Consider the following 285751-nt stretch of genomic DNA (forward strand, 5'->3'; position numbering starts at 1 on the left):
GTTCATTGGCTCCACGGCTCAGAGCTGCAGCGCCGTTCTTAGCAGTCGAGCCGTGGGCACTGGTGTGGACCGCCCGGAGCCGAGGGCAGCAGGAAGGTTCTGGGGCGTCAGACCACCTCTGCGCCCCCCACAGGCCTGCGGCCAGCTCCCCCCTGGCTTTTTGGCTTTGATTCTAGGGCCCACCATGGGGTTGGTAGCTGGAAGGGGGAATCGAGGGAGTGTTTTGATATTCTTCGGGATGAATAAAATAATAACTGCATGTGAGAGAGAGAGGCACCTGCCTCTGTGGATCTTTCTTTTGTCCCCTCTTTTTCCAACTTGTCTTTATTGTCACAACTTTCCAACATCTTTTCCAGGCATTTACTATAGTCTTTTGAGAAACAGCAGGTCAAAGACTTGAGGAAACACATGCCAATCCTGCTTAGCACATTTCGCCCCAGACGCCTGCTTCCGGCCACCATCTGCCGCCCTGTCGGCCCAAGTATTTACAGCTCCGCTTCTCCCTGTCACCAGGCCCTGCTTGGAGGGCCATCGAAGCCAGCGCTGTCGTCCCCTATTTCTGAAGTAATGACGGCACAGAGTTAACTCCTAATCGCTGTACCATTTTCTTCCATTCGAGATGTTCCAGCGAAGTTACTCTTCATCTTGAAAAGATTTAGCTCACATATCTGATGAATAACTGGCCACTGTATGTAGCCTCTGAGAACAAAAGTCACTTCCTGATTTGTCTCCTGTCATTCTGAGACGCTCTCGGGTGGGCTTAATAATCATCATTCGGTAGAACAGTAGATATTAAGCCGTTGGCCTTTGGTCCCATTTTTAAAAAGCTGGTTTTTGTTCACAGTTCGGGACGCAGTATTATGGGAGACCACAGGGCTAAGCACGAGAGACGCGTATGCTCATAGGCGTAACGGGACCTGTTCATCCTGGGGCGCCCAGCGGCTGGTCCCTTCCACTGAGGCTGACCCTGTGTCTGGCCCCTCGGTTATGAACTTCCTTCATTCGCATCGCCAACCAGCCGGCGGACTCGAGACCCCCGACGAGGAGCTGGCTTCCGGATTAAGCCTCGCCCTTTCCTGGAGCCCTAAAAGGCCCAGGTCCCAGCCAGCCCTGCTCTCACATCCCTGTCATTCGATCAAAGAGAAACTCGCCAAGTTCTGCACTTACTGCCGCCGCCGCCGCCATTCCCCCAATCCTAATATGGACTGGCCAATGGCTTAGTTGTCTAGGTGGAACTCATAAGAAACTCAGAGAACCTTTTTCTGGTGTCTGGGGATTTAAAGGAACAGGACTCCTGGGGAGGACACTCTGGAACTCTCTACTTACACTTCGAGGGTGCCCACAGCCAGGAGTGCTTGTAAAGTGACCTCAGATGGGTCCAGCAGCACCCCATTATTGCAGCTGAGGGTTGGGGACATAAGGGAGGCACGTGGGGAAAGCGATTCAGCTAGAAGAGGAGGATTGGCTGTCTCCAGAAATGCCACCGGCCTCGTCCACCCTACAGGTCCCAGAGGTCAGACTCACCATGTAAAAGGGACAGGGGGGTCCAGCAGGTATGTGGGGGGCGGACACCCACACCTATGCTTAGAGGGAGCAACACCGATTTCTGGAAGGGATTTGGGGCATCCTTCCCCAACTCGGCCACCTCTTCAGACAGGAAATAGACTCTCTGAGGTGCAGGAAGCAGATGCTCACAGAGGTGGTGGTGGGAACCCGCAGGAGGTTGCAGGGGTGAATCCAGAATTGTTGGGGAGACCTGGGACCCCACAAGGAAACTGCCTGCCTCACCAAGAGCAAATTGATTCAGCCTTTCAAAGAACGCATCCCTGCGTTGCAAATGTTCCAGAACTTTCTAACCCAATCATCCTATTCTCGGAATGTGTACTAAACAAAAATAGATTTATGACTTTTTTTTAAAAAAGAAATAATCTAAATCCCAACTACAGAGAGGATAGCTCAATATATTATAGCAAGTCATGCCATGTCGAAGGGTATACAAATGTTTGCATATAATTTTTAGTGACAATGGGAAAAATACCCAATATGATATTAGAGGAATGAAGTAGCTCCTTCTGGCACACAAAGCACACTGCCAGTTATGGACTCAGGGAGGAAGGCTGGGAGGCAATGTGCACAAATCTTCTGACATTCCATCGCCTGTGGTTTCTCGCAATTATAAGGGATTTTTTTCCCCCATTAGATTCTAAATTTTCTACAATCTTTGTAGAAATTGCTACGATTTCCATAAATAACATTTATAATTGGAAAGCAGGATGCTTAAACTCGCTCTGAGCATGCCGTCATGATCAACTTCACCAAAACTTCTAATTTATAAAAATGATTTTCCACTACTAGAGAAAAATTCATTGTCAAATAAATGAACACACAAGGGCTGCGGTGCAGGCCAGGTGAGAATCGGGGAACAGAGGCCACCCCCATGCTTAGCTCAGTAACAGGGGGGCAGCTTGGGCCGCTCCAACCCTCTCATGGGATTTGAATCATCGCTGTGAACAGCCAAGGTGACTTCACGCAGACTCCAGAGTGAAAACACTCACTCATCCCATTAGTCATTTACGTCATTTCCATCACAATATTACTGAAGCGTGGACGCCACAGACATCTTGCTCCTGTGACGCCCGAAACCAAAATAAATCTGTACATTAAATGCAAAGAAAACCGTAAGACGAACCAGAAAGCCCCGTTAAAATTCCAGCTCTGCCCCTGGAAGTCGGTGACTTGCACGTTATTAATCCTCTCTCGGATTCGGTTTCTTTCCTGGTCACGTGACATTAATAGCGGGACCGATGCGTGGAGGTTTTTTTTCGGAGGGAGGGGTTAAAGGTAGCCTCGCCGAATGTTTGGCGCAGTAACTGTTCTTTGTTCAACAGCCCCTCCGTAAAAGCTGGGGGAGAAATAAATCTTTCTCGGCGTTCGCCTTTTCCCTCTGAACTCGGAGCTGGTCACGGCACCGAGATGCTTGGTGGGGTAAAGCCCTCTCGCCATGCAAACTTTGGGGCTGCTTCTAACCAAAATGCAGTTCTGTGCCCTGAGGAAACCCCAAGCCGGCTCCCTCCTCCGTCCCAGGGCGCGTACGTCTGTCCTGCTATGGCCCAGTCCGGAATCTATCCCTTTAGCTTCATTCGTGCCGAAGTCCCACAGAGATCGTGTACTGTCGATATTCAGGGAACGTTTGAAAAGGAAATTGGAGGAATGGGAACGTGAAGGGAGCAACTTTGCATAAAACACGTCGGGAGCTTTCTGATGGAGCGAGGACAGAATCCTGTCAAAGCTGTGGACTCTGCACAGTCCCACGGCCTGCAGAGTCCAGACAAACGGCCCATTTTTACCTTGATGCCCCAAGCACAGGCCTCCAGCCTAGATCATTAGAGGCCTGCCCGGGGCCACGAAGTAGTCGAGCATATGTTTTGTATGAAGTCCTTTGTTCAGTTTTATGGACGGTGAAGCCAAATGGAACTCGCGGGTCAGCCTGTTTTCCCAGCATTTTTAATACATATATTTTTTATTTTTCGGTTACAGCTGGCAAACAATATTATATGAGTTTCAGGTGTGCAACAGAGTGATTAGACATTTATATAACTTACGAAGTGGCCGCGCCAATAAATCTCGTTCCCATCTGACATCGTACGTAGTTATTACAAAATTATTGACTATATTCCCTGTTCTGTACTTTACATTCTCCCTGACTGCTTTGTAACTACCAATTTGTACTTTTTAATCCCGTCCCCTTTTCACCCAGCCCTCCCACCCCCCTCCCATCTGGCAACCATCAAAATGTTCTCTGTGTCCATGGTTTGTTTCTGTTTTCTTTCTTTGTTCATTTTGTTTAGGGTCTGCACGTAAGTGGAATCATATGGCATTTGTCTTTCTCTGTCTGACTTATTCCACTCAGCACAGCACCCTCTAGGTCCACTCGTGTTGCTGCAGGTGGCAAGATTTCATTCTTTTTTTGTGGCTGAGTAATATTCCAGTGTGTGTGTGTGTGTGTGTGTGTGTGTGTGTGTGTGTGTGTATATATATATATATATATATATATATATATATATATATATATATCACCCCTTCTTTACCCATTCATCCATTGATGGATGGACACCCAGGTTGCCTCCGTATCTTGACTATTGTAAACATATGGATGCACATGTCCCTTCAAAGTGGCATTTTGGGTTTCTTTGGATAAATACCCAGAAGTGGGATTACTGGGTCCTTCTTTGTCTCCTGTTATAGCCTTTGTTTTCAAGTCTATTTTGTCTGGTCTAAGTATCGTTACCTCAGCTTTTTTGTTTCTATGTTTTCATTTTCATGAAGCATCTTTTCCCATCCCTTTCCTTTCCATGCGAGTGTGTCTTTCAGTCTGAAGTGAGTCTCCCGTAGGCAGCGTACGTAAGGGGCTTGTTTTCTTATCCATCCAGCCACTCTATCTTTTGATTAGAGCACCTAATCCATTTACATTCAAAGTAATTGTTGATAGAGATGTAGTTATTGCCATTTTATTATTCATGTTTTTTTATCTTCTTTTCTTTCTTCTTCTTCTTAAAGAAGTCCCTCCAACATTTCTTGTGATACCAGCTTGGTGGCAATGAACTCCTTTAGCTTTGTCTGGTCTAGGAAGTTCTTTCTCTGTCCTTCGATTCTCAGTGATAGCTCTGCTGGGTAGATGGTTGGAGGTCCTTGCTTTCCATTCCTTTGACTATTTCATGCAAAGGTCCTGTTGAGAAATCAGCGGCTGCTCGTCTAGTAGCTCCCTTATAGGTAGCTGGTCGCTTTTTTCTCTTGCTGCTTTTAAGATTCTTTTTCTTGTTGCTATTCTGATGGGATGGTTTTTTTACTACCTTATCCTCTAAATCGCTGATTCTCTCCTCTCCTTTGACTAATCTACTACTAATTCCTCCTAAAGTATTCTTCATTTCAGTTATTGTAGTCTTCATTTCTGATTTGTTCTTTTTTATGCTTTCTATCTCCTTGTTGAAGTTCTCACTGAGTTCACCTACTCTTCCCCTGTGTTCATCGAGCATCTTTATAACCAGTGTTTTGAACTCTGCATTTGGCAGGTTGCTTGTCTCTGTCGTGTTGAGTTTTTTTTTCCTGGAGCTTTGTTCTGTTCTTTCATGTGGGATATGTTTCTTCCTCTCCCCATGTTGGCTGCCTCCCTGTGTCTGTTTCTACGTACTAGGTAGGGCTGCTACCTCTCCCGGTCTTAGTAGAGTGGCCTTATGTAGAAGGTGTGCTGTGGGTCCCAGTGGTACAGTCTCCCTGGTCACCTGAGCCGGGCGCTCCACGTGATTCCCCCGTGTGGCATGCGTGCCCTCCTGTTGTGCTTGAGCCTTGGTTGCTGTTTGCGCAGCAGCAGGAGGGACTGACCCTCGGGCTGACTGGCTGTGAGCACCGGCCGTGACCACAGTGGAGGAGCCGGTGGGCAGGGGCCGACCCCACAGAGCAGGAGTCGCTTTAGCTGGGCTCTGGTTTCTGCTCTGTCTGCCCTTTGGGTGTGTTGTCCTTGAATGTGGCCCCAGCTCAGACAGAATCCAGACACTGGTCACGCAGGCCAGGCCTCCTGGGAGGGGCCCTGCCACAGACCAAGTTCAGCGGCAGCCTGGACCCTGCCCGGGACGACCTGGCATGAACCACGCTGGGCTTAGAGGTGCCTCGAGAGGCCAAGCCGTGAACCGAGGCCGGCTGCTGCCAGTGCCAAGCTTCCGGCGGTTCGGCAAGAGGCACAGGGCCAAGCTGCTCGCTTAGATTCTGAGAACCTTCGAGAGATTTTAGGAAAGTCTGCAGCCTGAGCCAAGACAAACCATTTGTTTGGCAACTCCATGAAAAGCGGCTTGGGTGGGCCCATGCATTGGGTGGGACGGGGTCTCAGGAAGTCACCAGGGCAGGGCGACCGCCGGCAGCCGGGTCGATGGAGCCCCAGCCCGGTCCCCACGGCACCTGCGCGTGCGCGCCGGGCCAGGGCGGGCCCAGCAAAGGAGCAAAATGGTGCCCGCCCCGGAGCCGCCCCTCCAGCCTCCCCCGGAAGCCGCCCGCTCGGTTCCTCCCTGCGTGTCCCCGGTGCCCTGGAGCAGCTGTCCCCGCGCTGGCACTCAGCGAGAGCGTGTCCGTCCGCGGTGAGTCAGCATGTGGGTCCTTTAAGAGGAGGCCTGTCTCCCTCAGACGCCATCTCCGCTGGTCATCACACACGGATTTGGCGGGGCCTAATCTCCCTGGCACTGGAACCCCGGGCCGAGGAGTCTGGTGTGGGGCTGGGACCTCTCCCTCCTTCGGGGGGACATTCACAGTCGAGACACCTCTCAAGTTTTAACCGCCACATGCGACGTGGGACCGGGCCGTTCCGCGTCTCCTCTCAGTCTCAAGGTGGCCTTTTCTGTGTGTCCTTAGTTGTAGGTCTTCTGTTCAACTAGCTTTTAGGTGATTTTCAATGACGGTTGTTGTATAGTTTGGTTGTACTTTTGATGTGGTCGAGAGAGGAGGTGAACACAGCGTTTACCTACCGTCTTCCCAGCATTTTTAAAAGCGTATTAATCCATGTAAGCACAACAAAGAAAGATATGGCCATTGGAAAGGGAGGAGAAAGGATGTGTACTAAGGACATAAGAAAGGGGATAAAATAGAAAAAGCTAAAAATGGAAAAAACGCATTGCGTTTTAGATGATGGGTTTTGTTTTTTTTTTAAGTGTTTTTCAAACTTGTTCTACATAAACTTGTGAGTTAGACCAAGCAGGACCTGTTATCATCATTATCGCCATCACTGAGGTGCGGAGAGATTAATCATTTGCCCGAGTTAACCACACACAGTTACTCACACGCACACGAAATGCTGCCAAAGTTCAAGAACTTTGACTTGAACCCAGGCATCTCAGCTTCTCATCTGCTCCGCTGGGGCGAGGTGCCAACTTGGACAGAAGGAAAAGAGTTTCTGAATATCTTGGGGGCCGTACATGGACCTATAGAGGATTTATAATCTGTGGCCGAAAGGGAATGGACGGGGGTTGGGGAGCAACCTGCAGGCTTTGCTCGCGTTTCCTTCTACCTTCAGAGCTGTGCTGACCCCGACTTCTGACTCCCACCCCGCAGTGCCCCGACGCCCTAGCTCCCCCCGGAGCTGTGTACCGCGGAAGTCCCATTCCCACGATAGAGCCCGACAGGCCCTAGTCACTCAGATTGTACTGAGGTTTTACAAAAACGTCCCCAACACGCACCACGTGCCAAGCGCTGTGCGCAGTCTCGGCGTGCACTTTGTTCTCAGGGCGGCGGCCTGCGATTTGCAAGACGGCTCAGTGCATCCAACGGGATGTCCGTCCGTCCGTCCGGCTTCATCTATGGTAGCTCGAGCGGACTAATGTGGAGACCAAAACATACAGAGAACGCAAACTCGGAAGAAAGTATGGAGGGAGAACAGAACTATAAGAAACAACATTAATATACACAGAGAAATGGAAGAATATATATCACGCCCTGTGAGAAAGCAACTCGGAAATCACAGGTCGACTGCAACGAACTCAACAGAAGCATTGGAAGGTAAAATTGGGAAAAGACACAGAGCAATAGAAAACGGGAATGAAGAGAGAAGATCATTGGAAGGTGAGTCCACGGTGCTCAAGCACATAAATCATCAGAAGGGACGAAAGAAATCATCAGAGGAACAATTCCGTGCGAATCTCCCGGAGGAAGGAAGTGGATTCCTACAGCAGCACGTGTCAGAATGGCGTGGGCGTCTCAGAGTAACACCAGAAACTGAAGTGTAAGTGGAGGAGCAGCTTCAAATTTCAGAAAGGGGATGCATTTCCGTGATGGCTCCACCCAGGTGAGCAATCGTTTGTGCGCGAGGGCAGATTAAAAACGATCCCAGGTAAGTGGGACTGCGTTCCTCCTTTTCAAGGCAGTTTCCTGACGTGTGGACAGGGGGTCGAGCCAACGAGCCGTGAAGGGTGAGCAGGAAGGTCGAGAAGGAGGACCTGGGTGACAGTCGCGCTGTGGGCCCGGAGAGCCTGGGGCCTCCCTGGAGCAAACCGAAGAAACGACAAACGGAACCCCGGCACTTGTTACCTCCAGGGAAAACAAAAAATTATGCAGGGAAAGAAAAGTAATCACAGTTTACTACATGTCTCAGCAGTGGATGGCATTTATGTAGTCTGATAGGGTACATACCGAAATTAAACAAAATTATGATATAACCACATTGGGAAGATGAGGAACCGGATGTGTGTGTGTGTGTGTGTGTGTGTGTGTGTGTGTGAGAGAGAGAGAGAGAGAGAGAATACTAAACACCAAATTTCCAGCATAAGAAGCCAATAAAGCATAATCTGAAAAATCAAGAAGCGGCAGTATAAACACTTTGCTGGAAATGCAAAATTAATTCCAAGAGAAATAGCTTAAAAGAGTCGAAAGTAGTTGTTTCTGCAGAGTAGGAGACTCTCTAAATTATTTGTATATAGAACTTTAACAAAAATAAAAAGGAAAAGGGAAAAAGCAGCCAAGGGAAAAATATGAATTACAATACCCCTTAAGGAAGTGTTCCTTAAAAAAAATAAGTAAGAATTCTCTCTCTTTAAAAATCAAGTTGCATTTTATTGATGTGGCTTGATTTTCTTTCCTTGTAAAAAAAAAAAAAAAGAGGGAAAGATAGTGCTGGTCCTGGAAAGAGCACAACTAAGTCCAGATTTAAGAAACGACACATGACTAGCTAACAGCCTTGGCTTCTTTATCGAGGTAGGATGTGTGTGCAGTAAAATGCATCCATTTAAATTCCATTTCAGCTTGCATCCCATGCAACTTTTAGCGCATTCAAAATACAGATGCCAAGTCTTCCCCATCATCCCTAAAAGTTCCCCGTGCCCCATCCCAAACAATCCCTACCCAATTCGTCTTTTCTCAGGTTTCATCTAAAATAAATGAAATACACATAGCATGCACGCTTTTGTGTCTGGCTTCTTCCTGATGCATTCAAGTTTCATCCAGTTTGTATATATCGATGGTCCATTCCTTTTACTATTGAATGGTATTTAATTGTATTTGTTCATGTAAAAGTTTTTGACAAAACTGGGCCAGTTAAATGTGTTTTTTTTTTTAAATTCCTCAAGTCTCTTGATTGCAAGCTCTTCCTTCTCTTCAGCAAATTCTCTCCGTGGTCAATTATCAAAAACGGACAAGGATCCGACAGCGGATTGAGATTCTTCCGGGTAACCCAGCTCGGTTGCTTAGCAACAAACAGAATAACCGTATTCGTTTAGTGGATTGTGAACAAAAAGGTAATCATCTTTTATCCCCAGATAGATAGGAGACAATGTTATTCCAAGTAAAGTGGAGGAAATAATAAAAACCATGAGAACAGAAAGAAAACACATCCAGTAAATCAAGGCATAATGATGCCGGCTCTGCTCATACCTTTGAATCCCATCAGGCGTTCTGATTAAGACCAAAGAACTCTCGTTTTTGTTAACTACCCTGGCAGAAAGTTCGAGCGTGCAAAATCTTCTAAAAGGCACAAATAAGCGATGCCAGAAATAACTATAATTTATGACAGAAATAATGAGAAATACGTCAACCTTTATTAGCATTAATACTTTAAAGAGTCACTTTGGGACGAAGGAGACATTCTGTCCTGTGTGTCTGCTCCTTCCTAGTGGGAGAAAAAATAATCCATCCGACATTACCCTCCCACTCTCCGTGGCCAGTGCTTTCCACAGCAGGGCGATGACTTGTGTTTATTTGTTCACCCAATTCCCGACTCTCAGAAAGAATGGCATTCGTTGGGCAGGTGATGTTGTTAACAGAAGTGGTTTTTTTTGTTTTGTTTTGTTTTGTTTTGTTTTTTACTTCTTCGGGAGTTTTGCCTATGCAATACTATGACTTCCTCCTCATTATCTGGGCCCCACCCCACCCCCATGGTATAATCCTGCAGAAATAGCTCTGCTAAAAATCACGGATTTAATGAGTGGAATGTCCCCCAGCCATTTAGTGAAAAGCGTTGAACAATCAATCAGAGATCGGTTTCACTTAGTTTTCCGGGCTTGAGAGGGAGACAGAAAGCCTTCCCCATCATTTTCCAGCTGTCCCTGGAGCCGTCCCCCATCTCCCTGCTACCGACGGATTTCTGGGTTTAAATCATGCCCCTAGGGAACGGTTATGAAATTCTGTCAGTGCCCGGGCATCTGGGAAGAGACAGCTTCGCAGCCTTGAGTCTTTAAGAAGAGAAGCTGAGCACCAAATAATTGGCTTCGTATCCCCCTTGTTTGGGGATGGCGAGGGCGAGTTCAGGGTGAGTTCTCTATAAGCGAGGTCGCCGGCGGCCTTCCCGGGAAAGGGCGGAGGGGCACCGGTTCTGGTCCGTTTCTGGTTTTGAGGTGTAAAAGACTTCCACTTGTGTTCTGGATCGCGTGTGCTGAGAGCACACGAAGGCAGATAAACAGGAAGGCGGGCCCTGCCCCAGAGCTCACAAAACCAAAGCGCATCCGGGGGGGCTGGGCCCACGCAGTTAATGAGAATCTCGCCATAGCCTGCCCTGCACCCAGAGCAGCCAGGGCTGCGGCCGTAGGGCTGGGGGTAGTAACCCCGGAGTTACCAAGTGCCCGTGATGCTTTACTCACCGTGGTGACATTTTGTGGCTGTGGTTTCTGCTGGGGAGAGGCGTTTCAGTTACAAGGACAGACTCGATGGAAAAGCGTGGCTTGGCACATTAACGAGTCCTCGTTCACGACCACCACGTGTCTGGCGGTTGACTCAAATTGCAGCTCCTTTGGGTTTAAAGGCTGAGACGCCCCTAAGGAGATGCCCACGTCTCTACATCTAAAAGTAGACCAAACCAACACTGGGTTTCCGATAGGTTAATTTTAATCGAGTGACCTCCGGGGAGGGATGCCAGAGAGACGAAGATAACCGGACGGGGGCTTTGGGTCGGAGCGCTGTTCCCCAAGACCGCGAACCCGCCGGCCTCCGTCTCAGCCCGTCTTTATCTTTCTGGCTTCATTTCATTTTATTTATTTTTTTCTTCTCTGCTGTGAGTTTCTGGGAGCGAGGGCAAGAAACGAACAGCGATAAGAAAAAAGTAAGGCTCGCTCGCTGCACGGCACTAAGAAAATGAAAACAAAAATAACGCCGCGCGGCCGGCTTTCTGGAGACTCGCGCCAACGGCAAGACCGAGCGACACGATGCCACTTCGCCGGTCAGGCCCGCGCCGGCGAGCGGAGCCGGCAAGCGCCGACGTCTGCTACCTGCAAGGCGCCGGGAGCGCCCACCCACGGGCCTCAGGACGCGTCTCGCAAATTCCCTTCGAACAGTAATTACTGTGTGTGCGCGCGCGCACATGTGTACACTATGCAGCCATCAAAAATGACATAGATGGTCTTAGTCAATGCCCTTCATCCGTCATCCACTCAGATACGAAGTAAAGTAAACAGAAGAAATATCGGAAGGTCAAAACAAGCAAATGCGTGAACACCCAAGGCAATGAATCCAGCCAGGTCCCACGGGAGACGGAAGCAGAAACCGAGCCCCAAGGCTGCTCACTTTTTCTCCCCTCGACACCTGTGGCCTCTTGTCTTCGTATCTCTCCGGGCTCCTCTGTTCTCCTGCTGTGGTTTGCAGATCGGCTCGCCTGGCCCGCTCCTGATGATCCTGCTCACTCAACCCTTCCCACCGCAGGCGGCACACACACCCTCTTGATTCCATCAGTCCTGGGTGACGCTACAGGACTGTTCAGCACGAAGACCTCTGTGATGGAGACTGATGCTGTCTTCCACGGCTGAAGTCCAAATTACCGGGAGAGGAAATCTGATTAGCCCGCTCGGGGGGATGCAGGGGGGCGGGCGAAGGGCGGGGGGAGAGAGAGAGAGGGAGAGGTGGAGCGGGCGGACATTGGCAATGGAGTGCGTGAAGAGGGGCCGTGAGGGGTGATCGCCCGGCATCTGAGGTCACCCCTCGCAGGCCTCCGTTGGGAGAAGAGGTTAGACTTGGCATGTGTCTCTACTACAGAAGAATATTTAATGATCATAAAAAGGCATCCGCATTCTAGTAAATGGAAAAAAGATTGCACTTTTGATCCCAAATTTGAAAAATAAATATGCATAGAAAAAATTACTGGAAGAATCTATGGTGATGGGATTTAAAAAAAAAAAAAACACCCTTTTTAAGCACATGCGTAAAGAAAGATTAGTCTTAAGAAGAAGAATTGCTTTTTTTCCCTCCGAACTTTGAGTTTCTTGCATGAAGACAAGGGAGGAAAAATTAAGAGCAATCTTGGAATAATTGGGAAGTAATTTGAGAAACCTCAGTGTCATTTTCTAAGAATGAGGCTGTGATTAGAGGCTTTGAGAACATATTAGAACGATCACTGTAGGAGAGCAGATAAGAATGAACCAGAGGTGAAGATGTGGACCACTACGCAGCATCGAGTATCCAATGGATTAGGGACAGAATCATAAAAACCAAATAGGCATTTATATATATATATATATATATATATATATATATATATATATATATATATATATATTAACATTTGGAATACAGATAACATTCCGTTTTACCCCTTGAGCTACAAGCAAAATATATATTCGACACATCAGAGGATTAAGAGACGGAATTTCAGCTCACCTCACATTATTAGTTGGCCAAGTCAAAAGAGATCTAAGTGGAAGGAAAGGGGAGTTATTTGGGCTTTTATCCATGTGGGATACTTTTGGCTACAAGTATCAGAAAATCCAAATAACGGTAGACTCTTAGGGAGAGATTTATTTTTCTCACGCGAAGGTCAGCCCCGTGGCAGGCGGTCCCAGGCCTCGGTTAGGCCTGGGGTCTCCGCCTTTCTCTAGGACTGTCCCTTTGCTGTTTAAACAGTGCCGCTGAGGAAGGCAGGGCCCGGTGGTAGGGCATATCTCTTCTTATGAAGGGAGCGGAAACATCCAGCATCACCGGCGATGAACTCCGCCTTGACGCTATCACAGGCCGGCTCGCCCAGTCTCCCCCAGACTCCTGGGGCACAGATTTTCAATGTCGATGGCAGGAAGCGGCAAGAAAGGGGGCAGTTGGAGAAAGGATTTGGATGCTGTTCCATTGAACAATGCGGCAGTGCCGGCCCGAAGGGTCCACAGGATTTGGGGGAAATCAGGCAAGCCGTGCAAAGCCAGCATTTCTGCCACCATGTCCAGTGGCTAAGCGACATGACCAGTTCAGTCCAGGGCCGGGCATTTCCAGCCAGTCCAGAGGGGCTACAGGAGGGGAGTGGAGTAGAGGGCTCACGGCGGAGCTTGGGGGGCCGGGGAAATACTGAAGGAAGGCCAGTGGAAAGGGGGCCATGAGACAGCCCCGCAGGGAGAGGAGGCTGATAGCAAGGTGGGGCTGGCCTCGGTCTACTGCTGGCCTTCTCAACCTACATCCTTCCTCAAGCGTCTGTAACAATAGTAGGAAACCAATTCACCCGGGAATGGACAATTTCATTTTGCAGTTTGTTTCGTTTGGGATATTTGGCATCGGATGGCCTGAATCCAAACCCTCGTGGGTGGCTCTGTGAATTGGGTACATTACTTAACTTATGAGGGTCTCGGTTTACGTGTTTTGGTAAAATGGATATATCTCATAAGGATGCGTTTAATCCTTACAAGGATTAAGTGAGTTAATACATTTAAGGATGCGATGAGTTAATACGGGGGACATTCCTGGAATGGTGTACGGTTGGTTCACAGCAAACACTCAACACATTTTAGCTCCTTCACATCAGACGACGTCACCCAACTCAGCAAACACTATAGAGCTGGAAATGTGTCACGAACTCGCGGGTGCCATGTTGGGACCGCTGCGTCTTAGCCGCGTAAAACCCCGGAGGGTGGACTTTGTCAGCCGCACCGCCCAGCGGATGCTGCTGGGCTGTGGCGTGTTCGCCGTGCTCGGGGAAAGCCCCCCGTGCTCCCTGGGGTGTGTGTGTGGGGGGGTCTCTCGTTCCTCTTTCAGAGCCTCTGAAGAGATGATCAGAGCGTTTGAGCCATCTGGTCTCAGCACTTCGTGAAACCCGGTTTCGTTTCTGTTTATAAAGGTATGAAATGCTGCAGGCCGTGTGTAAAACGGCTCCGAGACCAGCGTGGCCCTCGACCGGGCCTGGCTTACCCCGGAAGCTGGTGTTCACGGTGGCTTCCTGCTTCTGCTGCCTAAACCGAAGCTCGGGTAGGATTTTTTCTGAGGAGCTTAAACTTTGAAGAGACCGGTCCAGGGTTTGCGAGTGACAGTGAACGACTTTTCTGTGTGTGTGTGTGTGTGTGTGTGTGTGTGTGTACGTGCATGCACACGTGTGTGCGCCAAGAACACAGCCACACATTCCGCTGCACCGCCGGCTGCATTTCAGAGGTGGCATCTGTGGCCCAGGTCTAGCGTGATGGATGATGGGCTGTGCAGCAGGTGTCCAGAGCCGCGTGAAGCAGGGTCTTTTGAGGTCAACCGTGGGGGCAGAAAACCATTGCCTGACCCCAGGTCGTGCGCACCTCTGCTCCCCACTCGGAGTTTCGTCGTTTCAGCCCTTATGCTTAGGTCCTGGACTCCTTTTGAGTGAATTCGTACGGATGTGGGAGGTAGAGGCTCGAATTCATGCTCTTGCGTGTGGTCCGGGCACCATTCGTTGAAGAGACTGCTCTTCCCACACCGGATCGTCTTGGCTCACTTGTTGGGAACAACTCGATCGTCAAAAGGGTTTGCTTTTGGGCTCTCAGTTCTGTGTCACTGTCTCTCCCTACATGTCTCTCCCTACGGCGACATCGCGAGTCCTCCCACTTGGTTCTTTTCCCAAGGCTGTCTTGGTCCTTTTGGGCCCCTTGCACCTCCCTGTAATTTTAGGGTCAGGCTGTCACCTGCCGCAAGAGGCAGGCGGCTCGGAGTTTGACCGGGATCGTGTGGACCCCGAGGGTCGGTTGGGGGAACATTGCCGTCTTTAGGCTCTCCCAGTCCGGGAACGTGCGCTTGACTCCTTTGACGGCCTTAAGTTCCGAAGTCGTATCTCCACTACGTACCTGCTTGGCTCGTGCCAGGCGGGCGACCCTGACAATGCAGAGTGCCAGGCGGTGACGTAGTCGGGTTTGAGGCAGCTGCTGCGCCTGCGGTTTTCCGGGCTGCTTAATTCCCAAGGACAGAGCGTGACACCTGAAGGCCCGGACAACACACAGTCCAGTGACTACAGACGGTCTCCCCAGCCTCGGTCGGGTGTCGTTCAGGTTCCCGACGTCGGTGGGATGAGCTGTGGTGACGTGCCCGTTCCTCTCTGGGGTCATAGGACGCCCCACGTTAGCCTTAAGTGGACTCCTAAGTGGAATGCAGGGATGGCCTCCTGCGCCCCCCCACTCACCTGCCAATGGGTTTCTTCAAATCTAGAGGTGGAGCGGGGTGTCCTTGGAGGAAGGGCCATGGTCCGGTGGAGGCGGTTTCCATAACGATGTTGAGCCTTGAGCAGTAAGGAGTTAGGAGGACGTGGCCGTTTCAGGTGTTGGTTCAGGGAGTCGGGGGCTGGCGGACCAGCACTTCCAAGCTGCGGGATCTGAACCATTAACGGCGCTGTGAAATCAACGTGACGATTCGCAGCTAGAGTCCTTCGGAAGCGAGGGAACAATTAGAACGAGGTGGCCGGGAAAGCGGAGAGAGAGTGGTCTTTGGTTCCTGAAACTGTGAATTCCAGCCCAAACGCTTCCGCGGGGTGTCGAGCGTCTGCGGCTGCTCCACGTTTGCTATTTCAGCTGCCCACTTCTCTTTCTCTACGGCGACGAGCAGAAGATGCTCAAAATGCCGAGGCTCGGGGTTGAGCGTTGCTTTCTAGAAATAGCAAAGGACAAGGGGGTCGAGCGGGGAGAAAATAACTCCAACAGCAGCGGGTACTCAGGAAGGGGACGGGAAGGAGCCGGATTACCGCGCCCGTTGGAAATACAGAAGGAAACCCATCACCTCTAACCGAGCAGACCAGAGTAACGTGATCGTGGGCAACGGGAAGAGGAACGGAAGACACCCGAAGGGTTTCCGTGGTGGGGACACGTTTCTACGTTATCTGCGCTGCTGTGTTTTGAGGTTTTGTCGTGATAGCGGTTTCACCCTTATTCTGACAAATATCCGTATACACACAAAAAAATGTGAAGGGAAAGATAAACACCGAGCCGACGGGAGCGGCATTTGGGCGAAGGGTGGATCTTTAAGAGGAGTGCGGGAGGCTTTGGCGATATTCGTGAAGTATTTTCATTCTTAAATATAGTGGTGAGTTAGCGGGTGTTTATTATACGACTATGTTCTCGGAATGTCTGAATTATTTTGTTAAGATCTGTACTGACATCGGATAAGAATATAGGAGTCATAGGCGGGGTAAATGATAAAAAGAATGGCTTAGATAAAAACGTCAAATATATATATATATAATATATATTTGTATAGTATGTGATAAATGATCGTGGATGAAGGTCCATTCGATGGCACCGAGCTTGCTGGTAAGAAGGATTCACATCTATGCAATTTGCAGGGGGTCAAGGGTAAGAATTTGACCCTCTGGGAATAATGCGCCTAAATTTATAACATTTCCTACTTCCTCGTGCACGTAATAAAGTGCTTCAGGCAAGGACCTGCCTTCAAAGCGAAGAGCAGGAAGCCGCGCAGAGCCCTCTTGAGTGCATGGTCAGGAGCTCCAAGCGTTTTTAATTCATCGAGTGACGTTTACACTTCCGCCGAAGGCGTTTGCCGCAGGTCAAGGTCAAGTGAGGAACAGAAGTAACGTGTAGCTCCCATGGCCAAGGAGGAAGGTTCCGGAGTGCCTCGAGGGAGCGGGAACGTGGAGTGTGCACGCGGAAGTGTGCGGGCCCCCGAAACCCGCCTTCCCCCCCCCCCCCGCGCCCCCCGCCCCGCCGTCCCCCCCCCCCCCCCCCCCCCGCACACGCAGCCGCAGAGCAACGCATTTCTCACACACCCGGGAAGGAGGGAAGAGCTGTGTCCCCTCCCAGGGGACCCCGCCGAGCGAGGCCCTGGGGCTCTTAGCTGTGACCGCACACGGGACGTCGACGTGCATCCTCCCCGCGAGGGGTCAGGCACACAGAGGCCACGCGGCGCCCCTCGGCCCCGGGAATGTGCGGACGCCGTCGCCGGCCCTCGCGTTCACGCCTGCGCTTTACTCGTCTGCAAAATCACCCATGGAAGAAGCGCAGGCCCCGTGTTCTCCGCAGAGCCGTCGTCGGCGTTTGGGTGACCCAGCGACGGCCCCCGCCCGCTCCTGCCCCTCCGACTCTCCCTGCTTCCTCGGCTCTCCTCGGCCGCCTCCAGGGGCCCTCCGCCCTCTCTAGCCTCTTTTCCTACGTCCCTCGCTCTTTTCCTGTGGGCGCCTCGACTTCTGAAGGGGCTCGTGATGGGGCATGGAAAGAGGAGACAAGAGAGTGTCAGCGAGACGCCGAGGAACGATGGAAAAAACGCGACAAATGGGCTCCACCGTCCCCCGCACGGACGCCCACGACGCGGGCTCACATCCGGCAATTTTCACCTCTTTTCGCTGCCTCTTTGATAATGTTTTCAAGGAGACTTCTTTCAAGTCAAGGCTGTTACCTTCCAAAGTATTGAAGCACAAAGCGATCCACGCCCCACGCACAATCCACCGTACGAAATTTTCTAATTCGTATCAGACATTTGGCAGATTATCCGGCAACGTGTCTCAGCCATGTGAAGTTAGACAAGGTCTGTAAAATGCAATTTCCTCGTGTGCACAACTCTGATAAACGACGTCAGAACTGCCTTCCGTTTTTACAGAGGCGCTTAATTCCCAATCCCTCCTCCCAAGTCTGCGCTTACATCAGTTCTGATTTTCATTTTAAAGCACACACTGCAAATGATCGCACATTGAGTGAGAGAGAGCAAGCCCAGGCTAATGAATTACTTATGAAAAAGAGGGAAGTGAGGAATATGTGTTAGAATTTCTCCTAAATTCACATATACAGGTGATCATCCTATTCATCCAGCTCATTTTACAGACGAGCGAATCGAGCCCCAGGGGTGTGGTAAAATTCGCCCAGCGCTGCGGGTGGGCTGGGCACCCGGGCTTCTGCATGCGCGGTGCTGTTGTAAACCGCGGGTGTGCAACCCCGTTACTGAAGACTGCACACCGGCAGCAGAGGTGAAACCTCGGTTACGGAGCGGCAAATGCTCTCAGCCCGGCTCTTGACAAACGTAACGCCACGTCACAGGACGTGACTTCGTGGAAAAGGCAACGCTCCCTCCACGGGAAGGAGCTGTGTCCTGCCCACGGGAAGCCTCACCTGCGCTCGGGGTGTTAGGTGGTTATGAAAAAGTGGGGTGCTGGTGCGAGGAGCGAGAGACTCGCGAATCAAAGAACAAAGTAGGCAAAATGCAGCGCGCAATCACCCCAAGAGCCCGAGGCTCAGAAAACCCAGTTACGCTGAGCCGATGGCCCCCCGGTGGGTCTACGCCACCCAGGAGGGTGGCGCCCGATGCCTCGTTCACTCATTCCTTTATCTAACAGCGATTTATCGAAAGCTTCCTGGGCTGAGCATTGCCCTGGTCTCCAGAGATAAAAGCCAATGGGAAAAAAGCAAAGCTCCGATCTCCTGGAGAATGCCAAGGAACTTTGACTTCTTCCCGATCTTTGAATATTTTTATTTTGGACTGTCACGTGGGCCCGGGCTGGACTAAACTCCGATTCCGGCAGGGTACCTCAGTCGGCAGCCGCACACTGGCGGAGCCCCCCGACCTCCTGGAAGGCAGCGGGGCGCCGTGGGTGGCGGGCGGCGCATCTGGGGTCGGCGCACGAGGAAAGCAAGCTACAGCGCTGTCTGTGCGGCCCGACCCCATTGTGTTAGAGTGCCCATGCAGGAAGTACCGAAAAGCACCCAGATTTTAAAGGGGACCGCGGGATAAAGGAGGCGTTTTATTTTCCCTTTTCGGCTTTGTGCGTTTTCCAAATTTTATATACCGAGTGCGCTTTGCTTTCGTAACCAGCGAGCACTCCTTGCAAACTACATAAATTGGCTAATTACTCCAAAAATAACACCTAACATTTGCAGATAACTTCAGGCTTGTTTATTATTCCTTGTCGGTTCCCTTAGGTATTAGGCACACAGGACTACCGTAATTTCCTGGTTCGTGCATCAGAATTACAGACAGAATTGGAACGTACAACCCTAAAAAGATGAGGCCACGTGTGTTATGCGTTTGGCTGTCGTCTGACGAGGAGACTCCGTGCCAGTCGCCGGGTCTTAGTTTGGCCTCACCCCAAGCAGGGCTCTGAGGCACGGACCTGGGTGGGCGTGGGGTTCGGGGGGCTGATCCCAGGGGCACGGTGAGGGTGTGGGAAGTGGGTTGGGCGTGAAGGAGGGAAGCTGGTCCAGTCTGCAGTAGGGAGAGGGATGTGACTGGGGACGGGGGGGGCTCAGTCCTGCGTGTGACCTCGGGAGAGTGTGTAGAGCGGGCCTTGCCATCGTCTCCCCAAGAGGTATTACGCCGAGAGCTCTCCGCCGACGCCCGTTCCTTAGTGGTTGAGGGGTGCTCCTGAAGGCGTTACCCCCAGCAGGTCGCACCTCTGCCATACACAGGACAGGCACTCCTCTACGGCTGAAGAGAGCCCCAAAGTGGAGATCCGGGTCCCCGAGTGAGGTCACCCCAGACTGAAGCTGCAGGGAACCACCAGGGTGGACCTAGGGGACATGGGGGAGCCACTAACAGGGTCTGATACACCCCTGTAGCAATCAGCTCCAAAATCACAGTGGCTGAAGACAGAACGATGTTCCTTCTTGCTCACGCACGCGCCTCCGCGGGCCAGGCAGCTTGCCCGGGCCCCTTGTCCTCCAAACCCATCTCCGTCCGTTACGCGGTTCCCCGCCACGCTGCCTCTGCCCCCACCACGCAGACAGCGAGACGGAGGTTGTGGGCCGTGGCGTAAGATGTCGGGTCGTCCCTTATTCCGTGCCCCCAAGACCAGCCGTGGGGTCCGCACCCCTCTGCCCAGAGGGGTTGGAGGCGCCATTTTCCTATGAGCCCAGGAGAAGGGTGAGGTGAGCATCTTCTCGTCGGGGGCGGTGAGCATCTTCTCATCGAAGTTGTTCAGATTCACGGGAATTCCCTGGATACTCGGTCCTCGTTGGACGCTCTGCTTTCTTTGAGAAGAAACCGAGCTTGAGTTCCTCACATCCGATCGCGAAATTACTTCGCGGCCGCGTGAACGCTGTGAGGCCCGGCGGAGGGGCTGCGGGCCAGGGCGCAGGCCTCGCTCGCGAGCCGGGTCGCCCGGGCGCTGCCCTCGCCGGCTCTGGGCCGGGCGTGCGGCTTGGACCCGCTCGCCTCCTGTTCCGCAAAACGATCACGTCCCTCAGTTACGCTACTGCGGCTGCTTAAGCCAAGGAGCTGGTTATATATTTTAAAGGATTTTTACGTGTATACATGTCCATATGTACGCACACACTATATTTGTATATAAGTGTATGTTTTATATGTTTATACACACATATGTGATGTACACACGTAGAAAGCCATACACACCTGTGTTGGTTAGTTTTCCGTGGTGACTGGATTGGGCCGTGGGGTGCGCGGAGTCAGCCTCATTTCTGGGTGTCTCCGTGCAGGCGTTTCTGGGCGAGGCGAGCCGTTGAATCAGTGCGCTTCGTAAGGAAGATGGTGGGCCTCCCCGGTGCGCGCGGGCCTCCCGCAGTCCGTCATCTGACCAGACCACAGGGCGGAGGAAGGCCACGTGCCCCTCTCGCCTCCCGCCCACCTGCTGAGCTGCAGCACCGGCTGCTGCCCTTGGACTGGGCCTTGCACCATCCGGGCCCTGGGCTCTCGGGCCTGTGGGCTCAGCCTGGACCCCCCGTCCCCGCCCCCCGCCCCTGACATCCCTGGGCCTCCCGCCTGCAGACGGCACATGGCGGGGCTCCTTAACTGCCATCACCACGTGGGCCAGGGCCCCGTAATAAATCTCTTCACGTGCGTATGGATGGATGGGTCTAGCGATCTACTGGTTCCGCCTCTTGGAGAGCCCTGGCTCATACGACGCACGACGAAGGCCCAGGCCGGGTGGGCTTGGGACCAGGACGGGCGTGACCGCTCTTGAACGGCCTTCATCGTCCACGCCCCTTTCCGCCCACCCCACCTTTCATGACCTCGCTTTCCCCTCGGCGAAGAAGCGCGCGCTTTCTGGGGCCCCGCGGCCCGCGGGCAGGTGTGCGTCGTCGGAGCCGAGCGGCAGCTGCGGGCGGAACCCCCGCCCTGGCCGACTGGGGGAGAAGGAACAGAGCCCCCTTGTGTGAAAGCCGAGGCCGGCACGGACCTGCAGCCGCCCCGCGGGGCTGACGCAGGCCTCGGGTCTCCGGTTGCCGGGCCGACGGGGGCTCTGGCTCTTTACTACACTCCGGAGACCAGTAACCCGCAGACCGAGTAAAAGGCTGCATTTTCTAGCTAACAAAACAGTGCACGGTGCCAAGTGACGGGGAAGCCTTTCTTTTCTTTTTATTTTTTCCAGCCAGCTTTGCAGGCAAAGCAGTGGGGTGAAGGCCCATAACTCCAGGAAACGCAGCTAAGAGGATTCGATGTTCTACGTGGAGTGCAGTTTGTTTTGGAAAAAAAAAAAAGCACTGGGCGTGCGTGGAGCAGTGGCCGTGGGCTGGCACCACAGCCTCTTCTTCCTCCCTTCCCCTCGTAACTGCTCTCGCGAGATTTAGCGGGTGTGGCCGTGGCCCGGAGTTTGCGATGGTTGCCGGGCCACCTCTGCTGGCTGCCTCTCTGGTCGCAGGAAGCCCACGGGGCCTGGCCGGGGCTGTGGGGATAGCTCCCGTGGGTCAACCCGGATCATTTCCTGAGCAGCAGCTGATGGAGTGATGACCCATGTGACTCCTGTCCCCAAATACACTGTGTTCCGAAATAGAGCAGTAACGAAAGAAACCGAATTTCTCTTCTGCGTCGCAGGTGACTGTGGTACCTGCAGCCACGATTTCTCACAACTCGGACGCGGGATCCAGCGGGGAACGAACAGCGGACGCACATTGCGTGCGCGCCGCGTGGTGTGATGTGCATTTTACATGCGGTAACCCAGGCGAGTCTCCCCAGCAGCACCGCGAGGCGGAAGCTGTCATCGCCCCCATTTTACGGGAACGGAGGCAGGTGAGCAGAGGCCGGTTTCTGGCGATCGGAGGAACTCCGTCCTCTTCCCGCCTGGGCGGCACAGCGGCCTCCCGCGTCCTCCCGTTAGGAACAGCACTACGTAAAAGAGAACAAAGTCCCTCCCCACCCCCCGCACCTCCCCCCAAAGACGGGAGAGTTTGGAGTCTTTGAATCTGATCAAAATTGCGGAGTGGGAACTCCACAGGGATCACACGGTTTGGTAGACAGGAAGACTACTCATTCATTCCTCCGTTCAGCAAATATAATAATTGCCCACCCAAGACCGGCGTCTGGGATCCGAAGATGGATGTGCCTCCCGAAGCGATTGGTCCAGGAGAGAAGAAGAAGAATGTGCAAGCAAATACTTGGCATGAGCCGCGATAAAATCCACAGATACGGCATGCGGGCGGTGGGAGGCGCCGGCCCGGAGGACCGCTAGGAATGGCGACTAGCCCGGACTGACCACTCGCTCCGGCCCAAGAGCCGAAAACGGGTGAGCTCTTCCGACCCTTACAACGCCCTTATGCCGTGGGTGCCACCGTTTTCCCAATTTAAGAAAAGCGAGGCCCTGGGAGGTTAAATAATGCGTGTGAGGCTGTGGGGAGAGGCCGAGCCCCCAGCCGCCGAGCGCGCCCGGATGAGCTGGTCGGCGCGCCGAGCACCCCAGGCCCTGCGCGCCCTTCGCCCGAGCCGTTTCCCAGGGCGGCGTTCGCCGTGCGCAACCTCGATGGACGAGGTAACGTTTTCCCCTGGACAAAGAGAAGCCTTCTCATTCCGCTCACGATAAAAGCGGTGATTCCCCCCAAGCCCAGCGCTCCTCTGCTGAAACGCAGCCCGCGGCGTGTGGACGGGCGTGTGGACGGCCACCACGGGCCCTCGGCGTCGGCACCGTGGGGCCTGAGCGCCGGGAGGAAGCGACGTGGCCGAACGCGGCGCTCGGTCTCCTGCTCCCGTCGTAACGACATCTCTCGTCTCCGAGCATCTGGCGAGGGCCTGACGTCTTCCGCCAGCGTCTATGAAGAGCCGAAAAGCAAACCTGATGGCTCGTGAGTGGGATAAAACTCCAAATCTCACACGGGTCTCAACAAGGCCATGCAGCCAGGACGTGGTGACACCCGAATGTGAACCTGGAGAGTTCTCCTCTGACGTCCAGTCTTAAACGCTAACACCGCCCGGCAGGTAGGTAACTTACGTGTCCTCACCAAGGCGGATTCTTCAAGGGGACGTGGCGTCCGGGTTGAATGGGAGGGATTGATGGGGTTGTAACAGAGGGTAAAGTAGGAGAAAATATCCCAGGCAGAGGGAGGAGCAACATGTACAAGGCCGGAAGCGCGCGGTAAGTTCCAGGCATCACGAGGACAGCGGGACTTACTGGGGAGTTTGCTGGGGGATGGGGCGAGAGGCGAGGTTGGACAGGTAGGTGCAGGCCGGAGCACACCTGGTCGTGTGTGCCCGTTCATCTTTTCTAAGGGACCGAAGGGTCGCCTCGCCCCACACCCCCATCAAATTCTTACGCTGAATCCTAACCCCCGATGGCATCGGGAGGCGGGGCCTTTGGGAGGTGATTAGGGTTAGCTGAGGTCATGAGGGTAGAGCCCCCACAAATAGGGTCAGAGCCCTTGGAAAAGAGACCCCAGGTCGCTCCTCTCCCTTCCAGCGAGTCAGGACACACAGAGAGGACGGCCGTGTACGGACCGGGAGTCGAGGCCCTCGCCAGACGCCGAAGCCGCTGGGGCCTTGATCGTACACATCCAGCCTCCAGAACTCTCTGCTGCCAGAAGCCCCTCGACCTGCGGCGTTCTGTCATGGCAACCTGAAAGAATGAAGATGCCCGTCGCCATCATTTTGAGGATTTTAGGGAGAAAAACGACATGGCCAGACATGTCGGAGGAGTCAGAGAAATCATCGAGAAAGAAGCCACTGGGGTGATGTGAGATGCACGAGGACCCGGATTTCGTAGCATGTGCGGTGTAAAGTGCCGACATTCTAATTAAACGCCTAATGATGGCGGTGGTTACCTTGGAATTACTCCAGCCAGAAGAGGCGTATCTTTAGTTCCTGAGCCTCGAGCCTTTTACTTTACAAAAGGAGCAGAGAAGTCCAACCGCATAAAGTGATTTTGTTTCTTCAGTTCCAGATAGAAGAGACCGAGGCCGAGAGGCTGGGTCTCACGGCCTGAGTTGAACACCACGAGACGAAAGACAAGCTCCGTCTCCTTGCTTCGTCGTGGCAAAGGAGGCCAGGGAAACGCGAACGACGACTCGCTCTCCGAAGCAGACGGTCTCACACCTTACTGAGCAGAGCCACTTGCATACCCCTACACGTACCTCGCTTTTTCCAATTTTTTGATAGGAAAAATTCAGAACATTGCGGTGTCAGGCTATTTCGAAGAATCCCGAACTTGGATCTCTGACAGACTCCAGAAACTGCTGACGGCAGCTGGTGAAAACTAAATTTTATGAACCCTGCCACGTCCTTTATTAAGTGGCCAGCAAGGAGCCCTTCCAGCCTTACGTGAAATGAAGGTTGGGAAGCCAAAGGAAGGGTGTCCCTCTTCGGACCACCTCTAGGCAGAGGGTGGAGTGCAAATAACATCTAGAAAAACCCCATCATTCTGCAAACAGCTGGTGACATCCCACTCCTGCGGGAGGATGGTGGGTAACTCTGACTCCCAGTAATAGCTAAGCTGCAATTTGTTGGGTACGAGCTGTAGATAAAACGCATTGCTACATGACATTCCCAGGGGACCCTGTATGATAATTATGGTCATCTAGAAAACCTCTCATAGATGCGTTTCGGCTTAGACCGCACAAACCAGTGAAAAGTACTTGACTGTCCTCTCCTGAGACCTATGTGTAGACTTTCCCCCAGACACTTGTCTATAGTCTTCATTAAAACCTTGGACTGTGTCCTCGAAGCCAATGATCCGTTCTCTTTGACTTTTTGGTAAATCAATGGGTTGTATTTTGTTCTCTCTTTGCGTTCTCTCTGGGGAGAGTGCGCAAATTTTCATAGTTTTAATTGGAAGCTGTTTATTCCTCACGTGTAATAAGGTGTCCGCGGCCTAGAGGGAGCCTGGGACCCCGCGCGCTTTGCGTCTGACATGCCGGCTTCCTCTTTGTGCTTTAATGTCGAATGTCTGTGAAATGTACCAAAAACTTAGATGACAAACTCTCTCGTCTTGAGCAATTACAGTAATTTGCTTCGTGAAGGTTGCAAGGAATAGGCTTGCTCTTACTTCGGATGAGGACTTGTAACTAAAAAAGAAAGAACGAAACAGAAGAATCAGGAAAATACACCAGTCACTGGACGGACACTACTCAAGAGAAAAAAGGACAATGGCTTTTTATCAGCGAGGACACAGTGCCCCCCATAATGAAAACAGGAACTCCAGGGACTAGACATCTTTTTGTGGCCTCGGATTTGGACATCTGCCACTCTCTCCGTGGGAGAGAGTCACGTTTGCGACTTTGTGTCTTTTAAATCTGCTTTGTCCACCCGCTGCTGCTGAAAGACAGCTTCCCTCCACATCTAGAATGCTAGGTCGGCAATGTGCTTTATTTCGACACTTTGTTACCATTTCATTGTCTCGTGGCTTGCGTTGCCACTCAGGAGAAGTCAGTCATTCTTATCCTTGACACTACATTTTTCAAAAATCTCTTTTCAATCTCTGACTTGGCTTCACGGTTTCTATCAACCCATGTTCAAGTTCACTAATGTTTTCTATTGACGATTCAAAGTGCTGTTAACATCATCTAGTAAATTTGTTTTTATTTCAGGCATTGCATTCTATAGTCCTAGAATTTCCATTTTGTCCTTTTTTTAGAGTTCTCTTTTCTCTCTTGAAACCCTCTACCTCTTACCCATTATCTTCACCATGTGTAAACTCTTAAAAATATTTATAATAATAGTTTTTAAGTTCCCGATGCTAATTCCAACAGCTGGGGTTAACCGCAGGTCTGCATCTATGGACTGTGTTTTCCCTTGATTTCTGGTTAATGCCGCCTGTTTGTTTGCATGCCCCATCGTTTTTTATCGTACCTAAGGAATGTGTATGCAAAGACAGCGAAGATGGAGTACAATAACGTTTCGATTTCGTTTCGCGCTGAGCGCAGGGCCCGTCCGTCTGTCTGACGAGGCGAAGGGCTGGTTATTCAGAGTCCTTCTGGATCCAATCCACCCAGGTCTGGGCTGAAATGTTCATTAGATTGAGATGATTTATATTTAGGCCAGTCCTCCTAAGGCCCCCATCACTGCCGTCTTCCTGAAATTATCAATATTGGAACTGATGGGCTCCGTTTTCACTATTTTTGATTTGCTTTGGCTGCAACTCAGCAGAGCCCTGTAATTCAAGAACCGTGGGAATGTTCGGATCTTGGGGATTTTGCTCTGCATTTTAGCATTTTCCTCACCGATTCTTTTTTTTTTTTTGTCAAAGTTTGAAGGTAGGGATGGGAACGTGAGGGTCATCGGCCCGGTCCAGTTTCGCGGTGGGGATGCTTCCATAGTCCAGCTCACCTCTCCGGCCTTCGCTGCCATCTGAAACTCAGCCGATGTCCCCTCCTCCCCGCAGTCTCTCCGGGGCCACCATTCGCAGTCCCTGCCATTCCTAGACCAGAGCTCCTCCGGGGAGCGGGGGCTGTGCCGATCCTCCTTCGGCCAGCAGAGGGCTCGTTTCTCTGCGAGTCAGCTCGCGAAGCCCTCCTCGGCCTCTCTCTTGGTTAGCCTTCTAGGGAAGTATGATCTTTAAATGTCTGGATTTTTCTTGATGTTACCTACAGTGGAAGTCGGAATCAAAAAACTGTAAAACCATCTGAAAAAAAAAAGAGGGAAATAATTTATATTGTAGTTTGGATGGGAGCAAGACCTTTTACAGCAAGACCCAAAGCTCGGAATCTCAGATGTCATAGGAAAATGGTTCTCTCTCTCTCTCTCTCTCTCTCTCTCTCTCTCATTCACTCTCTCACTCTCTCACATATAAGCTATATATACATGGATAGAGAGCTATAGATCTATGGATCTGTTCAACTCTAGTGTAGCAAAAAAGACTAAAGACAGGACAAACAGAAAGAAATATTGGCAACACACAAGACAAAGATTTTTAAGAGATATTCGGAACCAATAATAAAAATGGAAACGGCTAGTAGTTAACATAAAAGTCATCATAAACAGCGTATCCACATGAAAAGGATCTCACGCCGAAGACGGAGAAGCACAAGGGGGCCCGGGACGCTCCTCGCCTACCACCCTGGCAACGCCGCGAGTGCGCGAGGGTCGGGGAAGCCAGCGCTCACGCGCGCCGTGGACGGGGCGCGAATTGGCACGGCGTCCTGAGATGCGTTCGTTTCGTGTTATCTTAGAGTGTCATTCGGTGACAGCTAACGAAATCCGAAAATTAACGTGCCCCTTGCCCCAGCAGTTTCGGTTCTAGGAATGCGTTCTACACGTACGCCGAACACGCACGGGGGATGTGCGCAGAGCATCGCCATCGCTCCGCCGTGTGCAAGAGTGAAAAACCGAAACCGACTTGCACGTTCACAACAGGGGGCTGGCTAGACGCTGACGGGGTGCCGTCTCCACGGAATACTCCGTGGCTTGAAGGAAACTGCAGAGCTGCTGAGCCGGTGTAGAGGACTGCCGAGGTGTGCTGCCAAGCGCGGAAATCAAGACGTAAAGTGAAATGATTTACACATTCTCGTTTGTCTACAGAAACAGAGACCCGCGGGTGTGCGTTTCCGGGACACCGTGCAGAAGGCGCACGAGGAATTGTTGAGGAGCGGGACTGGGAGTCTGGGGCGAAGGGGGGTTTGCTTTTCATCGGAAACCATATTGCTATGTGAAATTTTATTAATCAAGGGCCATGTCATTTTTATGAAACGTAAAAGAAGTTACGACTACGCTATGAAGTAGGGCATTTAGTTACGTTTATTGCTAACTGGTGTTGTAGCATAGACCATGTCGCGCCTTTTAAAAAATATTTTCAGAGTCTTTTACGAGTCTTTGATATAAAGAGAGGCAACGCGTGAATGAATGAGCAAAGGAAACTGTGAATTTATTGACGGCGTGTGTGAGATATGCAAGTTTGCAGAGTCTATTAAAACCTTAAAAATGCTGATAAATGTAGCAAACCTCCTTCTTCAGTTGTCTAGATAATGACTTATTTTGCTGACCTTCAGTGGGAGCTATGAGTCACAAAGGCTTTGGAAAAACACAAGTGAGCTTTTGTTTTGGGGTGGGGCTGAGCTGTCGATCCAGAAGAAAAAAGGATCTCTTGTCTTGTATGAGCTGTAACAGCTTTTGCAAAACCAACACACGCTGGTCTCAGACCCAAGAGCCTGGATTCTGCTGTCTTTGTTTATCTACTAACGAGCGCCAAACCTTACGCGAGTTATTTTTCTGCGCGGGCTTCCTCTGTGAAATGTCGGCCGATGGCTAAGGTTGCTTAGCCCTCTAAAATTATGCAGTTAGAAATTAAAAGGACGACCAAACCCAAACGATGTAAGCAGCGCATTCTGCGATCATGCTTTCCAGAATTTCTATTTCTGCGTCACAAGCCTCGTGGTAATCTACTTCCCCGGAGAGGCCCAAGCCAGTTTGTAGGCTTCGCTCCTTTCAATCTGAGGCTGGGTTTCGACAAGCCGCGGAGAAAGCCTGTCTTTCTAAACTTTAGTTATTTCGATTCCTGGAGGTATACAAGTTCAAAGACATTCATTAAACACGCGTTTCTGGTTTCCTGTATTATTTATGGATGGATGGATGGATGGATGGATGGATGGATGGATGGATGGATGGATGGATAGAGATGATAGAAGATAGACAATAGATGATAGATGGATAGATATACACGTACCTATTTTGCGCTAAATTTTGTCTTATTCACATAGGCAAAGGAGTGTTCACCTGACGAGTGCACGCGGGCCACCCTTTAGGACCCAAACTGTAGGAAGAAGCCAGAATAAAGCCCACGTTCTTTTTCTCAGACCCTCACACAAGATTCCCGGGTGACTCTGGGGAAAAGCGATTCCACGTCTGGGTTTCTGTCGTGCCAGTAAATAACTGCCGAACTCTTCAGTTTGCTGCGAAACGGTGTCTGTTGCCCGGTGGCTCTGGCCCCTGCTGCTGCTGGGGACGCTTACAGTGACAGCGCCTCACCCTGGGGGTTCGTTTAGCTCTTAATCCAGAACAGGAGAGACTGTTTTTCAGGGGAAACCGGGAGGTGCCAGCCAGCCGGGGTTCCCGCGGGCAGGGAGGAGCCCAAGCGGGGAGGGCGGTCTGCAGTCTGCGATCCCGTTGACACACAGGAAGCATCTCCTTCCGAAACGGCTGGTGTGAGCAGCGCTGGTCAGCGGGGGGCTGAGCTGTGTCCTCAGAGAGAAGCCACTGAGGACAGAACCTGTATCAACCACGGCGGTTTCTCCGCCGCAGGAAATGAACTTGGAGCCGCGTTGCGGGGTGAGACGTATTTTGAGTCGGAAACGCCGCTGCTGGCTTCTGAGGGAGCCGTTCCGCTGTCCCGGGTTCTTTTTTTATTTGCAATAAATACAGTTGAAAAAAGCCGCTGCTTTCATCGCACATGTTTTGAGGGTCATCTCGACTAGACTAATGGTTTCCAAAACTGGGGTGCAGGAGGCAATGCTACGTGAAAGAAGATTGAGAATTTCTCCTCGAGTTTATTTCTCTTCGTTTCTTTAAATTCTTCTCCCTTGTTTTTTTTTTTAATACTGTATCTAATAAATTAGTAAATAGTAATAAATTATCAGTATTATATTAGCAGCAGTAATAGGTTAATAGTATATAATATATTTGCACATGGTCATGTTGTATAAATTAATAATTATGTATTTAATAAAGAGCTTAGGCTCAATTATTTTTTATTTATGTTTTTTACAGGTACAATGCAATCAGTTTTGGCGACAACTACTTTAGAATCTGGAGTCTAAGTCATGGTTCCTGCTCCTTGCTCCTTCCTACTTAGGTGACATTGAGTGGCAAGGAAATGCTGGCTGTCGTGATGAGGTGAGTTCCTCCGTAACCCACTGCAATGTTAAAAATGTCTTTATTGAGGGACAGAACAAGGAAACGCAATAAAAGCAAGCATCGAGGGGTGGAATAGAGAGATTTGATGCAAGTTTTTAGTATAACCATTTAAAGAGTAAGCTTGGGAAAGAAACGATTTTACATTCTAGGTTAATATAGCTACGGAATCAGTTATAAAATGTTTGAAAAGTCATCCTTTTTTCTGGGAGGGCGAGGTCCCCAAATTGTGGATTCCAGTTCCTAACTCTTCTCCCTACCGCGGGGGGTAGGGCCCCGCTGGAGCCTCGCGGGCCCGCAGGTGACCGAGGCTATGAATTGCTGCATTCGCAAATAGTTTGGGGATTCTGCTCAAGTGACATTTTTCATGTGCCATTAATGTTGCCCGTAGTTTCATTCATCTTACTTAGAGGTCATTTAATTCGTTTGCTGAACAGGATATTTCAATACTGAATTTTCCCTCGGGCTGCACAGGGGGAGTAAATGATGGGCTGGGAAGCCGGGGGTCACGCGCAGCGTGCGGGGGGCCCGCGGCGAGTCGGCTGCCTCCACCGCACCATTTACGCTCCACCGTAAGAGCATAAATTCGGGGTCGGCCCCAAACACTCCCTCCGCTGCGTGGTGGGACCCCGAACTCCGCTCCAGTCTGAGCCTCGCCATCCCGAGGTTCCGAATTTCGCAGGACGTGCTGCGGCTCTCGGGCTGGGCTCCCCGTCGCTCGGTGGCCTCAGCGGTGACCTCCCCGCTCCCCGCTGTCCTGGGTCACCTTCTAAGCGCAGGTGCCGCCGGGCTGCAAACCCGAAGCTTCGGCGGGAGGAACACCGGGAGGGGTGCCGAACGGATGCGTTCGAAATCGGGCCCGTGTTTCTTTCGGAGGATCTGAGTGGATGGCCTTCCTGTCACTCCGGGGCTTGGAGACCGGAGGGCGAGCCCGGGCGGGTACACAGCCACGCAGCTCACTCGGAGCCAGGCGCCAGATTCGGCCAGCTCCAATGCGGGGCAGCCCCCAGAAGTGGGGTGCCCTGCGGCTCGGCGTTGGCGAGGGCAGTGTCCCCGGGGTCTCCACTGCCGCTTAGCCAGCTGGGGGCCAGCTCGAGTGTTCGGGTCTCACGCTGCTTCTGCTGAGAGTCCCACTGTGATCCTTCTGGGTCAGTCTCCTCGCGGGCTTGCTGTTTGGCAGAGTGGACGGGTTGATCATCCTCAGACATGGTCATATTTCACTTCTGGTTTACGGCACGTTAATATTTTCCACGTTACGGGGATTCCTGGAGGGAGTGGCATCCTCAGAACACAAGGAAGCCAGACTCGGTTTGTAGGCGACGTGCGGGTGACTCCAGGGTCCTCTGCTACCACACTCTGGCGCCCGGGTGCCGAAAACAGCGAGGACCGTTGGTTTGGTTTTGATTGTCGCTTTAAAGCGGGGATCCTTTATTTTAAACCATTAATTGTAACAAACAACAGTTAATAGTTGTAGCTTAGTCCCCCAAGTCCTGCCGGCAGAGGTGGCTATGACAATCCCGTGTCTCCTAGTGCGGCTGAGGCTCCCAGAAGGATGAATGATGTGGGGGGGGGCCGGGGTGTGCAAACATGGCCAAAAGGCGGGGGCCACATGGGAATGGCCAGGGGATCATTTTCCTTTCTTGCCGTCTCCCCCTGCGACACAGACCACGGCCTGAAAGCGGCGTAAGTGGCTTGGGTAACCCCGAGGGCCACCTCCCAGCGGGGGGCGCGGACCGAGGGACCGAGGGGCCTCGGGCTTCCCTCCTCCCGGTGTCTGGCCTGTCTTCCCTGTCACAGTTTCCTGTGTCACTGCCCAGGGCGCTTTTCCACTGCAGACGCCAGGAAATCTGCTTTTGAAAGTAGCACGAAGGTCTGCACACCTGGGGGAAAAAAAAAACAGACCTGAGCATTGCGAGAAAAAAAGGAGAAGAAGACGACCAGGCGCTGAGCGTCTGTGTGAGTGTGGCCGTGTCCGCTCCCAGCTGACGCTCAGGCAGTGCCGCCGAGCAGGCGCCCGGAGGTGACGGCAGGTGTGGGCGGCTCTGCTCAGGGGGTCACCACCGCCGTCCCCCCTGCGGCAGCACCCCGCCCTGAGGCGCGGTGAGCACGGGGCGGGGGGACGTGCGCTTCCGAGTCCAACCAGCTCCCGGCTCTGTCGCTTGTCAGTGGACAAGTTCCTGGGCGTCCCCAGCCCTGATTTTCCGATCCTCCAGATGAGGATGGAAGTCCCCACCTCGCTGGGCCGCCGTGAGGGTCACACGCAGGGCGCCAGGCCCGGAAGTTCTCGAAAACCAAGCTAATCCAGCGTTCGGCTGTTTACACTGTGATGGGGAAGAAAACGGTGAATCGGGCTCATCTTCTTTCAGCGGGGGGGGGGGGGGGGGGGAGGGGGGGTACGACTGAGAAGGAAGAGTGATAAAATTTGGGAGTCATGGTGCGGGATCTAGACAAGGCCACGGGCTGAGTACGCGAGCAGCGGATCTCCTCGCGAGCGGTGGTCTTCACACCTAAAGCGCCCCATGTTTTACGGGTGTCATTCTGCCTGACGCTTCCGTCTTTGCCCACTAGGAAGACAAAGGTTACACACTGGCGAACGAGCAGATGAAGTCCTGAGGTCCTCAGCTACTGTTACAGTTCTTGCCAATATTTCCAGCCACAAAAAGAAAGAAAGAAAGAAAGAAAGAAAGAAAGAAAGAAAGAAAGAAAGAAAGAAAGAAAGAAAGAAAAAGCAACCCACACGCACCTTGCCGAAGCTTATAAAAACCCTATGGTAGCTGCACAAAGTTTCCAGGGAAGAATTTTCTCCATAACCCAAATTATTTGTGAGTTTCCTTTCTTTCTTTCTTTCTTTCTTTCTTTCTTTCTTTCTTTCTTTCTTTCTTTCTTTCTTTCTTTCTTCCTTCCTTCCTTCCTTCCTTCCTTCCTTCCTTCCTTCCTTCCTTCCTTCCTTCCTTCCTTCCTTTCTTTCTTTCTTGCAATAGAAAATACATTCCTTGCTGGAACCAACTCCCACGATGAACGTCCGCCCTCACCCCTCATTTTTATCACCAGCCTGAACACAGACCGTCTTGCCGGAGGCCAGTTGCAGCGCACAGTGAGAGGACTCATCACTCGTTTGCCTCTCATCATCTTTCGATGGCCGTAGCGAGTGACAGGGCTTGGAGTGGCCCTCAGGCCCCCGCGGCCAGCGCATTACAGGAACGCGGTTAACAACCATGCCACGTCACGCCCTCGGAAACCCAGACACGAGACACGCTCTCTTTCCCCAGCCCGCAGCTCGGGGCGCTTTTCCTCACGGTCAGTCCACTTTCGCGTCATCAAACTTCACGTTTTTCGCTGGACGCCCTCTCGCCTCTATTCGTGGCAACGCCTCCCGCTTGGTCTGGGACAGGCCCTCCTTCGATAGCGTAGACGATTTTTCCTTTAAAAAAAAAAAAAGACGCACAAAAATGCCCATTGCATCACTCTTGTAATTAAGTATAATTTCTCCGTGGACAACCTGACGATGACCGCTGAAAGGCGGTCGGAGGTCGCATCCTGGGGCTGCATGCGGGTAATACGGGTTTCTGGGCAGTGGTGGTCAGTGGCTGGGGGGGGGGGCTGGCATGTCCCCCACGCCCGGCTGCCTTCCCTCCAGGCCCCCTCTGCCTCTCGGGACGATTCCACTCCACTCGCCACGACCTTACTTCGATGCTCGGGTCGAGCTTCCTAAAATCAGAATTGCTGGGTTCCAGAAAAACAGATTCCGAAAAACTCCACCGGCTTTTAGCACTCACGATAATATCACTTTGCTCATATATAAAAAAAAATATTTACTGTTTTATCACTAATAATCATAGGGAAGCTCCCTCTGTGGAGACGGAACCCGTTTACGAATCTCCTGGGTCCCGGGCTTGCTCCTGATGTACTCAGCGACAGCGCGGCGGGCGCGCGGAAACCGGAGTTCGCGTCTCCCACGTAACGCGAACCACCTGCGGGAACCCGAATGCACCGTGTGAGCTCCGGGCTTCCATCTCCTCGCCAGTGAAACGAGCCCGATAATACCTGCTTCTTAGGGTTTTAAGAGAAACAGAAAGGGTAATGCCCGTAAAATACTTATTGCCGTGCCTGGAGTATATTAAATGCTTCATAAATACCGGCTCTTACGTCTGCACTCACGAGTTATTAGGTGATTGTCACGTGACAGGCGCTTTTATGTGCTATCTTAACGGACCCTTAAGACGTTCTGGAGAGGTGTCACCGTCGCCCCTTGTCGCAGGCCAGAGGACGAGCCGCGGGACATCGCAGTGGCTGGCACGCTTCGGGACGGGCAGGGCGGCCCCGGCGCCCCGGAGGGACGTGCCAGGCGTGGAGGGATCGCCACGTGAGCCATCGCCATCTGGTCGGCTCCCGTCTTTCTGCCTCCGCGGCCCTCGTGACCACCTAGAGGCGTTTCTGAGCCCTTCTCGGTGATGCGGTAGGTTGTCCTATGGGTGCCCCTTTGCCTGGAGCCACAGAAGAGGCTCCTCCACATGCGAACATGTTTGGGTCATTAAATCTCCAGAACGGGGTGCTACCTCCTGAGAGGAATACTCCGTGGGCTTGGCTGGGGTGTAGCACCAGGGGAAGGCAGCAGTGGGCTGGGGGCGGAGGCCTATAGTACGACTGCGATGAGAATAATTGCATCAAGCTAAAAATTGGGCAAAAAATACACTAATGGGTCACCTTCACTGGGACAACCTAGTTCTGTGTTTTTCACGATGTAAACTGAGGTTTGGAAAACGTGGTTGGGATTTAAAATCATTTACACATCCATCTTCTTAAAAGGTAGGCTTCCCAAGTCAAAAAAAGGTAGGCGCTTCCTGAGTCAAAAAAAGCTAGCCGAACTTGGATTTCCATCATTGACTAAATCATCATGGATGAGATCGCTTAAAAAAATTCAAAATGTGCACAAACAAACATCAAGTCGCGCTGGATAGAAGGGTGCCTGGCAGCGTCTGGCTGTTGAGCGTCTCTTTTCAGAAAGGTCAGCGACTTAATGACTCGCTGCTTGACCGCACCACGGTTGGGTCAGGGGGGGCTTCAGCAGCTTGGGAAGCAGGCGACCCCCTCTATTTCATGGTAAGTGGGGAGGGGAGAGAAAAGGGAAGTTAAAAAAAGTGGAAGAATTGGGACTCCCCTATAGAACTCCAGGCCAGTTTCCTTCGCATTAGCTCATGTAATTCTCCCAACGGCCTCCAGTCTACTGCACGGGTCCCAGCAACAGCGCACCCTGTTCTGGCCTTAGTTTTCTACTTAGGCTCATCCTTCGAAATGTGTTGCCCACGTGGATTTGACATATGCTACTGTCTTCCCAACGCCACAATTGGCTCCTCTTAGATTGTCCACCCCACACTCCCCTCATCCGAAACCCTACTCTTGGCTTTCTTTGTCTTCGTCCCCATTGGCCATGCTCCAGCCAGGGCTGTTCCTCCTCTACCCAGGGGCCTGCTCTTTCTCGGCCTTGACACCATGACCGGGATGACGCCTTCGCAACTCGGTAAGGTGGGAGATGCGCCCCCTCTTCTACGGATGAGGGACAGAAGTGCAGAAGAGTTAAAAACAAACAAACAAGCAAACAAAAAAAAACAAAAAAACAAACGAAGCTCAAGGCAACATAGCTAACTTCGGAGCCAGAATCCGAATCTCAAATTCATGCACTTGACTAATTGCTTAACCAACATGTAAATACAAGTCTGTCTGCTTCCCAAATTCATGCCGTTACAACCGTGCCTCGCAGAACACAGAAAACAAGAGGTGCTGGTCGAACCCTCCATGGTGATTCTGGCCCGAGGTGTCTACCTCGCCACCTCTTCATTCACGCTTCGCACCACGGCGTGGAGGGAAGTCAGTCGCTCATGTGGGTGTCATCCCGCTGATGGGGGAGCTGTTCCGAGTTGCAGTTTAATGGAGAAAACGCTTCCATTGGCAAATACATAATGGACTCAAATGTACTGGCCATGAAGAATAGAAGAAAAACGTTTGACTTTTATTTGTCCTTCAGTTACAAAGCTACACGTTGGCTGAATGAAAAAGAGGAACGATTGCTACCGATCTCTTTACCCGCTTTTATCATTACCCCAACCCTCGAAGCCGCCTTTCTAATTTTAAGTGAACGCAGGTGAGCCCTTAAATCGCGACAATTGTCTTGAAGCCGTCATTCAGCCAGCCACTGCCCTTGACAGTAGGAGGGCCCAGGGTGGTCGTGGCAACGCCCATGAGTGTTAGTGAACAGAACGTGGAGGGAACCACGGGCCGGGCGAGAGGCCCGCCCCCCGGGTCTGCTCTGGCCACTGCCGGGCACGCTGCTCACCTTCTCTGCCACCTCCGTCCCAACGGGTGCCGGCCAAGGAGGGGAGGACGTGGGCCCAGAGGCTCAGAAACACCTAGGGCTTTGCCACCGAGGAGGCTCAAGGTCACCTGGCAATGCTCTCTGTGTGTGGCCTCCAGCGAATTACTAAACCTCGCTCCCTCTTGGTTCCTTCCGCTGTGTGAAAGCAGATAGTAACGACCTCACGCGCTAAGGGGGGAAATTCAGAAGAAGAAAAAAATGCTCGTGACAACTCGCAGCTTTCCCACATAGAAAAGGAAAACATAGATTTTTAACACGTGTTCGCTTCTGCCCTTCCTCCTTTCAGAATCTAACGGCAGGAGAAACCGATGTTTCCTGATCCAGAAGTGGAAACACGCGCTCAAAAAATTACAGAACCAGCTCGGACCACGCAGACATAAGTGGAGGACCATGCGGTGGCTCGCCCGGTATCTCTCCGTAACATGTTTTATGCCTGACTCAGCAAGGGATCCTTGGAGAGCGGATCGATTTCTCTTTCTGACACTCCTGCTGCAGGAGGCCGTGGAAAAGAGGTTAATAGATTTTTTCCTGAGTGTAACCAGGATGTGGAAGTAAAACTAGACTGTTCTGAAGCAAAAATCGAGACGAAAACCAACTGGAGTCAGGGGTTTCACGTTTACTAACCTCATCGTTTTCCTCACTGCATTCTTCAGTGGTGAACTGTTAAGAGTTGTTTATAAAACACTGAGGTCCCTTTTTAAACGTGGCTTGGGGAACGCTTGGAACCCTCGAGTCCTCGTGTATGTTTTCATGCAACCCGTCGGTCATCTCAACGACGAGAGCATTCGTTCCCCGTGGACACAAAGTCCTGGGCAGCCTCGTCCATTAGCTTCCCTCGCAGAGGGCTGCGGCTTCTGGTCCTGCAGTTCTGTAATAAACTATTCCCAGTGGAGTTCTGGCTAAACACAATATTAAATAGTCAGCAACATAATCAATTATTTTACCAGCAGGAATGGCTTGTTTACTTAATCCCTCATTCTTAAAAACAGTCATTTGGAGAGAGGCATTTGTCCCTTGTTTATTTTGACAGTACGGGGAAGCTCCACTGTCAATCAGAAACACATTAAATCGAACAGACGTGCATAATGGCAGCAGCCGAGACTTGTCAGCCGGATTGGCTTTTACAGCGCAAAGCTGTAAAAACATTTTACGGGAGGAAAAGCCACATAGCAGCACTGTAAGCACATACCGCGTGACCAAGGTCAACCCAGATGAATCCACGGGCAGAATCGTGCCTTAAAAACCCAATTTCATTTTAATGCGCTATATGTATAGGACAGGGCTACTTGCAAATTAAACACTAATGATGGGAGAGAATACGAAGAATTAATGAGTGTCTAGAAAAGATCGAGAGTCATGGATTCGGAATCACTAACTGTATGCGGTTGATTTATTTTGACAGGTGCAGTTTCGTTTTAATGATTTCAAATAACACTTCATAGTAGGGTACTGAAAATCCTGCTGTGTGCATATATGTGTCTGGTAATAAAATCTTGTAATATGAGTTTCAGTCTAAGCCTTAGTGGCTAAACCTTCAGGTTTGTATGTCCGTGAGGCAAAATTATGCAGGCCTCTTCCACGTAACGATTTGATGTTTTGATCACCCTTATTTATCGCAAGTTCAAAACACGATTTCTTTCTGAAGAGAGAGAACATTGAGACTTTATCTGCCGGGTAAGATAATACATTTTTACATGACTTTAGTATGTCGCTTTGCTTTCTGCCTCGGTTTCCCAAGGATGCAACAAGATAGGGAGAATGATTTCCTAGTGAGAGAATTAATTAACATCTGTAAAGAACTTTAAGATCTCTTTATGAAAGAACTCTTCACGAAGGAAGATCTTACGCTTTATGAGATGAAAGAGCGGAGACCGTAGATTTCAAACACCGTGCAAGTTTTTGAAGAATAAAAATATACCAGAGGGATATAATTATCTTCAGAAACACATATATCACCAGACAGACTATTATACGGTGATGAAAGATATATTAAAAGGGAGTCTGATGAATCCTTCAGGGAGTTAGTCACCATGTCATCAGCAAGACTCAGGTTGTAAAAACCCTACATCGAATATGATCCAGAAGGCTGAACAAAATGAGGTCAGTTCATTCGCAACCAGAGAGTAAGGCTTCCGCTAACCCCCCAGACCCTTTCCTGACTCCTGTTTGCTCTGAACCACTAATGCCTCTTCTACTCACCGTAACCGACGGTCCGTTATGGGTGCAGACAGCCCCGTCCACGCCCCCTCGCAGCCCCGAGGACCCAGGTCGCTGAGGAATGCAGGTGGCATTCCTGTCTCCATCCCTCTCTTCCTCCTTGCCTCCCGGCCTTTGCTGTGGGAGGACAGACCTGTAAGAGGAACAGTCCGCGTAAGGCCGTCAGTGTGGCTTCAACGTAAATGGAACTCCCTCCAACCCTTCTCTTCGCTCTGTGCTTGAGAATCCTCACTCTCCAAAAAGCTCAGCATTTTCGTTGAAACGCATTCCGTTTTGTGCAGAAAGCATCAGACTTTTGCAAAGTCTTGGGGAATAACATGTTTCTCTTTATCAAGAACAAAAGCTGAAGCCAAAGGGTTGTCTCTGATGAGGACCTCGAGGACGGGTTCCTGGATGACCGGTCCAGCTCTGATGGTAACTTCCTCCACTGCGGCCACCATGCTTTGCTCGGACACTTGTGTCATGAGCCCCCCGGGAGGCTGTGGTCCCATGGGACCAGGTGGTGCCGGAAGTGCATTTGATTCTTGTGTTCCTGTAGTGCTGGTCCTGTTTTGGCCACGGGACATTAGGGATTCTCAAATCAGAAGTCCCTGGAGTGAGAAGAAAAAGTTCCCTCGGACTAAATCCCAGATGAGAATCACCATTTTCAGAAATGTGACACTCACGGCCAGTTTGAGCGGTAAGCCCACACTGAAGGGTCCGTGTGGAAGCACCCACTGGTGCTGGGCACTTAGTAAGAGCTGAGCACACCTCAGCTGACTCCACACAGAGGGAAAGGCATTGGTAAAAGACAGGCCTCTCGCGGAGGGGACGGGCTCTCTCATGCTCTCCCAGGGCCTGCAGGGGTGCGGGCTTTGACCTCCAGCAAAAGGACAGGTGTGTGCTCGGCCCGTCCAAGGAGCAGCTGACCCGGCGCCAAGCAAAGCAAGAGGAAGGAGGAGCGGACAGAACAGAGAAGGCAACAGGCTGGGCGAGGACTTCAGGTGGGACGCCACCAGCAGGGGATGCTGTGACTCGATTTACCCTTTAAGAGCTCGCCCCGCGGAGGGTCCCAACGGCAGGGCTCGAGAGGAGAATCAGGGGGGCGGTTAGGGGGCCACTGCAGCGTGGACCAGGGAGGGAGGAGGTGCGCCCACAAAGAACGCGTTTCGAAGGAGGGGCCGAAGCGCTCTGCGGCATCCACTGCCCAGGACGCTGCCGCGTGCTCCGCCGGAACAAAAGCTGATGGAGCAGGTGGAAAGCGGGCGAGCCAGAAGCTGCGAGTGAGCTACAGTTGTCGGCGACGCGGCGGTTTATAAACACGCCGATCGAGCGTCAAGGCCCGTCTGTCTCTAGTGACGAGTGATAAAGTAACCTGGCGCGATGACATTATAGGCAGAAACACGAGGGCAGAACGCTGGAGCCGGATGGGCCATAAATAAACCGGAGTCGAGGTTCCCTCTCCCGAGTGAGCCTACGTCACTTCTTGGCCGAGCGACCGCCGAGCGTGGTGGCGGTGGCAGCTCTACGGGCTGGGTCGCCCTGGGGTGCTCCTGACCCCTGCTGCTTTCCAGCGCCTCTGGGGGAAAGGAAGCCAGTGCACAGGGCGGCGCGATCCCACGACGGACACGGGGACGGTGGACCGCGTTTGCGGCCGCCAGCGGACCAGAGCAAAGTGACGTGGGAAAGCCTGCTGTGTCACACCCTGCCCTGGTGAGACCCTCCAGGGGAACAGACTCCACAGGGGCGTGGCTGTGTTTTAAGGACCCGGCTGATGCAGCAGTGGAGGTTTGGCGAGTCCAAGATCTACGGCGTCGGCTGGCAGATCGGGGGCCCTGGGCAGAGCTGCGGTTCAAGTCCAAGGGCCGTCTGTCCCCTGCAGACTGTCCCCTTGCGCAAACAAAGGTCAGCCCTCCGTTCTATGAAGGCCACCGGCCGAAGAGAAGAGGCCCGTTACATTGTGGAGGAGAGTCTGCTTTACCCCAAATCCACCAGTTTAAATGTTCGGCTCATCCCGAACACACATGCACAGAAACCTCCAGAATCATGTTTAACAAAATGTCTGGGCACCCAGGCCCAGCCACGTTGACACATAAAATTAACCGCCACGGCGCCCACCCCTAACTACTGCACGCTCACGCTCACAAGGAAGGCGGGGTCAGACACACTACGCTGGTGCCGTTGGTTTGCCCGACTGTCCCCCAAGCTGGCAGTCTGAGGATAACCCTTTTCTCTAAGCGATGTACTTCTCCCGTGACAAACCGTCAAGTCCATCTCTCCCTTTTCTCCCCCACCATAACTGCTAACTGCATGTGACCTTTCTTAACCATTAAAATTCCTGGCCTGGAGTCATCGCACTGAATGTCAGGTGCACGTTAAAGAACGCCGCCATCGAAAACGTGACCAAGTCAATGAAAGTTTACCTGCCACAGCCTCCCCTAGGGAAAACCCAGAAATCCCCTTACTATTCTCGGTGGGGAGGAAGGGCCAGGCCTCTTCCCACAACCTCGCTTGTTAACGAGACGCAATCGGGGTGGCATTAAGATAAACATCCCCAGAGCACGAGCGAGTCGACCGGTGGGAGCCCAGGGCATCATTAATGGTTCGAATTTGCATCGTTCTTTGAAAGTGGCAAAGTGCTTTGTCTGCGTTGGCTGAGAAAGTTGTTAATGTGTTAGTCTCACTTCCAGGGGTCTCTAACGGTCCTCTGACCCACGGCTTTCTAAACGCACGGTCCACACTGCAGGTCCCAGCATCCCCTCTCATCCAGAGCACCAGCAGCCTGCTACATCCATCCGGCAGGCTGCCTCCCCCCTGTCCCAGACACAACACGAAGTTAACCAACCGAGGAGCGCCCGCATGGTCTGTGGGGTGCCCGGTTACTCCCCTGCTGCGGAAATGACCTTCGCTTTCAAAAAAAACCCCGAATTCTTACTGTCCCTGTCCTTCTAAGAAGCTAAAATAGTGACGACTCGGGGATGGCTTTCGATGTTTCCAAACGCATATCCGCGATACCACAGTCATTTTCGAGAAGAAGGGAGGCCTGTCACGTCACGGTTTCGGTGCGGCCCAAGCTCCCCGAACATTCCCTGAGCTCCTTCTGTGTACGAATCGCCCTGGTGAGGGTCAGATTTGGTTCTGACCTTTAGATGTCCCCGCTCCCCCCGCCCCCGCCCCACCACCACCATTAAACATACGTCGAAAGCTTTCTTTCTTTTAGTTGACAAGTAGAATGAAAACCAAAAAACCTGGTGTTTTTTTTATTATATATTTTTTTACACCTAGGAAATATTGACTCTTTCAACGTGATTTATTCTACTTCGAGTCAAGAGGGGAAAAAAAGATGAAGATATTTCTGCCTTGAAGAATATCCTGGTTTTACAGATTCCCTTTACTTCTTTTTTAGTTTTTAGCAGTTAAAGGTACACCAACAAAAGACTCCCAAGAAATACCAGCCGTACGTGAATGTGGGTACCTCTGTTCTAAGAGTTCAAAGCCGTCCGAAACAAGAATACAAATATGCAAGCATGTGATGCTCACCGCGATGCCGGGAGCAGAACGATTTCACAATGACTTGGATTATAGCATTGTCTTATGACAAGTCTCTTTCTACGGTTGCCTTCGACCCATGGTTTGGGCTAGAGAACTGAGTTTATCATTAAGCAAAAAAATGAGGATTACAGGGAATGTTTTTCGAGCACCCAAATCGAAGCCGTGTACCTGCTGGGTGTATCGTGTCTCCCTAAATTCCCTCAATCCCATCAGATAAGAGGTCACGTCCACGTCCCAGCTGGGACGTCTGAGGCTCTGAGAAGTTCACTGACTTATAAAGCATCTGTGGAAGGATTTGAATCAAAGTCTCTTCATTCCTTATACCCTTTTTCGCTGCTTCGGGCTGCGGTATTATTCTATGACTACCCATCTCGAGCAAATTTAAAACAATTTGTCCAGGGACAGGCTATTGGAGCCACTGTCTGCTTTTACAAATTGGGCGTTAATGTCTGTTAGACTTTGAGAGGTTGATACAGTTTCACGAAAATAATCTAGGATTGGGATAGTTTTGTTTATAGCATAGGTGAAAGTTTCGTTTCCCACGAAGAGAATACACTTAAAGCCTTTTAACATCATGCGACCCATCGCTAGCCACATCCTCGTTTCAGACTATTTTATCCATATTTTCAGGAAGAGGAAACTATGGAGGGATGGAGCAAGGATAAAGAAACCGAGGGGGGGGCGGGGACATGGACATGGTTTCTCAGCTGAAGCACTTACCCTCCCTTGCTTAATTCAGACCTTGTAAGTTCATAGCTGATGCTTAAGCCGCTAAATGTCATCAGACTTTTGCAAAGCATATTCTTCCTTGAAACAGAACCAAGACAGTCTCAAGGCCTTTGCAATTACCGTTCCCTCTGCCTGGAGCACTGCCCTCCCCTCTCTCCAGACTGTGCTCAAACGTCACCTGACAGGCGGGGTCTTCCCTGACCGTCCACATTTAAAATTTCATCTCCTGGACCTCCTTGTCCTCACTCTCTGTGGCTCCCCCTGCTCACTTCCTGTCCGTTGTACCAACCTCCCCAGGACAGGTCACACTATTGCGTGTTCTGTTGAGCACTCCTTGGCGACATGAAGTACCATGCAGCGAAGCCACATCCGTTCGGTCCCCTGTGTTTCAAATCCTCGAACAGCGCCCGGCGCACACACAAAGTGCTCGATAAATATGCGTCGAATGAATAAATGTAAGCGGAGGTCTGCTTTTGTCATTAGTTAACTTTCTTCCCTATCTGATTTTTAAAGCTTTCGCCTCTTTAACAAATTGGTTCGCAAACCTTAAAACGTCCTCGAGTCTCTTCCTACAACGTAGGAAATTAAAACGAAAACCTCTAAGAGTTCACCCACTGTATCTATTTCAGAGGCACTTATGAGCATAAAAATCAATCTTTAAAAGGATAAAAAAAATCATAGTGCTCTAGTAATAAGCTAGTTTTTATGACCCATTTTACAAAACGGAAGCAATTTAATTTTTCAAAGAGTCACGTAAGTGCTCTATATTATTCGAAGAATGAATGATTTGATATGACTATTTTTCAGTTTATTTAAAATTAGAGCTTCCAAATCATGATCTGTAATCAAATAAGGAACCTAAGTCTTTCTTTACCTCCGATATCTGTATTCCCAATGCTATTAAAAACAAAAAACTAGATACAAAATCCGAAAGTCAGTCGATATTTGCTTCCAGCAGGTGGCGCTGCAAATCAAGTCTTTATAGGTCTGTTAACTTCTTTGATCACGATGATGGTTATTATTCTACAGTTAGATCATCTAAAGCGACCGATACAGTAAAAACAGAGACGTTGGGGATTTTGAAGCTGCAGTCAAGCTGCATTGTGTGACATCCATCCCGTCACCGATGGCCCTTCTCTGTGTATCACAGGTGTTCATGCAGGTAGTGGGGGCCTAGAGCAGACTGTCCACTCGCTTACACAGGAAACCCACTTTCCGATGTGGGATTTGGGTCGCCTGTTTTAATTTGTTTAGTCTATTTTGTATTATACGTCCAAGGGGACCCTTCACACTTCGCTCGGTGCCAAATTCAGTCTCTTTCAGGATAGTTACCGTACAGAGGTGAAACTATTCCAGGGTCATAAACCACATCCCTGACCTGTGCTGGGGTTTTATTATTTTTTGGGGGGGGGTGTGGGGGGTTGGGGTAAGACCATTAATTAGTCAATAAATAAAGAATGTAAATGATTCCAGAAAACTCCAACTCCGCGACAAAAAAACGTAACACATGTACATGTTCTAGGGACCGTGGATCTGGATCCGGCTCTGCGTGTAGAGAAATATATGTCATTTAACACATATTTTTAAACCGTTTGGAAGTGACATTACACATACTATAGATTAGAACATATTAAATGCGATTATGTGGAAACACCTAGAAGAGTGTCTGGTGCAAAACAGGTGCTAAGTAAACCCTCCCTCTCCTCTCGCCTGTCTGTGAGACAGTGGGGAAAAAAGGAAAGAAAGAAGCAAGCAAGCGAGCAGGCTGATCCTCGAGACCCTGACATTTCTCCTCCTGGACTCCGGCTTCCTCGCCTCTCAAAAGGGCTGGAAGTGAGGCCGCAAGACCGAACACAGTCTGCCTCGTGTAAAGTAAGACTCGCAGGTGACATAAATAAGTCGTAGCAGGTGTCCGACTTCACGGGCAGCCTCAGGAGCTGGTGTGACTTGCCAGGCGTTCATCTCCCTCTCTGGAGAAAGAGGCCGTCAGCCCAAACTGGCACTTCCGCAAGTGACCCATCTGCGCTCTTTATAGAAATGTCACAGAGAGTCCAGTCATCATGACGGCGTTTTTAAAAATATGCTCTGGGCACTGTTCATTTTTCTCCTGTTGTCAAGAAAGCCTGCAACCCCTTTGGATTATGCAAGAAGCCACTGTGGGTTTCTGAACTTTCTAGAAGTGCCCCGATGCCATCTGCGCAGGCCTCTGCTCGTCGGGACGCTCTCCAAGTGCTCTTTGCCTGCTCGCCAGTCATCCCATCCCCCAAGGCTGTTCTCAAGATGGCTCTTCGGCACTCCCACCTGAGCCGGGACACTTCAACGCGCAAGCCACACCCACACGGTCAGTACACACACACACACACACTCACCTCAGTGAGGCAGAAGTGTGACGAGAACAATACCCTCACTGCTGGCAGAGAAAGCCCTTGTGCCTTTCCCTTGCAAACCCCTTGTTTACTTCACTTCCTCCCTCCCCCCTTTGCTGTTTCAAATTGGCAGAGATGGGTCAGAATACTGTAGAAAGATGTCTGTGGCTTTGGGGTCGGGCAGATTGATAAACACTCTTTAGTGTTTGAAAAGACCTTACAGAATATTTAGTCCAAGCTCCTCATTTTATCCATGAGAAAAGAGTGGCTTAGAGAGGTCACTTGACTTCACAAGTCACACAGAAAATTAATGATGAAATAAGCCCAGTCCACGAGCTCAGTGCTTGCACTGGGGTTAAGGGAGGGGGTGAAAAAATAAGGTAGGGTCTCTTTAGACTTCACTCTTAGTGACCCGACAAAGGTAAGGGACACACTCTCTCACATGGCCTAAGAGACAACACCTTTAGGTTTTAACAGTAAAGAGAAGATTGCACAAATTCTTCAAATATTCGGTCACTTGGGGGGCTTTCCCCCTTCTACTTTTGTGTTAAGCAAGTTATGCGTAATATGCCATTAGAGATTTCCCAGATGTATGAAGTATAACGCACTATTCACCACAGCAAGATACAGAAGCATCCTAAGTGCCCATAGATAGACAATTGGATAAAGAAGCTGTGGTACATATATACAAAGGAATATTACTCAGCCATAAAAAAGAAAATCTTACCATTTGCAACAACATGGATGGACCTCGAGGGTATTATTATGTTAAGTGAAATAAGTCAGAGAAAGACAAATAACCATACGATTTCGCTTACACGTGGAATCTAAGGAACAAAATACACGAACAAACAGAACAAAAACAGACTCATAGACAAGGAGAAAACACTGGTGACTGCCAAGTGGGGGGTCCAGGAGTTGGGGGGCTGGGTGTAAAAGGTGAAGCAGATTGAGAAGTACAGCACAGGGAATATAATCAGGAACACTGTAAAAACTATGCAGGGAGCCAGGTGGGTACTAGACTAATCGGGGGATCACTTCATAAATTACATGAATGTCTAACCACTATGCGGCACACCTGAAACCAATATAAAATAATATTGAATGTCAACTCTAATTGAAAAATAAAAAAATATATAACATCTCCTCAAAAGAAAAAAGCATAATGGTTCATCTTTTTTAGGGCATTTCCTTTTCTCAGTGGGAAATGATAACTTGAACATGGAATAATTATGAGCAAACCGACCAACATTTTTCTTGGTATGAAGATTACTTACTGCATCAAGATTTAAGTAGTCATATGTCTTTAACATAAATAAAATAAATAATATGCACATAATTTTCAAATCTCCTGTGATAATTTTTGAGAAGTAATACTTAGGAACACACAGTAAGTAAGAGAGAAACATTCAAGTCATTTTTTTTTATTCCTAATTTGTGCTGTATCATCAAGCAAATAGAAATAGCATCTAAATATTTTCCAATTAACACATATAATTTTAATAGTTTATAAAATTTAGCTTCATCCATATAAAAGAATTCCAAAGTCTCTCTGAAGGCATAACTTAGATATGGAGGTGCATTTTATGTGATATAATTCAAAGTTTAACCATAATTTAGGAATGAAATAATGGTTACAGTCAGTTGGTGTGATCAAAGGCTTATGTTTGCCAAGAGTTTTAGTAAATGTCAACAAATACAGAGGAATCTTCTGGTGTGAATCATGAGTTTGACATGGCTTCATTTCTCTGTGTTGGGATGTATAAAGCCTCTTTTACTTTGCAACGCTCTATTTTTACCAGGGCTTTGTCCTTGGCTAACAATTCTTGATATATTTTTTTTCTTCATCCTTAATTGATTCAGGGTGGGTTCTCCATCTGAATACCCATATCCCTAAAGTGTCTGGTTTTGAAATAAAAGTGGAAGTTGGAAGGTATTGGAGTGGGATGAAGGGGCCGTTTTAATTGCCTCAGGGAGTCTTCTAACCAATTTTCATTCGCCTCATTGATGTCCTTGGATAAAGGAGAATGGAGGGAGAAAGCTAAGGAACTTTTAAGAAGTCACGTGGAAAAGGCAAAACGGAAGTAGGAGTTTCCCGAACTTGGGGAAGTTTCACCAGAGAGAGCGTTGTGACCGTGATAACAATGCAACCCTTGCGTACTATGGCTTCATGATTTTATTTCTTCCCCCCAATGGGCACAAAAATTCAACGCCTCCACAACGTTTTCTAGACACGTGGACAGAGTTTTGCAGGGGGCTGACGCCAGAAACATAGAGACTCGATTACTTTGGAGAAATTGGATTCTAATGTCTACAGCGTCATCGAGTTAGGGTTTAGGCGTTCCTTTGCATTTGTTTTTTTTTACCGTGACGAAATAGCACTCCGTGCATGATAATGACAAGCCTGGTAAACTAGCCCGGAGACGGCGCGGTGGGCTCGGGGCGCGGCTGCTGGTGGAGCCGGACGACACGCTCCCTCCAGAGCGCGGTCGCCGGAAGTCCTGCGGGCGGGGGTGCAAGAGCGATCCTGCGTCCCCTCGTGGGGGCTGAGCGAGGCGGCCTGGTCCGTACGACACGCGGGAGCGGCGCAAACCGCGGCCCCTACGGCGGGCCCCGAGCAGTGCTGGCGGGAGAGGGACCCGCACTCGGGGCGCTTGGGCCCTGCACTGCTGGCGACCCCGTGGACGCGAAGGTTGTGTGAGTTGGGTCTCCGCTCTGTAAGTCGTCTTGAGATGGGACCGTCCTCCGTCCCCTCCGTCCCTGCTGGCCAGACTGTGTTGAAGGAGCGAGAAGAGATGACTCGGGCTAATGAGACCCAAGGGGACTGTCTGGGCACCGAGGGAGGCAGTTCTGGGGTGCGGGTAAGAGCGATAATGTGCAGGGACCGGGTGCGCTGGTTTGGGAGTCTCTGCCTTGAGTGACCTTCAGGTGAAAGAGCTCGGGGCACCAGCACGGTGTCCTCAAGAGGAGGGGACTGGGAAGCTGTGGGGATGCAGATTCCGGTTGGAGTTTGCACCGTGTGAGTCGCTTGACTTTTCTGGGTCTTAAAGGAAAGGCGGCATCTCGGACGAAAGCATGACGGGCAGAGGAGGGCGCTTTATGTGTCGCAAAGCGCTCTCCAAAAAAACGTCAGGAAATACGGTTTCCCCAGACTGGACGTGCGCGGGGTCCCGCTGCTGCCGGCGCGCGCCCAGCGTCTCCGAACCACCCGATTGTGTCAGTGCAGGGGACCCCCCCAGACATCGTGACTGTGTCCGTGCAGGGGACCCGCAGACGTCGTGACTGTCAGTGCAGGGGACCCGCAGACGTCGTGACTTGGCGAGAGCCCTTCAGGGCACGTCCCAGCCGCGGTTCTTCTAGATCGGCTTGGGGAAAGGACCCAGAGGGCAGGACTCCCGCCTGTCCTGTGTGCCCCGACTCCTTCCCCGGGTCCCCGCCCTGTCCCTTCCTTTAGGAGTCCTGCGGGGACCTCACTTGCCGGAGCTCCGCGGTCCTCGAGGACGCACTGGGGTGGCAGGCGAATGTGCACGAGTCCCTGGGTCCTCCTTAGGGCGGGAGGTCAGTGGGAAAGAGATGGACACAGGATCGGGAGACTGGCGGATTTTACCACCTGTGGCGACAGCGCGAAACCCCGACGAAACGTGCCCACTCTCGATTTCCCGGGGAAGTAAATGCCCGCATCTTCCCGCCCCTCAGGGCCGCGGAGTCCACCCGCGGAAGTTCCCTGCCTTGCCAACTTGGGCGTCGCCAGCTTTTCCGCTCTGGGGACATCTCGTTCAGTCTATGGCCAGCTATCACGCCTTAGGTCCGGGGAGCTCCTCTTTGTCCCCCCACCCCCCCCCCCCAACGCTGCAGGCAAATGCGCACAGCCCCGCACGCGACACCGGACACCCCGCTCTGCACGCGCTGCGCGGCCTCGCGTTCACTCCCGCAGTCGCTGCGGGCCACGCTACCCTGGCGGGACACCTTTCCCGCACGGCCATAGGCGGCCAGGCCAGGTGCCCTCTGTGCGCTCCCAGGCCCGGGCATTGCCCCGGGACACGTCGTGGCGACTCTGGCTAGCTGCGTCCCGCCGGGTCCCGGAGATCAAGGCTGCCACCTCGCCCGAGCGGCCCCCGCTGATTTCCTGCCCCTTGGGGCACGTTTCCCTGGAAAACCTCTCTGGCCCCCTCCCGCCACCCCCGAGGGGCCAGGAAACGCTTGAATCTCCATAGAAAAGGCTCCATTTAAGCGCTGGGTGGGGCGCAGTGGGCGGGGCGCGATGTCCACAAGCCTCGAATTTGCGTTTCCTCCCAACGAGCTGGCGGAGGATAAAGCGCGAGTTTGTCCCCTCGGCGGACGGAGGGATCGCAGACCCGGGAAACGGAAAGTGTCCAGAGCGATGCGGAGTTGGCCCGGATTTGCCCGCAGATCGGCTTGCGGGAACGCCTGGGATGCGAACTTTCTGCAGACTGTGTACGGACGGAGCCCAGGGAGAGGAGAGGAGAGGGGAGGGGGCCGTGCGAGCGCGAGGCGCGCCAGGGTGTGTGTGCGTGCATGCGTGTGTGTGTGTGTGTGTGTGTGTGTGTGTGTGTGTGTGTGGCGTGCCCGGCGCGGGGGGCCGAGCCAAGGAGTCGAGAACGTCCCGCAGGCTCATTGGCGTAAGACATTCTGCAAGCGCTGGAAAAGGTCGTTGGGGGAGTGAGTTCGCTGCGCGCACACACACGCGCGCGCACACACACACTCACACACACACACACACACACACGAAATAATCATCTTAAAAAAGCGTGCCGGGCATGCGCACAGCGAGGATGCCATATTGGAATGAGGCTGTAGTGGGAGTCGCAGGACCGGCGCGGGCGCGCGAGGAGGGCGGCGGGCGCGCGGCGGGCGAGGCAGCGCGATCGCGGCCCCGGCGGAGCCTGCGAGCGGGCGGCGTCCGCGCCCGAGGCGCCGGGGGCCGCGGCCCACGCGAGGGGGCACGAACGCCACCAGGTAGGACGCGCGCCGGCCGCTGTCCCCGCGCCCGGCCCGCCGCGCCGGCCAGCCCTCCGGCCCGCAGGTTGAGTGCGCCGATCGCTGCTTTTTTTTTTTTTTTTTTCCCCCAGCTTAGAGGAAAAGGGGAGCTCGAGCAATCCCGGGGGCGCGGGCTCGAGGAGGGGGCGCCGAGGGAGAGGAGCGAAAGAGAAAGGCGGCGGGGAAAGCGACAGCGCCGGAGCAGAGCGCCAACTCCGCTCGGCGCTCGGGGTGTCATTTTTGCTTTCCGCGTCCCCTTCCCCCTCGCCCCGCGGCTTTGAAAAGCTCGGCCTTCCAGGTGTGCGCGCGTAGTTACAAAGTGTCCTCCTCGCGGGGGGCAGCGGTCCCCGCCCGCCTTCCCCGTCTGCGCTCCCGCCGGCGACGCGGCCGCCCTTGCCGCCCCGCGCTCCGGGCTCCGGGCCCCGCGCCGCGCGGGGATCGCTTCCTTCTTCTCCTTTTTTTTTTTTTTTTTTTTGGTGTGTGTGACCGTGTTGGGGAGTAGGGGGTGGGGGGAGATGGTGAAGTGAGGACCGGAGACCACCCATCAAGGGGGTGAAAAATCATATTTGGACTCCCTTCCCCCCCGAACACACACACATTGCCCTGTGCAGCTGACATGAAATTGTCAGCAGTAGTTTCGGGGTGTGCTCCGGCCGGGATGGTCTTTTCTTTTTTTTTTTCTTTTTTCTTTTTCTTTTTTTGCTTTAAAGTGATATCCTGTCACTTGGGGCTTTCCTGTTGTCTACTCTCATGTGACCTCCTTTCAAAATCACTAATCCGATCTGGTTGTGGAGTTATTTTTTTTCAGTGTGTGTGTGTGTGTTGGTAAAAATCCGCCAAAAAAAGCAACTGTAGGACCCGCTACCTATATTTATCGATTTCGACTCTGGGCGGCGGGAGGGGATTAAGCCGGGGGCCGGCAGCCTTGGGGGGGTGGGCAGTGGCCCATTCGGGGCGGCGGGACGCATGTCGGGAGCCCGTTTGGTACTTGTGGTTTTTTCGGAAGCGCTGCAACTGCGGAGAAAACGAGTGTTTGGAAATCGTGCCAGTTTCAATATGGCGGGCTAAGGTGGCTTTTAAAAACTGAAAATAAAGGGTTTGAAGTGGGAAAAAACGCACCCGGAGTCGCCGTCCCTCAGTTGCGACTTTCTTTGGCAACTCCGGGAGCTTCTTGAGCGAATTAAGTGGGAAAGGGGAGACGAAGTGAGCCGCCCCAGCTTTTCTCCGCGGCCAGGGTGTGCGTGGCCGCCCCATCGCCGCCGCGGGAAGGGGCGCCGCCGGCCTGCTCCGGGGCGTCCACGCCGACTGCCGTGCGTGCCTTTGATCAGTGTGCGTACCTGTGTGTGCAGTTGGGGGGGGGGGTAGTGTCAAACAGATCCGCCCCGAATGTGTGTGTGCGCCTTTGGAATCAGACCCTGCCATGATTTGACGTGACAAACTGCTGACACGTGGTGCAAAATACGGGAGGGTAGAGCGAAGGATTGATTTCGGCGTTTTATGAGGCGAGCCCTCTCTCTATGCTGCGTCCTGTGCCGTAAGGCCCCGAGCACCTGGAGCGAGAGGTGCTGGCTAAAAGGACGAAATGTCCAGGATCTTGGGTGCGATCGGGCTGCAGACGCCCGCGGGGTGCTGTGTGTGCACGCGTGGGGCGCGCTGCACTTAGCCGCGGCTCCTGCTGCCCTTTGCGCCGCGGTGCGGTGGGAGGTTGGGGGCCGAAGGCCACGCCGTGGGCACGGTGAACGTGGCTGGGGAGAAAGGCTGGGGTGTGCGGACCTCCGCATAAGCCGAGGGTGGTGGCGGGGGGTTGCTTTTGGAGTTGCGCTCTAGGGAAGGTGGGGGATGGGGACAGTGTTCTCGGAAGAAAGTGTCCCTTGGTTCAGGTCGGGCTCCTGGAGGGCTCGCGTGGGCGGGGCTGTCACCTTGGGATTTGAGTGAGCATCGAGGTGCCAAGGAAAGGCCGGCGTCCCGGGTCGGGAAAGGTCTGGGAATGTAGTTTGGGGACAAAGTCGGAGCCTGTAAGGGGGAGACCGAGGGAAAGCCAGCGAACCTGAGCTCGCTTAACTAGGTACCAGGGTCCCCGACAGGGGTCGCCAGTGGCCAGGACGCGGCAGCAGAGCGGAGCTAGCACGGCGGTGCCAGCGAGAGGGGACCCAGGGGACGTGGGCCATGCGGCGGCCGCGCAGGGCCCCCGAGGCTTGGCGAAGACAGGTCCAGGGGACCCTCTCTGGACCGGTGACCCTGATGACACAACTGCGAAGTGCACTGAGACGTTTTTAAATTATATTTTTTAAATCACAGTGTCGGCCAGGTCTGTAGTTAACGCAGTAACGTGGTCTCCGGGCATTTTCAGGAGCCCAGAGGAAGGATCGCCTCCTCTCCCCATCTAGGGTGGCGCTGCTGGAGAGGCCTGTCCCTCGCGGTGTCCCGTGGGTGGGGGCCTGGGGTAAGCGTCCCCAGGGTGGGAGACCCCGCAGCAGATTTTCCTCGCGCCTGGGCAGCGAGGCTGAGCGGCGGGCGACATGCGGGCCCAGACGCCATCCGCCCCCCGGGGCCGGGCGCGCGGCGCGTCCCCGGCGCTCCCAGCCGGCGCTGTCCGTGCGGCCTCTCGGGGACAGTCTCCCGTGGGCTTCGCCGAAGTGGAAACCAGCCTAAAATGGCTCTGCGCTCGTAAACTGCAGTTTCAGCCGGGGACCCTCCCCTCCTCCTCCTGACGTCGCCGCGGACAAGCGCAGAGTTCCTCCCGACTGCGCCTCGGAGCCCGCGACTTTGCGCCGAGCCGCGGCGTGGAAGCGAGTGTTTAACCGATGACAAAGAACATGTCACGGGTTCTCGTAGGGCCCAAGTTTCCCTTTCCTGCGGGAAGGAACGCGGCCGACCACCGCCTTGGAACCGGGGGCGACTCGGGGAGCTCCAGAGGCCGGGGGCTGGGGACCTTGACGCGTCAAAAACCGGGGGAGGTGCCGCGGGGACGTGCGCGGTGGCCTTGCGGAGCGGTCGCCGCCGCCGGGCCGCCCGCCCTTGACGGCACTGGTCGTGTTGGGAGTGCGCGGACGACGCCGGGAAGCCGGGGAGACGGTCCCCAAACTTCGGGAGACCTGCTTGCAGTTTCGCTTTCGGATTTTCGGGATCTTCGGGTTCCTGGACTTGGGTGGGATTCCGCGAAGGGGGGCAGGGCGCCAGGGCCTGGCCGCGCGGACCCTCGTTCCGTTTGCGCGCCGCGGCCCGACCTCAGCCCCGGGGCGTCCCCGCTTTGTGTCCTTGCCACCCGCGGGCGCGTGCGAGCGTCTGGGACTCCCGCCCCGCGCCGGGTGCGGGCCCCGGGGACCGCGGTCCCTGCGCGGCGCCGTCGGCTCCAGCGGCGCCGCCGAGCCTAGGGGTGGGGACTGTGCCCGAATCCGGACCCGTCGCCGCGGCGCTCTGCCTTCTCCCATCTCCCGCCCTGGCACCGTGGCCGGGGCGCCCGGGGGACCGATCGGCGTGTCTACACCAAGCAAATGGATCCAGGTTTCACCCGGTGGGTCTGAGAAAACGCGAAAACAGGCTTAAATTCGACCCGTTTCTCCGGAAGGCCCTCAGGAGAGGGAGAAGGGAGAGTGGGCGGGGGGAGGGGCCTTGGTGGCCGGAGGCCTTGGTGGCCAGGCTCCCCTTGCAGATAGATCTGCTACATTCCCCTCCTAAGCGGTCCATTTGCACGCACGCGACTTCCTCCCTTCCATAAATAAATGCTGTCTCAGATCTTTATCTAAGCTCACTGCGGGACCAGGCTGCCTGCGGCGGCGGCGGGTGGGGGGGGCGACAACACACCCTCGCCCCGGGAACCACCCCCCCCCAGTCCCAACCAAAGATTTTACTGCGCTCAAAAGCCCTTCTGGCCCTTGATCACACTGCCCAGTGGCTGGCGATTCAGGGGCCTAGAGGACAGGGCCATCCGCCACCCCGCTTTGTGTCGATTTAGAAGTGCCAGCTGAGACCCGCTGGGGTGAGAAGTAACTATTTCCCATTTCCCATTAGGATCCTGGCACCTTGAACCTCAAACAGGCCATCCGGCTGGGACATCAATGTCAGTAACAATGGGAGTCGTTTCTGAGAGAGTTTTCCTGTTTTTGCAGAAATCATGGACTAATCATAGCTTCATGACTCTTGAGTTAAAAAAAAAAAAAAAAGGAGCCTTGGGGATTCTGCTTTCCGCTCTTACCAAGAGACAGTCCTTTGCTCCCCTGGGAGTGTGGAACGCACTTCTGCTCACACTAGCAGGGCTGGCATTCTGTACTTTTCTCTGCCCACCCGTGCCCCGAAGGGACTTGCCCAATTTGAGAAGAAATTCTGGGTGATGAGACCATCTCTCTGAGCAGAAAAGGGGTGGTTTCCATTTAGTCGATCACAGTGCTTTTGGGACTTTTAAGAAAATGAAAATGCCGACTCTGCAGAGCCTATACACTTAAGCCTGAAAGTTTGTGTCAGGATAGCAAAGTCAAAAGAGTTCTTTTAAAAATAGTTTGAATAAAAATGGTCTATTGTGGGATTTGAATCACCTCCAGTCCTAGCATCCTAGGTTTGGACAACATTTCTCTTTTAGCATTTCACTGTTCGGAATTCTTTTATCAAAATGAAATGACGGTCTGTAATTCGAGGCACACTTTCTTCTATTTTTTCCATTTTTTTTTTCAAACTGTTCTTACATCTACATCGTCCCGATAGCAACTTATTCTACAAATAAGAAAAAAAAAAAATTAGGGAGATTTTACTTGCCACGGCAAACCAGAAAGTCAACGTGGGCAGTCAGCGTGGTGGTCATCCAGGGTCTGTTGTAGTAAGGAAGATTCCGGATGGAGGGAGAGAGACGTTGGATCAGGAGGCCCGGCTTCCGGTTCCAGGGCTGATTCAGTGTAGCTGTGTGACGTCGGACCAACAGTGTCAGCTTTTGAGCCTCAGCCTCCTTATCTCCGAAAGAAGTGGAAAGAAGTGCGTTGGACTTGGAGATCTCCGTGCTTCATTTTTTTGGGGGAGGTGGGGGTGGCGGGGGGCGATCTGTGATTCAACACAGCTATGCAGACGTGGCTGAATGATCAGTCTTTTGGATTCATGCCTGCCAAGTTCCGTGAAAACACCGCGGGCCTTGGTTGACAGCGGCTTGAGATATTTGTGAAATGGTTGGTTGTACTTCGCTATGCAGAAGCGAAGTGCTCTCGTCGCTAAGTGACATTAAGTTCCACGCGGGGTCATGTTTCCATTTCTGCTCTGGAAAAGGTGAGTTGTTGAGAAGCACAAATAACCCCACTAATGGTACGGACCGGGCTCGGTCCACGTGTCTTTGTGTACAAGCCAGAAACCACACCTGACTGAGTTTGCTCTCATAAGTTCTAGGACTAGAAAGGACCATTCCGAATAGCCCTGTGTCACCCCAGACGGGCTGAGTGAGTGGACCTCGCTCACTAGTATATATGGCTGCCACCCCCTGGTAACCCAGTGAGAGACAGAATCAGACCTGAACTTCCGTTTTGGGTATTTGCATTGGGCCACTAGGCGGTATTGCCTCTCTTTGGAAGACGAAAGATGTCCTGGGACAATTTATAGGAAAAATGATCTTGTTGGCTGAAACAAGCGTTGAAGTCAGTGTAAATAGGTATTTATGGACAGGACTGTATATTGTAAATAAGGGAAGATTTAGAGCTTGCAGTATAACAAGGAATATTACATGATTCATATAAAGCTACCAAATAAATGTTTTTTGTTTGTTTGTTTTTTTTTGGGCGAGGCAACCCTTGGTTGACCTCACAGATTGCAAGAACCTTGTCATCTTACAATCCCTTATTTTTTATTTTTTTATGCCTACAGCACCTGGTCTTCCCAGGTGGTCTCCCATCCAAGTGCTAACCAGGCCCGACCCTGCTTAGCTTCTGAGATTAGACAGGACCGGGCTTGTTCAGCGTGGCATGGCCGTAGACCTCCAATAAATTCTATAGGATTGCTTTTGCACCATCATTTAAGCAGTGTTCTGATTAGACGATGCCACCATGACACCCCCTGTCTGGTGAACCTGCAGTGAATTTTAAAATGTGATACTACTTCACCATATAGTGACAGTGCGGGTCCCTTGTGTTATTGATAAGGTGACACTCACTGATCAAAAGATTTTTACTTTCTCGTGATAAGATAGATGTCTTTGACCCAAGTTAAAGAAAGAATCCTTTGTGCCTGTAGGTGTCATTCTTTTTGATTTCTTTTAAGAACAAAAATGATAACATTCTGGTAGATACGGTGCTTGTTAGAGCTTTTGGTGAACTCTGCAAAGTAGCGCAGATGACGTCGGCAGTTGTGACAGAGTAGGGGTTTGGAGCTGATGACATTTGGGAAGGGGGACACATTTTTATCCTGTGATTTTTTTTCCTCTGGAGTTTTTATTGGCCAAGAAAAGGTGTCTTAAAAAAAGTAATGAAAGCGTACCTTCTTTATTTTCTCCTAAATCTGGCAAGTTGCTATCGTATTCCATTTCAGTCAAAACTGAAGTATGAACGGCATCACTTTAAGGGCTAATACAGGAGTCTGAAATCCCAATGGCAAGTGCCTACAAAGTCTCATTTTCAGTATAATTTAAACAGGCGCTCATTTAAAAACTGCACATTTGTTTGGATCCGTAGGTCTAGGGTTTACCGATGAAAGGACTATGGAATTAATCGGATTTGGAATTACCCGTTTACTCCGAATAACGTTAAACACAATTACTATTTAAACATCTACTGTTTGCCAGCCTCTCACTGCTTTGTGCTTCATCTACTGGATGAGAGTTTTATTAGCCCCGGTTTACAGATGAGGAGGGCGAGGCTTTAGAGAGCCCCAGTAACTCCTGGTCTTAATATTGTCTTGAGATTGACACCACCATGTAATGGTGATTCAGTATGTATGAGATGCTGTAAATGCATCGCTTTCCTCTTTGTGGGTGTGTGCTGTGATCTGTTTTGATAAGGAAGCGGAGTCTTCGCAGAGGTTATGTGGGGTCATGTCTATAGGGGGTTTCTTCGTGTTGGATTTGGAATGAAGTGAAACTAGGATGTTTTTGCACTTGATTCAAATGGTTGGTTGTAGGAGAGCGGAGATATTTAAAGGAAGCGGAAATCACTGTTTTTAGATGTAGAAGTGAAAAGACTTGGTTTTCCTTTTTCCCATGTCTTGGAAACGACGGGCCGGGAAATTGTTCACCGTCCTGTGAATTGACCATTAAAGATTTGGAGAGTGTTGTGTTTCTGAAATTCCATCTCAATTAGAAAAGAATTGGTTTTCCTTTCTTTCTCTTCTCCTCCCCATCAAGATGTAGGTGAGAATGAGCTTTAAAAATTCTCGAGGACTGGAGAGTGGGAATCAAGACACCAGAGGAGCTGCGGAGCAGAGCTGGCCTCTTCCCTCCCCAGTAGTCTTTTAGGTTCACCTTAAGATTTCGGTCTTAGATTTTTTTCTTCTCTTGTGGCATATGGAAGACAGACCCCTGAGGCCGCCCATTGTGGCGGGGGGGCCTCAACTAAGCACTCTCGTGCTCGCTCTGGGCTCACCCGCTGCCTGCTGAGGCTCGAGGCGGCCAGGGCAGAGCTGCTCCCTCTGAGCAGAAGCGAATTCCACTTCCTCTCAAAGCACAGGAAGAAAAAAGTCAAGTTTGGCCAATTTGAAGTAGCTGGATTTTTATAGAAACTGGCTTTGGCATTATTTGAGAAAGTGCAGTAAATATGGTTAGTCTGATAGGTGGAGTGGACCGTGGCTTGGTACTCTTCATGGGAGCTTGGCTACATCACTTTCCGTATGTGTGTATGTGTGTATGTGTGTATGTGTGTATGTATGTATGTATTTTTATTAGCATTTATTTGATGCTAAATTTACTCCCGGGCCATAAGTTTCTTCCAGGGTATCTTTCCCCTCTGTGCGTCCTTCTCTTCTGGTTTAGGGGCAGTGTGCTTTTTTTCAGTCCTGGACCACCGATACCTACCAACGCCACACGGCAACGATGGAATGGCACACATTGCTTCTGTAAAGTGACGTCCTTCAGACACTTGGTGGCTTTTCGGAAATGCGTGCCCTTGACGGCCCCGGGCAGTTTCACGAGTGTTCTTAAAGCAAACACGAAGATTCGAGCCTCTCGATTTGCGTGATTTTGTGGGGGTTTCTGGGTCACGCGAATAGTGGACCGTTTTCGGAGGTCGCCTCAGGTCGCGTACAGGGGAAGAGCTACGCCACCTTCCTTTAGTCTTCGATCTCCTGTTTTTGGTTTTTCCTGTTCTTGAATGAATGGCGAGACAGAATTCTCGCCGGGCACAAATGTATCTTTACAAAGTTGCTTTATAAGGGGAAAGACCTAGCGGGCATATTAATGCTACCTGCATTTCCTGTGCCGTGCTCCTAATTAAACAAACAAAAAACAAAAAACTCAATAATAGAAAAAAAGTGTGTGACAGACAATATTAAATATGGTTTTTAGACCAAAAAAAAAAAAAGAAAAGACGTTTACCTTTATAGCTCGGTGACAAACGCACTATTTTTGTTAGAGGAAACACATCTCTCCACCCTTTCGTGAGGGGGACACTTAACAGTTGCAGAGGGGGTGTCCGCGCCCGTCGCCATTTTTCCTCTGTCCCATGTCCGCTTCGGAAAGGATGTTTCCCCTCTGGGCGGCTTGAAAAAAAAAAAAAAATTTATATGCTCATAGTCGTGGTCGTCTCGTCTCTGTCCTAAGCGAAAACGCTCCCTGGGCGTGCGCCAGGACGGGGCGTCCGTCGTTCGCGATAAACGAGGCCGCCCGGTGCGTGGCATAGGTCGTCGGCGCTCGGCGATTTAAGGAGCCGGAGGTTCCCACGAGCCGGTGTCTCCACAGCCTTCCGGCTGCTGCCGCTGCGTCTGGAGGGGGCGCATTGCTTCTCGAGCCTTGCGGGGGGCTTGGAGGAACGTCCCATAGAATGAGCGGAGATAGGACGGGCACGAGGTCAGGGAGCAGGGGGTCGGCGGGGCGGGCACCCCGCCTTTCCGAGCGGGCGGAGGAGCGGGGAGGACGAGCGGGGTGGCTCACCTGCACTGGTGAGAGGAGGGTGGAGGCCCGAGGACGAGGACGAGGACGAGGACCGGGCCCGCGAGGGCGGCGTCCGCTCGGCTCCTCGGTTCAGTCGTGAGTGTCCTTGCCGCGCTCGGCGCGCTCAGCCGGCCGCGGCTGCCTGTGGCCTTCGACCGCCGTTTTCCGTCACACGCCGTCTTCTGTGTGTCTGTCTGCCTTTTTGTCGATGGCCCCGGGGCGGATCCCGTAGGCTTTGCTCGCGTGGCCCGGATCGATTGGCTCAGGCTTGTGGCGCCCACGTGGCACCCCGGTTTCGGTGCTCGGTCGCTGCCGTCCTGACCCCGCACGCTTTGTCCTGGCTCTTCTTTGCGTCCTCGGCTTAATGTTTCAGTCGGCCCCATGAAGAGGCGCTTAAAGTCCTGAGTGTGTAAAAAGATGTGTTTTTGAGAGACCCATCTCCTAGGCTTTTTGATTCCTTTTTTTTTTTTTCTCCCTTGCTGATTGTTTAGGTATTTGTTCGGTGGCAGGTAAGATTCAGCAGGAATTGTGGCTGTGTCGGGCATTTAGGAGCGAGCTTTCCCAGCTGAGCTGAGGGCAGGCAGGTGGCCCCAAGCCAGGCCCAGAATGTTCTTTCTGAGAAGCTAACAGCACAGAAAAGCAGGCTTCGCAGGAGGCTGCTAATGATGGCTCCCAGAGAGGCTGACGGCTTCCCACAGGCTCAGCACCGCCCGCCCTGGGGCAGCCAATCCCCGGCAGGTGTGCCACCTGGTCTTAGGTAAGGAGATGCCAGCAGGTGGATGCCATCATTTTAATAAAAGGCGATGGTCGCGGAGCAACTTCCACGTTTCTCTGCTGCGTCTCCCCTGGCCCATTCTCTACATTGGCGGCCCCCAGCCTTTGTGGCCCCAGGGGCCGGTGCTCCTGTGAGAACCTAAGGCCTGAGGATCTGAGGCGGAGCTGAGGCGGTGATGCTGGCGCTGGGGAGCGGCTGCGGATACAGACGAAGCTTCGCTCGCTTGCCCGCCGCTCACCTCCTGGGGTGCGGCCTGGTTCCTAACAGGCCGTGGACCGGTACCGGTCTGTGGCCCGGGGGTTGGGGACCCCTGCTCTGTACCACTTTCTCCTGAAAAGCGGCCACCTCCGCAATCACACACGCGGTCAGAGTGCTCCGTGCTGACGGTCCGTGTGGGGGCCAGAGTTTGGCTCTGGGTGGCAGAGCTTGCAGTTTGGGATTTTGGCCCTTGTCAGTCATCGTCTTTAAGACTAAGTCACAGAAACTTTCTTGCCGCCAGCGAGCTGAAACGTGCAGGTCACCCTGCCCCCCTCTCCGGCCCCCTGCTGCCGCGAACCAGTGGCTCCTCGCAGCTTACCACGGTAAGTCTGTGAGGAGCCAGCCCGGCGTTTAGGGCCTCGCTCGCTCCTTTCCAGAAAGCTCTTGGGATGCGGCTGGGACTATGGGGAACGTTCCCTTTGTCGAGCGGCGCCTCCGTCCGAGTGGACGCTGCCTCGTTGTCCCCCACCGCACACACGTGAGCTTTAACGAGGAAGGCCGGGGAGAGCCCGAGTCCCAGCCGTGCCTAAGTGGATGTGTGACTGCGGAGGCTTCCAGAACATCCCCCATGCTTTGCAGCTGAGGACAGCGTTGCTCGTGGTGGGTGAAAGGCCACAAGCACTCTCTGTAAGTGACCCTTATAGTAGACACGCCACCCCCTGCCGGGTCGGCTGTCTATCACCTGTCCTTTACCAACCGGCGTAAATTAGGGTGTTTTTATTGACTTTGCACAGTGATTGGCAGTTGGACTCCACTAGAGTAAAACTTTCCTCATGCGTTTAAATGACATAGTTTATAAAACTTGACTTGTACCTAATTTTGGGGCCTATCTACGGCTTAAAGTGCACACCTGAGACGCACACCTTCAGGTGTTTGGCGAGTCCCGCCCGGGAGCCCGCGGGCCGGGCTTCCTCTCGCCTGCGGCTTCGGGATGAGCTCACCGCGGCGGCACCGTCCGCGGCCCGTGTCTGGCTTCCCGCGTGAGGTGACGCGTTGTCGGGCCTCTCTCAGGCGTCAGTCCCGTGGATCTGTCCGGCTTGACGTACGCGGTTCACAGTGGTGACTGCGGAAACTTCGGCGCCGTCGTTAGCCACCGCCTCTGCCTCGTTTAGCTTTCCCTCTGCGTTCCCGTGACCGCAGGTGGAGCACGGGCTGGTTTGCCCAAAATGACACACGTGCCCAGGCGTGTGGTGCGAGACACACGGCTCCCGCTGACGGTGAGGTTGCTGGGCTTTGTCGCACACTCAGATTGATGCTCCGGGTCATTCTTCGTGACAGTTACTTGAAGGCGACGGGGAAGTTCTGTGTTTGGGGTTTGTCCCAGATGTCTGTGCTCATTCTGAAAGCCACGCTGCTTCATGAGGCCCCGTGTCAAGGATTTCTTGTCAGTCCTGTGCTTATCGGAGGACAGCGTTTACCCCTGTGGCTTGTGAGTACATTTCTTGTATTAAAACCCTGAATCGCAACCTTCACGCACAGACAGACCTATTCGTCCTATGGTAGATTTAGTTGGGTGTTTCTAGACTTCGTCCTTTGTAGTAGATAAGTAGTTAATAATACATAATTTGGTGGAATCTAAGGAACAAAGAGAACAGACCGATCAAAAACAGGCTCACGAAGATAGAGAACAGTCTGGTGACAGCCAGAGGGGGTGGGGGTTGGGGATCTAGGGCAACGGGGTGAAGGGTTAAAGAAGGACAAATTAGTGGTTGACAGATGGTCACGGGGATGGCGAGCATGGCCCAGGGCATGCAGTCCGCAGTAGTGTAATGGCTAGGTGGAGAGCCAGAGGAGAGAAAGCAATTAAGGGGATCGCTTTATAAAGTTTATAAGTGTGTAACCAATGTACCGTATACTTGGAACTAATAAAATAAAGTTAAAAAATTTTTTTGGATTTCTCTTGAAAGCAAATATGTTTTTTGCTTTCTACTAAAATGACAGGAAATTAGGTTCAATTCAGAATTCTATACTCAGCCAGAGTACCAAGGGTGACCACAAATAATCCATTTTCAAGTGCGTAAGTTTTCAAAAAATAAATTACCTTCCAAGCATCATTCTCAGAAAGCTGCGAGAGATCGTACCCCACTAAAACAAGATGTTTATTATATTATCTTCGTGTCCTTTTGATGCATAAAGCATGTGCCGTTTAGCCCCCCTCTTATTCCCGATAGTGATTCATTTGTGTTCTCTTTTATTCTTGATAGATTTTTGCTAGACGTTTAACTGTTAATCTTTTCAAAGAACCAAATTTTGATTTCATTAATTCATTTTATTCTTTTTTCTTTCCGTCGACTTTGGGATTTACATTCTCTTTCTAATTTCATGAAGTAGAAATTTGTTTTTTTGCCCCTCTAATATGCATTTCTAGCTATAAATTTCCCTCTAGGCACTTTTTTAGCTGCATCGCTCATTTTAAATATTTTCTCCCTGTGACTTCTTCTTTGACCCATAGGTTACTCGGAAGAGTGTTACTTAATTTTCAAATAACAAATAATTTTTGTTAGTGATTTCCAACTTAATCCATCATGGTCGGAGAATATACTCTGTAAAAGTTCGATCTTTTGAAATTTATTGAGACTCCTTTTATGGCCCAGCATGTGGTTTATCTTCGTGATTGTTTCACGAGCATTTGAAAAGATCGTATATTCTGCCATTGTTGGGTGCAGTGTCTGATCTGTGTCGATTAGATTATGTCAGTTAAGAATGTTTTTCAGAGCTTCTCTATTCTTATGCATTTTTTTTGTCTAGTTCATCTATCAAGAGAGTCATTGAGAATCTCCAACTGTGAAAAAAAAATAATGCATAATTTGTAGGTAAATAGTAAATATATAAGTGAACTTCCACGACAGGCTAGTCTGCGCTCGGATTGGGTTTTCCGTTGAGCGAGTAACGTGGGAGGTTCTCATTTTCCTCACGGCCGTTTTGAATGACTGATTCAGCTCATCGAGGAGTCCGTGCTCTTCGATTGGGAGGTGAAGAGGTGACAGTTAGAGCCACGAGTTAGAAGACACAGTATGTTGTCGTGGGACCAGCAGGCGGCCGCCAGCTCTGGTGTTGACCGTTACCCCCAACAGATCTTCTTTCCCAGTGTTGAGGTGGGAACCTGATTATAAACAAATGAGCATTTCTTATGCTGGGGCAGCGTTTGGTGTCAGATTTCAGTCTATGTAGAGTGCAAACCAATGGATCTCAATTGAAAAATGGCCAGTAAATTGCTGTCCTAATGAAGGTAAGTCAGGCTCGGTGCCTATAGGGGATGCTGGCAAAATTCCATGAGCCTTCCGCCCCAACGAAATCCAGTCCGTTCCTCTCCCTGGATGATGGGATCAGGCAGGGTCTGTCTGTCAGGCTGAGAGCTGGCTGGTAGGAGTAGGGAGGGCATGGATGGGCTTAGGCAGATGTTATTAGCAGAGTGACCTGGGCGTCAGGGGAACAGAGATAGAAGGAAGCTATCCTCGATAATAGCTCTGGGCACGTCACACTGCTGTTTCATATGCAAAGCCATTTGCAAATACCGTTCTTGCAGATGCCTTTGTATATCCTAGGAAGACGGAAGCAATGACTTCCGAGATCGGGTTTTGGTAAAAAAAAAAAAAAAAAATTGATTGCGCCTCTTTCAAGATCCACTGAGATTTTCCATTTTGACTGAAATATCCTGAAGGGTCTTAGTTTGTCGGAGGGGTCGTGTGCTCGTTTTGGAACGTCCGGAGTGTGAAACGAGGTTTCTTCTGTGATTTAGACGGCCCGGGCTTCCAGGGGCAGCTCGAGCACATCTGGAGTTTCGTACGCTTTTTGTTTAGACCATCACGTTTTATTTTCTGTTGGAGGATATTGCCTTTTCTGAGTCACATAAAAAAAAAAAATACATTTGAGAGTAGCAAGCTCGAACTTATGTCGTTAGTTATTAGAATTGTGGATTTCTTGAACTCCTTCGAGGCAGATCAGAGGGAAGGGTCTGGATAACTGGGTAACTTTAAAATAAGTGCAGCACTTCTTTTTTTTTTTTTTTTTTTTTTTTATCGCCGTGAGACTCAGGCTTATGAGAGCGAGCCCCCCTGAGGAGGAGGCTTTTGGGAGCCCGCCTTCTCACGGGAGGGAGGCCGCGGCGGGTGACAGTGCTGAGGCAGCTTCGTCCCCGCAATGTAAAAGTTTTGCTGTTTCTCCGGAGTTTGGATAATTTCAGTTTCGAACTCTGGTTGCTCAGTGACAGTTTAATGTTGATCACGACAAATAAAAACAGAATCGAGATGGAAAAAGTGGCGTATTGGCACTGGCTTAAGGAGGGAAGAGAATTTATTGACTCGTAGCTGGCAATCTGAAGTCGGAGCTGGACACACGTGTGCGTGTGTGTGTGTGTGTGTGTGGTGACAGCTTTATTGCTTTGGATTTAAGAGGGAGATCTCTTTTAGTCACACTTGGCTAATCTCAGGGAAGAAACTGAGTGCGTCTGCTCAGGATGCTCAGTTCTGAACCAGTGACCGTAGGCAGACACCCCCAGCCCTTATACGTCAGACTATGAGAGAGTCCTTTTCTGTGTAATTGGAGAAAACACAGACACTCACATTGGGGTTTCCTCTGGGGTGACCCAGTCTCTGTGCAGGGATCTCCAAGGTCAGCAGCCCCCACCCCTGTGCCCAGCACCGCCAGTCAGCCTTTTAACACCCCCACTCTTAAATGTAAGAAACCCCAAGGTATCGCCAGACTTCCGAAGAAAGCAGCTAATAGAGAAAGTAGAGACCAAAACTATCAAGAGAGAAAAATAACTTTTCTTTTGATGGGGAGAAGGAATATCTTAAAAAAAAAAATCAGTGGTTTCGAGGATATGATAGAAGGTTTTGCATTCATGGAATAAAAATAGGATAGGACGGAAAAGGGACTATTCTGAGGATTAGAGCTTTAAAAACATTTCAGTTACGGTTGACGTACAACATCGTGAGAGCTTCAGGGGTGCAGCGTGGCGGCCAGACAGCTGCGTAATGCGTGAGGCGACCCCGGCTGCGACCCCACCTGGCACCGCACGCGGCTTTACGGTATCGTGGGCCGTATTCCCCGTGCTGTACTCCACGTCTCGTGACTACTCGTAGCTGCCCATCCGCGCTTCCTCATCCCTCCCCCCGTTACACCCGGCCCCCCCACCCCCCTCCCGCCGGGCAGCCGTCAGGCTTTCCTCTGTATCTGTGAGTCTTTCTGTTTCGCTTGTTCATTTATTTCATTTTTTAGATTCCGCGAATGAGTGAAATCATATGGTACTTGTCTTTCTCTGTCTCGCTTATTTCGCTCAGCGTACTCGCCGCTAGGTCCATCCGTGTGGTTGTAAATGGTAGGATTTCATTCTTCTTTATGGCCGAGTAATATTCCATTGTCTATACGTACCACATCTTCTTTATCTACTCGTCTGTTGACGGAAACTTAAGTTACTTAAGTTACTTCCTTATCTTGGCTATCGTAAGTAATGCTGTCAACATTTTCTTTTTATATTCAGGTGCTCCTGTGTTGGGCGCATAAATGTTGACAAGGGTTATCGTCTCTTGTTGGATCGATCCCTTTATTATTGTGAAATGTCCTTCTTTGCCGCTTATTATAGCCTTCTGTCTGCTATAAGTATTGCTACCCCAACTTTTTTTCTTTTGTTTCCATTTGCCTGAAGTATCTCTATTTCTTTACTTTCGTTCTCTGTGTGTCTTTTGGTCTGAAAGCGTATTATGTAAGGACCATGTTTTCTCATCCATTCAGCTACTGTATGTCTTTTGATTAGAACATTTAATCCATTTACATTTAAAGTAATTTTTGATAGATAGGTAGTTATTACTGCTTTATTATATTTTTGATTTTCTTTTTTCTTTTTTCTTCTTAAAGAGGTCCCTTTAACATTGCTTAGTATCATGGAGATGAACTCCTTTAGCTTTTTCTTGTCTGGGAAGCTCTTTATCTGTCCTTTGATTCTAAATGATAGCTTTGCTGAGGGTAGTAATCTTGGTTGTAGGTCCCTGCTTTTCATCACTTTAAGTATTTTGTCCCGGGCTCTTCTGGCCTACCAGGTTTCTGTTGAGAAATCAGCTGCTCGTCTTGCGGGAGCTCCCTTGTAGGTAACTCACTGCTTTCCTCTTGTTACTTTTAAGATTCTCTCTTTGTCTTTCACCTTTGGCGTTTTAATCAGGATGTGTCTTGGTGCGGGCCTCTTTGGGTTCATCTTGTTTGGGACTCTCTGGGCTTGTTTGTCCATTTCCTTTGCCAGGCTAGGGAGGTTTTCAGTCATCGATCTCTTCAAAGAGGTTTTTCATCCCTTGCTCTCCCGCTCCTCCTGGTATCCCTCAGATGTGAATGCTGTTAGGCTTGTTGTCGTCCCAGAGGCCCCGCAACTATTCCCGTTATTTAAAATTCTTTTTTCTCGTCTCTGTTCCGATTGGGGGTTTTCCTCTACCATGTTTTCCACATCGCCGATTCGGTTCTTCATCTCACCCAATGCTGATTTCTTCCACCGGTTTCTTCATTTCGGTTACTGTGTTCTTCGTTGCCGACCGGTTCTTTTTTGGGTTTTCTGTCTCCTTTTTTTTTATGCTGCTTATCTCTTAGTCGGAGTTCTCACTGAGTTTGTCTGGCCTTCAGTTCTTTGGGCATCCTCATAACCAGTGTTTTGAATGTTTCGCCTGGTAGATTGCTCGTCTCCGTTTTGTTGAGTTCTTTTTCCAGAGCTTTGTTCTGTTCTTTCATGTGGGACACGTTCCTTTGTCTCCCCGTTTTGGCTGCCCCTCTGTGTTTCCATTTATGTATTAGTTAGATCTTGGCAGGATGTCCTTATGCAGTTGGTGCCCTGTGGGGCCCGGGGGCTCAGTCCCCCGGGTCTCCTGAGACGGGTGCTCCAGATGTGACCCTGTGTGGGCGGTGTGTGCCTTCCTGTTGTGGTTGAGCCTTGGTTGCTGTTGGCGCGTCAGTGGGTTGGACTGACCCTCGGGCTGATTGGCTGTGAGCACTGGCCGTGACCGCAGTGGGGAAGCCGGTGGGCGGGGGCCGACCTCACAGAGCAGGGTTCGCTTTAGCTGGGCTCTGGTGCCTGCCCCGTCTGCCCTTGGTGTGTATCGTCTGTGGCATTAACTGAGTGGTGCTCTGGTGTGGTCTGAGGCTGGCCGCTGGGTGTGTTGGTTCTGGAGCCTCTTGGGCGGGGCTGTGGTGCAGGCCAAGGTCAGCCGCTGCCTCCGCCTGGCCCGCAGCCACCTGGTAGGAGCTTCAAAGTGATCCGTGGTTGGTAGCTAGCTGCCTGAGCCAGGTTTGGAGACGCCTGGGAGAGGCTAGGCTGAGAACTGGGGCCGGCTGGCACTCGTGCTGGGCTCGGGGCCACTTAGCAAGACGTGCAGGGCATGCCAAGGCCAGCTGCCGTTTGTTCGGGGTTTGTGCCCCTTTGAGGGATTTCGGGCAAGGCTGCCGAAACAGGATCGGGCTGGGTGTGGGCCTTGTGGGGACCGGTGTCTCAGGGAACCACCCGTGCGTGGAGAGCGGTGTGAGCCAGGTCGATGGCAGCTTCTCTGGGTCAGGGGCGGGTTTGGCGAAGGAGCAGTGGTGCCCAGCCGCACTGCTGTCTTGGAGAGACCTGCCCCTCCGGCTCTTGCCCTGACGCCAGGCGCTTCACTTCCTCCCCGTGTGTCTCCGGGCTGCCCTCCCTGCTCTGGAGCTTGGGGTGCGTGTTCGTGAGCGAGCGAGTCTGTGCTCAGGCCCTTGAAGAGGACACCCGGATCACAGCAGCCTCCATCTCACCTGGGTGGAGCCCCGCTGGTTTTCACAGCCAGATGCTGAGTGGACGCCTCTTCCTGCCTCCGGCGTCATGGTTTTGGGAGCCCGATGTGGGGCTGGGACCCCTCACTCCTCAGGGGGGACCTCTGCAGCCGAGATTTCCCTCCCAGTTCTTAACCACCACACATAGCATGGGACTCGCTGGTTCTGTGTCTCCACTCCTCCTACCAGTCTCGATGTGGCTGTTTCTTTATCTCCTTAGTTATAGGCATTCTGTTCAGCTGGTCCTCATGTGGTTCTCCAGGGTGGTGGTTCCATAATTTAGTTATAATTTTGAGAGGGTCGTGGGTGAGGTGAGCACAGTGTTTGCCTACACGGCCATCTTGACTGGAAATTGCTAGAAAGCGCTTTTTGAAATTAGATCATAAAGCTCGGTATGAATTAGAAGAGGAAGTTGAGGAAGTGTCCTAGATGGCTGATTAAAAAAATAAAATGGTGGGGAAAAAAGGGACCCTGAAGGAAGTTAAGAAGGTACAACTTTTGAATATCAGATTGGAACAACAGAGAAAACAGAAATGAGGAAATTAGTAATAAGTAAAGAAAATATCGTATAGCTGAAGAACAGTTTTCGGTGTGGAAGGAATTTCAGCCTTGAAAGCAGTCACTCAGGGCCCCCAAGCCACAGGTAGATTGTCACTTGACACATCATTGTGACATTTCGGCGTGTCCGATCTGGTCATGGTATCTGACTTCTCAACAATTAGAGGCAGAAGACAGTGCTGGGAAAATCTCAACATTCTGATAGAGGATGTTTTTCCAACTTAGAATTTTTTTTCACCTACGTAAACTATTGGTTAAAACGTGTGAGTTAAAGGCATTTCCCACCATACACGGCCTCACACGTCTTGCACCTAAGTCCTTCCTCAGGAACCTGTTGGAGAATGTGCTCCGTCCAAAGGAGGGAGAAAGCCAAGACCCCGGAAAGCACGGGACGTGGACAAGGGGAGACCTTACGAAGGAGGGGGGAAGCAAGATGTCAGGACGGCACCTGCACCCCGGCCACAGGAGGCAGGGGGCCCCGACGGGCGCGCGACAGACGGCCCTGGTAGAGGCCGCCTCCAGATGCCATGAGCAGAAAGCCTACGTGTCTCGGTTTACCCGGAGGAGGTCTAGACGGTTGATGGGAAAGCGGGATTTGAATAGGGGATGAGTGTGTAGAAAGCCGAGGATGTGGGAGAAACGGGTCGTCAGTCACTAACAACAGGGAAACGTCATCCAGGAAAGGGAGGCGGTCGTGGTTTGCTGCGGGGGCCGGCTACACAGGGCCCTGTGGTCGCTGGTGTCTGTCGGCGGGATAAGGCCGTGAGGGGCTGGGTGGGGGGAGGTGGGGAGAGGGGGTGTGGCTAGCAGGGCATTCATTACCTGATAACTGTGATAAGTGAGAAAGTAAGAAGTGAGGTGTCGTCATTCAGAGATGCGGAGATGAATGTCAAAACCATCAGCTGGGAGAGCTGAGTGTGATTGCCTGGGGGAGAAGGAAAGGCAGTGGGAGAAGGGCCAGGGGTCCCCGTTTTTCTGGGGGGGCTTCTACAAGCCTTAAGGAATATTTGGCTATTAAAATCATATGCAGACATAACATAAAAATCTCGCCTGCTGGTCTGTCATCTCGATGAAGCTCGGGAAGTTTCATCTGCTAGGAATGAGAGCTGTGATTCCTCGAGGTTACGTACTCCATTCTCCTCTTGGTAGATATTTGAGAGCACCGAGGCCTGGAAAAAAACTAATTCGTACAGATACTCAGGTCTGTTAAGAGAATGGCTCCACCAGAAATAACCGACGTGATGCGTTCTTGGTGCCGTAATTCTTACTGACCTGGCGGGGGGAGCAAGCCGGCCGTGCTGTAGGTGGACGGCACAGCCGAGCTCGACTTCGCAAGATGATGGAGCCGAGGTCACCGTAAAGAAAGCCAGACGCGCAGCTACGTAGCGCACATCATCTAATGCAAAACTGTTCCCCGAAAACCAACCTTCCTTTCTCCGTGTTTAAATGACTTTGCAGAGGGAGCGTGTTCTCTGGCGTACCCGTGACGGCGATGAGTTCCGCCGTCGCAATCCAAGCGTCTTTCGATACAGAACAACTCATCTTCTCAGGCATCCCGGGCAGCAAGTCTCTCTTTCATAAAGCAGTGGTTCTCACAGTGAGGTGCCTGGACCTGCAGCATCGGCTGCCTCTGGGGGCTTGTTAGAATACAAACAATTAGGCATCACCCCAGATCTACTGCATCAAACTCAGGGGGGAGGGGCCCAGCAAGCTGAGTTTTGACAGATCCTCCAGATCATTCCGCTGAAATCAGTGACATTATCGGCGATGTTGACGCCCTCACTCTTCAGGGGTTAGGCTCAGTCTGGACGCCCCCCAGCGAAGGGGATCTCTTTCCTTTACCTATGGGCCTCGTTCTCCAGGTTTAAGAGCCTTGGTCAGCATTAATGTAAAGTATGTGTGTGTGTGTGTGTGTGAGAGAGAGAGAGAGAGAGAGAGAGAGGAGAGAGAGAGAGAGGAGAGAGAGAGAGAAAGCAAAGACAACATTTGGCATTCCTGATATATACATATAGTCTTTTGGATATGAACTTAGAGCAAAAGGTAGTTTTCTGCGTAAAAACTGAGTTCAGCAGTTCACCATCTAAGCATCATAATAATTACAAGCTTATTAGAAAGGAGCACAGCCCTTCCAGGGCGTGTTTGTGCGGACCTGGGGTTGGCCGTGTATTGGGGACCCCAAGCTGGCGTGGTGTGAATGAGGCGGCAGCTCGTTTCTCTCTGAGGTGGTGTGGAGCCGACCACGGAGCCAACCCCCTTCTCTTTCGTTTCTCTCTTTGTGGGGTTTTCATCTGCGCGATGCCAGGTGACTCTGGAGGTGAACGTAGAGGCCCGACCCTCCCCGCCGGCCAGAGCATAGTGGCACCACCTTGTCCTACTACAAGGCCTGCAGAGCAGTGTGGACTTTGGCTGACCAGTCACCCCTCCCCGTAGACAAGGAAGAAACGGGTCAGGGTGGATATGGGGTGTTTGACGGTCTCTGACGTGTGCACTTTCAGACATGTTACTCTCTAGAACGCCCCAGAGGGTGCCCAAGCCATACAAAAGCACTGTCTCCCTTATCGGCCTGCCTTCCATGACCCCAGCTCTGACGACTGCTGAACTCGGGGGTGTACGTGAACAGCACCCATCTCCTATGTGACTGACTCTTCGTAGGGTTGAAGTTCTGTGCCCTGAAGCCTGGCCTTGTACGTGTACGGATTTAATACGTGGTAAAGTCAGGACAGAGACCCCGTGGTGCGAGCCTGGATCATTAACCGCGGGAGGGGGGCCGGCTCAGAGCTGCACCTCACAGCATGTGTGAGCATAAATTCCCTATGCGTTAAGTGTAAAACTCGAAACCCCAGAGAAGTTAGACTTCTGGTGTCTTAGGGTTGCGGGGCCACATTTCAGGAAGAAATGAAGTAATACATTTGACTAAGTTAAAAAAAAAAAACTGGCATTTTGCATATCGAAAGGGACCACTAATTGGGGACAATATTTGCAATGGTTTTATGAGATGAAACACGCAGAGCTCTTAAGAATTATACAGAATAGCCGCAGAATTTGGAGGCATCACGCGAGGATTGCGTATTGCGATGGTAGGATGCCATTTTTCGAACACCAAATTGGAAAAGATGAAAGAAAGGAGACATTTATGGCCGGGGAGGAGATTGGGTTCAGATGGAGTTGCGTGGATGAGATCCGCAGGCAGACAGCATTTCACATGTATATATTGTGAGGCTTAAACAAGTTCCTACATTTGGCCCCATACTCTTAAATTTCTGGGGTTCCCCACGGAGTAACTACCTGAGATTTAATAGCATTTATGGGTGAGGCTGGTCACCACAGCACTGTTTATGATGGGGGAAAAAAAAACACACACACATACAACTTAATGGTCAGCAGTAAGGGAATGGTAAATAAATGACCTTATTCGTATTATAATAGAAATTACGCAACCATTGCAAGTCCTGTTTGTAAAGAATTTTAATGACACACAGCAATGCCTTCTATGTAATGTTGAATGAAAAATGAGTTAAAATTCTAAATTTTACATGAACTCAAAAAAAAAAAAAAAAAACCCACAGAAACGCCATCAGGGAGAGGTACCATAAACAAAAAAGTGATTGTCCCTGGGTGTTAGAATTACGAACGATGTAAATTTGTTCCTTTATGATTTTATTCTGTAAGAGTTCTACGGAGAGTGTGTACCTTCTATGGACAAGGAAAAAGTAAACAATGTCGGAAAAGGGGAAGTGTGCGGTGTCATCTGCCGGAATGAAGTTTGCGGCCACCTTGGACAGGGCCTGGTCGCTTGTCCTCACACTGCGTGATGTGAGGGTTAACTCTGCCGCGCAGTCAGGCGGCTTCCTTTTTGGTATTTAGTTTGTTCCCCTTGAGTTCTACTTAAAATGATTGATTTGGTGCATTTAAATTGCTGTCTTACTTTACTGTCCCTGGTTACTTTTTTTTATAGTGTCTGGTTAGAGAAAAATGGAGAGACTCAAGCCGCTGAGGGGTCATAAAAATTTTAGCAAACTTTTCCCCCTCTAATAGTGTCAGATAAGCCATTGATAGTTGACATTAAAACCATTCGTGGAATTTTTTTTTCTTTACAGGAAAACACTTTGCCTGCTCACGTTTTTGAGGTGGAATGATTTTGTTTTGAATTCGTAGATGAAGGAAAACAGGAAACGATCTTAGAACGATGCACGTGATTCGACATCGTTGCTTGCTTCTCCTCTGAAAGTGTGCTCACACAGAAAGGCAGTGGGCTCAGTGAAAACCACCCGTGTGAGGAAGTTTGCTAGGAATGGTTTGTGGAATATTTTGGGGGAGTCTCCTTGTGAAGTTTGTAAGGTTTAAAAATTTCTGCGTCCTCTCTCTCTTTTTTTTAACTAGCTTGCTATTATTAAGTTAAAATTTTAAGAGAGCCAAGGATAGATGGTTATTTGACACATTCCCTATTCAGGCATAGTGCGCTGTGACTGACCTATACGACAGCCCAGCCACGCTGTCCAACGCGGCAGTCGCTAGCCACGTCCGGCGTTTAAATAAATGAAAATGAGTTAAAATCGAGACCCTCATTCACGCTAGCTGCATTGGAAGGTAGCCGTTGTGGCTGGTGGTTACCAAATGGGACCACGCAGGTACAGGAAGTTCTCTTGGCCCTGCCAGTCTAGAGATAATTCAGAGTAGATAATAAGCCCCCAATGATTTCTGATTCGTTTAGCATATCTAACGAGTGCTCCTCCTGACCCATTTCCTCCCTCACAAGGCTTTGTCTAGCCTATGCTGAAATAGTTGTCTTTGAATCTCCCAAATGACAGGGGGCGGGGAATCCGAATGCAGAAAGTATGACATTAATACGAAAAGCCCTGGTGGCCTCGTAGAGCTTCAGATCTGAAAAGGGCCGCTGACTGCGTCTCGTCGGGCCTTCTCGTTAAGCCGATGCGCAGTGCGAGGCACAGAGAGGTTAAGTAAGTGCTTCGGTCACACAGCTCGTGGCCTCGTTCCTCGCCGTCCGAGTCCGCCACTCTCGTCACGGGCCGAGGCCCCCGCAAGAGGTTCCGGGGCCGTCATTCCGCTGTTAAGGAGAGGAGCCGATCGTAGCAGCAGGCGACGCTTTAAAAGCCCGGTCTTCTGAGGCTCCCCTTCGTGTCCTTGGGGGAAAATGCCACGTTCACGAATAGATGCTTTTACCCCCAGTCTTGCAATTACCTGTATTTTAAAAATCAAAAGGAAATATGCTTCCTTTTAACGACGGCCCTTGGGGGAAGTTTCCGCGTTGTAGTCAGGAAAAGGATTTGCTTTTCAAAACCCTGTTTTCGGTTCGCGAAGCTTGTGGGTCGGTGGCCCCCCCGCCCGGCTCGGTCCCCAACGTTCCGTCGTTCTCAGAGCCGGTATGTCCCCCCGGGATCATCGGGCCGCGTCTTGCTAATGCCGGGGGGTGCTGGGTCGTCCCCGTCGCGCCCCGCGGGTTCTGCCGGCCGCACACCGCGACCTCGCTGCCTTCCGCTCCCCTCGCCCGTCCTGGCTCCGGCCGGCATCTCACGTTGGTTTCGGTCTGTTCCCCGTCGGCCTTGCCCCTGTCTGTCCCTGTGCGGCAGGGCGATCTTTCTGGAACCATGCCGAGCGTTTCTCCTCCCGCGGCGTCTGCCCCGTGTGCAGAGGGCGGTGCGGGTCACTGTAACCATCCCCCATCCCCGGGGTCGTCCTCGAGTCTGTGCGAACGCCGCCTTCTCGGGCGCCACCTGGCCGTCCCCGGCCGTCGCCCGGCCGCCTCGCTCCCGGGGTCCCCTCTCCGCCTCTGGTGCTCCCGGCAGCTCTTCCCACCGAGGTCGAGCGCACCGTGTCATTTACGGACGCTTGGGGTCATCGGTGCTCGCCTGAGCAGGACGTCGGCCTCGCGGAAGAGCCACGCCTCCCGGGAGACATCGCGTTGGTCAGAAAGCACGTTGTTTGCAAACGCTGATACTTTGACCGGCTTTGGTGACTGTCCCCTCGGGCCCACGCGACGTCTCACCTGCTGGGGGCGCTGCTGAGGCCGAGGGGGGCTCGCTGTGACAGGGAGAAACGGGGGGGCGGGGGGGGGGGAGGGCAGAAGGACCCGCCCATGTCACCGGGGTAGATTGGAGCTGCAGCGTGGATCCCCTCCGTCGATGACAAACGCATCCATCTCGGAGGCTGCAGTGACCGGCTGAGGAGTGGCGGTTTTGCTCAGCCGTGACCTTTGGTGTCGCGGACCTGGGCAGAGCGGAGCCCTCGTCCCGGTTTCCAGTGTCTTCTGTTACTGTCAAGTTGCACCCCGCATCCCGCACGTGGCAATGACCTCGGTGAGGTCGCTGCCGGTGTCGCAGAGTTTGGACACAAGTCAGTATAGCGAACGTGCTCTGATTTCTCTCCTCCTTTGTCGGCTGCCCTCAGGTGACTGCTCCTGGAGGATGAACTGAGAGGGGTCCGCGGTCCCGAGCGAGGAGGGCGGTTCGTCGGTTTCCAACATGCAGGAGCCCGCGTGCCCCCTGGAGAAGCCGCGGCGCTCGGCCGGCGGGGATGGAGACCTCGATTCAGGTACGGCTCTGTGTTCCAGGTCCCTCCGGCCTCGCGACGGGTTCTCCAGCACCTTCCCGAAAGCGTTCGGGAACCCGTGGGATAGCGCTTGCTCCCGCGTCTCCCACGGGGCCCCTTCCTGGGACTCGCGATCGGAGCGTCAGGCACGTAGCAGCCGCAGAGGCGTGCGACGCCCGGGTCGGATTTAATGCCACCCACGAACCAGACAGCGGGCGGGTTACGGCTTCGACATCGCGACGGCCTGACACGGCTCGTGTTTATGACTCATCGCCACTGCGGTGGGCCGGGCAGGGCCCGACAGACAGCACCTTCCATCGGCCCGTCTCAGGCTCCGCCCTTGCCGGGGGGAGCGGAGCCGCCGCGTACTGAGGGGGAGTCGGAAGCGCTCACTCGCAAGGGGCAGGTGCCATTCCTGCTCAGAATCCCGTGAGCAGCACCCGCCGCCCGTTTCCACCACCGCAGGGGAGGCGGGGACCTCGAATTCCCTGCCGCGTGCCCCAGCGAGGACGCCCAGCCCTTCGCCCGCAGCCTGAGCGCCGCTTCGGAAAGACGCGCGATGCGATGTGCGAGAAATTGGGGTCGTTTCGATGCGTGGTCAAGTCTTCCTTCCTTTAGGAAATCCGAAACGAACCAACCGAACCGATCTTGGATTGGATTTTGATACCTAACCGATGAATTTATAAACGCATCTCTTTCCAAATACTTTCACGATGAAGAGTTTGTTTTTCAAAGACTTATTTGAAGGACTGTGTTATTAGGTGACAGCGAATTAAATAAGGACAATTTAGCTCAAGCACAAACACGTCTCTGCTGAATTCACACACACACACACAAATGTTGGTCATTAATTCAGTGGGAGATTTGGACCGTACATAGTCTACAGAAAGTGTGGAATTTGTTTTCACAGTTTGATGAGACCTGTCAGTCACAACGACAGACTGCTCGATGTCACTGAAATTTATTGGGTTGTGTTTCTCAAATTATGTCTTTACCTGGAAAAAATCTGGAACCCCCTGAGATACCTGCCTGAAAGACGTTAGTGTCTGTTTCGAAATCAGCTCATTTTCCCCTAAAGTAAGCGTGGGAAAATTTCTAAAAGCAGAGTCGAATCGGTGTCTCCCAGTGGAAATACGGACATTCTTCGTCTGAGGAAGCGTAGTTCCACAGACTGGGAGAGTCACCCTAATTATTCTACTTTTATGTAAGCACAACTACGCCCGTGAAAAACGTCCCCCTCACGTGTGCCGAGGGAGGTTGTTTCTGTCACTCCCGGAGCCCCCGACCCTGCCCCGTGGATTTGCTGTGTGCACGTCCGACGTCTGTGCGTTTTCCATGGTGTGTTTTTGAAACGGTTTAGAAGCCAGCTGCGCGTCCACTCCTCATTTTCAGGCAGCCGCAGTAACCTCTCTCCCCGAGGTGGATTCTGAGACTCGTTAATAACAGGAAGGTTGCTTGCACTGACCCTCCTTGCGGGCGACCCGTGTGGGGGACGCATGGGCGCCAGCACCCGCTGCCCTGGCTGGGCCGTGCCGTGCCAAGGGCCCGTCGCGTGCCCACTTCTTGGCTGGGTCTTTGCTCCCAGGTGGTGGGAAGCCCGGGTGACCCACGGCCCTTGATAGAGCTGGTAGTTCCACACAGCTCTACGTTGTCTTAACGCTGTTCGGGTGTTGGCTGAGCCCGAGTAAAGAAATTTTCCTGGAAAAGCAGGCTCGATTTATTGCTGGTGTTATGTAATGTCGGCCAGAGCCCCCCAGCCGCCGCCTCCTCCTTCTCCTCCTCCTCCTTCTCCCTTCGTGAAGGAAGGGATCAACGTCCGCATTAGGAAAATTCGCATCTCTTGCTCTTCGTGCCGGAGTCCGGTCCCGCGTGACTCCATGGTTCCCTCTCTCTCTCCGGTTAAACATTTTTGGGGAACAGTCATTGCCTCCCCTCGCTAGGGGATTGGGTCATTTTCCGCCCATTTTCCTTCCTTCTGGAACGTCCCTCCGGCCGCCTGGGTAGGCGGGACAGCCCTGAGGACCTCCGTTCAGGTGACTGTCCCCTCCCCGGTTCCGCCCCGTGGCTGTGAACTCAGGCCCTGGACTGGCGCCGGGCATTCTTCCTGACTCCATGTAAGGCGCTCACAATGCAACCGTTTCTAAACCCTGCGACAGTCCCCGTGGACGGCCAGTTTGGCTCAGCAAAGACGTGACGTCTTCTTCCTCATCAAAATAAAACATCTAGCACAAAATAAAAGGTCTTAGCACTGTAAGATGCTGTTCGTTCTGAGCCTGCCGGTTCTCCATGCTTTTTTAATTGGGTAGTCCTTATGGGCCTTGACATTTAGCCTCGCAAAGTCAACCCTTATTTCGGATCGTAAAAATTGTACGAGCCAAGGTCTGATTACTTAAGAAAAGGTGTCTGTTCGTTCCATTTTTCACTGTAAAGTTGCTCGCGTCCGGCTTTTGCGAAAGCATTCTTTTCCTATTTATTAGGAACTATTCCAGTCACATAAATAGCTTTTTGTTTTCCAACACCGATGGCCACTAATGAACATGCCCGGGTCCTTTTAGGTCGTGAAATTTTCTTAGTCGCTTTTCACGGTCTGTTTTCATTATGTCATGAGGCGGCGCGTTGTCGGGGCTTCGTTGATAAAATGTTTACGGGTTTAAGAGGTTTATGAATCGGCGGTAAATATTTGCTCTGGGTTTATGAGACCTCCACTCGTAAACATCGCGTGTGTTTATCTATCGCGCGTCGAATGTATTTAGAGCATCGGCTGCTTTGGAGAATCGGGGGACACACAGTGGAGGAAGTCTTTATAATAAATTACAGACTCCAAAAGGCTGTGTCGTGAGACACCCCACGTTCCGTATGGGGTTTCATTGTTAAAACGGCACACTTTAAGTTACCAGCACTCGGCACAAAGGATTTTGAAATATTTCTAACCCTGTTCAAGGTCTGACTTTTGGGGTGCTTATGGAATAACTGTTCTAGACCACAGAGGGTGACGGTTTTCCCGAGCACCGTTCTCAGTACGGTGACACACCTGGGCGTCACGAGGGAGCCTTTCGCTCTCGTGGTCACTTGTGCGTGACCGAACGGGCACACACGTGAGCTCGGATACACACGTGAGCACGGAGGCATCTCCCGCCGATCGTCCGGGGGGCGGAGCCTGGACACGTAGCTCGCGGTGAATTGAAGCTTGGCGGGAACCACGTTTCTGGCGAGACGCTGATCGCCTGGCTGAGAATCTCACGGGGACGGGAGAGCTGCGATGAACGGTCTCCGGCGGGAGGTGCGAAGTCCGTCTCCGCGCGGCGTCGAAGAGACAGGCCCGTGGGGTCACGTCCGGTCGCGGCGATGCGGCCGCCAGGACCTGCCAGTCGGAGCCGCCGCGGGCGCCGACGGTGGCTGACGTGCCCCACGGCCCACCACGTCAGGCTCCGCGCGCGCTCGCCCGGCGTCTCCTGCCCTCGCAGGCCCGGGGCCGAGCGTCGTGCCCACGTCTTTGTCCTGCTTCTCTCCGTCTTTACGAGCAGGTCCCGGGGCCTCTACCCATCCGGGCCTCCTCTCCGACAGCGGCCGTCGCCTGCTGCCCTGTGACTTCCCGTCCGATGCTCTAAGGCTCGTCGATTCCGAGGACAGAGGAGCCGCCTTGGAGTGTCCGGGTGGAGGGTGGTGGTGCTGGGTGGCGCTGTCCGAGGCGGGGTGCAGGCAGAAAGGGACCCGGAGCAGAGCCGCGTGGCAGGGCCGGCCTCGACGTCAGAGAGCCCGTGTCGGACTCCCGCCTCCTCGGCCGGCAGTCGTGTGAACGCGGGGGCGCTAGCCTTCGGGGGCTCCCGTCACCTCTTCTGTGAAACGGGGCGGCGGTGTCCATCTGCCAGGGTCCCTGCACGGAGTAGTGAGGTGACATGTGCAGCAGTCAGCAGGGAGCTGAGTCCCCGATGCGACACGGCTCTGACGACCGCGCCTGATGGCACGTGGTCACTTCGTAGAGCCGCGAGGGCCTGAGCCGGCTGGGGCAGGGAGGGCCTGCAGGGCGCCTGGGTTGAGCTGAGGCTGGACAGCAGGGTGCCGGGGAAGAGCGGCGAGTTAGCTACCAGCAGGGACTGTCCCAGGTCACCTCGACGAGGGAGTAGTTCAGCTGCAGTGCCTCTGGCTCATGGCTGAAAACGCAAGCTCGATGACTGATGTCCAGTGCTGTCTGCGGGAAGAGAGTTGTGGGCAGAGCTGTCGGGCGCCCCCAGATGCATTTTTCTGGAACGTGACTGCTTTCTCTCGGGGGTTCCTCGCCGCGTCTCGGTGGCTGGAGGCCGCCCGACACCCTGCGCTGGTGGCCGCACGACCCGTGGCCTTTTTTCAGGGAGCACGTTTCTGACGGAAGGGCGTAAGTCCCCGGGTGAAGCAAAATGTTGGGCCAGCCCCAGGGGAGGGCTTTCTCAGGTGGCGCCTTATCTTCCCGGACATTTGATTATAAACCACTCGATGGGAGTAAAATTCGAGGAGGCGGTTCGAAGCCACTCTGATTCAAGGACAAAACTGAAGGTCACTCGCTGCCTTTCATCGGAGCTCATTCCGACTTTCCAGAAGTTATCCTCGCGTGCTGAGTTCAGAGAATGCACGGTGTCATGAAAAAAAAAAATGCTTTCCCTGCTTCTAATTAAAAAAATCTCCAGGAGGAACAGAGTCGCGCCAGCCTCTGAGAACAAGGCGTGCTTTCTTCGCCGACCCCGCCGGGGCGGCCACCTCTGCGTGGAGAGCGAGGGCTGGTGCTTGGCCAGCGAAGGCGGCTTGGCTGGCCCAGGACGCAGGCCGAGCGTTGCTGAGCGTTACTACAGGAACGGAGCCTCTGGGCTCCCGAAGCTCTCCCGTGCCTGCACGTTTGGACAGCCCTGACCGTCTGTCCTGTGTTTACGGCGGACTTGCACACAGGTTAAGTCGGTTCTTCCCGTCTGAAGCCGTGGCATGGCTCGTGCATCGTCTGGACTGTACTTTTAAGGAGCTGCTTGGCTTTCCAGCGATACGGATTGCACCTTACGCACAGTTTGGGGATGTTTTGGGAGTCACTTGATTTCCTTCAGCGCCAAATTAGGGAGCATTTTCAGAGTCGTGTTGTGCACATGACTGTAGGTCTCCGTGACCCTCGTAGGTGGAGAAACACGCATCCTGCTGGTTCCTACTGGTGCGCCTTGCCCCCGAGAGCTTCGTCACAGCAGAAGGCCGGACTGGGGACCCCGGATGGGGTGGGCATCGGGTCTGTCCGACGGCTGGTCAGTTTTTGTCGCTAACTTGCCGTGTGGCCTCACGCATCTGAGCAGTCCTTCTGGGCCTCAGTCCTTCTGGGCCTCAGTCTCTTCCCCCGGAAATGACGTCACTGCCTTGTCAACTCGCCGAGGGCACCAGCCATCGATGCACTCATCGTATAGGCTCCAGCTGTAGTGAGTGGCCAGGGGACGGAGGTGCCGGTGCTGTGTATCCATCGCGAGACTGACCTGGTGCTCCAGCGGTTCCCTGTACCTCGTCCCCAAAGCATGTAATGTCCGCCGTGCCCCAGTCCAGACCGAGGCAGCCACGCGCGCACGCAGCAAACATGCCGTGACACCAGCCTCCTTTCGTGTGCCCGAGAACGCCCGGTTTTGCCCTGGACTTTGTCAGGGGCCCCAAGCCGGCTTTGTTGGGCGCTTCCGTCCCTAAAATCCGCAAACCGAAGCTGTGACGAGAGAAGTCACCGACATCCTCCCGAACCTCCCTGAGTTCGTTTCGTGTCTCGCCGTGAGATTTCCCGGTCTTCCCTGCAAGGCTGATGTTCTGGCTTTTGTTTGTCTGTTTTCGGTCTTTTGACAGAAGAGGGTTCGAGCGTGGAGGAAATCGGCTTTAACTGGGGAGAGTACCTGGAGGAAACGGGGATGAGCGCGGCTCCGCACGCATCGTTCAGACACGTACGTACCGACCCCCCTCCCCTCCGCTCTGCACGGGAGGGCTGGGGTGGGCGGAGAGGCAGCAAGCAGGCAGAGGCCGGACCCTTCGGCAGACGGGAAGGAGAAGGGAAGAGAAATGCAGCCCAGACTTCTTAGAAACAGAGGCGAGATGGGGAGGTGGGTTTGCTTTTCTCGGATGGCCGCAGGCTCTCGCAGCTGACCCCGTGTGACGCAGGCCTGTGCCCAGGGTGGGGGGCTCCGTGGGTGAGGGATGGCGTGCAGCCTTCACCCCCTTCTGCACCACTCAAGACCAGATTTGACAGGTGTGGCCCTGGCTCTCGGGGGGCACGGCCTGGCACAGGTAAGGTGGATGAGAAGAAGTAAAAGCCAGCAAAATAGGTAAGTCGGTGTGATGTGCAGTGTCTTCTTAGGAGGTGGAGAGTGGCTGTATGTTTTTATTCTGAATTGATATTTTTATTTCGAAAGGACGCATAAAAGTTTTATAGCCTTTTGTGGGCAGATGAGTCAAATGAGAGGAAATACCATAAATGTTCAGGAAACATTTGGATTAAGCCAAAAAAAAAAATCATTCTTATAATGATTTCTTTGAATAATGCCAATAGCATGCCCAGCAGAGGGTAAGTCCCAGGAAATACAAAATTGAGTTTTTATCAGATTTTTTGCTTCTATGTGAGATTTTTGGCAATATAGCATTAGCAAGGAGAAGACTAAATTTTCAGGACCTAAGGTTTTCAGCATTAGTGTTGCTTTCCTGGAAATGAAAGTTTCATTCTGAGAAGCCTTGTTTTGACTGGGCTACCCAGGGCCAAGATTTAGCCTGCGTATCATAAGCATGTTGGGGCATTGTCTCAACCCGGCTTGCTTTTGGTGATCTCGCTGAATGAGGGAGCCCGAACTTTGATTCTTTATTTTAATGCAACATTTTTTTTTTTTTTTAAGTGAGGCAAACCTCGATTGACCTCGCAGATTGCCAGGACCTTTACAATCCCTTCTTTTTCTTTTTTTTTAGTTTTTACGCCTCCAGCACCTGGTCTTCCTAGGTGGTCTCCCATCCAAGTATTAACCAGGCCCAGCCCTGCTTAGCTTCCAAGATCAGACAGGATCGGGCGTGTTCAGGGTGACGTGGCCTTAGACTTAATGCCACATTTCATTCTTTTTAGAGGCCAAGTGACCTTTTGAAAAGGAACGTAAGACCTCATTCAGTCGCACGGCATTATAAAAAGAGATTGCGTTCCCTACTGTCTTTTCGTACTGACCCGTGTAATGTAATTACTAGTTTATCATGAATGCAGTGGTGGCCGTTTATTATTAAAACATAACAGAACTGCAGCCCCCTGGCAAACAGCGTGTGTTCGTCCCGCAAAACCCTAGTAAGGGTCTGCAGTGACTTGATGAGATTCCTTGAGGAGGTTTAGGAGAGATCGACAGCTTTCCCATCTCTTCTTTACCAGTCAGTCACCGACACCCCTCCACATGGAGCCCCCCCGTTCTCGTCAGTCCAGCCAGGTCTTCACGCCCTTTCAGTCACAGGAAGTGTCCTTCAGGAGGCAGGGTCCAGGGCCTGGGCGCCCGGTGCGAAGGGCAAGCGCCCCTGGCCCCGTGGACGAGCGGTGGTGATGCCGTCATCGCGCACGCAGCTGCGTTGGTTGCTGGCTGGTGCTGGGGTGACCCCGGGCTGCAGAGCTCTCTTTGGAGGGGGGCTGGTGACTGCTGAGAGACTGCGATCCCTGGTTATGAGAAAGACAGGCGTCCCAAGGCTGTAACCACCGGCCGCCCGGGGCCGTCGAGCGCGGGCAAGTGTGCCGTCTACACCGGGATGTTTGCTGTCAGGGTAGGGCGCACACCAGTTCCGCGGCTTCGTCGGAAAGAGGAATGTGAGATGTCTCATTAATGTGTCTTATGCTGATCACATCTTGCGCTGATGACATGTGGGATATGCCGGGTTAAATGAAGCACACACACTTAAGCTAACTTGTTCCGTTTTATCTCGCCGGCGTGGCTGCCGGGAGACTGACCACCGCCGCGTGGGAGGCTCACAGTGGGAGGGCAGAGCTGTTCCGAGGTGACGGAATACGGTCCCCAGCCGTGGGCCTCGGACGGCTCCCGCAGCCCCCTGGGTGTGCACGTCTGGTGTGATGACGGTTTTCCTGTGTTTCTGGTCCCCGAAGGTTGAAATCAGCATTCAGAGCAACTTCCAGCCAGGGATGAAATTGGAGGTGGCCAATAAGAACGACCCGGACACGTACTGGGTGGCCACCGTGATCACCACCTGCGGGCAGCTGCTGCTTCTGCGCTACTGCGGCTGCGGCGAGGACCGCCGGGCGGACTTCTGGTGTGACGTGGTGACAGCCGACTTGCACCCCGTGGGGTGGTGCACGCAGAACAACAAGGCGCTCACGCCGCCGGACGGTAGGTTCCCGCTGCCCCCGGCTCGGAGCCCGTGCCTGGCAGGCCGCCTGCACTCACGACGCCTGCAGGGAATCCTCGTCTGCGACCCCGCCGCCGATTCGGCGGGCAGGCCTGGCGCGGTCGACAGCCTCCAAGTGTCGTTGGCTTGACGGCGCCTGAGAGAGGGGAGCCGGGTGCATTTCCGGATGTCGGGGCTGCCTCCGACAGCCGGCCAGCTGTGCCTTCAGGGGACGAGAGCCCTAGAGCCCGATGCTCAGCCAGGCGGCCAAAGGAGGCCGGGGTCTGAGGCTCTCCTCTGACCGTTGGTGTTGGATTCTGTTGCTTAACTTTTGCTTTTTAAGACTTGACATTTTGAAGAGCGCAGGGGAGCGTGCGGAGCAGGTCTGAGTTTTAACCTGTCTCATTGGGGGCACTGCCAGGGCGTGGAGCACGTAGAACCCCGAACACACGAGGAGACGTAATGTCGCTCGCGAGGGGCCCGTCAAAGCCCGGAACGATAAGGTCCAGGTAGTTGCTGGAAAACAGTGGTTCTCGGCGGGGGCAGTTTTACCCGCCGGGGACGTGTGGGGAGCCCCCCACCAAGGGCTCCCAGGGCTCAGGCTGCGGTTGGTGAGAAACTGCACCATGAGTGCGGGCCACACGCTGCACGCACGTTACGGGAACGCGCCTGGTCCCCTGAGCCGGCGGAGGCGGGAGCCTGCCCCTCGCTCAGTTGGCGGTCACCCGAAAAGCTGCGAGGCTGATTCCCACGCGTGGGCGATGCCCTTTTCCTGCCTGTCTGCCACTTTTGATTTCGAACGGCTGCTGTTTTTGTTTCGAAGTGACACGTAGTGTTTTAGACCTGAATTCCAAGGCTTATCGTGTCCGTCATGTTCACAGTCACCTCCACCTCTCGAAGCCCTTGGGTTTTGTCTGCTTTTGTAAAAGTTCCGAGATGTTGTTTTCTCTGACGGGTGGGAACGGTCTATGGTTTCTCACTCCCCCTGGTCAGGGAACAGCTTGCCCCGGGCCGTCTCGGAAGAGAGACGGAAAGGGCCTTGCTTCTTCCCTTCTTGCTCCGGACCTTTGCACCTGCTCTCCCGTCCTGCTGGGACTTACCTGGTGCTTCCTCGGGCAGCCGAGGCCAAGTCTCACCCTCGTCCTCAAGGCCCGTGCGCCCTGAAGGCTGGTCATGTTCACAGCTGTGCCCCCGGTGAGTTTTCAAAATGAGATGTAATTCTTTGTAAAGGCGGAATACTAACTAGTCCGTCTGGCTTTGAAGAATCGCGACAGCCGCTGAGGTGCGAAGGTGTGATGATAGAATGCAGTCGTTTGATTGCTCTGTGATTTCCGACCCGTCATAAAATCGGCCAGTCTCACGCGTGGATCGGACGGGCGGAATGTTGGGGAAGTCGCGGTCCTGGTTAGAGAGTTAGCCGTCTTCCCGCGGGCCCAGCTCTGCGCGGCGAGGCCGCGGCGGTGGGTCCTCACACACCTCAGCGGGGTAGAGACGGACGTGCCTCCGTCCCGGGAGGCAGATACAGACTTAGGGATGCCGCCGGGGGGGACACGGAAGGGGACCGAGAGGCTGGTCCCGGCTCCTGGCTGCGGCCTTGCCTTTCACTGTCTAATTCGTGACTCACTCTTAAAATTGGACCCTTCAGCAGCTTAAGCCTTCGGAACGGACAGCAGGTGGTTTCACGCTATAGAGCTGTTAGTGAATAGAGAAGTTCCAGGGTGTGGAGTTTTAACACTAACCGCTAATGGGTTCATTTCATAAAAATCTGTTTCTGCTTGAGGGAGAGCTTGCGGTTAGTCAGTTCTTTCTCCCTTCGATGAAAAATGGGGCAGTAATCACGGTTTCAGAAACACCGTCAAGTTTGTATTGTACCGACTTTGTGCTATCAGGCAAGACACAGACACACGTAAAATGACTCATTGGGAATGAAAAATGGGAAAACCCCGTAAAGTGGGAAACCATGGATGTGACTGGAAGATTGGCAGGCCCTTCCAACGGTGACAAGTCACGCCATTTTGAGAATTTCTTTATCGCTCGTTTTAAGAACTTTACAGCAGTTTAGTTAGGTGATCATCAGGACTTGGAGAACTTTAACGCGGAGGACAGAGTCAGGAAAAGCAGGCTCATGGGACAAGAGGTTTTCTCAATTGTCGGAGGGCGGGGTCGTTATTGGTTTGTTCCAGTGGGAATCCTGGAATCTGTTTTTGAACGAGGATTCTTGTTTGTGTGGTTTTCTGGCTTGGAGAGCTAATATCGTCGTAAAGTTTGCATCTTTGTTCAGTCTTTGTGGTCATTAAACTTGAAAGGCATTGCAGAATATATATATATTTTTTATCATTATTATTTATTATTATGTATGCCTACAGCACCTGGTCTGCCTAGGTGGTCTCCCATCCAAGTACTAGCCAGGCCCGACCCTGCTTAGCTTCTGTGATCAGACATGGGGCTTGTTCAGGGTGGCATGGCTGTAGACCACAGACTGTGGCTCCACTGGGACATGAACCCAGGACCTTCTGCGTGTAAAGCAGACATGTTCACCGCTACACTATGGAGCCACGTCCGCATCACAGAACATTGACGTGCATTCGGGCAACCTGTGCCACGTTCGTTTGGGGCGCTCTGGTGGTCGGCTTCTTCCGGATCTCGGGGTGTTGCTGTCGGAGCCGGGGGGCGGGGTTCTCACCTTGCCTTTGCCCTTGACTTAGCAAGAGTGAGTCTCCTCCCAGTTTTTGGATCCACGAAATGCGGAGGTTATAGCACAGAATATAACCCACATAATCTACAGTAGGTGATCAGTGCGGCGTGCCTTGGCCGGTCGTCCTCGGAGAGGAGAGGAGGAGGGAGCAGCCGGTTCTCTCACCGTGAGCACGAGGAATAGCGTTTGTGTGGGAATTGGGACCTGGGGAAATCCAGCCCGGGAAGCTGCAACGAGCACCGGAGGGAAGTTCCCAGGCGACCGTTAGGGGCGCTGAGGGAAGGGGAGGGGTGGCTGCTCATCGCGACACCCGGGATCTCTCAGGATGTTCCCGGATTGTCCAGCGCGGTTCGTGCCCGCCCAGGTGCCTGCCCTGGAGGACACCCATCTTCCTGTTTCCCGTGATCGTCGACCGGGCACGTTGCTTTCCGTACGGCCCCACGTTCTGCTGCCCTCCTCTCTGGGGTGGGTTTCATCTTTGGCTTGGTGCGGGCCTGCACTGTTACTTCAGATGCTGCGAGGAAGGAAGGAGCGTGAGCGTCACCGTGTTTCCTTAAGGCGTGGCTCTAATCGGGAGGGAGGGAACGCCGCCGAGAAGGACCTGTGCGGAGCGACCCGGGCCGCGTGGCCGGCTGGCCGATCACGAGCGGCCGGCGTGCCTGCACGTGACCCGATGGGCGCTCATCTCTCGCACGCGACGTGTCCAGACCCACGGCACATGAAAGCGGCACCAAGTGCAGGATTGTTACAGCTCTTATCAGAGCAGCAAAATGTAAAACGCTCCGGCCTAGTAAATCGATCAGGCTCGACGTGTCCATCAGCACTCGCGAAGCTCGCAAAGGGCAGCTGACGAATAATGAGTGTCTGTGGCGAGAACGGACGGAAGCCGTGTAATCCCGTGACGGTCGCGCTGTTCCTCACTGAGACGCGGCCGTGGTGCCCTGCGTGGCTGGGGCGGGCAGCTCTGGCGACTGCCCACGCCTCGGCCTCGTGGGTGAGGACGGGGGCTGCTGCCCGTCCCCGTGACCCCCCCCGGGGGACAGCCGGGGACCACCGTGTGCCGGCTGCTCGTGCAGCAGAAGCAGTGGAATGAGGCGCCTTCGGGATCACGCCGCTGCTGATTTTTATTTTCCCCGATATGAAAACGCCCGGGATTTGAATTGCAAACTCCGCCGTCTTGCCAAAATGACTGCGTTCAGCATTCGAAGTCGAACCTGAAACGGCTGGGGTTAGTCATTATGTAACTTATTTGAATAAAGGGGATGTTTATTCATGAAGTGTGAGGAGAAAGTGTGAATAAGGGCTTTCTGTCGGGGGGGGGGGGGTTGGTTAGGTCCCACCAGGGTCTGAGGCCTGGTCCGTGGGCCGTTTTGGGGAAATGCTGTTTGCGCTCTTGTTGATTATAAAACGGGAGATTCTGGCAGGTCATGCACAGGACTGTAAAGTGACCCGGCAAGGGGACATCCCAGTCTGTGACCACTGTTCCGCTGCAGACTCCGAGGCGGGGGATCTGACTGTGCTGTTCGTATGAGACAGTCGGTGTTACAGTCCGTGTTTTATTATTTAAATGCCATGTTAGTGAATCTCATGAAGCCGGGACCATCGCATTGGCTTCGCTGGCAGCCTTAAGCTGTACCTGGAATTCCGTTCGCGTATTAATAAGAAAATTAAGCGCATGCGCTAAAAACGCAAAGAGCAAAAGCAGCCCTCAGCAGAGTTTTGAGAAGCACAGGGACTGACTCCGTGATCATTAGACGGCTTAATGTAGAGAGGAAGACGCACGTCATCCTGAGAAGGCGTCGGGCGCCTCTAGGTGGCACGACGGCAAATACACCGAAAGTCGTAGCTACACGTTTTAAGAAGTGGTTTGGTTTCCTGCTGTCGTAGAGCCATCTTTGCCTGTGGTGTGTGAGAGAAGGAACATTCCAGCGGGAAACAGAGCGACCCTTAACTCTGGACACTTGACGGCCCTTTTGAAACAGGACACGTGCCCCCGAGCGCTGTCTGCCTGGTGGCGAGCCTGTGAAGGGGTTCCCCACGGGGCCAGCCGGGGGACCTGCTGTGCTCACGCATGTGAGCACGCGGGAGTGTGTTTGTGTGTGCGACGGGCATATGTGCGTGAGCATGCACAAACGCATGTGTCTATGCGCGTGTGAGCATGTGTACGTGTATGCATTGATGTGAGTGCTGAACATGTGTATGCATGTCTGCGTGTGTGTGTATGAGCATGTGTGTATTTGTGTGCATGAGCGCGCGTGTGTGCGTGTTTTGATTTAAACAGTATTTTGAAATAATCTTCGTGTTTACCATTTGCAAATCACTTTATTTAAAAGCGCGGGTGATCAGCATCTCTTGAAAACTCACGGTCCCCCCGGGGGCCTGGATGCGGCCTCTGCCTCTGCCGGTGGCCATTCCTTTGCCCTCCAGACCTCCTGTCCCCTGCCCGTTTGCTCGTATCGGCTCGGCCGCGCGGGCATCCGGCTTCGTGCTGTGAGCGTCGGGCACGGGGCAGGACAGCCCCGCGTGCCCTGTGCAGCCGCCGAGTGCGCCACTCCGTTCTCCAGCCGCCGTCTGACCGCACCAAGCCGGACCGCACGGTCGCCGAGGTTCTTTTCAGCTCAGAAAAGTGCGTCGTGTGAGCATCTGGCCAGCAGCGACCTGAGGGAAGGGCTCTGAGGCGAACGCGCTTATGAACAGAAGCCCAAGAAATTGGGCTTTTAAATTCTGAACATTTTTTTTTTTAAGTCTGTGGAAGATTAAAAAAAAAAAAAAGACCAAAAGAATCAAGGCAGACTAAAGGGTCCTCATAATATAAATCGAAAACTTCCGTGCAGGTAGTGGTGACCAGCTGTTTGTATAAAAATTCTAGCCTTTTCTCCTACAAATTCCTGTTTGTTGTTTGCATTTGTCTTTGGAACTTCCTGTCCACGGCATAACCTTTTGTCATTTTCTTGCCGGGGAATAAATGAATCATGAATTTGAGCATGTTCATGGCACCTCTCTCCAATTACAAACAGTTCCTCTCACCCACCGAATAGTTTTGTTGTGCGCCTACTGTGTGCCAGGTAACTGAACTTAACCCCATCCTCAGCACAGCCTGGTAAACTAGCTGTGTTATTGTTATTTTTACCCTTGAAATCTGTGGCTAAGGGTTGAAATCACTTGTCTCCAGGTCAGACAACTTGAACTAGATTTTAAGCCAAGGGTGGAGTTTCCCCCCCTGGTTCTGAAATCCATGCATTTGAACACAGCAGGGGTCGATTGATACTTGTCTATTGATTTCATGTGTCGATAAGACTTCATTCAGACTGGAGGGATCGGAAACACATTACAGAGAAACGTTGTAGAGTAGACTCCTGGTGGTTTTTAAGAAGCGGGTGGGAAAAGCTCTTTGTCCAGAATGTTTTCCATTCTGTGTGTTTCAGAGGCAAATAAATGGAAGGGATTCAGTCTGCAGCTTCCTCGACAAGTGGTGATCACGGGATTATGTAAAATTATGCAGATTGTGTCAGACGCTATTTGGGTTTTTCCTGCTCTGCATGGAAACTGTAAGCGCCAGGCGGCTCTGTGAGGGCTTCCTCTTTGGCGTTAGTTACAGATGAATTTACTTTCCAGTGGCACGTGGATTTTAAGTGAGGTGTGTTTTCCGTTCTGGGTGGACTGTGGCGTGAGTTAGATTTGGGGGTCCTTGGCCTCTCGTCAGACCCTCCTTGTAGGGTTCCCTACTCTCATCTGTCCGTCTTCCTCCCTTTGGCCTCGCTTCCCCAATCTAGGGGTCCTGCCCGGGGCTGCTCCCCCATGACTCAGGCGGGGGTGGCCCTCAGATGCCGATGACTGTTTCGATATTCACTAGTTACAATTTGTAATCTTTCTGTTAACTTCAGGAGATAACGTAGACTATGTAGAGGGAAAGTAGCTTATCTGAAGACAAAATGATTTGAATTTTGATTTTTGTGCTGTAATTTACATTTTTTTGATTTAAAATATTTAAAATTACACAGATCGGATATAATTTTATTTTAAAGCCTTAGACGATTTCTGTGAATGGAATACAAATTGTATGAAAATCTTGAGGATTTTGAAACTAGATAGTTAATGATTTCACTGTGAAATGAAGGCAAGGGAAATAAATGTTACGGACTAAATATATAATAACTTACAAATGACGTAAGTCTTCATGACTCATCCAAGCATCAGCGGAACACCCAGGCACGTGTCGCCGTAAGTGAATTTAGTAATCGTTAGCATTTTGCTGACTTGCGATCGCACGTAGGCCATGGCATTGTACATGCTTGTCGATTCTGTTTGTAGGTGTAGGTGGACAGGACATGGCCGGTCGCTTGGCTGACGACTTGAAAACGTCTCCCCGTGTGGCAAGTGGGCCCGCATTCGTGCGTCCTCTTGCCTGGGCCCTCCCTGTGCGTGTGATGGGTGTGGAATTGCTCCTGTCCCCTGGGACCTGGACGTCTTTGCAAGGGTTACGCGGCCCGGGTTGATTTAAGGACTTAGTTTCCAGATCCTCCAGCTCTCTGTCCCCTGAAACCGGCCCCTGGTGCCCTTCCCTGCCTCACCCACCCCGTCTCCCTTCTCCCACGCGAGAGAGGAGAGTCACCCTGCTCCGTCGCTGCCTTCGTGACACTGAGCACAAACCCCGGCGTTTTCGGGGAGGCCCCCTTCGCCCGAGGCCTTGCGCCCGCCTTCCAGCCTCAGCGGCAAGACACGGCACCGCCATCCGCGGTCGACCGCGGTCGGAAAAGAGTCAGCGGCAGACTTCAGAAACGAGCCGCTCGCGAGCTCCGAATCGCCCCGTGCTGCGTGGTGGGGTGGAGCCCCGCGTCCCCCGCCCCGCGCAAGGCGGCCCCGCGTCCCGCACCCCACGCCGAGGGCTCCCCGCCCGGTCGTCACTCAGCCGCCATCCCGGGGCTCCATCACTTTATTACAGTCTCCTGTGGTTGTTCTATTTTATTATCACTTACTGTTCCTCTCTTATGTGGCTAACTTATAAATTGGACTTTATCATAAGAATGTGTATATAGGAAAAAATTATAGGGTGCACAGGGTTTGGTACCACCTGTGGCTCAGGCGTCCACTGGGCTGTTTGGGAAAAGGCCCCCTCGGACAAGGCAGGGCTGCTGTCCTGGTTACGTTTGATTGTCAAACTCTGTAATGTTATTTCTGTCGTTTGGATCAGGACTAAAAATACTTTTAATGACATGAGCCAGAAGAACACTTTTATTTTATCGTCAGAAACATTTTTAAGACCTTTAACTGCGTATTAATTTTTTTGCCTCCGCGTAGTCGGTGTACGACATTATGTAGTCTCAGGTGGACAGTCCAGGTCTCGGGTGGACAGACTGGTTGGCGTTTACTTGTCTGACGATGCGATCCACACTCTGTAATCATCTGTCACCGCGCAAACTTCGCCGAGCTAGGGTGGGACGGCCGATTTCCACACTGTTGGGAAGAAAATAAAACCTACTCCACTGGGAAGGAGTCCAAGGGCCGCGGGCCGGGTCCGGGATTTCAGGAGTGGGAGGGACGCCACCCGCCCCACAGAAGTCACGCCCGTTTCTGAACGCGGGGTGGGAGGTGTCGGCCCCTCCTGCCCCAATCGCATGTCCTTACGGGCGCGATGCGGCCGTTTTGTGTAAAATGCCGTGTGTCCTGTTCGTCGGACACGCCGGCCCTTGCAGCCTTCCAAGGCATGACAACTTCGAGAACGCCGAGCTCACGACGAGGGGAACATCTGCTTTTCGAAATCGTTTGGGGGGGGGAATTAGGCGAGCCAAGACGTCGGCTGCTAGTTAGGCGGAAGGTCCCCTTTCTCGGGCAGGTGTTTGGCTGTCGCTGTCGGGGGGGGCATGTGGTCCGCCTGAGTTCACCCTCCGAGCACTTGGCGCAGGCCCGCGTGTCCGTCCTGGAGACGGGGTGGGCGGCCCGCCGTGCCCCCATCTCCCCGACTCTGGCTCTTAAAGGCTTCGTTTCCCCACGGCGCTCGCTCACTCGGCCGGACAGTTTTCCTTCCGTTTTGGGCGTGTAGGGCTCTCGGGGCCTTGCCAGCGTCGGTCGAGGCTGGGCTCTCGCAGAGTCTGCGCTCCGGTCACTGCCTCCCTTTGGTCACGTGTGTGCACGTCTTTCTCCCGGTCCTTTCCTGGCCGGACACCGAGAGCTGGCAGGAGGCGGGTCGCAGAGCCACGCGAAGAGCCCCCGTGGGTCCCAGCAGCTTGGTCGGTCCATACCTGGTACCACTGTTGCCATGGCGATGCAGACATCGCTGTGCCAGCCTGTGAAAGGTCCCTTCCCCAGCTTTTCCTGTGCGCCCCACGTTTATTAGTGGGATTGTACAATGTGCTTATTACTAAGCATTTACATGAAGTGCATTCGTCACGCAGTCAGCTTTTGGGCTGGTGGCATCCACTCAGCTAAAAAACTAGATTTTTATGTGGCAGCTGCCAGTGTGCTTACTTATTTGTCGGTCATTCCTGCTTTGGCTGCATTCTTAAAGATCTCACAGTCTTGCTAAGAGGTATGGGAGGTGAACTTGAAATGATAATTTCTGGAAATTTGGGTGATACTTCTCTTCTTTATCAGGCGGAACTTCCCTGAGAGAGCACTTCTTTCATGTTTTTAAATTTTATCTTTTTTTATGTTAATCATATTGGAATGGTGGAGGTTTATAAGAGCTGGGGGCTGAGGGAGGTCTGACCCCTAACTTCTGTGGGATCCGCAGCAGCTGGATGGATAGGCCGCTCGGGTCTGTTCTGCTGCGGGTATTGCGATAACTCGGGGTGTCTGGAGCCGAGTCCCGTGCGGTGGGCTCACTCGGTGGGCCCGTGTAGGAGGGCAGGCTGGCGGCCAGGGGCAGGTGGCCTGGCTGGTGGCTCAGCTCTGCCTCTCGCTGACCTTAACCTTGGGGAAAAGTCACTTCGCCTCCTTGCATCTCAGGCTCTCCGCATCTGTTAAATGGCTAGTTAATACCTGGCCTCGCTTTCTCGGTGGGATTGTCAGCTGCCCCAGCCCGGCCGATGGCAGATGCGAAAGCTCTTCATCACCTGTAGGGAAGGACTCTCAGCATCGCATAGTTCCTTCTTTTACCTGTGAGGGGCCCTGCTGGTCCTCCCCCCAGAGGCGGGGCCCACGGGAGGGGAGTGAGGTGGGTGTGGCCGCGCCCGGGGTGAGGAGCCACGGAGTGCAGCTCCGCACGCCTGCTCGGCCGACATCCCTCGCCCGGCCGTGGTCGGTGGCCGGGACGCTGACAGGAGGCTGTCCCCCGCTGTGGCCGCGGAGAATTTTGGTCATCACCTATTTCTTCAGTTTACGGATTTGTGCGCACACCCGTTCGATTATAAAAGTAAGGCTTCGTGAGCACGCGCAATCAGAAATACATGTTCCGGGCCCTGAGACTGCTTAAGTAGATGTGTGACCTTGGACTAGATACCTTATTTCTAAATTTCGCGACCTCCCCATGCAACCAGGGGATAATGACACCTGCTCTGTACCAAATGAGGTTCGTGTAAACCCCTAGAGCAACGCTGAGAATGTAGGGAGATGTGGAGAAACGCTCATTTTCCTTATTTCATCCTTCCGGCTAAGGATGGCTTTTCATTCATTTTTTAATTTATTTATTATTTTGAAGACTATTTTTAGAGCAGTTTTAGGTGCATGACAAAATTGAGAGGAAGGTCCAGAGATTCGGGTTTGGACAAACACATACGGGAAGTGCGTCTGTCGTTACAGGGTCGCACAGAGTCATTTTCCCGCCCCCCAAACCCCGCGCTGCAGCTGCTCGCCCCCGCTGTCTCCCCCAGCCCCCTGCGAACGCTGATCTCCGACCTCGCCACAGTTCTGCCTTTTCCAGAACGTCGTGGAGTCGGAATCTCACCGCGCGCTTCCCCTGCAGACCGGCTTCTCCCCCACGTGGCCGTGTGTGCACTTACGTTTCCCCGCGGCCGTCCAGGGCTTGTCGGCTTCTCCGCGCCCTGGTCTTTGTGGGCGTCCCGTCGTGATGACGCGAGCATCGCTCCACGCACCGAAAGACCCCGAGGTCCAGACGCCGTGGACGGAGCCAGTCCTCTGTCCCGCTGTGCCTGAGGCGGACGTACCGGGGACTCGGGCAGAAGGGGCCGGAACTCGCTGGGGGGTGTACGAGCCGCCTCTCCTTCAAGGAGAATTCATGTCAAGCGTGCAGACAAACAAACAAACAAACAAACATAAAAACTTGCCTGCTTTCTAAAGATTCGCATAAATCTAGTTTCCAGGATTGAATGATCACACAAAACAAGGCCTCCCTTTTTTTTTTTTTTAATGTTCTCAGGGCATGCTGTAAGAATTGACAGTAGTCGACTACCAGAAATTTTGGATTTTTAAAGAGATTTAATCAGAGGGGAGCACTGCAGAATTGAAGGGAAATATGATTTTAAGGGACTTCATAATTCATTTTCTGATCATCTCTTACCAACCGATGGCACCGTTAAGTATGGTTGATTAAACAATGCAAATTTTTTAAAAAGCCCACGATGACATATTTATACAGCGGTGAGTAATAGCTCCTAAAAGCTCATCGTGAGTTATAGAAACGCATTATAGCCATTAAAATAACCTGTAATTATTTTTTTTCACACGAAACAGTTATGTCAAGTCATTGGCATCTGTCTGTTCAGCTCATTTCTTAGAAAATTATGTGATGAATGTGTTTCGAGACCATCATAAAGCAAAAAGCCATGCCCGCCTCCCATTCACTTCTCCCCTGACACCTTCAGACATGAGCAACACAAACTTAACAATGTCCAAAGAAAATGAAATGTATTTAAGACTTTCTGGTCAAAATATTTTTGTTTCTTTTTTTTAATCCCATGTGATCGAGGGATGATTTGTATGCCTCGTTCAGTGTTATCTGGAGTAATATTTAATCACAGATTTGTTTTATGAAATGAAGCAAGCAATACTCTTTTTCTGTTCTTCGTACATCTCATGTGTTAGCCCATCAACATTAATGTTAGATCCCCGATGTACGTGGAGCTATAGATTTATAAGTCTGGATAATGGTTCTCTCAGCTAAATGTATGTATTTATGTATCTGCCCTTCTAGGCTGGATTTCTGCGAAACATTTATGCAAGGAGGGAGTTCAGTATAAATAGCCAGCCGGCAAATGGAAGTCAATTACAAATTCTAGTAACATAGCTGGCAGCAGCCCTTTCTCAAATATTTAAGTACAGTCGCTTTAGATTAAATTAAATTTTTTTTTTTAATGTTTGCCTGCTCAGTTTCCCAACTCATCTTTCGCCTATCGAGAGAACCCTTTTTTTTTTATATTTAGAGAGGTACGGGAGTAGTGTGCGTTGAAGTCTTAGAGAGATTTTTAAGTGTTTTTTAGATAAAGACATTGGGTCATTTTGAGTTTTTTTCCCCCTAAATTTCATGGTGCTCTTTCTTTTTTCTTCCTGGACCCTCTTTCTATTTTTTTCCACTTCAAAATTTCTCTTTCTCGAGGGTTCGTCGCTTATACAGCTCACCCGAGGGCCGTGAGCGCACGGTGTATGTAATAGGGCCCCACGTGAGCCGATGCCGCAGAGAGACCCCGAGCGGCTGCGGCCGGCATCGGTGAAGAGCCGATGGCTCTTTCCTGCCACAGGCCGGAGGCGCGCGGGTCGGGGGGGCGCTCCCCGTGCCGGCAGCTTCTCCGGGCGCCTTTTGCTCTGCGCCTTAGCGCCTGGCCATGCCTCACTGCGAGGCAGGACGGGGAAGACACGCAGCAGCTAGAGGACCTGCCGGCGTCGCCCCGACCCCAGGGCGCGCCCACTTCTCCTGCTCAGGGAAGGGTCTCGGGGACACTCAGCGACCCCGCCCACAACGCATGTAGCGGAGAAAAAGGTTTTCGGGATGACTGTTTCATCTTGGGAAGCAGCCCGCGGGACATGCGAGCAGGCTTGACGTATAGAACCGAGCCAACGACGTTTTTTTCTTTGCTTAGCAGTCCAAACGCATCTTCCGGAGCGGTGAGAGGGCCTTGGGTTTCTTAGCTTGCAGGATCTGCTGTTGCTTGAACGGGGCATGAACGTGCCCCTGCGCCACCTTTAAAGAGGTTGATGGCCCCCGATCTGATCACCTTGCTGACGGTTAGGGATCGCCAGCCACACTCTCTCTCTGCTTTTAGGCCACGACACACCTGGACCCAAGTATAAAGTCATTTGCTGCCTCTCAGTTTCTGTGTATGTGAACGTATCGATTTGGGCCTAGATTCATTTTCTTATTAATAATTTTTTTTTCTGTAAAACATAACTTTATAAGTTAATATAGGAACAATATTTTCTAGAGACAAATAGTTCTGAAAGGCTCGTTTTAAAAATTAGCAGTGTCTTGTTCACATTTTACTAAATACCCTCTTTTTTCAAGGTAAGTGTTTTTAACTGTTTAAGACGAGTATATGAGACCGAAAAAGGCACCTCACGAAGACACAGCATCGTACAGTTTTAGAATCCTGGGGACAGAAAGACCCTACGAGTGTCTAGAAAGAAAGAAAAAAATAAACCAGACAGACTCCACACTGGGCTGCCGATGAAAATGTCTGCAGTCAATTACTCTGCACAGAGGGCCGAATGTGAGGGTCACGGGATGCGTCTTCGTTCTGCGATGGGTGACGCCGAGCGTTGGGCTCAGAGTTAGGCCGGAGGCTCCTGCCGTGCTGGGGTTTGGTCTCGACGTTGGTCGGGATGAGGGATTTGGGGGAGGTGAGGACAGCAGGGCTTGGCGCCTTCGCCTTCGCCTCGGACGCGGCGGGACTCTCACATCGCGGGGGTCTGCTCGGCATCTACCAGAGCCAGGGCCGTTGCTTGGCGCTAGAGGCTGGCGAGGCCTCTCGCTCCGTAAAGGCTACGTTCCATTTTCATGCGTGTCCCTGTGAGACGCGGATGCAGGCTGAGCGCCGTCGATGCAGACGACCGGAGGCGCGTGGAGGGTGAGTCCGAGGGGTGAGCGGGAGGGGGATGGGGCGCCCCGACTCTCCGTGCCTCCGGCCCTTCCCGCGGGGGTTCCTCACCGACTCTCGGAGCGGTCTGTAGTTTTAGGCGTGGCCACAGGGTGAAGGATGTCAAAGGGCCGTGTTAAACTTCTCTTTTCTCTAGGAGACAGTTACCTGTTTAGAACGGGCTCAAAGGGACCCGACGCGTGTTCAGCGAGGCCTCCCGACCCCGTGAGCTCTGGAGTGGGTCTCTGGAGCGTGTCTGCGTGGCACCTCCCTGCCTGCCCGGGCAGGGGCGTCTCGGCCCCCTTCCGGATCCGCCACTCTCTGTTCCCTCGTGGAGTCCTGGCTCCCCCTCTCTGTCCGGCCCCGTTTTCACTGTATGTGAACTGGCGACTTGGGAATCGAGAATCGGCAGTTTTCTCCCTTCGCGGGACCCGGAACGCAGGTTAGATTTAACGGCAGGCCCGCGTCAGGCTGTCAGGAACGTGGCTTTGTGCCCCTGACCGGACGCTGTGCCCAGGCCTTGCCGTGTCCAGATGTCCAGTGGGGACATCTGAGCTTTGATGCTGTGGCGAGCCAGGGCACCAGGGAGCCCGAAGCCGACTCGGCGCCTTGGGATCAGCTTCCAAATCCTAGAGCGAGTCGATCGTGGTTATTAGGATTGGGGCCGTGGGAAAGCCAGGGGACAAACCCGGGCATTGCGGAGGGGCCCGGCACGCACGGAAGGTTCTCGAAGGCTTGTTTCTGGCTGCTCACAGCCGCGGGGCGTGTCGTGTTCACGTGAGTCAGAGGTTTGTTCAGCTCTCGTTGTGAATGACCAGGCAGATCTGCTTACAGGCAGATCAGGGACCATGTCACAATGTCACCTCCCGTAAAGCATCTGGTGTCTGATGGCACCTGAGGATGTGGCCTGCTTGGTGAGGAGAGATCAGGCGTGAGATCGTGGGGGTAGCAGGTCGGAATTAAAACGGGATCGAGAGCCACAGAGAGAATCCTGTCCTTTGTGCCTCTCGAAACATAGAATTTCTGGTTGGAAGAAACTTGTTTTCCAAACTCACATCATAGTTGCTTTAAAACAGGAGGAAATAGATAGGCATGTTACGGAACTCATAAAAATTTTCCCAAAGTTACGGAACATAATCATTTATTTCTTCACCCTGATGAGATTTAACAAAGGATCCAACATCTTGGTGTGGAATTGATTTGAGAAGTCTGAAGCCGAAAGTTAGTTCCATCTTTACAGAAAATATAAAATTAAGTAAAAGTCCTTAAACTTGAACAGCATGAACCAAACAATTCCCCGAATGTCCCGAGGGACGAAACAGCTGGAAGTTTGGCAGAAACGCTTCTCTCGGGGGTAAACACCATCTTTGAGATGAAGTCCTTTTCCCACGCGATGGATTTCCTCACTGGTCGGCTCCGAGCAGGATAATCCAAGTCTCTCAAATTTCGTCTTGTTTTTCTCCTCATCCTTGTCAGCTGTCGGCACGGCCAGACCGTGGGGGGCAGCGGGGGAGATCAGGTGAGTTTAGGACGCCGCACGGAGGACTCAGGTCAGCCTGGGCGAGGGAGCGTTAAGTACCTGAGCGGAAAACTCCCGAATCAGCGGACGGGGCGACGGAGCCCGCCGCGGTCTTAAACCTGGGGGCGAGGAGGAGCCGCGTGGAGGTTTGTGTTCCAGGTCGTGCTGCGGGGTGGGAGTGGACGGCAGCGGACGCGCGGGTGGCCTGAGCCGCGACGGGCACGTCCCGCCGCCGTCCTCGGTGTCGTCAGGACGGACGCCCGGGGACCCCGCTCGGGGCGGCCGGGGTGGCGCTGCTCGGACGGCCCCAGAGGCCGGACCTCGAAGTGGAATGAAGCGGAGTCCTGCCTGGCGGGGAAACGCTGTCTCGCGAGCAGGACCGCCGCCTTTGGCTACTTCCGGGCTGGCGACGGCGGCCGTGAGCGGAGAGCCCCGCGGCGGAGGGCGCGTGCCCAGCACGGCGGCGCGTGGACTTTCTGGCGCGCCTGCCACCTGCGGCTTCGGGGAGAGCTAGAGCAGCCGCACCAAGCCGTCGGCGCACACCTGAAGCCCACGGGGCGTGGACCGTCTCATCTTTTTCGTCGGCTTCAGTCTGACCCGGACACCGGAAGTGCTAACAGTCGGCACTAACCACGCGCCGTCTGACTCGCTTCCTTGAGGACGTCTCCCCCGAGGCCCTCCGTGTGCCCCGCCTCCTCACCCGCGGGGTCCTGAGCGCCCATCGTTCTGCCCGTCCTTGTGCCAAGACACACGCTCAGGCCGCCAGCGACTCTCCTGTGAGGCGTCTCACAGATCTGCCGCCTGCCATCGGTCCCTCCCACGGTCCCCCAACGTCCCCTCTTCTGTTCCCTGGTCATCGCTCCCCCGATAGTTCTTTAAGTCTGATTTCCGGCGTTCCCCAGGTTCCTGCCCGGCGGCGCCACCATCTAACTCTGCTCATACAACTCCGGATAAAATAAAAGACGGGGTTCCCCAACGTGGCTTCGGGGTGTGGGGCGACGGCCGTGCCGTCAGGGCCGCGAGCGTTAATTCTCGTTTCCCAGGACAGTCTCACACCCGTTGGGCTGTCTGGTCGTGCTCGTGTTCAGCTCTGGGCTCTTACTAATTCGTAAAACTCTCGTAATGAGCCAAGAATGGCTATTGTATTCGGATGGAATTCTAGCTAATTGTAGTGTCAAGGAATTAGCGAGGAGAAAAGTAAAGCATAATTACTCTGCAGGAAAATAGGCTTTTATGACTCAATGAATGTATCCCACACTGTTTGATTTTTCCGAGGCAGTATGTCATTTACAGATGATTCAGAATTTCTACAACCGTTGGAGCCGAGCGAGTCAAGATGGATTATTAAGTGCTTCGGTTTGTATGTATGTTTGACTGATATTTAATACTAGCAGGTGAACCTCAAAGAGGTGTTTGCCTTCCCTTGGGCATTTCTTTTCTTTTTGGTGACTGAGGGTCTGTCTGTTGGTGGAAAAGCCTTGGTTTTGCATTACGCTGTCAGGCGTTACGGCTGAGAATATTTTGAGTGCAGGTAGGGAAACTGAACCGAGCAGGCCAGAGTTGTGGCCCAGAATCGCGGCCGGCCAGTCGCTTTCAGATGTAATTCTTTGTTGCTTTATAGCACAAAGAATGTACTGTCTTTTGCCTGATCTGCGAAAAGCGTCGTGTTCGATTTGGATCGGATTTAGCTCACTTTACCGAAAGCCCTACGCAACAGAGCTGGATGGGTTCCTTTCTAGGTTGCTGTGTGCGTGTGCGTGCGTGTGTGTGTGTGTGTGTGTGCGTGCGTGCGCCTGTGTCTGAATGTGGTTTTTAGGCCGTTACTGGTTTGAGAAGAGAAGCCATGGGCTTGGAGTTGTAATCATGCGGGGCTGCCGGTTCTTCGTGGGGACCAGGCACTGTGTGCTGACTTCGCGAGCAGGTGGCACTTGGGCTCCCCAAGCGACGCTGCTCTGAGCTGTGTTTCTATTTCACGCCCCCTAAGGCAGTGAGACGTAGTTGGATCGCCAGACATTGGGTCACGGTTGTGTTTTCTGATCGCTTTTTATTGTAAGGTACACGTAACGTAAAATGGACCGTCGAAACCATTTTTCAGTGGACGGCTCATGGGCTTTAACCATCTCACGGCTGTGCACCTGCCATCTGCCCCCCAAAAAGATTCCGCCTCCGAACTGGAATCGCGTCCTCGGCGAATTGCCCCCGACTCCGCAAGCCCCATTCTCCTCTCTGCCTCCGACCATCCGACGGCTCGGGCACGAGTCGGTGTCTCCTGCACCTGGCCTCGGCCCCCAAGCGGCTTCTCTTTCCCTTTTCTGTTGAACGCGGCAAAGTGACTCGGGGAGCCGCGTCGCCCGCCCCTCCCGGCCCGGGTCCGCGGAGGGGCGCGCGCCCGTTCTGTTCCGTCTGTGTGCACCCGTGTGTTCCCTCCGGCCGCCTCCACGACGGAGGGCCTCCGGTCTTCCTTCCTCTGTTTCTGGCTCTTCGCAGAGGGCCCGCGGCACGGCGCCCGGCTCGGGAGGGCGAGGCCAAAGCCCATGAGGCGGCCCCGAGGCGCCCGGGTCGTAATTTCGTCTGCTGGGAAGCGGTGTGTAAGGAAGGCAGCACCTTCCCAGCCACGTCGGATCCGCGTCGACGTGTTTACGATACGAGGCGCCGTGGCGACCCTTTCTCGCTGCCGCCGAAGGCATGTTGGTCCTGGGTCCCGCTGTTCATGAGCAGCCTGAGTTCCGGCCTGCGTGTGATGGGGACTTTTAGGACAACGCCGTCCTCGTCCTCGTCCTGGGATCGTGACGCTGCTTGTGCGTTACCGCCCGCTTCCGTCCTGGACCAGCGAGAACACAGACGTGATTCCAGACAGAGGTTTCCTGAGCCGTGAGACGGAGCTGACGACCGACGTGGCTGCTTTGACGTGGGAGCGAGCCTTACTGTGTGTCCACGGGCCAGGTTCCTGGCTGCGGTTCGGCTTCGTTTCGTGGCGGGTGGCGGGGAGGCCCCGCGCCTTTGTGGCGAGTGTCCGATCCTGGTTCTCCTTGCCTCCTGGATGTGACAGTGAGTTGCGGGGCCAGCTGTGACGTCTGCTTGATTTTTTTCTCAGCCTAGGTCATTATGTTGATCCCACAGTTATCAGTTTAGGGTACCGTTTGCCTGAAGCAAACCATAGGCTCTCAGGATCTTGCCATAAAATAATCAAACGCACTGAACGTTTCTAGCATCCGCTTTGCCGGGACCACGAAAAACAAAATGTTTTTAAACATGAGGTTTTCCCCGAGAAACCGTGAAGTGTGAAGAGTCCTTTAGCTCAGTGCGTTGTGTTTAGGGGTTCGTTGCACCTCGTTTTTCTGCTTTAGGTGTTTCCACGGTGCTAGCGCTTCAGGTCATCAGCCTTCAAAAAAAGACGAGAAGGAGAAAGAACGAAAAAGAAAGGAAGGGAAGGAAGGTGGGAGAGAGGACGTACTTTTTCCTCCTGCACTGAAGAGGAAGTTATTGTAGAGAAGTTTCTAGAAGTGTAGGGGGCCGTATGCGATACTCGCAGTCTTTAGTTTTCCTGCCTCGTTGTACCGCGAACTTCGAAGGACACTTTAATCCTCGGGAACTTCTGAGCACCCCACTTGAGAAACGTCAGGTCTCAGAGCCGCCCCCATTCAGCCCGTCGGCGGGAGCCCTCGACGTGCCGTGTTAGTGCGAATCCTCCGGGGTTACCGGGTTTGAGAGACGGCATCCGAATCGTCCTCGCCGTCTTTCAGCTCTGCCTGTTTTCCGTTTTAACCGGCCTTATGTGGGCAGCATTGTCACGAGGCCAAAGCCTGGCCAGAAAGAGCCGTTCCTCTGAGACCCGCCACGGGCCTTCGCTTTGGTCTGTTCCGAGGTCTCTCGTTTGGCGACATCGGGGAGCCTGGGTTTTCCGTTCGTGTGTTCTTTTTTGTTTGTTTGGATTTTTTTTGCACGTGAGAGACTTTCACAGAAACACCCAGGTTTTAATGAAACAGTTCTTTTTTTCCCAGGAGAATGGAAACTCACGGCCCCAACGGGCTTGTTTTCCTTTGAGCTTATTTCATTAAAGCAGGTTTTTAAGCGGAAGGAAGTGAAAGTTGTTAAAATTACCCAAACGCTTGTTTTGTTTGTTTGTTTGTTTGTTTTTTTCCCTACGAGGACACGTAAACGTATCTTTAATTTAAGAAGCGAGCTTACCGGACAGTCTCTGGCTTTCTCTGTGCCTTGCCTCCCTCGCCGAAGCACACTGTGGCAGCACGAGCATCCGTGGTGATGCTTTTTAAGTTGCGACCGATGCGGAAAGCCCTGTTTTCAGTTTCTTTTCTCTTGTCATGTGTTCGGGTGGACGCCATTTGTACCGGTCCAGGTGCTGCAGAGAAACGGAGCCCACAGCTGGCGGTCGGTACGTAGACGAACAGGCAGAACAAGAGGTTTCTTGCGGGAACTGGGGGCCGTGAAGCCGCACGATCTGCGTGTGGGGCTGGAGACCCGGGAGACGGTGGCATCGTTCGGTCCGGCTTGCGAGGTCTGGGAACCGGGACTTTGACATCCAGGGGCCGGAGAAGGCGGACGCCCCGACCCAAGCCGGCGGCGTGAATCCGCCCTTCCTTTGCTGTCGTCCTGGTCGGGCCCTCGGCGGGTGGGCGGCATCGGCCCACCCTGGGGAGGGCCGCGCCCTCCCATCTCTTCTAGAAACGTCGCCGCCGACACCCCAGAAATGTTCGTGTTCCCGGCTCCCTGAGTGTCCGTCTCCCCGCTCAGGTCGGGAGGCGGAATTAACCACTGCGCTGTGGTCCTCAGGAACAAAAGTGTTCGTAACATCCTTTTTCTCCCCCGAATGTGGGTTCAGACATTCTCCTAGCTGCTCTTTCTTACCATGTTAAATATGTTCGTTGGAAAACCTCGAAAGAAGCAGAATGCAGTGTAAAAATCACAGCTGTTCACGCCTGCGGGAAAATGGGTTATACAGAAAAACCTCTTGGCCAGTCAGGACCAAGACTCCAGTCGGGTGGCCTCCAGAAGCACCTGTCACCACCGAGATATCACGGCTTGCAGGTCACTCGGAGTTCCTAGCGGGGCTGTGACGATTCCCTGTGAACCGGGGGCGTTGGGTTGGACCCTCCGCAGGCATCGTGGATGGTCTTTACAAAAGCCACCACCGAGATTCGGATCCTCCCAGAAGAGACGGGGTGGACGTGGATGGGTGTGAGAGACCAGCGCTACTCTGAAAAAGCTCTCGCTCTGGTCACCTGTCTCCTCCCGGGAAAACGACATCCTGTGTTTATAAACCGAGGGCCGTTACGTTCAGGAGCACAGCTGGATATGTACATTTCAAGGTGGTGTTTTGAGATTATTGTAATGGTCACAGTTTTCACCTGAGCTCTTTATCCAGACGGATAGTGAGAATGCTCTTTCCTATTGGAAAAAAAAAATAACCCACTTCCCGACTCGGCTTTAGACAGCGTGTCGGAATTAATCACAGCGTGGAGGAAGGGAGAGAGAAAGTCCCTCTACCTGTGTATGGCAGTCATCGGACACGGCTCACGATGGCATCTTTACTTCTGCACAGCAGCGTAATGAAGGTTTGATGCCCTGGAGTCCTCATGTCGGAATCCGAGCAGAGACAAAGTCTCGGAGGAGCCCTAACCGACCGGGTCTTAGGAATAAGTATAGAAGGCCTGCCACCGTGTGGGGCCGCGGCGCGGTGAGGGGCGGACGGCCGCTCTGCCCCCTCCGGGGGGCTGCACCTGGGCGTCCGGGGGGCCTCGCAACACAGGGCTTCACCCGCAATGAATCGCAGAGCGGAGAAAAGCGTCGGAGGTCTGTTTCCTCTGTTTCCTGCAGCAAAAGTCAGAGGCTGTTTGGGTCAGAAATTGGTTTTGTAGAAGCAGCGGAAATGAAATAAGTGTGTCTGAGTAGGGAGCGGGGTGGAGAGGGAGAAGGGGGGAGGGAGGGAGGGACGGGGGAGGAGGTGGGCAGAGGCGGGCTCACGCTCACTCCGGCCAGGGCGCCTTGGCTCCATGGAGTTTCTCTTGATTAGGTAATTACAGTGATTATCCATTAGCGGGTCACGCCCGAGGAGCGACCCAGCTCCTGGGGTGACCCTGAGCCGAGGTTGAGGGGGCGAAGGGCCGAAGGGACATGAAGGGAGGTGTGTTGCACGCCCCCGAGGCCGCCGGGTGCCGAGTTGCTCAGCATCTACGCTTCCTCCTGCGGGACAAGAGGCCTTAATTCACATTTGCTCCTAGGAAGCCAGGCGATGCGATGCACATTACCTGTGGGTCCTGCAGACGGCAGAGTGGGCCTCACACAGGGGATTTTTAACGGGAGTCGCAAAATAGCAGCCTTGGAAGATGCCGGGCTAGTTATTTTCAAAGATGATGAGAAACGTTATCGAGTCGGCTGAAGGTCGCCCCGAGGTGGAACCTTGAGAGGTGGGCTGTAGGAGGGGTCAGGGAGCCCCCGGCTGACGGGCCTCCGGGCAGGACAGGGAGAGGTTTCCGGGTGCTGAGGACGGTCCCCGGGGTCGCGGGGAGTCTCGCCACTTCCCCGGAACCCGGGAGGCAGGCCTTTGGGGACTTCTGCCCCTCACAGGCGGGCAGCTAAGGTAGCTCTAAAGTATGACTGGCTTTCTTGGTTAGTTGTCCCACTGCGGGTGGGGTCTGGTCGGGGCCGGTGTGCCTCTGTTTGGACCAGCCACAGGGACAGCACATGACTTCCAGGCTGGGTGACAAACGGTGCTGCGGCCACCCCTGAATCTGCCGCAACGCCAGCCTCGGACCCCGAGCCACGTGTGATCGCGTGGTGCGAGGGGCCGGGCCACGCGGAGCGGCCACGTCCGGGCGCTGTGGTCCGCCCTCCCGGTCCTCTACTCACTCGCCCCAGCCCGACAGCACACGAGGGGACGAGGGAACCTGCAGGTGACCCGGCCCCGGCCGGCCGCGAGCCTCCCAGCCAGGGCCCCTGGCGCAGAGACGTGCCAGCCCTCTGTGCCTGTCGCGGTTTTGACCCAGGGACCCGTGAGCGCCGGCGGCTGGCACTCCAGGCCCCTCCCTGGGTGCCGGGCTGCTTTGCGGCCCTGGGGTGCCCCGGGCTTGCGCTCCGCGATTCGGTGGCGGCCGCGGCACCTACCTGAGGAGGTGAATTTTTCTGTTCGGGATCATTAGCGTTTCAGCGTTTATCGGATCAGAGAGAAAATCGTTTCGTTCATGGTTGTTCCGAACCAGAAACAACCCAGGTGCCTTTAGCGACGTGAATGGATAAACAAGCAGGTCCGTCCAAATGACGGAACGTCGCCCAGCGGTACAGTACAGCGGGTTAGTGATCGATTCCCGTGGCCACCCGGAGGAACCTCGCAGGTGTTTATTGGACTCGGAGAAGAAACATTGTCGTCTCGACAGGTCGTGTCTGCTTGGTCGCGTGTGAATGACGTTCTTCGGTCGGCGGAGCCGTGGTGCTGGAGGACAGAGCACACGCCAGGGTTTCCGGGGGAGGCAGGGTGAGCGCAAACCGGGGCGGAGGGAGGGACGCGTGGGGGGCGTGACGGGCTCGCCCTGCACCCCGGTTGTGCCGGAGGCGATCTCAACCTACGCGTGCGTTAACATGTATGCATACCACTGCCCACCCCAAAAAGGTCGGCTTTGTGATAGAAAAACGATTAGAGAAACAGTCTCAGGAATGTCTCTCGTTGATGCCAGAGGCGTGAGGACAGATGGGTGCTTGCGAGGACACCCGCTTCTCACCGGCGGCAGGGCCCAGGGAGGGGACCGGGCTGGCGCAACTCCCTCGGGTGACGGGTGGCGGGGAGTTTCTCTGCCTGGCGGTCACCGGGGCCCGGCGACGTCCCCGAGCCTGCCTCCTTTTTAATGTTGACTTCCTGAAATATTGCCCGAAGAAACGCATGAGAAGTTAGAATGCCCCCTGCCCCGTCCTCATGCACAGAAAGGGAATTCGCATTGGTGTCGAGGGCACGTTTGGGAGAGGAAGAGATCGCTTTGGGATCAGGAAACCAAGGCTTGATTGACTTCCAGTGACTGTGAAGATGCCGAGATCTGACATTTTCATTTTTCAGTGCACTTGGTGGTAGAGCCCTAACTGCGCGATGCGCAATCGGGGCTCGTCAGAGTCATACAGTTAAAGTATCATGCACTGCTTGGAAAATTAAACGGCGAACTCGATAGTCTGCGCGCCTTGAGGAAAGATTTATTTCGAGACAATGCGGACGGCTGCCGTTGGTGTTCGTACGAATAATATTTACGTGGGAGAGCGCCAGGGTTCTAGGACTTCCAGCTGTAGCTGCCTGAGCCGGTTTCGGATCCGAATTCAGAGCCAAAGCCGTGGAACAAGGGGTCTCAGTCAGTGGTTCTGAAGGCGGACCCATTGGCAGCTCGGGGTCTCGGTCAGCGGTTCTGAAAGCGGACCCATGGCAGCTCGGGGGCTCGGTCAGCGGTTCTGAAGGCGGACCCATGGCAGCTCGGGGGCTCGGTCAGCGGTTCTGAAGGCGGACCCATGGCAGCTCGGGGTCTCGGTCAGCGGTTCTGAAGGCGGACCCACTGGCAGCTCGGGGGCTCGGTCAGCGGTTCTGAAGGCGGACCCACTGGCAGCTCGGGGGCTCGGTCAGCGGTTCTGAAGGCGGACCCACTGGCAGCTCGGGGGCTCGGTCAGCGGTTCTGAAGGCGGACCCATGGCAGCTCGGGGGCTCGGTCAGCGGTTCTGAAGGCGGACCCATGGCAGCTCGGGGGCTCGGTCAGCGGTTCTGAAGGCGGACCCATGGCAGCTCGGGGGCTCGGTCAGCGGTTCTGAAGGCGGACCCATCGGCAGCTCGGGGGCTCGGTCAGCGGTTCTGAAGGCGGACCCATCGGCAGCTCGGGGCGTTTGGGGATTGGAGGAGTGACAAAGAGGAAGCGCTCCTGGCCTTTCATGGGCAGAAGCAAAGGTGCCGCGCGCCCCGCGGTGCACGGGACAGTCCCATACGACGCTGCCCTGTTCCCGTGATCTCTGAGCGTCCTGCTAGGTACGCCCCTGAGACGCCTGCATGTACTTCAGGGAGCCTGGAACCTCGTCTCCTACTCTAAGCTCTTTTTGTATAATTTGTATAGTTTTAAATTAGCCAGAACTTTTCCAGAATGTAACTGCCTGGCAAACCGAGGGGAGTCTGTGGTTTCGTTTGTTCCTTTGCCGTTCGCGCTTTGTGGCGTCTTTATTCCAAGTCGGTCTTGCGTATTTCTTCTTGAATTTCTAAGGCGTTCAAGGGCTTTAATCCATCTGGAAGCGACGTCTGTGCAGGGCGGGAGGTACCCTTGTCATTTCTCTACAGTCTCCTCACGCATGTGTTAACTGGCCCCTCCTTTCGCCTGGGCCCCGCAGCGCCTGCTCTGTCCCCGATCGTGTCTCGGTGCCGGGGTGGTGCCGGCCTGCGCCTTCCGATCCAGGGGGCTGCTCCCCCGCATCCCCCACGCCGATCACGTGTCCTGAGCGCTGCTCTCTGTATGCGAAGTCTGTCATCTCAGGATGTGTCACTCTGGATTACTGCTTGTCAGGCCACCTGATGAGTGACTAGGACACAGGACATTCCATATTCAGGGCTGATTGCTTTCAGCCGGAAGCTTCCACCTGCAGGACAGTATGAGTCCAGCAACAGGCATTTTCCATGTGTGCCACATGTGACAAAAGTCTGAGAGGTCCTAGTCCTAGCCATTCGTGGCCCTTTGACATGCCACAGACATTTAGAGGTCAAATTTGTCGACTTTCCTGAAACGCCCCGCCAGAATTTCGATTGGAGTCGCGTAGAATTTATTATTAATCGGAGAACTTAAGTCATGACCCCGAGTGCTATTTGCATCTGAAAAATGCATCAGGAACGTAAGCATTTCTATTTATGTGTCAAAGACTTCGTCCCCAATGTCACGACCCGGCCACAGAAGTCGTGAAGCCCCACCTGGCGCAGTCCACGTCTGTGGGCGTGGACCGGGCAGGGTCGTGCGCTCTTGAAGGCAGAATGTTGTGATTGTCCGGAGAAACATGCAGACCCTCGTGGTGCACAGAGAGCCTGGAGCGGGAAGACGCCATGTCCCACACGTCAGGCAGCGTCACGACTTGGCGAACGTCGCCGCCCGGCACCCTGAGGTCGGACACGTCACCTGTGACGTCATTTCACCCCCGTCACTGTTAAGACGCTCGTGGCTGCTTTACGAGGGTTGTCTTCTCCTTGTAAAGGGCGAGGCGCACTCGCTGTTCGGGCATGGACGGCTTCCCTCCGCTTCCCTTTCGGGAAGACTTAATCTGTTTCATGTACTGAACAGTCCTGTAATAAAACTTGTCCCGTTATTAATTAAAAACAACACATGCCGAGTCCTGAGGGAAATCAGTGATGCAGAAGAGCGTTCGGGGAAATTTTGAAGAAGAATGTCTTTTCGGTGATTTATTTCATTTCCTTCACTGCTGAAAGCAGTGGGAGCTGCCTGCTCCGACAGTCAGCGATCGCAGCCACCCAGGAAGGAATGGCGTTCGGAATTAGCAGGACGTGGCGAAGGATGTGGATTTGGGGTCCGAAAGACTCAGTGCGGAGTCCTTGCTTCGGGACCCCTAAACTGAGCGGGCCGCAGGCCAGACTCTTTGAGGTTCGTTTTCTTCCTCTGAAAAGCGGGAGTAATGTTACTGACCCGTCAGCACGGTGGTGAGAATGAGAAGTGGCTCCGTGTGTCGTCGGGGACCTGGCTGTCAGCGCGTGCGACTTCCGCCTGCCTCTGGAATTGTTGGGCGTACTCCTGTAGGGAAATGGTGCTCCAGGCAAGAAATCGAAGGGAGGAGGTGTCAGGTGAGGCTCGCCTCGTCCCCCACCGAGAAGCAGCTTTTCTGCTTGAGTTCTTCTCGGCGTATTGTCTGCCTTGGGGAACTGGGGGCGACAGCCAGACCCGGGGCTCATCGGCTTGCTTCGCGTATACCACGGGGCAGGCAAGGCATTCTAGAATACTTACGGACACTATCTGAGGTCCCTTGAGGAAGCACTAAAAAAAGAAAAAGAAAAGGAAAAAGGGAGTCATTCATTGATTGTTGAGAGTCCGCAGCTGCACACCGAGGGGTCTAGTTTGATAGGAAGGAGAAAACAAGTTTAGTGCATTTAAATGGCCTTGCATGTATGACAGCATGTCACAGTGACGAGGGGGATTCGTCTTGCCGGCTTGGAGTTGTCAAGCTTCTCTCTCTCTCTCTCTCTCTCTCTCTCTCTCTCTCTCTCCCTCCCTCCCTCCCTTCTTCCCTACTCCCTCCCTGTCTCACCACCTAGTTTATGTTCCTGTGGTTGATAGATTCTAAAAAAGATACGACAACTGGCAAAATAAAACTTCAGGGAGTACGCTAACCAGATACTTGTGATGCTCTTGGGATTTCTTACGATACCCGAGAACAAGTTTCCTGTCATAGAGAATGTTTTGTTTTTTTTTTCCCAAGTCAAGGTCCTGTGTGGTTTGAATTTCTCCAGGACCTGTTGGTAGCATTGTGTGACGGTCTTCAATTTTATACTTTTGGATTTATCTCACCTGAATGAACAAAAATAATGCTTTTGCAGACACAGAGGAAATAATGGCTGCTAGGTTTTGAAGAAAGGCGACTCGAACAGTTCCTGGTTCTGCATTCTTACCCTAGGACTGCTGTGAGTGAGCGTGATGATTTTGGTTTAGTGACATCTTTACTCGCAGACTTAACGTTTTTCGTTCACAGTTGCTTTGCTTCAAAATTATGTGGCACATAAAGGTTTCATGGGGATGGCTCAACACCGGAATCAATAAATGTGTTACGCCACGTTAACAGAATGAAACGTAAAAATCATACGGTCATCTCAATAGATGCAGACAAAGCATTTGAGAAAATACATCATCCTCTTATGATGATGGCGATCAAGGAATTGAGTATAGAAGGAACGTACCTGAACATAACAAAGGCCACACGACAAATCCACGACCACCGTCACACTCCGGTGAAAGGTTGAACGCTTTTTTTCTCAGATCAGGAACAAGACGAGGGTGCCCTGGTCAGCCTTGTACCAGATGTCCCAGCCGGAGCAATCAGGCAAGGAAGAAAGCGTCCAAGTAGGAAAGAAAGAAGTAAAATCGTCTTCGTTTGCACGTGACGTGAGCTTATGTATAGGAGATCCTACAGACTTCACCAGAAATCTGCTAGAACTAACCAACAGATTCAGTAAAACTGCAAGGTGCAAAGTCAACATGCAGAAATCCGTCGTGTTTCTATACACCAACAACAAATCGTCTGAACAAGACCCGAAGAAAACGGTCCCATTCACGACAGCGTGAAAAACAATGAAATACTTAGGAATCGCGTTAACCCAGCAGGTGGAAAGATCCGCACGTACACCGAAAACCGTGAGACTTCGGTGAGAGAAACCGAAGGAGACAAAAATCACGGGGGGAGAGAGCCCGGCGCTCAGGCGCGGAGGAGCTGGTGTCGTCAGATGACTCACGCCACCTGCAGGTTCAGCGAGGCGCAGCGGAAAGACGTTCTCCCGTGCCCGAGGCCACGGAGCCCACGGAGGGTCCTCTGCCCCACAGCCTCTCCGGTTTCATCTTCCACGGCTCATCTTTCTGACCTTGTTGCAGGCGGCTCGGCTCCTGCGCCATTGCGCCAGTCTGCCAGGCTCGTCCACACCCCGGGGCCTTTGCACGGGCCGCCGCCGCCGCCCGGGACCCCCTTCCCCCGGATAATCGCACCGCTCCCTCTCGCTTCCTTTAAGTCTCTGCGGAAACGTCGCCTTTTCAGCGTACCGGTATAATCTGGCGCACCCTGGCCGGTTTATCATCATCTGGCATGCAATGTCTTTACCAGCCGAGTCTTCCTGTCCCCCAGCCCGGACATCCGGACGTGAAGACAGGAACTTTTTTATGGCTCTGCTCACTGCCCTCCCCTCAGCATCCAGGCCGTGGGCTGACTAGACGTTCTTGGAACGATGTGTCTGTCATGTTACGGCTCGGGGCGTGTTTAACAGCCATCGTGCCAAACTTCTGCCTGCTCTAAACCTGAGACCGTGGCCGGTGGCCGTCCCGGGGATTCAGGCATTTCTACGTGGATGAAAAAAAGGCAGACTTCTTAAATGTGCGACTCACAGATACACATGTAATACCTGAAGAATTTCATGGGGGGCGATTTGGGAAAAAAGATGTCTAAAAGAGTTTTTTAGGGGGACGAGACTGGGCAAAAAAGGTTGAGGAACTGTTGTAGGCAGAGTGGATGGGCGAGGGCACAGAATGCCACCGCGTCACCGTGAGCCCGCGAACCGTGGGTTCGTCTTCCCACGGTCAGCCAGTGTGCGATGGTCGGACACTGAGCAGTTATACGCTTATGCCGAAATAATTCTCATCTATTCCGTGGTCATTGTAAGTCTCAGGAAAACAAAAACAAAAACACCTTTTTTTTTTTTTTTTCTGGAAATGGCGCGTGTTTTTGTGATATTACGCCAGCCAGTTGTGGGTAGGCTGGTCCTGCTTTGCGGTGTTTCGTGACTACCTCGCCGATCCTCAGGCATTTATGCCAGAATCAAGTGTCTTTTCCACCCAGAGATACAGCTTTGTGCGCTACCTCATTCTCATCAGCATCCTTCATGCACCTTCTCAATCAACTGAATAGAATTCAAACCTGATATGCGATGTGCTTTGGGCCACACCCACGAGCCTTTTCCATGCGCAGCTTCATTTCGCCGCGGACACCGACCTTTGACATTCTCCGCCGCGGACTGTCGGCTTGGCTGTTAGCTCAGGCCGTTGTTGCGTCTTGTCTGCACGACCGTACCCACTCCCTCCTGCTTGCTGAAGCGCCCCAATAGCGTGTGTGTGGGCGGTGGCGATCCTTCTGCTCATAGAGTTTTGGCTCATCAGTGCCGCGGTCTGTGTTTTCCACATGCCGGGCTGCCTTTTTGGGACAAAATGTCTAATAACTGCTGTTCCTTCACTTCAGGGTCTCATTCTTTTTGATCCTGAAATGGTTAACGTTTTTTTGTTTTGTTTTGTTTGGCGAGAGCCACGTCTGTCTTCCTAAGGATTAGCAGTACTCTGCTTAATAGTTATATACGAGGATGGAGACTTAAAAATTGTACCTTCTTAGCGTCAGGAGCGATAGCTTCTAGAGCTGTTGTTTTCAAGGCAGGGCTTGGGTACCCGAAGCAACACAGACCCCTCCAATACAGAGGACCAGGTCATAAGCATTCAAACGTGGGTCTCTGATGCCACGAGAATGGAGAGAGTAAGTGGAGCATAAACGCCGCCTTTTTTCCCCAAAGGAAAAGCTCCGTTTGACCTTGACGGTTAGGATTCGAGGGCTATGTAAGGGGGAACTTTTGAGTGGTTAAGAGGAAGAAAAGGGGTGCATTTCCAGTGACCCTGATTGGCGAAGCAGGGGTCGGGTTATCATATGGGGACATCACACCGGCAGTCCATCCAGCAGATGAGGCCTTTGGGGCGTTCTTGACCGTGACTCGGCACACGCGCACACGCACGTGGCCACACACACACACACGCGCGCGCGCAAATATTTCACCGCACAGTGAAATAGAGCATCCTTAGACGCATCCTTGTGTTTTACGTGCCCATTTGCGTCCCCCGAAAATGCCTGCGTCGAAATCCAGAGCTCGGCCCAGACGCACCCAGAGGAAGGGTTTCTGGCCGGATGTCTGCGCGCCCGGGGCCCAGTCACGGCGGCACGCGGCACGCGCCATGGCATTTTCCTTCGCCGGACCGGCAGGCGGTGCAGCCTTAGGCAGCGTGGAGGACGCAGCCCCGTCGCCCCTTCAGAGAGCGGCCGGGGTGATAAAGTCACGTCTCAGTACCAGGAGCGCGCGAGGCACAAATCCCAGGGGTGCCGCACTGCGAGGGGCGGGGCTCGTTCGCTCCGTGGGAGGGTCCCTTTCTGTGCCTGGCCTGCGTGCTCAGGGCTCCCCGCCCTGATGCATCAGCGTCCGGCGTCTGCCCTCAGCCTTCCTCGTCCGTGGGGCTGCGGTGGGAACGGTCGCCTCGCACTCACTGCGTTTCGAATTCGTTTCTTCACGACCCAACGCCGTGCGCTTCCGCCCAGTGCAGCTACATCCCCGGGAACGGAATTCAGCGATTTTCGTTTCTTTCGTTGCGTGCCCCGAAGCGGGGCAGAGCGCCCCGCGTCCCCCCGTTTCGGCCGTGCGACACGGCCACACTCGGGGGCGTCCCCCAGATTTCCCCGAGTCTGTGTCGTTTCCCGCCTCGTCATGTGGAGGCTGCCTGTCGTCTTCTGAACTTCGGTCACGTAACACGTTTCCCTGGCAAGTCATTAAAACCCCCATGGCCAGAGCTGTGTCATTACCCACGGGGAGAAAGAAGCCCGGCCTGAGGTGCAGGAAATACCGTCCCGCAAGGGTGACGGCCCCTCATGGTGTCGTCAGCTACAGGCTGGAAACTCAGCGGACCGCCGGGCCGAGGACGGGCGTGTGACGGCAGACCCCGTCTCCTCATTTGCTGATCATGGGTGGGTGCTGAGGTGCGCGTAGCCGAAGCCCCCGAGTCTGTGAATCATGAGGCTCTTTTTGGCTCGCTGTCCAGGGCGTCGGATCCAGGGCCAAATTTCTGGGTCCCCACGTCCCTTTTGCTCCATTTCACGTGTTTTCCTTCTGGCCGTTCCGTTCACTCTGGTCCATCTCCGTGGCCCTCTGGGTCCCACGAACGTGCAGATCCCGACGGTCCCCTGGTTTCCCCAAGCCCTGTACCGGGCTCCAGGAGGAGGTGGCTGCTTGGGACCGTGGCCGTGGCCTCTTGGGACCAGAGCAGCCTTATGTAGTTGATGCAATGCCGTTTGCTCGTGAGTCATGCCTTAAGGGTCATCATCCAGCGTTGATGAGCGGTTTAAATAAACTCTGAGCTCAGGAAACGGAAAGGGTTCAGCTCACGGTTTCTACGGTGAAAAGAATTAATTCCCACCCGTTACAAATGAGCTTTTCAGAAGTCGCCGAACAGCCCGTCTCCAGCTGTCCGCTCCTTCCAGCAGCTCCATAAATCCTTTTTAAGAGGCATTAAAAAGTGCAGTGACAAGTGTAGTTACCGCCGACGCATTTAGCTCGTGTATTTTATCTACATAATCTGATTGTAATTTATATTTCTTCAGCCCAGAGAAGGCAAAGCCATTTCTTACGGCCAAATTTCTCTTGTCAACATGACGTGAGTAGGATATCGACTTTCGGTGAAGGGTGGTGATTAATCACGGCAGCTCGTGGGGAGATAGTTTATTGCTCTGTGCAGCTGAGTGACCGCTGGTGGAACTGTGAGTCAATCAAGACAAACCCAGGTGGGTTAGTCACTCCTGCAGGATGTGATGGATTTATTAGCCAAATTCTCTTTTAGAAATCACTTTACATTCTCAGCAGGCGGATGTGCAAATAGAAAAATTACGAGTGGCCGTCAGTGGAAGGATCTGTTAGTTGGCCAACGAGAGTCCAGCCCACTGAATGTGACAGTGAAAGATAAACTACCAAGAAAAAACCACGGGAAATGTTTAGCTGAACAGTCATCTCGTTAAATGCAAAGAAGGCCATTATGTTCTCAGTGATTCAGGTGTTTGCTGGTCTAGGAACACTTTAATCCTGTGTATAATTACCCAGATAGTGTCATGGGATTTAATTTTTTTTAATTAGTTATATATATATATATTCCCCCCCACCCGGGGAAAATTCTGCCAGCCTCATAGGGACGTGCCAAGCAAGGTTCGTTTATATTTTTTCATATATTTACCACTTTATTTTCTTGTAATTCATTCTTACCTCTTAGAGTTTTCCGTTGGGATCACTTTCCTTTCATACGAAATGCATCCTTCACGGTTTCCTGTCGTAGGGGGCCGTCGTAGAGAAACTCAGTTTTTCTTCTTGTCTCCAGAGGTCTCCATTTTTTTTTCAGGACATTGAAAAGTGCTTTTGCTGTGTCTGGGATGCCGGGGGGACAGGTGCTTTGTGGCGGCACCCCGACAATTCCCGTCCAGTCTCCTTGGCTTCAACTGCTCAGAATTCACTCTTCAGACCAATGGTCACTCCTGTGAAGGAGAACTGGTCTTTTGCCCTCCGGTTCCTTGTAAGAGTCTCTTTGTTTTGGGCGTTCCGTGGTTCCGCTATAATGTTTCTAAGTGTAGACTTCTTTTTATGTGTTACGTTATTACGATGGGCTTATCGAGGTTGCAGGTTGTCGTCTGTGAGCGACTCTGCATATTTGCGTTTCCTCGTCCTCCGATGTCACCCCTTCCTTGTTCTCGCTGTCACCTTCGTAGCACTCGGGACGGGCGCGTCGTAGGCCTAAACCTGCAGGTGTCTGAGTTTCTCTCGCATGTCTTCCTCTTTGTGTCCACGTTGCATTCCGTGTCATTTCTTTGGGCCCGTCTTCTGCATGTGTTGTCTTTACCGCCTTAATCTGCTGTTAACCTGGCCCTGGATTTTTAAGTAAAATCACTGTCTCTTTAATTTATAAAATTTCTATTTTTCCCTGATTGTCTTGATCATTTTTATGGGGGTTTGTTGCTGTTGCTGTTGTTTCTTGTACAAATCGAACTCCTTTTAGTTCCTTAAACATAGTAAGTATGCTTAGCGCCAGGAATATCTGAAACCTTGAAGGTCTGATTTTTTCTCCTGTCTCATGGATTTTGCCGATGGCCCTCGTATATCGTGTGTATTTCTTGCGTGTCTTGTCTTTCCTGATTGGTCAGTAGAACCGGTTGGCGCTGCCTTTGTGACTTGACTGAGGACTAACCGGGCGAATGAACTCGTGGCATCACTGAATGGTGACTGGTTCCTAGTGAGCTCTTAGCCAATAATACCTGTTGTGAGACTAGTGAAAATGATAATGATCACTATTGTTTAGTGACTATTGATAGTAAGTAAGTTTGTCTCTTTAAAAAATTTTTTTTGAGAACTTTATGGGATTTCTTTAAATGCCAGCTTGAAGATGGAGTCTTACAGAAAAGGTTTGCGTTGGCTTTTGCGTTGGCTTCTGTCAGGCCACCGTGAGCAGATAACCCACTTCCATGACTTTTCAGCTCGAGGGGGTTCATGCCACGGGGCCGTTGGGAGGGGCTGGCTGGTGGGGGAGACTGCGCATGGGGTGCTCCCCCCACCCCCACCGCGCCCTCGCCCGCTCCTCCCGCTCCTCCCCCTCGGGGCCGAGGCTCTGCCGAAGGCCCTGGGCGAGCTGGTTGTTCCCAGTTCTCCCCTGCACTTCGGGGGTCGCCTCGGAGGTGTGCGACTTGGGTCTCAGCTGCGCAGGGGGAGACTCGCGTAGCGTCTGCCCTGGGTGCGGTCCCGTCCCCACGGGCTGGGCCGCTGTCCCCAGAGGAGATGGTGGCTTCCCGCTAAGCTTCGTTTGCCCAGCTGGGTTCTTGCTTTCAGTTAATTTTGGGGTTCTGAGTATTCTTTACTTTTTGCCAGTTCATCAGCACATTTAACTCATACTTTTAAAAGAAAGCATTTTTAGTCGTCTTTTCCAAACTTTCGTGAATAGTTGTTTGTAATTCTTTTTTGAGTGTATAAAGGGACGCAGACGGCTCTTCTTCCACTGCTGAATTTTGCCATCAGGACAGAACTGGGTGACAGTCGTGTTCAAAGCTGTAATACAGTCATTACCCGTCTTCCTGGGGCATCATCTTTGAAAGATAATAAGTAATTAAAAGCACTCTTTTTATATTACATTAAACCCCATGTAGATTTGTAATGAAGTAGAAAGTGAGGTTTGCAAGCATATTTTTAGTATAAATCGTGACGGCTCCAGGAACTTTTGCCCTAGGGTATGCCTAATCCCCTGCTCATAGTTATTAGAGGTGCTTTAGGATGAGAAGGTGGGGCCGGCAATTTTAGTTATTGCCCCCAGCACCCCCACCCCCCAATACCTAATGAAAATTACAGATGGCCTTTTAACTTGAATCAGTGTGACAGTGCTCTCGGTGACGGCCTGGCCCTCGGCGGCGGCCTGGCCCTCGGCGGCGGCCTGGCTCTCGGTGACGGCCTGGCCCTCGGCGGCGGTCTAGCAGCTGAGAACGTCACAGGGAGAGAGAGGCCTGAACCGGCCCCATTGTTTTCTCGTTCCCTGCGTTGTCATTGTCATCAGCAGAGCGTCGTTATCAGTCCCGATAACACCGTTCTGTAGCGGAAGGAGCCGTGAGGTTTTCTGACCCTCCCTTTCCCGGCCCCGCTGGGGTTCTCTCTCTCGGCAGGAGTCAGCCGTGTGCTCTGTCCCAGGCCGGCGGCCACCAGTGGAGACGAGCAGGGCCGTCTGGTCTCTGCTGCAGCAACTTCGGTCACTGTCGTACCCGAGAGGGCCACAGGGGACACCTGAATGAATGGGCGTGGCTGAGCTCCAGTAGAACTTACTGATGGACACTAAAATTGGGATTGTAATTTTCATATGTCATGAACTATCGATTTTTTTTCTTCAACCATTGGCACATGTAGAAAGCATTGCTGGTTTGCGGGTGGTGGGGAGGATTTGGCCCATGAGCCCCACCCAGTTCGCCCATCCTGTCACATAGCATCCTGTGCACCCCTCCAGCCTTGGGGTCAGTCCACGAAACCGTCCTCGACTCACGTTTTCCGGTGGCTTCTCGCTGACCCCCATTGGCCGTTATTTGCATCTTCATCATGTTAAGACAGAGTTATGTTTCGATAACAGTTCCAGCGACCTTCATGGAAATATCAATTTTTAATCAACTCACGTAGGCTTCGTAAGCCAGTTGGGAAACGAATCAATTTTAAGTTGATCTGCAGTACTACTTACAGTTTAGTAAATAAATGACATATATCAAATGCGCATAGCGCTGCAGGCTAATTTCTTTCAAACTCTCCTTAGAATCGTGTGTTTTAATAATTGCGCAGCCCTTGGCCATGGTTTCCATTAGCTTCTCCACCCCATCTCCTCCCTTGAATTTATTTTCGACGTGAGTATATGGAGATAAGATGTTTTTAATGATGGGTGGTGCTTGGTTGGTACTTAGGCATCGATCAGATAGTCTTTAGTACGTGCTGGATGTGTAGACTCTCCCGGGCTGGCAAGCCCTTCCTCACGGTCACACGGCTAACGCTCAGGATGCGATAGGCAGGTCTGAAACGGGTTTGTTGTGGGACCCTTGGCACAGAGCTGGTTTGCGAGTGGGGGGTTCACCGTGACTGTCCTCGGTCTGGGCATGTGTGCTTTGCCCCGTCTCTTCTTGCTCGTGGGCCCCCCAGCAAAAGGGCCACGTGTGTGGCCCCCAGTCTCTCAACGGGAGGAAGACGTCACGGAACGGGATCTCGCGGTGACTCTCCCAGCGCCCCTGGATCCTCAGGGATGTGCGGACGGGAGGGCCGCGCTGAGGGAGGAGGCAGTCCTCCTGATTCTCGGTGTTCTCGCGGAATCTTACTGTTCCTCCCGCTGTGGCTGGACGAGATAGGTTCCCGGCCAGCCTCTTCTGGGACTGTGTTTATTTAAACACTCGTAAGGTCACCCTGGGATGATGGCGTTGAAGATAACTTCTCTGCTTTTTTTTTTAATTTATGCAGAAATAGTCTAAAAATAGCAAGACTTGTAACTCGGGATGGTTACTGAAAGAGCTGTTTCTAGATTAATGCCATGTGGGGCTGGTTTTAAATCTCAGCAGTTAATTGTGTTGGGGTTGTTGATGTGACAAAAATCGCTGAGAGCTTGCGATTTTTTTTGACGAGCCAGTTCCAGGTGGCGGTGAGGGCTAATGTCTAAACAAGGGCCTGTCTCGTTATACACTTCCTTCTTTCAAAAATCTCAGTTTACCTTATCTTCCCCCTTTGGAATGAATAATGGTTGCAAAATCAGCAGGAAATTTATTTCTTTCCAGTTATCTGGCATGACTTGTTTGTTCGCCCCACAGAAGTTGATGGATTAATTGCTACTTCCGAGGCTGACATAACTTTTCTTTTATTAAACAATGATGAATCTCACCTAATATGGTTTTATTGATAACAGAAAGTAAACCATAAGTTAATATGTTGTATTTCATGGCTTAAAAATGATTACTCGTAAAGTTTCATTTATATAGACATAATTCGATCTCATGTAATTGATCGTAGAAAATTCAGGAAATTTGTTCGGACTCTGTTTATGGCTGAATTCTTGAAAATGACCTGCCACGTACAATAGTCCAAATGAGTTCTGTTTATGTAATAAAGCAGGCACTTTCTAGTAAGCACTCAAAACGAGTTATCAACAGCTATAGGAGCAGTGTATCGTAAACACAATTTTTCTTGAAATGTTTTGTGGTATCCTGTCATAGCATTTTTGGTTGGTCGGTTGGTTTTAAGAATCAGAGGCCGAAACCCTAGGGACTTTCCTGTTTGAAATTTCTTGTTCAGTTACTGATGATCTTAAGAGAGAGAGGGAGGGAGGGAGGGGAGGGGAGGAGGGAGGGAGGGAGGGAGGAGGGAGGGGGGAGGGAGGGAAGGGAGGAGGGAGGGAACCCGCTGAGACACACCTCTCTCTGTCACAGCTGCTGTTTGCAGACCAAAGGCGGCTCTTGTTCTAGGCGCTGGGACCGCTCAGCTTTCCTTCTCCGAGGAGGGAAAGCAGGCCTAATTTTTATTCTTTCTGAGAAGTTTTCCTGTCATAACCCCCTGACTTATGGTTTCGAATCACGATTCCAGCACTGTGGAACGCTCCATGTAATTGTTTTTCTTAGACCTTCTCGTAACAATGAAGGTCAAGCCCGCCAGTTGCCTAGGTATCTCCGTGTTTGGAATAGTCCCTGAAACTCCTGTTCACGGTGCTCAGGAACTTCACCGGGGCTAGCCCACGGGTCAAGGTTCAAAGTCACGGCCAGCTGCAGAGCCGTGAGCGCTCACTCAACTACATAGCTGAGTAACATTCCTCGAACTCTCTGTGTCTGAGTGACGAGTGGTCATGAATTCTCACAGCATTCCTATGGAAGGAACCGTGACTTGGGGTCCCCTTAAAAAGACGGATTTTTTATTATTTGAAGATGGGTTCAAACCGTAAGAAGCGAGTTCGTTACTGAAATCTTTTAGCCGCACGAGATTTCGAGGGCAGGTGTGTGGAGTCATTAGTGGCCGGTGAACTATCCGGGACCTTTCGATAGGGAGGGGACGGAAGGCAGGCGGCAGGCAGGTGCCGCCGTGAGAAGCCTGAGGCTGGCGACGGGGAGGTGCCTCCCGACGGGAGAGACGGAGGCCGCGGCGCGCGGACGGGCTCGCGAGTCTCGTTCTGCGTTTGAGCAGGACGTATGTTCTCCAACTTGGCGCGCTCTCCTGGGCCTTACTGAGGCCCTTGAACGATGTCTCATGGCCCCTACGCCCTCTCTCCCTGTCCTGTGGTCAGGATGGGTTCTCGTCCTCACGCCTATACCGGGGTGGCTCTCGAGGTTCCCCACTCTTAGCCCGATTGTTAAAACAACTAAACCCGTGAGTTGTCGCACGTTGATGCTGCGGGGCCACTTGGTTGTCCTCCGCTCTCGTCAGGCGGCCTCGGGGGGAAGCAGCGGGGGCGTGGCTGGGGCGCCGGCTCACGTCCGGGGGGCCCGGTTCAGGACACGCCGCACAGCGGGGCCAGGAGCTGGAGGTACAGCAGCGGGGAGACGAGTCCGGCTCTCGGGGACCTGACGCTCCGGCCCAGACGACGGGCATGTCGGCACGCCGCCGGCCACGGGAACCCGGGCTCTGGAGGAGGAGATGACGGCGAGGTGCACGGGACAGGGAGCGACGGCGGCCGGTCGCCCACGAGGCGTCGTTTTCCATGGTGTGCGCGCGGGACAGGACGCCCTCCTGCCTGAGCGGAGGACGGGGCCACCCTTGGGCGTGACGGCGGGAGACCGTCCTGCGTGGAGGAGGGGCCCTGAGCAGCGGCGAGCTCGCTGTGGTCGAGGGGCGACACGGGCCAGCGGAGCCGTGGCCCCAGGGCGCCGTCGGCCGTGGTGGGGAGGAGGTGCTGAGTCGCCAGGGTTTGGTGCATCCCGAACACCAAATAGACGTTCTTTCTAATCAGAACTGCCGCGTGCGTTATCTGTCGGGTTAGGGGAGGCCAGATCGCCTCACTCTTGGAAGCCGCGTGGGGACACTCATCGGGCCCCCTGTGCCAGGCACGAGGACGAACTGCGGCCACGAGGCAGAGCCCGTTGTCCTCCCGGAATCCGCAGTCTCGGCGTTAGCTGCACGGAAGGAGGACGAGGAAGGCACAGTGCTGTCCCCAGAGCCCCGGCCCGACGCACGCAGGGCCTCCCCCAGCACCGCCACCAGAGCGGCGCGTCTGTGACGATCCGGGACCCTGCGGCGACTGCGGCCACATGTCGTCATCGCCCAGAGCCCACCGCTGACATCGGGGTCGCTTTTGGTGCCGAGCCTTCTGTGCGTTTGGACGGGTGCGTGATGACGTGTGTCCGCGGTTACAGCCTCGGACAGAGTAGTTTCCCTGTCCGGAACGTCCTGTCCTCGGCCTGCCCGTCCCTCACCCCCGCTCCCCGCTGAGCCCGGCTACCACCGCCCGTTTCACCGGTCCATCATTTCGCCTTTTCGGGAACGGCACATAGTTGGAGACCCGCAGTAAGTGGCCTTTGCAGACTGACTTCTTCGACTTGCCACACGCATTCAATGTCCTTCTCTGTCTTTCTGTGCCCTGACGGCTCGTTTCTTTTCAGTGCCGGATAATATTCCGTCGTCTGGGTGTAGCACAGTTCATTTATCCATCACCTGCCAGAGGACATCTCGGTTGCTTCCGAGTTCTGTCAGTTAGGAGTAACGTCGTGCTGTAAATATCTGCGTGCGGGACTTTTTGTGTGCGTGGACATAAGTTTTCAGTGCCTTTGAGTAAATGCCAAGGAGTGTAGTTGCTGGGTTGTAGGGGAAGAATATGTTTAGTTTCGTAAGAAGGCCCCCGACTGCCTTCCGAGAAGTGGCTGTGCCGTTCTGCACCCTGCCCGCAGGGAGTGGGGGCCCCCGTGGCCCACACCTTCCCCAGCATTTGGTGTTGGCAGCGTTCTGGATTTGGGCCGCTCTGCTGGTGTGGGCCGGCATCTCCGCGTGGCTTTGATTTGCATTTACCTGACGACCTGTGATGCGGAGCATTTTGTCATTCGCTGTCTGCCACCTGTATGTCTTTTTTTGGTGAGGAGTCTGTTAAGGTATTTAGCCTTTTAAAAAAAATCGAGTGGTTGTTTTATTTTTCTTTTTTAAATTTCGTTTTATTGATTTTTAAGATTTCTTCGTATGTTTTGGATAACGGTCCTTTGTCAGATGTGTCTTTTGCAAATATTTTCTCCCGCGGCTTGTCTTCTTATTCTTTTAACGTTGCCTTTCACAGAGCAGAAGTTTTAAATTTTGATGAAATCCAGCTTATCAGCTATTTCTTTCATAGGTCGTGCCTTGGCATTGTACCTAAAAAGGCATCGCCATAGCCCGAGATTGGAAAAACGGACATCTTGACAGTACCGGGTCTTCCTATCCATTAACATGGGATGTCTGTCCACTTATTTACCTTCTTTGATTTTTGTCATAATTCTTCCTTGCTCTGGGGAAGTCATTCTTTTGTTCCATTCATTCCTTCAACTCATGCGGGAGCGCAATGTACTTTACTCAAAGTCCGCCAACGTAGATGTGAATCACATTCAAAAACATCTTCGCGGAAATGTCCAGGACACCGTCTGACCGAAGATCTGGGCACCGCGGCCCAGCCAAGTTGACACAGAAAGTAAACCATCCCAGGCAGTAATGCGAAAGCTGTTAGAAAATAAGCCGACTTGTATAATTAGATATACACAAAGGGCGTGTTTATGTAAATCGTATGCAAAATGGTTTCTTTCTTTTAAAAACACACTCCTAGAGGGAACATTGGGGAGGTTTGAATGGAAGCTAGTTTGCTGTAGCAACAGAAATAACTTCACAGGAAAAAAATAAGTCAAGTGTGTGCAAGAGAGAGAGAGAGATGCCTATGAGAATAAAATCTTCACCAAGAAACTGTCTTATTCCATTGAACCCAGAGCCCTGGACCCTTGTGATATGTCAATTGAGTCTTGGCAGTTCTGCTGCAGTGTGAAATAATAAAAGACCTGTAGTAATTTTTTCCTAGTGGAGAGTAAAAAGAGGCTGGCTCTGTGGAGGGTCATCCTTTACAAGCAGGAAAATGTTTAAAGCGAGAGCAGAAATGTCTGTAAAGTGAGAGATTAGCTAGAGAGGAATTGGAGAAAATGTGCAAGAACGAGAGAGATTCCATATTTTATCAGATGAAAATCTCTCACCAGTGAACAATGATAATGTTTTAAACGTCTCGCAATAGTTTTAGAGGCTGTTTATCTTCCAGGCTCTCAAAGATAGGATGCAGGGGCTTGCGAGCTGTGCCTGCAGAATGCTGGAAATCGTCGATATCCGCATGGCTTTTGTTTCGTGGGTCTCGGGTGTTCTGGTCCTGGGGGACTTTAGAGAAGGCAGGTGGTCTCTTGAGGATCAGGTGTGCGTGTGTAACTCCTTTGTATTTCTCTAACTTCTGGGTGATGCTTTTACCTTAAATGAGCCCGGTGGGCAGATACTATGTGCTCACTCAGACAGACGGAGGACCCCAGAGGCATGTGCTACCTCATGAGATGTTTAATGGTGACTCAATTAAATGGACGGTCTCTGGCTTTCTAGGTTATGGACGCTGAGACTAAAATCTTCAGTGATAACTTACATCATAGAAATAAATAAGATAAAGCAAATGAAGTAAAGAAATGGCAGTTTATTTGCAAATGGTCGTGGTGTACTCGCGTTAAATCGAGTTTTATTGAAAGGGCTCTTCCATGTGAATTCAACAAGTTCTATTTCAACCAAAGATCGGTGACACAGAAACAATTTATAAAAATACCTAACCTGCCAGTCCTTCCTCCCTGTGCCAAAAATTTGTTAAGCACCTACTGTGTGCAGCTGTTATAGGCATTGGGCGCACAGTAGTAATGCGATGGGCGTGGGTGCTTCCTAGCCTCGTAGCGTGGACAGTCAGGCGAGGACCGTCATTAGATAAATGAGGACAGACGTGTAATTAAGTCTATGAAGGGGAAGAATTTGGGGTTCCAGGAGAGAGAATACGGTGGCCTTGGAAGTTAGGGGGGATCAGGGAGGAAGTGGTGGGTGAGATGGGGAGCTGTCGTCTGGGAGAGATGGGGGCAAGGAAGAGGGTGTGGAGAGCCTGTGACGGGGCCCTTTAAAGGAGTTCGGAGAAAGCCCAGGGAAGAGTAACGGGGAGGGGCCCAGTCACGCCGGACGCTGGGCCAGGCCGAGGAGTTCGGCTCTCACCCCAGGATTCAGTGGCCGAGTGACAGGAGCTCACGTCTCCGTATACAAGACTTGTGCCAGAGACGTCTGTCTGTAGCTTTCCTCTTTCTTGTTATCCTTACCAGCTTTTGTGATCGGGCCGATGTTAGCCTCGTAACGTGTGGGGTCTCGCGGTGATCGCGCCGAGCGAAATGAGCCAGACAGAAGACATTGAGGACCGTGTGATGTCACTCGTGGGCTCTAAAACTAAAAGCGACCAACGAACAAAAACTCAGAGACGTGGACAACAGATCCGTGGGTACCAGTGGGGGAGGGGGAGTGAGAGGGGGTAGAAACGGGTCAAGGGGTCACGTATACGGTGGCGGAAGATTCGACTTGGTGAACGTACAGTGCAGTACACGGATGACGTATTATCGATTGTACACTTGAAACCTGTATGATTTTATTAACCAACATCACCTCGATAAATTTGATTAAAAATAAAAGGTTCGTACTGAATATCATATACGAAGAGCTTTACTATAGCAAACAAAAAATATCTAACACATATAAAGAGCTCCTACAAATCAATATATGTATATATATATATATATATTTTTTTTTTTACAAAAAAGACATCTCTATGGAAAAACAAACACGGGATATGACTCATTAAGTTTCCAGGAAAGAAATTTGAATTGCGATAATATCATGATTCTAAACCTCTCGGACTCCGTGATTCTCGGCCTCGGGAAAGGGGTCTGGTGTGTGGAGAGGAGCTGGCAGCTGTTGGCATCGCTGTGATTGAAGTCACGTGGGTGGGTGAAATTATCCGTGGACAGACCACAGAGCGAGGAGACAGGAGAGCGAGCCCTGGACCAATTTCTAAGCGATCCCGGATCGTCAGAAGTTGGGTCGACGAGGAAGTCAAGGGAACCGAGACGGCATGACTGGAGAAGAAAGAAACGAAGGTCCGTTTTCTGTCCGGGTGGCCCGCAGAGAGGACGCTGCGTAAGGGAGGAAGCGGTCAGCTCCTCCCGAGAAGGCGGAGGCGTGGGCCGGTCTTCGATGACCAGTGTGGCTCGGTGGCCTGGTAGATGCGGGGGAGGAAGGTGACTGGGTTGAATGGGGGGTGGGGAGTTAAGTCTCCTTTGCTTAGGTTTGGTTTTGGAGGAGAGCAAAGAAAAAGGGCATTAACTTGTCAGAAAAGAGGGTTTAAGAGAGTGTTTTAAATTAAAACAACAGGCGGTTCTAGAACTTGTAGATTGATGCTTTGGCCCCAGGATTTTTTTTTTTTCATGCTGCAATTTTAAGTCGAGTTGCCGAGTGTTTGAGGGGCCGCAGGTGGAGAGGCAGAATGAGGCAGAAATGGATGGGGAGGGGGTGGCAGAGGGTGAGAAGGTCGCTGGACCCGGACATCAAGGTCGGGAGCGCGTGCTTTCTAAGGACAGGGGACAATGGTGAGGTGGGGGTGGCACCTTCAGGCAAGGGTCGCTTCATCTCACGTGTGTCCCCGATGAGGACACTCCTTGCTGATACGCCCCCAGGTGGCACGGGATGCCATTCAGAGGAGCTGCCCAGAAAACATTCTGCAGTGCCCCAAATCCTCTTGACAACACATTACAGCAAACAGGTACGTCGCGAGGCATTTGCCTTATTTACACAGGCAGAATAAGATGCGCTAAGAGCTTGTTAGAATACGATCATGAAGGCGCAACTTGCGTGACTTGTAGGAGCAACTTAAGCCGTGGAGAGTAACGTTGCACAGCACTAAGCCAGGTCGGGGCGGCGAAATCTGGCCGGAATGCTGAGTTTTGTGATTGCCGTCTCGACTGGGCTGTTTTTCTGGCTTCTGTGTGCCTTTGTGCATAGCGTCAGGAACAGAGTTGGCTTGGGATGTGGAGGAGACGCAGGAGCGACGTAGTATCTGTTAGAAAATGAGCACACATAGCCGCGTGTGCAAACATGCATGTCGACGTCAGCGCTGTGGGCCTGTTCTCACGAAAGACATCATGTGAATGCAGACTAATGATCTTTGCACACAGCGTGTCCTGTTGCGTTCTGTATCAGGTGACTGATTTTGTCATCGGGTGAGGAAACAGGAATAGAGGCAAAAAAAAAAAAAAAACGAATGGTTTATGTTAGGGATTATTTTCCATAAGTAATTGAGGGGGTACCAGTTTGTGGGTGTTTCAAGACATGATCGCGGTGGCCAGAGTAGCATCCATATCCAAACCGGGAAAGGGAAATGAAGAGATTTCACAAGCTAGAAACTGCCATCATCTGCTGGGAGGAATCTTTATTTCAGTTACGATTTTTCAAATTAATAAGATATTAACTGTATGATTTTATATCCATGGCTGTCACTCTGTACCCATGATCCGATTACAGGTTGGTTAAAAGTTAAATTTGGATTGCGAAACATTGATAACCTATAATCAAAAGTTAGTTTGAGACAGTCCACGTACACTCTTCTGAAAGAAAACTTAACACGTTATACAAATATCCGAACGCATTAAAGAGGAACGGATCGCTTGCATTATCAAAGAACACTTCACTTTTGCGAACGTCGAGACCGTACACCTGAGTGACAGGTGCCCCGGGGAGTTTACATTTTGTTTTCTCATTCGATCCTTACGACCAGCCAGTGCAGCAGTTGCCATCGAAAGTCACACGTGACCCCACAGTCAGCTGATTTCAGCCAACACTGAGGAAAATTCTTAGTGAGGCGTAGAGCGTTAAGTGCGGAAGGCATAAACACCGACCGAGGAGTCGAAGACTACGGCATGCATGTTAAATGTTTAATTATGTTTAACGAAGTGGGGTTCGCATCACTTATTTTTCCTGTTTTAACCTCATGTCTTCACTCGGGGGTCTCTGCCATTTGCTTCCGACGATTCTTAGATAGCGTCTTTGTGAAATCCTGCTCTTCGGCGGGAAACCGTGATACTGCTTTTTTAATCACACGAGCACATTAATGCCACTGAAAGAGCCTGGAAGGCCGAATTGAAAACGTCTTCTCTGATCTAGATGTGACGAGGCTCAGGGATGTGCGCGCGTGTATGCATTTTATCACATTCTGCACCTTTGGCCTTTATCGGGTTGCATTTATTATCAAGGACAGGAACACTTGTATCTACTAGTTTGGACCGCGGCCGTGTGTAAAGCGGTCCGTTGCACACAGTAGGAGCTTATCGATCCCGTTGAATCATTCTACGATCTATCTTCTTATCTGTAGGAACAGTTTAATTTGAACCCTCTATGAAAAATTAATGTAGATTCTCTCCTTAAAAAAATCTCCGAGGGAAAGAACTCTATAGCCTTTTATTCTTAATAATAAGCGTAAGTGTTCCCATTTATAATTTAAAATCCACTGAGCCTCTTCTTTTCTTTAGCAGAAGTCGGCGTTAAAAAGACATTTTCCCGATAAGTCGCGGGCGGCCGCCGCCTCGCATCTTGCTGTAAATTCCAGTCTCTGGAGAGCTAGGAGATTCTGTGCATTGAGCACTCCTTATTTACCCCCTCTTCCTCCAGCGGCCCCATTGGAGTGATAGTAAAGGAATAAAAAATACATCAACCGACAACAAGAAAGACTTGAAGAGGGAGCAGTGCCGAGGGGAAATCGCAAAACGTGTCCGGTAGCCTGCACGCCCAGCCAGCCTCGAGACTGCCCACGCCCGTGGGGCCGCGGGGGGCTGTGGCAGACGGAGTCCCGCAGGCTCGGGGCTTTGAGCGCCAGGCGGCTGGGAGCCCCGGTCCCGTGTGGGGCCGAGACTCTCGGGGTTTAACGGGATGCCTGCAATCAGAACGGTTCTCGGGCTGTGTCTCCCCCACCCCAGGGTCCAGCCCCGTGTTTATATATGGCTTATATGTGGTTATATTTTATGGACATATGTGTCTGTGGGCCTTAGGGCATCTTAGAAGCAGAATGTTCTTAGCACCATCATAGTGATGAGGAAAGAGTAGGAGAGAGATTGAATAAATTACTCTAAGTCACAGAGGCCACCACGGAGCCACCGTGAGCTGTGATGTCACTCCCCGCCCCGCACCCCCCCATCTCCCCGCCTTTGTGGCCTGCTGTGGTTTTGGAGCTGCAGAACCATTCCCATGCCCCCCGAGACTCGAACTGTTCACAAAGGCTGAGTCCTGGGTGCAGCCGGACGGCGCCCAGGCCTGTGGCCCGTCACGTGGCCTGAGGTCGGAGTCACTGTGTGGGCGGAGAGGCGGCTTCTGGCTTCCTGCAGGTTTTCTGAACCCAGCGGTGCCCGGGGAAAGCTCAGGGCCGTCCCGGATGTGGGGGTCCATAGTGGGGCGCGCTCAGGTCCGGGGTTCTAAGCACTCGTGTTCAGATGTTGGCCCCCAGGGTCTGATGCTGCTGCTGCTGCTTTTTTTTTTTTTTAATTTTTTTTAAGGTGACACTGGTTAACGAAATCCAGTAAGTTTCAGCTGCACACTTTAACAGTAAGGACTATGTATATTTACACTGTGCGTTCGCCTCCCGTAGTTAAATATCTCTCTGTCACCACGTATTTGACCCTTTTTACCCCATCTTCCTCCCTCCCCCCCCGACCCCCTCCTGTCCATGTCCCCGAGTCCCTGTCTGTCCTGTCCATTTGTTGCTTTTAGGTTTATATCCCACATATAAGTGATATCACGTGATTTTCAACCTTTTCTGTCTGGCTTATTTAGCTCAGCATGACTATCGCGAGGTCCATCCATGTTGTCGCAAATGTCAGTATTTCATCCTTTCTTACGGCCGAGTAATATTCCATTGTGTACATGCACCGCGGCTTCTTTAGCCAGTCATCTGCCGTAGGACGCTTCGGTTGCTTCCATGTCCTGGCCACCGTGAATAATGCCGCCGTGCACATTAGTGTGTAAATAAATGTCTTTTCGGATATGGGTTTTCAAGTCTTTGGGGTAAACACCCAGCACCGATACCTCGTTTTCCGAAAGATGTCTCCGACACCTTCCTCCCTCATTCCCAGAGCTGTCCCCACGGCCTCGGGCCCTGCCTCTTCGGTCCTGAGTTACCTGCAGCCGCCTCTACCTTTTTTCCTGCCGTCGGCCTCTTGTTCCCTCTCAACCTTCCTTCCGTGGCCAGGTTCGTGCCACGCAGAGGTGTCCTGTTTCCTAAACAGCCCGGGTGACCCTCGGGGCTGTCCCTCGGGGTGCTGTGCCCCCAGCGTCATTTCCCAGGGTGCTGTGCTAGGCTGGCGGCCACGGTGCTTGTCCACGTCCCTCCTCAGGCATCATCCTCACTAGCAGGTGCCACCCCCTGGGTCTGAAACACACACCCCCACCTGTATAAAGCTGTCGCGTGACTCAGCCTGGTCTGCTTCCCCACCGTTGGGACGTCTGCCCTTCACCGATCTCTTTCTCGTCACCTCCCATATCGCGTTATCTTCGCTGTCACAGAAGTTTCTGAACAGGCTGGAGGATTTTTTCTTCCCCGAATTTTCTTGATGCCCAGCTACGTCTAAGGCACCCGCGGGCGTGAAGTCACATCGTCGGCAGGCGGGTCGTCGCAGACTTGGGATTTACTCGAGCGCGGCGCTCCAACTTCAGAGAGGTGTTGGCATGACACGTGTGTGCAGGAAGGCGCTGCGGCTTGGAGTTTATTTGCTGCTCCGCGGCTCTGCTAACGCTGCGTTTTCTCCTTTGTCTTACCAGCGATCAAAGAGAAGTACACAGACTGGACAGAATTCCTCATCCGTGACTTGACCGGCTCCCGGACGGCGCCCGCCAGCCTGCTGGAAGGTGTACGTATTGTCGTTACACAGTTACCTAAACTCAAAGCGTATATCCTTCTGCAGGTGCACGTGCACACACAGAGAGCCTAATTTCCCCCTTTTCCCGAATCGCTTAGGTTACCGATTCTAGTGGCGTTGAAAGATCTTCATGTGTGGTCTAATCAATACATGAGAAACTCGTCCCGATAGGAACGCATTTTTAGACAATGTGTTAGAACCAGTCCCCACTATCCTACCCTATATTAGTGAACGTAAGTAGATAAAATCGTACAGAATAACTGTTCTATGTGGTTGCCATCCCAGTGTACATAAGATCCAGTCTAGCCTCGGAGTATGTTGATAAATGTTTTCATTAGCTCTTCCATTCTGGGCACGTGACCCTAAGATTTAAACACACGTGTTAAGTAATAATCGAATTAACCTCTCACGAAAACAAGAGGATAAATGGCTAAACATGTTTAAATGCGATTAAAGTAATTTTAAGGTACTGAAAAAAGAGTTTACTCTGAAAGCTTGCTGGTTCATTTGAAAATAATTTTAGGATAAAACATTGTAATTTTACTGTATATAATAGAACAGGAAGAGGAGTGTACTCTGTCATAAATATTGAGTTCCACATCTGAAGGATTTCTCGGAAAAAAGTGGTAAACACAATGAATGACAAAGAATATGATGTGAATGTTGACAGTATCATTGTTCTCTTAATCTTAACCATACATTTCCCTTGTCTTATGAAAGACTGATACTTTTTGAACACCACTGTCTAATATATTGGGTTATTTGGTTTGGTTTCGTGAAGATTTTACCTGGTATATTTGTCTTAATGGCTTAATTTAATCGTTTGGTTAACAAATCAAAATGATGGTTATTCACCCTTTCAAAAAGACAAATTGTCTTACTCCGTTAGTTAAAAAAAAAAAAAAAAAAAAAAAACGTATTTGCCTCCAAGGCCGGCTGAACAAACACCCTTTTCATATGCCAACTTATGCTCAGCTAACCTGGTTGCTTAGATGAGGCAGTAATTATATACATGCTCAAAACCAGCTCTCGGGAGAAATGTAGGGATCACTTTATGTGATAGTCTAACGTAACAGGTGCCATTTCCGAGTATGCGATGTGCCGTCTGCACACGGTCACGCTTTACGCACGCGGTCAGAGCGTGAGACGGTCTCGCTCGCTCCGGCCGCGGCCGCCGAGACGTGCGTGCCTTGCGGCCGGGCGTCAGGCTGCCGGCCCGTGTTCGATCTGTCCGTCTATTGGAAAAGGGGACATGCCACTTCTTTCCTAGCTCGAGGCAAATTTGGGCGTGACCCCTCTTAAAAGCATACTCGTTTCTGACGAACACGGTTTTATCCGGGAAGGGTGATTTGTTTGCTGAGAACTGAGCACACACTGTTATTTCCTATAGACTTGTGGTTTTTTGGTTGTCGTCGGGTGGGTGAATGGAAGTGTGTGGGAGGCGGGGGGGGGAGGGGAGGGAGGGCCGCGGAAGGGATGGGGGGGCGGAGGGGAAACACCAGACTGTTTGCCAATAGCTTGGATGATGGTGTGAAAAAATATTATCTTCTGCTGTCATCTGTTTCCATGAGAACCTTAAAATAAAGTTTAAAATAAGGAGTTTTGCTTCTGTTTAAACAGCCTCTGCGAGGGAAAGGCCCCATAGACCTCATTACAGTTGATTCCTTACTAGAACTTCAGGATTCTCAGAGTCCTTTTCAGTACTGGATAGTTAGTGTGATTGGAAATGTTGGAGGAAGATTACGCCTTCGCTATGTGGGATTGGAGGACACTGAATCCTATGACCAGTGGTTGTTTTACTTGGATTACAGACTTCGACCAGTTGGTTGGTGTCAAGAGAATAAATACAGAATGGACCCACCTTCAGGTAAGGGCTGACGCTTTTGGCTGCTGTGAATCGTTTTAGAAAAAAAAAGATGTACCGTTTTTCTGGATGTGTCTCTGGAAAATGTATGAGCTCTGTCGTGCCTTGTGCATCCGAGTATGTGACTATGAAGCGTTTCAACTTTAGAGTGCTTTCTACAGAGACTGAAACCCAAGACCTCGATTAAGAGCGTTTTAAGAGGAGGGAGTGGTGGGTGGGGGGATTTAGAGGTCCGTCTAGCTCATGATCGCTGGTTCAGAAATGAAAGGCACAGCGGACTGGAACTTGGTAATATTCTCCCCTTTTCTTTAGGGGTTTTGATGGTCTCGCGAGGAGGTTTCAAAATCTCTGTCCGTCCATCCATTCATACATGCATATGCCCATCCACCCATCCATCCATCCATCCATCCATCCATCCATCCATCCATCCATCCATCCATCTATCCGAATATCCAAACCAAATGTTTACTATGGTATAATCTCTTCAGATCTGGAAATAGCAAAGAGAAAAAAAAAATCATCATGCTTTTTTCCTGGCACATCGAAGAGTTTAATTAGCTTCAAAGGCACTCTCAAGTGACTTTCCCCGGACTTAATCGGGGAGAATAAGGTGTTATTATGCTTTCCGACATACGTAACTGGGCACTGACCGCCGCGTTTACAAATGAACCATTCTTGAGTGTTTACTACGCGCGAGGTGATTTTACATTTGCTTTGTTGTTTATTTTGATTCTTAAAATGTGCTGGATGTTTGGTGTGAATGCTTCCTTTTACAGCAGAGAAAATCGAGGCTGGGGTCACGCTGCTTGTCCGAGGCCACCCAGCTTTTAGGGGGATGCAAGCAGTTAGATCGACCCATCCAGGTCCCTCGTCCGTTCCGCCCCCTTGTCCCCTGCCTGCCCCCTTTAATTCTGGAATTCAAGCTGCTGAGGAAGAGATACGCATTTCTTCCAGAAGTTGCTGATCTTCATTTTGGCCAATTTCACGGGAACGTCGGAAGCAAACACTCGGCTCTTTGCTCTATTAAAATTTCCGGAGATTTCTCCTCTCACATAAGCTACTGCTGTTAGTCCTGAGTAAATGAAGCTGTGGGGTTATAGTTTCTTTTTCTGTCATTCAAGGGCTTTAATGGAAAAAACTTCCTGGTTCTGGATCGCATGTGTTTGCATTTGTGTTGAATTTGAATTTGACAGGTGTATAGACACATAACATGGTATTTTATGAGTATTATTGTTGTCAGCATTTTGAGAAGCAGCCAGGAAATCCGTTTATACCTTGAGTAATTTTGGATTTCGATGACAAACAAAGGGCTTGTCAGTGCTGTGAGGAGAGCTCTAAGCTCACAATCGGCCTTGGGATTCTTAACGCTGCAGGAGAATTTCGCCTTGTGTGGAAAGTTGGGTGTGTAAATCTTAGCCTAGTACCCAATTGCTTTTGGGTTTTAGGAGAAACGTATCTGTCAGTGTAGAAATTGACAGCAAAGCAGAGGATTACTAGTAGCTTCTTGGGCTCTCTGAAGCGTTCCTTCTCACGAAATCGCAGGACTCGTGCTCAAAGCGAGAACGCAAAGCGTCCAGGTAGGAACTTAGGAAAGATTTGTGGACGAGAGCTCTCTCTTCTCTTGTACGTAACTTGCAGTCTATAAGAATCAATTGTGTTGACTTGTCTTAGTGATTTTCTGGACAGGAGCTGTCCATTTGACCGCAGAGCTGGCGGGGATCCTTTAGGACTTGGTGAAGGACATTCCTCGCGCCTGTCCGTTGTTCAGACGCGGTAGTCGCAGGACGAAAGCCGGATCATGTCCGCAGGAAGGGAGACCGTTCTTTCCCATGCCTCGCACCGCGCTCTGGGTTTGTGTAAATGGGTTTCGAGACCCGGTGTGACTCGTAAAACTCAGATGGTAGTGCTGTTTCCTTAACGGATATGCGTGGGGAGCTAAAATGTCAGGCTTGCCTGGAAAACATCGGGCTTTTGAATTCCCCAGCACCCTTAAATAAATGAGACGCGCTCAGCCTTAACTGGTGGTGACGGGCGGGGGAGGGGGCCGTACTGCGAGACGCGCCCCGCGACGTCCTCTTTGCAGTGCGCCCCCCACCCCACCCCCGACACCACCACTAGCGCCGAACATAACGATGACTCTTCCTTTGGTCTCACTCGTTCTTCCTCCTTTTCGAAGGGCACGGTGTTTCTCAACCGCTCAGTACGAATCGAGGGAAGGGAAAGGGAATGGGAAGGAGCGGGGAAGGTCGTCCTCGGGACGTGAGGAGCCGGTGCTGGAGTTGGCCCTGACCCCCCGTGAGAAGCCTGGAGTCACACGCGGCTGTCCGGGGGTCAGGCGGGTGCCGACGGAATCGGCCGACTCCAGCTTCAGGAAGAGCAGGGAAGGGGATAGGAAATGCAGGTCATCCCGGAAGGGGGCGGGAGCCCCACGAGGTCCCTAGTGACCCGGGCCTCAGCGGGGGCGGCTGGCGCCCTGGCAGTGCTGAGCGGAGGGCAAACCGTAGAGCCCCCCGCCCCACCTCCCGCCGCGTGTCCCGATGTATGAGGGGGTCAGGGTCAGAGCAAGCGGAGGCGCTCTTTGTCCGTGGGCTGTCTTGTCTTGTCTAGTGCCCAAAGCCACTCGGAACCTTTGAGATGCACAGGAGCGTGGTCCGCGGGGTTCCTCCAGAAGGGTCCGTGTGGGAAGCAAGCCTGAGGAACCTGGCAAAGCAGGAGGCGTTACCGTCCCCTGCTCACGCCTCCAGCTGCAGGGGCCCGGGGTGGGCCACTCTGCGTCTCTGCGTCTGTAAAACGGGGCTGATTCCGTGTTCGCTGGGCTGCTGAGTGTCGTAGGGCGTCTTCCAGGCACTCGGTCTGGGCGCAGAGTGTGATGGTTATGTTTGCTTATCTGAGAAATTTAATAAGTCCTTGAGGTCAGGGGTCACGTAGAGGCCTCACCTGCTTTTGTATTTATGGCTGTTTAGAAAGCAAGATAGTCATTTCTGAGGTTTCGTTTTTGTTTCTATTTCTAAAATTTACTTTTCCATTTTTTTTTTCATCCAAATCTTTACGCCAACTTTTCTTTTTCTTTTTCTTTATTACTTTAGATAGCTCCTGGAGTCGGGACGCTTCTGCATCTAACTTCGGCGCTTCCGGTCTGAGCTGTTTCTCAGTCCGAAAAGAGCGGTTGCTTTTTCTGTATGAGTCTGCTCAGGCTGCCATAAGAGAGTGCCCTAGACTCAGGGGCTTAAACAGCATGACTTATTTTCTTGCAGTTCTGGAGGCTGGAAGTCAGAGAGGAGGGCATCCACCGGGCTCTGGCGAGGGCTCTCTTCCTGGCTTGCAGGCGGCCGCCTCCTGCGTCCTCACAGGGATCGTGTGTGTGTGTGTGTGTGTGTGTGTGTGTGTGCGTGCGTGCGTGAGGGCCTGAGTCCCATCGTGAGCCCCTCGTGACCTCATCTAACCCCGTCACCTCCCCAAGGCCCCACCTCCACATGCCATCACACCGGGGCGTAGGCCCCCAACCCGTCAGCTCTGAGAGGACATGGGCGTTCAGTCTGAAGCGCCTTCCGCTGTCCTGAACAAGCACGGGTCAGTCTTTCCTTGCTGGTCGGAGCCAGGTGGAGGAGGAAGGAGTAGAGATCTGGAGGTGCATGAAAGAAAGGGGGCCCTCTGCACGCCGAGGCTGGGGGTGTCCTGTGCACTTCTGCGAATCAGCCCGCCAGACACTTGCCCAAAGGGAGGTCGCCTCGTTTTCACTTAGGCTTCTGGTTAAAGGTGAATCGGGACAGATTTCAATCACTTACCACTTCCCCACAGACAGAAGTTGATGTGATGCACCCTGTTAAATAACCCGCGCCACGGTCATCTTGAGAAACTGTCTTAGGTTCTTTTAATCGTGCTATTTATCGTCCGTCAACCTGCCGGGGCACCCCTGTGCCTGTCACGGCATGAAATGCGCACGTGGAATGTTGTTCTCTGCTCAGTGAAGTCGCTAGCAGGCGGTCGAGCATACTGACAAAAACCGCGGTTGATTTTCACCTTTTAAGGAAGAAGTGTGCCTTGCAATGGGATTAAATTCTGCGTCAGGATTTACCATCCTTCGAAGACAAAGAGAAAGATTGCAGGACAGAGACGAAAATCGCGTGGAACCTGGGTGTTAACTCGGTCCGTTCCGTCTGCCGTAACGGGCTGCCCCAGACGCCACGGCATCCACTATGAACAACATCCCTTTCTCCCCGTTCTGGAGGCTGGAAGTCCACGGTCGAGCCACCGGTAGATTCGGTGTCTAGTGAGGCCTCGTTTCCCGGTTCATCGATGGCTGTCTTCCCACTGCGTCCTCACGGCGAAGGGCCCAGGAAGCGCGCTGGCTCTCTTTCGTAAGGGCACAAACCCCACTCGCGAGCGCTGCACCTTCCTGACCCCATCACCCCCCAAAGGCCCCGCCTCCCGACACCGTCACTTTAGGGGTCAGGCTTCAACGTCGGAATCGGGGGAGGGCGCACACATTCGGTCAGTGGCGCTGGGCCTTCTGTTAACTCTCACCCATGGTTCCGTGGGAGAGAGGAGGCGTCCGGTGGCCGCGGGCTCAGCTGTCAGGATGACTGGGGGTCTGTACGTCACCTCCCTCAGTTCTGCTAGTTTGGAAGTGACCTTGGCCATGCTGGGTCTCCATTGCTCCTGCCTTCAGTGACTTTTTTAGCCAATCTCCTTCCCCTCGCCTCTGTCTCTCCTCCCTCCCCAGACACCTGGCGACAGGCTGCGGGAGCTCGGGGCGCCAACGGTGGGCCTTCTCTTCCCTTTCCCCCGCCCTTTATGTCTGCGGACCCTGCCTTGGTCCTGTCTTTGAAATTCGCCGTCCTTTCTCGTGACTCAGTTCCTCTTTACTACCGGGCTAGGGTGGGACTCCCCATCGGCGTCCAGGTCTCTGGAAAAGCGAGTTTGTTCTCATCTCCTCCCGGGGTCCGGGCTCTTGCTCGTCCTTACCCTCTGGCCCCTGTCCAGTTGGTGGCCTCTGCAGCCCTCAGAATCCTCAGGATTCTGACGCCAGGTCCCTGAGCTGAGCCCGTGGAGCATTTCGAGAGGCGCTTCTTCTGCCCCTCATGGGACAGTTTGCAGGGCCCCGTGACCTGGTTCCTCTCCCTTCTCTGATGAGTGGTTTCTGCTCTGCATCCCCCTTCTTGCCGGGGAGGCCGGAGGAAGCATGCCTTCATTCTCCGCACAGGCATTTAGTGGGGCCTCAGTACGTTCCAACCCCCAGATATGGTAGTAACTACTAAGGAGACTCACATTCCGATTTTGGTCTGACATGGAAATGTCAAATTGGGGAAAAAAAAAAAAATCCCGGAGGTAGAAGGGTATAAATGAAATCCAACAAAAGGTCCTGGACCGTGTACACAGTGGAGGCTGTTTAACGTAATAACCCTTTCTGGGTCTTTGCGTATGGGCAGAGGGGCGCGGATAATTTGGCGGCATCTTTTGCCTACCGTAGTTACGGTAGTCTGATAAGACTGAATAAACTGCCGAGACCCAGGGGAGGCTAGCTCCAGGAGCCATGAGGGTCAAAACCAATGGCTCCATGCTACAAAGCAGACACGCAAGGAATTAAAAACACAGCCCCAAAGGTGTGATGTTGCCTCCGACATGTGCTTACATTCCTGTTCACCTCCAACCTGTCTGTCAGAGGCGGCCTGGGCTCGTAGAGGGAAGTTAAAAACACATCGATTTCGAGTGAGAGCTCCCGCGCATCCTGTTTGGATAAGGTCTTCAATCCGTTGGTCGAGATCAGATCATAAAATCCTCCTGCGGTTTCGGCGGTCGGTGAACAGCAAACAGCGCTCACCCGGTTTATTCTTTTAACTAATTTTGCATTCGGACAGTGTGACCTCCATTTGTGAATTTCTCCCGCCCCACAGCGTGTGGGGGAAGGTGTGGGCAAGATGCGGTACATTCTCAACGTTTCGAGTGTCAACAGTAAACTTGGTTAATTTTAATTTACCTTTTAATAATTTTCTGACTTACGTGGACTATTTTCAGCATATGAGCGCCTAGAAGTTTAGTGAAAAATGTGCTGTAATAACCAAAAATGCCAGATAAGAGTCGTTTTTCTAGTTTAGCCATTTTTCAGATAATAAGTTCTTCATCAGGGGATATTACTTCCCAGGTAATACATGGAATTTGGGGCAGTGGATGACCGGAGATGTTGCTAATGTGTTTTATGCCATCGAATTACTTGCAGAATGCCAACAGAATGCTGCAGATATTCTTTGTTTCCGAAAGCAGAATCCCAAGTTGCTATTTAACTTCAGCAAATCCCTTTAGCAGGTGGCCTTTTATGGAGGGCAGGGTGTGAATTCTTACGGTGGTTGCTGAGTGTGCCGGCTTGCTCTGAAATCCGGGGAAGATAAAACTCAAGCACGAACCACTCAGCAGAGTATTTCAGTCCTTAAACTCTTCTGTGGTTTGCTGTTGATACAGAAATCTATCCTTTGAAGATGGCCTCTGAGTGGAAATGTGCTCTGGAAAAATCCCTTATTGACGCTGCAAAGTTTCCTCTTCCGGTGGAAGTGTTTAAGGTAAGACGTGGGCCCGCTTGTCTGGGAGTGAGCCGTGTGAAAACTTGCCCGAGTCACATCATTTCCCACTATTTAAAAGAAGCTGCCTCCTCGGCCCGTTTCCATCCTAAGTGTTTAAAATGTTATCTGTTCCGTTCTGTTAATGTTTTGTAATCTTCGCAAAGACCCGCATTCCAGGATAACAGATTAATGTGTCTTCAGGTTTTTCTCCGTAATGTGTTATTGTAGAAATCTCATTTTCCCTTGCTCGCCCCTTACCAATGGAACAAAGGAAGATACGGCAAGTCTGTTTTTGGTATTTGTTTGGTAAAAACTAATAGACAATGATGCTCCTCGTGATGGATCAGCGTTCCGGATGGCTCCAGAAGCTCGCCGGCATGTCCGCGGCGCTCATGCCTTCTTCCAGATGCCGACAGAACACGGAGAAACGCTCCGCACCTGGAAGGGGTCGCCGGGCTCCTCCTACTTTTAAAATCATGCTTAAAACAGCCATGAAATAGAATATTGCGATCTGGACAGGAATGCCCCGTCCAGGTCGGAGGACATCATAAACCCAGCTCTTCTTGTGCAGAGCTCACAGGGGTGGGGGACGCCCCCCCACCGTTTGCTCGCTCACGCTCTGGCTGTGGGTGTCGGAGGCTGACACCACCTCACCTTCCAGGCCCGAAAGGGCCGGCACACGGCCGCGGGGCCGTACACGGTCCACGCTGTGTTCTCAGGGCGTGGAAGCGTGAGATTATCTTGTTGGGATGCTCGATTTGTTTTTTTCTCCCTGAATGGCTTGTTTGCTTTTGGTTTCTGTTCTTCTCGTTAGAGGCTTTCTCTTGTCAAATATCTGAACATCGCTGACTGTCTGCTCTTGGGCGGTAGGGTCGATTTGAGGGCTGTGGACAGGGCTGGTCAGCGAAGGCCACTTGGCAGGGCTGCGTCCTGTCCCGTGGTTCTTCCTCTCTAGCTGATTTCCTGGTGGAGTTTCTTAACTTCTTGCCTGGGGTTCAGGGTCCAGCTGCCGGCGTCCTGGGCTGAGTGGTACGTGCCACTCCCACAGACGGGGGGCCACCTGTTTCATCCTCTTCAGAGGGGAAGGGGAGGACAGTGGCCATACAGAGTGGGGGAGGGGAGGGCGCCTGCAGGACCCACTGCGTGCTTCCCAAACCGTTCCTGGCCCCCTGGTTGTATCTGCTCACGTTCACCCCCAGATTCGAGCACACCTGGCGTGACTGGGTTCCGAGGGATCTCAGCTTTTCTGCCGAAGGCTCGGGATTTTGCTCTGTCGAGCGCGTTACGTTAGTTGCTTATCGTGCGTTTTCATTTTAGCTTCTCTACCTTTTGGCTGTCGAGTGGGTTTGTGTCTCCGTATAAAAGCTCTCTCGACTCTGGTTTCGGTGAGAGTTTAGGGAGGTGAATGCGGGCTCTTGCTTGGCCCGCCGTCTCTTCTGGCACTCCCCGTGGTAACCGCCGCGAGGTCTGGACTCCTGGGCGACGCTCCCGCGCCTTCCCGAGACGCGCGGAGCCCGGTGTGGCTTCGTCACGCGGCCCCCTGCGGTCTCCGTGGCTCAGCGGCGCTGTGTCCTCCTCGGGCCCGAGCTGCCCACGGACCTGCCTTCTCTTCGTAGTTCACGCGCCCTCTGTACCTGTTTCATCCTTCCTGTTCTGTTCCTACTCATCCTTCAACTGCGCACATAAGTTCCCTAGAAGAGTCCTTCCCCGGACCTCTGGCCTCTGTCCCTCGCCGAGATGAGGTGGAGCTCTATCGGTTGCCCTCTGCTCGGCCTCATCACCCAGGGCTCAACTGTACTTGATTTTTTTTGTGTCATATCCATAACTTTTGAAGCTTCGGAAAGGCAAGGACCATGTCTGTCTTATTTATCGTTGAATCCGTTCAAACAACTTTTTGGCTACAATAGTATTCATCAAATATTTGTCAAATAAGGGAACTAAGTCTTGAATAGACTTGTGTATTTAACTCCTTAAATTAAAAAACGTTTGAGTTAATGGGGCTGTAGATTAATTGGATGTGCAGACTTATTATTTAAAACTATGAATGCTAAGACTCCAAAGATATAAACTAATAACCCTAATATATTTTTAATTAAAAATTTACTAAGTCATTAAACATTTATTGAACAACTCCTCTCTGCAAAAGCCCGCTGATCTGGTTCCCAGGTTTAATAATTTGTTTACATTTTCACAAAACAGTTACTTTCTTTTCTCACTTCGATATCTTTCTATTCGCGTTTAGACTGGTGCTTTGCTGGAGTACCTGATTATCAGTTCATAACTGATAGTTGCTTTAAGAGAAGAAGATAGTCAATAGTTTCTGTTTTTCACAGGGCCTTACCACACGGAGGACATAGGAAAAAGGCAATTAGTATGTAACAAATTGGTTGAATTGAAAATTATGTTTTAAAGCTTGTGAGGTACTTTTATGAATGTTTTATTTTCAGTTGATAGAAAGGAAATGGGCCGTTTTAGTTTCTTAACCTCACGTTGTATGGAGTAAGCATTTAGGCATTTCATTTTGAAATCGTGAAAACAATCACTCTTTTTGCTTCCTAGGCCATTATAAAATAAGTCACCACAAACTGGGTGGCTTAACACCACGGAAATTTCTCCAATCACAGTTTTGGCGGCGAGACGTCAAAGCGAGGGCCCCGCTCCTTCCGGAGGCTGAGGGACAACCTGCCTCGAGTCTGTCCTGGAGTCCGGGGGTGGCCCGCACACCTCAGCGTCCCCTGGGTGGTGGCAGCATCCACACGGCCTTCTCTCGGCATGTCTGCCCGTGATTCCCCTGCTTACAGGGACACCGATCACTCGGTTTGGGCTCCGCCCACGGTAATGCAGTAGGACCTCAGCTTAACCTGATTACACCTGCAAAGACCTGTTTCTCAAACCAGGTCGCATTCCCTGGGTGTGGATGGATGTGAATTTTTAGGGGACACCATTCAACCCAGCTCAACCACATTTTATGTCTGCATAGCAATTTGAGAAATCATATCACGCGTGGTATTCTCTACTGGTTTATTCTACCTACATGGAGCTAGTTACGTTCAGAGCGGGCGCATCGTAGGGGCAGGAGATGAGGTTCAGACTCTCCTAGCAGTTGCTTCACTGCATAAAAACGAGAAGTTTTCCATCTCAGGGTTTTCAGGAGTTTGAGTGAGCGGGGTGCAGAAATAGAACTTAAATTTACGTTTCCTTTGTTACCGCTCTTTGATGATCACTGCTTCTCAGCAGGCAAACCTATTTTTATCTCTTTCGTTCTTTGGATTCAGCCGAGAGTCGAAAGTCTCATCCTAGCTGCAGGTCGTTATGGAAAATTGCCATTCTGTTCCGTTTAGCTATTCCAGGACGGAAGTCAGAGCCCGGCCCATTTAATGACAGCACAGCAGGAGCGTAAAGCAATTCCTCCTGCTGTGTTTACACTTCAGATGAAATGGGTGTTTCGATGGAATGACGCTCATTAAGGCTGCAGAGTGTGTTCACCTGTTTCCATTGGTATCTGTGTAGTTATGTCTGCAAATGCAACCTGACAGATTCCATCACGAACAGACACAGTAACAGTGTACGAGCAAGTTCACAAACCCGCGATCTGAGGAAATACGAGTGGCTTTTGGATACCATATTTTACTGGGAATTCTGATTTCCCTTTATTTGGAAAATGGAGATATTCTTTACCTTGCACATTCACTTGAAAGATAAGTAATTAATGAAATACCAAAAGAAACGAAGGTGAGAAAAAATGCATTTTATTAAAAAATAAATAATGGCATACATTCATTTTCCTGAAAGCCAGCATGGTTATTTAGAGAGAGACCTAACAGGTTGCTGAAACAATTTATTTAACACTGATTTACTCTTGAAAAGTAATGAATATATTGAGGTGACTTCACCACAAATTAGCGTGGTCCCTCCCTGGTTTTCTTCCTTACTTGTTATGAAACCTTTGCAAGCCATCACTTGATGATTAACTTATGACACATCCCGCCGTCAAAGTGACACGCCCCGGTTTCAGGAAAAGCTTTTTACTTTTGTCTTCACAGAGAACTGCCAGGGAGATTTCTCGCAGAGTTAGTTTCTAGCATCAAAAAAATGAAGCGAATACAGGACTAGTTTGGTTTTTGTGGCCAGTGACTCTTATGCCCTTTCAGGCTGCCAATTCTCTGAGTTTTCACTCAGATCCAGTGGCTGGGTTTGGGGGAAGTTAGTTAAGTTTTAAAAACTAGGGCCCAGGGAGACTCGAACTTGAGTCTTAGTATGATTAATGGACTATTTCACGCGACAGACGTTCACGAGCTTTCTCTAATCACTGTTACTTTTCCTTCTCTGCAGTTCTTTTCGGTTGTAATCTCCATTTGTGACCCCTCTTGACTGCGAATGTTAGACTGTAGAGGTTTCCCTGACCACTCACGCACACATCCGAAAGATCTGCAGATGGGAGACCGCGGTTCCCAAACTGCCCGTCAGTCGAAGTAAAGTCTCTTCCCCTTAGAGGAATGCGGGCCGGCAGCTGCGGAAGCAAGCGCCCGCTTTTGTATCCTTCACGAACACCTTGACTTTCAAGGAAGGAGCATTATTCGAAATGTCACTGAAATCCATTAGCCATTTTAATCCCTTAAGGAGAATTAAGGGGGGGGGTGCAGAGGGTTTTCCACGCGGCCCCCGTCCCCACACGGGCGCGGCCTCCCCTACCGTCCGCATCCCCGGCAGAGCCAGACCTCTGTCAGGACTGATGAAGCTGCACTGAGACGTCGCCGTCACCCACACTCCACGGCTGACCCGGGGCTCCCCCCTGGGAATTCTGTGGGTTCGGACAAGCGTGTCCATTGTCACAGTCTCAGACAGTGTGGTTTCCCTCCGTGAGAATCTCTGCCGTGGCTTAAACTTCCGTGCGTCATTTAAAAGAAGTTTAAAACCTTCGTGCGTTCGGCATTTCAAAGACGGTGTTTGGAGGTTCGCAGCAGAGCGAAGGGAAGTGCAAGGACCTGCGGCCGGACGTCAGGAACCGCGGCCTCCTCCTCGGGGCCGCGCTCTCCCTCGCCTCTGTGCCTGGGTCCCCAGGTCTAGCCCAGGTGTGGCAGATCCCGGGGCTCACGGGGCGTGGGTGTTGTCGCACTCACGGTGACAGTTTATTACAGCGAAAGGATACGAAGCAACATCAGCAAAGGGAGAGGTCGCACGGGATGATCTCTGGAAGGCCGTTGGGGCCTGGCCCCGCAGGCACCCCCTGCCTGGCACGTACCCAAACTCCAGACACCCAGAAGGAAGCCAGGGGTTTTACTACAAAACCATATGGTTTGGGCAAATAGTCTCGGCACAGCGGGCCACTCTTCGACTCGCGGGCACCCACTGTCTATGGGCCACACTCCCCGATGCCCGCCCGGGGCTAGCCCTGCACGCGGGCCCTCCCTCAAGGCTGCGGGCTCTTGCCCGCCATGCCACTCCTTTCTGGGCACCTCCGTTCAGCGCGTCGGCAGAGCCCGTCGGCTCGCGACCTCCCAGATCGTTCCCAGACCGGTCGCGCTTCCCTTCGTCTGTCACCACCGCCCTGGGCTGAGCGGCCATCCCTCTCTCCCGGACCGTTGCGTTCGTTTCAGAACGTTCCGCAGCGTAGAGTCATTGCTTCCCCACGGCGTGTTCTTCAGAGAGTGGCCAGTGATGCTTTTGAACCAAAATGCCGCTCGCGGTTCGCTGTCCGGGGTCCTGCACGGTCCGATTCCTGCACGCGCTCTGAGCCCATCCACCGCTCCAGCCCGGGCCGTCACATGCCGTCCTCCACCCCGGCTTCCTGCTCTCCCTCCGACACCAAGGGCCCCTTCGCGGGCCTTGGCAGAAACGCTCTGTCGGCCTGGAAGGCGACTCCACCCCAGATGCCCGCACAGTTTCTTCCCTCCCCTTTCTTTAGGTCTCTGTTTAAAATAGGGAGTAGCATTCTCTACCCGCATCTCTCTGCACCAGCACCTGCTTTATTTTTCTTCCTAGCATTTATCCCCAGACACGTTCTGTATCAATTTGCTTTTTTTTGGCGTCTGATCTGTTTCCTTGAGCTAGAATGTAAGCTCCATAAAAGCAGGTCGTTTATTTTGATGACTGCTCCACCCCCCAGTGCCATGAACAGTGCCTGGTACATAATAGGCCCTAAATTAAAAAATTCTTGAATAGATTAGTGAAGAAATAAGTACAGAAATCAACTTGGAAGAGTACAATCTCGTGAGAGGTCATCGGTATAGCTTCGGTGGAGTAAATCTGTGAGTGGCTGGGTGACCGCTTACCGAAAGGAAAGAAAGGACTCAGTTGTCACGGCATGGTGCATCTAACCCGCTGGTATTTGCATGGCCAGCTAAAAACACCCCGGGTCACTTTGTGGCTGAGGCGACAAGGTCGTCGAGAACACCGAGAGGACCATCCGGGACGAACGGGAATTAAGAGAGCACCTCGGCGTTGCGAAGCCCGCGGCCCGTGACATCCCCGTGACCACGAGCTCGCAGGGTCTCTGCTTGCCGCTCACTGGGGGCGCCGTGGAGGAGGCTGACTCTTGCCTCAGCCTGGTCGTGTGGGGTTGTGTTCGTGTGTCTGGCCCGTACCAGCCCTCTGGGTCTTTACTACGGTCACATATCATAAGGTGCTGCGGTGTCACACTGGTACCTTGTCAGACAGGTAGGTGGGTGGAGACCCCCGAGGAGAGAGAAGACCAGGCTCTAGCTCGACGACGGAGCTGGGACGGCTCGGCCGAGGCTCCCGGCCGGTCTGTGTTGCGTTCCGGCTCGCAGCCCTTCCCGGCGTCACACCCACGCCCTTGGAGTGTGGCGTGTGACTGTGGTAGGCGAGGGTGTGCTCGGGCAGTGGCTGCCCACTGCTGCCGGGTTATTTCCGTCTTTCTGGAAGCCCAGGAGGGATGCGTCTTCCCATGGGATTCGTACACCGGGGACACTTGCTGTGGTCCATTTCGTTATTGGCTCCCTGACTGATTCCCAATCAATATCTGTGACTACCGTGGCAGGTAAAGGCAGACGCGGTCACGATAACCGAGTTTTTTTGCTTTGTCAGGACTCAGAATGTGCCTGGTCTACAACTTAGATAAAATGCCCAGCTCCTGGGGTCCCTTCCACGGCTCAGTGTCTGTCGTCCCTGACACAGGTAGCTATTAGACAGATCCAGAATGATGCAGACCTACCAGGTACGCCTTCAAGGGTAGACTCGACATCTACGAATGAGGAGATCGCAGTATTGGCAAAAACAGCAGGTCGGGGCTGCTTTGGCGTGGGCTCAGGTGGCGCCTGTCGAACGTCACCCGCTGCGCCTCGCTTCCCTGATGCATTAATGCTTAGAAGGCGCAGCGGAGAGAAGACAAATGGATTTAAGAAAAAAGAAAAAAAGATGCCGCACGTGGCCATTATTTTGTGACATAAGCAGAGAGACCTGAAGGAGGAAAGACTCTGCGCATGTCTCCGCCCGGTGGGCTGCTCGTGGTCCGGGCGGAGCCCGCCTCTCGTTATCGGCTTTACTTCCTTCCAGCCAGGAGTCACAGGCACCTGTCCACCTGTCGGTGCGACTGTAGGTTTAACCCTGAGAGAGGACGCGCTCCTGTGTTCCCGCCTCCGAGACTTCGAGCGTGGCAAGGGGAGAGGAGCCCTCCTGCTCATTCCATCTGGTACAGCCAACGCGATGAGAAAGGACCGGAGCTGCTCTGTTAGGGTGGATTGTGATGTTGCGGTTTCCACGGCGACTGATTTCTTTCTTTTTTTTTCCCCCTCTTGTTCAGCAGCTAAATGCGGCAACGATGAAAAAATTCGTAGCTGAGTTCGGCCTTCAGGTGGGATACTTAGATTCTCTCAGATCTGCTTCAGGCTCCCCCCGGAAGGACAGAACTTCATTTTGGGGGGGCGGGGAGGGGTGAGGGGACTCAGTCTCAGTCTCACCTGGCAGAGCGTCTGATCCCAGATAATCGAGCAGTAAATGTTTGTGTGGCATCGCGTTCGACCCAAATGGTTCCTTTAAAGAAAGGCTGCCTGAGACAGGGGGCCGTTTTGCTATCGGATGGCCGGCTGGCCCCCTGTGACCCCGCCGCTGTCGTTGACTTGACCCCCTGAGCTTTCTGCCCGGCGGCCCGTACCTCAGCTCACACCTGGGCCTGAAGGCGCGGCCTCTGCGAGGCTAGTGCCGCTTCCCTCCCGTGCCGTCCTCGGTTCTTTGACGACCCGGACAGCCCCGTTGAGCAGAGTCCCTCCGGGGTGGCGAGTCTCAGAGAGGCCGCGTTTACGTAACGTCCGCCCTTCGCGATGTAGAGGCAGGGGCGGCAGAGCTCATTTGTGGTCGTTCCTCGTGCGTTCTGGGCTCTTGAACCGAAACACGTGAATTCTGTAGCTATAAAAAGGACTGCGGGGACCATCTCGTTTTTATGAGCGTTGGAGAAAATCTTATAAGACCCATACTACAGAGGGCAGCTTTGGCCAAACGAGACATGTTACCGTAAAAATCGCTAACCCCAGCTGCGTAAAGAGTTCGCTCTACTGCTTGATTGATGTCAGGGGCCTGCATTCTGCTCGACAGCGACTTGCTCCTAATTCTGACCACTGGGGATGTAAGAATATAGTCAACGTTTGGTTCTCTGCTCTGTGAATTATCATTCCCCACATGGCTTTTGTTGGCCGCTGATTATTCTGGCTCTGGCTGGTGCATGGTCCAGGAAAGCAAGATAATATTAGTATGAACTTGGTGTATTAGTATGAACTTGGCATTGGGCTATGTGGAGGGGGAGGAACTCTCTTATTTATAAAACAGAAACATTGCAGAGGGATCATAGTGTCACATTTTAATTCTTTCGGATTTTCCATGCTAATCCCCGTTAATGGGAATAATTAAAAATTGATTATAATTCTGATAAGGAGGACGTGATCGTAAACCACAATGAAATTGTGTGGAGATGCCCTCCCCCACTCCCCCGGCTAAACACACACACACACACACACACAGATCCTTGGCAGGTTAGGCCATGCCTCGACCCCCACGGCGCCTTTCATGAAGAGGCAGCGGCAGATCACGGTTCTCTCGAGTGGGGAGACCGCCGTAGAGAGAAGTTTCATGGTCCCAAGAGGCGACCCCTTTTCGTGACTTAACACTCAGTAGCATGTTTATAATGCTGCTTCTTGAGTTTCCAACGTTGGTCATAAAATGAAAATATTCCCCTACACGTACACACACACACATGCACGCACGCACGCATGCACACACATGCTCACGCACACAATGCTCACACACGCACACACACGCATGCACGCACATGCACATGCCCCCACACACACATGCACACACACACATGCATGCACACACACACACACACACACACACCCCTCATCCCCATCTCTCGAATGCAGCCTTACTTTCTCTTCTCTTGATAGAGCTAAATCGTAAAACGAGGGGCGCACGACAGGGCCCCAGCGCACCAGCACTTCTGTGTCACCGAACCCCGACCTTCGACACACGCCCTCCTGGCCCGGGAAAGGGGGCGTGGGTGCCGGGGGTGTCAGTAAAGGCGTGGGGGCCCTTCACGCCTCCGTTTTCTTTCTTCCGTCCTCGGAGAGCCGTCCTTCTTTGTGTTTCCTCGTCCCGACGGCAGAGAAGTCGAGGGCGAGATTAAAATCTGCCTTCGGCTTCGTCTCCAGCCCCATTTTTAACCAGACAGACCAGCATAAACGAATCAGGTAAACGTCCACCTGACTCTATAACGTCGCTCTTGCAGTTGCCGGCGAGATAGCTAGATCCCGATGGATTAATTTTTTCCTAGCACATTTTCCTAAAAGTAAATACAGGCATGCATGGCGTACGCGCCTCTAGTTTGCAAAGGAGTTGGGGAAATTTAGTCGCTTCGCTTGCGATTTCGTACAGATCAGTCCACTCGCTCGACCTCGATGGTTTCTGAGCTTCTAGCGGTTCTGAGAGACGGCAGGTCCCACGTGAGGGGGCGATGTGCAAGGAAGGCACGGCTAAGTGTCCTAAGTCCTCGTTCTCGTGTGGTAAGTCACACACCTGTGGAATATCTCCGGGATAGCCATGAACCCTTTCACACCCTCTAGGATAGCAGACCAGGGCACGGAGCAAAAAAAAAAAAAAAAAATGCAAACGAAGCCGTAGATAATTCTCTTGAACTCCAGCGTCATTCTCCAGGGGACTGTCGCTTTAGTAGCGTCTCAACATCGAGCACCGGCAGGATGGGAAATTGTCCTGGGCAGACCGTGTACCTAGTCTCGTTATCCCCACGATAACCCGGCGTGGTAGGCATTAGTCTAACTGCACACGGGGGAAACCCAAATCTCCGAGGAGTTCATCTCTCGTCCTACGCCACAGGAAGCCTGTGGTGGGTCCCGGACCCAAACGCAAATCTGTCTGCATCCCAAGGTCGGGGTTTTTTCCTGTTACTTTTGCACAGTTGTTAGACGTAAACGAGGATATCTAAAGGGCAAGCCAGCTAAGCGCCATTGTAACAAAGGACCAGAAAACGACTCCTGCAGGTGTTAAGCGATGCCGACCATGTGAGCAGCAGGATGTGCAGCGGCTCGTCGCTCACTTGCTTTTGGTAGAGGCTCCGTTGACGTTTCGAGCGTGTGGGTCTCGGTCGGGCTGGATTCGCCCCTCGGGGCCTTTGGGTGATGCCCGAAGGCATTTTGATGGTCGCAGTCGGGCGGTGCTACCGGCATCTAATGGGCAGAGGTCAGACATGCGGCTAAACACCCTACACCGCACAGGACAGACGGAGAAGTATCTGGCCTCATGTACCAACAGCGCAGAGGTGGAGACACCCCGGGTGCGTGTAGAGGATGCACCGAGGGCTCTCGGCGGAAGGGTCGCCTGGCGATAGTTCTGTGAGCCGCATGCCGTCAGCGGGGCGTGAGGCCGGGCGCGGGGAGCAGACCCTCGGAGCGGCCACCGGCCACCGCGGCCTCCGGCCCGCAGCACTCGCAGACCTACAGCGTGGCCGTGGAGACACTAGAAGACACCATCACTTGTTGGGAGAGAATCAACCAATTGTGGGAAGAGGGTGCGTGGCCCCTGCTTAGCTCCACGCGCACGGTCAGCCTTGCTTATTTTTTCATAGTGGCGCCGTAAAGTGGAATTTCTCACACCTTGACGAGGCTTTCGTGGTTTTAAAATGTTAATCCACGAAGGACGTTTTCATTTCCTCTATTGTTTTTTTTTTTTTCTTTTTTTTCTTTTTTTTTTTTTTAGCTAAGCAGCGTACCTGTTTTTGGACTTCCTGTGGACTAGGTCTGCTATAATCACACGTAAGAAACCTTGTGGTTCAGGGTGAAGCGTACGCTACCGTGCCTCGTTAACTCTCTTTTTTAACTTGATTTCCTGCGCGGCTCGTAGATAACACTGCTATTTACGGCTGGAAGTAAAAAAAAATGGACATGCTTGTGAGTGTTCAATGTACAGATCTTTTTATTGCACTTTCGTTATAAATATTCCTTGGGCTAAACTGAGTTCAGCGCAGTGGCATTGAAGTGTAATAAAGCCGTGGACTTAATCAACGCTGACATCTTAATGTCCAGCTTCGGATGAAACTAACGTGAGAGTAATTTTCTAATGAGCAAAGGAGCACTAGATCGCTGGTGTAACAGAAAGAGGAAAAATAAGATGAATTGCATCGGGTCTTTTTTTAGCATGACATGTTATGTTGATGCGAGCACAGGAATTAAAGGGTAGTTCGTTATATATTGATCTGAACGCAATACTAATTAAAGCACTCCTTTGACTCCACCGAAGTCTATTCTTAGACATTACGCAGATTAATTGGGCCTTTGAAAAGACGCCTATGCGGCGTTTGAGTTCTCGGTGGACCCCCAGACTGGCTTATTGGAACTGACAGAATTATTCATGTAAGCGTGATCCAGCAAATGAGTTTGGTACCGAACAAAATGTGGACGGGGGCCGAACTGCCTATCCGTTGTTCGTTGTCCGTTTTATTTCATAAGCAAAAAGGATTAAAGATCGATTGCAACATAGCCACTACCCGAGGAAGCTTCCCATGGCCTTTGACTGTGGGACGTGGGCTGAGATGTGATTTCTGCTCAGGGAGCGAGTCACTGCTCCTCTGCGTTAAAGTCCTCGCCGAGAGCTTTTTAATTGTGTGGTGTTAATTAGTTTGAACTCATCCTCCCCTGCGCCACGTTCTTCAAATTTTCATATCGCGTGAGGCGTGTTTATCTAATGAGGCAGGGATGACGGGGAGCTTTGGGAGTCTGTGATAGCCACATGCCAATTTATATAAGGGCACGACCTTATATAAAGGTAGAGAGGGGGGTTCCGGTCTGGTAGGCATGGGGGGGAGAGTGGCCCCTAAAATGATCGGTCGTTCTTTCTTTTTTCCTGTCTCCTCTTCTGTCTCTCGGTGAGTAATACTGCACGTCTCCCTCCGTAGATTAATGCGCATAGATTGATCCCTTCGATAAAGGGTGTCGGGGTTCACCCTGAAGTTTGCCACTCTGCCAGAGGAGTTTGGGTTGGCGCTCGCTCACCGATGACATATTAGGACAGCTCTGTGCGGTGACATGTCTTTCATAGCTGGGTTTGATTCTTCCGGAATCAGCTGGTGCCTTTTTCCGGGCCTTGCCGTCCCTTTAAGGTGACGACGTCACCAGAGGCTAATGGTTAAAGCTGTAGGTGACCAGTGTGCGCGCAGACACGGGCTCCTCCCCGCGACCTCTGTTTCACAGGTGAAATAAAGTGAGACGCCACGCAGACCGGAAAGCTTAAACAACCGGATGCGTCGCGGCTGGTTCCCACTTCTTTCCCAGCCTCGTAGTGCGTGTTTATCCCCCCTCCGTCGTTTTTCTCACGGAATTTCAAGCTTCTCAGTGGGACTCGGGCTGCGGCGTGATTCGGGGAACCACGTCACCCACTTTCTCTGCACTCGCGTGCGTTAGTGCTGCGCGCGCGGTCTTTACGGCAGGTCGCGTGGTCCGTGTGGCCTTTGCGGGATGGACCGCGCTTACCCGGGTCGCCTGTCTGGGGGCCACTGACTGGCCACGCGGAAGGCGGCGTCAACGCGGGGTGGCCGAGGGGCAGTGGCCTTCGCTTCACGCATCTCTTCGGTTACATTAACGGACCCGCGACGGCGTCTGCTGAGCACTGCTCGTCCCCTGTGGACGAAGACCGTGATGGACTCCACGGAAGCATTTCGGAGGCCCCTGTTAGCGTCGGGATTCTCTCCGACACGCTTTTTTTCATAAGCCGCGGTCTAGTTACAAATCAACAGCAAACGTTGGAGGTTTTAAGCCCGTGATCAGTATTAATAACTCTCACACTGGAACTTGGCAGCATCTGTCCTCGAAATAAGAATTTTAGCGCTTGTAGGTGGTGAGGGTGGTGTTCTGTTTGTTTAGTAAATAGCAATTTCGAAGAAAAGCTCCTTTTTAGTCTTTGCTTCCCAGTGCGTCCTGTCACCTGAGAGCCAGCCAGCGATGGCCTTCGAGTCCCGGCTGCTCTGGGGAGCCGTGTCCGTGTGTAGGTCACTTACTCTCTCTGTGCCTTAATCTCTTCACTGCAGAGGGGACGCTTCCTGCCCAGCAGTCTGTGCGAGGGGGGAGTCATTGGCACAAGGGCAGGGCTGACACGTGTCGACGACGTGGTCATTGTCACTGCTTCGCCAAACCGAGTTAGTCTCAGCGCAGAGCGGTCCCCGTGCCCCTCTCGGCAGCAAAGCCGACGAAACTGGAGCGGAAAACCGGAGTTGATGGACACACAATCTCTTTTACATTGTCGGTCGACTGAAAATAAGGTTCCCCGCAGAGCGGTTTTTAACATAGGCTGGTACGACAGCCCTCCAATAAAATAAATGGTATTTTACCTCTGATCGATATAAAACCACTCGAAGGCAGAAATAAAACGTGTAGCGATGAATGCAGATGGTAATGGCGTTGCCAGCCGAAGGAGTTTTTCTGTAAGCAACTTTCACTGGACTCTGGAACATTCAAATAAACAGTGTTTCTTGAACGTGACAGGCAGATTTGTAAATGTGCCGAAGATTGAGTCATCCCTCGTGATTTCAGGAATAACAGCGTTCCCGGGCCAGCAGTTGCGAGGTGTGAATGATTCTCCAGAACTTCTGCAAAGGTCATCGCATATCTTTCAGACCGCAGTGAATTTCCCATTATCTCTCAGTAGATAATTGGTTTTGCAAATCATCTTCAGGGGCCAAGAACTCTGTCTTCTTAATGCAGAGAATGATTAGCCGGTGTTTATATAAATGAATGCACATACTCTGACTGCATTAACGGCCCAAAGTAAATGGTTGGGGTTGATTAAATTTGTTTTTCAATGAGAAAACAAATCTGTACCTTTTCTCATGTACTAATATGGATGCATGTATACATACACACACACAGCTCAGAAGGTCTGTGTATCGGCCTATTTGGAATTTCACTGGCGTTGAACTCGTATCATTAAAAAAGAAACTATATTTTTCAGGAGTGTCTACATGACTCCTTTTATATAAAACTCAAACGCCGCAATCGTTATTTTAGACCCAGCTTCCCTAACCAAATTTACCATGCCACATTCCCAATCTTTTCTTTGTCATTCTAAGTTTCGTGCTTTTCATAGTTCAGATCAGGATTCACACCCTATAATTCTGTGGACTGCCATCGTCAGAGCGATGATCATTTTTATACACTACAAGTAAAAATATTTGTTCTGAAATTTCTCCTAGGCCTGGGTCTTTTGTAGCTGTTCTTTGTTTGTCTTTTCCTTCTCCATTTGATAAATCGGCATTTAGTTATGTGTGTACTGTGCACCATCTGATAGCCTACTGTGTGCAGTATCTCAGCGGTATCTAATGAATCCTTATCGAATGAATAATAGAATGTAGAATTGGAATGGATGTCAAGAAAGCATCCAATTTTTGATGTTTTGTCAGCTTAATTCAATAAATAGGTATTGGGATCTCTCTTGGATAAATTACGTAACATAAGTGAGAGAGTTTGGCATTGCTTGGAAAGTATTGTGTGTGTTCCCTGGCTATCTGGCATGGTTTTAAAAGGTTTGCAGTGGCCAGAGGATTCAGCGGCAAGCCCCTTTGGAAAGGATTATCCTGCCTCTGTAGTAAAAAGGTCCTGACTTCATCATCCATGAATACAGTGAGCATTAAAGTAGCAGATTTAGGCAAACTCAGAATCATTACGTGTCTTCGCTTCTACATTTAAAAAATTCCCATTATGTTGACTTAACCTTTGGAATGGGTGAGATTTCTATGTGGTCATACTAGGATTTTTCTTTCTTTTTTTAAAAAAAAGTGCCGATTAAAAAGTGGTCTTAAGAAAACATAGGTTAGGGCTGGGAAATAGAGGGATGTGTTTTTTTACAGCTCCCTTTTAAAATGTCTGGCTTCTTATTCCAGGATATTAAACAAAAGAGTTTAAGAGTTTTCGCATAGTGTGGAACCAAAACAGATGCGTTTCCACAAGCAAGAAGTGTGTGTACTTGCAACTGAAACCTCACGGAAATGTTTTAAGATGCAGGAAATCTGAGCCATGATCGACGAAGGAAAACCTCGTTTTGAAGGAAGCCTTTGGTCACTAGCGCATTTTTAAAAATTGTTTAAAAATATTTTAACGTCATCAGGAGAAAATATTGTCAACCATAAATCACCGTTTAAAAATATTCGTGTTTTATTTTCGTCACACGTATGGCCGCGTGTGTTTTTGATGTGACTGGTGTTGATCCTGGGGGAGCGGAGAGGCGGATGTTCGGGGGTTGCTGGACGTGCACGTGGACCCAGGAGAGAAGGCAGAGAGGGAGCGGGAGCCGCATGGAGCGATCCCTCCTAACCCAGAGAGAGTGCGTGGTGCAGAAGACGCCGGCTTCATTAACGGCAGGCCTTTACAGCACAGTCTACAGCCCTGAGAGGAGACGCTTTCCTGGGGAGCACATTGCCGTCCTGAGCCTTTATGTCCTGTTTCTAAGGAAAGGCCACCATTGCTGGGTCCCACTAGATAACATTGAATAAAATAAGGCAGTGGTTAAAGGACAGATGTTGATGCAGGTTCCTGGGGGCCCCAGAGATTTCATTCAGCGTTGGGAGCTGTGATGGAGAGACCTTTCCCGTATGGCTCAGAGCGCAGAGATAGGATAGCTGTAGGCTCGGCTAAAGACTTCAAAGTCAGTGGTCAAGGTCAAGCCGGGAGCCTGGGGTGTCAAAGGGCCTTGGCATCCATGGGTCAGCCCTGCAAGGAGCGCTGGCTCTACTGAGAGCAATGGTAGGAACAAAGTCTATGGGGTAAACAGAGGGCACACGAGCTGAAATCAAGAGGGGACCGGGCGGCAGGTAGACCAGACGCCCAGAACGCTGTCGGGGCGGTTGTGCAGAAATGCGGGGGGATGAGGGGGGACAGGTGAGAGACGGAAAAGGCAAGGAGAGCCCCGGCGATGGCGGCGTCTGGAAGAAGTTAGGCGTTTCCCCCGATGGGGGAACCGTGTGTGTCAAGGATGTTTAGCCTCCCGAGCGTCTGAAAAATATTACATTCCTCCGGGCCAGTCATTAGCATTACAAACGTGTCATTAGTACCCGAGGACATTATCCATGTTGTCAAACAGTGCAATAATGGCTGCGTAAACTCGTCGAGTATATTCAAGCAAAGTTTCATTATGATTTTAGAATAATTCTTTTTTTTTGTTCCTCAAAAAGTTAAAAGGTTTTGTGCTTGAAAGAGAAAAATGTTTATCTGCAAAATCCACTCAGGTGCCTCCGTCCCCCGTTGACAGTGACATGCGGGGGCGTCGATGTCTGACAGGGACGTTAATTGCCGGTCTTTTCATTCAGGTGTCGGCCAGCGGCCAGCTTCGGGTTTCTGTCCCAGCACCTGAGGATTCTGACTCGGCCTCGGCCTTGTGGCTGACGAGTGTTAATGTGCATCAACCCTTCACACTGTCTCTTTTTAAATTCTTTCTCTGGACCCATCTTCCCCAGCCGCCCTTAAACATAAACGCTTTATTTTCAGCATAAAAAATCAAAACCATCGCCGGCACCTGAGAACGTTCCCTCGCGCTTTTCCTGATACGCATCATTTTCGTACGATGCTGATTCTAAATTCCTAAGGCTTTGGTAAAGGTCGAGGACGGGCTGGTTCTTCCCGGGAGTGTCACGGGGGGCATCGCGCCCCTCGCACACGCCTTTGCATTGCGGCCACCTCCCCGTCCGCCGGACGTGGCATCGTTGGCTGCAGCCACACCCAGCGCTCGCTGCCTAGCCGTTCGCAGACTGCCCAGACTGCCGTGGCCACGGGGACGGGAGGGGTCCTCGTGGGTCCGCAGGTGGTCTGGCCCTTCCCCGGTAAAGCAGCGGGGTGCCCGAGAGTTCTCTAGGCAGTGCCTCTTCGGTGCCCTGTCGCACACCGACCTTGTCTCCCCGCCTTCGTGCGGGGAGCAGGCACCGCCGCGGGGCCTCTGCCCGATCCTCAGAACTGGGTGTGGGATGGCGTCGTTGAGTTAACTGAAAATCCACTGTGGGTGTGCAGATCGAAGAAAGTCGTAGCCCCCAGGTATTTCTGTACTTCTCCCCCAACTGATGCATCTAGAGATGGCGAGATTGATTTGTAGTTACGCTCTCCTCAGGGGCGAGCCTCGGATCCATTTCTTTATCCAACACTACTCCTTATACAGACCGTGACTTGTGAGGTGACCTTCCCCACAGGGGACCTTCAGCTCAGCAAGACAAACCCTGGTGTCGAGAGCCCCGCCGGCTCCACCCGCTGCGGCACAGCCGAAGCGGAGATTGAGGTTCATTCTCGTGAGAAAGCAGGAAAGTGCTGTCGCGCGCACATCGGGGTGCTGTGAGCTGGTTGTACAACTGCCGGACCATTAGACACAGGCGTTGCTTATCTTCACTGAGCGGGAGTCAGGCTCTGACTGTCCACAGGGCTGTTTCGGGCCCTTGCGTGCAGACATCTCCAAGACCTTTGGCTAGCCGCCGACAACCGATAAGCTGTGCCTCCTCAGAGTGGGGAGGCAGGTACTGGCCGGAGCCCTGTGAAGTTGCTCCAGTGGCCAGAGGCCACATTTCCTGAAGATGTTCCTGCCGTGTTCTTGATGACGGATCGCAGCTCTAGCTGCTGTGCTGTAGCACCTAGGAAGATCAAAGCAGAGCCTTGTGAATTTTTGGCTTTGTGTACATTTAAGCATGGCCACGACGGCCATTTCCCCTCTCCTGGAAAAGCAATTTAACTCGCAAAAAAAATAATTAAATCTGCAATATCATGCAATAATTAGAAATCTAAAATGGGGAGGGTTAATTCTTTGAACCTGATTTCAATTGCCCAGTAAAATGTTCAAGGACAGCATCCAGACAGTTACCGAGCTGATTTGCAATACCAGCGCGTTCAGTATTTGTATCTGTTTCCCCGCAGGATCATGCAGATTTGCGAAGCCATTTCTTCACAGTTGGGATGAAGCTCGAAACAGTGAACTTGAGCGAGCCCATTTCTATCTGTCCTGCATCAGTGACTAAGGTGAGTTTCTCTCCCTCACACTTTACCTCAGCCCCCAGAGTGGATCTGATCAGCCTTTCTACTGAAATATGCTCACAGAGGATGTGCCGTGACGTCAAGTGAATTTAAGGCAGATGGCCTTCTCGCCCATCCACTACTGTTTGAAACTCCCTCTCTGTCGCCGGTGGCATGGGGGAGGCTAATCAGATGCCTCCTCTTGGACCGGATGGGTGAATCTCACTTTTCTTCTGATGGTACGGAACGTAGGCACTCAGGTTCGTGCATGAGGTCCGGACGCATGGCTATGAGTTTACGGCAGTGAACTCGCTGGTTCTGCACCTTCTGATCGTTACTATGACCTGTGGATATTTTGGAGATACCTGGAAACGGTGAAAAGCAGATTCCCCTCGCCACGTGCTTCATGTTCATCATCCGCTTTCGTCGGCTAAAGGAAGGGATGCTTCCGAGATTTGCAGCTATAAAACGAAATGGCTTTTTCACATCAAGGCATTTTTATTATGGTCCGTTTAGGCTTTTCGGGTTAAAATTTTCCCATCCCCGTCAAAGAAATCTCAAGGAAGTCACCTATGGTAAGATCTAACTTACGGGTTTCTACCTTAAGTATCTCTTTAAGCAAAATTAGCACAAGGGTCCGTTTTAGTTGATGGCTCTTGGTGCATTTCATGGGGAATTTAATCGAAGATTCCAAAAGTCAACTCCATGGATTCAAACTCAGATCTCATGGGTGCCAACTGAAGCAATGGTTAATGTTTTAATTCCTTGGTGGCAGAATGTTTCATTCTAAAGAAATGGCTTTACGGATAAATCCCAACCAGCTTTGCTAATTACTATGTAAATGGATTTCTTGTATTCTAAGAACCTTAGTTTGTATATTTATGCAGTAGGTGTTATACTATCTGCTTCGTGTCATTGAGAAAAGTGAAGACTCACATCATCAGGGCCCTGCCTGGAACAAGTCAATGCTCAGTGAAATACTAATTGTTTTCCCCCAAATCTTCGGTCCCCTTGCCTCGGTCCCACAGGCCTCTAGGGACCCAGGGGACTTGTCGAGTCGTCTTACCCATGTTACCTGGGGAAGAGAGCCGAACCTGGAGTCTGTGTCTTACAAACTGCTGTGGTAAAGAGAATGTCCGCTTGGCCCCTTCTGGCGAGGCCACCCTCTGACCAGAATCGAAAGTCCAGTGAACCATTCGGCACGCTTTATTTGCAACATAACCACTGAAGAGAAAAAGGAAGCTTGTGTCATTTTTTCTTTGAAGCCATGCACATTGCCACATTTTCCATGAGCTCACTGTGCACACGTAACTTTGGACATGAAAACGCTCTTTGTGTGACGAGGCTGGTCAAGGTGGACTTTAGCGGATTGTCACTGTGGTCATTTGGGGGTGTTGGTCATTTGTAAGCTCAAAGGAATGCTGTCCTGGTGTAGCAGGATACCTCTGATTTCACATTTATGGTCATGTTTCCTTTGTTTTCTGTTTTGGAAACATTTACCAGCTGTGCTGATCAGACTGCATTTGGTTTCTGTGGAGAAACAGTCTATCTGGAAATCTGTGATCCAAGAGGAAGAGAGAGGAATTTGTATTTTGATTCCAAAATATTTGAAAAACTTGATTGTTTATCTGCTGTTCACTTTTGTGTTTCATTATCGTAAGCAGTTTGCAGAAAGGACTACTTCGTGCATTTTTTTCCTGAGAGTCTTAATCGATGAAGCACTTTTTCCAAAGAAATAGTCACACATAATTAACATGAAGAAATCAATTGGGCCTATTTATTCTCCTCTCCTTATTGCAAGAATAGATTTGACCTTGGAAGTAAAACAAAGAAGTTTTTTTTTTAATGGCACGTCACATGGCAGAGTGTCTCAGCTGTGTTTGGGATATGATTAGACGTGTTCCTAATTTTACCATCACACCCCTGGGGTACCCCACAAGCAAGCTGACAATGACTTGAAATGTATGATACCCAGAGACATTGTCCTAGAATCTGACTCTTTTGGATGTCACATATTGATTTCCGAATTTTTATTCAATTCCATTGTCTTCTTTTGTGAAAGAGACTGGATTTGGTAATGCAGTGATGAGTGTTTTAAAACTCCTGGAGTTTTGGGGTTTTTTTTTTTTTTGTAAATCTATGATTTGGTAAAATTAGAGGAACACCGTGGTGACAGTATATTACAGAATATGGAAAATGGCTGTGATAATGAAAATTTCCTTTTCTTTTCGAAATGCTTTTTTCTTTAATGGACAAATTATTTTTATAACTGTCAATTTATTTAAAGAATAGCTACGTATGAGAAAAAATATTGACTTATACTTTGCATGACAATCTTGGGGTTGAAATGCACACTCTCAAGTTCATATACCATCTGTGAAAAACCTTTTCATTTGAAATGGCCTTCGGGGTTCTTTATTGTGTGTTCTGGTTGTTGCACATTGGTACAAAACTAAAGAGTGATGTTTTCTTGAAACCGGACCAGAATTCCCCTTTGTTCAGGCAGCGGGCGATACAGCAATCTGGATATATATTATTACCTTGTCCTCATTCTAAGAGGCTAGAATGTCAGCCTCGCCAGGAATTTATTAAAAAAAAAAAAAGAAAAAATGAAAAAAAAAAAAAAAGCCAAACAGGTACAGATGTGCTTAGTTACATTTTTATGCCTCTAAATAATTGTTATCTATAACATTAGAATGTTAGACGCTAATTATCAGCAATTTCGGCCCGAATGTCTTTGTCACGTTGGGTAGACTTCCAGTGGCAGTAGTTTGGTTTTCCCAGTAAATGATTTTCTTTCTGCAAAAGTCTTGTTGGGGTGGGGCCGGGGAGGATATTTTCTCTGATTTTTAAGGTACACTTTCATGTACATTTTTCTTACTCTTTGCACCAAAGGTAAGATACTTAAGTTATTCTTCTCCTACGTACCTCTCCTTCCGTTATCGGCCGTGCGGCATGGACTTGGACGAGCACCTCCCCGACTGGGTCAAGACTCATCTGTGTGTAATAAAGTACCAGAATATTCTTAACGGAAAAGATATTTATAACGAAACACGTTTCTCTTAACATTGGAAAATGCTTTAGAATATTATACTTGAGACTATAGTACACTGTGTTGTTCTTGCTCATCATAATGAAAATTTCATTTTTATTTTTCTTGACTCTTTTCTTGACGGTACAACTGTGGAAGAAATTAAAAAAAAAAAAAAAAAAGGATATTACAGCAGACGAGGGTGTAGCAGATCCGGTATGGAACGGCCGCTCTTTAGCAGGCCGGGGGGTTATGTTTTTGGGGTTGCAGAGCAGAGTTGACGGGCGTTGGCGGGGTCAGCGCCATCTACGCTTGTGAAATACATCGCGGCGTTCATCAGAGCAGAGGAACGAGGAGTCTCGGCTTCCGTCTCCGCTCCTGCTGGCTCTGAGCTGCACGGCTCGGCCACGTCGGGCAACTGCTCTAAGCGACAGTTCGAGAACTGTGGGTTCTGGACCGGGTGGTCCAGTGATTCTGAGCCACTTGAGAACATGGGCCCCGAAGGATTTGAAGGAACTTATTTAGCTTTCCTTTGAAGTAAGAAGTAAACAAATATTGCCTGAAGGACAAAGATTCACCAGGGGAGGGGACAGATCGGGTGCGGGGAGGGAAAAGCGATTTTCAGTGGGGACCGTCAGGCGGAGACTCCCCTGGGAAGGCGATGTCTGATCCTTTGCTCCTTAAAGTCTATTTTCAAAGGCAAAACTCAGCAGGTAGAATTCTGACTATTAACGTGTTAACATACAGATGAACAAGAGTGAGTTTACTCTCCTGCTCAGCTTCGAAATAGGTTGCTTCCGGAGAATAATTTGTAAATGGAGGAGCCAGGAATTCCAGCTGGGGGAGCACGTCGGACGGGTTTCCTGGGAAAGACTGACGGATCTCCGCCGCGTTGAGAAAGTGCCCTTTGTCCTGCGGCCCGCTTCGCACCCTTGGTTCCTTACGCCCACCATGCCGCTCACTCCCGGGACGCGCCCGAGCCTTGCGGCCTGTCCTTCCCGGCAGCAGCTCTGTCCCTGTTTCTTCGTGGACTGGTTTTTTCTTACAGCCGGTGGGTGACGGGCCAGTCCCCACGTGTGGAGCGTTTCCTCCGCACTGTGGAAACACCTCGATGAGTGACGAAGAGGCCGCTGTCCTCAAAGGACGTAGGATCGGTTGGGGGACAAAGGCATGGTATCGGTCCACGGGGACGAATCAGAATTTGCAGGACAGAGACACAAGCCTGCCGCTTTGGGGGTGCAGGGCGGGAGCCCTTTCCTCCAGCCGAGTGGCCGGGAACACGTGCCAGCAGCGCCGACTTTCGGGGTGCACGTTGGAAAACACACCGCGATCGGACAGACCGACAGCAGCGCGGGTGCGGGACGGGGAGAGGACGCAGCGCCCGGGTGGGGCCTCCGGGCGGACACCGTGCGGGACTGAGCAGCATCGCCACGCCAGGCCTCGGGGGTCCCTGAGCGACCCGGCGTGAGGACGTGGGTCCCCGCCGTGGACGCGGAAGCACCCGCGTGGCCTTTCCGGGCCCGGCCCGGCTTCCCCTTGTCTGTCTGTCTGTCTGTCCTCCTCAGTTTGGCTTTCTTTCAGCCGTGACTATCGGGCGACTTTTCATTCTCTATCTCCTATATATTCTACTTACTCATTTACTTTTCATTATTATGAACACAGTGAGCATCTCTGGCTTTTTAACACGGGACCGATTTAGTAATATTCATCGAAATGCCAGTCGGTGGCCAAGCCGTTTTTGATGAAATAGCGTTTGTCACGTGTGGAAGCTGTGTCAGCCTTGTGTGCGGTCCCGAGGCACTAACTCTTGGTTTAATTGTGTGTGTTTTTTTTTTTCTTTCAGGTTTTTAACAATCATTTTTTCCAAGTGACTATTGACGACCTGAGACCAGAGCCGAGCAAGCTCTCGATGCTCTGCCACGCGGATTCCTTGGGGATCTTGCCGGTGCAGTGGTGCCTTAAGAACGGAGTCAGCCTCACGCCTCCCAAAGGTTCGTGCGCTGTGGAAATCCGCAGGTCTGGGTGACTCGGGAGGGTGTCATCATGTCCCCAAAGTGACACCTTCGTCGATCGGGGACGCTTACGTCGCAGAAGCAGTGAGAAAACAGCGCGTTTGTTTCGTGGTTAGCTCGACGCAGGAGTCAGTCACAGCATCCTCGGGGAGACGTGGGGTCTAGAACCTCTCGGTCTGGGTGAAGGTTCTGGGAGGCCTGGCTCCCCATCTGTGACTGTGTGGTTGGCGTCCGGGCTGCTGTCATGTAGTGACAGAGTGCACTGTGTCACTAAGTGGGTGAGGCTAAAGACTTCAGAGTGTCTGTGAGCGGGCTTGACAAATGCCATAAAATGCCGGGGAAGGCATTCTTCACGTTTTTATTTCCGATAAATCATTTTCTTTTTTTTTTTCAAATTTGCCCCGGAGCCCAGCCTCTCCCAGATAGCCGACTAACTGATGCTAGAATACATGAAAATAATTAACCTGGGAACCGGGTTGCACTAAAATAATTTTCCGTTGGGATCCACGAACCACGCTGTACGTTTAGTAGCAGAATTTGTTGTCCTTTTAGGTCCAAGGTTTATTCAGGGAAGAAAGCAGCAAAATGAAAGGAGAGAGGATGGGGAAGAAATACAGAGACTAAGCGAGGAGAAAACTGGAAGAGATTAGGAAAATGGACTTCTGAGGGATGCTGACGGGCCACCACAAGCGAGGCGGGGGTTCGCGCCCCCCTCTGCAGCTCACCAGCCCCTGGTTCACTTTCGGCGTTAACCATGTTGAGAGAGAATCGATCCCACAGGCTGGTTCCAGCGTCCCCGGGGACCGTCACGGGCCACGTGCCGCCGTTCACGGTGCCGCGCTAGCTGTCCTGGGACGGGCTGCACTGGGGGGCCCTCCCCGTGTGCATCGGGGTCGCGGAGGAGACGCTTCCGAGTGTGAGCCGATGCTTCACGTCGGGGTTCCGTGGTGACGCATCGCGGCCCCGTTAGAATGTGGCGACTTCCCCCTGAGGCCGTTCGTGCCGTTCGAAGTGCCACACTCACTTAGTCCTCATCACAAGGATGGATTGTCCTGTGAGGAAACTTGGTCACGGAGGGTTCACGTGACCCGCCCAAAGCCGCAGGCAGAGTGAGTCACAGGGCGGGGGGCCTGGTCCAGGGTGGTGAGGTTTTTGTTTTCTCCTTAGAGCTCACAAGTGACTCTGGCCAAGGCACGTGTTTCCACGTTCAGGACCGTCCGGGGGGTCCCCTGTGCTCTCGTGCCTGTACCCGCAGCGTCAGAGAGATGACCAGAGTCTAAGTCCCTTCCCATCCCTCGCGATGACTGAGGGTTACATGTCATAAACAATCTATGGGCAGAAGGTAAGAGGGGACGTCTTCTCCTGCTGTGAAATTGCGGCGACAGGTCACTTGTGGAGTTCGAACGTCTCTCGAGCCGTCTCTCTTCCCTCGTGACTCTCTCTCTAATCAAACCCTGCGTGTGGATGGGTTCCATGTCCTGGAAGAAGGACTATTTCTAGATGTCTAAAATGCTGCCTGCTTGGACTTCATAAATTTCTAGTGAGTCATATATTCTTTTTAAGAATTAAAAAAGAAATAATTGAGGATTTAGTCACATAGAGGAAAGGAAGGAAGGATATTAATACGTGCATTTCAGCTGCTTGGTTATTTTATTGTGGCAGAGGTTTAATGTTTGCCGGCATTTTTAGCATTTTTAAATTCATTTCCTGTGAACTATAACTGTTAAAGGTAGTTTTTAGAAAAGAGATTGTCAGCATAGCTTGAATATTGATTAGGAAAATGCATGGGTCTCTTTGGTTAATTGCACTTCATTATATTAAGAAAATCATTTTACATTAACATATCAAACTCTTACACATGCAATGAAACGAACGTACGAATATATTTAGACTTGTTTTTCTGTCTTACGCTTTCTCACACTTACTGTTTAGCCACAATTATCATTTCTTTTCTACCACTCTAGTCTTGGTGACGGTTAGTGACATGAAATTGCCTTCGGGCAATCTTCCAAATGATCCTTTCCCCTACTGAAAATGAAGCTAACCTTTTGCAAACTGACTCACGCACACAATGGAAAACATTTTCGTGGCTCTTCTATGTTAGATGGAGAATATTAGATAACAGTGGTCAGTACCTTCCAACAGGAGAATCTCGGTGATACCCATTGTTTTTTTTTTTTCTTTTTAACACTTAACTCATTCGGCAAGTGATGGGTATCATACACCGAGGTGTCAGAGGTAATCTCTGGGGACTCTTGTCTTCAAATAGTAGAGCTTTAACCTAGTAACTTCTCTTTCCCTTTTGAATTTCTACCTCGCCTGAGAAACACATGCGTGCCATCTCAACATGACTTTTATCCGGCATTTCTCTTATTATAGCGAGTTTGCGTAAGAGTCTTCGGGTTTCCTTGGCTGTGAACAAGCAGTTATTTTCTGAATCTTTTCTGTAAGTGGCTCGTCTTTGTCTTACTAGTTTATTTTGACGCGCGCTTGGAGGATTCTGGACTTGCTGGCGAGAGTGCAGGTGGGTGGAGCTATCCTCAAGGCATTTGGGCACGTTCTACTAAAATCGTAAATGCATTGTATGCACTGACCCAGCCAACAGTTCCGCTTCTGGAAGCTTCTCCTAAAGCTATACTGTATAGGTAATATGCATAACAGTTTGCGGGTTTGTTTGTTTGTTTGTTCGTTTCATTATGATTTATAATAATGAAAGACTTGGAAGAATTTCAAGTGCCTCTCTGTATGAGATTGATTAAATAGATTTTGAATATTCATGTAATGAAAACTATGCAGTTGTTAAAAAGGATGATGAGGAACGTCTGTGTACTGATTTGGGCGGCTCTCGGGCGTATGCTATGACTGACAGAGCAGGTTATAGAATGACATCATTTTGGTAAAAAATAGGTAAATAAGAATATCTGTTTGTGTTTGCTCATATTTCTGTAAAGAAGCTCTGAAAGGAAACATAAGAAAGAAATGAAAACAATAACTTTATGGGCGCATGGGGTTGGCGAGCAGGGTAGAAGTGAGACTTTTAACAGAATATTTCTCAAATATTTCTGTTTTTTTGATCTAAAGTAATATATTATCTCTTCAAAAATAAACACATATTATTAAAGGTAGAGAACTTTTATAACTGAAAGAGATCTTAAAGATGCTTCATCAACTCTGATCACTTTCTATCTGGGGAAAGTACAGCTCGGTTATGCTGAATAACTTCTCAAGTCATGAGGCAGAAGTTGGCATAAAACCCCAGGCCGAAGATCCTGAATCTAGTGCTTTTTACGCGTAACCAAACTCACACTCGCCTCGCATTCTCTCACTGGCTCGTGTCCTCAGAAAGCCGTCCTCGGGGATTTTGTGGCCTCTTGGTGGCCTGATGCTGGACTCGCTGGGGTCAGTGGACCATCGCATTCCCCTGACTGAAATGGTCAGTCTGTCAAAGCCTTTGGAGAATTTCACTTCTTGGGTATAATTTTCCAAGTGTTTGCGCATGACGCAAAGTCACGACTTTATTTATTGAGCTCCCTTACCGTTTCGTGATGGTAGAATGTGTTCGTTTTTGTGATTAAACTGAATGAAAGTTCAGAGCGGGTGATGGTGGTGATCCCCTAATGGTGATTTAATGGTTTTCCTTCGAGGCAGTTTGTTACAGGTCTTACGTGTCACACCAGGCCTGGGCATCGTGCTGTAGAATTTTTTCAAACACTGCTCTTTGTTTTATTAATGTACAGAAGTATATACACTTTTTAATGAAAAAGCATGTTGCTGTTAACTTAAATCCTGAGCTTCGTAGAGAGCGCATGTAGCATATCGTACATGCTGAGGAGTGTTTAGATGTTTTCTTACGTGCCTCTTTTCTGCGAGGGTGTTATAGTGTTTAGATTTCCATGAGAACCATAAAACGTTGCTTACAGTTACAGTGCGTTGTTTTAACAGCGAAACGATGGCCCACTCTTTCCCCGGTCAGTGGGAACCAGCAGACGAAACAAAAGGCATCTCCTTGGTACCGGAGAGCCGTGGAAAAATAGATCCATCCTGACACTGTTTTAACTCCATTTCTGTTTTTCCTTGTTAAAGTCAGTCTCCAGGCTGTAGAAACAAATAGTCTAAGCTGGAATGGATAGAAATTTTTCAGTGCAAGAGCATGTAAGCCAAGGACAGAACCTCGGAGATTTTGCCCCGTTTCCTTAGTCGCGGTAAACAGCAATTCAATATTGTAGGCACTGTGAGTAATAGTCAGACAAGTAAATAAATCTCCTAAGTCGAAATGTGTACAGGTTATCAACCATGGCTTGCTGTTTTTAAATGATTTCACTAACCTCCGTGGCATGTAGCATCCGAGATTAGTCACAGAATTAGTGGCGAGAACCTGCCACTCAGGGATCTCTGCAGAAATGGGTGAGCCTTTAAGTTGCCGTTGAAAAATGCGTGAGCGAGGGCGGAAGGGTGTCGCTGAGTTTAGCTCCTCGTCCCCACCAGCTGGTCATCCGGGTCGACTCAGAAACTCCGAACACGGTTTAGAAAGCAAGAGCGTGTTCTCATCGTTGTCGAGACGCACGGTAGTGAGCTCTAGCTGGTGTTCTCTCTTCCTGGAAAAGAATCTCAGACACCGACCGGTGACCTCAGTCCACTCTGAAATGTGTCGTGTGCCCGCCCAACCTCCCAAAGGGGACAGAGAAGAAGCGGAGGCTCACGGATCTGCTGCCTCGACTGAACACATGCGGATGTTTTACCACATTTGGTTCAGATTTTTAAACGACGGAGGAAAACGTTGCAGTTGTAATCGGGACCGAGTCGTTCTCGACTCTATTTCTCACACCCCATGTCTAGTGCAGCGGCGAGTCCTGTCGCCGTCGTCAGGGCCTGACCACGCCGCCGCACGGGCCCCGGCCCGCGTCTGCTTTCAGCCCCGCCGGGCGCACTGCAGTGGCCTGTCCCGTGCTCCTTGGTCTCCTGCCAACACTGCGGTCAGACCGATGGTGTCCGCACGTGGACCTGCCTGGGCTGCCCCGGCCCGTCCCAGCTCGCCCCGTGGCCAAGCCCGGGTCACGACAGCCGCCCGCAGTGCCCACCAGCTCCCCGTCTGGCCTCACGTCCCAAGACGCGCCCCAGGAAGCCCCACCTGGAGCATGGCGCACGCCTCTTCCTTAGGACCCTGCCGCTCGCTGTCCCCTTCCTCAGCCTCGACCCCAGGGTCGCATTCGGCCGCCCTATTTGATGCCAGTCGCCGCTTGCCGCCCTCAGTGGCTTCATCTGCTTCCCATCTGCGTGGCTTTTCCCCACGTTCGTCTTTTGTGAAATCTTCGGTCTTTTTTCAAATCCATCTCCACCGAAATGAACCACCCACGGGAGCAGGCATTTTCGTCTCGTGCTCTGCTCGTCCCGCCGTCGCTGGAACGGTGCGGTCTTGGTAAGTATTTGCCGAGCGCTCGAAGAACCTGTCCTGCCCTGTCGTGCCCCGGTCCTATCCGCCTCCGCCTCTCTCCCAGGATCCTTTATGCCCGTCTTCGCTTTTTAACGGTGTTTTATGTTATGTCGAAGCATCGAACTGCAACGCAGTCAAAACCCACCTTTCCTTTCGCGGTCCGTTTCCCCGCCCGCGCTGTCTTGTACAGTCTTGCAGTTTCGTTTTTCACGTTTCGCTTTCATCTATTTGGAGCTTTTTTTTTTTTTTTTTTTCATGGCACGCGGAAAGAAAACCATTTTATTTTTTCGCTCGAACCGAATCGGGTTTTCGCATCCACCGGCCGCCTCGGCAGCATCAGTTGGGTCGTCTGCGCGTCCTCTCTGATTTGTGGCGTCACCGCTGGAGTGTACATCAAGCCTCTTTGTGGCCGTGAACCTTATCCCGTGCTTAGTTATTCGGCTTCGCTGGTCTGTTTGTCCATCGCTGCCCAAACACCTCGCTTTTAAAAACTGATTTCGCTTTATCGTGAGTCTCGGTGTCTGTCAGGGGAACCCCTCCGCCTTGCCTTCCTTTCCAAAGCCGTCTCGGTTATTTTTGTGCACGAGTTTTAGAATCGATTCGTACAGCTCCCCAAAAGAACCCATTGGATTTCCATTGCCGTTGCCTTTATAGATTAGTTTAGAAAAGTGGATGTTTCTTTACATGATCTTTTTCCGACTGGCAGTTTTCTGCAAGCAGTTTGCGTTTTGTTCCTCTGTCTGGCACACCCCTTCCCCAGACGGCCACGCGGCTCGCTTCCTCAAAAATTCTACATTTCGACTTGTCGCTAAGGCCTTCTTCCTCCGAGAAGCCCTTGCAATACTTCCCCTCCACTTTCTCTCTGTAGCCCTTGTGGTCATCTGGCTTTACATTTGCGTAGCATCTGTCTGCTTTCACTGAGCTCTGTGAACAAGGTCTTTCTTTGCTGGTTTTGCCGTTCATGATGGTATTCCCAGCATTAGAACCATGCCCGGCCTATAGCGTGCACCTACTAAATACTCCTAAATGAGTGAACGTGTGCCTGAACAGGTGGCTAGGTTGGAGAGCAAACAGCTTCCTAAAGATCAGGTCACGTGTTGGCAAATCGGCACCTGTAACGGTTTTTTGAGATACACGTAGACCGGAAACGCATAGAAATGTGTTCCCAGTAGCCTTTCCAGTGGTGGGCTCATGCTGCTGGTTTTCATTCTGCCAGTCGGCTAGATGGCAAACATGACATTCTGTCCTTGATTTTATTTTTGTTAAGACTATGAAATTTTTTTTTTTTTATATCCACCCAAAGAACAGCAACTCTCACTCTTGAGTCTCTTTTGTTAGAGAGGGGGGTTTTTTTGTTTTTGTTTTTTAACCCTTTCCCTCCCCTCCATCCCAAGTCCCTGGCAAGGGCCCAGAGGCCACCATGATTGTCTCAGGGTTATCGGGAGTCACTTCCTGGTCCTGAGGAGAGGCCTAACTTCCTGTAGCAATGGTATAATACGATCCCGTTAGCACACTAGGAGAGGGTGGACAGCCATGGGGGGGGGCAGTCCTGGCGTCTCCCATGTACTGAGTTGACACTCCATTGGTTCACCCGTCCCTTGATTATCTTTTCAACTAGAGCAGAGATGCTATGCTTTCAAATAATTCTTATTATCGAAATAGTTCATGATCATCGGTGACAACTTAGAAAATGCGAAGAGGGAGAAGAAAAAAGTATCTGGGAGTTTTGCTACCTAGAAAATTATTTTGGTATTTACTGTTAAGTTTTTCTTACATTGCCTCTGGTCTCTTTCATTGCATATTTTTAATATCAATTTTAAATTCTGTATATGCTTGTATCAATCTTTTCATCTAAAACTGTAGCAAGCATTATTCATGGCTTTTTTTAAACAAACATTATTGTATACATTAAACAAACATTTTTGTACAGTTTCGTGCCTGCATAACTTTTCATGGATGAGATAAATTTCATACTGTTTCCTACATTTGGATGTAAAGCACCCCCCCACCCCCAGCACCACCAGTATTATCAGTAAAAATGCTATCCTATCTTAACATATAATGCTTTTTCACTTTTTAGAGTTTATGTGGGATACATTCCCAGAAATGAAATCGTGTCAGAGTTCATGAACATTTTTACTGCCAAATTGTTTTTGCAAAGCACCGTGAACGTGCACTGCCAAATACAGGGCTTGCAAGTGGAGCTGTTTTATGTCAGTTCATCCGTGTCGTGTGGAAATGGGTCATCGACCTGTCCCCTTTTGGATCTGTAGCAGTTGGAACTTCGGAATGAACACTAATAAAATCTTAAGTAAGATCTGGTGGTGACGGTTCAACAGCCTCCTATGGCGGCTTGTTGCAAATTTTAATAGCCCAGAGGCTCTCGAGTTCCTTTCATTTTCTTTTCTCCTCTGCTGTTTTCCTCTTGCTTAGTTTTAAAACATGCTTTGTTTTTTTTTTTTTCCCTCTCCCTCCTGGCCGCAGTTAAGCCTTAGTACTTCTTGTTCTGTCTTTGTTGATTAATGAGTATAATTGACCCCTGCTGTCTCCATTCTACAAGCCGTAGCAATTTGTTTTTATGTAGCCGTTATTTTCTGAGCTGTCACAAAACTGCTTCACAAAGAGAGCTCATTATCAGCCTGAAGGAAAAAGAATTTTAAGTGATGAAGTGAATAAAGGTCCCCCAGAGAAGGAAGAGGAGGAGAATTCTAGGTTGTTCAGACATTTGGGGAAATGAGAACATTCTAGGGCCAAGATAATTCATTGTTGCTTACGCACCCAGCAAGACTTAGTTATCTCTTGAAAGTATTAGATTAAAAATGGCTCTTCATGGAGAGTATTGCAGACTGGAGCCAGGGCATCGAGTGTTGATTCAGGAAACTGAGGAGAATGACATTTTGGGGAGTGGCTCGAAGCCCATGGGAGGTTGGGGGTTACAAGCGCCATTACAGAAAACCCAGCCACATGTCAATCAGGACAGTCGAGGTGACTTCTAAGTTTAAAAGTTTGATCTGATCAGGTATTGACCATAAAGAAAAGCTAGATTTCATGTGCTATCAAAACATACTCTGCTATTCATTTATATCAGTTTTTTCCCCCAATTTTTCCCTTTCCCGATGATCTTGGTGAGGTTTCCTCACTCACAAAATAAACTAAGGGAGTAGCAAAGGTCCAGGGAAGAGATACGCACCTGAGGATTTGATCCTAAACCGTTTTGGAGCAACCTCCTCCAAAGTGGAGGCTCATGCTAATTGTACAGAAACTTGCATTACCTCGTTTTTGTTTTGCTTTTAAACATTCAGGAGAAAGGTGGTTTGATCCGTTCTAAGAGCATCTGATGCATGAGCATTTGGCTGGAGGCACAGCTCTGGGGTGGGTGGCCGGGGCAGGGCAGGTGGCAGATGTGCAGAACGAGCCAGAAAGAAGAGTACACCACGTCAGAAAACCCTGAGACTCCTTACCTCCTTATTGGAGAGAGTTGAGGGATTGTCAGTCCGTGTAGAATGACGGGGACGTCTTAGGAAGAAGGAGATCCCAGTGCCGTGATGGTCAGCAGGGTGTGGGGGGCTCAGGGTCCATTCTGGGCCAGAGGAGGGCAGCTGGCTTTCCCGTTAAGCCCCCATCTTTAAAAACATTGGGTGAGGTCAGTCTCCTTAATGAAAAGAATACTGTTTTGTACTTGTGGCTACATTTGAAGGTAGGAGCCATCTGGTACCTTTTCTCTATTGAAGAACGGGGTGAAGGGTTAAAGAAATACAAATTAGTAGTTGATAGATGGTCATGGGGATGGGGAGCACGGCAGAGGGAATGCAGCCAGCATTAATATGATGGCGAGGGGGAGGGCCAGGGGAGGGAGGGAGCAATTGGGGGGATCGTTTTACGAACTGTCTAGATGTCTAACCAATGTACTGTATACTTGAAACTAATGAAAATAAACAAATTAAATAAATGAATAAGTAAAAGAATTTCTGTGGTCGCCCCGCAACCTTGGGATTCAGTAACCAAAGTCCCCGTGTTAAGTGCATTTGCAGGTGTGAAGTTCCGACGATATGGGGGAGGGGAGAAATCCCCCTGATTTCTTTTGCATCAAAAATATACTTAAATCGCGTGTAGATTTATCTTACACACACTGCAACCAACGACGAGAGAACACGAAGTGTATACAGTACCGTTTTGCACAGTATCTGTTCGTCCTAACTGATACCGTCTCTGTCCTTTCCCGTGCCTTCCCGTGTGCACAGGAAATGCAGATCCTCATAAAGGGGTATTTTCCGATCTAGGTTCGGCCACGCGCCCAGCGCCTTTCTGATTTTATGGTCTAGAACCGTTTTTTTCTCACCCTCTCCCTTGTCTTCTCGTGGCGGGCGTGATGGATATATATATATGGTATAAGCGCGATCCCCGGCCCAGAACGAAATGGATAAAGAAAGGGGGGAAAAAGCGTGTTTCATTCGACCCTCATGAAATGTGATGTGCTCTCAGGCTTAAGGAAGGGCTTCATCTTTCGGGGGCCTATCCCTGCTCCCCTAACGAGTGATGCCCCGTATAGCTGCTCACTGGTCTGAGAACCCGCTCGATTAAGGCTGCTGTGTTGGCGTTTTGTCTGCACAGGTTACCCTGGTCCGGACTTCGACTGGGCGGATTATCACGAGCAGCACGGAACAGAGGAAGCTCCTCCCTTCTGCTTCAGAAACGTAAGGAGCTCGTTTCTCGCCATGACTTTTGTCAACCGCTTTCTACTTCTTGAGCAGAGTGAGAGTGGTGCTGTGGACCACGGGGTCCCAAAACCCGCGCCGTTTTTGAAAAGTCCTCCTCGCAGCTTGTGTGTTAGGATAATACTGGGCCACAGTGGCAAATCGACAGCTAAGTGTACAGTGGCTCGCACACATGTTCTAGGTCTATTTGTCGCTGTCCTCACCTGAGTCTGGTGAGCGGGCAGGGAAACGGGATCCGGGGAAGACGGCGCTGGTCCTCAGCTCTCTGGCTGTGTCGGCACGTCCTCCTCCACTCCCCGTCCGCTGGCGAGGACGGTCACGTGGCCGCACCGGGCCCCATGTGAGGCTGGGATGTGCCCCACTATGACTTCATCCTGCAGACGGAGGAGGACAGCCTGGGGACCGGCTCGCCACCTGTGTCACCATTCGTAGGCACTTGCTATGGAGTGTGAAATTAATAAGCCTATTGATAGAGGATTCTCTGTTCCTAAGGAATATTTTTAAAACGTGACATTATTCTTATTTCTTTGTCTTGGATTACTTTAGTAGGATGCTGGTCCAACGACTTTGTCCTTGGCTTATTTTAAGCCCCTCCCTTGTTCAAATAGAGCTTATTGGCATGACCGCAGGATTTTCGTGGCGCATGAAACAGCCGTGTGCGAGTGTTCACACGTGTGTGTATGCACCTTGTTGTAAGGGTTGGTTGTGTTCAGCAGTTTATGAATTATTCATTTAAACGTCATCCACCCGTGGAGCTCCGCGAAAGGGGACGTGAATTAGTATCTCCGTTTTAAGAATGAGACGTGAATGTATAGCCCGGTGTGTCACGAAAGTTAATGCCTTACGGTAAGAAAAGCATCGTCGCCCTCGGCTGGGGACCGCAGACCCTGTGGCGCAGAGTCCCGAGTCAGGGTCTTGTTTTCCGGCCACGGGCTCCTTCCGCGGACCCGGTGCCGCTTCGCCTGTCAGTTGAGCGACGGGGCTCGTAAAACGTGAGGACGGAGGGCTGAGAGGCGGAGGGTGCTGGCTCCCCAGAGAGAGAGGCTCAGCGCCGAGTGTAAGTCAAAGACGGATCGTGGAGAACGAAGCAGGCCGATGACCGCGTCATCCCGCACCCCTAAACACAGAAACGAGTCAGGGCTCCCGGGACGGTTAAGCGCGGTTCCTACCTGGACGGTGTTGCCTCTGCTCCAGGGCCGTTCACCTCGCTTCGACGTTCAGGTGTGTGAAGGGCACAGCTGTCACTGTGGCACCGCGAGGGATCCAGCCGGGTCGCGCGCAAGGCTTGTGCAGTCCCGGGCAACGTTACCTGACTTCGTCCCACGCTGCCGTCGCTCGTGGCAGAAGCCTCTGTCCTTGAGGACCATGGAGACACCTCATCACGCAACACTGGCTTTGCGCCTTCCACTTGACCAGGGCAGAAAAACCCGATTCTTTAGCTTCGGGAAGGAAATCCTCACGCGTCCCCCAGTTCTGTGTTTACGGGGCTGCTGCTTCCGCGGTGACGCGGTTCCACCAAGGCTCCTCTTCCTCCGTCCTCTGCTCCCCTTCAGCCAGCTGTCGCCCACACGGGTTTTAACAGTGGAGCAAGCAGCCACGTCGCTGGGTGGCCTCTGAGCTTCCGGAGTGTAGGTGCCCAGCCTGATTTGTTGCAGTAAAGACGCTGGTGTATTCGTTAGGTGAACTGGTTACGAATGCGCCCCGCCCCAACCCCCCCCCCCCCTTGTTCCTGGCTCCTCGTTTATTTAATCGACAGGATTGCCATCTGTTGACATACGCATTGCAATACTGGCACCTCGCAGAATTTCGTCAGCTTGTTAAAAGTGCTCAATAACGGGTCGCTTATCGTGAATGCGTATTTTAATCCCACATCTCGCGTGTACCAGAGGAGAGGTCGTGTGGAACTGGGTGTGAGGCCAACACGTCCCCGAGGATGTTCACCGATCAGAAGCTGTTCCGACACGGACTGACACGGCCACCTACTCATCGGTCCTCTCGCGGATGGCAGCAATAAACTCTGGACAGAAAAAAAAAAAAAAAAAAGTCAGCTACCTGGGGGATGCGGAGAATGAACAAAATCAGGCGGGTTCTGGAAGGGAGCAGGTGTTTTGAAGACAGGAGAAGCATGGGGGGGGGTGCGGATCGTCCCAACGTTTTCAGACTTGCGGCCCGAGGTCAGTCACAGCTGAAGACATACAGGATGACTAAACGGCCGTATACAAGGTACAATTTTCCTGGCCCAATGAACCCAATAACAGAATTTGGGAAGCCGCAGCTACTGAGAATTGAGGGGAGTTATCGGGGAGAGCCAGGAGGAGGAGCCGGAAATTCTGACTGATCCCTGAACCATGTATTGGCCAGGCAAACTCCCAGCAGCCTGGTTTCTAAGGATGAAAGAAAAGATCTGAGGTTTAAGTTGCTTCTCAAGAGACAGAGTCCGACCAAGTTAATTGCTTTCTCAAACAGAAAAATCAACACTTTGGGGAGGAATATAACATAACCCAGAGTTTCCATGACATAACATTTAAAATATCCAGAATTCAATCCGAAGTTGGCCAACACATGAAGAAATAGGAAAACCTGACTCATTCTCAGTGGAAAAGGTAAACAACTGAGACAAAACCCAACGTGACCCAGATGTTGGTGTGAGCAGGCAAGTATTTTAAAGCCGCTGTTAGAACTAAGCCCAATAGTGGAAAGAACTGGCCGCCAAGTGTGGTCCTTAGGCCAGCAGCTTCAGCATCACCTGGTAATTTGTTGAAAATACAGAATCTCTGGCCTCGGCTCAAATCAACTGAGTCGCAGACTTTGGGGTGTGGCCCAGCTGTCTCGAGGTGATTCTGGTATACCCTAAAGTTTGGGAAGCATTGATGTAAAGGAAGATATTCTCATAATGAATGCAAAGATAGGAAGTACCAGAACAAAAGTAAAAAGTATAAAAAAGAGAAATTCTAAAACTGATAAATAGAATATCCGAAATGAACAAATTCATTGGAAAGGCTTCCTAGCAGAATAGAGATGCCAGAGGAGAGAGTTCATGACCTCGAAGACAGAAATGATCGTATATGAAGGAGAGAGAGAAAAAAAGATGGGCAGGTGGTACAGGGAAAGATGAAGAGAATTTCAGGAACCTGTGGGACACTATCATGTGCAACTGGAGACCCAGAAGAAATGGCCACAGAAACTATGGAAGAAAAAAAATAATAATGGCCCCAAATTTACCAAAGTCACTGAAAGATCTCAAATATACGGATTCAGGTGTCTCAGTGAACCCCAAGGAGCATAAACACAAAGAAACCCAACATAGTTAAATTGTTGATAACCAAATATAAAGAGAAAAAATGTGAAAATATCCAAAGAAAAATGATGCATTTTTAAAAGAAGGACATCAATCCAAACAATGGCAAACTTCTCATCGGGAAGAATGGGGACCGAAAGGCAGCAAACAGGCTTCCTTCAAGGACCAAAAGAAAGAGAAAAGACTGTAATTCTGTGTCCAGTAAACATAGACTTCAAGAGGGAAGCTAAAAACAGACACTTAACTAAAGAAAACAAAGAAAAAATGCTCCACATTGTTAGTCATAGGGAAAACGCCAGTTCAAACCGTCACGAGAGACCATTAGACCTACCTATCAGAACAGCTAAAATTTGCAAAACTGGCAACATCAAGTGTCGGTGACGATGTTTAGCGGCTGGAACTCCATATGCCGCTGATGGGGACACAGGATGGTATATTGGAAAATAATTTGGCAGGTTGTTTTGTTCTGTTTTTTTTTTTTTTTTTTTTTTTTTTTTAAGAAAAAACCTACATTTATCATATGATCCAGCAATCTTGTTTCTAAAGAAATGAAAACAATGTTACAGGCTGCATTATGTCCCTCCAAAACGCATCATGTGTTGAAGTCCTAACCCCCTCGACCTCAAATGCGACTGTATTTGGAGTTAGTCTTTAAGGAGGCGATTAAGGTAAACGAGGTAATGTGGGGGGGCCCTAATCCAGTATGCTTGGTGTCCTTATAAGGGGGGGAGAGATTAAAACACAAGCATGGAGGAGAGACACGTGGTCACACAGAGAAGACGGCCATCTGCAAGTCAGGGAGAGTGGCCCTAGGGACATCGACCCGGCTGACACCCTGATCTCAGACTTCCAGCCCCCAGGACTGTGAGACAATAAAATTCCGTCGTTTAAGGCTCTTTTGCTATGGCAACCGGAGCTGACCGAGACTGTTGTGTTCGCACAAAAACTTGCGCTTGCCTGTTGACAGCAGCGTCAGTCACGATCCCCCCGACCCGGAAGCGACTCAGATACGATCCCCCCGACCCGGAAGCGACTCAGATGTCCTTCGAATGCAAGGATCACCTGTGAGACTTCTGCGTAAGGACACGGGGAGGAATAGAGTGAACTGCTGCTTCGTGCAGGAGCACGGGTGACTCTCGTCCGTTTTGCTTAGTGAGGGAAGCCAGACGCAGACCTTCAGAGCACGTGATTCCATTCGTGGGACATTATGGAAGAGGCGGAGTTGTAGGAGCAGAAGAGAGATCAGTGGCCCGGGACTTGGGAGCCTGGGAGGAGCTGGTCACTGAATGCCCAGGGCGAGCGTGTTTTGGAGGCGAAGGGGCTGTTCTGTGTCTCGGGCGTGATGGTGGCCACACGACAGTCTGCGTTCACTTGACGGCCCTGCCCACGTGGAACGGTGCTCCAGAAAGAGGGGATTTTCCTATGCGTTTATTTTTAAACGATGAATTTAGGAAGTAGATAAAAATAGATAAAGACGCAAAAAGCACCAAGGCAAGATAAAGGCAATTTCAGGTACCAGAGAACTCTGGGAATCCATCACCAGCACACCTGCACCTAAAGAGACGGCGAAGGACATTCTTCAGGCTGCGGGAGGGTGATGCCAGGTGAGGACCCGTCGAATACGCCCCGGTCTGACGTTAGAGAGGAATATAGGGAAGTGGAAGAGAGGATTTGTAGCTCGGAGATTCTTTCCGCAGGAATGAGGACGCGAATGGGATGGGGGAAGAGAGAATGGATTCATCCTCTCGCTCATTCAACACGTGTTGTTAGGCGCCTGCCGTGTGCATGCGGAGTTCTAACTTCTGGTCTACAAACAAGGGAGGCGCGGTGCTTTTCCTCGGGAGTGGCGGGATAGACAGACAGGCGAACACGCCCGGCCGTCTTACGAACGATGGCCGTGTGCGTGCGCACGTGCGTGTGTGCGCTTTGCCGCTTCCTCGGCTGTCTTGCTGTGATCCACCCTGCTCAGTGTGACTTCTCTCTTTCAGACGTCGTTCAGTCGGGGTTTCACGAAGAACATGAAGCTGGAGGCCGTGAACCCCAGGAACCCAGGAGAACTCTGTGTGGCCTCCATCGTCAGCGTGAAGGGGAGGCTGATGTGGCTTCGCCTGGAAGGTACGTCGTCAGTCGTTCTGGGGAATTTAGGGTCCGTTCAGAAATGACGCACTTCTCAGAAGGGCCCCTTTTGTGTTCCTTTTATTCAAACAGATCTTCAATTATTCAGCGTTCTTAAATGAGTGAAACTAATCAAATACAAATTTGTTCAGAGGCTTTCATCTCAACTAATAATTTCATGAAATGAGAGGCTGGTGTGATAATTATGTTTGGAACACAGTGGTCTTCTCACATCTATGATTAGAAAAGCTAATGTCACAATTAAATTAATACGAGTCACTAATACTGGTATTTGAGGTCTCGGTTATTATGAGGATAGAATTATATATTTGCATTTTAATGTGGATAATACCCTTGACTTTGGTTTCTTCCGTGGATGTTTAGTTTTTCCTCAAAATAGTAATTGGATTTTAGGCTTATTTGTTTAATGGTGCTTAAACTGTTTTTAACAGCTACGTTTTATTTACAATTGTACAAATAATTCCCAGAACAATGTCCTTTGTCAAGTAAACCTTGATCGGATTTTGGATTTAAAATAGAAAACTATATTTTCTACATGCATGTATCTATTTATGTTTTCAACGAGAATTAAAATTAATTTGATCGCTAAAGTTTTCCCATCTATTTTAATTTAAAATTCTTTGGGATTTTTTTATTTGTCTGCCTGTCTGTTTTTCAGTTTCATACTACTCAGTCATTATTTCAGATATATGTGGAAAAACAATAAGATCGTGATACGAATAATAAAATGTTTGCTTTCCTGGTCTGTATTTTAAATCTTACGACATGCTCATACCACCATTGGAGTAGAAGTTTGGAAGGTCATAGACTCGCTGCTGACATCTTCGTCCTTATTTCTGCAGTAAGCAAGTCTAAAAAGCGTTCAAAGTTTTTGGGTCGGCCTAACATCTCATCGACACGATCCCCCTAGAGAGAGGGCAGTGACTTTTATGAAGAATGCCGTTCGGTGCCATGAATTCCCAGAAAATAGCTCAAAACATTACTATGGCTTCGGAATTCCAATTGGAAATAAAGAGGGGATTCTCAAAAACGTGACCGCTTAGTGGGTTTTCAAGTAGAGCGGACAGTAGCCTGAATTCCCTGGAGGGTACACACAGGCAGAGCAGTGTGACAGTTCTGCAGCTCCAGAGATAGAACGTGACCTTGTTTTTGCTACTACATGGAAAGTTGGGTCAGCTGCTCTTGGGGAAACAGGAGCCCCTCTGGGGTTTCGAACCCCCAACTTGGACTTGCTACCTAATACCCTGCAAAGCCACATCATGAGATCGGAGTCTTGTTTGCGTTATTAATTTGGAAACAGAAAGGGCGCAGTTCAAAGCCCACGTTTCGTCGTGATGATTTAACACGTTCTGGTTGAAATTCTTCGGCAGTCGTAATTTATTTAGCAGTCTGTGCTTCCAGAGTGCTTCGTGGCTGCTAATTACCTGACACAGACAGCAGCGGGGCTGTCCTGAGTTTCAGAGGAAGAAACTGGCTAGGCCATTAAAACGTGTCTGGGGTTGACTGTCATTGCTGTCGGCATCTCCGTTGCTTAATTCTGCAGACCCCGCAGCTTCCCAAGTCTTAAAAAGTGTGATGGACATTGCTTTCTCCTTATTGCTGTTTTTCTTTGGACATACGTTTCTGGTTTTACAGCAGTGGCAGGTCAGTCAGTTCGTGGCAGCTCTTTGTCTCACTCTCCAGGGCGCTTTCGCCCTGTCGTAATGAAAATTAGCACTAAGGAGAAGATCAGAAAGTAAATTGGGGATGGCCAGAGGGGAGAAGGATTCGGGGGCTGGGAAACAGGGGTGAAGGGTTAAAGAAGGACAAATTAGTTGCTTGAGGGTCACGGGGATGGGGAGCATGGCACAGGGCATGCAGTCAGCATTAATACACTGGCGAGGTGGAAAACCAGGGGAGAGAAATAGCAATCAGGCCGATCGTTTTATAAACTATAGAAATGTCTAACTAACGTCCTGTATACTTGAGACTAACAAAATAAAGTTTAAAAACACACATGCCAAAAAATAACAACAACAAAACAAAATGAACCTCCCCAAAAAAGAAAATAAATTGTCCATTTTTTCAGACCTTACATATTTAAAGGAAAAAAATTAAACAATCGGTGGAACATCATCTACCTGGAATTAAATCAGTCAAAAATATGTATTTGTGATATCAAAGAAAGTAAACTTCCATTCGATTTCCTTGAATTTGCTTGAAATTTTTGGTTGTGGTTTTTGTTTTTGTTTTGTTTTTGGCCCTTAGAGTTTGCCTTTTAAGATGACCACAAACTTACTGACACTTATTTCTCATTATTTCAGTTTTATGTACATAGAATTGTCTTTCCTCCATCCTGAGGACAAAGTGCCATAGCTTCACCATGGTCACTTTATGGCTGTTAAAATATTTTTATGATGATGGCGCTTCGGATTATAGACCATTTATTTGACACTTGAAATTTATAAAGTACTTTCTGACAATTTATAGGTTATTTTCGTGCATTAAGTTGATTTAAATTATTTTCGACAATGGCTAATTGACGACTTGTAGGTCATTAAAATGATCCTTTTAATTCAACATTTACCTCCTCCTGAAGTCACATAGTTCTTTTAAGTGTCTATAAAGGAGCCGATATTGAAGAGGGAGCAATGAATAAGATAAGGTTCGCGTAACGTTATTTTAGCTGCGTGTTCGGAACGCATTTCAAGCCCTCACGGGCCGCTGACAGCAAGCACAGGCCATCGACGGTAGCGTGGCTGAGGAAGCAATTTTGGATACAGCAGCCCCTTAAGAAGCGCTGTTCTGCAGACCCGATTTGGAAGTGGAGAGATGTTTTATACGTGTGAGCTGAAATTCAAAAACTCCTTGCTCAGTTTTTTCGTATGCTTGGTTCAGTCCTAAGAAACCACCTTCCACATCGTCATCAACGGGAGTCCTACTAAAATGCAGATTTCTGGGGCCACCACAGGCCTAGTGCCCATGAATCCCAGGAGCAGGGCCTGGGGATCTGCATGAAGTCGCCCTCCCCAGATGACTTATCCACACTGGTGTCCACAAAGGACTCTAGGGGATCAAATGGGGAGAATGGCGTGGTTCAGAGAGACTCGTGCGAGGCCGCCTTTCATGTTTAGGAGGCCAGGTGCAGAAAGCTGCCCCTTAGGCATCCCCAAAGTCTATGAAAAAGTCAGGTGGTTAATAAGTGTTCCGCAGAGACTGGCAAAAATAAAACAAAGGAAGATGCTAACGTGAAAATAATTACATTTCAAGCCACTGTGGGCGGTTTTAAAATCTTTATAAAAAGAGGTACGGGCTGCATGAGACAGTTTTAGGAGCAGCTGCTTTAGCAGGTCAGCATATGGGAGCAGTATCTCCTGCGGTGAGAGGAGGTGACCTAACTATTAGAGGTGTCCGTGAGGACAGGCCTCTGAGACTCCCAAATCTGTTTTGTCCCCAAAGCCCATGCTGGGTTAAACAGGTTCTCGATGGCCAGCAATAGAACCGGCTCTGGCTTTCTTAAGCAAAATGAGAATTTGAGAGCAAGGCTTTGCAGCAGGAACCAAGGCAGAGTTTGGGCTTTCCAGTTATCATTGTGATGAATGAGACTTCTGATAAGGATCATGTCCTCGCCGAAGAGACCTGAGCCTGACACCATCTGCCTGCAGAGAGGGTGGGTCTGGCTCTCTCCTCTTCTCTGGTGGGTTGGCGATGGCTACCTCAGAGTGGAATTCTGAAGAAGGGGATAGGGGTCCCTGAGAAGAATAAGACAGATGTTAGACAGACCAGGAATAAAAATGAGGGAGAGAAAACTGGCCATCTCAAATGCTTTCTAAGGCTCTGGTGCTGGACTGCTCAGGTTCGAATCCCAGATTTGCCACTTGCTGACCATTTGCTCTTTTGCTGTGCCTCAGTTTGCTCATCTATAAAACGGGGAGGAAACCAGTCTCAGTGTTTTAGGGTCGTGGTGAGGATTAAACACTTGGACAAGTGTCGTTTACGGCCATGCCACCCTGAACGAGCCCAGTCCCGTCTGATCTTGGAAGCTAAGCAGGATCAGGCCTGGTTAGTACTTGGATGGGAGACCACCTGGGAAGACCAGGTGCTGTAGGAGTAAAATAAAAAAGAAAGAAAGAAAGAAAAGTGTCTGGCCCATAGTAAGCGTTTGCAGTCACACGTGTGTGTGTCTCTCTTCCCACAAACACACGTAATCCCATTTTTGTGGTTTTCCTTTGGATTGTGTGTTTTTGTTTTTTTGTTTTTTGTTTTTAATCATATCTTGATCTTGCCAGACACAGCTTTGCTCCTCTCTCTATTCCTTAGGAATTTGGCTCCAGAGCTGCCAAGGGGATACCCTAAAATCTGATTCCTGGATAGGCATCTGCGGATGGAAGGGAAGGAGTGTGACAGATGGCCCGTGGGTTCGTCAGCACCCAGGCCTTGGCTCGCTCACCGATAATAAACCAGCTTTGCATTCTTTCAGTGCTTTACCTTTTAATCGCACACTGAGTCCATCACAATTCGATGTGACCTTTAACTATTAATGTGGGTATTAAAGAAAGTTAATTTGCTTCCTTAAATTCCTCTTGCCTTTCTTCCCATCCCAGCTTTCAACTGAGATATGGAAGTTGTTCTGATTCTGTTACGGGAGCCAATGAGAGTCATTTATCTGCCTTACATTCGGCTCTCATCCTCTCTCCTCACACCCCTCTTGCCTCTGCTCCCCTAGTAGCACCTCTCACTCCCGTGCTAGCCCATACTTATTCTTGACCATAATTTGCTGGGACATTTGATAGGATTGTGTTTCTAAGGAGATAATTCAGCATCCTTACAAGCCATCTTCTTGTTTATCATCCTGGCTTTCTAAGCAGAACAGGTCATCTGCTAGATTAAGCCATGATGCCGTCTCTGTAGTTAGAAGGGCAAGTGGAACTTTGTGGTGTCCACTGGTCTGGGGACAGAGTCTCAGGATACAGCAAATTGCAAAACTATTTTGAAGTTCCAAAGTGATTCTTACAAATTTATGTGCTAATACATTTGCAAGTATGGAAAGTCTTTCTCCTCCTAACAGTGACATGATTCATAGTTTAGTTTTATTTCCTTTTAAGGTAACTTGTCCTTCATTAATTAATCTTATATCTGTGGCAGTATCCTATTTATATATGAGCTTCCTCTTTTGTTCTCTGAACATCTTGTGTTGTGTTGTTGTTATTGTGGTGATAGTGAGGGTTTGATTGTAAAACAGGTAATTCATTCACGAGGGCCAACAATAAAGAAAAGTATCTTTGGTCAGACTCTCTCTTCCACTCCTCTGCCCCTAGCCCCTCAGTTCCTCTCCCAGAAGACACCTGCTGTATTAGTATTTTGCATTTCACTCCAGATTTATCTCATGCACATATAAATATATGTTATTTCCTCCTTTTTGGACAGATGGTAGCATACTATATATACACAGCACTCTGCATCCGGCTGAATACATACTGTGTATTCAATAGTCCTTATTCGTCTTTACATATAAATATATAAAGAGGCTTCTCATATTTTCTTTATAGTGACAGAATATTCCATCAGATAGATGTGTGATAATTTTATTTAAGTTCTTCCCCATAGATGGAGATTTATGCTTCCTGATGATTTTTTGAGATGAAGATTCTAGATAAGAATGAATAAGTAGAATCCATACTGACTTGATGCATCTGAAACAAATTCAGATATTGAGCATGGTCTTGTGTTTTCCGTAAGAGATTTTTCTATGAAAAGATATAGAATCTTGCAGTGGTCCTTAGGGGAGCATCTAGCTTTACATAGGTGGTTTTGGCAATCCTAGAATAATCAAGAAAAGAGCATTGCAATCTATTACATTTGTAATAGATTATTTGGTAAGCTCCTGAGCCTCTAATCTTGAAAAATAAGGGATTCTGTTTTAAAAGACTATTCTGAGTCCAGTCAGTTGTATCTAGAATCATAAGGCTAATAAAGGGAAATAAAGAATTGGTGCTTATCATTCAGAATAGGATTGGAAAAGTTTCAGAGTCAGGAAAACTTGCATGGGTGATAAGTAACACTTTTCCAGTAGTTCTTTTTTAATGCATGCCTTAATGGGCTAGATTTGGGGGTGACTAGAAGGCAGGACTGTAACTTTCTTGAGTGTGTGGTAACTGACACATCATAGCTGATAAATATTTGTTTAATTGAATGGAAAGTATGATCAAAGAATTTTAAAGGACTGTAAAGACAGCCTTACCTAAACATAAATCTGGAAATACAGATATATCTAGTAGATGAATTCAACCCATTAGCAAAATTGTTGAGTAGCTAGGAAATGCAGGCTATTTTTGTGAGTCTGAAGACGAGAACATGTCCTATATGGTGGGGAAGCGGGCCAGTGATCCTCTTCGTTGCACCCTCTGGGGAATCGTGTAGCCTTCAGGATAAGAAAAATCACCTCCACATTTGAAGCTACTTGGAGAGTTTCTTCACCTTTTGTTTGTTTTGGATGTCTTCTTCTTTATTTCATGATTTCCTTTACAAATAGGTTGAATGTTGGTTGTGTTGACCTTAAAAAAGTAGACAGCCATATAGTTTTCCAGCAACATGGGTTTATTTGGGAACAACAAAGAATTGCAATTCAGGACTTGTGGTCCAATGGCGACCCAAGGAAGTCTAGAAACACAGGAGAGAAGCAGTCTTTTATCGACTCGGGAGGGGCAGTTGTAAAGGAAGCCCCCATTGGAGGAACCCGAGAGTTCTAAGTGTAGCGAGTTCTCATTGGCTGAGCCACGGCGGCCTCCCATTGGCCGAGCCCAGGAAGCCGCTCTCCTCCTGCTGGGGTAGTAAAGTAGTCTCCCTTGGGGCGGGAGGTGGGAGGTGGGAGGTCCGGCTCTTCCTTCCTGTAGGGGTCGGCGGTGCATGTTGAGCGACCCCTGCGCCAGAGTTCTTTTTTGCCTCCATTTTCAGCGAGGCTTCCGTTGAGGCAGCAGTTCCTCGGTCGAGCCCTCCGAGTCGGGACCGACTTCTGTTGGCTCCACCGCTCTGAGACGAAGCCCCGTAGACGTGCCCGCCGTGGGCGCCGCCGCCGCCATGCCGAGACGAGGTTGGGGCTGGCGTCCCAGCGGTGTGCCTGGGCCGGCGTGCCAGTCGGGGGTTGTGGCCCCACGACGCGAGGCGTCCGGGCGGGCCCCGCGCCACGTGCGCGGGCCTCGCGCGGCGACATGGCGCGGCCAGGGCCAGGGAGCCACTGTTAAGAGTCCTGACGCGTGGATCGAGCGCGTCTTTCCGCAAAGCTGTTTTCGCCTTTTTTTAATCAAAGAAGAAACTTGGTTCCGTGCAGAACCTCCTTTTCGCGCGTTGGCCGTTTTTCAGATTTTTTTCTCCGAGCCGCCAGAGCTCCTTGACCACAGCCTTTAATCTCAGAGCTGTTTTTGGGGGGGAAGGAGGCGACGGCGCCTATCACGGCTTTCCTGGCTGACGCCGGCCGCGCCCGGGCCACGTTGTCCGCCCGTCGTCAGCGGGGTCACGTCCTTATCCCCAGCCCCACCCTCCTCGAGCCCCTCACCTTCCTGCTGTGGTACAGCTGTCGCATCCGTACCCGCCGAGGACCGGCCTGTGTCCGCCATTCCGAGAACGGTTCTTCGGCCTCGGGGCTGCTCTGTGTGCACCTTTCTTCCCCGGCGTCTCTGTCCCTACAACCCCTTTGAACCTGTCGCCTTTCGACTTGTTCGCTGCAGGCCTGCAGACTCCCGCTCCGGAGTTCATCGTTGACGTCGAATCCATGGACATCTTCCCAGTGGGCTGGTGCGAGGCGAATTCTTACCCGTTGACCACACCGCACAAAACGGCCTGTGAGTATCGCCCGCATTTGGAGCCCAAGCGGATAACAGCTGCGATTGGGGCGAACAAGGAGGCAGTTTATAAAGAAAGTGGAGACAAGTTGTAAAAATAAAAACAGGTTTTACATTTCCCACAGAGCACCAATATTTTTATCTCCCTATCCTTTAAGTGTCTGCGTGACATGACTATTTGGAAGCATTTCACGGGTTCACAAACTTAAGTCACAGGGATGAGACAGTAGAAGGTCACAGAGTCACAGATAAAATTTCTGGTCTCTTTACGCCCAGTTACATATACGATTCATTATTTCGACAAAAAATTTAAGCCGAATACTATATTTTTGTGTTATATCGGAGAAAAGACGAATTTTCTCATGAGGTTTACCCCAAAAGAGTCATAATTGGTCCCAATAATGTGCTGACATAGTACAACCAGTTAACCACTCTTAGCACTAACTGGTGACATTGCAACTGTATTTAAAAAGAGTATTACATCATATCCTTCTGATGACAAAAATACCAAATTGAAACATATATTAGTAGCGAAACAGCCCAGCAACACACACAAATTTATACAACAGTGTCTTTTAACATACATTGTTATAAGTCGTTGTCATGAAATGATACCATTTAAAAATCTTCAAACCTAATCTTGACATTCATTTTTCCACCCTAAGGTGTATCAAAAATATTTAAAGTTGTGGAACCTTAAAGACGTAGGGTTTATCATATTTCTCATATTTTCTTTGTGTAATTTATATGCTTGCTTTACTCCTTTCTAGTAGTATGCCAAATGTACACTTTATGTTTAGTAAGTGTACAAAACAGTATATTTGTGTAGAATCTCAGAACATTGCTGTAAAGGAAGTTCCATCTGACAGTCGGCCTTTCATTCCCTGAGGTCACCAGATTTTAAAGGGAACTCAGTCCTACTGGATATTCAAGAGTTGGGTGGGACCTTGTATGAAATAAAGAAGGTAGTGCAGATTGTTGACAGGGTGGATTTTAAGGGCTTCTTCTCTCTCAGATACCAAACCGCTCATTGAGTCTCATCCAATGAGAGTTATAGTTTTCCCTCACTTTAAAATATTTCTAAAATTTTGAGCTTAAGATAATTATTTCAGTCTCAAAGACATTCTTCCTTCCCTCCCCCTCATTTAAAATGATGCAGATTCTTGGTAGTCTCTGCCAGCATGGCCAACATTTGGGTCCTCCCTGGGTTTGGGCCCATTCCCATGTCTTAGTTGTGCCTCAGACAGAACTTCATGTCTTGTGTCCTTTACGTAGACTTGGGAAGGGTGAGGACTTTGAGTGTTTCTCGAGCCAAATCACATATGGGTTAAGGTTAACATAACGTTTTTCTCCTTGTTTGCATCTTGCATCCAGGCCTGTTGTGTTTGGCTCCTTACCAAGGTATTAGACAATCAGACATCCCCACCCTTATTAGCAAAGACTGACTGAGACAAGTTATTCTATACTTATTTTTCACTCTAGAGATTACAAATTTTGGACTTTTTCATAGTAAAAACTAGAATACTAAATGAAGCCAAGAATGGATGAACTTTGAGTGACTATTTCTCCTATTTATTCTTGGTTTCATTTCATGTCAAATACATACATTTTGCTTTGAAGAGACAAACGCCAAGTCTAAACCTGCCAAACATTGACAGCTTTAGAAGTTTTGTTGGGATTAATTTATGTTTATGTTGAAAGATTTGGGATTACCTGTGCCAAAATTAATAGATGCCAGAAGCTCTGGCCTGTCTTTGTTAAGATGATTCTAATCAATTATAAATATAAACTGGAAATGTTCTTATCCTAAAAATTATTATTGGCTGGTTTATGTTAATATTTGACAGATTTACTAGGCAACAGTCCTCCTTTCAGTAATAAAATGCTTTGGTTTAAAGACATGCCTGTAATCCTAATTTGGGAGTAGCTGTTCTGGTAACATTATTTGACTTATCACACTTTCTGTGGGGAAACAATCATCTAGATAATTGTGTTTGCAACAATTTATCTTACCAGGCGTATTCATGTAAGGTATGATATATGTGCTCTTTTTCTTTCTTATTAAAATCACATTTTAAAATAGTTTACTGATAAGAGTAAATGTTCTAAATTCTAGGTAGACCTCCTTTCTGATAAGTCAAAGTCAATTTTATGCTAGATGAAATTGAGATAAATTTAGAACATGAATGAAATCACTTTTCAATATTTAAATTGTTACTTTAAAACTGACAGTTTCATACTAAGCTGTTTTTTAAAATGATTTTGTTTAGCTAGCTAACAAAGCTGATTTTCTTTTTTCTTTTTTGCCTATTTTATAGCACAAAAGAAGAGAAAGATTGCAGTTGTACAACCAGAAAAACAGTAAGTTTGTTTTGTTTTTCTTTTTCCAAAAACTATGTGATAAACTATGCAGTGCCTTTATAGAGGATGAGAAGCATGGCTGTTTTTATTAGACTTAGTTAACACATAGCACAATAGTAAAGATGAAAGTAAAAGTATCTACTGCTGTTTATTGGGTGCCTATTATGAGAAGATACAGGACCTGCTTCTAAATGAATTTCTACTCCGGATTGTAACTCCTCACTTTGATTCCGCTTCAACATACCTAACGTACACCCCAGTCTCCTACACTGCTAGTAATGGTTCTTGGTGATAGCGGTTCTTAATGCTTAAGAGGCCATACTACTCCTGTCCCCACCCAGCATGCACACCATCACAGGCCTGGTGGGCAGAGACTTTTCAGTCTGACGCCCACTTCTGCCACCTCTGAGCTGGGTGAGCTTGAACGAGTTGCTTTAGCTCATGGCATCTAAATGTAAAATACTTATTTTTCAGGGTTTTTAGAGTGGTTAAATGATAGATTTCACATGAAAAAAATCTGAAGGTCCCACACTGTTGAATAAATATAGATTATCCCACATTTCAGTCATAATTTTATGAGGAAGGAGGGTGTTCAGGCAGTGTGTATAGATAACAGCAGTATGTTTTTACAAAATTGTAACTGTTGGTAACATTTATATATTGGAAAATATCTAAAATATACAAAAATACATATCCCTTGCAAAGTGATTCTGTTTTCTTAATATACTGGCGGAATTGAAATATACAAGAGAATTGTGAAAACAGCATGTTTTAATGTACCCAAGTTTAAATTTAAATAAAGTGAAATTGATTAATAACTGCATTATTTTGGAATGTGAATAACAATTTTGTGGGTATTTCAGCAGAAAGTGATTTTCAATTAGACATTGAAGAGAAGTCTTACTTTAATTAAAGTCAGTGTAAGTTGTTGTTTCTTCATGTCTAAAATATAATTAAGGACATTATTATAATTCTATAACAAGAGACCAGCCCAGGAATGACCTAGAAGAACCTCAATGATGAGTGATGACTGCTGGAGGGACAGATGCTCCAGAGACTTCTTGGAGTTATTACAAGAATTTGAGAGCATCCTGTCCAGATGGCCTTTTTCTTACTCATGTTGCTTCTAGATACACATATCCTATTTTACTGTAACACAGTACAGATTTCTTTAGTTGTTGCTTCAAGTTATGAAAAGAATTCGGAATGGAATGGTTTTTTCCTAAGTGTTTAATCCATGAGAGTTTTATGTCTTTATCAACAGGTCGTCATCCACAGTGCCTGTTGAGAAAATACCTCATGATCTTTACTTATTCCCTCAGTTGGACAACACAGGTAAATGAGCCCGTTTAGGGTAGGTACTCTGTCCCATTCCCGTTTGTTGCTATGAGTGGAAACATGCATATATTTTTAGGTCAATATGAGAATATCTCAACTTTGAGCCTATTCTGTTTCTTTCCTATTGCCGTTTATTAACAGATAGATACCTACTCTTAAAAAAAAAAAAACATTCTAAGCTAAATTCTCTTTGCCTCTTTTTACTTGGTCAGTAGCTCTAGACAACTTCTTGGTCTGCAAGAAAAGGGTCCATGTACACAGAAAATATGGGCCCACGTGGGGCTGTGTATCATGGAAAATCATGTGGAAAAAGAATTGAAAATAGCATTCTTAGACATTCCTTTTTTGACATTTTGTGCCAGTTCTGCTTACATTTTTACACTAGTACTTAATAGTTAAGTCCCTGCAGGCTTTTGAATTGTTCCTTAAAACTCTCTGTGTTAAAATAGCTGGTTGTGAAAGACAACTTTTTTTAAACATTTGAAGTCGTGCATTTACAGTAACCTTTGAAAACACAAATGTGAATTATCCTTTGACCACAAATCCGATTATAGACATGTTTGTATATTAAGTAATATATTTGATTAAGAATTCTATTTTCTAGATAAAATGAAACCTGCTCTGAATTCCAGGGTTAAAGCCTATATGCCCTGGAAAAATCCTATTAGTCGAAGTTATCTTTGTCATAAAGAGAGCAGTTTTATGAGTAGACTTACTAAAATTGTTTTTTTCTAAAGGTCTGGGCAGAGTAATCCTACCAAAAAATTTTCATGTAAATGCAGCTATGGGCTTAACTTTGTTGCCTCTTGTATAGCGTTTAGACTTAAAAATGGTTCTTAAAAAAGAACCATTTCAGCTACTCTTTCAGAGTCTGTAATTAATATTTTACTCCTTTTGTCTTATATCAAGAAAAATAATTTCCTTCCTCCTTACCTATTGGTTCTTAGTAGAAGTCCTACAGGACAAATCCAACTATTAAATTATTCTCTTAATCGTAATAGTTTTTATACAAAAGTACCACTGTTAGTGCAGTTTAGCTTGGAGCAGTAGTGGAGGAGTGTGAGTCTCTCAGCTGATGGTGAAGCTTCATTCTGTTTTTAGTCATCGAGAAGCTTTGGCGTATTACCTTACCATTTAGCTACTCTCATTTCCCAGCTTGAGACTAGCAGCTTGTCATGTTCACTTTCCAAGTTTAAAGAATAATGAGGGAAATGCAAATTTAAGCCACTGAAGAACATTTCATGTCCATCAGATGGGCAAAACGAAGAAGCCCTGCAATACCAAATGTGGGCCTGGATGCGAGACACCGGGAACTCTTCTGTGGTACTCATTTGAGCGTCTACTCGGGTAGTCATTGGGGATGGGTTGGCTATGTCCAGTAAAGATGCCCAGACCGCATGGCCAAACAATTCATCTCCTTGCTATGAACTCTGAAGACGCTCTTGTCCACGGCAGAGTGGATTTTTACAGTTGCATTCTTTCAAGTACCATGGTAATATTAAGAATGTGAAAGCAACTTAATGTCCATCAATAAGAGGATGGAAAACTCAATTATGATATATTCACACAATAGAAGAATACACTCAATTGATAAATGAACGAACACTTGGGGTAATTATTTACCAGCGTGGGTGGATCTCAGAAATTCCATGCGAACAAACAAAATGTTGCAGAATACATATATATATTAATATCCCACATACACGTATATGTGTGTAGGTAGAGTTTATAGACCTGTCTGGGAATGGCCAGTACAATGCAGAGTGGTGGTTACCTGTGCGAGGGGTTTCCGGGGTAGGAAACAGAGGGGAACTGAGCTGTGTACCTGGTGTTTCTTTTCCTTAAGCTGCAGAATGGTACCTTCCTTATCATCATCTTCATTTTTGCATTTTGTGTGTGTGTCTTGAATCCTGAATAATAAACATAAAAGTCATTTTATACATACATTTTAAGATGTTATTGGGGATACAAAATGTTCTGATGTTAAAACACTGCGAGCCTCTGGGCAGTTTTGCCAACTAAGTGGACTGAGCATGTTTTCTGTTGGTTTAAAGCATCAGCTGTGTTGCCGTCTCCGCAGGTACTGTCAACGGGAAGTACTGCTGCCCTCAGCTGTTCATCAATCACAGGTGTTTCTCAGGCCCCTACCTGAACAAGGGGCGGATCGCAGAGCTGCCTCAGTCGGTGGGGCCAGGCAAATGTGTGCTGGTGCTCAAAGAGGTAAAGCGCGTTCACGGTCACCTGGGCTACTTTTCACAGGGTGCTTAAGGCATGGGTGCAGTTTCTCAAGGGGAGCATGGACATGTGAATCCCTTCAGGTGACGCTGACCAAGCACCTCCATTCTCTCGACCCTGTAGTCATACAAAGATGGAAAATGGTGTCTCTGCCCTGGAAAGGCCCGCGGACTAGCGGGAGGGATGTACACACAGTCCTCCCGAGTCGGGAAGGTACTGCACCAGATCTGAATAAAGAGCTTCAAGAAGACAAGGATCGGTTGGTTGTCTACGGAGTGAGGTTTAGGACGGGAGAACAAAGATTTCCCCAAGGCGCTCAGGAGGGCACAAGAAGGGGCTTCCAGAGATGGCAGAGGGTGTTGTTAGGCACGGATACCCCGCAGCCGGGCTGGGGCGGCATCTTTTTCCCCGCACAGCATGTACTGCACTTAGGACGTGCGTGATAAATGCTTCCCTGGGCTCTTGGCGCTCGCAGGAAGTTTGTGTCCTGGCTGCATCCAGGCAAAGCCCAGGCCGCTCATCGCTTTGATGGCATTACTTCCCATCTCTCCTGCCTTTGGGAGCCGACCTGCAGAGAGAAGTGCGTCCTAATTACACTGGTGGAGGTTTTCCTCTGTTAGGTTTTTGTAGCTGGGCCCCAGACAGTGTTTGGAGACAGACTGGAATCTTGGAGCCATTTCCAATCTGTTCCTGAACTCTCTTGGCTTTTTTCACATACATCAGTGCTCTCAAGAAAGGGGGCGCCGCATATATCTTTTTTATTGCTACTGTAGCATGATGAATATAGTTTAATTGGGGGGGCACAACAGTCCGTTTCTCCAATGAACAAATATTTGTTAGGCAACTTTGAGGAGCCAGGCACCATGAAGGGCTGGATCAAAAACACCATCTGCCTGTTGGGGTTTCACATGCCTGTTGGGGAGATGGCATGATTCTAAGCTGAGTACAGCGGGGCGAATGTGCAACGGAGATGAGAGCAAAGTGCTCTGAGAGCACAGGGCAGGAAGTGACAAGCGCTTGGCAAATGACACTTGACCTGGCTTAGGCACAGTGTGGGTGAGACCGCGCAGCTGGCAGTGAAGGTGGTGTCGGGAAAGGGAGGTGGCCTTGTGTGGCTGGAGGGTGGGTTAGGTGCTTAGGCTGGGGGTAATTCGTAGGTATAAAACTGCGTTATATTTAGAAAAGGACAAAAGAGTGAAATCTGGCTCGCCTGGTGCTTCAGTGTGAGGCAGGACCTCGTAGCTGGGGGCCCGCTTGCGAGAGGCCCCCTTTGGCTTTCTGACAAATTTAGAGTCACAGCTGTGGCTGGCGAGGGCCCTCCTGGTGACACTGCTAACACTGTTCCCCTCAACATGGGAACCTCTGTAAGGTTTCGAATTTCATTCTACTCAAAGAGAATGAGATGATTGCAGCACGTTAGAGGACATTTGCTTTTCTAGGCCTTCAGTAGTATTAGCAGTTCAACTATATATTTAGGAAAAAAATCTGTTTTAGAGACAAAATTGGGATTATAGTTAAGGGGAAGCCCTGTAAAAAGCATTTAACGTAGAAAACGTGTAAAAGGTGGTTCCCATCATTAGTGAGCTTCCGGTCAAGTGGGGAAGATGAACAGGCAGGCGGCATACTGCAGACTTGTCCGTATCTCGTGCACTGTGACCGGGCAGGCATGGGTGCTCTGAGACCGCGAGGAAGTCCCACACGGCCTGCGGGCCAAGGGGAGTGAGCACCTTGCTCCAGTTTAGAGGGAGAGCTCGTGGGAGGCCTGGAGTGCCCGCAGAGCCCTGGGGTGGAGGGAAGGAGAAACGTGCTCCTGCAGCACGGGGGAGGCCGCAGGGGATGGGCACGGAAAGGGCGCCGTGTGTAGTGAACGCCTCCTGGGGGCCTGGGTGTAGTGCCAGGCCCTTTGCATGTGTCGTCATGTCACAGTAGTTTGGAGCTGCTGTCACTGAAGATAGCTCACCGTGAGGTACGTGGGCATTCGTCCTGAAAGCAAACCTAAGCAGCACGTGGGCTCCTCGGATGGGAGTCCACAGCTACGGAAAGATGGTGAGGGCGACACCTGTGAAGGCTGCAGCGATGTGGGCAGGCCGCGAGACCTCTGGTCAGCTCCAGCTCTGTAAGGTGGCGCCGCCCACAGAGCTCTGCGGGTGGTAGACTCGGTCAGAGAAGAAGTCAAACTAGGATTTCACGTCAAATGTCTGACACGATGCAGATTAAGACCCCAGATGGAGTCTCCAGTCCCCAACACTTGAGCCCGAGTGCGTTTTTTTGCTACAGTGACCTTATCTGCCTGAATCTGTTTCTGTTTTTGTTGCAAATGATCAGAATAGGACATGGAAGCTGAAAAATAACAGTGAACTGACAGGTTTCTTTGACGATACCTGCAAGACCCTTTTCACACTGCATGTCCCAGCTATTAAAATGAGTTTCTTGGTCACCTGCTGGCTCTGTTAACAAACGAGATGACTCTAGGTTCCACCTCTCTTTACGGGTTGGCTATTTTACTTTACTACATGATTTGTTTAAAGTCAAAAGTAGTTATCCTTAATCAGTTCTCTAGTAGGTGTCGGCAGCCAGATTTAAAAGCCAGGCCAGAGCAGTCTTCTGATGACAAAACTAGTTTTTTGCTGATATGCAGAGACTGCATGAGGCAGGAAGGAAAATACAGCAAGCGCTTCAGTCCTGGGAGTGCGGGGAAAACGGACGGTCCGCCCCGCCAGTGGTTATGCCGATGCTCTTCCTTCAGCGCCAGAACCTCTGTGTGGTTTCAAATTTCATTTTCCTTCAAGAGAATGAGGCGACTGGAGCAAAAACAGTGCTTTGCTTTTTCATTTTTTAGGCCATTGGTGGTGTTCGCAGTTAAAGGGTTTTATGCCTTTTTAAAGTGATGGTGTTTCCATCTGTCTGGTCCGCTGGAAATAGGTCATGTCCGTGGGTGCGGGTACGGAGCCAGCCTGTGGAGAGGTTAAATGCAGGCTGAGAAGGGGGGTGCTGAACCCTGAGAGGGCAGTGTCCCAGGGAAGAGGGAGTTTCTGGCAGAGGTGGTGATTGATGCGTGTCTCTTGTCACCTTCTAGCAATGAGTGTTCAAAACACTAGACATGAATGGCATTTTGAGGGACTGTGAACTGTGATGGCTTCAGTCTCAGCAAGGGTACAGGGAAGGGGAGGTAGATGAACTCCAAGGAGCTGGAGCCAGAGCCAGTAGGTGGCCCAGTCCAGTCATCCCACACAAGGGAAACCAGAACCAGCAGGCCTTCAGCGGGCAGTGCAGGTTGGGCCTGTCAACGTCCCCTCAGGGGCTGGAGCCATTTATGGGATCCCTGAAATCTGTCACATGGAGGGTGGGACATGTAGGTCCAGATAGTAAGTGGTGGTGTTTATCATAAATCAGACCCACATGCTCAGTATGATGCTTGTCTATCAAGACTGTCCTTTTCTGTCCCAGATGCTTCTGCCCGCACGCCTGCCCCGGTAATGACAGGTCCTTGGCTAGGTGTGCAGACTACAGGTCTGCGCGGGCCTGGCAGACTGACAAGGTCTCCATATCACAAGCCCCAAAACCTCGGAGACTGTGAGCATCATCCTTGTTGGCCGTTCACGAGGGTGTTCAGGAAATTTCTGCTGTCTGCAGCCTCACGCGTCCATCACCAGGCCTGCGGTGCTTGCTTTACACAGAGAGTAGTACGACAGGTGTTGTGTGCGCATGCCCACGCGTGAAGGTGACAGTAAATGAGCGAGGCAGCCTAAGCACAGGGAAAAGGTGGAGTGGAACGCCTCACGTCGCACGTGCTCACGTCGTCGCGTCCTGCCGTGGGAAGTTCAGCTTCTGAAGCCGCAGGGTCTGGGGTAGGCACCGGGGCGCGCAGGAACCGGGGACGAGGCTGGAGTGTTCGCTTCTACGGGTCGAGATCTTCACCTCTCTCAAGCTGCTTTGGTGGCCTTGGAAGGTGCAGCAGTCACGTCGTGAGGCCGCGCGGGGCCACTCTGGTCCATGCACATTTCTTTTCATCTGTCCAGAACCTTCCTAGGGTCTCTCGGGTCCCAGGGTGTTCAGTTTTTCCATGTTCAGCAGATATTTCCTGAGTGCCTGCCAGCTCTTCCAGCCCCGGGAACACGGCGGTAACGAAATCCAATACAGCCGTCACTCACTCATGCGCAGCCCGAGCAGTTCATGAGTCACAACCAGGTGGTCACTGTGCTGGAAGCTGGGGGCCACAGTGAGCAAGAGGGGTGACCCCTCCCTTGGTGAGTGACAGTTCCCCTGCAGTCAGGGGCGGGCCTTTGCGTTCTCTGCCCTCTAGGCAGGCCACATGAGTGCGGACCCGCGGCAGAACCCCGTGCCTGGTGGGAGTAGTGGATGTGGTGGTTTCGCTGGGCTCTGTGTTTTGTGTGGCTCAGGATCCAGTGTCACAGCCTTTGCTGTACTGGCAGTAGGAATGGAGGAAGTCTGCCTCGCACAGGCCTCTGGCAGTCACCTCTGACTTGGGGATTCTTCCATGCGGTGTGACAGATAGAGGCTGGTTGCGTGAAGTAGCACAGCAGAGGGTTGAAATACGGAGCGTCGGGCATAGGCAGAAAACGTGCGTGCGGACGGGCTGTGACCCAGCACGCAGGGCCTGCGCGGACTCTGCTCCGCCACACCGACATGGCGAGCAGGCTGTGGAGCCACGGGTTCCCAAGAAACCCTGTGCTTCCACAAGGCCGGGGCCCCATTTCTCTCTGAGCCTCAGGCCCCGGGGATGCTAGCCTCCCCTCCCCAGCCCTCAGCCATAGACGCTGGACCACAAACAGTGATGTGAGTGACCAGTCTTGGAAGTTTCCAATGGGACCTGGCAGTTTGGATTTTGGCTTCAGCTTCACTTGCAGTTGGTATTTCTGCCACATGGTCATCCCGTTAAGCTATTTCCCGTTGTCCCTTGGTTTTGATTGCAGTATTTTTTTCCTGCATTGGGGGAGTTCTACAATGGAATTTCTCCTTTGTTATGTATCTGTGAGCATTTGTTGTGGGCTACCTGTCACAACAACTTGTACTTAAATACTAGAGAACCTTCACATGGGAACCCAGAAAGTAAGCAGTCAAAGCAGCCTTAGCTGTTTGTATAAATGATACACTGCAAGTGAGGACAGCTGTTACTTTCAAAACAGCTTTGTGTTTATCTGTATAATTGAGAGAATGTGGTGTTGAGGCCACAAGAACTATGGCCTCATCCAGGATTTAGACTTCCAGGTAATGTTGGGCAGAGGAAGCATGCCTAGGTGACATCTGGTTAACCCAGTCAGCAAAATCAGGGATGTGGACAAGCCTCTGGACCACACTCTGTGGTGTTTTTGTTGCTGCTGTTTATGCTGAAGACGATGCATCAGGAGCAATGTGCCAGGCTCCTGGAAGGATATAAACTCTTAACACACACACGTAACCTGTGATGCAGGAGTCGGCAGGATGCTGGACAGTGTCTGGCAAGGCGGGCAAGGGAAAAGCGCAAGTAGTTTTTGTTGTCAAGACTTTAGTATTTGCTTGTAAGGAGATCAGACACCTTAGCTGCACTTTCTCATACCGTAGGGCAGGGTTTTGTAGCAGAGAAATCCAGTAGCAGGTGCCACCTCCTGGACCTCCGTTCACATAGATTGTAAGGTATTAAATAAATTCATGGAGTGAACCAGTCATTCATTCTTAGATGTACGGAATAATTTTAATTTCAGTGCTCATGTTGAAAGTCATCAAACAAGTATTTATTTGTTTGTTTGTTTATTGAGCACCTGCTACTGCCAGGTATGATTCTAGCTACTGTGAATATAGCAGCGAACAAAATGATGTCCTCAATTTCATTTCTCGGTGCTTGTGTTCTAGTGGGGGTGAACAGTAAAAACATAAACCAGTAAGTCTTGGGTACAGGGAGGGTTTCCCGGTGAACTGGATACAGATCATGAGAGTGATGGAGAATTTACAGAGGTCTCCAAAGTCTGGTGTTGGCCACTAAGAGAGTTAAGTTGCCGCACAGAGAACCCCAGAGCACAGATGACATCTGTCTGATCTGGCCAGGTGAGGTTTGTCTGTCACACAGCCAGGTGGAGGTGGACGTATGAGTCTGGAGTTTGAGGAAAGGTCAAGGATGGACATATAAATTCGGTCACAGTTAGTTTGCTAGTGTGTGGGTAACATTTAAAGCAAGATGCTCTGTGGGCTGAACTTAGGTAGAAGAGAGCAGTCCTGAGACTCCCTGGCATTTGAGCTAGCGGACGGACACAGAATGATCCAGCAAAAGCACTCAGTGACACAGTGGATCCAGGAGAGAGTGGAGCCATGGTGGTAAGGACAAAAAGTGTCTACAGAGGGAGTGGTGGCTGGCGTGTGTTGGATGTAGTGGAGACAGAGTGAAAACACCTACTCTGAAAAAAGTCACTTGCCCCGTTTTCTTTTCAAAGCTCATGTCCTGCTCTTCTCTGGCTTCCTTAGAAGGAAGGTTCCATTTGCACTAAAGAGAAGACAAGACTCATGGTTCCCGTGGTTACAAACCCATCTTCCTCCTTCCCAGCTTTTGAGGGCATTTCCTCCCGGCTGTGCAGGGTAGGCCTCTGGCACACAGGGCGGGCTCGCTTCTGCAGCCAGGGAGGAAGGTTTCAATTAACATTCTCCGTGGCATCCGCTTCCAATACTGAAAACGTGCTGGTCTGCTCTGCAATGCACTGAGCCTCATCGTTGGAGGCCGAGTCTCTCCTCATTTTATTCCTCTTACAGTATTCCCCATAAGATCCCACTCACAAGTGAAACCCTGTTGATAGAGAAAGCGCTGATTGAGAAAAATTCTTAATCATTTTACTTTTAAAAATATTCGTAAAATGAGCTTCATTTTATCTAATTTTGAAGCTGAAAAGAAGTCTTGTAGGCTCATGAGGGCCTTTGATGGTCTGGGTTTCTGTAAAAAGCTACTCTGTCTCTAAACATCTGCCCCAAAGAGACCTCTCCCCTGGTCACTAACAGTCAATACCTTACAAACCTTCAAAGTCGGGAATCTGTCTTCATCCCATTAAATCAGCTGAATCCAAGCTTTGGGAGCCATGTTTACGTTCTAAAGTATTTTCTAATTCTGACACTCAATGAATTAATTTTTCTATGTTAAGTGGTTCCCTGTGCCTTCAACATAGTTATAACTTTAATCATATAATATAGTTGAGGTTGTAAATTATCTAAATTAATTTTGATGTTTTGAGAGTTTTCATGTAAGCAAATATAGAAAGAAATCATGGAATAACATCATTTCTTGAAGTGAACAGAAAAAAAATCTCGTCGATTTATATTCTCTTGACTGCAGACGTTGTGCACGTTGGGAAGGAGTGGGAGGAGGTGGCTGGTGCCTCCTGAGTGGCCGCTGAGTCCCAGACACTGCTGCAGTGTCTGCTCCTCTCCCTGCCGGCAGCACCCACCTCTCTCCTCCTCCGTCTCCCCTCTTCCCCACTCCTGAGCCACCCTTGTTTTCTGAGCAAACTCTGTGCCTGATGGAGTAAGAAAAGGAAGAGGCTCAGGGCTGGGCCGTGGCAAGCACCAGCGGTGCCGTGGCGTCCAGGGAGACGCCCGTGCCCGTTGGCTTTGATACTGGGTCATCGGGGCCATTCCCAAAACGGTTTTGTATAGCGGCTGGAGAGGAAACCAGATTTGAGTAGGTTGAGAATTGGATTGAAGATGAAGAATTTGAAAGTAAGGGTTATTCTTATGAGAAGTTTGGTTCTGAAAAGAAAGCAGTAGCAAGAAAGTCAAGGAGCTTCTAAGGAAAGTTGTTTTGCAAAGATGCAAGATTGCAGCACAAATCAGGGCCAATAGGGAAGACAGGCTGAAAGCACAGGAGAGTTTATGTTACGGGTGGATGAGGACTGTGTTGGTGACAAGAAGAGGGCCACCTTTAAATATCTTGTGTATATCAAAGTGTTACTTCCTAATTATTTCTCATAATATCTCTGTTTTAGAAGAAGAAAATCTTTACTCTCTTAGATCCAACGCCTGGAGCATGCAAATTAAACTGACAAAAGGACAGATTAATGAGAGAAAACGGTTTATTTTTAATTCATACGGGCATCACAGAAGAAAAGTGAAAACCCAAAGATGCCATTAAGCTTGAGATTTTTACATATCATTTTTTAAAAAGGCAATCAATTATGGAGAGATGATAAGGTGAAGGAAAAGTGGGCTTTTTCAGTGATATTGCAGGAAGGTAAATATCCAGGGGAAACTGATGGAAATAGGGTTCTTTTAGTAAGGTTTGTGCAGAGACATCTCAACATCATCTCTCTATTTCCATCTTTCTTGTTCTCTTTCTGGCGCGTGAGTTGGGTGGGGGGGAGTGACACCTCCGCAAAGGGAAACTCCCGCCCTGCTTCCCGGCAGAAAGGGGGAGGGCAAGGAGCTCCTTCCGCGTCTGCCGTCTCCTTCCCCTCGAAATAATCCAGGGTCAGAGTGGCACATTTTGAGGCGATTTGTCCGAACCCCTGTATTATGAACCAGATAAATGGCAGTGTCCCCACTACGCAAGGGAGGAAAGTCAGTCAAGCATCTCGCCTGAGGACTCAGCTTCTGATGGATGGAACTGGGGTTGGACCCTGGATCTGCCACCTGCAGAGGTCATTAGAGCCTTTTTGCCATGACACACTGTGGGCCCTCTGTGTGGTGTGTTCTCAGCAAGCATTTCACGAACTTCCAGAAATTGAGTGAGGCACTGCTGTTGCATGAATTTCCTCCTGGAGTTACTCCCCCGACCCCGACACACACAACCAGTTTCTTGGGAATAATGTACATTGAATTCACAACTAACACCCATTGGTTCATTGGGGCAGAGTCCATGCGCTCCTTTGTGATCTCGAGTGTCATGAACTGAATTCCGAAGTTTTGCAAGGGCTAGCAATTCGGTCTAACTCTGGGTAGTAATAACAGCTGTCAACTTAGTTATGTTGTGGAGGTAAATATAATACACAAATGCCATGTACATAACAATGATTCAGTTCACTGTTCCGAGGTATTATAGAGAGCTTGTTGAATCTGGAGATGAATGATGTGCCATCGGAAAAAGTCCTGGGAAAATTATTCAATATTGCCAGCTTTTTACGACTTAATTGTTGCCTGTTCCCAGACTGAATTGAACTCTGGAAGGCATTTTCTTTTCACCATCACAAAAATGTACTTTGATATGCAGCAAATGACATGTCACTCTAGGGTTTCTCAGTAAAACAATGAAAAAAATCACTTGAAATTTTATTGTCTGTTGATAAACACTTTGCATATTATTTCAGCCAGTTCTAATTGGATTTATTTTTAAACTCGGTCTCTGTAAATGGTACTGACAGTAAACAATAAAATCAGATGATTATTCTAATACAGAAAACATAAACATACCAGAACTGCTTGTTCTGCCTTCCTTTTAGCGCCTCTGCTGAACCACATTCTTTTGGTGGGGAGGCACAGAGCCCTGAGAACATAGCAAAATGCTAACTCAGGCAAAGCAAAGACCACTGCCGTACTGACCGCGTGGCGTAAGGTACAATATGAGAAAGCTTCATTGTTTTTCAGAATTAAATCAAGGTACGAACCTCGCCAGTTATATTCTGGAACACATCAGATACGTCTCCGTCACACTTGCATCTCCTTCTTTCCCGTTGACATCGTGCTGGTCACCTCCAAAAATAGGTGCTTCAGCAATGGTGCCAAGTGTCCCATCTCAATAAGGTGGTTTTTCAAATCACTCTTACAATGGTGTTTTGATCTGAAACATGAAATGTGAGCGCGGTGCCTGGCTTGTGCCTCTCCGCACGGAGGGAGCCTCAGGAGCGGCAGGCACGGCCTTCTGCTCCTGGCTCGGTGCTGCCAGGGCCGGGCGCACGGCGGGTCCTCGACAGACCAGCCTTTCGTGCCACTGAACCCGCGGGTCTCACTGTGCCTTTGTACGTCACGCTGCACCTTCGCAGTCTAGGTTCTCTCTCCATGTAACTGCAACTCGCAAGCATGGTGGGACTTACAGAGGTTCACCGCAGGGGTGGTTCGCTCGTGGAAAGGTGGCGGTCCCAAGGGATGTAAATTCCTGTTCTTTTTATTCGAGAAGTGCATGGAGGTTTACAGGACAGAGAGCATGCAGCTGGGGCTTTAGCAGGGGAGTGTCTCAGCCCTCTGGGAGTGTCACAGTAGGCAATGACAACATGCTTATTTTCTTGGACTTGGTGAGCCTGCAAAATGTTCTGTCCAGCTAATGGAGCTGTATAGCAAATGCGTCTTGTGTCAGTCAGCAGGGTGGTTTTCAAAGCATCCAGTGTTAGCAGGAATGGATGCAATTGAAGTTCATTGTGGTTCGTTTTTTTCCCCAACAGGTTCTTAGCATGATCATTAATGCAGCTTACAAGCCTGGAAGGGTCTTGAGAGAATTGCAACTGGTGGAAGATCCACAATGGAATTTTCAGGAAGAGACACTGAAGGCAAAGTGAGTGTTTCAGTTCTGGAAAACAAGGGTTCTTATTATTCTTGGCCTGCTCCTTTGAAACTTGTCGTTCCTGTTTCTGACATAGCCCAGATGAAATGGAAGCAAAAGGAAGGGCTGTGCACTGTGTGCAGGTTTGGCGGCGCTCTGCTGCACAGCTGCCCTAAGCCTTAGGGGTCCCAAAGTGAGGCACGGAGTTGCTTAACTAATATTTATTGTGTTAAATATTCAAAAGAAAAATATACTGTTTCAGGTCCAAAAGTTGCTATGATCAAAAGGGGAAAATTTAGAAAAGAGAAGATATCCCTTCTCATTACTACCCATTATTCATGACAGCTCTTAATGTTTCATGCGGATTCTGTCCCAGAGCCGCGTGTCGCTTGCTCTGAGAGCTGACCGCTTTAAAACGTAAGAACTGCTGCCTCTGTTTGGTGAGTGGGCTGTGGGTTGACATGTAGTTGGTTATTTCTTCTTTTATTTGGAAATAGGCCAATTGGAAAGGTGCTTTTTTTTATTTGCTTTAAGTTTCTTAAACTCCGAAACTGAGAGAACTGACCAGGTCGCTGAGCTTGAACTCGGTTGTTCAAGAGGCAGATGGAAAAAGAGCCATTTTTCAAGATAACCAGTTGCTGTCGTGTTTTGAGAGGGCTTTTAATATTCACTCATGCTATCCAAATAGAATAGACCTCACTGGTCAGCCTCTCGTTTACGTGTCCTAGCACATGACAGAGGTACGACATTTGGGAAGCGATGCTGTTTAAAAGAGCGAACCACTTGTCAGTGGCTGGAGTATATCTCACCCCACCTTTAAAGAAGTACTATCTTCTTCGTAGTGAAAATTGGGGAATTTTAAGTAATCTGTATGAGCAGTAGTACTTTCCTCTGTAGTCATACTGGTACCGACTAGGGATGCTGAATCTGGCACCATCCTTCAACATTCATTGTCACTTACCCACTCGGCATTCCCCAGTGTCTTTTCCAAACGTCCCTGTAATTTTAGATTCAATAAAAGTCATTTATTGGTATTCTTCCAAATCACAAAAGTTAAAGAAGAGAATATAAATTAATAAGGAAAATTTTTATTTACATGACGTGGCATGTCAATGTAAGGTGGCACCATACCTCATCCTTACCCTCTTTCCCAAGAATTACTTAAATGAATTTCACACCTATAGCCCAGGAAAAAAAGGTTTTCTAATATTCCATATTTTTCTACTTTATATAAGAGGGAGAAGGGAGATCAGCAATAGTAAGACACTGTTATGGGGCCGGTTCAGCACAGTGGTGGTGGCAGAAAACCTGGGCGAGTCTTTATATAGAGAAACTCTTATTCTTGTTTAAATTTTTTTCTGTAATCTTCAGTACATCCAAAATACACCCAATGGATATGGAAATAGTAAAAGTAAAAACACCTATATTTCCATGAAAATCTCCGCTGCTCTTAAGTAGGCCAGAAACTGGCTCCAGATACCGGAAGGACAGGGAGCGCTCATTCTGCAGTGTTCGCACTCATTTTCATGGTAGCGAGTCGATCAGAGCCTTAGCACATCCAGCCCGATCCAGTCAAAGCGGACGCGCTGAGACCACCCAGCCCTGCTGCGGTGCGAAGGCAGCGGATTACCGGCTCCATCAAAGATGACCGTGAGCTCCTCGGTGAAATCTCACACAGCACCTTAGGGGAAAACATCTGTCTGAATTGGGTTTCAAGTGTGTAGGAATCACAGTGGCATCTCAGAGCAGCCACTAATGATGACGGACAGACTCACAGTTGGTGGGAGTATGCCTGCTTAACACTGCATTTGGAGTCGCCTCTTTCCTTCTGCTGTAAAATGACAACTCTTTAGGTCGTGACAACTTTGATATTTGGTGCAAATGGGAAGAGAGAGAGTTGACTTCCGCTCATTTAGCTGAAAGACTGGCAAGTTTTCTGCCATGAGTAAATTAACTCAGCCAGGAGAGACCTGCACTGAGGGCATTCAGTCGTCTTGGTTGCAGAATTACAATGTTACAAAGTAATATTATTACAAAGTGTTTTCAGGAAGAAAGGGCTAAGATCCTCCACGTGGCTCTGTCAATGCCATCCCTGAGCATCTGGGATTCAGATGGTTTTTTCTCCTTCCAAAGAGTAAAGACTCATTTACTAGAGAAAGTGAAGGTGCCATTGAAAAGGTTTGCCCTGTAAATGGGAGAAAAACTAACACTGTCACCTGCATTTGTCCCTCGGCGACTTTCCTATTCATCAAACAACTGTACCGTTTATACTAAAACAAGTTACAGTAACATTTGAGTGCCCTGCTCGTAAGGAGTCTGTCACATCACGAGTCTTCTACATGGGTCGAAGGGCTAAAGTGTAGTGGCCGTGGTGCCAAGGGGAAAAGTAGATTCTAATGTGGCTCATTTCCGCTGTTCTGGAAGAGAAAATTCTTTCTTTCTGATGAATTTAAGTGTACTAAATTGACCTACATTATTTTGAATTTCAGGAGGAAGAATTTAGGCTGTATCTTAGGGGTAATAAAAAAAATTCCAACTCTACACCTAGGGAAATTTAAATACATTTTCCAACACGTTACAGATTTTTCTTGAGGGGAAAGAAAAAAGACTTTTCTTTAAATGGCTTTCGTGATCATCTTTATAAAAGCCAGGTAGAAGCTTAATAGATTTTCCCAGTCATTTCTTACAGTTGTTCAGAATAAAGAAATATCCTGATGTAATTTCAAGTGAATTAGACATCGTTATCAGGAAGAAGCAAGGAGGTAAAGTCAAATATTTACTTTTAGGTGAGTCATGTTCTGCTCTGTGGAAAAGATATTTTGGTTTCTTATTTTCATAAGCAATGGCTAATTCTGTATCTTTTTATTTCACTTTTTGGGGGCTTTTTATTCATGACCATATTTTATGAACAGTAAGATGTAATATTTGGCTACATGGAGATTTATGTGAAAAAGAATTCCCAAACCAAGAGACTTTTCACTGAAAAAGATTTTGTTTCCTTATTTGCTGATTTGTAAACAGACCGATGAACCAGTTTGTTAAAAGGGATTTCTGTGTGTGTACTTAGGTTCATCAGATTATGTGTGTGATGTTTCTGCTCCAGACACAGACCAGTCTAGGATGTTCTGAATTAGACGTGATCTTTTCTAAAATAAACACACACCCCATTCATCGCACAGATTTTCCCTTACTTCAAATGCAGGATTCAAGAAAGAAGAGAGACATTTTACAGGACGTGAGGCTCACGAGGCTGAAAGCCAGCGAGCCACGCCGTGGACCCTGGTTCTGACGAGGCGACCAGTGCCGCTTCGGGGGAAGCCAGGGCCAGGCCTGGCCGCTGCTGAGGAGGGGCGGCTGTTCTGGCAGCACGCGAGGCCGCCTGCCTTCTGCAGCGGTGGGCGTCGCCGCCTTTTTTCCCTTTCGAGTCTTCCTTGAATATACAGGGATGTGGCTTCAGCCCCCGGACGGGAGCCTTCTTGCTCTCCCTTCTCACGCCCCTCACCTGCCACAGAGTGCCTGACGTGGGTCGTTCTGAAAATGAATGATAGCGCTTAGGCCCCGCCGACGTCACCTCCCTCGGACCACGCCGATGGTTATGGATGGACCGTGACAACATGTCGGTTTTTTCACTCTGTATTTCTTTTTGACTCAAAATTTATTTTGATTTTTCCCTACTTTTAACTACGGGAGAAAAGACACCAGCGCTCTTGTTCCCGCATCTCCACCCATCCTCTCCGCCCTGCCGCGCGCACTCGCACGCGGAGCTGAACCCCTGCGTTGGCGGGTCGGAAGGTATCGGAAGGTCGCTCGCACCCCCTCCCTGATGTCGGGGGAACCCTTTTCTCCGCCCTCTTTTGTTCAGTGCTTGGGGCCGGCACGTTGAGCCAACAGAAAACAGGTCAGCAAGAGGAAGGACAGTTAGCACGTGTACACGCGGGTGCTCCGTGGTGAGCACCTCGAGGGGCTGTGGGGCTTCGGAGCATCCGCCTAAGTTACGTCTGACGTAGCAGGGGAGGGAGGTGTGAGGAAAGGCCCCTAGGGGAAGAACAGGTGGGTTCATTTAGGAAAGACAAATGGGATTTTAGGAGAACAAATGGGAGACAAAGCTTCGATGTTTGTTTCTGCTGAGGCCGGTGTTCGTTCTGCCTTGGCCATGGAACTCCTCTGAGGGAATTTATGGTCAGTTTACTCTTGGTCTCTCTCTCTCCTGGGATTAGAAGCTGCCTCAAAGAGGGAATTTATGGCAGTCCTTATTTCTCAGAAGTTTGGGCTTTTAGTCAGATAATGGAAGCTCCGAGAGAACTTTCTGCATCTGTTGAATGTCAAATGTCTTCATCTTAAAAGAATCTTCATGTCACCTCTGGGGTTCTGAGTGGGTTCCCGCACTGACAGCCGGGGAGAGTCTCCCTCCTGTGTCCTCAGTGGTCCTCTGACTTTGTTTCAAAGTGTGCACCGGAGACCATGTCGCCTCGACATCCCCTCAGGCGCTCCGGCCCAGCGGTCGGTCTCTCACCTCTGTCCTTCCTTCCTTCTTTCTGAGGGGATTTATGCTGCCACGGGGTTTTCTGCTGTGTGCTGGCTTGCTTGTCTCTGAGTATTTTCCTTAAAAACTTGTAATATGTGGTTTAAAACCTTATCTTCCTGTTTACAGTAGCCTCATTGGGCCATTTAGTAAATGGCGTGGCTCAGTGCTCTTCACTCGGGATTCAGAGCGAGGGGGTAAAGCGAAAGGCTCTGTCCCACGCTTTCGACCTGCCTGACAAGATGATGTCATTGGAATACGGTTTCTAAGCCCTTTGTGGTGGGGAAAGCTCCAGAACAGATTTCTTTTATCGCCTGTGGCAAAGTAAAGAGCAGCGAGGTGACGAGGACCGCGCTTCGCAGCTTCGCCCGGGCGCCCTGAGAACTGCTGAGGCCCGCGCTTTTCCTCTTTCCTTCTAGGTACAGAGGCAAGACGTACAGGGCCGTGGCCAAGATCGTCCGCACGTCTGACCAGGTAGCAGATTTTTGCCGACGGGTTTGTGCCAAGCTGGAGTGCTGTCCAAACTTGTTCAGTCCCGTGCTGGTTTCTGAAAACTGCCCGGAAAACTGCTCTATTCATACCAAAACCAAATACAGTGAGTGCGGAACCTTGGTCCGTGGGCCTGAACTGCGGGGTCATGTAGTTGGTGTTTTTTTAAGTAACCTTATGAATACTTTCCCATAGGAATCGCTAAGGAAGAATTTTTTTAAAGATTTTCTGTGGTAGGTTCCTGTGGGTGTCTAGCCTGATGTAAGAAAGAAATAGGGGTGATTAAAATCAGGGCAGATTACCCCTGGTAGGCACTGGCACAGAAGAAATGAGACCGTACGCTGTCGCGAATGTCAGTGGACTGGGGGGTTTGGAAAGCAGCGTGGCTGGAAGAGCGCAGTGAAACGAAGTGGTGGTAATGGCCGGAAGCCAGAATTCCTGTCTGGGCTCTTACACTGAGAAGCCGGAACGAGTCCTTCGCTGCCCTGCTCCACGCGGGTCAGCCTTCCCGTCCTCTGCTCCTGCCCCGTGTGAGCCACTGTCCTCTGGACGCGCTGCAGTGGACTCGGTCACTCCGCTCTCTGCTCCTGTCTCTGCTTCACCAGCGTGACAGACTCAGAGCTGCCACCACGGGCCACACCGCCTTTGCTCTGACCACTTCCTGGCAGGCTGTCCCCTCCTTCAGCACTTGCCTCGTCCATCTCCCTGTCACGCTGGTGACCTCTGCCTGCCCTTGTTGGCCTTCCCTCAGCCCCACCCTGCCTCCAGCCTGGCCTCATTTCTGGGCCTCAGCCGCTCCCAGACGCCTGCGCTGCAGGCAGTGCAAGCTCAGGATCTCTCTGGTCCAGGCTTCTGCTCTTCCTGCATGTCCCTTCAGTTATTTCTCATCCCATGGGAGACCACATCTGTGTCATGGTGTCCTGGAGGTTTACGCTGCCGGCCCTCGTTGCAACAGGCTGCTGGGGCATTGCTGGGATTGCCCCGCCCCCCAAGTGTAGAGAGTGCTCTGAGGGCCCCCAGTTGGGATTTGTCAACTTGCGTGTCAGAGCCAAGAATCTGAACATACCAGAAACAGTCATCAGAGTGGGCGTGTCTTTCTATTTTGCGCACACACGTACACACACCTCCCCGTTCTATGCTGTGCACACTCACGGAGGAATTGCCAGAATCTGCCCCTTCGTCCGCTTGTCCATCTGTTCTCTGTCCCTCTGTGAACGTGTGTGTTGCCTTTTTAAAAAGCTTTGAATTCTCTCTCTCCTCATAGCCTATTACTACGGGAAGAGAAAGAAGATCGTTAAGCCCCCAATCGGGGAGAGCAACGTTGAGAGCGGACACCCGAAACCAGCCAGGCGTCGGAAACGGCGAAAATCCATTTTTGTGCAGAAGAAACGGAGGTCTTCTGCTGCAGACGTGGCCGCTGGCTCGGGGGAGGTACGTCTACCCAGAGCACCTTCCAGCCTCCATGGGACTCAGGGCCCTGGCTGGCCAGTAGGCTGGCATCACAGCAAGGGCCACGTGACAGTTTGATGCCAAACAGATAAAACTGCAGGGTGCCTGGGACCCTTCCCCTTTTTTGTTGAGAACAGACGTAACAGTGTCAGCTGCCCTTGCTGGAGAAGGGCTCCCACTGGCCCCCTGGGTGGGACCGTCGGGTGGGTCCTGCGGTGCCACAGCAGGAGGTGTGCACAGGGCCGCCTGGGCGGGGGGTTGGGAGGGCGCTCTGGGGGTGGAGGCCGGCCTGCCGCGTTCGCGAAGGCCTCGCTTCGCCTGACCTGTCGGCACGTTCCCTCCTTCGCAGGAGAGTGAGGAGGAGGACGCAGATGCCGTGGAAGATGACACTGGGAGCGAGGAGACCGGCTCCGAGCTCCGGGACGACCAGACGGACACCTCTTCGGCTGAGGTCCCCTCCGCCCGGCCCCGGAGGGCTGTCACGCTGAGGAGCAGCTCCGAGCCTGAGCGCCGCCCACCCGTGGACAGGGCACGACGGGGCCGTCACGTGCAGGCCACCTCCTGTGCCGTGGGCGACAAGGGCCCGGCAGCCAGCCAGGATACGGCGGAGGTAAAGCTCGCGGGCCCTGGAGCTGGCTTGTCTGGGTGGGGTGTTGAAGAAGAAAACAGATAATGGTTCACAGCCTAGGTTTTGGGACGCCTCTTCAAAGCACTAAAGACGCCAGCGGCCACTCCAGCTTCATTCCTCAGTCAGGGGCAGAGGCCTGGTGAGTTCACATCTTGACCGGCGGGTCAGCGAACGTCAGAATGGAGTTCTGAGGGAAGCAATGGCACCTCTTTTGCTGGAAGGTTTTAAAACCAACCGCAAGAGATTCTTGTCAGGCAACCAGGAGAAGCCCTTGGGGTTTGGGGCACACCACACTCTCCTTTTATAGGGTCCTTAGTGATGCTGGAAAATGGCAGGTCAGCCTGTCAGGCTTCTCCTGAACCCACAGGTGCTAGGTGGTAGCTGCAGGGTCACTGGCACCACCCACCACCGTCACAGGAATAAGTGTGGGAGTGGCGGGCTCTCCTGCAAACGTTTGCGTACGCCCCTCGCCGTTCCTGTCTCCTCTTCTGTCAGAGCTGCGTCACTGACACACAGGCCCAAGATTTCCTGAACTGGGGATTCAACAGCTGCTATCACTGTGCCTTGTATTTTAACCTCTAAATGTACACGTCATTGTACCAAAGTCATAAAACCCAGACAGGCTGCTGAGAAAGTCCCTAGAGACTGGACATCTCTGTGGCTTGAACAGGTGCCTCCCAAGAGACCAGCGGGCAGAGGCCCTCATGGCCCCAAGAGTCTGGCCCAGGCCCGCAGGGCTTTGGAGAGGACCTTGCTGACCGTGCGGTGGTGAAATGACCTGCTGCTCCCTTCCCTCTGCAGGAAACAAAGCCGGAGGAGGAGGGGAGACTGGTTCTGGAGAGCAACCCGCTGGAGTGGACGGTGACCGACGTGGTGAGGTTCATTAAACTGACGGACTGCGCCCCCTTGGCCAAAATATTTCAGGAACAGGTACGGTGTCTCTGCGGTGCGTTTGCTGTTTTCACAAGACACTCTGGGCCTCAGACCTTCTGTCGTAGCCGGCTCCTGAGGCAGGCTCAGGCAGGGGCAGGGGCAAGGCGCTTCCTTGTTACTTGTGTAGGTGGGGGGAAAGTCTGGGGTACACACATCGTCTCCACCGACATCTCCTTGGGGGCTCTTTGCTGTTAAGCAGAGATGGAAGTCCCAGCTCTCCACTCGGCCTTCTCAAGGTGGCGAGTCTTCTGGGGGTAAGGGCCTGGTGCCACCTGGCCAAGTCAGAAGTCTAGGCCCCTGGGTGAGCCCCTGCTGGTGTGGGTGGGGTGGGCCACTCGTCCTGCGGTGGACTAGTCATTGAAAGGTTTGTCTCCCGAGCACCCCTTTCCCGGTCATTTGGCAGAGGGGCAGGCCCCTGCTGGGCCTCTCGTCGTCCATGCCGCTGGCACTTCTGGGTCGCCGGCTTCTTTAGCCGTGAGGCTTGGGGGTGGGAGGCAAACGGATAAGTGGAAAACCCAGAGCACACACCACCACGTCATATCCCGGGTCCTCTAGTCCCGGGCGGTCTGCCTTCTCTCCACTCTCCAGAGTCTTCATGTATGTGTTGTATTATAATGTCCAGGGCTTTTAGGGTTGCAAAGCAGGAGAAATAGGGGAAAATATGTCGACTGATCCTCCCAGAAGAGCAAGTGCTCTGTCCCTCTGTGTTTTATTTGATGCCTCTGCCATCAGTTTTCTTACTATCTTTCCTTCTTTTTTTATAACATATTTTAAAGTTTCTATGGTATGTTAGATGTTGTGCTAAATGACGAATAAATACAAAAACAGTTGATATAATCTACACTTGGAAGGAATTTTAAATTTAACAGGCGAAAAGACTTAAATTAGCTAAAATGTAAGTCATGCCACGCATGATGTGCAGTGAGAAAGGAAGGTTTTTATTTAGTTTCTCTTTAATTAGCATGCGAACAAATTGTTACTCTGAACACGCCACCTTGCACACTCCTCACTGGCCTCGCACAAAAAGTTCACATTGAAGCCTGTGTTCAGTTTGTTGACATTTCTCGCATTGTCTCACAATGTAAATATATTTCTCAAGACCTAATATATATTTTAAAAATACAGTTTCCCACATAATAAATTTAAAATGTGTCCATCCATTCTTTTTTTAGATGACACAAACCAATAGTCTAGAAGGAGGGTAATTCAAGCAATAAATCATGGAGAAAAATGAAAGGCCTCTGATTTCCCATGCTCCCAGTGAATTTCCCACATTTCCCCCCAAGTTCACCATATCACAGTAATGAATTGTAAAAAGCAACTTAACGTGGTTCCCAGCTTTTCCCGGGGAGGGTAGCTGTTAACATTCAATGGTCTCCGCAGGCCGTAGACCCCCCCTCCGTACTAGACCCTCAGTAAGTGCACGCTGAGTGAATGAGCTGTGGCGGGAAGGGCAGGGTCACCTCCTCACCGTTGGGCATTACCTCCACGTCCTCTCCGAGCAACATGTAAAAGCAGACAAACAGGGAAAACCTTCATTTTATGGAAGGAGCCTGGGTAATGAGTGTGTCTCTTCACCTGAAACACGCAGACAGAAGAGAAAGAATTCTAAGAACAGTGTGAGGACTTACGTGACTTGGGGTATACTGATAAGCTTCATTTCTGTCTTAAGAACAAAAATACATCAGAACTTGGAAAACTTGCTTAAAGCACTGCCAAATATAGCATTTTTTTTACAGTGCCACTATTAATAGTTTGTTCATAGTTTATTAATAGTGACACTGCAAAAAAAATGAAAAACATTGCATTTGACTACATGACAAGTGTTGATGACACGGTTTAATGTGTGTCTGTTCATTCGCGGGTACATTCAGCATGCACTGATGGGGCATCTGTTACGGGCCTCGCGATAGTCCGTTATGTATGGAAGGTAGCATTCTAGGTCAGTCTGAAGTTGTGCTTTGCTTTCATTTTGGTTCAGCCTCAAATGCCCAGTTTTAACTGAGCAGCTCTTTTCAGTTGGTGCAATCGCAAAGCAGAGGACAGAGTGTCCCCCTCAGATGCCAGGTTATCTGTGAGAGCCTAAGACCTTTTGCAAAAGGTTACCAGGCTCATGTGATGCCTCCTTTTACAAGTTTGTAGTAATAATCAAGAAAGTGAAAACAAAGCTGCTTTAATTGTCCTTCTAAGCCCAGTTTATAACACTGTCTCAGGAAGTTTCATGCCTTCCCAGGCTTCTAGAAGTGGAGTGTCCCTGGCTCGTAACCATTTCCAGAATCGAGCACTGGACAGGGCCCTCCCTTGAAAGCCTGGTCCTCCTTACCTACTAATTTCTCATGTAGAGAGAAAAATAAGTAGACTTTAATTGATAATAGCTTTATTCCTATTTAATTTTAAATTTCACATTAGGCCATTTTACCTATCAACAATAAAAGGCTGTTGCCCTGCTGTGCTCTCTGAAGTATGCGGGCACTACAGGTTTTTTCTCTTCAATCAGACCTTTACTTCACTAATTTGTGCTATCATCTCAGATCCCAAATGCCACAGCCATGATTTGGGGAGACCTTCAGCGGGTCACTCCCGGTGCTGTGTGAGTTTTTAGACAAAGGAGCCCTGGGTCTTTACTCACCGTGTGTGGGAGATCACAGGGCGTGGGATGGTAATAGCTACGTGCATTTGCTCCCTGGTTTTGTGAATTCAGACACTCTCATAATCTCCAGGAGCGTTTACGGGGATCACAGGCCCCCCGTTAGCTGAGTGCCTGCCTTTCAGCTCTGGACTGTTACGGCGACTGCTTAGAAATTCTGTACGCTATAATTTCCTGCTGCAAACGTGTACCTTTTTCAGTAAAACTCCACACATCTATAACTAAACAAACACAAAACTCTTAAATGAAGTTCTGCCTATTCATTCACCTTTTATGAGTCAGAAACCTATAATAAGCAAAGTACCTAAATTAGTGTTTTATTTTAATAAAAAAAATTCAGGGTAGTTTGCAGGTTTAGTTCACATTCTTTCTGTTTCCGTAGACCTGACTCTCTTCGTTAGGAGCTACCAAGTCTGCACTGAACTCTGTGTCAAAATGAATTTAATTTTTTTCATGTGCTAAGCATAACTTTCATGTTGTGTATTTTATTATATTTTATTTACTAAAATTACTACTCCATTTATGTTAATGCTATATAGACCATTACAAGTGATTTGCTAGCAATTCTGAATTATATGACAGCATATTTATAAAAATTAAATTAACTGTGAGGTCTGTTATTACATGATCAATGAAAAAAAAAATTATTGCAAACCAGAACAAAAGCCACGCACGCGAAAGGACTGCCAGGTGGGATTCCTCCCTCATCGCTTGACTCCTTGCAGTATCACTTGTGTTATTATTTTGCCCAATTTTTCTTCCATTCGCCCACCTCTCCCTCCCTCCCGCCGGGAGACCATGGAGTGGATGCGGGCTGCACGCAGTGTGCAGCAGCAGTGAGTCTGGGACGGGTGTGTCGGGCAGCCGCATTTGACGGCACGGAGCCACCTCCACTGTCTTGCGCGTCAGCGACAGTCTGATGGTCAGGTTGCTAAACCGTAACAGCTTGCGGCAGGCAGCGTGCCATTCCGGTGCTTGCGAACCGGGGGCCTGTTTTATTGTGGGTCTCATCGTCTTCTCAGAGTGAGAACACTGAGTTGCATTTTACATCATCGGGGAAGTTGGAGAATGAAGTGAGAACCCAGAGACGAGAGCCAGCGGCCATGAGGTGGCTGAGTGTGGACGAGCTGCAGGTTAGCCACGCGTCCCACCTCAGACCTCAGGCCCGGTCGTCAGTTCTGCCCGGATGAGAAGCAGGTGAAGGGCCTCAGCCCACCCCACCCCGTGATCTTTGTCTCACTGCAGCTCGGAGTTTTCTGCAGACAGTTCAGCTTGTGTGTCTCCTCAGCCCGTCAGTCCCAGTCGTGCGAAGGCTCCCGTGTGGACGCCGAGAGCGCCGCGAGACACGTTTGACCTGCTCTTAAGGGGACGTTCAGAGACGCAGACTTGATCCCGTCTGTCTCAGGTTGCCCACACTTGGAGTCCAGGCCGAGGGGTGTGGACTTCCCCTGCCCCCACCGTGGCCCTAAACTGGGACCCCTTGTAAATTGTAGGCTCGCCCCTTTGATCTCCACTAACGCAAATACTATCCTGAATTTTGTGTTTGTCATGCTCTCGTTTGATTTTCTCTTATGTACTTTTACGAAGTGATGTCAAAATATTTTCCAAAGTAGTGCATCGGGGTGGCGTCCTATTGATAGTATGGGGATTCCCTTTATGACACACATCTACGTCAACGCTTAGTATTTTCCAAACTTAGTTTCTGTGGCTATGAGATTATATGGTATTGAGAGCTTCATCTGCATTTCCCTGATTCCCTCAGGTCTCATTTTAGGCATCTGAAGCCTTCCTTGACTCCCATGAAAAAACACTGCAGTTGCTCATCTCGTTTGAGGCTGTAGCTCTCTGTCCGTACATTAATTTTCTACGTTGTAATGGTCTGTCTACTTCCCTTGAGATTTGTAGTCTCCTTGGGGAGAATGTTTTGTTCCATGTGGGATCCCCAGAGATCAAGAGAGTGCCTGGCACTTAGTAGGTGCTTAATAAATGCTTGTTGAGTAAATAAGTGACATCCTCCACTGGAATGTGGTACACGATATGGCAGCCCCCTTCTCACAAATTATCTGTGGAGTTATATATATTTTAGAGCTGATTTTTCAGTTGTAATTGATTCTATATGTCCAAGGACAGCCATCATGACTAAGTGTAGGTGTTAAAAGCTGGGGTACAATTTTCTCTCCAGTGTTTAATATCAGAAAACCACATTCCTAGTTCCACTGCTCTCTAGCTCTGTGATCTTAGTTAGATCAGCTAGCTTTCCTGGCATTTTTTCCATCCTTAAAAAAAGTTTTCAGCTCCTAAAATAAGTTCAAGTCTATTCTATCCTGTTCTGTTGATTTCATTGAACCTAAGGATGAAGCCTACTGCACACAGTTTTGTAACATTGGCCTTCTTCTTACTTACAGTGTATTTCTGTGAGGCTCTTGATACCTACAAGGCTTTATATCCCTGGGCCTGCACCTTCTCTGTCCACTTTTGCTGTGACATATGTGGATTTGGTTCTGAACATGGAGTTGGGTAAAAGGTTTCAGACCAAGGGGTTCTATTGTCTGCTCCTCCACCTTGAACAAGACTAATCTGTGTGCTTAGTGGTTTGAGGTCATATTTGAGGCTTGGTTGAGACACGGCTTAGAGTGGCACGCGCCCTAGCTAGTGCTCATCCGCGATGGAGAAATAGCAAGTTGCTCTTGCTTTGTTGCTTCTTCAGTTAATACCTAATGTATATCGCCGCTGTGCTTATTAGGGAATATTTGCATATCGAGATGGTGTTGAACTGATCAGATGATAAGTTAGACTCACTCTCAACACAGGTCTTTCCAAGGCTAACATATATACAGTTTAGTTCTTTGCTGTAGATACTTTCAAGACAGCTAAACAAACCATTCGTTTAAGAAAATGAGCGCCTACGCAGACGTCATTGGCCCGTGCTGCCTGAGGCCCAGGCTCCCGCGCAGTCGTGTGGCTGTGACGTCTGCGTGGCTTCTCGCAGCCCTGGGCACACGGCTCCCCCAAGTAGCAGGAATTCTGGTGTGCCAGGTTCCGCTTGTACTGTCATCCCACCGCCGACCTTGGTCATTGCCTTGAGCCTCAGCTCTTCCCTCTGGAACGTGAGGTGTCCCCTGGTGCCGGGGAGAGGGGTCGCGGTTCTCCTCAGTCACTCAGTCACTCGACGTTTCCATGAAGAAGCCTGGCCATTCTAGGAAGCCAGCGGGTGAAGAGCAAAGACATCCAGCGGGCGATCTTAAAGCTTTGGGGTGAGCCTTCGTGCCCTTCTTCCCGCGGTGCACGCAGCTTAATAGTCACATCGTGAACACCTAAAGGCAAAACAGGAGCTAGACCTGGACCCCGGGGGCGCTCACTCTGGACGACGTCAGCGTGTGCACGCCTGCGTGTGCGTGGCGTGCGTCCGAGCACCTGTGCCCCCCTCTGTGGGAGGCTGCTGCGTAGTCGGCGTGTCTCTCTAGCATCTTCTCGCCCGTTCTGATGTGAGGTGTCAGACCTGCGGCGAGAGAGCCTCTCCTCCTAGTGGAGAGCCCATTTCTAGCTCGGATGAGGTCACAGTGGAGCCGTCGGGGGCCTGGGCCCTGGGGGATGGGCGGTGGGGTGTCTCGCAGCAAGGGGTGCTGAGCGTGGGAAAGCCTCTCCACAGCAGCTCACCTCTCTGGCTCTGCCTCCCTGCCAGCCTGGGCTGTGTTCTCAGCGTGGCCACAGTGCTTTGAGCAAAGAGGATTTATTAACCCAGGTGGGGCATCCAGCCAGCCACGCTGCTCTCTGCCAGCGCACCCCAGAACCAGAGGCGGCGAGAGCAGCCCCGCACGCCCCACACCCCGGGCCCCAGGACGAAGGCTGCTGGGACGATGCCTGGCCTTGGCGCCCACTGTCTCGGCTCTAACCTGGCTCTGTTTTCCGGCAGGACATCGACGGGCAGGCGCTCCTGCTGCTGACGCTTCCCACCGTGCAGGAGTGCATGGAGCTGAAGCTGGGGCCCGCCATCAAGCTGTGCCATCAGATCGAGAGAGTGAAGGTGGCTTTCTACGCCCAGTACGCCAACTGACTCTACCCTCAGCGGAGGAGGCCGGCCCGTTATGTTGGTGATGCCGTGTCTTGGGAAGGTTTTCGGGACTGGGACTTTTGTTTTTCTGGGTTTTGAGAGATGGTTCATATACTGTTACTGAAAAGCAAGAAGCGTGAAGGACCTCCTTCACTTTCGTCCACCAGCCTGTTTCGTAGTTTCGTGTTTTAAAGCTCACTCCAGGACCGCAGCAGTGGCCTCTGGAGAGTGTAAATTAAAGTTCTGTGTCAGACCTGTGGGTCATGGAGGAGCTTTTTTGTGCATTCATAGCTCGCCTTTCTCCTACCCCAACCAGGCAGCTGCCTTTGACCAAGGTCCTTAACCACGGCCCACATGTCCTCGAAAACTAAGGTGCAGTCTGTGTCAGTGTGACCGAAGAGGGTGCCTGTAGTGTTTGCTCTACTCGTCCTCAGACGCATTTATAGATGCTACTTTCATGTTGAGACACGTGTGGCTGTCACCAGTTTGAGCCGATCTTGGCGATAACTCATTTCTCAAACATGTAGGCGATGTTTCAGGATGCAGTTATGGGAAGATGGGCTCAGCCTGCGTCACCCGTCAGAGGTGCCTTTGAAGCAGCCTGCGGGGTGAAGGCAGGCGGCGTGGCACTGGGCGCTGCAGGGAGGCAGTTTGCTTGCGCGATGGACATCTAGAAAGTCTGTTTGCAGGTCCTCTTATGGAAGCTCAAATGTCGCTAACACTGTAATTCAGTGGCGATCAGACCAGGGAGGGGCTCCATTTGTCTCTCGGGAAAGGCTGAGTCGTGTGTTGAAAGGAAAGCTAAGTTTCAGAGCAGGAGGGAAAAGAGACTTGAGGGAAGCGTTTTACGAAGCCGCCCCGTCCCCTTTGCGGGAGCCCTGCGCAGGCTCCCGAGAGAGTCCCTGTGAGTGCCGCGCATTCGGGGCGGCCCTGGCACGCTCGTCACGACAGGCACGAGGCGCCCTGCGGCCCCAGCAGACGCAGCCGAGCGAGCACCAAACCTGGAGTCAGCCCTGGTCCCTAACCGGCATGGCCAGTCACCAACGCCGTGGTCTTGGGTGACCGAGTCGCTCTGGGCCTTGTTCTTGCAGAGTGACAGGTGGGAGCCCTTGGGAGTGGAGTGGTAGGCACGCGTCTTCCTGTCCCCGTCCCACTCTCGCTGAGGGGAAGAGTCGAGGTTGGCCAACACGAGAGGAGGAGAGAGCGGGTGAGAAGGAGGGTGTCGCTGCGGGTTGCCACTCTAGCGCCTGCGGCTGCCTCTGGCTTGGACAGTGCTCATGACATTTCTTGCGCAATTTTCGTAAAATCTGTGAAGTCGTCTGCAGAAAGGCCTGCAGCTCTGTGAACCGGTTGGTCCTCTGTACCAAGCACGTCATGTGTGTATGTCCTCGAGTGACCCAATGTATATATGTTCAAACCCCAATGGCTTGTGATATTGTTACACAGTCGCCCGGATGCCTTTTCAGACTTATGCAAGGAAACCAGGCCTTCAGATCGTTCCGGAGCAGACGCGACAAGCAGAGGCTGTGTGTCTCCTGTTGCTTTATTTTTGTGATAATTACCTTGATCTTTTCTTTTTGAGCAGAGTGTCAACAATTCCAGTCCTACCATGTGGGAGGTTGACTAGCTGCTCGTATCTCTGCTACATTTTAAGGTGTGACTGTCAGATTCGGCAAGTTTGGCTACTAATGCTCACCGTTATTAACACTGTGACTGTCACAGATGAAAATGGAAAACATATTTTGCAGTTGAGACTTTTTGTCTCCTTGTAGCCGATTCTATAGTCCAGTTTTAAACGTTTAAATGCATTTGCCTGGGGACCGCCGATGGAAGGACTGGCATCCTAAGCTGTACTGGTGGCCCTGCCACAAGGGGAGGAATATTGGGGTGACCCACGTTCGGCCTCCAGCCTGTCTCTCTCTTGCAAGCTAAAGTCCCGACCTCCTCGGTTTCCCACCCCTGCCTTCTCAGCCACGCGCTTTTGGCCTTAAATGCCGAGTCTTGCGTTAAACTCTGTCGAACCATCGGAAACGGTACCCATTTCAAGATCTTGTCATCCTCGCTCTGGCTCATTCGCGGTCCTTCGCCGTGGCCTTTGCAAGCTGACCTCTTTCTGTCGCGTTTGAAACGGGAGAGAAGGACGTGGCGGCTGCAGCGTGACGCTGAGCTTTCTGATCGAACGCCACCTTCTTGTGCCCTTTCAAGGAACGGTGTGGGGGACGTGCCACACTGGAGTAAGCAGATCTTCTGGAGGTCTCTAGAGCCTACCCAGAGGAGCTGGAGGCTCCCACAGGCAGCCCGGGCGAGGCGGGCCGCCATTGCTGGGGGAGCTCCCTGCTCCCGCGGGCCAGACGCCCAAGACCCTGCTCGTCCTGTCTCTCTCCCCCGTCTCTCTGCGCCTCCACTCTGCGCGTGCCCGGCGTGGGGATGCTGCCGCCAGAGGCAAGGGGCGCAGCTCGGGGTGATCGCCCTGAAGGTCAGCTGTGTGCCCTCTCTGGCCCTTCTGCGAGCCAAGAGACAGCTTAGGACCGAGAAGATGCTTTTGCTCCCAGTGTTGCCAGCTTCCTGAACTTGGGTTCTTTGGGGATTTCCATGGTGGTGGCCGACACCTCGCACCGGTAGCAGTTTGGCTACAGACGGCAAGGTGGTGTTCGCCTCTGGAGGAGTCGCCTCTCGCCAGCCTCCATCTTAGAAACAGGGCCAATTTCCAAGGTACATTTACTGTGTCGTTACCGTGCCTCTCACGGCAGGAGACACTGATTTTGCACCTGTCCCCACAGTGCCCCAGTACGCGGCGCCCCTCCCTGCCCTGATGCCACGGCCTCTCCTCTTGTCTCCCCGATAACACTCTGGCCCCGAAGTCCCGCCCTCCACGCGCCCGCACCCCACTCACACCCCGCCGCTCATCACCCCCGGAACCGGCTCGAAAGCGCGTCCTCCTTATCCTGGCCGAGCAGACACTTTGCGATCTGGACCCAGGTGTAACCTGAGAGGCAGAAATGCCACCTCGTCTTTAATGACGAGAGTCCATCGCTCGATCCCACCTGAAAACGGATGGAGCTTGCTTCAGCCCCTAACTTCTTGACTTCATTTGTACTATGCTGGGAAAATACGCTAGCCACAAAAATATGAGCATAAAAACCTAAAAAGAGCAGAGTATTCCTGGCATAACAGAACTTCTTCACTTTTCACAAAAAAGCCAACTCCAGTTTCCTTTACCACGGAGTTACGTAGCATGGAGAGTCATCCATTCTGTTTAAATGAGGTTCATTTGATCAAATCTTGACTCACACGCAGTGTTTGAGCTTTATAGCTCTTAGGTCGCGTTACCTTATTTGATCGCATTTGAAAGATTATTTCCTGTGTTTGCTTTGATTTGTTCCTCAATAAATTAAAATGACTCAATCCTTTAACGCTGCCACCTCTGACCCTGACTACACTCTCTAGATGGTTGATTTTGATCAGCCTTTGAAGGCCGGTCTTGGTTTCCTAATTTGTCTCAGAAGTTCGAGTGTCGTATTAGGCAGGTTCGGAGACTCGCCTTTTATCTTATACCAAACGCCCCTTTCTAGGAGCTGTTCCCCCTTCCTTTTGGAAGCACTAGGGGTTTCGCTATGCCTTTCGTAGAACACCCATTTAGATTTATTTCTGTGTATAGAGGTATAAGAACAGTAGTGTTATAATTTCAGTTGCGGTTTGAGCATCATTGTTGCCTTTTGTTTAAGCTGGTGAATCTAGGCTCCGCGTACCCTATTCCGTCTTTAGAAAGCTGTGATGGAACATGCAGTTATTTGAAGGGAAAATAGTATGTTAAGGTATCTGTTGTTGTTAAGGAAGAGATCGCTGGAGAGAGGAGCGTCCTGCCCGTGCCGCTTTGGCGCAGTAACTGAGCCGCAGGGGAAAGCCGCATTAGCGCCTGTCACAGCCCGACGCTGCTCTTATTTATTCCCTGTTCTTTTCTGTTTAAGAGTTTTCTGGAAATTGCTTTACTCCTTTTAACTCGGTTGAATTTTTAAGTTGGTTGATTCTCATAGCTTTTATCACTAGAGTTGGTTTACAAGTATCCAAAACACGATGTGATAAAATCGAGTTGTGCTCATTTTAACCCACTTCATTTGCCTAACTTTGTAATTGCTGATGCGTGGTGCTGCCTTGGATTTTGGTTAAAAGCACTTCTAGTTTAGATGAGAAATAATAACTCATGCACTATCCCGAGCTGCAGACTTTCCATCTTACAGGTTTTGTTTCAAATGACTAGGATTTGGTACCGGTGCGTATGTAGATCTTGTCACATAACCAAGTGGAGCGGTCTTCATGTGGGCCGAAGAGATGCATTGAAGGAAAAGCAAAGCTCTGGGACAAATGTTTGCTGAAAACCATCCTATGATGGGAAATCGTAGGCAAAATTTTTTTCAATGACAGAAAAAATAATCATCTCGTTTGTTCAGATGGGAGCTAGCATGATAATCTGGAAGCGTAAACTATCCCTAGTCATGAAAGTCGAAAGCCTTCTTACCGTTTTGCATTCCAGTTTGAATAGTTTGTATTGAAATTTGATTCATATCTTGTGTATGTTTTGGCGTGTAAAAGGAAAAATTTGGTGTTTTTACTTTTGAGATTTTCAAGAAAAGGGCATGTTGTTGGTTTGCTGTAAGATTGTATTCTGTATATATGTTTTCATGTAAATAAATGAAAATCTATATCAGAGTTATATTTTAATTTTTATTCTAACTGAAAAACCCTTTTTACTTGAAAAAAATTGTAAGCCACATTGTTAATAAAGTAAAAATAAATTCTATGGTGGTGTCTGTGTGTTTGTGTTGAAGATTATTCATTATTTTTAGGGTTTGTGTTAGAATTCTCTTTTTTCTTGCCATGCACTAAAACATATGTTTATAGGGTTTTAATAACCATGGCTCTCAAAATACGTTACCTTTCAGGGTCACCTGCTAGCTCTGGAACTTTCTACTCAAGGAACTTGTTTTTACTCTTTTTTATTAAAACATTACTCCGTATCCTCGCATGATCACCTCTAGCTTCCCCATCCCCGCTGACTTTAGCTCTGTGGTCAGTAAGTGACCTAATGTTGGCACTTAGCAGAGGTCTTCTGCGTCGGAAGAGGTCCCTTCGTCCCCTGCGGTGGCCCCGGGGCTCTCACAGGCGAACATGCTCCTTTCCCCTCTGCCACCGCAGGTCCGGTGGCATTACCTAGGGACAGTGGTGGGGCAAGCGGGGTGTGAGGCCTTTAGGGAAAGGAGGTGGAGGACTGCGGAATGAGTCCTCTGAATCAGACATTCTCAAGCATCTTTAAGTATATTCCTCTGCCCTGCTGACAAGTTCTGCATATGGAAATTTTTGTTTCGTTTTTAATTATGGAAGCTTTTTATCTTAGTAAAACTTTAATAACAGCAAAAAAAAAAAAAAGCCTGAGTAGGCAGACTGAAGTGGGAAGCAGATTGTTCATTTTCTCCAAATACACTAGCAGCAGATAGGTCAAGGGTTATGTGGCCGAGTGTGACCACAGTATTTCCATTTGTAACGAAGATCTTTGATGACAAATTTAAATTTGAATGATAAGGTGAAAACAAACCACTCTCCCAGCTCTCCTTGCCTGACCACTGCAGAGCGACCACCTGGTGCGGGCGCTTTGCGAAATGACATCGTTCTCAAGACGAGTCCCCTCAGTCATCGCTCCCTCCCGTGATGAGACTCATCTCAGCAGAACCTGGGCCGGGAATCGCAAACCCTGACCTTGGACAGTCGACAGCAAAGCACGGGGCTGGTGTCCCGCTGGGGAATGTCCGTGGGAGCAGACGAGGGTGTCCGGCCACGCAGGACAGAATATAAGCCCGGACGTGAGGAATTCAGGATTTGGGGCCCTTACCCGCCTTGGGCCCCCCAGCAAGGGGGCCGGTTCTGGGACGCTCTCACGCCCACCGTGGCGCTCGGAGCCCACTGCGCGGGACCCATCAGAGCTTTATTAATCCCTCCCGTCCTCTCGGCACCCAGATGAAGCGTGGCGCTGGGGAATGTGGCCGCTTCAGGTGACAGGACCTGGAAGTACTAGGAAGTTCACGTCTCGTGGGAAAACTGACTAGTGGGAGACCGGACGCAGCCGGCAAATAAATCCCTCTGCCGTCCTGCCCCAGCGGGCCCGCCCCACGTGGCGGAGTGCGCGGGCCGGCCGCAGTCGCCCGCAGGTCTGAACGACGCTTGCGCTGCCTCCCGAAATCACGGCCGGCTCTGTGAGGCGCCCCTGGGTGTTGAGCTTCCCCCTCCAGGCCTGGGGGTCCACCAGGAAAGCATCGGCTCGTCAGCCCGCCTTCAGGCTTTGTTTTCTAGGGAGCCAGCCTGTGGCAGGAGGCAGCCGCCATTATTCTCGCACGTGCAACGTGCAAATAGTGGCGAAATATGCTGGACACACCCAGCCCAGCTGTCATCTGGAGCCCTGGAAACCTATCAGCCCTGTGTAATTAGGACCGCTCGTGACACAAATCCGTTTTGAATTATGGTAAGACATGGGTTGAAGTTCCAATTAAAAATGTCTTTCTGGCCATTAAAGTAAGACGTGTGCATTATAAGAAATTTGGAAAATAAAGGCCAGGCATTAAATTGACCCATTATGTCACTATGTCCAGCGACCCCTTTATCATTTTCCATATATATTTCTAACAGTATGGAAATCAAGCTGTTTATACCATTTCAAAATTTTTCACTAACTTACTTTGTAATCATATTCTCTGGGGTGGAGTTAGTATTTTTATATATCATTTTTATTTTAAATGTTTCAATAAATTTTTTAATTATAAAAAATTTTATATATCACCTACTCAGTTATTATTTTTATGAGATTTTTGCATATGAATATATGCATCTCATTATTTTCCTGGTGCATAAACTCCGTGGAATATATCATGATTTGCTTATTCATTCTCATATTGGTGGACCTTTAAGTTCTTTTTCCGCGATTTCAGAAAAATGCTGCCGCGAAGCTTTTCATACAATTCCTATGCACACGTGTGAGAGTGTCTCCCTAAAGGGCGTCTCTAAGACTGGGCCCGATGGGCTGTGGACTTTGCAGGTGCACTGGGGACGCCTGGCGTCTGACACGGTGCCTCCGGTTTGCACTCCCGCCAGGTGTGTGAGCCGCCCTGCCCCCCACCCCCCACCCCCGTCCCGCCCATACCTGGCAGAGTTTTTTGTGATTGCCTCTGATGAGTGTGGACATGGTAACTCAAGATACTTTTGATTTGCATTTCTCTATCACTCGCAAAGTTCAGCATCTCATACGCTATGGGCTGTTTATTTTTTCTTTTACAATTGTCTGCTCATAACCTGTGGAGATCTCATTCTCCCTCCTGCCTATCTTTCTCTCTCCGATTTATAAAGGTTTTTAAAATAAAACTTCTTGACGTTAATCCCATATCAACTGCTTGTGTTGCAAATTTGTTTCTCTGTATTGTTTTTTGTCTTTTTGCTTAATTTTGTCCTTTGTAATTCAGAAAGGTTTTGGTTTTACTTCAATATATCATTCTCTTCCTATGTGATCATAGCTTTTATTCTTTTGTTTAAGAAACCTTTTCTGCTCTGAAGATATTAAGACTGTCTCTTTTGTTTTCTCTTAAAAGTTAATAAGTTTTACTTGTTCCAGTCTCTCTAGGATATATGTGTATTTTTGGTTGGCATCTCCAGTATCATGGGACCACGACACATCCCTGCTACCCGGAGTTACCCCTGTTCCACCTGCGCCACGGGACAGGACAGTGTTTGTAATTACTGCGTTCTGATGGGTGTGAACACTGTGGTAGTACATGGAGTGAGGCCATTAAACCGTCCTATTCCAATGGCCCGGAGTCGCCCGTTTCCCAGACGGCTGACCTTCGCCTATGTTGTGTTTCACATTGACCTGTTAGTGTGGGTCTGTGTCTGGCTCTTTCTTCGTTTTGTGGGTCCGTTTGTCCATACCTGAGCGATTACCACACTAAGCAATATGGCTCATAATAACCCTGGATTCTTGGAAAGGAAAATCTCCCCATCTTATTTTTCTTGCTCAGAATCATCTTGGCTGTTTTTAAACCCTTTATTCTTAATGAGGAATTTTAGGCACAGCATGTTGAATTCCATAGAATCCTCTGTTGGGACATTGATTAGAACTGCATTGAATTTATGGGGAAATTGGGAAATCATTGATTTCCTTTACACTGTTGAATCTTTCTACCAGAAGATGGTGTAATTTTTTCTTTATTTGTGTCTTTTATAAGTTCATCAATAAAATGATGATGTCTTTCTTCATAGAAGCATTACATATATTTTGTTAAATATATTCTGTATTTTATAATTTTTTGGCTACCCTTTTTCTGTTTTATTCGCTATTACTGGGAACTCTATGGATTTTTATATGCTAATATTCTATCTAAAATCTTCAGTGAATTCAAAGGAAGTTCCATCTTGAATTTTTTGCTCTTTTTTCCTTAGTGTTAAGTGATTTTTATGGTTTTGGAATTTGGGTTTGTAAGCTCTCTTTGGGTGGGAAGTATCTGTCTGTCTGTCTATCAATCATCTATCTATCTACCTACCTATCTATCCATCCATCCATTCATCCATCTACCATCTATCTAATCATCTATTATCTATATCTATCTATCTATCTATCTATCTATCTATCTATCTATCTATCTATCTATCACCTACCTATCTCTATCCATCTATCCATCCATCCATCCAACTATTATCTACTATCTGTCCATCCCTCCATCATCTATCTATCATCTATCTATCCAATCATCTGCTCCCCTTTTTTCCTCCTCATCGAAGGAATGGTCTTGCACGTTCTATCGACCGCCTCTGAACAGAAGCAGCTCTCGCAGTGTTGGGAGGGGCGTTCCTGGCGCGTGGTGGTACCGGGCTGCGGCGTGTCCAGTCCCTGAGCCAACGGTCCGCCTGGGTCACTTTCCGGCGGTGAAGCTGATAAACCCTCCCGCTTTCCCAAGCCCGTTTTGCAAGGGTAGGCAAGGCCGTGCAGTTGGGGGGCCTCCTCAGATCTTGGCCTCAAACCCTGAGCTCAGCTCCCCCCATCTCTCATGAAGAGAGCGTCCGATGACAACTGTCTGGGTCCTGCTCTGGAGCCCAGCAAGCCTGTGGCCTTAGCCCCACTCACCACTCTGTGTTTCTGTACCTCTTCTGGTCACCGGAGGTGGTCACCTTATTTCTTAGCTCGGCTATGCCTTACTGATTTTCTCGTGTTAGCCGTCACTGCTCTGTTAAGAACAGAGAAGGTATGTCCAGGTTTAAACTTAGAGAACCATCTTGATTAAAAGTCTCTCCAATATTACCTTTATAAAAAGTTCCAAGCAGGTGCTATTAGAGCGTGTTCTGAGAATAAAGCTAACTTTTGCATTACTGAGGCTATTTAGAAATGTGATTTTTAGCCCATACGAAAATTCATATTGGCATGGGGTTCATTTAAGTTACAATCCTCCAAATGCTCAGCTACTTGACATTTCTAAATGTCTCTTCTGCATAGTTTAACTCCTAGTAAAACCTCAATTTTGTACCAATGGTTTGAAAAAAACCTGCTTTACATATTATCCCCTTTAATTTCCTGTCACACCTCTCTAGCTGAGGGGCGTGAAGCTGGAGCACTGTCACTGTGAGCCTGGGTCTGTTTTGGTCAGCGCCACACCCGAACGACACTTGTACCTACCGCAGTTCGAGCAGAGTGATCCCTTCTCAGCCCTCCGTTGGCATTTAGACGCCGTCTAAACACAGACGCTTGTGCCAGGCGTCCTTGACACATAAGTGGCTGACCTGTGCCATCCCAGTATTGCACACGAACGCGCCGAAATGGAAATATTTTATGAGATGCTTAAGCCTATGCGTGGCTAATTCTCCTTATGAGACCCTAAGAACACAATTCATCTCCAAAAATGTTTCATACCTGGTAGGCGGACGCACAGTGCTAAGTCCGTTAGGAGAAAGAATAGCACTGTGCTGGCTGCTCTAGGGCAGAGCCACCTACGGGGAGGGGGACCCTGCCCAGAAATTACCATCGAGGAAAAGGAGCTGACGTGGGCACGATGGCGCTCAGCTCCGGCTGGAGCTAAGGAGAGGGGTGATGTTCACGTTGCTTTTCAGATCCCTGCACGAGGTCGAAGCCCTTGCTACTGGCCTGAACGCCTCCAGGGGTCGCCCTGCAGATGCGGGGGTGGGGGGGGGACCGTGGGAACTGGGGCAGGCACACCTGCGGGGAGGGGCCTGTCCTCCGGTGGCTGTCACTGTGACTGAGGCCAACTGTGGCAGCGTCTCCCCATTTTCCGAGGCGAACCAGAAATCTAAATGCCTGTGTGTAATCCCCAATTCGTTAAAAGCCGACAAGAAGCGAGAACATTTTAAAGATGACGGTGGCTGAGGAAAATGTCTACAGCCAGGGTCCACGTCCCTAGTTAAGGACCTCAGCCTTGCTCAGTCCCCAAAGCCCTTTACAGGGAGCCAGCCCCCTGGGAATACGTTCGCTCATAAATGAGAGACATTTACCTAGGAGATCTACAACAGTCTTTTTCAAGGCAATCAAATTTGGATGTGTTTTGACAGTGGTTAAAACACGTCGGAATCAATTCTTACTCAAAGGCTTACTGACTGTTCACAGTCAAAACGAAAGGGCTCAGGATATTCTCTCGCCGCGTAAGGACGTACGTGTGGATGCGGGATCCTGCTTCAGGGCAGGGGTCCCTGGCCCGGGTGCAGCCCGGTAACGACCCCATTTCAGCCCTGGAGGAGGAAGGGACTGGGCATCCGGGCGTCTGACCTTCGGGCGCCTCCTGCTTCGCATCGGGCGACCCGCGTCGGGTAGATCGGCCCCCGCCCTTTCCCGTTCGTCCCCTGTAGAATGGGAACGGGACGGCAGGCTCTCACGCCCAGGGTGCGCGTGCTCTGTGCTAAGAACTTACGTTCATGACCTGACGTAACCTTATAGTGCCGCCAACACTCGGGCATTGTTAGACACCATTTGACAGACGAGCAGGCCCAGGCGCAAGGAGACTAAGCAGCTCGCTTGAAAGACAGATCTGGGCTTTGAAACGTCCGCGAAATGAGTGTGAACACACTCGGAAGAAAATCTAAAGTGCCACGCAGAACGAAGTTGACGTGATGAGCCTGGAAACTCTCCTCAGCTCACCAAATCCTCGGTCGGAGAACCCCGCATCCCCTCATCAGGTAGGGAGTCTGCACCCCGTTTCGCAGAAGCAGCAGCCGAGGCCCGAGCACGCTGAGGGGCCTGCCCAGGATCGCACAGCCCGGTCCCGCCCTCAGCCGCCAGCGCAGAGGGGGCCGCACTGTGGCCGCTGCAGCCGCTACGGCCAGCGTGGGGGGCAGGCGGTCGGAAGCTGGGGGCCCCCTTTTCTCCTTAAAGTGAGAGCAGGATGCACGAAGGAAGAGATCAGTTTACTTCTCGCCTTAGGAATTCCAGGATTTCTTCTGGCCAGAGGAGGGGGGAGGGGGCGCTTGCTGTCTGCCCCCCCGCCCCCGCGGGGCCCCCAGGGACGACTGGCTCGCCTGTCTTTGAACATCGTACCCTCTTATGTCACTTAGCATCTGCTGAGAAACAATTGTGGAAACAAGAGTAGTCCTTTCGTGGGGACAGGTCCTCCGAAAGACACAAAAGCAAGTGCGTGAGCTGGTCCTCTGGTGGCAAAAAGGTCCCAGAGGGGACGATGTTCTGTTTTGAGAAAAGAACCTTTGGATGCGACTCTCAGACGTGCATAAGGAAGCGGGGGAGGGGAAGGGCAGCATCCAGTGTCACGTCCATTAATTGACGTGAGGGACAATTAAATCTAATCACCAGGGCAGGATGTGACCGCTCCGAGTGATCATCTAAAGTCCGTTTTCTCCACGATGTCTTGGCCACAATATCCAGTTCCGGAGAACTGGGACAAAAACGTGTGCTAATAAAATGTCCAGGGTGTACCACGTCCGCACCTGTGCCGGCCACGGCCCCCACCCGCCCGCAGATCTTTAAGTCACCTTGTCGGACGGCCGCTCCCTTCCTCGCCTTCCGGTGGGTCTCTCCCCTGCTTTGCCTTCTTGGCCCTTCCTAGCTCTCGCACTGTCCAGGACACTATAAACTGCACTTATTCATCGTGTTTATTTTCCGTCTCCTCCGCCAGAACGAAGCTCCCGGAGGACAGGTCGTTGCGACTGCATTCTCCCTTCCGCTGTGTCTTTAGAAGCCGGTCCAGAGTAGCCGCTCAATGAGTATGCGTTGAATAAATAAACGCGCCGAGGTCTTTATGTGAATCACTGCGTGGAATCCTCACAGCCCTCCTCTGAGGTGGGTACCATTTTTACCCCCTTTTACGGCTGTGGGAAATGATGTTTCGGAAAGGAGCTCGGCCTCGATCGGAAAGGCGAAGTGTCAGAGTGTCGGGATTAGAAGTCGAGACTCTCCGAGTCGAGGGTGCCCGCACTCACTTAGGCCGCAAGAGCCCACGTGAGAATTAATAAACGACCCCTTTCGTGGGGAGATGCCTCCGCCCCATTTTCAGAACGAGCCCACTGCGTCGGCATAGGGCGACGTTGACGCAGCACGGCCCGTTTCTAGGATAAAAGAATCAGGACAGCCACATATAGCAGCGTGCTTGAAAGCAGCGCCTCTTAAGAACACAGCCCAGTTTATGTGGTAGCAGTTGAGTCCTTCGCAGCAAGAACCGATGAAAGGGAGGCACGGCTTGCCGCGCCAACGGCAGGGAGCGGGCGCCGCGCGCGGCGCTCTTTATTGTGTCATCCGGGCCCAGTGACAGCCCTGGGACACGTGCCATCTGCGAGCCGTTCCTCTCCTCCGTGGTCACCCAGAACGTGGGCTCACCTTCACCCACAGCACGGGGGACCGTTAGGCCACTCGGACTTAGGGGCACCAGCCTGTCTGCAGTCAGAAGTCCGGTGCGACTGCTGAGTCTACGGTCACCTGTCACAACTGTAGACTCCCCGCTCGGCAGGTGGAAAACAGCGCCGTGATCTGCGGCTGGGCATCTGCGGTTGCGAATGCCGAAATGACGCGATTGGCATATAGATTCTGTCTGATGGATTGCTTCTAAATTCGTGTCTATGTATCATCTTTATTATTAGCTACATGTGGACAGTGCCTAGACCTATAGCGCTGAACACGTGAAAATTGCTCAGCGACAATACTCGTGGGCGTGAAAGATAAAGGTAACAAAAGCCACTTCGATCTGAGCTCTGTGGTTTGAAGAGCTGAGCTTTTAAAGAAGGAGCCTGAAAAAATAAAAAAGGAAAAAAAAGAGAAAAAACGGGGGAAAAAAAATTCTTTAAAGGAGCCAGCAGCTCAGAATATTGCAGCAAAGAGTATTTTCAGCACTCGACTCCGAGTAGGCATTCGGTAAATACTTGCTGACTGGGTGGAATTAAACAAACAGATTCTCATGATTGACAGAGCATGCGAACTCATTTAAAACTTATTTGAGGAACGACTTGATGAAGCAAAGCACAATTCAACGGGCCGATGGGAGAGCAGTGTAAGGCATTGGAGCATCTTGGTTTGGGGGCTGCAAAGAAGCTAGATAAACATTGCTAGGCGTGGACAGTGTGCAGGCAAGGGCCACAAAGAGTTTCTTCAACTCAATAATTCCTGAAACCGTTTATACCGTTGGTATATTAAATGCCGTGGGCATTGTTCTTGAGTCTTTGCAAGAGAGTTATTGCATCTAATCTCCACATATCTATGTGCATTTGTAATGCAATTGCAACATGTAGTGAACCTATGATAACTACGCCACTTACATTTCTAATTTCAACATTAGAACAGTAGTTAAGATTACATTCCTGGAAATTATATTGTTATACGATGATATCAAATAGTTAAGCTTCAGGGGAGGGGAGGAACAGGGGAGGGGGAGGTAGTTTAAGGAATCGTAGTGCTGAGCCTATATTCTGAGAAAGAACGGTAGGCTTTTCAATTTTCAATTGAAATGCAGCCCTCCGAGATTCCTCTGGTGTTTGGGAAGTCAAATTGTCTTATTAAATTGTGCAGAAATTGACAGATTCCAAACAAATAGAGAGAGTAATCTTTGGAGAGTGCACGATAATCTGGCAATATGGAAATTACAAATTATAATATTTTCCCCTCGAGGAAATGAAATATGCAAAAGAACAACTGGATAATACAATAGAGTTTGTGTAATCTCCAGCAGCTGCTATTAGCTGGCTGTGTTATCACAGTTGCATACTTCCCAGCTAATAATGAATGCACGGAATTAAGTTTAAAACGAATTACAAAACTCTTTTAAAGTTCGGTTTTTACATAAAACACCATCAGGAAATATCAAAGTGCTCTGGCAAACAGTGGCATAAATCTTTTAAAATGTCTGAATTTTACCAAACACTCCGCTTTTTTACTCTAATACTAACACTTCTTTACGTCAGGGAATTTTTCTGATCTGTGTTCAGTCCTTTACATAGTGATCTTGGTCCTAAAGAAATAGAAAAATGTAGCTCTGCCGGATATATTTTTTACAATCTTGATATGATCTTAATAAGATCGCGTCTCATCGTACTTATCTGTGGAATATGATATGGGAAGCCGGCACTGGTGGTGAAGAAAATATTAATCCATTCTTCATTCAACATCACTTTGGCGAGTGACCTCTCCTCACGAGATCTGTGTTCCAGTCTTCCAAGTAATGCGGAAAGCGTAGCACATGGCTCTGCTTTTTTAGGAGTTCACAACCTTTTAAAGAGCAGTCAAAATCACAGTTTTCAACGTTAGTTTGGTTCTCAATCTCAAAACAACATGCGCTGCAAGATCGAGGTCTTTCGCCAGCTCCCGATCTTCAGGACGCTCACTCACCTTCCCGTCTTCTAAGGCTTCGCCTTCTCGGTTCCTCTGCTCATCAGTTTCTCCTGCAGCGAAAGGACGCAAAGGACTGTGGGAAACCCCCCATCAAGGTGGACACAGGAATGCGGGTTTGATCAGAGACCTGTCGGGAAATGTCCAGATCTCGTGGGTGTCGGTGATCTCCCTCCTCATCCACGCGAGTCGCCGAGGCTGGGGTGCGCGCCGCGGTTCCACCGGGTTTCGGGTGTGGGGACGTGTTCTTTGTTCTTGGCTCCCAGTCGCCATCCCATCTCATGGCCACTCGCCCCGAAGCTTCGTGAAAGTCTTTATTTTCTCCCCATATTGAAGTTCTCACCTTTTGCTTTTCAGCTACCCATTTTCTCATGAAAAGGAGTCACATAATCTTTCCAGAGATGGCACATCAGCCTGAAGGAAGCTTCTGGAATGTGGAGACCGGTAAGACGCTGAGACTGAAATACGGCAGCAGAGGCGAGCCAAGGGGCCTCGTCCTTCTCGTCGAGCCAATCTCGGAAGCTCGGGCAAGCGTTCGGTGCCGGGGGAGGATAAACGCTCCTAGGAGAGCGGTGCCTCCCACGCATCCCCCGCGGGCAGCGGTTACGAAGACGCCAGGGCCCGGGAGACCCCGGACACCAAATCAGCACTCGGACTTGACCCAGGAGACGCCACGTGCCTCTGACCGATGCCGAGGCCGTTACGGAGCCAAGACTGGGAGCGGCATGCTGAGTGTCACAGGCGCTCGGCGGCGCTGGAGCAGGTTCCGCCAGGGCCTTCCAGGACCTTCCACGGGTGCCGGCTCGCTCCTCCAGCTTCGTACCGCTTAAACTGCGTGACGGCAGGAGACCAGGAGACGGCCCTTAACCGGAGGCGAGCTACGGGAAAGCGAGCGCCCCCCTTCATATACGACCTGAGGGGCTCTGTGGTAAATTCTTGGTGCATCGTTCAAAATGAAACCGATGCAAATGGATAGAAGGAGTGAATTGAAATACAGTGACACACGCGCTTCTGAAATATGCTGAAGACTATAATCCGGAAATTTGTGGATCAGTTTTTGTTTTTAATTGAACTCGGTCAACACCTGCTGTCCCATGATGCTCTCGCATGGGACAGTGTGCGAAAAAAGGGAGACGCTGGTTTTCAAAGACCGACACGTTATGATGACAAAGTCAGTGCGTACGCAGCACGACTGAGTCGGGCTGGGGTGCTGAGCGTCGCCCACTTCGGGGTGCAGGCAGAGTCGAGGTGGAGGGCCGGATGCTCCCTCGTGCCGAGAGCAGATGGGGACGGGCCAGAGCAAGCGAGAGGCGCCGCGAGGCCCTGGCCAGCCTCCCGCAGGGCGGCGGCCACGCCCGGAGCAGCACACCTGGCCCGGGACGCGGAAGCCGCCCCCGCAGGTGTGTGCGGAGATGCGTGGCGGGTAGAATTGGGGTTCGGGATGGATTGGTTAAAAAAAAAATGGTTCCTCTGGGAAGAGTCGCTGCTACCAGCTGCGTTAACCTCTCCTCGGCCACCCCAGAGAGGGGACGTGGTCAGAAACGCCCAGCACAGCCCCTAGCCGAGCCTCCGACGCGGGACGAGACGGCTTCCACGTCCACGATGACCCCCGCGAAGCCGCAGTTTCGAGTGTTCTCTAATTAACCCCGTTCCTGCTCAGGTGTCCGGCACCGTCCCTGCTGCACCCCCGTCCTTCGGGGCGCCCCGGCTCCTGGAATCGGCGTCCCCACTAATCCGTCCACTCGCGGGGGCCACAGACCACGCTGGCTCTCCCCGCCCCGCGTCCCCAGCCCGGCACGGAGCTGCGCGTCGCCCGTCCGGCCAGCCATCGGTTCCTGTCCTCCTCCTGGGCTGACGCCGGAGCCTCTGATTGCGTGAGTATTTTTCGAGCGTACAGAGAGGAGAGGGTACGTCTCCAGCCTGCCGTGACCCGGCCAGCAAACGTGTACCCGCTGTGCCCCGGAACGGCTCAGCGAGAACGTGGCTCTGACCACCCCCTGCCCCGCCCCGTGCCACGTCTCGACGCACCTTAACGGGGTCCCCCGCGTGGCCCGCCCCATCACCCTGCCATCTTAAGCGAGTGTGCTTCGGCTTCGTTTTATCTCAATGAGCATAACGCGTCGAGAGACTCTCTCGGAAACACGGTGTAGCTTCTGGGAGGGGGCCCCTAGCGGCGAGCATGGAGACTTCTAGAACGCTAATGGTTCTAGAAGTTTGGGGGGGGGGGGCTTAATTCCTGCGTCTAAAATCTAAGCCAGAGTGAGGCGCCGAGCAGCAGCCAGCAGTGGAGGGGAAGGAAGAGGGGGACCGCGTGGCCAGCGGGAGGCGCCGACGGTGGTGGCGGTGCCGGCCCCGTCCTGCGTCCCGCAAAGACGCCGACCTAAACTGTCCGCTGTTCTTTCTATGGCCCGTGTTACCCACACGGGGATCTGACCCAATCGAATTCAACCGAAGGGTTCTGTCCAGAAGGTATCACAAGACTCTTACCGACTCCTAAAAAAAAACAAAAACAAATCAGGATCGTTCCATTCCCTTCAGAGAGTCTCTGGCCCAGGATATAAAAGTTCCAGTAGTCTCAGAAAAATGTTCAGGTACTTTCAGTCCTGTGGACCACCCATTTCCCGCTCTTACCCCCCATTTACCTGTTTAAAATATGCTGTATTTTTAGGGGAATTCCTAGGCCCCAAAACAAAACCCGTAAGCCCACAGATAATGTGGACTTGCTCGCTGTTTTAAGAAATAAGAATTTAAAAAATAAAGCTTTTCTCCTTTCCACCTTTCTCTGATATAAGAAAGTGCTTTCGCTAAGAAGTATTGGATGATGCCCCTCGAAGGTCTTCATTTAGCGGAGAGAGGATGCTTCTCACGTCCCGTCTGGGCTCAGCTGACGGGGCTTTAAGAATTGAGCAGCTTTGCCCCTGAGGGCGGTGTTCGGGACGCCCGCCACTGACGACCTGAGCAGCTGCCCGAAACCTAAGTGAACGGGAGCTGAATGTCACAGATGTCTCGAAATGCTGAAATCTACCTTTAGCAACCAAACCCAACCCGCCGGGCGATCTCCGGCATTTGGGAGCTAGGAGCTCCGTGGGAGAGAAGCCGCCGAGGAGGAAGGGGTGGGTCACCCCTTTTTACCTGCCGGGCCTCACTTCCCGGGACGCCCGGCCCCTCCCGTGGCCTCTGGCCCCAGCAGAGCTGCTTGGCCCCGGGTCGGAGTGCGGCTCTGTCTCCGCACTGCTGTCTCCCGAAGCCCACTCGGTGAGCTGAGCTGTCATTGTCGTGAAGTCACAAAGGACGGAGCCCTCGCGGTTCCCCTTTTCACAGGGCCCCGTGTCCTTGGTGACGCCGTTCGTTGGGCGGGTGGGCAGGGTCAGCGAGAAGCATGGAGGCGTCTTTGTCAACATCAGAGGAATGAGCCATGGAAAGTGGGGGCAACAGGCACCTGCATTTTGAAGACGAGCAAATGGAGAAAAAAGGACTTGCATTTCATTATAAAGTGAATCCACTGGAGCGAGGAGGATTCGGGTTTCTCCCTAATCTGACCTTCGCCCTGGAAACCTCCCCCCTCCCCCCGTCGGGTGAGCGCTGGCCGCTCCGTGGGGCGGGCGCCGGGCTGAACCCTCCGCACACCGCGGGCTGTCGAGCTGGAAGGAGTTTTCATTTAGCGGAAAAAGCGAATGGCTGGAAACAAGTTCTTACAAAAAGGAGTTGTTGTGGGAGCAAACGGAGATCATCGGTCTCTGAAGCAGCTTCTGCGAGGCTGCGTGCAACACATCACGGCGCCGATCTGAGAACAGCAGGACCTTCCGCACCGAGGCGTCAACGCGGGCCCAGGTTTTGCAACGGCACGGCTGCCCCTCAGTGCGAGGGGCCTTTGCTTCCCTGTGAACCCCACTGTAGCGGGTACAGAAAAAGGCGTCCATTCTACGCAGCTAGTGCCTAATTAGAACACTTCTTTTTTTTTTTTTTTAAATTATACTCCGACCTTTTGAAAACGGGACAGGAATTTCACAGGTTTCATTGGGCTACTCCGAAAAGCTGTTACCGTGTTTTCGCTCCTTGATTTATAAAGTGGTTCCGGGTATAACACGTAGATACATTTTAAAGGGAGATCAGCTGTCAGTAAATGCTGCACGCATGATACCTTAAGGGAGGGGACCCTAAAACCCTCGGTGGTGGCATCACGCCAAGCAAACGCCTACAGAAGGGACCAGGGGGCCCGGAGGAGCGCGGAAGAGGGGGTGGCAAGCCAGAGTGAGACCACCCCCCCCCCCCACGTGGAATGTTTTGGCTAGAATTTTAAGCGCAGGAGTCGTGACCCTTGGGCTCTGGAGAGGTGTCAGGGGGAACGGGACGGAATCACCATCGGATGCCAAAGCGTAGGCCGAAGGTCTCGGGAGGGGGTTGGGGTGGGGGGGAGATGTTAGCGACATTGGAGGCCGGCAAAGAAGGGACGGGGCGGGGGCGGGGGTGGCGCGGGCAGCACTCACGTCTGCCCCATGGCTCGCTGGGGGAACCGGGGACCGGGGGCCCCCAGCACACCTCCCGTTGAGAAGACCTCCAGCTCCTGAACTTCAGCTCGCACCTGATGAGCCAGCAGCTGCTCTGAGGTCAGGTTCCTGCTCGGAGGGCAGGCGTGAGTGTGCGTGTGTGTGTGTGTGTGTGTGTATGTGTGTGTGTGTTGGGGAGGGTCTCCCAAGGTCAAGGGCTAGAACAGAAGAGGTGCATGAGAAAAGCCGGGCTGGGAAGAAAATTTCCCTAGCGCTATTTAATCAACAGGTTGTGAAAGAAAATACTCTTTGGGCCACGTTGAATTTACAGGTCTGCACCGACCCGCAGGGCAGGGCGCCACAGGGCATGCCGGGTTCCGAGTTACGCTGCCGAGTTTAGAGTTTCCGCTGGGTCTGCTCCCCGCCTCGCTGGCTTCGCGTCTGCTGGGCGACTGACAGCCACGTATTTGTTTGCCTAGGTCTGGTGGTTTCAGTGCGTTCCACCATTTCAGATGGTAGAATATTTACCACCCCGAAAAGACGAGGGGTGACCACGAATAGCTTTTCTACCATGCGGAGTTTGCCGCACGCTCTGCAGCAGTGTTAACACAGTTGCGAACAGAGAGACAAATCGCACACTTCTTTTTTCTTTTGCTAAATGATAAGAGCTCCGAATCGCTGACCTTGCCTGTGAGGAAAAGCAGCTGTCAGAGTGTACGATCTGGCAGTAATAAACGCATTCAATCTGTCCTTTCGTGGCAAACGTAACTTAACAGTAGCAAAAAAACGACTTTTTGAATGAATCTTGTGCTATGGAAAGAGCATTTTGAAAATGGATCTTGGGAACTATCCCTATCATTTCCGTGACTTTTTGAGGAACATGAATCACTTACAGAGACTTTCGTATTTCGTACTTAAAAAAACGTGGAAACGACTTCTTAGCCAGTTCAAAAACTTCAAACAAAAGAGTTTCAGGACATTCTGAACCCGTTTGTTAAAAATATAAAAAACGTAACACCTTCTGATCTGTAAACGAAACCATCTGGAAAGAGAAATTTGTTGGCTGAGTTTCCGCAGATGTTTGTGTGCCGAACGGGACTGAGAACCCAGGATCCGCGCCACAAAGGACGACTTCATGAAGTGCTTAAGCAAAATGTTCAAAAACGAAATGACAAACATTCAATCACACTACGCTCCCTAAGTTATTAGCGATCATTGCGTTTAGTAGGAGCACAGTTTTGGACCTTTGACAAATAACCCATTATTAAAATTTGAGTTCATCTTTAAATTTCTCTCTGTATGTATTTTGTAGTACGTGGGAGAGTTACATGTCAGCGCATGTATTTACATGGACTACATGTACATACATGTCATTCACACGTGACTTTCATAGATGCGTCTGTGTAATTTACAAGCAAGATAGATGCATACTTTGAGTACTCGCTCGAACCACTTCGTTTCTATGTTTAGAGACCGCGGCGTAGAGGAAAGAATAGTTACGCTGGAGTCGGCAGATCCGAGCCCCAGGCCGGCCCTGCGGTGAGCACCTGCGCCCTTCCCCCGGCGGGCGAGACTACAGGGTCCCGGAGCCGAAGGGCATGAGAGCCGAGCTGCCGGCAGAGGCGTCGCGAGGGTGGGCATCACGGTCCTGTGTGGAGATCGTTGGCCTAGAGCAGCGAGACCTTCTTCAAGAACGCCCTGTGGCCACTACGAAGTGACCCCCTGGCTGTCACTTAATCATCTAGGTGTGGGGAAGCAGGGAAGAGGGGAAGGAGCTTGTCCATCTGTCGGGATGGGGGATGAGGAGCCACCTCCGAACCCCACTGCCACGCCCTTTTGAGATCTCCCCTTAGTTTCGATGACTCTGATGGTTCGTTTCTTGCAGCGGCATTTCCTCCAAGGGTCACCTTCGAGTGAGGACGGTGACGACCGCCTGCAGACTTACTCTCTAGACAAGCTGCCCTGGTCCCAATGCTTTTCATATCAAAACGCCGCCCGGTGGACAGTCCTCGGCTTTAATTTCTTCTGCCTTTGATGCTCCACGTCAGGAGTGTTCTGGAAAGACCCAGAGAACAAAGGGCGGAATCTCCCTCCCCCCGCTCCCCAGTGTTCTGAAAGGCTCTAGAGCTTATCGGAAACTTGGAAGGGAGTGTGACTCTCTGACCAGAGAGAGCCGGGGCTACAGGGGAAGATTGGTCTAAATGATTCTGACCTTTTGGGGATCCTTGTCCCACTAGAGGGTCATGTCCCTAGAAAACGCATAAACGAGTGTGCATATGATACTCTGCATAGGATTCCAGGAAGCCGTACAATCCCTGGAGCTGCGCCTCGAGTCTCGACGTCCTAGCTCTCGCACTGCGTCTATCAATGCCCCGAGGAGGAAACTCTCTTCCCAGGTCCGCGTGTTCACCCCGCATCCTAGCACTGCCCGTTTGTCCCCGTCCCCCCTTTAACCCGATTAGGTGCAAATCGTTCTCATCCTAGGTGGCTGGGTCCGCCCGCCGACGCCGGGTCCAGGGTTTCCGGAAGGGACGGTGCCCACACCAACGCCGCCACCGCTTGTTGTCTTCAAAGTAAACCCCTGGCTCGAGTTGCAGCCCCGGGATCTTTGCCCTGAGCCGAACAGGTTACACAAATAAAGCACAAGTCTGTCTGCTCAGAAGAGACCCACCCACGGGTTGGACTGAAGGCGCCGATGGCGTCCGGTGCGAGAGAGTGTCTCAGTCCACATATTTTCATGCGATTGTGAATCATGCGCTTGCTGCTGTGTCCTTGGCGCTCAGCGTCCTTTCTCGGGACCGTGTGGCCAGGGGCGGGCAGGGCGCTCGCCGTTTGACTTAGCTCCTGCCGAATGGCCGTCGGCTGCCATGGCGACCTGCGCGGCCCTTCCCCGTCATTATTTTGTCTGCACGCCTTTCCTTAAGAGCCAAGCGATGTTATTTTCAGCAGTGGCAGCGGCAGAGGTGACTAAACACACTCTGAAAACGCAGGTGCCGTTGGACACCATCGTGGTTGTTGTCCAAGCGGCTGTCTTTCCCCGGTCCGCTCGAGTGCTCTGGTTTTGAATGCAAACTCGGCTTAATACGAGCTCAGTCACTTCAAAGCCAATCTTCTTCTCGGTCGCCTGCATTTTACATGATGAGGATTTACTTTAAAGAGCTGTGGAAATAAATACTACTACTAATGTGCTATTTACTCTGACGCTTCCACGGTAGCGAAGGGGAGGGTATGAGGACAACTGGTCACCCAGCAAGTGACAGAAGAAACGAGTCACTTGACAACACGCTGTTACTGATGAAATGTGAGGGTGCTTGAGGGGGCCCCACGAAGCAAAATAACTAACTAACAAGAAACCGTCTTTGGTTGACTGTTTCTTCATCTTCTCTCAGAAGAAAAGAGAGAGTTCTAGCCAAGATGAATAACAACTTCAACTGTTACCATAATTTGTAATTTCCAGAGGTTTCAGTGGAGTTTAAAACTTTGTAGAGCATGTTCGTTTTTTGGGGGAGGTTTATTTTTGTCAAGGAGAGTCTGAAAATGTGAGTTGGACAGAGGATGGCATTCTATTTTATTCTAGATTTCTTTCTTAGCTGTATTCCTCCTAGAGTTTCGAAGCGTGAAGAAAACAGGTCCATGTGCTGTGAGTGGGAGCGTAAATTGGTTTGGAGATCGCGACAATATGCTTCAAATTTTTAAACGTGCAAATCCTTGACCCAGGAATTTAGTAATGTAAAAATTTAAAGGCAGAAAAAGTTAGACAAGTATGCAAAGATGTATATCAAAAAAGCTCGCATAATCTGGAACACATTACATAGTTTTAAATACAAATCTATACTGAATGCTGTTTAAGGATTTAGGGGTGACAGAAACCAGCATGGTCCCTGCGATCCGTACACCAATGGGACCGATTTTTGGCCAGCTCATTGACTAGGTGGATGGAATATGCTGGGAATTGTTTATCTTTTGAGCCAGAGTTCAAGTCACTTAGCACGAAGTTGGAGCAAGACTTTAGAAGGTAGAAAGGGTCGGCCTCTGCCGAGAGTTTTGGAGAGCAGGCTGAATGCTGTGGGTAAGGCTGAAATATTGGGATGGACCATGTGAGAAGTCAGGTAGAGGGACAGACGAGACTTCGAAGGAGAGTGGTCACCTCAGAGTTTTGCTCACGCTTAACCTCTCACCTGGATGCCTCTTCATCCTAGTTTTATTTTTTCCCTGAAAACCTCTATTTTTTTTTTTATTCAGCTTGGGATTTACAATCATACGACCCTGCATTAAACTGTTTAGAAAGCATTCCACGCATTCTCCTGACGATTCTGTGACTGTCTACCTTTCCGCCTGTGATCTGAAGCTCAGCAAGGCAGAGACGGACTGAGGTATTCCTCCCTGCAGCTCGCCGAGTGTGCATGTCTCTTAATGTCCCCAGGGCTCGACGAGGTGGAGACAAAGTAGACGGCCCCTCCTTAACGAGGCCTAAGCACCTGTCCTTGGCACCTAAGCACCATTTTAGCCATGACCCTGCTGGTGCCCGGGAGAGAAGCCCGTGTGAGTACTAGGTTTTGAGTACAAAACAGTGAAAAAATGTGTAACTTATTTTCCCTTCAAAAACCAAAAACGTGTTTGGCAAGTCTACACACAACACCACTGTGAGTGTGACTGTGATGTGTGTGCGTGTGCGTGTGTGTGTGTGTAGTGAGACCATTTAAGATCTACTAACAGATTTCAAGTACGCGGTACAGTATTAGAGAGTCGCAATGTTGGATGTTAGATCTTGGAACTGATGTTGCGCGCGTAACTGGAAGTTTGCATGGCAGTTTTTCCTTCTCAATTTTTAATATTGTGGCAAAATACAGGTAACGCGAAACCAACCAGCTGAGCCATTTTTAGGCAGACAGCTCAGGGGTGTGCGACGCGTGTGTGATCCTGAGGAAACACCACCACCACCCATCTCCGTAATTCATCTTGTAAAACCGTGAGTCTGGACCCGTTAACCAACTCTTTGGTTTTGAACATGAGTATAGAACTCTTCGCAAACAGGTGAGGGTTGGTTTGCATCTTTAAAAGAAACTAACGCGAAACACGAAGACGCGAACATCTCTTTTCTTCTCTCCCGTCCAGAGCCGAGGCAAGATGTGTGCTCTCTGGTTATTCTCGACTGGCGACATTTAGTCCTGATTGGTGACATTTATTGAATACCCACCAAGTGCCGTCCTCAATGCTTTTAATGTAAGAATTGTCCCCGGGAACACAATGGGAGAGAAGATGTTAGTGTCCTTTTTTTTCCCCATGAATACATGGTGCAGCATTGTGGAGACGACACAGTAAGGGAACGAGGAGCATCCGGCGCCCTGCGGGGCGATTCTTACTCCACGAGGAGGCTAAAGCCCTGCGTCGTCTGAACAGCCGTCTCCACTGGGCCCGGATCCTTTATGGTCTAGTTAAGATGGATAGAAACGGCATGTGGTGCTAACGAGGCAGATCTCTCTCTCTCTCTCTCTCTCTAATCCAGACTCAAAAAAAAAAAAAAAAAAAAAAGTCTGGATTAGAGTCTTAGATTTACCAAGTCTGGAATTTTCGACCACTTGCTTCAGTGCCCCTGAGCCCCCGTTTCATACCCCGTAAAGTGCCCCTCGTGAGACACACCTTCCCCACTTATTATAAAGAACCTTCGAAAACTAGACGGCAAAGGAATTTTTGCAAACTGTAACATGCAGGAGGCTGTTGGTTCTGCTGTCCACGCATTCACTCCTGCTATGATCTGAATGTCTGTGTCTCCAGATTCATAGGTCGGAATCCTATTCCCCAAGGTCACGGATGGCATGAGGAGGCGGGGCCTTTGGGAGTTGATTAGTCGTGAGCGTGGAGCCTTCACGATGGGATCAGCGCCCTTATAAAAGGGACCCCAGACAGCTCCCTCATCCCTTCCACCATGTGAGGACCCAGCGAGAAGGCAACCACCTAGGAAATCGCTCTCACCAGACACTGGATCTGCCCACGATCTTGGATTTCCGGCCTTTGGAATGTAAGAAATAAACCTCTCTTGTTTCTAAACCACCCCATGAATGAGATGTTGTTATAGCAGCTCAATAGACTAAGACAACTCCCAAACAGTGACTGAGAACTGATCATTGAGAACAGTGATTGAGAACTAGTCCCAGCCAAGCTGACTAGTCCTAGCCTGTCTAGTCCTAGCTAAATGTCATTTCATTGGACAGGGAAGTGGTTTCCAGAAGGTGTTTTTAAAATAAGGCTCTGTTACAGAAATCGACAGATTAGTATGTGGATTAAATTTATATTCAAGTAATACTGCCCCGTCGGTATTGTTATGATGTTAAGCCAGCTTCCCAGTTTTACTCGTTGGTGTTCTTTGCCTTTTGAAGCATGTGAAATAAAATAAAATAAACTCTAGGGGGACAGGTACCCTGTCTGAGGAAAGGGGTCGAGTGTTGGGGTCCAGACACCCTACTGCTTATGCCTCCTAACTTCTTTAACGTTTCATTCACCATTTGCAAAATGAGGATAGTCATTGTTGCTTTGAGAAGGTAGACATGACGACGATAAAGATTCCTGGCCATAGGAGGCACTCGACAAACACAGGCAGTGCTTAGCAGGGGGCCTCGACTGCCGCAGATGCTCGGGAGGATTGTCCCAGCCTCTCTGCATCCCGAACGCCTGTGTAATGAAGAAGTCAAGGAGAACCAGGTTTCAGATCAGAGCCACGGCCCGAGGGGCCGAAACAGCCAGCCGTTATGGTGGTTATCACGACCGGCAGTAAACGCTTCCCCGTGCCTCAAGTGTGCTCGCCCGATAAACAAAATTAAACTCAAGTAACAGCGTTCCTTTCGAAAAGAATTCGTTCCGCCTTCTTCCTGCGTCTAGGACCGCTCCTCGGGAGCCTGAGCTCTCCTGTGTTGCCATCGCTGACCCCACAATAACGAGCCACTTCTCAGGCATTCAGCTTACGGCCGGAGGAGACCGTTAATTTGTGTTGTTTGTAAAGTGCGCTTAGGCTAAAGGGAGACAAATTGTATTGACTCCTGGCCAGTCTTGCCGGCCGCCCTTGATGGTGGCAGGGGAAAGAGCCCAAACAGCGTGGAAAGAGACTCGAGTTTCCCTCGGTTGGCTTCCAGGGGGAGGCTAGAACATTTCCAGCATCTTTTGGTTTCAGCTAAGGAGCTGTTGTCAGGCTCTTTCTAAAGTAAAGTCGCTGCTCTCCAGGTAGGGAGTGGAGAGGCAGCCACCGCGCCAAGTAGGAAACCAGGCTTGGAGTCTAATGTCGGATCACCTGGGCACTCAGCAATTTGAGCCTCCTTTTTTTTTTTTTATCTCTAAATGGGCAAAAGGAGAATTTCTTGCTTGCGTCGCAAGAGAATTCTGAGTAGAAAATAAGAAATGTGTACATTTACATATAGAGAGAGATATAGCTTTTTTGAGTTTGTCAATATCACATCAATATCATGATTACTGTAATTATTCCCGCCGGTCCCAGCTCGTGAGCCTGTTCTGCTCGTGTAGCAGAGAATTAGGCCAAATAACTTTTCACGTGCACGTTCTTGGAAAGGCCAGTAAAAGGGATAATTGGTATTTTTTTCTTATTTCCCCAGTTCCCCCAGGAGCTGGAAGCATGGCCTGCATTACAGATGTGGGTTATTTCTAGAAAACGTGTGTGTGCGCACGCACGTACACACTCGAGGAGGAAGAGGGAAGAGCATCCCCGGCGAGCTCTCTGGGGTTCTGCCCCCGGACATTTGGCAGGTCACGGGGACTTGCCTGCTCTCTTTGGGTTCAGCAGATGGGTTCTGCCTGGGGCAGCTGTGCGGCATGGAGCGTGAGCATTGGGTGAGCAAGGCAGGGTGCAAAGACTGGACTTAGTCGTTGATCCTCATCCTTAGTTTCCTCGTGCACGGAATCAGCTCGAAGGTCCCTGCGGCTCTAAACTTTCATGCTCCAATGATTCTGGGCCTTCCAGCTCTAGTTAGAGAGACCGCCGCCCAGCTGACTCCACTCCCTAATCCCGAGTCTTGCAAAAGCTACATACGTGTTACATGTGTGTGTCGGGACGTGCTCGGATGTAAGTAGAGGCAACTCCTCTGAACAGTTAGAATAGGTATCTCCTCACGCGACATGAATCCCAGGCAGGCGGTTCTCAGACTGGTTCGGCTTGCTCATGCCCCCAGGGACCCAGGCTCAGCCCAGCTTTCCGGGCTGCCGCCAGGAGACTGGTTATGAGGAACTGACGCGCGTGACGATGGAGCCGGAGACGTCCCGCCGCTGTTCGTCTGCAGGCGGAGACCCAGGAAAGCTGGCGGCGCAGCTAGTCTCATGGGGTAGGTCCCAGTCCGAGGGCCGGAGAAGACGACGTGCGATGCCCCAGCTCAAACAGGGATGGGGGGAAAAAGAGTGAGCTCTTTCTTCCTCCCCTTTTCGTTCTGTTCAGGCCCTCCACACATCGGTGAAGGCCACCCGGCAACGGGAGAGCAATCACGCAGTAATCTCACGCGGAAACACCCTCACCGACACCCAGAACACGTTCTGTCTGGGCGCCCGTGGCCGGTCCAGTTGACACTACGACTCAGGATCACATAGACCTCTCGTGGTGCTCATCATCATCACCACCATTATCATCATCATCATCACCATCACCATCATCATCATCATCATCCTCATCATCATCACCACCATCATCATCATCATCATCACCATCATCATCACCGTCATCATCATCATCACCGTCATCATCATCATCATCATCACCATCATCATCATCATCATCACCATCATCATCATCACCATCATCATCATCATCATCACCACCATCATCATCATCACCATCATCATCATCATCATCATCATCACCATCATCATCATCACCACCATCACCATCATCATCATCACCACCATCATCATCATCACCATCATCATCATCATCATCCTCATCATCATCACCACCATCACCATCATCATCATCACCATCACCGTCATCATCATCATCATCATCATCACCATCATCCTCATCATCATCATCACCACCATCATCATCATCATCATCACCATCATCCTCATCATCATAATCACTGTCATCATCATTGTCATCATCACCGTCATCATCATCACCATCATCATCACCATCATCATCATCATCACCGTCATCATCATCATCATCATCACCATCATCATCATCATCATCACCGTCATCATCATCACCATCATCATCACCATCACCATCATAATCACTGTCATCATAACCATTGTCGTCATCATCGTCATCTTAATTGTCATCGTCATTTATGCATAACGCTCCATGCTTCTTTCCGGACTTTTAAAACCGCTAGGCAGAAGCTCGCCATTTTAAAAATACTATTTTATTTCACGGAGTTGAAGGCGAGAAGTCGATCCATGTGACTAGACAATAGAAGGTGACCTATCATAAGTTTTGACGCTTCTCGACGACTCCAGTTGTTTGTTGAAACTGACGTCCTCTTCATTTTGTTGGAGTCCCCAGGACTTCAGTGAGTGATAATGTGCTCAAGTTTCCATAAGCACATTTGGACATCACACCGCTGAGGCTCAGACGATATTTTTTTATGCTGACAGCTATAATCAAAGCACGGGGATTACTTAAGCTAACAAGTGATGACCCATCACCATGGAAATGCAAACACTTTGCTAATGGCTCTTCCCTGGTACATTCATCAGCCTCCAATCCAACGTTTGCCTTAATAAAGACACCGTTTTATGGTCTCTCTTCTGAGCATTAATATAAGAAGAGGGTTATCATGGGCCCCGTTACACAGAGACACGATGGGATGAAGGCATGCCTGGAGGTCATGTTTTAGGTCTCCCAGCTGGGTTAGCGCCAGCCCTCTCTCCCATCCTCAGCCCCAATGCCTTCCTCTGGCACTCTTTCCTTTCATCTGCAGAATGAAGCCCATGTCTGTGAGTTTACACCTTGAATTGGCAAACCGGCATCCTCTTCCAAAGCGCACTTGGTGTCCACATAGAGAAAAGACGAAACGGCGGAGCAAGGTCCTTTACTGACACCTCTGACGACTGTTGGCTTAGGCTGGACGGTAAGCACGGAAGCGCAGGTGTTCGTTTACAGGTGGGATTTACCACGACGCGCAGTAAAGTTTAGGCTAACAGCTAATTGAACGTTTCGATTTCTCTTTCTCTGTGATCGGATATTGTCCTATACATAGATCCATCGGTCGGCTCCGGCTGCCGACACAAGGTGCCCAGACTGGGCGGCCTGAATAGCAGACGTTTATTGCCACGCACTCCCCGAGGCTGGGCGAAGGCGGCCACGGGGCGCGTTTCTCTCCTCGGCCTGCAGATGACTATCTGCACACAGGCGACCCTCCGCGCACGTCTGTGTCCTAAGCTCTCCTCACAGGGACACCAATCGTACTGGCTCCGGGCCCGCCATTTTCCCCCTTTTAACTAAATTACCTCCTTAAATGACGTTTCTCCAAATACAGTCACATTTGGAGGGACCGGGGGTTAGAACATCAACATAAGCCTTTTGAGGGGGACGTAACGAGGGAGTTGGTGCTTATTTACCCAGAGGCTCACGGGGTCTGGAGAAATTCTGAAAAGACAATGACATAGGCCCTGTAGCGAGCTAGATGGCTAGAAACTTCACCATGCCCATGCGGCGAATGCCCACGACGGCCTTAGAAACGCAGGTAGCTTTCGAGAGAAAGTCTTTCAAGAGAGACAAAGTCAACGTAGCGTTTTCAGCTCCCGCCCAACCTCTGACGCAGGCAGCGCCGGGATTTGAGAATTTAGGGGATTCGAGGTCTCGCGCGTGTATTTTCTTCGGTGGCACCAGCCGTAGAGTGCCGTCGACCCCGAGGAAAGGAAGAAGCAGGACAGCTGGCTTCCGGGTGCTTCCGGGTTCCCGGTTCGGCGGGCGTCACTGGAGAGCGCACAGGTGACCAGCCGAGGCCAGGCGGGAAGAAGGAGAGGAGCGAGCGCAGGGCCCCAGAAGGTAGCCCGGGACCTCGCCGGACCAGTCGGCCTCCTTCTCCCCCAGTGGCCGGGTCCAGCTGGGGTGTGTGTGTGTGTGTGTGTGTGTGTGTGTGTGTGCGTGCGTGTGGCGGGTTGTGGGGGGTTCTTTCTTAGGCGCCACAGGAAAGTAATTGCTTTTAGAACCGCGGGTGGGATTCACTCTTCAGAAACGATATGGGCGCCCTCTGGAGTGAGGAACCCTCCGGTCCCCACGTCTGCCGCGAGCGCTGGCTGCTGTCACTGCGGCCATCGTGTGCCTCGGCAGGGCGCCCGGCGCGCGGTGGGTGTCCACCACAGGCCTGGGCAGGCGACACTGAATTGGAAGGGTGGCCGAGGCCACGGCCTCCGCGGCCTCCTCTGCCCGCCCCGTGCTGTTTCCCGTGCGGCTCGAACGGGCGCAGCGGGCAGAGGCGGTGCCCAAACCCAGGTCCCACCGCACAGTCGCATTCGCCCGTGAGCTGGACTCTCCCACACGCGACCGCTTGCAAACGGAGGTCAGACCGTAAATGACAGGGCTCCCGATGCCTGGGTTTCTGGTTCTAGACGCGGGGAACAGACAGCGCCGGGCAGAGTCGCAGTCCGTGTGATCCCGCACGGGCCATCGGAGGCCGGACTGCGCCTCGAGATCGTTGGCCTTTGTTTAATTTTACATGTTCAGGTTCTCCCAGCTCGGGTCTGTGAGGAGTGACCGTAGACTCTGGGAGGTGGGAAAAAACTCAGCGTTAGCAGCAAACGAGGCGTCTCCTAATGGGCTGACTTCCTCTCCCCTCCCCCACGAGGACACAGTAATGCCCTGCAACCTGTTTTTCTGGGGGAAGATTTTTTTTTTCTGTCTTTTAAAGGGAGTGACAAATGCTGTTTACTCTAGGAGGAAAAGAGGCGCTCACGTCCTCATCAGGAGATGACGGCGGCGGAGATCACGCCGAGAGGGAGCTCCGCAGCTCACGGACGTTAATGATTCGTGCTCGCCTCGCGGGACCCAACGTCCGCTGACCGCCCAGACCCGGGGCACCAGAGCACGCGGTGCGTCTGTCCAGTTAGCAGTTTGGCATAATCTGATGTTTCGCTGGGCCGCCGGCCTTTTCATCGTGGGCGGCGTGCAGAGGAAAACGAACAGCCGACACCCTGGTGATCAACAGAGGGCCGTCTGGTTACTAAGCAACGCGCTGCTTAACGCTTCCTCTGCGGAATTCTGCCCATGCCGCTGCTTCTTGCAGCCAAGGGGCTTCAGGGCGGCTCCTTGAGCCCGTGCGTGTGCGCGCGTGTGTGCGTGTGTTTTGGGGAGGGGAGGGCACCGCAGGCTCATTCATGCTGCTTTTTATAGGCATTAAGCAATAAGCTCCCATAACAAACAGCCGTGCCAGAGTTAATACTCAATAAACAGCGTGGTTTATAAACAATTAGGGGCCCAAATCCCAAAATAAGACAGTTCAGCAGAACGAGAGCGTCTACCCGAACGATGCTTCGTGAGACACGTGGTTTGTTAAAAGAGTCATAATTTCCCTCTAAAGGGCAATGAGCGGTTTGGGGCGTTTGGGTCTGCCAGGCAGAGTTTCTCAATCAGATGCGAACACAGGCAAAGAGCCGCTGCTCGGCTTTACGTGATGGACGGTCCCGTGCGAGAAAGGGCAGCTGAGAATGAAAGGGTGAGTCGATGTTCTTTCTCCCGTTTATCAACCTGGAGTCCGCCGAAGACATCGCGATGAGTCAGATAAACGCATTCGGGCAGGTGTTCAAAGAAAGCCAGCCGGGTCCTCGATTTTGCCAGTGTCTTTGTGTTTCTTAGTAACTTTGTAGGTTAGGGGAAAAAAAAAAAAAAAACCCTCTGTTTTCCGGCTCCTTCTGAAACCGTGGCAGGTGACAGGCACCTGCCGCGTCTCGTCCCTCACGGCGGTGCGCAGGTGCCTGGCTCTACTCTCTGCGCGTGCTGGGTGGCTCGGAGCTGCTTCGAGATGCCGCGCAACGGGATTCAGAGCTCGGTCACGGGGTTCCGTCACCCACCGTCCCTGAGGCTAATGAGGCGTGGTTTTAAATATGTTTCGATCGATGGAGCTTCCAACACCACACCGAGGTGCTGGGAACCTGGAAAGAGAGAGATGTGTTTCCTTCCCTCCCTCCCTCCCTCCCTCCCTTCCTTCTCTCCTTCCTTCCTTCTTCCCATGGACTCACCACCAAGAAAGATTTATAATCAACTATGCGTTTCCTTTTAAAGCACCATGAAATCATTGCATCATAGACCAATAATACTATTGGCCTTCTAAAATCATCTATTTGACTCCTATCCAAAAATTGAACAATTTTTAAAATTGACGTTGGAGGTAAAAGTGCAAAGAAAGAAAGAAATGTGCGGCGTGCACTTAGGCGGTTGGCGATGTCGGTGGACCGCCAAATCAGAAATGCGATTCATCTTCCTCCTGTCCTCACCAGCGTAGGGCATTCCCCAGAGCCGCGCTAGGGAACTATCGGATGAATAGTTCTGTGTATGTCGTCCCTAGTCGAGGTGGACTACGTCCTCGTGGAGAAAGCGTGCAGGACGGGCGTGTTCCCCGAAGCCACCCCTTTCTCCACAGAGCAGTGTTTCTGCTGGCATCGGGTGTCGGGGAGCAAAGCAGGTGGCCCAGGCTGGAGCCCTGAGGTCGAAGGCGCTCTGCGGAACGCCCCGGCCAGGGCCGGTCCGGACCAAGAGCAGCGCTGCTCCGACCCGCGCACTCGACGCCTGTGGCTATGTCTCCTCGGGGTCACGGCATCGGCTCTGTTCCCTTCGAGCGCCCCGTCTCTGGCCGTTACCCTTGACTTTGTGTGAGCATTCCGTCGCCGAAACCGGGGTACGACTTATGTGCAGACCGTGAGTGTAGCACTCGGTGAGCTCTGACAAATGCGTACGCCCATGTGACTGGGCCTTCGCCCGGGGATAATTCTTCACCTGTTTAATACTCCTGCGGAGAACGAGTCCCGCTCCCTGCGACCTTGAGACTCGGCTCTGGGGAAAACGAGCTTCTTACCCCTTACGGGGTCTTGTCACTGAGTCCCCCCGATGTGGTGACGTATGGCAACGTCGCTGAGCAGCTACACAGCTTCGCGTTTAAGAAATGGGATTCCTAGAGTCACTCGTCGATGGCACTGTCAGGGGGTGCAGCCTCCCCCTACTCTGTTCTGAATTTTAACAGGACGTAAGCTCCATCCTCCTACGCGCTTCCCCGTGTCTAATTCGGGGTCTCCGATGGGTCGCTGCTTTCTTCCTTTTGACCTGCCGACAGGTGGTGCCATTTCGCCTGAGAGGAATCTCCCCTTGCTCATTCTCACCGCCTCGTCCCTCCGCGTGGCACAGCCGGGGGTCCCGTTTCCCACCTGTCAGCGCGTAATCTCCGCGTCCAGGCTCCAACCCGAACTGCTTACTTCTGCGAATCTAGTTTCTTTTTGGAAATACCCGAGACCCCACCGAAACCCCAGCTCCAACCGATCCTTCACACGTCAGTCGTAGCAACGCCAAACCTTCAGCTGCTCGGGCCCAAAGCTCTGAAGTCACGTGCGAGTCGCCTCTCTCTCCACATCTGACCCACCTGTAAACTTTATCGACTCCTGGAAATGCGGCCAGAGCCCAGCAACGCCGCTGGGTGCGCCCGCCCCACCCAGCTTCCTCTCGTGCCCGGGTCATCACAGCCTCCCGACAGGATGCTCTCACCCCGTGCCGGCTCCTCTCCTGCCCGCGCCCCGTACAGCAGCCAGAGGCTCCTTCTGAGCTGTCGCCGTGGCGCTACAAACCCTCCAGGACTGCCTGTCTCATCCAGGAAAAGGCAAGTCCTTGTGATGGTCTCGCAGCCCTCCGACCTTCCCGATTTATTCCACACGCACACACACACACGCACACACACGATTTACTTGTACATCACCTGCTTACCGCCGCTAGAGTTTAGGCCAGTGCGAAGAAGCAGTTTGTGCGCACTGCTTGATGCTGTGGCCCCCAGACTCTAGAATGGCCTTGCACACAGGGCATTTGATAAACGAATTAGTGGACTGGTCTTTTTTAGTATATTGCTTTGACCATGCCACATTGTAGCAAAGGGCTACTGAGACGCGTCGAATGCCTGCTCCGTGGGATTTTAATGTTCCCGACGTCTCCTGGAGCTGCGTGAGTTTGCATCTTCTCGCCTGTCCAGCTCCTGTCCAGCTCCTGTCCCAGGCGGAACCCTCAGACCCCATCCCTCAGGCCGGGCTCCTCGCTGGCCGTCACACATGCCTGGGCTGACACACACCCTCCTGAATAGCGGAGCTACCTTGCCGAAAGTTTTACTCCTTCTCAAAGTTCCTCAGAAAATCAAAAATAGAACTAATGTGTGATCTAATAATCCCGCTCTGGGGAAACGCCCAGCAGAATGGAAAATGGGATCTCCGCGTGATACTGGCAAGCCTCTGTTCACGGCGCATCTTCGTCAGTAGCTGAGAGGAGGAAACCTCCCAAGTGTCCATAGGAGCATGAACGAACAAAGAAAATGTGGTCTAGACGCACAATGGAATATTTTCGGGATTCACGAAAGGCGGAAATCCTGTCCTATGTTGCAGGACGACCCCGAGGACATTGCAGTGAGCGAGATACACCAGTTGCAGAAGGACAAATGGCCCACTCGCATGTCGTGAACACAGCCGCGTTGCGCACTTGAGAATGGCGAAGATGGGAAATTTCGTGTTATGCGTTTGTTTGTTTGTTTCTTTACCACAATTAAAAAAATTTTTTTTTTCGCCTTTTTCCTTCCCCAATATTCCCCCTCCGTCCCGTGTCAGCTCAGGGCCCGCGCTGCGCCCAGACGGCCCCTGTCCCCGGCGCCCTTTCCGCTCCCCGCGCCCTTCCGGCACGTTCTTCGTGGGCTTCCGGGCCAGCACCCCGCTCTGCCCTGCAGCTTCATGTGCACGTGGCTCCCCCAGACGGACCCCGGGCGTCACGCCCCGTGCTCTCTGCCCCCCGAGCGACGCGCGTGGCCGGGGACAACGCTTCCCCTACGCGACGATCTCGGCTGGATCGAGCCCTGTCCACGCCGCCGCCTCACAAGGCGTTCTGAGCGAGTGTAGCATGATTTTACTCCCAAGTCATCATAGAAAGAAACCTCGACGCCCCTCTTCCACACATCCCTAAGTCCCTTTTGCACTTGCTACTATATATATATTTATTTTTTTATCTGTACGAATACTGGGGCGCTTCCGCACACACACCCATCCAGAAACCCACCACTTGAACTTTAGGACGCTTTTGATGCTGATGAAATTAAATGTTTTCCCTAACTCGCGCTTTCTTGCAGCCATCTTCTGACAATCCTGTGCGGAACGGAAATAATGTCACTTCGGGAAAGAGGCGCTGCTGACATTTCCCTGGCCAAGGCTCCTTTAATAATTTATCGCCAACTACCTCGATGTTGCTGCACTGAAAAGTCAGAACATTTAGAGATATGTTAATAGCTAACTCCTCAGCGGGATGAATCCTTTTTTATTCTGTGCCATTTTCGAGAGGAAGATTAAATGGCTCCAATGTCACAGCATGGATATATGCATATTTAATATATTTACTGCACACGCATTGAAAATCAATATTTATTCCTCGGAAAGAATAAGATGCCATGGAAGCTGATGAGTTGAATAACGGAAGACGGGGTGTCTGTCATTTGGGGGAGACAAAGCGCCCACGAGCGGCGGACTCCGTGGCGTGGCCGAGGCTGACGGAGGGTCTCTTCTGCACGTTCGGCCCCCTCGGCGAGGTCACCGCCTCCTTGTAGTTGTTATCAGCCACTTTACGTTACCCCAGGACAGAACTTGGGTGCAACAACATAACCGCCCCCCGGTGGTGGCGGGACCCACCGCAGCTGCAGGCGGGAAGCCCCGGGAACACAGACGGAGAACACACATCTTCATTCAGCTCTGCTCTGCAATTTCTGAGCAAACCTTGCGCTCTGCCTTGCCACGCGGTGCGGGTGGGGGCAGCATCCGGCACCGGGGGCATCACGGTCTCTGCTGTTCCGTTTGGCCCCGACGGTGTTCGATCTGTGGCTCCGACGACCGTCCCTGGGCATCGTCACCCTCACAGACACGTGCTACACCCTGGAGAAGCCGAGATCACGGGCACAACGGCGCGGAGGCCACGTAAGGATGACTGAAGACAGCCGTGAAGGCGGCGTGGCACCCCCCGGCTGAGGGCCCGCGCGTGACGGGGCCTGCAACGGCACACGCAGAAACACACGTCCCACTAACCCCAGCCGGGATCTCGGCTGACGGGAGAGCCAGGAGGGAGCCGCTCCTTGGTGGCAGGGGCCGCGGGTGGCCGAGAAGCTGAGGCTCAGGACCAGGCGCCTCCGACCCGCGCCTCCGGAGTGTGTCGCATCTGCACGCGGTGCCCTGTGCTCGTCTGTGCACGTCTGTGGGGTCCACACGCCTTCTCGCCGAGGCGTCAGCTGACGCGGAGGGTCCGGGTGCCTGAAGACAAATGTTCCTGGAAGGGAGGACAAGCAGGGCTCGTTCATCCCCCGGTCTAGAGCGGGCTTGGTTATAAAAGCCATCGGCCTTGTGATGGACCTCTGGTAAGCAGCCGGACCGCCCCATCCTGTCGGGGTGTCCCCCAGCGAGCGCACCCCGCCGGCCCCCGAGACCAGGCCCCGCTCGGCGAGTGCCGTGCCGACAGTCTCAAGGGATGCCATCTCTGTCTGTGACCCCTGTGAAGAGGCTTTATCTACGCTGTAATGTTAAAACCTCTCTGTGTCGCAGATAAAATTGCCGCCGATCCAAGTAGGATGCTCGAGGAAGCAAGGTGGCCGTGAGGGTCAGGAAGGCGGACGGGCTGGCCTTCGCCGGTCACCGCCGGCCTGGGGAATGTCCCGAGGTGGCAGGCGAGGCGGCGAGAGCCACGTCCGCCCGTGCTGGGAACCTGGTGGCCGGCCCCGGGCGTCCCCGCCTGTGTGCGTGAGCGCGTGGTCTCTGAAATGACTTGCTTCGTGGGGAGCCTGGCGGCAACCGACCACCAGGGACTCTTCAGAAATACCGGAGAGAGGCGAGTCGATGGTACGACTTGCTCCGGCACGCGGGAAGTTGTCAGCATCTCAGAAACTCTCCAACCTGCTGCGCAACGGGCGTCTGGTCGTTCAATGGTAAGAGTGTCGTTCGGTGTGTTACGCCAACGAGACACCTTCAGGCCCGGTGCTCTTTTGCCGTGGCCAGTCCTCCTCAGGCAGGAACACACTCCACTCAGGGGTTCGAGGTGTCTGGCACCGTCCTGGGTCCTGAGACCACGTCGTCCGAGGAGAGGGCGTCTTCGCTGTCTACGCGGCAGGAGGAAATAGGTACCTGCTCCACGTGGTCTGCTCTCTCCTCCTGCCTGCGCTCCTGACCGTCGTGGCGTAGAGCATCTTCGATCTCTTTCAGACATCTCTCCAGCTACACAGGACACGGCACGATAGATTTATTTTTATTTATCTTTGTGGTGACATTGGTTAACGAAATCCAATAAGTTTCAGCTGTACGCTTTAGCAGTAGGACGTATATATGCTCACACTGTGTGTTCACCTCCCATAGTTAGATTCGAAGCCAGTTATAACACCCGAAAGTTATACAGGAAGAAAAATCAAAACGACGGTTAAAGAACCGTTCACTTTTCTTCCGACTTCCTTTCGCTATGAAAGCGTTGTCAGAATGAACTGTATTCATAAAACGACCCTCGAAATTTTCATTAATAGCTTTTCGACAGGTTGTTAATACTCGCTGTAGTACTTACGAAACGGCAGGAACCTATTTCTGTTGTAAACTTTCAAATACACCGAGCAAAAAATCCTCAAGCCATTTGAAAAATGAGTACAATACATTCACCGGCGAACGTTCTTTGGAACACAGAGTTTATTTATAGCCAATCTCACGGTTTACAGCTGATTTCATTATTTAGACAAATATCGATGTGGCCGAAGTTCATTGCCGCTCAGGGAATTTCTAAATTTTTGTCGAGGTCCATTTCGGTGCCAGCACGTCCAGATTTAAAGTTAAGCACAGAGACAGGGATCATTTTGCCTCACGCAGGGCCACCGAGGACCCGGCGCCGTTTGCGATGGCTGCGCTGACCTGCTTTCGCGCAGCGGAGCGCGGAGGGCGCACCTGTCGTGAGGTGCGGACGCCGACGCCGAGCCACGCGGCAGGTTCGCTCTCGCGGTCCCGGTGCCCTGATCACGCGCTCCCGGCCGTGGAGCGTCTCCCAGCGCGGCTGCTGCTGAGGAACAGAAGAAAGCCTGCCTGCCCGAGGGGCCGCACGGCGGGTCTGGAACGCTCAGGTCCGGGAGCGTCTCTGGTCTTAACGCCCCACTTAGCTCTGCCCCTTTCCTCCCCCAGTGACGACGTAAGCAGTCGTCACGCGGTTGTTCCTTCTCGGGGTGGCACGGCCGACTTAACCGCCCGGGGGCCACGGGGACACACGCAGACACTGGTACATCTGAGCTTTCTCAGCCTCTTTCCACTAGACGTCCCCGAGCGCCGGAAGATAAGAAGAATTCCTTTGGCCCAGGGTCTGGGGGTGCAAACTGAGGACGACCACACAGGGAACTGCCTGTTCGAGGCTGTGTAAGAGCTGAACGGCGGGCCGAGGGCGGTGGCTACCGCCGTCCCAGGAGGAGGGAGAAACACGCCCGTCTTAAGACGCGACCGAGCTCCCCAAACAAGCCCGAGGACGTCAGTCTCCTCAGCCTCTGCGGGTGAGTTTGGACACCGTGTTTTACCTTAGAACCCGGACACAGAGAACCAAAGGGGACACCGGGTTTAGGATCCGGGCTGTGAGCGGGACAAGGGACTGACTTTCTTGTCATCTCCACCATGCTAGCCGGGATCGCTGGCTGCTCTACTAACACGGTTTGTGCACGCAGGTGTTGGAGACATTGGCCCCCGCTTGCTCTTTGTTTTAAACGCCGAGGATCCTGCCATGTGTGTGTTTGTGTGGGGTTTTGGACATAAGCAGAGTTTCATCTAAGCAGCCAGAGAGGGAATTAAAATTCTTTGACTCCAACGAGAAGAGCTAGAGGAGCAGCGGCCGGCGCCCTGGCCGGTGGGCTGTGGGGGCTGCATGTCAGAGAAATGGGGGTCCGTCCGGTGGCTCGAGCAGCTCTGGGCGGTGCCACGTGCCCGGTAACGCGCTTTGAAATGAACAATGTCGACTTGTAGCACCATCAGCAGAATTAGCGACGTATTTCTCATGGTTCTGTAGCTAAAGCCAGCCAGCCAGAATTAATGGAATGATTGATTGATTGATTCATTGATTGGATAATTGGATAATTAACTGGGTAATTGGAAAATTGAATAATCGATTATTGGATAATTGGTTGGTTGGATCTGGAAGGCTGTGGGGTTCAGCCCTTTGACGTCTGACGCAAGAGAAAGGCGAGCCCGCACTTCTCCCCCGCCTGACCACTCCATCCACTCCCACTCCGCTCTGCGCCGTGAGACACTGTGCCGCACCGGACAGAGAACACGGTCCCTGGGGACGAGTCACAGCAGCAAGGGCTGTCTCTGCTGCAGACCTGGGACGTGGCGCTGGGCACTCGGTAAAGGAACGTGGCCCAAAGCACAGTGCCTGGGACTCACCTGTCACCCTAGTCCATTTGCAAAACAGCCTAAACGAGAAGGCCCTCAGAACGAGCCACGCTTCCTCCGGAAATACCCCCCGAACCCCCAAATCCTTGTTTGTCAGGCAGGCGATTGGGCAGGCGTGAGGCAGAGAGAGGCTGGCGACGGGCGAGAATGGATCTGCATCTCGTCAGTTTCCACCTTGGCCGTATTCAGTTTTCCGTGTGGGAATCTTCAACCGAATCCGTCTAACCCTCGAGCAATTTCCAGCAGCTCCCAAGAGGTCGTCTTGCTCCAGGCAGGGCAGGCCTCAGAGCGCGCACACAGCCCACGCCACCCAAAGCCAGAGCTGGGAACCATTAGTGCAGATGGCCCGGCTCGATCCACGCTGGGGGTCGCCTGACGCTGAGTGATAAATTCGACTTGGCCGTGTCGCTCCAGGGTGTTTGTCTGTGATGGCCACGGGCGTCTCTGCCACCGGGTGAGATGTGCAGGTGCGGGCCGCGTTTGGGAGGACGGTGAACTTTGGGGAGAACAGGCTCAGGCCGCGATCTCCAAGCAAAGCTGGCGCCTTTCCCCACAGGAGAGGGAGAGGAAGGGAGAGCTGAGCACGCCCCACCCCCTGGGGACGTGGGCTTGTGGGGTCCCCTGTGTCTAGTGACATTGCCGCTGGTCACTCGCTGCCCCGTTTACTGGTGACCAGAACATGGAGTTCTCGAGGTCGTCAGGATATTGATAAAAAAATACCCCACGTTCCCCGCGCTCAGGTCGGGTGCGGGCATCTCTTCCAGGCTCGTCCTGTGCCCACCCTCCAACCCCCTTTAACTGTCTGTGGTCATGGAAAGAAAGCCTCTCCTCACCTCTGCCCTCTCATCGTACCCCCTTATTTCTTGGGGTTTCTCCCGGAAGAGCTACGTCCTAATGCTGTTTAGTGGAACGGATTTGGGGAATGGCTTGTGACCCATCGCACTGGGTGGGCCAGGTGACTCCCCTGGTCGGGCGATGCATGCCCGCCCGAGCCCCACATACCGGCCATTCTTCAATGGGCGGAGGCGAACCCCGGACTGGGCCTGGGTCCCTCACGGTCCCCTCTGCAGACAGCCGATACTTGTAGAAATAGCCACAGGCGGACGTGGAAAATGAGGAAGGCTTCCCTCAGGGAAGCCGGTCTGTCTGTCCAGGATGGGCAGAGAGAGTGCGGAGCCCAGACGGACGCCCTGAAATGGCTCTAAGTGCCACCTGCCCGCCTCTCCAGGCGACTCCTGCCCTGAAGCGTAATACTCTGTGATCGCCGACTTGTTCGTCAAATTCTCCTGAGAGACAAAAATGCTGACGGGCAGACGGTTTCATGGGCGAGGCATTAAGTGTCGTGCGGAGAGGAAGGAGATCTTCGCTGTTTCTATTTACCACGGTTTTTATTTGTTACACTCGACTCTACGGCGTTAATCTATCCTGGGGGACTGTTCAGCGTTCCATAGCTACTTTTTCTCATAATACTTACTATTCCATACCGACTCTGAAGGGACCCTCCTTTTCATGTTAGGCTAACCTGATTCGTGATTATTTTAAGATCGCTTTTACGTCCAGTTTTAGCATCGTTTCCATGTCTCTTGTTGCCACGTGCCAATTTGGCCATTTTCCTGTAATAAATTAAGTGGCATTGATGCTCTTATGTCCGATCTGTCACCTACAACTGACCTAGATGAATTTTTGTCGACTTGACCTTACATTCGGAACAATGAAGACATTTGACACTGAGCATTCCCGGTCGACAAACTCACTCACTACCTTTGTCGCAGCTCTAGGTCCTGAGTTGGCCAAACTCATCCACCTCGATCACGCAGCAGAGCGGGGAGACGCTGCTCACTGAGCGTGGGGCACGCGGGTCGCTGGTGACATACGAGCGTCGCGTTTCAGACTCGAGGGGGCACGAGGGGATGTCAGGTGGCCCTCTCCGGTCCAGCGGGACGTAGGGTCAGAAGCTTTCCTGGGGCAGGAGGTGGGCGCTGACTCCTGCCAGGCGCGGGTTCTGGGAGGCGGAGCTGCGAGCTCGCAGCGCAGGCCCGGCGGCCGCGACGGGGGACACAGCACGCCCCTCGCGCGGGCGGGTTGCAGACGCCTTCGCCCATCCCGTGTGCTGCCTTTTCATTCTGTTACCGGCTTCTTGGGCCGTGCGGCTTTTTAGGGTGATGCGGCCCCCCTTTTTACATTCTTGCTTTTCTCAAGTGCGTGTTAAGACCATTTACAGAAAGCTTCGAGTACATGTCACCCGTCGACTACGAAGTTGGAACATTTAACTTCAAAGCGCGTCTGCCCGCCGTTAGAATACGGAGCCGTGCTTGCCTGTTTCCCCAGACAGACTCAAGAACGTGCTTTGCTATGAATAATTCTCGCTCCATATTAAAGTGGTCACGAGACAAACTCAATGTATCGTACTTGTTTACAGTGTTCATTGTGTTTCTACTTATTAGGATAGAATTTTTTCTTTTGTTCTTGGTCCGCTTGAGAAAGGAAATTTATGACAACAGAATGAGCCTTGTTTTAATGGCTTTTAGAGATGAAGAGAATGATCTCTGAGTTACTTCTGCAGAGCTGAAAGGCTGCATTGTAATCAGCGAAACAAATATTTTGCACCTGCTTATAAAGTTGGGCTGGATACGAATAAGTCACATGTGGATTTCTTGACTTTTGATTGTACAGTTTTTAGGCAAATTTCCAGGAATATGCTGTTATTTGGTTTCATCTTAAAGATTTAGAATGTGGTATTTGATGTTCATTATTTTAGAAATAATGGGTATGTAACTGTTTCTATATGTGCAATACGATGTCATACACATGAGTATGCAAACATATTTTGTGTACAGTGAGTATTTTGAACATAATTCAAAATTTCTATTTTATATTAACTGAATTTTTTTAACCTTGTGATTCCCCCCCACACACACACACACACTCATTTCTCCTGCCTCCCACCCCCACCCCTGGCAACAACCGATCTGTGATCTGTATCCACGAGTTTTGTTTTAGTTTTAATTCCACGTAGAAGAGAGATCATAAGGTATTCGTCTTTCTCTGACTTATTTCACGCAGCATATGACCCTCTGGGTCCATCCACGCTGTCACAAACGGCAAGATTTCATGTGCTTTGTGGCTATCGTTCCGTTGTCTGCGAGCGTGTGCGTGTATCGCAAATTTTTGTCCACTTGCCCGCCGATGGGCCCTTGCGTTGTTTCCATGTCTTGGTATCATCGAGAACAGCAGTGAACGTGGCGGTGCACACACGTCTTTGCGAGTCAGTGTTTTTGATTTTTTCAGAGAAATATCCAGAAGTGGAATGACCGAATCGTATTGTAGTTCCACATACTTTTGCTTTTTTTTTTTAAATTAATTTCTCGAGGGAACTGCATCGTGTTTGCCACAGAGGCAGCACCGGTTGGCATCCCACCCGAAGTGCATGAGAGTCGCTTGTTCTCCACATCTTCGCCAGCACTGTTTTTGTTTTTGTTTTTGTTTTGTTTTGTTTTTTAATTATAGCCATTCTAACAGGTGCGAGGTGGTATCTCGTTGGGGTTTTGATTTGCATTTCTCTAGTTGATGAGTTTGAGCATCTTTTCATGCAGCTGTTGGCCATCTGTGTATCTTCTTTGAAAAAAATGTCTTTTTAAAAATTTATTCCCTTCGAGTGTACAGTACATTGGTTAGACATTTCTATAGTTTATAAAACGATCCCCCTGATTGCTCTCTCTCTCCTCTGGCTCTCCACCAGGCCATCGCGTTACTGCGGACTGCATGCCCTGAGCTGTGCTCCCCGTCCCCGTGACCATCTGTCAACTGCTAATTTGTCCTTCTTTAACCCTTCACCCCATTCTCCCAGCCCACCAGCCCCCCTCCCCATGGCCATCACCAGATTGTCCTCTATATTTGTGAGTTCGTTTTTGATTAGTTTGTTCTTTTTGTTCCCTAGATTCTGCACGAGTGAAATCATATGGTATCTATCTTTCTCTGTTTGACTTATTTCACTCAGCATAACAACCTCTAGTCCATCCATGTCGTTGTAAATGGTTGGATTTCCTTTTTTCTTAATGGCTGAGTAATATTCCACTGCATATATGAACCGACACTTCTTTATCCAATCGTCTGTTGATGGGCATTTAGGCTGCTTCCATATCTTGGCTATTGCAAATTGTGCTCCCATGAACATAGGTGTGCATAGAGCTTTACAAATTATTATTTTGTTTTTCTTCGGGTAAATACCTAGAAGTGCAATTGCCGGCTCAAATGGTAGCTTCATTTTTAAGTTTCTGAGGACCCTCCAGACTGTTCTCCGTAGCGTCTGTACCAATTTGCAATCCCACCAATGGCGCAAGAGGGCTCCCTCTTCTCTATATCCTCGCCGACACCTGTCGCCCTTTGACTTGTCGATGATGGCCATTCCGACAGGTGTGAGGTGATTTCTCCTTATGGTTTTCATTTGCATTTCTCTGGTGATTCATGACCTGGAGCATCTCTTCCTATGTCTAAAGGCCATCTGTACGTCCTCTTTGAGAAATGTCTATTCCGCTCTTCTGCCTCTCTTTAATCTGGATTGTTTATTTGTTTGAGCTGTATGAGTTCGTCGTGTATTTTGGGTATTTACCCCTTATCAGCTGTCTCATAAGCGAACGTCTCTTCCCGCTCAGTCGGTCCTCGTCTTGTTCTGTTGGTGGTTCCTTTGCTGGACAAGCGTTTTAGTCGGATGCCATCCCATTCGGTTTTTTCTTTTGTGTCCCTTGCCCGAGATGGTCCATCCAAAACGAAATTACTGTTAGCAACATCAGAGAGTTTACTGCCTGTGTTTTCTTCTAGAAGTTTTGCGGTTTCGGGTCTTACATTCAAGGCCTCCAGGAGACACATCTCGGCTCCAAAGACAAATATAGGCTCAAAGCGAAAGGGCGGAAAATGATATTCCAAGCATTCAGAGAAAACCGGGAGAAGCGGCACTAAGATCATTAAAAACAAAATAATCGTGTGTTATTGCAGACCGTGATCCATTCCTGCCACCTCCCTTTCGTTCCTCCCAACCGCATCAGGAAATGAACCCCACGAGGGCCAAGATTCGGTCTGTTCTGTTCGCCGTATCCATCACTTCGCTGCCACGGTCTCCCCGCTTCCCGCCCACCGGCCGCCCGTGGGGCCTGGCTCCCCTTCCTCTCCGGTGCGGAGCCGCCCAGCCTGCCCGCCCGACGCTGTTTGTGTCTCTGGCTTTCTCATCGCTCTCTTCTGCCACGAAGGGTCATGTCCGACTGAGGTGCCTGTGGGCAGGCGAAGGGTCGCAGCTGGTCACATGCCCTCCCTTCCGAGCTCTCGACGGATAAGCGGTCGAGAAGGGGAGAAGTCGGCAGCATCCCACACGAGGTTCGGAAATTGTCCTGAAGCGCCTGAGCCCACGGATCTGTGCCCTGGGCCCGCAGCGCCTGACCACAAGGGGCCAGGCAGGGATCTGCGAGGACCCTCCGCCCTCCACAGCCCCCACCTGGCCTCGAGAAGGTGGACAACGATCTATAGATCTATACAAGCTCATCGACCTCTGCTTGAGGTGGACGCCTCCGACTCCCTGCCCCACAACACAAGATCTCACCGTTTGAGGGCCGAGAACGCTTCACAAAGCTCGTTGAGGAGAAAGCAAGCCCCTCGGAGTCCCCGCGCCTGCCGTCACAGCCAGGCCTGCCTCCGGCAAGCAGAACACAGACAGCCCATTCGAACCGAGAGCTCGCGGGGACCCCGCGGCACTGCAACCGGACCCCAGAGGGGAGGGACGGCTCGGTTACGTCCCGGGTGTTCACAAAAGGGACTCGGTGCCGCTGCAACCTCACCCCTGCAGAGAGCCCGGGCGTTGTAAGTTTTAGGGCCGACTTCCGCAAAGAGACCTGGGCGCTACCACGTGTGCGCCTGGCGGTCCCGAAGCGGAGGACGTGCGAAGACGGGGTTGGCGCGGCGCTCTGGCAGGACTCTCGGGAGCCTCGCCACAGACAGAAAGTGGACATTTAAACGCGGGGAAAAAAAAAATGACGCTATCCATGTGAAATGTCATCCCTGATGCAGACGGAGAAAGAAATCTCCAGAACGACCGGTTCTCTTTATCGGATGGTCCGGACTGGAGCGGGTCACCGAGGGGTGTTTTCAGCGGCCCTCTGTGTGTGTGTGTGTGTGTGCGTGTGCGCGTGTGTGTGGCCTGCGTGAGCCCCTGCCCGCACCAGTGTGCCCCAGGCCCTGGGACTGCTTCGGCTTCCTGCACAGACTGCAGGCGGAAACGTGCCGTGCTCCTCAATAAACAGCCCAGTTCGCGAGCAGGAGACGGTGCCATCGGAAACGCGTGAGGAGGTCAGAACCTCCGGGCCTCGCGCCCGCTGGAGACACACGCGAAGTGGGTGCCCGCCCCTCCCCGCACGCACACGCAGGCTCTGCTCACGCCTGCCCAGTGCCCGGCTCCCCGCGTGGCTTGCGGAGGGCTGGCCGAGCGTGACCACCAGGAGACGCGCGTGAAAACCAGCCCCGGAAACTCACTGTAGGGCAGACACTCAACGCTTCTGCGGTGAACAACTTTTTTTACTTTCAAGAAAAAAATCAGGGACCCCTCCCCCCAGGAAAGCTAGGCGCCGTCTCCCCACTAGAGAAGAAGAGCTGGTGTCTTTCCTCGGCTGCGCCATTGGATGCCACAGGGGACATTCCCGCAGTGCGGAGGTGACGGCCCCCGCGCCTGGCCCACGCGCTGCCGGGTCTCCGTCCGTGAGGAGCTCACAGTCTCAGGCAGGTGTCATGCACTTAGGTGTCTGCAGGGCCTGGAAGGCAGGACCAAACAGGCGAGGTGCATCGCTTGCAGGAAAAATCACCTGCCAAAAATACATCCGGTCTTTCTCTGTCCTCCCAGATGTGTTACTGTGAGGTCGTAAGAGAAATATGTGTCCTGGCAGAGTTTTTAATATCAATGCGAAATTGAAAATTAAAGTAAATACGTATTTTAGTATGTAAAACATTACACCTTTCAACTTATACTTTATGTATTTTTATTTAGTAACTCACTGTGTGTCGGATTAAGACATAGAAACCTGACAGTTTGGGGTTTTTTGTTCTGTTTTGTTTTGGAATGAAGACGACAATGTCAAGTCTCGTGTTTTATGTTCAACTTTAAATCCTAGAACAGGCAGTGAGTGACATTTAGCTTTATTGTGTTTCATAATGAAAAACAGTTTTTCACAAATGCAGGGATTCTAAATGTGGATGAATTCTTGCACAGGGATTTTTTTTTTTTTTTTTTTTAGTTAAGGTAACCACTCTCGAGATATCCGTAATATTCGGTTTTTCCAGCATCATCGTGTCTACTCTCCATTGCAATGCAATGGCTTCCACTTGTAGCCTGCATCCAGATTATGACTATTAAATCAGAGCGTGAACTGACAAGGTTAGTTCACTTCGTAAGGTTTGAAATCTGAGGATTTTTATATATTTTTTTGCCATTTGACTTTCACACCTGTAGTTTTGGAAACATTTCGCTGTCATTTCAGGGACCAGATTTCAGAGAAATAAACTGGGGCGCATCACTTCTCGTGAAATTACACGTAGCTGGAAATTCTTGGGATGGGTTACTGCCAGTTTGAAAGGCTACATCTCTATCACTCTTTGCTGGTGAGATGTGGTGACATTTTTCCTCAGATTGTATCCATATGTCTATTTTTTTTCCCCCCAAAAGGAATAAAAATCTCTTTGTCCCTGTGACAAAACTGATTTCCTTGACCTCCCTACTCCATTTTGAGGCCAACGAACACAAACTATCCATGGCTTTGGGCCTCGGGGCAGACGGGGTCATGACGCCATGTGCTCTAAAGTATCAGTACGCAATCCTTCCCAGGTGGACCAGCCAACACATGACTAACCACGACGCCCTCGCCGAGAGTCACCGTCTCGGAGTTGCGTGTGCGGCCCGTCCGGTACTAACCGCGACCACTCCGCTTGCCGACTTGGACCAGGTCACTTTTCTCCACACAGCACGAGATGTCCTGCCCTACCACTTGTAGCGATCATGGGATCGCGTTCAAAAAAAGGTCACGTCAGAATTCCAGCCGAAAGCGTGAAGACGGCCGGCCGGCTGGCAGACGCGCCCTGCGCCCTCACCGCCGCGACAGGGAGGAGCATCACCAGCAGTTCATCCGTTTCGCAGCGACTTGCTCCGCGAGCCCCGGGCCTGACGGCCCGCACCCTCGGCACGAGCGCTTCCGGTTAGACTCGCGTTCGCGGACACTCGCGTCTGTCCTTCCCACGGTGGCTGCTCTCCCTCGGGGCCGTCTGTCCTAAACGCGCCTTCTGGAATGGTCGTGTCCGGATGAATCTCCTCGCCTAATGTATACAGCAGCAGTATTTTACTCGCGTTGTAAACAAAACAAGTGAAATTTTATTTTTTATGTGTTTCGTTGTTGTTGTTCAATCATATTTCATTCAGGTAAAACTCCCTGCCCCATGGAGGTCGCGAAGCCGCTGCCCAGAGTTCCCTCTCGCGCCCCCGACCGACTCTGCCGCTCTCCCACATGGCCCTGGGTGGCACGGGGTGTCTCCCTCTCTTGGGATCCGTGAATATGACAAGCTGCCTTAATGGCATTTGTCTCCTGCTCCGTCTGCCTCTCCTTAGCAGGATATTGGTAAGACTTACTTTTTAACACATCATGGGACTAGATGCCACATAAAAAGTGAATCCGATTTGCACGTTAGCAACGGAACGTACACCCAGGTCTTCAACTGCGAATAGTTTTATTTTTACAAAGATGTTTCCTAAAATTTATTTGAACTTCCTAAACTTTTAACTTTAAAATTTCACGTTAACTTAAATAATTCTGAACATGTATTTTGATAGTGATTTATTATAATTTATTATTATACGTTAAGAGGAAAAAAACCTTTGAGAAAATATATGAAACAAAGATTAATTTGTAAAATTTTTTGACATCATGTTTTTAAGGAAAATATATTTAAATCGTGTCTCTCTTAAGTAAAAGGGGTTTTATTTTTCAATCCTTTAGATCATTGCTTTCAAAAAATTATGCGAATACCTATGATAACAACATTATGATTTCATTGAGATAAAGCCCAACAGAACAACTTTAGAGGAATAAATATAAAGTAATTTATGAATGACGTCAGTCTTTATCGAGTCCTCATCCAAGCATCGCTGCTGGCCCGGCGCCGGCACACCCACGTGTTGGCAATGATAATTAAATTCAGTGGCCACCGGTATTCTGGTGGCTTCCCATCAGGGACCATGGCCTTCCCCACAGTTTCTGTTTTGTCATTATGATGGAATCTTTAGTAAAGCGGTCGTACAGACATAGTAGTTTGCTCAACTTGCGCCTTTTCGATATTTAGACGTGTGGCATGTGGGCCGGCGCGGGACACCTGCCCCAGCCCCACGTCTGCCAGGGGTCGGCGGGCAGGCGCCTTCCCCGATCTGCTTCTCGACACGATCTGCTTCCTCCAGCCCTCTCCTCGACCAGGAAGGCTTCACGCGGTGACCCCTTGGTCCCTCACCTCGGCTTCGACATCACTTCCAAGGGATGCTCTTCCCCGGATCCAGGCTCAGGAGGACTCCCCGCATTTTATTTTCCTCACATCTTGTTTCACTACCAGGCAGTTCCTAGCCCACCGCTCCACCTTCCGCCTGCTGTAAGAGAACGTAGATCCTAACCAACTGGAGCGGGATCTCCGAGGCAGGCTCTGGGCAGCGGTGTTTTCCTTAAAGCTTCTTAACACTCAGGCGAAGGACCAGCGCCCTGGGGCTGCTCTTTCTTGCCCGTGTGCTCAAGGAAATGGGAGCAGAAATGTTCAGACAGGCCTTATTTGCAACGGCAAAAAATAAAAATAAAACGCGGCCGAAATGGGCAGCACCAGGAAAATGGAGATGGGAGCTACGGCAATGTTCATCAAGTACAGTAAACGCTGCACATCAGTTAGAATAAGTGGACGTGAGCTACACAAGTCAACACGGACGAATCCCCCAAACGCGCCTCTGCGCAGCAAGCGAGGGGAAGGTGCGCACGGTGCCGTCGTATTTATGGAAACGCACAAAAAGAGGCAAAACGACGAATAGCCGTGGACGCGTACGCATGCGAGTAATTTTTAAACGTTTTCGTTCCTAGGACGGTCAATGTCAATTGCTTGAAAGCGGTTGTGTCTCGAAGGCGGAGGTTCGAGGTCGGGGAACGCGGAAGCCGCAGCCCCGTCCCTTAGTGCTTTGTTTGGAAGTTGCATTTGACAGAGCTCCCTCTCCTGTCGTAAAACAGACGGCCATGCCACGGTGTTTTTGGAGCTTCGTGACCATTTTCGTCAATCTTCTAGGCTTTCCACGTTTTGTGACGACTATTGTCTTAACTCTCTCTCAACTCTTCCTCAGTAACCGAGAATACAAAGGCGACCTGAGAGCCAGCCGGGCCTCTTAGCACTTTAATTAAAAAAACAAACAAACAAAACAAACAAAAAAACCCTGGCTCGGGCCAACAGAGACGCTGTTGAATCCCAAATCCTTCCGCTCTCGGAAAGGTTTAAAGACTGTTTCTATCTCTGTGCTCAAGTCTCACCCACTAATTCACCGGCTTGTTCATTCCGTGAGTATTTGTTGAACACACCTGAAAGGTCGGGAGGTGGGTAGGGTTTTACTCCGGAACGCGGTTTTTCCATCCTGCTCCTCGGCCCCGTCTCCCCCGCTCAGGTGTAAAAACGAACATCGCTTTCATTGTGTCTGCGGCAGGTTGATTTCGAATGACTCGGAGAATTTCATGGTTCGACTAGCTTTCCCTCCTGTGTTCTCGCCCATTTCACGATGAGGGATTTACGTTCCCCACGGGTCACTGACTGAGCCATCCAAGCCGGAAGTCGGGGGGCAGAGCGGCAGTGAAACGGGCGGACAGGCGGGGAGCAGGCCGCGGTCGCGCCTCCTCCGCCGAGGATGCTGAACCCCGGGGGCGCCTGGAGGTCCGTTACGATTTATAACCGTTCGGATTGCATGCGGCTGTCTGTCTGTCTGTCCTCACTCACACGCTGGAGCCGTCGTCTGGTCTGCACTTAACAGCGACTTTCTGTTTCGCTTTGTCGGGTGCTTAGCACCATCCCATCGATTTAAGACATTTAAGTTATTGGCTGTCATTCTTCCCCTACCTATGTTTCTGTCTGCTTAGCTTTCACCTGGCTGCTAGGACCTGCCCTCCACGTAGCTTTAGCTTTTACAAATACGTAGAAAAGGCAATGAAAGGAACAATGACTATTTTTTTTTTAAATCGTTCGGATTTCAGTTATTCTCCAAATGCTTCATTAAATTCTCCCATTCGCCCTGCAAAAAAAAAACAAAAACATCCACGTGATAAACCGTAAGAACCTTTGTAAAGAGAGTGTATGTTGTCTCCCCATGGCTTGGTGAGATAGATAAGTACGAATTGGACAGAACCCATGACGCGACGGTTTTATGAGGAGCGAGAGATGACGCAAGCCAAAGGCTTCACTTCTCGCTCACGTGTGAGAGAAGCCGAGCTTTCCGGGACTAAATCGGCTGGAGAGAAATGTCACGCCGGCGCGTGCCGCCTGACGCAGGACGGCTGGCCTGGCCGGAGAGCCGGAAGCCAGACGCCGGCCCCCTCCTCGCTGGGGACCCGGCACCTGAGTGCTCGCGGGCGCAGCTCTCCGCTTCCGGCGCCGCTGGGAGTGACGGCGAGTGCTCACGGGAGAGCCACCGCTGTGCAGGCTGGGGGCAGCCTCAGTTTCCTTCTGCGAGGCCTAGAAATGGGGGTCTCGTGGGAGGACGCGCTGTGACTGTCTGGTTGGCCTGGGCTAAGGGGGGGGGGGTGCCCTCTGGGGTCCAGGGCAGAGGGCGCAGGTGGGGTGACGGCTCAGCCCGCAAATTGTCCAGAGTTCCGTCACCCAGCAGAGGTCACTGAAGGTGACCCGGCTCTCAGGCCAGCCCGAGTTCTGCCTTCCCTCCGTCAGAGCCTGCGGACAGGCAACCCCAGCTTATCCGGAGCCAAATTCCCAACTGTGACCTCCAAGCTCAGCTGCATGCCACAAGCGCCCGTCTAAACCCTGGGAATCTTTAGTTTTAGGTGAGCAATGCGAAGTCCCCCCCAATGTCCCATCCGGCGGACGTGGCTGTGCTTGAGGCGGGGAGTGACTCACCCTTGTTTCTCTCCCCAGGCCCCCGGCAAAACGCATTCACAGCCGACGCTCAGTCAGGGCTCGTTCAATAAGTGGACCCCGACCCGTCGCCTGGCTGGCGGAGGAGGGTGCCTCTGGCCGAGCGAGGCCCGGCTCTGTCTGCAGCCGCCGACTCCAGGGGAGGAGAACAAACTTCGGGAAAGAGAGGTGAGAGGAAGGCAGAGAGGTCACCGTGCTGGGCAGCTCCTCGGTCAAAATGCCACCAGGACGGGTCCAACACGAGGCGCGCCGAGTCTGGGAGCCACCGAGGCCGGACATAAACCCCCGCCAGGCTGGGCAGGGTCAGAGGCCGGGGTCCTTCGGGGTTACGATGACCGCAGGACCGGGCGGAGAGAGCGGGGCTCCCGTGCCCTTCCGGGGCTGGCGAGGGAGCCCGGCTGTCCCCAGAGCAGCTCCTCCCACGAGCCCCGGGGTGCTGGTCCCCAGCCTGCCTGCCGCGTGGAGGACGACGGGCTCGGACGAGGCGAGAGAGCAGGTGTCTCCCGGCGGCGACGCGTGTCCCGTGCTCGCCCGTCCTCCCTCCCCAGCCTCTCGCTACGGACCGCGCCTCCACCTGGGACCCCTCGTGCCTGCCCGGGGCCACGCTCTTCCCCTCGCCCATCCGTTTAATCCTGTTTCCTAAGCAACGTCTGCTTTGCCGTCGTTACTTCCCGTGGCCGCTGACGTGTGTCTGGCTTGCCGCTGCTCTGGGGCGACACTTGGTGTTAAAACGCGCCCTCCGCGGCGGCCCCCATGCTCCCAGACGCATCTGCCAGGCAGTGGCTTCCGGTGAATTAGTGTCATTCCAGATACGCCGTGTCCAGCAGCCGGCAGCAGGGGTCGAGGCGATTTCACGTGAGATTTTTACCTGATAGGATGCAAACCACAGGTGGTCCCTTTAAGGAGCGCGAATCGTGCTGCAGGAGTGCTTTTAAGCGGTGTTGTTTGGGGAAGAGAACGCATCTGCATTCGGAATCTGGCCAGTTATGTCTTCACCCAGTTGACCTTAGGCTTTAGATACTTCTCTATTAAAAAAACAACGACAAACTTCTGAACTGTATTTATGATGAGCCGAGGACTGCTGTGCGCTGAGCTAGACGAACACACACGGGGTATGTTTAAATGGATTGCAAAGTGTGTTATCCTCTGGAAATCAGCATTCAAATGCACATTAATTTTTGCAGCTCTTAAATACTGGGTGGCTTCGGGACTGTCTCCATTCTATAATTGAAATAGCTCTTCAGATGCAATTTAGTTCCTGATTGGTTTTTAAGTATTTTTAAAAGCTAACAGCTCTGATGGAAAAACCCTCGAGTTTTAAATAGGAGCCCCGATGCCATCACACTGCAGGCTCATCAGGCCCCTGGAAACCGCGTTTATTTCCTCCTGAGAAGGGGTGCGCCCCCCCCCCCAAAGGCCAAGGCACCGTTAACCGCTCGGGAGACCACAGAGCTGGTTCGACATTAAATACGAGATTGTGGTTTATGAAGGGGTTGCTAACCTTTGAATTAACCAGATCTCTTATCAACTCCACCCCCAATCTCATTGCCAATACTTTCCACACTTGCTTTTTTCGTATTACTCCTGGTTTTCTGTTGGTTTCGAGAAGTGCCGGGTAGGAAAAGAAGAAGCCGAACAGAAAGGCAAGTCCGTTCTGGTATTCGCCGGCGGGTGAGCGTCTGCAAGGGCGAGTGGAGAGAGGGTCCCACAAAACGGCCCCATCGGGCAGAGGAACGGCCCGCAGATTTATTCGGGGGGCAATGGCGGGCAGCAAAAGGTAGATGAAAAAGTCAGTAGGGGATCCTGAGCGGCGGGCGGGCCTGCCTCCCGTGTCCACAGGGCAGTCTCAAACTCACTGACAGGAGCAGAGTGTGCTGCAAAAAACCCAGAGACGGTGTTAGTCGCGTTCCTAAATCTATAGCTGAGGGACGATGGTCAGGCGAGCTAAATTCTCGGTTTCTTAATGTGCTTCTTTGACAAACGGCGTTAATGATGCATCATCAGGATGTTGTGACACCGACTCAGAGCCTTCGCGCTTGCAAACCGCAGTGGCTGTGTGGACGGGGCGGCCGACGGCCGGGTGCCACCACCCCAGGGCGGCCGACAGCCGGGTGCCACCTGGGGCCACCGCTGCCTCCTCCATCACCTCTCCCTAAGCGAACAGGTTGCCGACTTTTTGTCAAGAGCCTGGAGTCCCACATGCTAATGATGCTGACCCACGAGGATGTCAGAGCCATCTGCAGGTGTGTGGGGACGTGACACCCGGCAGAGTCTTATCCAATCTTCTCTGGACACTTCGTCCTGCGGCAAAGGCCTTCGGATACCTAGATGTAAAAGTGGCGCCTCCTTCTGTTAAGAAGAGCGAGCTACACCCAAAGCTCTGGATTTCCCAAGTGCAGTTTATCTGTTTGGTCTTATCCGGTGTGGCGTGAAGTCACTTTAAATCTCTGTTCGGATCTCTTTCTCTAAATCATTTTGTAAAGCCATAGTCCGTGGAAGGGGTATGAAAGAAGGCTTTCGGAGAAACAGATGCACTCCAAATTTGTATCAAAGACCGATGCAATCAGAGATTGCAGCTCGGGTTCTGGGGGCGGCTGGGGGTAGGGACCGGAAAAGCGTTTGTGAGCAGGTACTGATCAGAAGGATGAGCAGAAACTCGGCTGTCTCTGGCGCGGGAGTCAGACACCGAGGCAGAAGGCTCCGGGGGGGTCACACCTCCCACGGCCTCCCGCTCCAGCTCCCAGGATCCGGACGGAGGAGCAGAGACAAGGGACCTCGTCCCCAGCCAGCCGAGGCGCCCAGGGAGGAACCCACAGGGAGCGAAGCCCTGTGACATCCGCTGACTCGGGGGACATGGAGCAGCTAGTGACCTCTCAAGGACGAAAGCCGAGCAGAAGACTCAAGAATTTCTTTAGGGCGCTGTCAAGGGTGAAGCGAAGTAAAAAAACTGGGAACAGCGCCAGCTACAGGACGTGTGGGGCATTGCAGGACGAACACGCTGGGCCCTTTTCTCAAAAAGGAGGAAAAAGTGTCCCAGAGTGGAAGGCTTCCTCTCGCCCTCCGCGGTCTCTCTCCCGACTGCTCACGCTGTTCGTTTGCTTGCTTGGTTTTTCGCTTGTTCGTTCGTTTGTTTTTAATTTGCTCCAAGTAAAGCAAAATGGAACATTCACAGGCCCAGCCTGCGTCTCGCCGTTCATCTCCGTGTCACCGAGGCCGGTTTTAAATGCGAATGTCGGGGCGTTCCGCGCGCGGGCAGAACCAGGAAGGGTGCAGGGCGCGCATTCCGCAGCTTGTCCATCCACGCGGGCCTTTATTCCCTCTTTTTCTTGACAGAACAGTGTGAGGAAGAGCAGGAAGCGGCCTTGGACGTCTGCCGCTGGGTGGGCCGTTCCCGGCTTGGTCTCCACGTTACCGCTCACGGGTCTGACACCGCCAGGTGAGGCGGGGGGTCCTCCCGGGCACACACAGTCTCGCGGGGTGCCCAGCCCAGACCCGCCCACGCGCCCTCTCGCGCCGAACGAGTGACCGCTGCGTCTTTATTCCATCCTTTCCACAGGTGAGGTTTACGGAACGGCCCTTTTTTTCCTGACAACCCCGGAATTGCAATATCTGCTCCCTTCGCCCCTCCCCCAAACCACAGGGCCAAAGCCCAAATCCTTTGACAGGCGCTAAGACCCTCTGAGGAAGGCCCAGGAGCCCCGGGCAGGGGGATCAGCTCACTGGGATGAAGACTAAACCCGACTGGTTTAACAGCAGCTGAGCTCCTGGAGGCATCCAGCACACAACGACTCACCTGCCGGTACTGCCCTCCTGAGATGCGCTTTCCGGGGACTCTAGCTGGGGGTGAGGGAGGGCGGGGGGCAGGGAAGGAAGCCGCGGCGTGCCCTGGATTCCCCTTGCTTCTGGGTCACCATCCCCAGAGCGAGCGGTTACTCCTGCAGAGAACTAAGCTGAGTAAGGCAGGGCTCCTCGGGTAGACCGCCCCGGCTTTCACTCTGTTGGAAGCCGGTTCTTCCTCGGGCGTGGAGCGCGGCCGTCGGGGCCGTCAGCATCCCTGCGTGCCCAGTCAGGGGCGCGGCACACTCAGCGGGCGCTCACTCGAGTGCCACCGAACTCCTGCCAGTCCCGGGCCTGCCGACTCCTGTGCTCGAGGAGCCCACACGTCCAGGGTGGCTGTGGACGCCGGGCGGCCTGCGGGGGGCGGAGGGGGGACTCTTCCCTGCTCACGAGCATGTTCCGCCGTCCCATCAGACCCCGTTCAGCCACACGAGTTCGAAGGTGATGTATTTTAGAACTTCGAGGCAGTGACAGCAGATCATGAGACAAAGCAGGAGCTCCTTCTGCACGTGGCCCCCGCCCCAATGGGGCAGGTCGTGTGCCCACACACTGAGCCCGCCTGGGAACAGTGAGACGATTCTAGTCCTTAGTGAATTAAACTCAGATACTCCATCTATTGGTCACCTCGGCACAGCTAAGGGCCCTGAAACAACCCCTTCCGTAAAGAGGACCTGTGATCCAGCAGGCAGCCTGTCTCGAATGGAAAGACCCCCTCCTCATCCTGCTCCCCCCCCCAACAAGAGTCGCCTTACTTAAAAAAAATGTGTGTCTCATAAGTCACAGGGGTGTGAGGTACCACGGGAAACCATATCGTATTAACTTGGAACGGGGCAGATGGTAACCAGTCTTATTGAGGGGCTCATGGCATGTTGTGTACAGATATCCGCTCACCATGTCACACTCCTGAAACTAACCTAATATTATATGCCAACTATTCTTCAATAGAAATGCATGCGTTTTATGTTCGGCTATGATAACATTTTATTTTGAATTTTTTAAGCGGAAGAATGATGCCCGTGGTCTAGATGCTGTGACCGGAGTATCCGCTGGCACCTCCTCTAACAGCAAAGTTCGATTCGCTTCGCACTCGACATCGGGCGTTGAGCGAGCGTTTATTCCGAAGTCGGAAGGGCCAGACGCCGTTTCACGAGCTGCTCCCGGCGCCGGGGGGAAGGCTGGCCACGGGCAGAAGCCCTTCTCCAGTGCAAAGCCACTCCACGGGTAAGTGATGGCAAACACTGCACAACTGATACAAAAAACAACTCCGTTTTCCCCGAGGACAGAAAAGCAGCCGCTCCGACCTCGCCTTCGGGGCCCTCCTCGCCTCTGAGGACCGCGAACGCGGTGTCCCGCGGTGGTTCTGCTCGTTGGAGCTCGCGCTCTCTGCCAGCTGCTGCTTTGTTCTGTAAGTCAAGGTCAGCACCACCCAGAGGTACACACGGGGGCCACATGTGTGCCCTAAAGTGTTCTAGGGGTCACGCTTAAAACGCTAAAGGGAACAGGTACCCTCAGAGAGATATTTATGGTAAACCTGTCCCTTCTCAAGATCGTCCCCTCAGCATTAGTCGGCACAGGACTGTGGGCGAGACAGGTACCTAGGTGCACGTCCGCGCTTGCGCCGAGTCTGTGGGACAGCCGCGCGTTGGCACTTGAGCGCACCGCGGTTCAGGCCGGCGTCTTTCACCACGCGGCCGACAGCTGCCCAGCGGCTCTGGGCCTGGGGTCCCAGCTACGGGATCCGAGCGAAGCAGGACCCGTCGTCGTGGCTTCTAGAGAGAGAGAGAGAGGGAGAGGGTTGCTGACATTCCGGGACGGTGGTCTGGAGACTTAACTGTGGTACGAGATCTGGAGCTCCACGGAGACGGAGCGAAGGGTCCAAGGTGGCATTTGATGGAGGAAAGACGATGTGTGTTACGAGCCAGGTGCTGACGGGAGGCGAACCCCCGAGGGAGCCAGGACGCCCCTGGGCATAAGAGGGGACACCGTGAACCCACTTTGCCGCGTTGACCTGCTAGCTGAGTTGATCATAGTTTCTTCTGGGAGTGTCGCTCTTTCCCATAGTTATTTTTTATCACCCGTTTGCCCAACTTCGCTGCGTTATTAGTCTGGGTCCCCCAACGCTGTCACCTTCGAGCTGGGGACCTCATGTGATGCCCCCGCAGCGGAAGAAATTTGTCACCACAAGGGGCCGGGCCCCAGGAAGCCGTTCGCATCACACGGAGCGGGGATCCGGAGCCTGCTACGTCTGGGGCTTTGAGCAGAGGGAGGTTCGGCCCCATCCGACAACTGCACCCAATTTTCATTTGAAAATTGCTCTGCAGGAAAATGGCACGGAGCCTGGCTTGTGACGACGGCTGGGAGCACCGGGTTACGCCGGGCGGAGAGAGGGTCCAGATGAAACCGAGTCCTGTTTTACAATTCAGAGCTGGAATTGAAGCCGGGAGAGAGGAGGGGGAGGGGCTGGATTATCGCGTGAACCCACAGAACATTTCAAATAACAGCTTTCACAGGGCGATCAATAATTCAGCCCCATCGGTTTGTCAGTCTGGGAGATGACATTTATTTTAATAGGCGCTCCCTGTCGGGGAGGGGGCTGTGAAATTTTTCTTAGGGTGTGCTTTTTTTTTTTTCCACAGCACGCAAATGCCTTTGCTCATTTACCTATCACCTTAGGGTGCTTCTCGGGTCTCTCTATTCCTTCCGCGTCGTGTGAGTTTCAGAAATCCAAGCCGAGCAGGAAACATTCTCTCCTCTGCCCCGTCCACCCCCTGCGCTGCCACTCAAACTGGCTTTGCATGTCCTTTGTCTAAGACGCGCTGGCTAATTTAACTAGGCCTGACTAGCACTCGTGTTCGCTTGTAGAAATTGTTTCGTAATTCGCATCGTGTTGATTTTACATATCCCTATGTTTTATCTCTCTGAATCTCTATTTTTTTTTTCTTCCTGGTTTTGCCTGGCATTCCCTGCTAGATTTTAAAGTGCGTGAGGTCAGAGATCAGGTCATTGTGATATTCTCCCTGCCACCATTTCTCCCAACCGATAGTTCCTACAGACGGGGGTGGACTAATCACAGCTTGAGGGCCAAACTTGGCCCTCCATCTGTTTTTATAAATAAAACTATTGGAACAGAGCCATGCTCCTTCCTTTCTGCACTGTCTCAAGGTGCTTTCTGCCACAATGCAGATCTGAACGGCTGCAACTCTCTGGCCCACAGATTCCGAAATAGTCACTTGCCGATAACCGCAGTGAATGAATGGCACGATAATACCACCACTGAGGATATTCATCATTATTGCCACTGGCGACCTCAGACGGAAAGCCTTCCAGAATTACCCTGGAGTTCCCTCGGTACCGGGTCCGCCCCTCTCCCCTCTCCCGGCAAATCATCTCTATCGAGGGCCAGCACGCATCACCTACCGTTTCGAGGCAGACCCAACACATAGGGCAGGAGCAAGCAAGGTCGTTAGGTTCTCTCGGGGCTGTCGGAGGTGAAAGCCGAGCGTTTCTGTGCTAGGTGTGATGGAGCGCGGCGGTCGTGAGCAGATGCGTGAGGGCTAAGCGCAGAGACCGGGGACAGGACGTGCGGGTCCCCCTCGGATCCACGTGGGTCCCACGCCCTGCTTCGGGAGAAGGCGGGCGGGGGAAAGAGGGGGTCACAGGGACCTTCTGGCTTCTGCCGTTTTCTCCAACTCTGTCGGCTTACAATACTCAGTGTGGTCAGGTGCCACGCTCTGGGGTAGTGCACTCCAAACCCTGTCGAAAGCCAGCTGCCGAGCGAGCACGCGGTGCGACTCCCTGTGGGCCGGACAGAGCTGCCCGCGCGGGAACACGCATCGGATCCGCAGCGAGAGGCCGCGGGGCTGGGCAGCGGCCCCGGCACCACGGGGCGCAGAGCACCAGCGAGGCCGGGGACGCGCCCGCGGCCGTGGGCTGCGCGCTCAGAACAAAGACGGCGCTGAGGAAAGAGGCGACGCCACTCTGTGCAACGGGAAGTCCGCTTCTTGCACACGGGAGAGCCCCGAGGCGCGCCCGGGGCAGCTCGCCCCGATTTCCCGGGGCAGGCGGGGCGGCAGCACCCTCCGCGGCGGGCGGCGCGGGTTCCGCGGCCCGTCCGGCTGTACTTACCTGCGTTTTCGCGGATGAGGTCGTGCGCCACGGGAAGCTGGCGCTGATTTAAGACTGGCCCCCACGTCGCGAGTGCATCGGAGCCAGTCCGCACTTGCAAAAGAAAAGGTATAGCAGAATCAACTGCATTAATACAACTTTATAGACACAGGAGGGAGGGATGGGGGGGGGCGCTAATTCCCTCCGTGCTCCGGGCTCCATCTCCCGGTATTGGGGTGCGCTCTCACCTAAGTCTGAAGCTGGGTGGTTGTAGCCCCGCTCCAGAGGTCTGGGGCCTTTCAGCGAGGAACTGGCCGTGAGCTACGGCCCCGTGCCCGGCGATTTCTAGCAGCCGCAGCAGGGTGGGGTGTGTGTGTGGGGGGGTGTTCCTCGTGCCAGGGAGGTGACGAGGACACCGGGCCGCCCTCGCCTGGCTGGAGCGGGGGACCGTCGGCGTCCTCTCTCACACATCTGCTGGGGGGCTGTCCTGGGCTGGTCTCTGTGAGCTGGGCCGTCCTAGGGGTCTTCGAGTGTGAACTGAAGCCTCATTACCTAGTGACGGATGTGCGCCCCGGGGCTGCAGAAAGCGAGCGACTGGTTATAAAAGCGATTGCACACTTTTATAGCCAAGAAGAGGCAAACGCTTTAGAGCAAAGGTTATTATATTACCCAAGAAGAAACACTCACTGTGAATATTGAAAAAGGTTCTCCAGTCCACAACCCAAACGATCCCTTTTAACGGCTTGTTTACAACTGCAAGCGCATCTTCCCCCTCGCGCGGCGTCACGGAGGCTCCGGTCAGGGGCCCGTCCCGCCCCCAGGGCACACCACCCTTTTCTGCCCGGACGATAAATCCAGTAGGTGGGCTTCTTCGTCCCACGGTCGGCTCCCCCGGGTCCGTTCCCAGCAGGAGCAGCCTGTGGGATCTCTTAAACAGAAACCCCCTGCGCGCCCCCTTCGGCATTCCCTGTCGGGCCTGGGGCGACACCCGCGCCCCTCGAGGGGCCTCCCCGGTCCCCACGGTCTGGCTGCCTCAGTGCCTCCCTCCTGGTCCCCCGCTCCCTGAGCCGCCGGCCGCACCGAAGGCTTTGTCCACACGGAGCACCGGGCCCTCTCCCCACGCCTCCTCTTCCCTCGGCTGGGGTGCTTCTCCGGAGTGGCACCCTGGCCAAACCTGCAGCCGCAGGCAGACGCAGATGACGCCTCCCCCGGGACACGCCCACCCCCCCAACACACACACACACACACACGGTGCTTCCGTTGAGAATGAAGAACGGCCTCCTCTCCTTAAAACGCGCTTGCTCCTTTACCGTCTGCCCCCAGGGGAGCAGGGCTCACGTCTGATTTTCCGACTCCTGCCCCCCAGCCTCCAGCCCGGAGCCCGGCCCATCGCGAGTGCTCGGTAAGCATTTGTGACCTGGAGGGGTAAACAAAACCCACGCGAGGCTGAGCACCGGCGTTAGCGTGGTGACCTGGCGCAGGGCGGCCGGCTCCGGCTTGATACGCCTGCAGATCCTTCAGCGGCGACGAGCCCTCGCTGCTTTCGTAATTCAAAGGAAGAGCACCGAGAATCGAAAGGGACGGTGGCACCGCACAGGAGGAGGGCGAGCGGGGGGCACCCACGCCCACCCGCACCCCACCAGCACCGTCCACCCTGGCTTCCCGGCTTCCCGCCTCGGGCGGACTGCGAGGGCCCCCGGGAAGCGGGAAGCCCCCTCTCAGCGAAGTCTCCCTTGCCCTTTTTCTCTCTTTTTGGCTGCACACGTGACGTGTTGGGTTCCAGAGAGCAACGCCCGATCGGTTCGGGATGCCCTTCCCAGAAAAGGGATGGCAGAGCCGGACCCAGCTGCAGAAACAGAAGCCGCGTGGCCAGAACCTGTAGACTACAGCAGCACTGGACATGAGGCCGGCGGCTGCCCGAGTCCCACCGGGCGGGGGCTGCGGACGGGCCCCGGGGGGACTCGGGGTCGCCACCTCTCCGTGGACCGCCCAGGGCCCGAGCGATCACAACGACACTAGAAGCTCTTCTTCTTCTTCTTTTTTTCTTTTTTTCTTTTTTTTTTAAGATTTGTTGCTTTTCCTGTAAAATTGCTGCACAGATTATCTGGGTAACCCTCTCGGTGGCGTAATGAGGGACTTCTCATCTTCCAGCGAGGGAACTGAGGCATTCCAAGGTCCGTTATGGTGTGCGAGGTTTCAGACCTGGCAGTTCAGCTTCTGGCTACGAAGAGCCCGATCTCTCCATCCTCCCTTGCAAACCTAAACTTTTCCAGCAGGAATGAAGGCAGGGTGTCTATGCAGATGTGGATTTAAGTCCTAATTCACGGGACCTTTGATTTTTTTCTCAATTCCATTTTTTTTTTATTTTTTATGAAATACAGATTGCTTTCCTATGCACTGGTATAATATTGAAAACCCTCATTGCTCCATAAAACAACTGACTTGGGCTTTTGTCTTGGTTCGATTTGGGCATAATTTTATTAGTAATTATTATAGAAGTAGTAAGACGCTTAATAAAAATTCCTAACGGGTATAAAAGTAATAGAGGTCTCCTTCATGGCCTTCCCCATTTCCACGAGGTGACGATTGTTGGTAATTTCTTGTGTAACTTTCCAGAAATATATTATTTCTTCACAAACATATACGTAAAGGAGTATATACATATCTCCGAAAATAAAACACAAATGGACTTACAGTGCACACAGTTTTCCCCGGCTTGATCTTTTCTTTAAAAATATGCACATAACTTTTGACTCATCGATAAAAAATATATATGCAGATACATGTGCAAAAACTTCATTGCCATTTATCGACCGTTAAGGGCAAAAGACGAGAAACAATCCAATGTTTGTCAATTGGCTAAATTAATTACATCACGTAAAACGGATCACCACGCATTAAAAGAATTATACCTGCACTGATGAGGAAAGGCGCCTTCGGTGGTTTCTTAGCCTTAATTTAAATTTCCCAAGTCAGGTAACAGGAAATGCATACATTTCCCTTATCACAATCTTGCCAAAAAAGGCTTGCTTAGCACCTGTAGTTTCGAGGCCATGTACAGAATTATTGCTGGAAATTTGTCTCGTAAGCAATACTTCAGAAAATTTCCTTTGCCAACTGCAAAACAAACGTCTCTCTGGGCACCTGTAATGCGCAGAGTACTTGTTTTTCTGTGTGCTTCCACGGAGAGCAAAAAAAAAAAAAAAGCAACCGATAGGAATATATTTTCCTGCTTCAATGGTAGCTCCTTTTCCAATGCCTTGCCTACTGTACCATAACATACATTAAAAATAAAAACAAAATAAAACAGGACACAGCACTAAAAAACACCCAAGTAAACTCAGACTGAAAAAGCTTGGTAAATAATTCAGCAAGTCAGTATTTTCTCAAAAGTTTTGAAGACGTTGTCAAATTTTATCACGAGCGGGGCAGTGCTTTGGGGAGATTTTTAAAGTCTGACAATATTCTCAAGGCATCCTTGGCAGAATAGACTGAACCTCGGCGTTTAAGGCTCCTTCGCCTTGTCCCCCCACAACTGCGGCTTCCATCTCTTCCTGTTCCCCGATCTTCTAAGCATTTGTCCTCAAGTCAGCCATGCGTTCGGCATAATGAACAGAAGGTGGGAGCTTCTGATAACACCCAGTGGCTCGTTATTGAAATTTGTCTCCCGTGGAGTGCTCTTCTTGATCACATACTGATTTTAATATCACTGGAGCCGGGGATGCATTTAAAATGCTGCAAAACCAGTATTTTAAATACTGATTTTTAAAAACACAGGGTGCTAGGCCCTGAGCAGCTGGCAGGGTCCTGAGAGATCCCCCAACCGCAGCTGGTGTCAACCCTTTTGCTGCTGGAGTGTGGGACGTCCTGGAAGGTCCAGAGAGTCCTGGATGAGAAGTTGGGGTGACAAGGAAGCCCGTGGAGAGGGCGCCCTGGGGACTCAGACGTGTCTCGTATTTTAACAACCCGCATGGCCTTGCTGGTCGGAAGACTTGACCTTTCAAAGGGTAAGCAAGAGTGGTGCGTTCAGAAAAGAACAATGCCCATTATTAGAGAACTGCGACTATTTAACTCGGCGAACGTGTATCGAGCGCCGACTGTGTGCGGACACCACGCCGGGCCGAGGTCCGAGGAACGCAGTGACCGTCCCGGCCCGTCTGCAGCGTGTGGTCTAGAGACGGAGACATCACCATCGCACCGAAGGGGAGGAATTTGTTTTGTGGGGACTATTTCGCGTGGAGAAGGGAAGGCGCGAAGGAGAGGGTTTTCATTGCACGGCGTGAGGACAGCTGTCACCGACCGCGATTACGGAAAGAACTCGCCTTGGGAGACGTCGCTGTCGGCCACAAGGAAAATGCCCCCTGTGGGCGTAGTTAGGGGCTGGCGCCGGCTGCCGAGCGAGCTCGGTGGGGCGCCCACGTGCCCAGGGCGGCGAGGGCAAGTTCGCCTCACAGCCACGGGGAGTGTGTGCCGTCCACAGGTCGTGGCCACTCTGCTTAGTCGCGTGGCTTTGCGTAACGTAAGCCCAGACTTTGAGGGATGGTTTTCAAAACCGCGGGCAGAGCCGAATACTTCCTTCCTAGCGATAGATTCTGTGGCGATCGCAGGACTGTCCTCAGAGGGGCTGGGAGGGGCCCTGTCTGCACCCAGGGCCCTCGAGCACCAGCGAGGCGTCCTCGGTCTCCCGTGGGTCCTCATCTGGGCACGGCTGGCAAACACCTGCCAAGGAAACAGGCCGTGCCGTGGAGAGGACGTCAGAGGTCTTCCTCCTCGAGGCCGCTCGCCCACGTGTCACGCCGTGAAAGCTACTTGTTTTGTGGAAACAAACACATTTCGGCTCTTTCTGGCTCCGCGCAGCCAGAGGAAAAGCGAAGATGAATTCCGTTCTGCCTTATGAATCATCCTCCGATCTGCCAGCGAAATTCTGGCTGAGGATGCTTTGTTTTAGGAGAATGAGGTACAGCTCTAGAAGGAAGCGTGTTGATTCTCAGATCTCAGGGCCATTTGTAGTGTAATTAGAAACATAATGTTTTGACTCAAGAGCCGATCACATCTGATATGGGTGTCAGCAAGACAAGATAAATATTGAACTTCTGGGTGTAATTTAATCGAATCGGAGTTTTGGCGGTGACGACACCGCTTCGAGCGCTGTTGCTATGAACTCCCTCTCCCGCCGTTTCTTCAAAAAGCTTCCGTAGGAACGCGGTCTAGAAATTTCCACAGCTGAACCATGAAGACGGACAAAACACGTACTTCGTCTGTGAGGGATCTTAAACTAAACACGGCACGGCGGGGCTCACACGCAAATGTATCTCTGCTCCCTTCCGAAACATCGCGACAATGATGTAATTGTGCATGCGTGCACCCACGCACACACACATCCACAAACGCGTGTGCACACACAAACGCGTGTGCACACACACGCACACACACACGCGCACACACACGCGCACACACACGCGAGTCGACGCATCAAACAGAAGAGGAGAAGCAGCAACACGATTTTGAAAAGCAGTTGAGGAAAAGTAACCGACTTGGAAAAACTAAAGCGTCAGCTCGAGCAGGCAGTGGGTGAGCGTCCGAACAAGCTTATTCGTCCCACGGAGCCGCAGAAAAACACGAGAACGGGGGATCCGCGGTTTGTCTGAAAATAACGGGGCCGGGAACAGGAGTAAATGAAACTCCAAATAAGAAGTCAGACACTTCGGACCCTCCGCCCGTCACTCGCCATCGAGTGGCTGCCCTTCCCCCACCCTAACAGAATATCAGCGATTTACCAGGAGAGTCTGACTTTGGGGGACTTCGGACGTGGGGTACCAGAGATATTATATCGAAAACGGGAGGTTTAAATGAAAGTCGAAATACCGAGTGCTGAACACGCCACCCCCGAGCCGCCTTCCTCCACTCATCTTCCAGAAATTTATCGGGCAGAAGTCTACCTCCCGGCAAGAGATGGGCAGGATCCCCCGTGGAAAAACGCGGTCTAAGGGAAACGACCACGGATGGCGGGGTCCCAGCGGAAGTTCCTGGCGAAATCCCTGCAGCCGCATCGCGGCCGGCAAGCCCCGCCCGACACGCAGCCGCCGCGCGCGGTCCGGTGCCCGACGCCCACCCTGAACGCGCGTTCACGGACCGACGTCCGAGCGCCGTGTGTTTCTAACCCTCCTCCCTCCTCACCACGCCTTTGTTCTCGCTTTACCTTCGACTCTTCCCCTCCCCGCCCCACACACAGAATTTGGTGTATAAAATTAATTTCAAAGCCCGTTTTGATGATTCATCTATCACATTCACAAACGCCTCGCCCAAACAGGAACTATTCTCGTATAACGTGCTCCGGAACGAGAACTTAACAATTTCCTGACATTCGAAGCAGAGAGACGATCCATTTGCTAGCGGCGACGTGGGTTAGCCTCCCTTCCCTGTTTCCTTCCTCTTTTCCTGCAGAGCCGACGGGGCTGGCTTAGTGGTCACTTAACAGAGCGCGGCGCCCCTGAACTTAGGAGTATAATAAGCGCGTTTTCTTTAGACTGTCAGCAAAGGTGACAAGTTGCCTATGACTACCTTCTAGTTAAGTGCCGAAAGAGGCCTCGGGCCGATTCTCTAGATTTCAGCCCATATTAAAAAAACAAAAGACCGAGCTTTCCAGTGACGTTTTGTCCGTTAAGGAGGCGAGATGGAAGCTACGCTGTCTCACGAAGATTCCAAACGCCTCCTGGATGACTTTGGACTTGAACCAGACCGCGGCAGGCAAGACGCTCGTGGGCGGCGTCTGCCGTGGGAGGCCGCTGACCGCATGGCCCGCACGGCTGGGCCATGCCCGCGGCAGGAGGGGAGCACGGCCCGGCGGCCCGGGGAGCCCCACATGCCCAGCTGCAGCGACAAGCGACTGCGCCCTTGGATACAAGAATGTGGCGTGGAATTCCACTTCCGTGGGTGGCACATGCTCAGAGTGACCAACGCGAGCGTTTGGGACTCGGGCCTGAGACACGGTGGCCGCTCTGGGAGGTCGGGAGAGACCGGCAGTCGGGGCGGCCCGGAGGGACGGGGAGCCCTGGCGTCGCTGGGGACGCAGGACTCGGTGGCGGGGCGCAGAGGGCGTCGGGTGGAAACTGTTTTGGGCGGCTGCTCCCCAGGCTGAGCATGAGCCCTGGGGACGGTGACCTGTCCCTACCCGGTGGGGCAGAGGCCTCGTCCCTTCGGGACTTGGGGCGGCTGCCACCTAAAGCCATGCGCAGGGCGCCCACAGGCCAGGGGGAGACCTGGGGAGCCGGGCCCCGCGCCGGCAGGGAAAAGGCTGTGACCTCCCGCAGGGGGCGGTGGGCAGGCCCGGAGGGGCCTCCTGTTTCGTTCAGTTCGCAGGAGGCTCCTGAGCAGAACAGAGCAGGGTCAGGCCGAAGGCGTGGTGGGGGTGTGGCGGGGAGATGAAACACCCCCTTACTCAGGGCCTCGGCGGCAGAGACACAGAAAAGTGGCCGAAGCCAAGGTCAAGGATGTAGAGAAGCTTGCCATCGCAAGCCTCCTGAAGCAGGCCGTTGCTGGGGACCGAGGTCCCGCTGGGCTGCTGTGCGGGGCGCAGAGTGAAGGCCGGAGGGCTGTTTGCAGGAGCGTCTGGAGGACAGAACGATGGCACCTCCGTTTGTGCAGCAGGATTCGAGAGCAGCACATCCGCCACCCGAGCCCCTAATACGACGGCCCCCTGGGCAGGTCGCGGTGATGGCGTCCACGCTGGCCCCCGGTGCCCACCAAGGCCGCACAATGGCCGGTCCTGCTCGGCCCTGGCACGGCCTCGCTGGGCTTGGGGTCTCAGTATTCCGGCCAGGGGTCGGGGGGCTGCCGGGAGGGTCCCACACGCAGGCTGCCACGGCCACGTCCCCAAGGTCTCCCTGCCTGTCCTCAGCACACGCGGGTCTTGCCCTGCAGAGACCTGATCCCAGATGGATGGAGGAAGGATGTTCGCGACCTTCCAGACACACAGGGGCACACGGGTATTTGCAATTAAGACACACACACACACGCGCACACACACACGCACACGCACAGAGCGTTTGTTCTGTGTAACAGGCACACGCTGCGGGGAAGGCAAAGAAACATTTGAATTAAGGCGTAATCGCATAGTACGTGATATTTATGCATGTAATGAAGAAAATTTAAAAAGGTTTTCGGGGAGCTGTATTTTCGAGGGCAGACAGGGAAGCGTACGTTTATTACGTCTACCCTGCTGTCGAACTGGTCGTAATGTTTTAAAGTTCGTGTGCTGGGATAGATGGACTTCCCTCATCCGAAAAATTTCGTTACCTACACCACGTCCTTTCCCAAGGCGCCAACGGAAGTGTCACTGTGTAGAGTCCGGTCGTTTGTTTTTCTTTAAGCTGCTTCTCCTGTTCCCGCTTGCTCTAAGCCTTTGCCCTGCGCACATTTTCT

At 51.2% G+C, this 285751-nt stretch overlaps 1 protein-coding gene and 4 pseudogenes across 4 annotated transcripts; 2 read left to right on the forward strand and 3 right to left on the reverse strand.

The window, feature by feature from the left end:
- The first annotated feature begins 48131 nt into the window (after positions 1–48131).
- On the forward strand, positions 48132–220938 carry SFMBT2 (Scm like with four mbt domains 2). Of its 4 annotated transcripts, none has more exons than XM_016136408.2 (21): positions 48132–48224; positions 75171–75314; positions 81141–81235; positions 83404–83644; positions 130718–130806; positions 132436–132682; positions 139136–139233; positions 157632–157733; positions 162602–162749; positions 172813–172895; positions 178203–178329; positions 186054–186167; positions 188486–188528; positions 189793–189863; positions 191947–192086; positions 202448–202557; positions 207487–207662; positions 208821–208987; positions 209355–209615; positions 210435–210563; positions 217127–220938. In XM_016136408.2, the coding sequence occupies exons 2-21, from the start codon at positions 75245–75247 to the stop codon at positions 217265–217267; spliced, it is 2652 nt and encodes an 883-aa protein (XP_015991894.2). In that variant the 5' UTR covers positions 48132–48224; positions 75171–75244; the 3' UTR covers positions 217268–220938. The 4 variants fall into 4 exon arrangements, with proteins under 4 accessions (XP_015991894.2, XP_015991892.2, XP_015991891.2 ...); XM_016136406.2 differs by lacking the exon at positions 48132–48224 and adding an exon at positions 49697–49818; XM_016136405.2 differs by lacking the exon at positions 48132–48224 and adding an exon at positions 50238–50340.
- On the reverse strand, positions 56188–56306 carry LOC118608991 (annotated as a pseudogene).
- LOC118608996 lies at positions 82251–82369 on the reverse strand (annotated as a pseudogene).
- LOC118609267 lies at positions 86000–86115 on the reverse strand (annotated as a pseudogene).
- Positions 182322–182440, forward strand: LOC118608831 (annotated as a pseudogene).
- Positions 220939–285751: the final 64813 nt, after the last annotated feature.

Source organism: Rousettus aegyptiacus, unplaced genomic scaffold, assembly GCF_014176215.1.
Source record: "Rousettus aegyptiacus isolate mRouAeg1 unplaced genomic scaffold, mRouAeg1.p scaffold_m13_p_10, whole genome shotgun sequence".
In the NCBI taxonomy this organism is placed as follows: Eukaryota; Metazoa; Chordata; class Mammalia; order Chiroptera; family Pteropodidae; genus Rousettus; species Rousettus aegyptiacus.

Bases quoted from the DNA above. Each gene is read 5' to 3' on its own strand.
- SFMBT2 (XM_016136408.2), top strand. From the start codon at position 75,245: ATGCAGGAGCCCGCGTGCCCCCTGGAGAAGCCGCGGCGCTCGGCCGGC. The intron at 81,236-83,403 runs GTACGTACCGAC...TGGTCCCCGAAG, and splicing joins CGCACGCATCGTTCAGACAC to GTTGAAATCAGCATTCAGAG. The intron at 208,988-209,354 runs GTACGTCTACCC...CCTCCTTCGCAG, and splicing joins TGGCCGCTGGCTCGGGGGAG to GAGAGTGAGGAGGAGGACGC.